Source organism: Puma concolor, chromosome B3, assembly GCF_028749965.1.
Source record: "Puma concolor isolate L17-30 chromosome B3, mPumCon1.1.hap2, whole genome shotgun sequence".
In the NCBI taxonomy this organism is placed as follows: Eukaryota; Metazoa; Chordata; class Mammalia; order Carnivora; family Felidae; genus Puma; species Puma concolor.
This window is the reverse complement of record NC_141672.1, coordinates 50,881,887-51,170,244: the sequence shown is the minus strand read 5'-3', so window position 1 is coordinate 51,170,244 and position 288,358 is coordinate 50,881,887. Positions and strand designations below refer to the sequence as shown.

The window sequence follows — 288,358 nt, the reverse complement described above, 5'->3', positions numbered from 1 at the left end:
GCCTCAAGCTTTCTACCCCAATCCTCATTTGCAGAGAAGAGAAGCCATCAGTATCTTTCTTTTCCATTTTCAAGTGTATTAAAGTAAATAGCAAAATGGGTCACAGCTGTTCACACCTCCCTGTATCCACACTATGCAATTTGAATTTCAAGCTCCTCCCATCAAGAGTAAATTGGGATACCCCTTAATCACTACTCCATAAATCTGGGCTAACCTCGGGACTTGTTTTGTCTAATAAAATGCAGCAGATGTGATGCTGTGCAATTTCTGATCTTAGGCCTCAGTAGAATTGAGCCCACTCTGGCCCCTCTCTTGGCTGGTCTATGGGAGGGTACGACATGGAACAGAGAGAGTCATCGCAGCCCAGGCCATCCTAGAGCAGACATCTCCCAGCCACACAGGGAGCAAGGACAGATATACACGTGAGTCCAGCAAAAACCAGAAGAACCACCCACCTGAGCCCAGCTCAGAGTGCTGGCCCCGCAGAATCAAGAGATAAATAAATGGTTGTTTTAAGCCACTAAGTTTGGGTGGAGGGGGTGTTAAATAACAAAAGCTAAATCATAAACTCATCTAAATATTTTCATATGCTTACTTATTACCTTCTTTTTTGTCTCAGTAGTGATGACTCAGCCTTTCCAGAGCTTTCTTTGCCTAAGCACATTCAATTCTTTTTTCTGGGATGACTTGTCCCACCCCACTCTGTTCACCTGGGAAACTCATATTCAGACAGCTCAATATTACCTCCATAATCTCCCCTCCCATCCTCTACCACTCGCGCTTCCTTTTGAGCCCATAGCATACGTACAAACTCCATCATAGCACTTATTTTTGCATCCATTTACCCCAGAAACTACATAAAGGAGATGCTCAATAAATATTGAGTAAACAAACATTGAATGCTTTGATGTCTCTCATTTCTGCCCCTCTATTCTGTACCTACTGTCTCTGCATTCAGGACAGTCCTCATCATGACTAACCTGGAAAATTTAAACAGAAGCTTTTTTTGTTCCCTAGCCTCTAGTCTTGTCCAGTACTCCCATAGCACATTGGAAATACTTTGACACAGGATCACAATTATTTACACAGCGTTCTTCCATCGGACTTTTAGCTATGTCATGGCAAAAACCATATACCCTTCATTTTTTTATATCTAACACCCATCCTATTAATAAGAGGTGGTTAATTAATGAAATTTTTTGACCATAAAAAAATTACACTGTTTCTGAAAAAACTTTAGTTCACCAATCTGACTAATGAGGTGTTGATTACAGCCAATACAATCAAGAGTGCTATACGGTCCCACTCACAGCCCTAAGGGAAGTCTCCTCTATCAACCCATCTACTGTGAAACTTTTGATATTCAAGAATGAGGAGACATCAATATGAAAGAAATTACTACATTAATTTTCCCCAGGAGTTGTCAATTAGTGGGTTAACATTAATCAGCTCAGTAACTCTGCCCTTGATGCTCAATGTCATATCAGCAACTAGTAGAAAAACACAGAGTAGGTTTGTCACACCCATGGATGACTTAATGTTAGGATGAAGGCCTACTACTTCAAGTCCAATCATTCCTTCAGCAACTATTTTTTGCATACCTAACCTACTGTGTGCCAGGGCACTGTTCTAGGGATCAGAATCGGCAAGGAACAAAAAATACAAAATCTTTTCTTTCTTAGAGCTTTCATTCTAAAGGCAGAAAGTAGACATTGGGCAGATAAGTTAATACATATAATAAGTAAGCAAACTAACACCTTGCCCTGCCACCATTGAGACCAACATACAGCATACTACAGTCGGGAGTGGGGGAAGCACTTCACATCCCGAGATAAAGTTCAAAAATAAGAATACCCTGTCTAACCCTTTCCTCAAAATAAATGAGGGGCGCCTGGGTGGCTCGGCCGGTCAGGCATCCGACTTTCACTCAAGTCATGATCTCACAATTCATGAGTTCCAGCCCCGCACGGGCTCTGCACTCACAGCACAGATCCTCTGACTCCCTCTCTCTCTGCCCCTCCCCCACTGGTGTGTGCTCGCTCTCTCTCTCTCGCTCTCTCTCTCTCTCTCTCAAAAATAAATACACATTTAAAAGTAATAACAATAATATTAAACAAATGAGACCCTTAATCAAAAATTGCTAATTTAAGGGTGAACATGTTTACCCCCAGCTTTCGCAATACCACCACCTACAGATGTTTGAAGATCCTACAGATGTAGTAATTATGTGAGAAAAATGCCATTGTTTCCCATCATGCATGGCTAACTAATGTTAACCTTGAAGGATTTTTTTCCTTAAATATTTGCTGGGTCTTTTACTTAGAGAGCCAAATCTGAAGGCTGGTCTTCCTTCCAAACATTATAAGTAAAGATCCTTCTGTTTTCTTAATGCTTTCGTCTCTGAGTTTTTCTCTCATCCACTGAGGCTGAATAACCTCTGCCGCCCAAGAAATACACAAGTCAGAACTCTTTCCCCCAGGTCTGTTGTTCGCAGCTCCTGGAGTAAAAAGCTGTAAGATGTAGCCGTTACTATTCATGATTCAGCGTCTATTCCTAACCATTTGTCTTTCATTATCTGGATTAAGTCTGGTTCTTGGCCAGGTCTGATTCTGTTTCACACATGACTTCTGTATTATTCCCTCTGTAAGTGGCAGTGATGCCAGGAGACAGGCTTCTAGTCTGTGCTCTGACCATCTGGCTTCCATTGGGTGGCAGACAACAGGGAACCTGGTGTTTTCCTTGTGTATTTCCTTTTTAGTTTTCAGTTGTTTGAGAAATTCTGATGTGTCCTGACATACGAACACCTGTCTCTTTGCCACCAAGTCACAAAACTATGGTTTAGTTAGTTACTGGATGGTCTCAACCACTGTGTTGAGAATTCATTCATGTAACATCCTGAATCACTGATTATACATTTTTATTTGCAACTGTCGGTAAAACCCTCGTGCTGTTTGGCCTGTTAACTAGGAGCTCAAATTACTCAAAATAAAAAAAAGAGAAAAGTCCGTGCCCCCCTGAAACAGAGCCATGCCTGGATCAAGGAACACCACAATGAGGGCATCTTTGACTGAAGGTGAAAGGTGTCCCTCCCCTTCTTGACATGAAGCCCCTGTGACTGACTGGTGAGTTCTTGCTGACACTCAACAAAATGGGCTTCATATTTCCAATTGACTCAAGATGGAGGCTGCTGTTCTGTGTCTGTCTGTACTCCTTCCCCTCCCCTCAGAAGGAAGGTGGTTAACCTTTAACAATAGAGCAGGAGAGGCTACAGGCATACATTGTAGGGTAGAACAGAGAAGCTTGGCTCTGCCTAGACATTAGTACAGGAAGAGATGACAGTGGCTTAGACTAGAGTGATAATGGCAAATGCATAGCAGCAACTGCATTCATCTATTTTATTTTTTTTAATGTTTATTTACTTTTGAGAGAGAGAGAGAGAGAGAGAGAGAGAGAGAGAGGGAGGAAGCATGAGCAGGGGAGAGGCAGAGAGAGAGGGAGATACAGAATCTGGAGCAGGTTCCAGGCTCTGAGCTGTCGGCACAGAGCCTAACATGAGGCTCGAAATCACTGCAAGATCATGACCTGAGCCGAAGTCGGATGCTTAATGGACTGAGCCACCCAGGCGCCCCTGCATTCAATCTATTTTAAAGGCTGAGGTAATGAACTTTGCCTATGGAACAGGTAGGAGGTTTGAGAAGTGAGGAGGCAAGAATGACTCCAAGATTTCTCATAAATGACCGAATAGGAATTCAAAATTACTTTGTTCAGAAAAAAATGAAATGTAATTAAGGATATATAAACACAGCTCTAAAAATTTAACTGCAAAAATGTAGGCTAAGGGAAAACTGGCTTTAGAGTGGTCTGTAAGAAAATGAGGTAGGGGTCTTAGTGGAACTTAGGTTCACCTTTCCATCAAAAGAGCCTACAATTTAAAATATAGCAACTGGCTGGGGCGCCTGGGTGGAGCAGTCGGTTAAGCGTCCGACTTCAGCCAGGTCACGATCTCGCGGTCTGGGAGTTCGAGCCCCGCATCAGGCTCTGGGCTGATGGCTCGGAGCCTGGAGCCTGTTTCCGATTCTGTGTCTCCCTCTCTCTCTGCCCCTCCCCTGTTCATGCTCTGTCTCTCTCTGTCCCAAAAATAAATAAACGTTGAAAAAAAAAATTTAAAATATAGCAACTGGGGGTACCTGGGTGGCTCAGTCAGTGAAGCGTCCAACTCTTGATTTAAGCTCAGGTCATGATCTCACAGTTTGTGAGTTCAAGCCCCACATCAGTCTCTGTGCTGACAGTGTGGAGCCTGCTTGGGATTCTCTCTCTCCCTCTCTCTCTTCCTCTCCCTGCTGGTGCACTCTCTCTCTCAAAAATAAATAAACATTTGAAAATAAATAAATAAAATATTGTAACTGAAGTGAAGTGCCTGAGTTGAGGAAGACGACGCTTTCAGTATATTCCACATTATTCAGGTCACATTTGAAATCCCCTCCAATGCTAACACTCATAAATCCTTAAATCTATCACCTAGGAAAAGCAGTATGTGCTTCTAGTGGTCTCAGTGTGTGATGTGTATAGAGGCCACTCCTCTCTTTGGAAGGAATCACAGAGAATGCCATTTTAAAATACCAAATTCTAGGGGCGCCTGGGTGGCTCAGTCAGTTGAGCGTCCGACTTCACCTCAGGTCATGATTTCATGGTTCGTGAGTTTGAGCCCTACATCAGGCTCTGTGCTGACTGGCAGACAGCTCAGAGTCTCAGTCTCTCTCTCTCTCTCTCTCTCTCTCTCTCTCTCTCTCTCTCTCTCCTTCCCTCCCTCAAAAATAAATAAACATTAAAAAAAATTTTTTCTAATACCAAACTCTAAACCACAATAGCATCCACTGTGTGCTACGCACCTCACTAGCACCTGACTGCTGGGCTCTCACTGTGATTCCTTCCTCACACAAGAGTGAGCCATCCATGCATCCACACTGAGTACCTGATTTGTCTTTGGATATTCTTTCTATGGATAGGCAGGGAGGTCATTAGAAGAGAGCATTACCAACAGGTGAGTTAGTTAGTTAGTTAGTTAGTTAGTTAGTTAGTTAGTTAGTTAGTTAGTTGCAGAAGCAATAGAAACACAAGAGCGGCCAACCAAGTCAAAAGACTGGAGTTCTTGGTGGGTCTCAGGCTTCAACTTTACACATAACCTCAAGCAAGTGTCCTTTCCCTACATTTCAGTGTCCTAAGCTGTAATGGAGCAAATAATGGCAGCCTCCTTGCCTACTGAAAAGAGAGGCTCTCAAGACAAATGGGGTGTCCTACAATCAACAGCCACCTATGGAGCACTCACGGAGTAAAGACAGTATAATTAAGCCCTTAGGAGAAAAATGTGCTCTGAGCTCTCCAGAGAGAAAGAGGAAAGAGGAAAAGTAAATGAGAAAGTGAAACAGGGCACTGGGCAGGAACAAAAGCCCCTCCCTGGGAGCTAGTTTAAGAAGTGTATCTCTCCAGAAACATCCGTCCAAAGTACCAGAGCTTTTGAACACACCAGCCAGTAATGGAGTGCGAGAGAGGTCACTGCCAAAGATGAATGCAGTATTCGGCGAGCTGCAGAAATGGATGGTTTGTGTAACAAGAACAGATGGGTCTGCCAGGGCCGTGTCTCCCCTGCCCTTGCCGCCCACATTTATAACGCCATGTGCAATGTCACGGGACAAAGATCAGAGAAGGAAATGACAACCTCGCGGGCAGCACATGAACACTCGGTGAAAAGACCCTGTAGGCAGCTGAGGTAATCAGTGTTAATTCTCAGTCATCGCAACACCCATTACAGACCATTCCAGGGAACACGTCACCAAGTGGAAAGCACTTTTCTTTTTTCACCTCTCTTTCTCCAGACTGTGGGTATTGAATTCCCACACAAGAAGAAAAAGCCTTAAAATGTAAGAACCCAGAAAACCAAAAGTACTATTCTTTTTCAGCAATTCCAAGCCAGATCTACTAAAAACTATTTGGTCCACCGGTTTGCTACTGAGAAGTTCGGCTGGCTGAAAACTATACTATTTTACAACTGCAACGAACACAAGAATCTGGCAGAACAGAAGTCCTTCCGTTTCCAAGCATTTCCATATTAAATCAACATCACTTCTCTTTAAGATGGATATTTTATTTCTAAACGGCTGGACATGACCTTTACAAGCGTGTGGTTTCCGTCTGCCGCTTGAAAAAAAATGTCATTCCTGCTTCTTCTTCTCTTTTCTATTAATCACTTTTTCTCTTTATGTACTACATAATCAATAGGGACGTGTCCATTGCCCTTCTAGCTGATTTCTATTATTCCTCATTACAGCCTTTGTTCCAATTCCCTGCTTCCCACTGGGTATTAAATATTTAGACACTGAGTCTAAACTGTCTTTACCCTTGCTGCTGTCAGGATGACTATCCTATAGTTGTGTAATCAATTAGCCTGGCATCTGATCTCTGTTTCAAACGTCTTCTTAGAGGAAATTTAATTATGATTAATATCTTTTCATGACTTTGAAATTATATAGGCATGATTCCTTACTCAGTCATGCTTGTTAAAAATCATAAATCAATTTATTTTATTCCCTCTAGATATGAGGAGACCTTTCCAATTCTGACTGAATTTTAACAATGTGTAAAGTCCAGTAGACATCAGATGAATATACTTTTTTTTTTCCTTTCGCTGGGAAACCTTTAGGTAAGATCTTTCTGGTTGCAAGATTTGGAGAGGTTTCAAAGCACGCCATACAAATGCGATTTAAAGAAAGCATTCTATAATTAAACAGAAAGATATCTTCAGACAAGAATAAAATTTAGATCACAAGCATACTTTGCTTCATGCAAGAGATGTTATTTATGGAAAAGTGGAGTAAATCGAGTTTTTTATAAATCAAGTATTTTAAATAAATTCAGGAAAGTGGTTATTAATAGAAATAATCCTGTGGCAAATCCTTCTGTGAAGTGCAGGATCTGTTTCTAAAGAAAATATATACCTCTCAACTTAACGGTTTTAAATTTGGATTTTGGTGCTGAATTTTCTAAAAGTGGGGCACACTTACACATGGATTTTGAAAGTACTTGGCATATCTATCCTGTCTTATCAAAAACTTTAGACGACCCAAAAGTAACTGTACAAACTCAATAGCAGACTTTAATCTTCACCATGTTACCTGCACACATATTCCCGTAGCAGATGCCCAGACCCTTTCTTGTCCTAGGAAGACTTCTCCAAAACTTGGCAATAAAACAAAAAGGTGACTGCATGTTCTTTCAATGTCCTATTGATGCATTGCCTAACAGGCTCACACACAGATTCTCTAGGAGAATAGATTTTCAACTCGCCATACTATTAACTAGGGCCCACGTTCTATGATGTTACACATTATATATTTTTGTAAAGGTATAGAAGAGATACCAATGATTTTGTCTATTCAAGAAGACAACACCAAAGGTTATGGTTTATTTATTATTAGCCAGTTTTGTCTCTAACATAGCAAACCGATTTCGGCAAATTCTTCAAAATTCCCTTTTGAACCACATTTACCTATCCCTGCTGAGAACCTCATTAATAGATTAAACAAATATTTGACACATACTCATTCTTATTTTGTATGAGAGTCATAGTTTAATTTCTTCAAAAAGTATACACTGACACCACCCCTTACTTTATGTCCAAGCCTCTTTTGTAGTTAGAGAGAGCCATATAACAGAGCTCCAGTCAAGTAGAAGCCTGACTGGAAATTCTGGAAAATTCCCAGAATTCTGGAAAATCTGCACTCCTGGTAAAAAGACAGCTCTAGCTGGCACTCTCCCTTTCCTTGACTTTGTGCCTGGATTGCCAGCATGACTTCTGGAGGTGGAGCAGCTAATCTTGCTCCCAAGAGGCAATAAGAATGAAAGAAAGGCTAAGAGACAAAGACATGCTGGCCTGACATCACTGAGCCCATGAATCAAGAGCAGCAGCCCTCAGCCTCTAAACCTCTTCTGTGAGAAAAATTAACTCCCGTTTGTTCAAACCACCGTAAGTCAGGTTTTATTCTTGCCATCGAACAGCACATTGTTAGCTGATACAATTCCTTGCCTCTTCGGTGTTCCTCATTTTGTGAGGTACCAGGTTTTCCATCAGAAGAGCAAGTTCCACTCAACCTAAAGGCTGCGCTGCAAAAGAGCACACTTTGCAGAGGGATCATGGAGCAATCTTAACAATACTTTATAACAGTTTCTAAAAACAAATTCATATTGTCTGCATGTGTGAGGAAAACAAGTAATAAGCTGCCTCAAGCATTCATTCCTCCATCTGCCCCCCACAACCCCAAACACCAGAGGTGATGAATCATAACTAAACAGATTTCTTCCTTCTTGTTTTCACTCATGTAGAATTTGAGAAGCTTAGCAGAAGACCATAAGGAAAGGGAAGGAAAAGTAAGTTACAAACAGAGAGAGAGGCAAACCATAAGAAACTCTTATATACAGGGAACAAACTGAGGGTTGATAGGGGTACGGGAGGTGGGAGGGGGGCTGGGAAAATGGGTGATGGGCATTGAGGAGGGCACTTGTTGGTACAAGCACTGCGTGTTGTATGTAAGTAATGAATCACAGGAATCTATTCCTTAAGTCAGGACTACACTATATGTTAGCTAACTTGACAATAAAACATTTAAATAAATACATACATAAATAAATAAATCAACCAACCAACCAACCTACCTCTTCTTTCCAAAGTCATTTCTTCCTAAGGGTTTAAAGACCTGAGAAGTCCCCTAGTATGGGGCCAGCAAATGGGAATGGTCTATAGTGGCCCTGTAATGCCTGGGGCTCACCCTTCCCATCCCCTCCCACTCACCAGGACTAGACTGGACTGAGACCTGGCCCTGCCTCTTCCCTAACTCACATTGCCAGAGAGTGGAGCCCCAGGGGAACGAGAAATGACCCTGAACATAACTAGACTCTGAGTACTAAATGTGTAACTAAACTCAACTCAAAACCTGTTGACTGAAACTTTGCTTTCTTCTCACACTTGGGTGATCTGAGGTTTTTCATCCACAGCTGCTAATTATGTGCTCAGGGCTTATTCCTGGTTTCTCATCAAAAGGAGAATGCCTATTCCTCTGTAGGCATCTCTTCTAAATAAGGAACATTTTCTTTATTTATCCAATAAGACGTTGTATTTGGCCTACAGGTATGAGATCTGAGCCAGTCTGCTCCCTGCCACATGTTGAAAGGAAGAAAAGCAAGCAAGCAAGAAGGGAGGGAGGGAAGGGAATGACCCTAAGTAGAAACAGGAAGGAAATAGCACACACACACACACACACACACACACACACACAAAATTCCCATATTCTCTTTTAGTACTCTCACTCTTTAAAAAGAAAAAAAGCCAACTCTTTTCCATATTAAAAAAACTCATTATTCAGGAAGTAAATGACTTGTAAAAACTTGCCTGTTTCTTAAGATTTCCCTAGAGGTTCTGCAGACCCTTCAATAATCCCCTCTGAAGTAGCTCTCGCAGAGCTATCTCAGGATAGGACATGAGCCTATTAAACGGGTTTCTAATATTCCTTCTGTCTTGTAATATGATGGTGGGTATATCTTTTTCCTTTTCTTTTCTTTTTCTTTCTTTCTTTCTGACTCAAAGTTCTGAATGGTCACTGCCATTCTCTTACCCTTCCAATCCCCCATTCCCTCCACCCTTCTCTCCTTGATCCTTTCTTCCAGATTCTTTCTGCCACATGTGCAGAAAATCTGGGTGAAAAAGAGGGGGTGGGTGAGAACAAGTAGAAAAAGAAGATGACATAGACTATGAAACAAGCAATAATATAATAATATGAAAATCGCCTGAAAAGAGACTTCAGACTCTTCTGGCAGAGTCAGATATCTGTAAAGTGAATGCAGGTTTACCTGAGGCTCTATCAACTTGGCACTTGAGCCTGGACAGCCCAAGCTGGTCACCACTGCAGACCCTGTGGGAGATGCTGCCACACAATGGTCCCATCCTTCTGAGAGAGCTATCTGTCCCCAGAATTGGGTCTCATAAGCCACCTAGCCACTTCCTAGCCATCTTCTGAATTTGAGCCCCTAAACTCACAGATGGACCTAACAGGCTCTTTCCTTAATTGATAGAGCACAGAAGCTGAAAAATGACCTTTGAGACCAAAGCAACCATTCCTTTGCTGCAAGAAGGTAAAGGGATGCACATTTCTGTTGAGGTTGCCTCTGTGACGGTCATTCCTCAGAATGGAAGGCAGCCGAGGCGTGTCTGGTGCCTTTGGGAGACTTTGGGTACCATGGCCAGATTCCCTGCTCCTCCTAACATAGATCTTCAAAAGCGCTCTAATATAAGGGAGCACAAGAACATCAGACACACTTTCTCAAAAGTGAAAATAGAGATTTAGATGTTTTTTTTAAGTTTCCTCATTGTTCTTTTCCATATTGATGAATTTTTTTATGGTGACTTAGCATTTTTGCCTAAATAAATAAAAACTTTCTTGTAAAGTGACTACAAAACACATTCCAGAGCTAAATGGAACTGCCTCCTGGGTTCCCTGCCATTTGGGATTGTTCATGCTGCTGATTCCTCCAATAAGTGGATAAGTGAAGTTAAGGCCACTTGCAATGGTGACCCCAACCCTAACCCTCTCAAGACTCCTTGTTGTTTTAGGAACCTATGGGCTTTTGGGAAAATGGATCCTGTTTAAGCAAAAAGCAAAACCCTCTTCCAAGGATAATTATTTTGTCCAACTTTCATTTTGTACAAGTCTTTCTCAGAATTGACATTTCCCTGAGAGTGGCAAAGTCTTCAGCTCAATGTCAAGTGCAGCGAAGCCTTCTATTTTCCTTAAAGCAAAAAGGTTTCAAATATATTTTACCATCCTGACAGCTGTGACAAATGGGACTTTAACTCAAATGGATTACAGATGGGCTTTCTGAACCACATAAAACTTCATGCAAATAAAGAACCACCAACATTTTTTTTAAATGTCGGGAATACTCATAGGGTTTTTTGACATTTGTTTAAGAAAATTATCAGCACCCCCCCTTTATTCATTGCCTTTTTCATTTATTAATGGCAGTAGAGTAATGCAAGATGCATGGCAAGGGGGGAGGGGAGGGGGGGTGCGAGGTAAAGCCAAAGTCAGGAAAACAAGAGGTCTCTTGGCCAGGTAACAGTGCCGAGTCGCAAGCACAGACCTGCTGCTGGTCCAAGGAATGGATAAACAGAGTTCAGCAAATTCTTTTGTGCAAAAATAATAAATATTTTAGGCTTTGTGGGCAATGAACGAGGTCTCTGCTGCAACCACTCAACTCTGCACTTGTCGTATGAAGGCAGCCATGACACTATACATGAATGGGTGTGGCTTCGTCAAATAAAACTCCTTTGCAAAAAACGAGAGAGGTGACCAGACTTGTCCCACAGGTCAGAGTTGCAGACCCCTGGATTACGATGTGACTGGTATTTTTAAAATAGTGTTTAGCAAGGAAAGGGTGCAGGGCAGGGAAGGAGGGGAGCTGTCACAAAACAGTATTCCCCCAGAAGCTCCTGCCAACAGCGGAGCTGGTGTGGGTTGGGAGGCCTCCTATGGGACCAGGTATTAACCCCCTTTTATTATTGGGTTATAGAAAAAGGGGGGCTTTCCAGATGAGAAGCTGGAGGAACTGTCAGGAGCTCCAAGGTAGCAGCTAACTCCAACCAGTATGACAAGTTCACCAATATTTTAACAATTGGTAGGGCCATGTGGGTAGAAAGCAGTTAATAACAGCCTGTACAGAGTCTGGATTCTTGCATTAAGATACCCCTCCAAGGAAAAGACTCAGAAAAAAAATTAAAGTCTTTCACATCTGGGAGATTATTTTTTCTAACCACCACCCACCAAAAAAAAAAAAAAAAAAAAGCTCCAAATGAAAATAACTGATTCTTTTATAAGCAAAAAAAGATTAAAAGACATTAGAAGGCAACATAATTAGTCAGTTTCAGGGTCATTTTAAAGTAGGAAAAGAGAGTAGGTGCAGTGAAATGCTTCCAATTGGCTCTAATTGCTTGTCTACACTGCTCAAGAATTGGGTTAGCACTGGGCACCTGGGTGGCTCAGTAGGTTGAGCCTCTGACTTTGGCTCAGGTCATAATCTCATGGTTCGTGGGCCTGAGCCCCACATCGAGCTTTGCACTGACAGCGCGATGCCAGCTTTCAGATTCTCTGCCTCGCTCTCTCTTTGCCCCTCCCCTGCTCTCTCTCTTTCCCTTTTTCAAAAATAAATATTAAAAAAATTTTTTTTAATTAAAAAAGAATTGGGTTAGCATTAAGGATAGGGAGACCACAGTGGCTTGTGACCCCCTGGCAGGTGGGAATGCTACAGAAATAATGCCCTGAGGAAAACTACAACAGAGGAAGAAATTGCCTTTGAAGCATTCCACCCCTGGAACCCAGGACTCAAGACCCTCCTCATCTACTCCCACTCTCCCAACACACACACATACACATATATGCCAACTAACCTACAACTTCTCCCTCTCCATATAAGCCCTCACCCAACTACCATTAGAAAGTTATTAGCCAAACTAATTCAGATTAAAGTATTAATGAATAACAAGAGCTGCAGGTCTTTTACCTCTCAGAGGTTTAAGAATTTTTTTTTTTAATTTTTTTTAACGTGTATTTATTATTGAGAGACAGAGAGAGACAGAGCATGAGCATGGGAGGGGCAGAGAGAGGGGGAGACACAGAATCTGAAGCAGGCTGCAGGCTCTGAGCTGTCAGCACAGAGCCTGATACGGGGCTCGAACCTACAAACCGTGAGATCACGACCTGAGCCAAAGTCGGACGCTCAACCAACTGAGCCACCCAGGTGCCCCAGAGGTTTAAGAATTTTTAAAAAGAGGATCTTGAATGAGTAATTCCTTCACCCAAATGAAAGATTCCATAATGGGGAGAAGGATAAGCAGTTATTTTCAGTCAGGGAGTCCTCTCCTTCTGAAAACATGCTACAGTGACAACTTGCCAGTTCTTTCCTTGAAAAAGCAGCCCCTAATTACAGCACAGGATAACAAAAGCTTTGAATTTTTTTAATTGAAGTTCTTGTCCAGATATCCAAATATCCAGAACATCAGGAAAACACATGTTCCCAACCGCTTCTCGCTGTTTCGTAAAGGACTAGATGTTAAGGGAACACACTAGAACCATGGAAAAGTGTTACAGAGGTGGCATCATGCAGCTTGGGAAGCTCAGAGGGAGAAAGAGAGATGTCTCTGCAGCTTTCTCCCCTAGGAGCCCCATAGGCCCCTCCCCTACCTCTGGTGCAGACAGAACGAAATCATCTGTGGAAGTTAAACTGCCCTTTCTGGAATTCAGCTTGGGCCCACAAACAGCCAGGCAGTTTCCTTTGCAATGATAGTGTCCATAATCTGAAAAAAATTTTAAAAGATCAATGCCAAAGCACATGACTTCTAAGTCACCAAAGCAAAATTGAGGGAGGACCTGTGACTTTCAGCTCCCAGGCCCACAGCCCCTTATGCTTGATCCTGGTCAGCCCAACCCTACCCTTTAAACATACAAGCTGCATTTCCTAACAGTGTTTAGCCTTTAGCTGACCACATTTAATCCAAAGAAGGAATTCTAAGCCCCTGGCTGCATGCACTTCAACAGCAGTGACCTTAGAGGCACCCAGGGCCCTATTTCCTGATAAATGCAATGAAAGCCTCAAAGTTTGGGCTAATAAAATCCTCACTAAAAACTCTCTCTCTGGCCTTACCTGAAGCATTGTGGAGTGGTTTTAAAGCCTTCTGCAAAGCCTTTCACAGAGCCATTTAGCTTAGCTAAAGGGATGGAGGTGGAAAGAGAACAGATTTCCATTCCAAACCATGGGAGAGCAGTATGGGAGAGAAGCCTCTATCAGCAATGAGAATTAGATTACTGGCTTCTCTGGTCAAGCACTAAAAATGGGGAGCAGACTGGGGTCAAGACTGTGCCCCTTGATTAAGTATGATAATCGCCACCATAAGCAAGAGGATCTTTCTCTAATTAAACTCTCTTTACCACCACGGGCCCCTACCCAGGGAGAAGCACCGCCCAGCCAAGAGCCCCAGGACCAAGTGAGTCACACAGCTGTGAGACATAGAATTGCAAAGGAAAGTAACAGCATGAATGGCAGCTTTGGCTCCTTGGAGAAAATCATGCTGTGAAATGCCTCCTGCTGGATAGGCCTGAGATGAGGTTGTAGTGGGTAGCCTGTGAGAGAAACACGTGCGCCCAAGGGCACTTCCAGAGATCCAGGGCCTGCCTCTCACAGCGTCAGCTTTGTGACAGTGTCCAAATCCTGAGGCGGTGTACGAAAGCATCTGAAAGTACTAACACACAGTGTTACTGCGGGAATTAATGGGAGGGACCAAAAGAATATGAGCTTTCCCGGGAATGTGGACCAGGAAGGAAATCCAGAGGCCTGTGGTGCAGGCTCAGCACTTGCCAAGCCACGCCTTGGCCCAGAACCTGGCCGAGACTCCCTGGGACTGAACCAGACAGGGCAGGGGGCAGACAAGATTTGTGTTTGAACAGGGAAGAAGACAGGCTCAGAAGGAAACTGCACAAAGACACTGAGGGCAAGGGGCGTGGAGAGGACAAAGTAAAGGCTGACAGGGAGATAGACTTCTTCCTAAGCAAGACTCCCAGCCCAGAAGATTCTTCCTTCTCTGTCAGAACACATTCTCTGGAATTGTATTTTTCCCAGGACCTTGTTCTCAGCCAGCAAGTTTTTCTGATCAGCTAACCTCAGTTAACAGGTGATAACGAGGAAAACTTCTTCATGTTAGACATTTGCATATTAACAAGTCTTCCAGAATCAATGCCTGCACCAAAAACTGTGGTTCAAATGTTCAGAAGAGTAAGAGGAGAGAGAATTGGCACAGTCACCTCCTGTAACCAAAGCCCATGGGTTAGTGTCATACCTTTAGGTCACCTGGACGTGACTGAGCCCCATCATCTCCTCTTAGTAGCTAAATACCAGCAAACTTCATGGAATCTTGCAAATAAAGCTTTACAAGCTAGGACTGAGTGAGAGGTGGTGCAGTTCAGAAGCAATGAAACTACCCCAATTGCTTAATGCAAGCCCTACCTTCCAAGTCGCACTTACTTGGAAAGCATGAAAATCCCCCACAGACTCAAATCCAGCACAGGACTATAGGCCAGAGAGACAGAGTAAGGTACTCATAACCACTTCAACCCTCCCCAGCTACAATAGAGCAGAAATTTGGCCAATGTATTCCAATGCTAATTTTAAACTCAGATTCTTTTTTTCTGAAATTATTCTTTATGATGCATATGGACCTATATTTTTTCCTTTTTTTTTTTTTTTTTTTTTGATTGTGGAAAGATCAGCATTCTCTGTCTCTTGGTGGTTAACTTGTTAAGGAAGAAACATTTCCCTATAACAATCAGAAACTAAAAACGTAGTGCTAAAACGAGAAAGTCAGAATACCCATCTTTGATTCAAAAAGATCTCAGCTGGAGCAGTGGTTGTATAAGGTACACTGAGGTATGTTTACCACTGAGGGAACGAAGCCAGAGTGAGGAAGTGGATGGATGGATGTATAGATGGAAAGATGGAAAATAAACAATGAGGGTAAAAATAGACCCAGCAGCCCCAGCAGACTACATAGGATGTAGAGACAGGGAAAGGAGACAGGACAGAATATATCTTCCTACCATAAAGATTAATTCTTTTTTAATATCAAAATTACCTATAACTAAAGGATCTAAGTCTTTCCCATACTAAATGAGATCCTATCAAAGCAACATTGTTAAAAGACCGAGACCTAGTTTGATAACTATGATTTCCCTCTTCCCCTCTCACACCTTTAGAATATGTAGCAATCTGAGGCACCTGAGTGGCTCAGTTGGTTAAGCATCCAACTCATGATTTCCGTTCAGGTCATGATCTCATGGTTTGTATGATCGAGCCCCGTGTCAGGCTCTGGACTAACAGTGCCAAGCCTGCTTGGGATTCTCTCTCTCCATCTCTTTGTGCCCCTCCTCCACTTATGCTCAAGCTCGCTCTCTCTCTCTCTCTCTCTCTCTCTCTCTTTCTCAAAAATAAATAAACGTTTTTAAGAAATAGAATATATAACAATTTTTCCATGGCCATTAATAAAAATCAACAAAACAGAAAGTCCATTCCTTTCTACAGAGTCTGAAGCACATCTGAGAGGCAGAAGAGAGTGAGAGAAAAGAGTATCACGGGTGAAGAATCAGTGGGAGAAAAAAGGAAGGTGAAGGTGAGACACCTGTCTCATCTATGCAGACTCAAGATTCTTTAGATACCTCACAACTCAGTGGGAAAACGGGAGCACAGATCCAGGTCTCCTGAACACATACTCTTCAAAATACAGCACTAAATTATTCTGGAAAGAGAAATTGTTGCTAAATTGCATGTAGGTGAAAATGAAGATTCCCAAACTACATTCCTATGTAGTCTCTCCGCCACCATTTCTTTACCTGTTCTATCCAAACAGCATCTGTCAAATGTGGAAGTACAAACTGAAAACAGGAAAAATCAATTTAAAGACGTGTCTTTCTATAAGCTTACAATGAGCTTACAATGTTCAAAATAGGATTGAGCACTGCCCACTTTCACCAAAGTACTTGATTTCTTGTTCTGGGCCCTTCCACAAAATATGGTGCCCCATTAAGTCCTACGTTCCTAGGGTTTTTAAGATTGCTCCCTGTAGTGTCTTTCTTAGAGTATCTGAATAAATCATTTCTTCTCCATCTCTCATGCTTAGCAAGTTGAATATCTTTCGACTAAACAAGAGAATCAACTTAGGAGTGGCTACACTTTACCAGCAAAACCCAAGTGTTTTTTAGTAGGGAAACTTGAGTTTGCCTTACAAGAGCGCCGCCTAGTGTCTATTTGCGGAATGGTACCAAATTTTTCTTTGATACCAAGAACCCACATAATTTTTGTTGCGGTACAGAAGAGAGGCAGTGCTAAAGCATAGAATAGGCATATTTTTTGCAAATCAAATTATGTTCTTATTGATTTACGAGTATTTCAATTATGTGTTCACATTGAAATGGTCCCTCTGAGGCATCATTAAGATCAGATCTTAAAATACAACAAAACTTTTTTTTTTTTTTAACGTTTATTTATTTTTGGGACAGAGAGAGACAGAGCATGAACGGGGGAGGGGCAGAGAGAGAGGGAGACACAGAATCGGAAACAGGCTCCAGGCTCTGAGCCATCAGCCCAGAGCCCGACGCGGGGCTCGAACTCACGGACTGCGAGATCGTGACCTGGCTGAAGTCGGATGCTTAACCGACTGCGCCACCCAGGCGCCCCACAACAAAACTTTCAAAAGTACACATTGAGTAGAGAATTAGTTTCCATCAAAATACGGACATTAATTTTCAGTCATTAACACACTGTGCTTTAACTATCAGAGACAGTGGTAGTTGCTAAATAACAGTCTCTATTCCCTAGTGAAATATTTGTGGATTGTTCTGGGGGAAAAAAAGTATTTCTTATACAGTACATATGATAATAATGAAAAATAATAATGACAGATATTTGTTGTACAGTTACTATGGGCTTGACATTGTGCTAAACACATCACCTACATTATTCCCACTTAACCCTCACTTAATATGTACAAAGTGCTTAAAGCATCACCTGGCATATAGTGAATGATATGTAAGTAATGTTAAATAAATGAACACCCCAATTATGCTGAAGAGATTATACTAGGATTCAGCCCAGGTATAGTGGACCCAGAGGCTGCGTACCACACTGGATTGCCTCTCTATAAACAATTCCTGTAGTAGTCTGCCAGGGCTATGCTAACAAAGTACCACAGATCAGGTAGATGAACCAGCAGAAATTTAACTTCTCACAGTTCTGGAGGCTACAAGTCTGAGATCCAGGTGTTGGCAGGATTGATTTCTTCTGAGGCCTATTCCCACTGCTGCCCCAGCCAGCCTCCAACCTTTACACCTCTTCAAGAAAGACTCAGGCATAGTTTCCAGGCCTCCCAAACTCCAGGGACACACAACCAGACTCTCCCAAGAACCTTCTCCCACACTCTGCTCCAGTCCCTCAGGCTCTGAGTCTGTGGCTCAGTTGCTTGGTAAGCACCCAGTCATGCATGAGATGCTGGTCTCCATCCTGGGCCTTTCTAAGGGGTCCTCTTGGAGAAACCCCTCCCTTGATTTGGAACATATAGGAGATGAAACTTCATGGCATTATCTATTTCTTATAAAATACCTCACAAATCTAACAAATCCTAGCTTTCTCTTATAAAAGTCATCAGGCAGGTCACTGGGTCAGCCAATTTGGCCATCTTTTTTATAGCCATCGTCCTGGACTTAAGTTTCATTCAAGTCATTCAACCAATTTTACCAAATCCAAACAGGAACACTGCACATATATGGTGGCAAACCAGCACAGCCATACCTAGACATTCCTCATTAAAAAGGTAGCTGTGTTTTTCTGCTCCATCTTCTCTCTCTGTGTCCCCCGTCTCAAAACTAAAACCAAAGGACAGTCATTCCCCCCTTTGTACTTGCTTCCTGCCCTTCACATTTTGGATGTGATTTATCTGTTAAGTAATCATGCCTCTTCATTCATATATTCTCTGGTCTACCTTAACCAGTGGGATTTTTTTAATTCTTTAAAGAAAGAATTTGATGACTGAGAACAGCTAAATGGAACTTACAGTTAAAGTTGGTAAATAATGTGGAGAATATAGCTTGTTAAAACTACTTTTTTAGGGGTGCCTGAGTGGCGCAGTCGGTTAAGCGTCCGACTTCAGCCAGGTCACGATCTCACAGCCCGTGAGTTCGAGCCCTGCGTCAGAGCCTGGAGCCTGTTTCCAATTCTGTGTCTCCCTCTCTCTCTGCCCCTCCCCCATTCATGCTCTGTCTCTCTCTGTCCCAAAAATAAATAAAAACGTTGGAAAAAAAAAATTTTAAAAAAAAAAAAAACTACTTTTTTATCCAAAATGACTATAAAGCAACGAGACTGAATTTTGAAATGTACATGGCTTATAATACCAATTTGAAGGCAGACTAATAATTCCTGTTATGTTTTAGACAACAACTGCAATGGAATACATGTGTACTACCAATTCCATGGGGATCTGTTAAGAAGACAACAATTGCTTGGGTACATAATTTCTAGAGAATGCATAACATCAGGGGTACAGGGCATAAAATGAAGAAACCAGGGCTCTCAGCTTGCATCCCCAGCCCACCCACAAAGTAACACCCTGCAAGCCCAGGAGGAGGCAAAACTTTTGGAACTATAAGACATATAGTAGAATCTTCAGAGTTACATGGAAATAACTGCATAGATTGTGAAATAGTTTAAGCACTATAAATTTTTATTCAACACAGAGAATTAAAGCAAGGTCTATGAGTACCATGAGCGCCACGCTGAGGACTAAACTCCCATTCACAACCACTCCAAAATCATTTCTCCATCTACTTCTGAGTGTTTTTTTTCAAAAATGCAAGTTTTGCCTTGCATATGTAAGTCATTTTTACGATATATGTAAAGTGGCTGGAATAAGGAAAGTGTTCAAAAAATGGTAGCTGTTGTTATTAAGCTTCCTATCACCCATGCAGGGCTGGGATGAATTACTATTTCTGTTCTTTTTTTTTTTTTTAACGTTTATTTATTTTTTTGGGACAGAGAGAGACAGAGCATGAACGGGGGAGGGGCAGAGAGAGAGGGAGACACAGAATCAGAAACAGGCTCCAGGCTCTGAGCCATCAGCCCAGAGCCCGACACGGGGCTCGAACTCACGGACCCCGAGATCGTGACCTGGCTGAAGTCGGACGTTCAACCGACTGCGCCACCCAGGCGCCCCAATTATTTCTGTTCTTAAGTAGAGAGAGACTATGTCTAAGATAACCAAATTACTAAATCCTAACAGTGGAGTTTCACAAATTTTACATATTTATATGTAATTTATTTTTACATTACAATTTGTATAGCATATTTACTTTAATTAATATATACTTACTTATATAACTTATTTATGATACATATTTATAATATAATACACATTTATAATATATTTAAATAAGTATAATATTTCATTATATGTGTGTTTTTATAATATAATTTTTATTTTTATTGATGTATAATTAATATACAGTGTTATAGTAGTTTTGGGTGTACATGATTCAACAATTCTGTTACTCAGTGCTCATATCACAAGAAGTGTATTCCTAATCCCCTTTATCTATTTCACCCATCCCCCACTCACCTTCCCTCTGGCAACCACCAGTTTGTTCTCTGTACTTATGTCTGCTTTTCTGTCTGTCCCTTATTTTATTTATTTGTTCATTTCTTCTGTTTCTTAAATTCCAAATAAGAGTGAAATCATAAGTTATTTGTCTTTCTCTGACTGACTTATTTCACTTAGCCTTATATCTTCTAGGCCCATCCATGTTGTTTAAACGGCAAGATCTCATTCTTTTTTATGGCTGAGTAATATTCCAGTGTGTGTGTGTGTGTGTGTGTGTGTGTGTGTGTGTGCGCACTACATCTTCTTTATTCATTAATCTATTCATGGACACTTGGGTTGCCTCCACATCTTAGCTATTACAAATGTATAATATATATTTTATATATCTTTATATTATATATAATTTGTAATTTCTATAATAAATATGTTTTATAGTATATATTTATATTTTATATATTTATATTTTAAATATGTGTGATATTTATGTAATTTTTCTAATATATCATAATACATATTTATGTTATATAATTATGTTTTTAAAAATATAAATATATACATATATAATTTGTATGTATAGATTATTTATAGATTTCTACAAATGTAATTCACTTGAAGCCAATCATTTATCCTTGAAATTCTCAAAATGCTAAAGGAGAAAAGAACTGGAAGTCCTGGTGCTCTTGGTAAAACATACAAAGGACTGAGGCAAACATGATAAAGGGTCCTCAGTTTCTGCCATGTCTTCTACCTTTGTCCCCTTTTCTATTTTTTTGGTAACTACTTCCCTACCCCCCTGACACCAACTGGCCAATCAGCTACAAGGCTTATGAAAACTGCCCAGGTGTCCCCAGAAAAGACTGTTGTTATGGCTATCTGGACCTCAGAAGAACAACATCCAACTGCAAGTTTCAATTAACATCCAAAACCACTGCCTAAACCAAAACCATGCAGATGAAATAGCTTTCCCTACCCAAAGCCCTGACCCTGCTTAATGGAGGAATCACCCAACCTGCAGGTGCACCCTGATGCACCCCAGCTGAGTAAAGGCTTTCAGCTCTATTTGAGTCACCAAAATGCTTTTCTTTTGACACCGTGAAATGCATTTATTCTATCACACAGCTTAGAAACGTTTGTATTCACAGGGAAAAAATGATTGTGTTATATTATAGCAGGTGTATGCGATTTAGCAACACTACGGCTGTCAGTGCCCGGGTCCACAGGAAAAATAACTCAACCAAAGCCAGATGAGCAGTTTCAGAGTCTCCCCACTAACATTCACCTGCTCCTTGGTCAGTCATTTGCTATGTGCTCAAGTGTGCCTGCAACAGTAGATGCCAATAATCTCTTCCTTTCACTTACGTATTTCACCCTTGTCTTTTTCCAGAGGTAAACCACCAGTGTTCCACGCAGCACAGCCTGAGAACAGCTGACTCTCAAATATGCCATTCCTAGCGTCTTCACTGGTTACATTTCCCAGATGAAAACATCATCCAAGATGCAGCGAAGCAATGACCATAATTAACCCAAAAAGGGGCACCGGGGTGGCTCAGTCGGTAAAGCATAATTAACCCAAAAAGAATACACCTGGGTAGATGTAGCCATTTCCCCAGAAGACAATTACATCTGTCCTCTGAATAATGAATCCAGAGGTATCCAGAGGTAGCCCAGAAATACAGCTTAGAGTAAGGGATTAAGTGACTTTCCTGAGATGGAGATGAGATGGAGAATCCCTTGGCTCAGAAAAATGTAAGTGGGGATTAAGAACAAGAACTAACACAAGGCAAGAAGGGGAATGTATTTTATTACTAACTACATTTTTTGTTAATATACTGATAACCTTCCATGCCAGCAGTTCCTGTTTTAAAAAGGTAAATGAAGGGAAAATTCTGCATACAAAGAGCCAAATTAATGAACTCACGTTTAAATGCTAATTGGGTACAGGAAAGTTACCTCCTAGGTCCTTAGCGGTTCCAAGTTTGGATCTAGCTACAGCTCTAACCCTTGTTCTGAATGTCAAAACTCTGCCTTGCTTGGTGTCGGCAGCCTAATTAGAGAAGCACCAGAAGAGTAAAACCAATAACGTTTGTTAAATTACACCATTTTCCCAAAACCTTATCAATAGCAAACAGCGTAGCCAAATCCTAGGGATGAGTTTAGGGGAAAACACATCCCCTGGGGCTTTCAACAAGCTATAACAAGCCTCAAGGAAGACTTCAAAGTCAAGCCAAACTTTCCTCATGCCCTACACAGACCAGCACCAAACTAACAGTTACTCTACTAAGCTCGAGCAAGAATCCTGAGCCCCATCTGAGGCTCCCTCCTACCTCCTGTGGCTTCTAGGTAGCTGGGTTCCAGGGGTACAAGGACCCTGAGAAAAGAATGCTTCTCTCCATTGTTGAGAGGTAAGAGGGACTTCAGTTAGGATGAGATTTCTGTGAGCCTCTTTGTAAAGAAATAGTCAGTGCTCTGCTACTCCTGAGTCCAGAGCAGATCTGTCTGTCACACGTAATACCTGTGGTGGGCTGAACTATGGTACCCAAAGAAACCAGCCTCTTATCCCTGGAACCTGTAAATGTCACCTTACCTGGCAAAGACTTTGCACATGCAATTCAGTCCAGGATCCTGAGATGGGAACATTATCCTGGATTATCCAAGTGGGCCCTAAACATAATCACAAGTACCCTTGTAAAAGAAAGGCAGAGGAAGATCTGACACAGACAGAAGAGGAGAAGATACCGTGACCACAGAAGTGGAAATCAGAGGGATGCAGCCACAAGCCAACCAATGCCAGCTGCCACCAGAAGCTGGAAGAGAGAGCCTGTGAGGGGGGTTGCAGCCCACCAACACCCAGATTTCAGCCAAGTGATGCTGATTTCAGACTTCAGGCCTCCAGAACTGACAAAGAACTAAGTTCTGATGTTTTAAGCCACCACATTTGTGGTAATTTGTTATAGGGGCAGCATATAACAAGTACCCAAATTATCCAACAGGAGCTTTCTCAAATTAAACTTTCTGAAATTAAATTAAATTACCTAAAGATTATTTCAGGTTTGAAAAGTACCCTTCTTGGGCGCCTGGGTGGCTGAGTCAGTTAAGCGTCCGACTCTAGATTTTGGCTCAGGTCGTGATCTTGCGGCTTTTGAGATCCAGCCCTGTGTCAGGCTCTGCACTGACAGAGCGGAGCCTGCTTGGGATTCTCTCTCGCCCTCTCTCTGCCCCTCCCTTGCTCATGCCTGTACTCTTTCCCTCTCTCTCTCCATCTCAAAATAAATAAACTTCAAAAATATTTTTAAAAAGAAAAGTACACTTAATGAGCAACTACTATGTATCTACAAAAGGGAAAGACTGAGACCACATCCCTGACAAACACCCTGTACCCCCACTCACTCCTGTGTGTCCCCCAGGGAGTTTACACATGCATCTAGTCAGACAAGACCGGCCCAGGGAATCTGCCTATAATAGGATGCAACTTGTTTTTAACATGAAACCTCACTTTGTCTTCCTTTTTGCTACATTCACACAAAGTCATTCTGCCCACTCTGGGGGATAAAGCAAGCTTTCCAAGAATGGACTGCAAGCCTCTCTTCCCTTATTCTATGGCCTACAGCATTTGTAAAAGCTAAGACTTTCTGCCAGGAAAAGTAGACATTCTCTTTTGTGGTCGTAGAGTCTCTGCCTAGCTAGAAGAAAACTCCCGAGCCTCCTGATAAGCCAGTAGCCCCACTCTGAAAGAAACTGGGGGGGAGGGCCCAAGGGGTGGGATGGCAAACATTTTGCTAGACTGGAAGAGAAGGCAGTGAATAAGGAAAAGGGTCATTCTCCTAGGAAGAGGAGAAGAAATCAGAAGGTGCAGATGGAGGGGCCCCTGGGTGGCTCAGTCAGTTAAGCATCTGACTCTGGATTTTAGCTCAGGTCATGATCTCCAAGTTCATGAGATGGAGCCCCATGTCAAACTCCACGCTGTCAGTGCATAGCCTGCTTCAGATTCTCCCTCTCCCTCTCTGTCTCTGCCCTTCCTCTGCTCTCCCTCACTCTCTTTCTCTTCTCTCTCTCTCTCTCTCTCTCTCTCAAAAAAAATAAATAAACTTAAGAAAAAAAAAAAAAAAAAACAGAAGTTGCAGATGGAGACCAACCATCCTGCTTAGGAGTAAGTCCCCAGAGATGGCAAGACAGCATTATGAGAATGAACAGTGAACATTTCAATGATGACCCTGATGGACTTAACCCCATGGTACCTACTCCAACCCCAGTGAGGGGAGATGGCCATGAAAAATGACTTGTTCAAACCTAGCACTTTTGATAGGAGGGAAGGAGTCAGGAAAGACCAAGAACATGGGGCACCACTAGGAGAGGCCCAAATGGACCTTGATTAGTACCAGGCAATGATCCTATTGGGTGTCAAAAAGGAACATGACAGCTAGGAGCTGTCAAAAAAAAAGAACCCTCAAAAAAAAAAGGTAAAGTTCTTACAATAAATGGCATCAAAGTCACCATTTTGCTTCCCTGCTCCAAAATTCTAGTAACGGAGGATATGTATGAGAAACGCCTTCCTGATTATTTCAGGTTCGATATGGGAAGCTTTTTGTTATGGGTTAAATTTATCATCCCAAAAGAGATGCATTGACGTCCTCACCCCCAAGTACCGACATGTGACCTTTTTTGGAAGTAGAGTCTTTTTTTTTTTTTTAATGTTTATTCATTTTTTGAGAGAGAGTGAGACAGAGCACGAGCACGGGAGGGGCAGAGAGTGAGGGAGACACAGAATGTAAAGCAGGATCCAGGCTCCTAGCTGTCAGCACAAAGCCCAATGTGGGGCTCAAACTCACAAACCATGAGATCTTGACCTGAGCTGAAGTCAGGCACTCAACCAACCGAGCCACCCAGGAGCCCCGGAAGTAGAGTCTTTACAGAGGTAATCAAGTCAAAATGAGATCACAGGTGGGCTCTAATCCAATATGCCCAGTGTCCTTACAAAAGTGGGAATTTGGACACAGAGACTGACAACGTGCACACACACACAGAGAATGCTGTGTGAAGACAGCAGAGTGGAGTGGTAGGTCTGCAAGCTTAGGAATGCCAAGGATTGTTTGGCAAACCAGCAGGAATCAGGAAGTGGTGAGGAAGATTCTCCCCTAGGGGTCTCAGTGGCATGGCCCCGCCTATTCCTTGATTTCGGACTTCTAGACTCCAGAACTGTGAGACAATAAATGTCTGGTGTTTTAAGCTGCCCCGTCTGTTGTCATAACAGCCCTAGGAAACTAATACACCTTTCTTTTCCAGATGTGTAATACATGCCAAACTTCTTCAAAATATTCATTTTAGCTGCCACGCCATCATCCAGTGATTCCCACCCCACCCTGATGTAGTGGGGTGGGAATGTAGTCACATCCCTCCCTCAATGACTCAGGAAGGTAGTGGTAACCTTCAACACATGCTATCGAGAACTTTCAAACTTTTTTTTTAATGAAAGCAAACTCAACCTGTCAATGAAGTGAAAAAGATGTTTCTCCCACATGCTTTTACTTTGATGAAATATTTATTTTAAACAACATTACCTTATTGCTGTTTGACAGGCCTCCCTTCAAACCTGGCTCCAGGAGGAAATAATCGATGCTGGATGCTCTGAAGACAACAAGCTGACAACAGTGCTTGATGTGACACTGTCTCCTGGGCGCCTCAGAAAAAGGTATCCCACATATTAGAAGTTTTAAATTCAGTTTCTCATAAAACACACAGCCAATGCCAAAGACAAAGAACAAAAAAAATTTACTAAGCAAACACATGTTTTTCCTGATCCTCAAGGTCTTTTTAAATTTTTGCAAAATGGTTCAAAAAATAATTACATTAGGGGCATCTGGGTGGCTCAGTTGGTTAAGCATCTAACTTTGGCTCAGGTCGTGATCTCCCAGTTGGTGAGTTCGAGCCTCACATCGGGCTCTGTGCTGTCAGTGTGGAGCCTGCTTCAGATCCTCTATCCCCCTCTCTCTGCCCCTCCCCTGCTTGAGCTGTCTCTATCTCTTTCTCAAAAATAGATAAACATTTAAAAAATAAATAACAGGGACACCTGGGTGGCTCAGTTGGTTAAGCATCTGACTTCAGCTCAGGTCATGATCTCACAGCTTGTGAGCTCGAGCCCTGTGTGGGGCTCTGTGTTGACAGCTCAGAGCCTGGAGGCTGCTTTGGATTCTGTGTCTCCCTCTCTCTCTCTGTCCCTCCCCCACTCATGCTGATCCTCTTTCTCTCTCTCTCTCTCTCTCTCAAAAATAAACATTTTTAAAGTAATAAACAAATAAATAATTACATTAAAGATCAATAAGTATAAAATCATCAGCAAGTAAGAATACTCTGCTAGAGCGGCACCTGGGTGGCTCAGTCAGGTGAGCATCAGATTCCTGACTCTAGCTCAGGTCATGATTCTAGGGTCATGGGATCGAGACCCACATCAGGCTCCACACTGACCTTGGAGAAAAGATGCTCAACATCACTAATAATCAAGGAAATGAAAATCAAAACCACAATGAGCTATTACCTTACACCTATCAGAATGGCTAGTATCAAAAAGACAAGAAATAACAAGTGGTGGCAAGGATGTGGAGAAAAGGGAACCCTCATGCACTGTTGCTGGGAAGGCAAACTAGTGCAGCCACTGTGAAAAACAGTATGGAGATTCCTCAAAAATATTAAAAATAGAAATACCATACAATCCAGTAATTCCACTACTGAGTATCTGCCCAAAGAAAACAAAAACACTAATTTAAAAGGATATATGCACCCCTATGTTTATTGCAGCATCATTTACAATAGCCAAGATATGGAAGCAACCTAAATATCTATCAATAGATGAATGGATAAAGATGTTAAATATATATATAAATTATTATATTATATAATCTGATATATATTACATTATACATCATATATTACATGTTTTATATATTTATATTTTTATATAATGTATTATAAGATCAACATGTTAACATATATATATAATACACTCACACAATGGAATATTACTTAGCCATAAAAAGGAACGAAACTTTGCCGTTAGCAAGAACATGATTGGACCTAGAGGGTATTACACTAAGTGAAATAAGTCAGACAGAGAAAGATAAATACCATATGATTTCACTCATGTGTGGAATCTAAAAAACAAAAGTAACAAACAAAAAGGAGAAACAAACCCATAAATACAGAGAACAAACTGGTGGTTGCCAGGGGGAGAGGATGGGCAAAATGGGTGAAAGGGTGTGGGAGGTCCAGGCTTCTAACTATAGAACAAATCACAGGGATGAAAGACACAGAACAGAGAATACAGTCCGTGGAACTGTGATAGCATCTGTGGTGACAGAGGGTAACTACACCTGTGGCACAGCACAACATACAGAGATGTCGAATCACTATATTGTACACGTGAAACTAATGTAACATTGTGTGTCAACCGTACTTCAGTAAAAAAATTTCCTCTCCCTGGGGTCCCCAGGTGGCTCAGTCAATGAAAGCGTCTGACTCTTGATTTCGGCTCAGGTCATGATCTCATGATTGACGAGCTTGAGCCCCACATTGGGATTCTCTCTCTGCCCCCCACTCCCCCAAAATAAATAAATAAACATTTTTTAAAATGTCCTCTCTGCGCATACAGTACACGGCTCCCTTGTAGCCATAAAAAAACAAACATCTAAGGCAATATTTTGTTAAAGTTTCCTCTTAAGAGAGCTAGTCAACCTATCCTCCAGACTTCACCTGGTCAGTCCCAGAAATGAAAGGCAAGGGTTAGCAGATCAGCACACCCAGGCAGAGTGAGCTCCAGCAAAGTCAGCTAGACCTGTGTCATCACCACCTTAACCTGACGTGGTCAGGCAGGACAGAGGAGAGTTAAGGGTGCAGGCGTTTTAGTTTACAACAATCATGGACTGTGGACAGAAGCAGAGAAAAGCCAAGCTGAAGCAAAGGAGAGTGATAGCATAGCCTGCCTTCCATTCACACGCATGCACGATCACTCCTGCCACCTCCCCCATCACCAAAGAACCAAAGGATATACAATAATTGGTTTGCCCTTCGACCAGTATCACAGTAGACCCCCCTGCCCCTGGAGAGAGGCACTCTTTCCCCATTTTGTTCATCGCTAGCCATCAACTAATAGGTGAGTGCTGGGGAGCAAGGGGCAGTCCGTCCCCTCTGTATCTATTCGCAGCTGCCTATCCCATTTGCCTTCTTGGCTGGGTGTAATCCAAGTCACCTAATCTATTTCTTCTTGCTCTTTGTTCCACATTCTTCTGATTTTCCCCTCATTTTCTCCCATATTGTTCTTGCACCTTGAAGAAGTATTGAGGAAGAGAAAGAGGACTTTGAGGAAAGGATGGTGGAGAGAAGAGTAGAGATTTACAGGGTTGGAGTTAGCCTATTCCTATTTTCTGGTTTATTTTCCCATTGCCACAGACCTTGCCCTGGGGGTGAGTATCTCCTTACACCCGAGAATTTAAGGCTTATGGGATGTGGTAGTGGAGAACAAGCTGGCTAGTGTGGACATGTAGAATCAGCCATCCAAGCCACCTTCCTGGCAAATGTGTGCCTTTTTGCTCCAGACTGGCCCACCTTCAGTCTCTCCAATGTGTTTGCTGCTTCACTAGTGGGACCAAGACAGGATTCTTTTAAGGTTGACACTAGATGGGTACATGTGTTTGGGGAGAGAAGGTGTTGAAGTTAACCCGGGAAAACTGAGGCCCCCACCTAATTGAAAAACAATGAAATGGCGCTCATTAAGACAGCAATAACAAGGCACTGGCACCCCAGAAAGAGAGGATCAGACCCCCACTTTACGTGTGAGGACATCAAGGCTTCCCACCCAGGCCTCCAGACTTCCAGAGTGCTCATCTTCCCCTAAGCCACATAAGCGCACAATAGCTCCATCAATCAGGGAGTCCGTGATCCTTTACAGATATGAGTAAAGTTTCCAAATCTAGTCCCTTGGAACCATCAATACAGTGAACAAAACTGTGAGGCACTACATCACTTTGTTTATTGCTTTTTTTCACAGCCCGTACTGGCATCTGTTCAGCCCAGGATTATTTAAGGCCTAATGTTCATGGCGTTGGAGTGTACAGTAAAATAAATGGGGTTTCAGCTAATTAAATGCTGGCGCAAAGCTGAGGTGTTTGAAAAATCTCAAAATCTATCTATTACCAGCCTGTCCCAGAGCCAAGAGCTGGGGCTGTTATACAACACAATAAAAGAGATACTGTGTAAATTTTAAATATTTTATTGAACATAAATAATTAGAGTATCTAGCCATTTTCTAAGGCAGAAATATCTAGCAGCTAATGTGCAGAAAAGCATTGCAGATGTTCACAAACTACAGAAATGTCAATTTGCTTTTAAGTTCCTTTTAAGCAATTTTTTACTCTAAAGAAGTAAACATTTATAACTGTGAATAAATCATTTGTGGTTCGGGCAAATGTTTGGGAATATTCAATAAAGCATCCATATAAATATTCAGTTATGGAGATAATTTGATTTAAATAGATGGCACTTTCAATAAATAAACATTGTTCAACATGAATAAACATTTTAAACAACCAACAAGCATCCAAACCCAGCTGATGTTTCATGCAAATCTTTGGAAAACATTTTATTTAGCAGTTCTTATATACACCACACATTGTCGATGATTCTTTCATACTCTTTATTATCAGGAACATTTGCATGAAAGTAGCACCTTTTCCTGAAAGAATTCATCTTTTTACAGCACCACATCTTATTACAATCTTTTCTTCTTTGTAGAGACGCTGTATGTCACAGCTGGTGTGCTGTGTGGCTTTGCGGTGTCCAGGGCTGGGCACACAACCGCAGGAACCAGACTGCCTGGATCCAAACCCTCTCTGCCATTTACAACTTTGTGACCTTGGGCAGTTTAATCTTGTGTAGCCTCAATATCATCATTTTTTTAAATGGAACTCATAATACCCTCTTCATAGGACGGAGGATTAAGTAAGATTATGTAAGTAAAGTGCCTAGCAAATGCTCTATAAACTTATCTGCGATCACCTTGTATGATTTTGTATAAATGGAATATTCTATCTGAATCATTTGAAACAGACCTTATGCTTCTATTGTTGTAGCCTGTAACTACTTTCATACACTGTTGATGGGAATGCAGACTGGTGCAACATTCTTGGATAGCAATTCGCCACTAGCCATCAAAATGCACCTTTCCTTTGATCCAGCAACTCTGTTCCTGAATGTACTTATCACTAATTAGCCAGAAAATATATTACAAGATCTATGTCTCAGGATGTTCCCTGCTTCATTATTGTAAGAACAAAATAAGGGAACAATTGAAATGTCCATCAATAAATTAGTAAATTGCCATGAACCTCGACTTAAGAGATGTGTCAACAATGTAAATTTTACCTCTGTATGTTTGATATCCTCTCTCCCCTGTGAAGAAAGAACACTTGTCCCCTTCCATATGGAGAGAGCCTCCAGTAGTATTCACTATGAGCCCTCTTTGCCCCTTTATGCATTCAACCCACAGGAGGTAGAGTAACTCAGGCACTTGGTAAAATTGGAAGAAATAACTGGCCATGCCCTGCTCAGCACCTCCCTCTTACCACAGGGGACAGGAACTCTTTTCTACTCCTCCCCAGCACCTTACCGAGCAGTCCCTCACCTGGGAAAGCCCATTCCAGATCAGCCCTGACTGTGACTGGGTGGGTACAGCTGACCAGCCCTGACATCAGCATCAGGAAGACCATGCGGTTTGCACACTGTCTTATATCTTTCAACTTAGCCCTTAGCAAAAATAGAGGTAAATACTCTTTGGTCAAGGACTTTTGATGTCAGTCTTTTCTTTTATATTTCAACTTGATCAGAATTTGGGCAAGGAAAAGGATCTTTTTGAAGGTCCTCATGAAGGCCACCCCATGTGCCACAAATGTAAAATTCCATGAAGACAGGAATCACATCTGTTTTTGCTCACCACTGTATCCCTAAAACAGAGTCTGGGCCCAAAAAAGAATGAATGAGTGAGTGACTCATACAAATAGTGTGCTTTAAAAGTATATATGATACGTCTGTATGCAATGATATTAATGTGGCTTCCCTTAGGGACTAGAAGAGAAGACAGCCTTTTCAGTGTATACCTACTGGCACTGTTTGGATTCTTCTAACCATATCTATACATTAGTTATATAGTAGTTACATGTTTAAGTCACCCCAAAACAGTGACTATAAAAATAACAATCCTATATTTTGTTCATTGGTCTAGAGATTGAGTGTGCCCAGCTAGGCAGTTCTTGTCCAAGGTCCCTTATAAAATTGCAGTCAGATTGTGGGTGGGGCCTGGGTCATCTTGAAGGTTTGTTCACACACAAGTCTGGCTCCTGAGCTGAGAAATCTCCATCTCCTTGGATCTCTCTGTGTGTGTGTGTCTGTCTCTCTCTCTCTTTCTCTCTCTCTCTCTCTCTCCCAGATGCACACATATACCTCAAATACACCCCAATGCATATATACATATATGTATATACACCTACATATATTTATCATACAGTTGACTCTTGAATAACATGGGTTTGAACTGCATGGGTTCACTTATACATGGGTTGTGTTTTTGATAAATACAGTACTATAAGTGTATTTTTTCTCCCCTGGGATTGTAACATTTCTTTCCTCTAGCTTTACTGCAATAATACAGTATATAATATATATAATATACAAAATATGTTAATTGACTGTTTATGCTATTGGTAAGGCGTCTGGGAAACAGTAGGCTATTAGTAGTTAAGTTTTAGGGGTAGTTAAAAATCACATGCGGATTTTCAATGGCTCAGGGGCTGGCACCCTTAACCCCCACATTGTTCAAGGGTCAACTGTTTATATATACATACATACAGTCCATCCATGTGGTCTCTCCACATGGAGGCCTCAGAGCTGGACCTTTCACACAGCAGCCAAAGGCTCCCAGTGTCCCAAAAGAAATTGGCAGAATCATCATGGTCATAGGATGTCCCTTCTGCTGTGTTCCAGTCATGGAAGCAGTCACAATGTCTTGCCCAGATCCAAGGGCAGGGACATGGACTCTCTCTCTTAATGAAAGAAACGTCAAAAAATTAGCAAACATATTTCTAAACCACTACAAGCAGAAAAGAAAAAGTGTTAAAGAATAAAATCTCAGGGCTGTGTTGAGTGTCCATATGATATAAGTGGTCGTGAATTTAAAGAACAGTAGGTAGGGTTGTATATTTTTGTCCATTGACTGTTGGCGGCATGGGTACAGATCCAGAAGGGAGGGCAGCTGGGTTTGACATGGATTTGCCAACCACAATAATTTCTATGAAAATGTAAGTACTGTGAGGGCAGGGACCTGGCCTATCCGTTTTCTGGCTAGATCTCAGAGATTGGAACTGGCCCTGATACAAAGTGGTTCCTCAGTATATCTACATGTGGTCGGCCTGGCTCTTTGTCACAGCTTTTGTTCAAGCTATGCTTTCTAACGGGATGCCTCTCTGCCTCCCTGCCTCCCTGGTCACCAATTTCACCATATGACTGGGAAGGTCACTTAACTACTTAGAGCTTCCGTCTTCACACCTACAAAATGAGGATTCGATGATCTTTAAGGTCTCTTTCAGGTATAAAAATCGTATCTTGCCATCTTCTTCCACTCATATGATGACTTGAAACAACAATGCCAAAATACCTCAGCTAAGATGAAGGCACTAACACAGGTGCCCTCCAGTTTTTACCTTACAGGTAATCCGCTTAAGATGCAGCCTCTAGAAACACAGTGAATCTAAAAGCAAAGCTTCCTACACTCAATAAATCCTTGTTGGATTTCAGCATGAGACCACGGAGAGAGCAGTATTGATGATGGAGCTGTAAAGTACCTAAAAGAAGACAGATCTAGCCCATTCTCTGCCCTCTTGGGTGTTCACATCCTTTCTTAGCTATAGCCCAGCCCAGTCAGATAAATATGTCTCTTTTTATCTTTCCTCATATGTCAATCCTTTTCTTTCTTGAATCATTTTTGTTGCTTTTCTCTGAAATTTCCCCACTCTGTCTCTGCCTTTCCAATACTTAATGTCAGAACCATCCACAGAGTAGGAAGTACAGGGACCTCGGAAGCAATGGAAGGAGTAGACACTAGAGACAAATAACACTTAATAAGGCAGCAATATATACTGAGCACTCACTGAATGTTGCAAGACACCTTCAAGTCAGATTTGCAGAATGGACAGCTGCCTATGAGGTGGGTTTGAGAGCTTGCTCAGAAATGGCTAGCCTGGGTTCAAATCCCAGCTCCATCACCAACCAATGTGTGTGTGAGTGTGACCTTGGACAAGGTATTCCTTAACCACCCACTTCTCAGTTTCCTCCTCCAAAAAGTGAGGATGATAGGGTTGTTGTGAGGATTAAGTGAAACAGTATGCATGAAATGCGTTCAACAGTAAGTTGAAAAGCATTACTATCTTTCACATAGGAAGTACTCGATAAAAGCGAGCTATTATCTACTATCTTCATAGTGCCTTACATTCTACCACTACAGACTTATTCCTTGGGATTAAGTTAGGGAATCTAGCCTTGTTGCTAGTCCTATTCTATCCACATTTCCAATTTAAAAAGTTCAGTCATACTTCTGCTTTATTCTGTGAGGAGCAGGATTCCTACCTTGGGCCCCTGGAACTGCATCCCATACCCAATTAGAGCCTTGGTAATCTGCCCAATGTCCAATCTCTCTTCTACCAACTCCACACAATTAGTCTCCTTCTTGTGACTAAAATCCAGCTCCTGAAATCCAGACACATGAATGGAGTTCTGCCAGGTATGAAGTAGCTATTCAATTAATATTAGTTGACTGACTGACAAGCTCCCTTCTGCTGGTCTCCCTGATGCTGACCTGGAACAGTGCCCCCTCTGCCTGCACTCTCCACCCATACTCAGTGACTGCTTGCTCACTGCCCACCTCTGAGCCCTCCCATCATCCTCCATGTGAAGATAGGCCCAAAATATCAACCAAACCACTACCTTGTTCTATCTTTTTTCGCTAACTAAACCAAATAATCAAATCCCTGAGGGCTTCTCCCCAGAATACATCCTCCATGATTCTGTTGCTCAAAAACTCTACCACTCCGGAGACAGACAACAGGGATTCACTGTACATTTATCATCATGTGCTCAGGTTCTTCCAACCTCTACCATCTCTGCAGTGCTCCATGAGTGTCCTAGGGAGTTTCCCTCATACCTCCCCAGTGGTCCAAATCCCAAGCCCAGGCCCCCAGAATCCCTGCAAAGTGCAGGAGGAGAACTAGGACTATGACAGAAGAGAGTGGGCTGACCAGAACAAGGGTTCAGAATAAGAGGGCAATGTAAAATTATGCTGGAAGTGTAGGATGGGGCCTGATTAAGGAAGGCTTTGGAAGAAGTCTGAAAAGTCTAAACTGGAACTGGCAGGATGAGACTGGAACTTCAGGAGGAGACCCTGGTTGGGGTACACTTATGTTGAGATGAGAAGAGCTTGGAGGTGAGAAGATCACTTAGCTAGGAAAGCGCAGACACTTTGAAAGTCAGTGGAAAGATAAGACTTTGGCCCAAAAAAAAAAAAAATACACATCATACCAAACAATTTGCATTATGTTTCTGAGGGTTGACAGACCCATAGAAGTGTCTGGGGGCATCCCTGAACTCTAGGTTCAAAATCTCTGGAATAGAATCTTAAGCAATCAGCACCTCATGTAGGTGATACATCCAAATAAGAGATGTCAGTTTTTTTGTTGACTTGTTTTTTTCCATGGCTGGTAAAAAGGGATGTGAAGTCTGATTTGTTCATTCAACAAGCTTGAATGAAATGTCTAGGATGTGCTTGACCCCAGAAACATCAACAAGAAAAGTCAGAACCCTGCTCTCACAAAGCTCACACTGCACTGGGGAAACAGGCAAAGAACAAACACAATACACTGGTTGCTGGAGGGCACACTCTGGCCCTGGAATCAAGTGCTTGAGTTGAAATTTGAGGAAAGCTTTGAGTTTTACCTAGTGGGATAGAAGGCTGGTGTCACAGAGCCTTAAAGCTTCAAAAGGGAGAACTCCGTATTACACTTCCATGGACCCAACAGCCCACATCTCCTCTTTTGTTCTTGTCTGAGTGTTGCCTATGGGAGATGGGAGGAAAGGAGTCCGATTAAATATAAGAAAGATCACACTGACAGCTGAAGGGAGGGTGGGAAACAGGAAAAGATTAGAGACACTAGTAGAGAGAAACAGGAAGCTGCATTCATGAGCCTAAATTCCAATCTGTTTCTCCTACTGATAAGATAGAGGAAAATAACAAAATGTGGAAATCTGGACTAGCACACCCAGATAGGATCTAGGTTGGATTTACCTCTGAGGAAATAGGAAAATCACCCTGCAGGAAGCTCAAGGAGCCTGGGTCTTTGAATTGGGTTTTAGCAGCAAAAAAAAAAAAAAAAAAAAAAAAAGCTAGACTTTCTCCTCTGGTCTGCCATTGTGTTGGCCTCTGAATAAGTTAACCAAGGAATTTTTTCTTAAGTAGGAAGACTTTCAGGACTAAATTCTTGGGAGACTTGAGTGCTGTGCTTGGGCAGGTGTGTGATTGCCCAGCAGGGAATCCCAGAACTGGGAGCAGGCCTGGCAGTTGCTGGTGAAGCAGATCACAGAGCTCAGGAATTTCCTTCTTAAAAAGAAAGCAAAAGTGTCTAAACTTACAGAAGAGAAGCAATGGGTGTAGAGAGGAGGCAATAAGTACCAAAGTCTCTAGAAAATCAAATAAACAAGACTGATGAATTGGAAGTGTAGAAGCAAGATAAAAGGAAGAAGTTAGAATAATGCCCAGGTTTCTTCCCCCAGGGAACGTGGGCTCTGATAGGCTGCTCCACTGAAATAAGGAGTGGTGGGAATTCCACACAGGTGAGGTGGGGATGTGTGTTGCTGGAAGGACAGCATGAGTTCAGTTCTGCTTTGGAAGTAGCGTTTCTTGTGTAGCTTTGGAATACACAACAAAAATATGTTGAATATGCAAACCTAGAGCTCTGGAGAGTAGTCTAGTGTGGGCACGAAGAATGTGGAAATAACTGCACAGAAGTGGTGGCCTAAGTCATAAGCATAGATGAGAGGCTGCCCAAGAAGAAGGTATAGAATAAGAAACACAAGGAGGCTGAGAAGAGGACCCTGGGGAAAACCAATTTTTAAGTACAAAACAGAGGGTATTGAGAAGGGAAGGAACAAGACAGCTAGATTAACCAGGAGAATAGTGCCAAAGAAATTAAGGGAAGAATTTCAAGAATGGAGTGGTCCAAAAGGCCAAATGTCCCATAAAGTTCAAATAAAATGTCAACCGAAACGTGTCTATTGGATTTAACAACTGTGAAATCATTGGTAACCTTTTCAAGATGGGAACAGAAAGCAGATTACTGAGGGTTGAAGAGTAAATGAAGGAGAGGCGGTGTAGACAGCTCTTCATAAGCCTTGACTGTGATGGGAAGGAGAGAGCTGGGGATGGGGAGGGGACTGACTATCTTGAAGAGTTATCTGTTTTTTTGAGTGGGAAAATTTTAAAAGTGTTTTTGTTCTGTGGGGAAGGAGCCAATGGAAAGAAAGAGAAAGCCAACGACAACTAGACATATAGGTTGGTGCTGACATAGACAAATGTGTATAGGGGAGCAATTACTGCTTGTCTTCTTCCTTGGAAATATTAAATAAGATTTTCCACAGAAAGTGAGGAAGCTGGTGTGGAGATGAGAGCCTGGGAAGAATGGGAGAGGGTTGGAGGAAACGTTAAAGGATCACCACACAGAGTTGTTTACTCTGTTGACATGGGGCACCATAAACCTACATCTACACCAGTACATGGCGGAGAACGAGCACCTCTCATGTGAAGAAGATATGATTTAGGGGCTTCCAGGACAGGTGTAGAAGATGGACATGGGGACAAACAAATTAAAGATGCCAACAAGAGAGAGATTGAAGGATGAGTACACCATAAAATGTCATCTGGAACAATAAAGAAATGAAAAGAAGGGACCTGATAGACTCAAGAGAAGAATAAGGGAAAAGAGCCTGGGTGGCTTAGTTAGTTGAGCATCTGACTCTTATCTTCAGCCCAGGTCTTGATCTCGGGGTCATGAGTTCAAGCACTGGGCTCCACACTAGACTCCATGTTAGGAGTGAAGCCTACTTTAAAAAAGAGTGAGAGAGAAGAATAGGGGAGACTGGAGATTAGCACAAAGATGGAAAGTAGGTGGAGATTTCAAATCCATATTAAAGGAAATATTAAAGGGTGGATCTTATGTTTAATAATAATGGGATATTACCAAAGCTATCTCATTGTGATTATCCTACATTGGGACATGAGGAGCTAAGTGTGTTTATTAATTGCAAATATTACTTTTATTTTTTTTAATGTTTATTTTTGAGACAGAGAGAGACAGAGCATGAAGGGGGAGGGGCAGAGAGAGAGGGAGACACAGAACCAGAAGCAGGCTCCATGCTCTGAGCCATCAGCCCAGAGCCTGACACGGGGCTCCAACTCACGGTCCGTGAGATCGTGACCTGAGCTGAAGTCGGACGCTTAACTGACTGAGCCACCCAGGCGCCCCGCAAATATTACTTTTGAAAGAAAAAGCAGGCTTCTAGTCATCTAAAATGTCTAACTGTAGAAAATGTGCCAATTATGAGGATTGCTATATAAAAAGCTGGAGGCGGTGAAACCAATGGGAAATAAGGTCCTGCTCCTGATGTCACAATCAAGAGAAGACAGATCAATGAAAAGCAAACACCTGTTCCTGACAATAGTTGCAACTAAAATATTCTATACCAAGGCTGATCAAGGACCGTGGCTGCAGAAGTGTAAATCTAGCATTTTGGGATAGCAGGTTGAATTCATAATCTCCTAGTGATAGCCAAAGTCATGTTCCAAGAGAAGTGATCTTCACTGCCCAGCCATGAGTGTCATCTACTTTGTGACCCCACACTCTTCCCTTCTTCCCATCTCCTACCTTTGCCTCTCACTGGCTGAACCCAGTGGGAAGCCAGATAGAAAGGCCACTGATGCAGGACATACCAGTCAGCCCCCCAGGACAAAGACTAGGAAAAAGAAGGGTGAATAGTGGATGAGGAGGAAGAAACAACAAATATCCAGCAGAGTTAACAAGGATTGAGAAAAACTGTGGCAAAACCCTAAGATGTATCTTTAGCTCAGAGACACTGGTTTAAAGAAATACATGAGGGGGCGCCTGGGTGGCTCAGTCGGTTAAGCGGCCCACTTCGGCTCAGGTCATGATCTCGCGGTCCGTGAGTTCGAGCCCCGCATCAGGCTCTGTGTTGACAGCTCAGAGCCTAGAGCCTGTTTCAGAATCTGTGTCTCCCTCTCTCTGACCTTCGCCTGTTCATGCTCTGTCTCTCCCTGTCTCAAAAATAAAACGTTAAAAAAAAAAAAAAAAAGAAATACATGAGGCTTAGCATGCAGACTAGGACTAAATGAGAAGCCACAAAACAAATCCACAGGAAATTCAGCATGTAGACATGTAGCATGTAGGTTTTGTTTGATCCATAGAACATATGTGTATATATTTTTTCAAATAAAAGATTGCACATATTTTCAAGTGTTTTCAAATCAGGAGATATCACACGAAAAGATTTCTTACTTTTCTTTAATAATTGGATCATCTAGAAACACCAGATCCATTTCCTATAGGGCAACAACCATCTTGACCTAACTACAGCCCCTTTAGAGAGGCTATGCCTTCTCCAACTTTCCTCAGGCCCGACCACCTTCTCTCACATGCCTAACATTGAGGTCAAGGGTCAGTTTTCACCTTGAAGTTGTCAATCAGCATCAGGCTTGCAGGGGTACTTTCTCATAGTAGAAAAGCATTTTTCTATGTTTATGTCTCTACCAAAGTGGGAACACAGAAGATAGACCAAGAAGGCAGAATTTTTCCTGAAAAATGGAAGAGGACATTTTCCTTATGGAAGGAAGGGAAGAGTATTCCTAACATGTTTTAATATGCACACAAAGCATTTCTGTATCAAAAGACCATAAATCAAGAGACCATTTGTCTTTTACCTAACCCACTTTAATCAATTATGTTACCTGCATGGAACTCTGTAGGCATTGCAGTTCAAGATCCTGGACTAGAACACCGCAGGTGGAAAGTGGGAAAATCATCCAAATTTCAAGTCACCTAGCCACAATATTCTTTATGCTTTTTGCCATTCCCTACAACTGATTTTAAATCTCCAAATATATCTGAATGAAGCAGCTCCCAACCATCACCTTTGTCCTTTAAGTAACTTGGAGCGTGTAGATCTCAAAGGTTGTACAGCATTGCCAGATGTGGACATCCTCTAGTCAGGTTGAAAAATGGTACTAGAGAAAAGGATGCATGAGGCAGAGGTAATGGTTGAAGATGTGGGAGTAGATGAGTTCACTTAGTTAAGGGAGTGTGGAGAGAAAAATGCAAAGGGCAAGAACAGAGCTATAGGAGGCACAAGTAAAAATTAAGGAGAGGCAACTCAAGTGGAGGAAATTTAATACAGGAAGTTGGTTACCCAAGTGATGAAAGTGCTGAGATGCAAAATGGACAATGGGGCCACACAGGGATTAACAATACCAGGAAGTTTTTGATACTCCTAAGGCTAATGGAACACAAGAAGGAAATGGTGATACCAGAGCCCAGAAATCAGGACTGCTGGTCAGAACCAGAACTAGGGTGGGGACTGACCATGAGCTGGCACCACAGGAAAAGGGCACAGTCTACAGAAGCTGGAAATGACAGAGGAAACTGAACCACTACAGGAGAAACCATTTGGAGTCTTCTGCTAGTTCCTCCCATTGACCAAACCTACTCAAAAATGTGAGTTTGGTACAGACAGAACAGGGAAAGAGTAGAGAAAGAATCTGGGAGCAACCACAAATAACTGGTTGGAAATCAAATTTTAGAGGATTTAAAAGGAATTGAGGCATAAGAAACAGAAACAATAAAGGGGAGCCTGGGTGGCTCAGTCTGTTAAGCACCCGCCTCTTGATCTCAGCTCAGGTCAGGATCTCATGGTTCGTGAGACGGAGACTGTCATCAAGCTCGGTGCTGAGCATGGAGCCTGCTTGGGATTCTCTCCTTCTCACTCTCTGCCCCTCCCCCGCTTGCACTTTCTCTCTCTGTCTCTCTCTCTCAAAGTAAATAAATAAACATTAACCAAGAAAAAACGGAAACAGTAAATGTGCTGTCATTCATGTTGTTTTGGTGTTTCAGTGCAAACTTTGTCCTGTTGGCATTCTTATAGTCCTGAGATTTTGAGGAAGCTAATTCCAAAAAGCTGACTGTTAAAAAGTTCCATTCCATGCTATTTTTCTTCAAATGAAATAGCTTTTTCCCAAGTTATTCCTTTCTCCTTTTCTGCTGAAATTTATAATCTCCTTGCTAACTTATAATTCCTTTTCTCCCAGAATACTGATGAAGATAATAAATAATTGCATGATTCTCCCCAATAATATCCTAAGTTCCTTCCATGTGTAATTTCTTTTTATACAATTTTTAATTCTTATGCAATCAGGAGTTCAGTAGCAGGACGCTACTCTTGTTGTTACTTTGCAATTACAAAGCAGTAAAACCATTCCGTTGACATATAGCCAGGCTGTGATTTAAAATAACATCTAAGTTAAAGTGAGGGCTACTCCCCTACTGACTAGATAAGGTTTTCCACTCCAATCAAAGCTTAAGGTAAAGATACTCTGTACTCTCCAGTTTATATTCTCCTAAATCAGGTGATTAAAACTACTGTTTAATCATACGGTCAGAAAAACAAACTCTGGTTGATTTAAGACAGAAAAGCTTTACAGGGAGAAAGAACAAGACCAGGACCTGGATGAAAGAAAGAGAGAAAGAAAGAATGACAAACTAGATCTGACCTACAATTTCCTCATCTGAAAAAATCAGAATACCTTATAGAGCACTTGGAAGATCACTTTTTTTCTTTTTTTTATATGAAATTTATTGGCAAATTGGTTTTCATACAACACCCAGTGCTCATCCCAAAAGGTGCCCTCCTCAATGCCCATCACCCATTTCCCCTCTCCCCCCATCAACCCTCAGTTTATTCTCAGTTTTTAAGGGTCTCTTATGGTTTGCCTCCTTCCCTCTCTGTAACTTTCTTTTTTTTTTGGCCCCCTTCATCTCCCCCCTGGTCTTCTGTTAAGTTTCTCAGGATCCACCTATGAGTGAAAACATATGGTATCTGTCTTTCTCTGTATGACTTATTTCACTTTGCATAACACTCTCCAGTTCCATCCAGGTTGCTACAAAAGGCCATATTTCATTCTTTCTCATTGCCAAGTAGTATTCCATTGTATATATAAACCACAATTTCTTTATGCATTCATCAGTTGATGGACATTTAGGCTCTTTCCATAATTGACTATTGTTGAAAGTGCTGCTATAAACATTGGGGTACAAGTGCTCCTATGCATCAGCACTCCTGTATCCCTTGGATAAATTCCTAGCAGTGCTATTGCTGGGTCATAGGGTAGATCTATTTTTAATTTTTTGAGGAACCTCCACACTGTTTTCCAGAGTGCACCAGTTTGCATTCCCACCAACAGTGCAAGAGGGTTCCTGTTTCTCCACATCCTTTCTTAGATAAAAACCCTCAAGAGCATTTGGAAGATCAAATGAGATCAGAGCATGGTATATAGTAATTGCTCAGTAAGTCTGAGCAGAAAATGGGCCAGAAAAAATGGTGATATGATAATGTTATAAAACCACTGGCTCACAGTCAGCACATAAGGAGATTGGAAGTTGTCACATCCTAACAACAAGTAAAAAGGTAAAAAGGTAAACAAACTGAAAAACCAACAACTCTTCTTATATTTGTGAGAAGCAAGGTCACAGGAAAAACACTGCCCCCAAAGCAGATTCAGAGAATTATCACTTATCACAGCAGAGACCCACAAGCAGAAACCTCTGTGGGAAGCAGTGCTGGGGTAAGAAACTGCAATTGATGAATTGCTATAGGCTTGGTGTGGATAAGTCTGAAAGAAAAAAACTCCAGGGTAACCCAGTCACTAACATGTGTTGGGGTTAGGATGGGGAGAGAAATTTTGTGAGTTTTACACCCAGGAGCTCTACCAGGTTTTCACAATAAACATAAGAGAAAAATGCCCTGGTGCTTTTGGCAGGGAGAGGAAGAAAAGAAACCATTTTGAAAAAATGCCAGAGCATTCTGTTCTTCCTGCCCTCACAAAAAATTACTTCACTAGAGCCTAGCCTATTGGGACATTTTCAGAGCCTAAGTGACCTAGAGGAAGAGAAATAACCAACTCCAGCCCCCTCTACCCATCTTGTCCCACCTACGGTCAGGAGGCTCTGAGAAGTACTGGTGAAGTTCACTGTCCCATGCACAGACTCACTGGAAGACTGATATCTCAGGGCACCTGTGTGGCTCCATCTGTTAAGCATCTGACTCTAAGTTTCAGCTCAGGTCATGATCTCATAGTTTCATGAGTTCAAGCCCTGTGTCAGGCTCTGCACTGGCAGTATGGAGCCTGCTTGGGATTCTCTGTCTTCTTTCTCTCTGCCCCTACCCAACTTGCACTGTCTCTGTCTTTCTCAAAATAAATACATAAACTTAAAAAAAAAAAAAAGACTGATACCTCATCATAAGACTATAGAACACTCCCCCTCCCTCACACCTTACCACCACATCACCTAAGGATTATTTACTGGAGTTCCTTTCACCCAGTACATCATACCCTCCTTGCAACAAAAAAATTACAAGGCATACTAAAAGGCAAAAACACAGTTTGAAGAGACAGAGCAAGCAACAGAATGAAACTCAAGATATGGCAAAAATGTTGCATTTATCAAACTATGGTTGATAGAGTAAAAGCTTTAATGGAAGAAAGTAGACAGTGTGAAAAAACAAATGGGCAATGTTAACAGAGGGATGGAAAAATCTAAGAAAGAGCCAAAAAAGAAATACTAGAGATCAAAAACACTAACAGAAATGAAAAATGCCTTTGATGGGGTCATTAGGAGATTGGACACAGCAGAGGAAATACTCTCTGCATTTGAGAGTGTGTCAATAGAAATTTCTAAAACTGAAAAGTAAAGAGAGAAAAAAAAAACTTGAAAAAAAAAAAAAAAAGAACAGAACAGAATATCCAAGAACTAAGGGACAACTACAAAATCCCTGGTTTCCAAGGATGTAGACAGGTTTTTTTATTTCAAATAAGGATTTCCATTTTCCTCCAGCCCTGGTGCTCCAGATTGAATGAAAATTGTCAGGCACTGTGTCAGGCTGCCATCTGCCATTAGCAGAGAATTAGAAAAGAGGTGAGTTTCTGAGATTCAGTCTCAGTGGTGCACTCTTGGACAAAAGGGAGTAGAAAGGGCATAGAAGGAAAGAGCTTGGACTCTAGGCTAAAATTATGCAGTCGGGGACCTTATTAAAACCCCAAAGCCAAGCATGGTGTCTGGCACATAGTTGTAACACCATCAACAATTATCTAGTGTGATGGCTTGAAAGATATGTCCACAAATTCTTTAGTATTTCCTCCTTTGAGAAGTAGAACTTAATTTCCCTCTGGATCAGTGTGGGATTGGACTTACTGAATCACATCTATTGAATAGAATAGAACCAAAATTATAGGATGTCACTTCCAAGAGTAGGTTATAAAAAGACTAGGGTTTCTCTCTGGGGAAAACACCACCTTCTCTCTCCTGGATCACTTACTATGGGGGAAGCCCTATGAAAAGGCTCACATGACAAAGAACTGAAGCCTCCTGCCAACAGCCCCATGAGAAACAGCTTGAAAATGGAGGAGCCCTTCAGATGGCTGCAGCTCTGGGCAACCACTTAACCACAAGCTCATGAGAGACTGAGCCAATGTCTGGATTCCTGATCCACAAAAGCTGTAAGATAATAGACATTTGTTGTTTCAAGCTGTCAAATCTGGGGTAATTTGTTACACAGCAGCAAATAACTAACAATGGGGAAACAATAAAATTCTAGACGTCAGTGGTTTGGTTGAAGAACAAGGGAGAAACACAAAGACCGTGAATGAGAAAGATGAACTGACAGGCAATGGAGTCACTATGTGTATAAGGAGAGTCAAGAGAAAGAAATTGGAGACCATATGGCCAATATGGAAAAAAGCAGAAATAAATATATTTTTTAATTATGTTTTTAAGAGAGAGAGGCCACAAGTGAGGGCAGAGAGAGAGAGAGAGAGAGAGAGGGAGGGAGGGAGAAAGAGAGAGAAGCAGGGCTCACCCGAAGCAGCACTCAAACTCATGAACTGTGAGATCGTGACCTGAGCCGAAGTCAGATGCGTAACGGACTGAGCCACCCAGGTGCCCCCAGAAATAAATAATTAACTACAAGGAGATCAATAGTGAAACTGGACCCTTAAACTGACTGAGGTGGCTCTGTTACTGCCGGGAGCCCTTCCAGGAGGAACTCAGTCACTTTGAACAAATGCAAAATGCTATTATTAAAGAGAGAGAAAAAACAGAAAAGTCTTTTCCCTGGGGAAAAAGAGCAAAGGCAAATCATCCGACTCCTTATTTTTAAATCAAGAATGAATGCTTTACTCTTCTGCTGCTACAACAAGGGGTATTAGATAATTCAAACTCTTTGTATTCAGAGTTGCTTCTTCTGGTCACCTGAATATAAATCAATAAGATGCTCCTGTGAATTCAGTCTTAACTGGAAGGATTTCAAGAAACTTTCCAAAGTCATTATACACTAATAGACTCCCCAGAAATTCCCCAGGGAGTTCATCTTTTCCAAGGCAGCTCTGCAGCCTGTTTCCCAAAGTTTTCATTACTTTGTCGTGACCCTGCATGCCCTCCCGGCATTTTGATGAGGCCAAAAGCCAGCAGTGCTAACTGTTGAGTCCTGATCTTGGCTTGTCTAACCAGTCAGAGGACATCTAATAAGACCTTTCCCTTTTGAAACATACTTCCGTACTTGTCACACCGTGTTGATAATGACATATTTCACAGCACCGATGGCAACTAGATTATACATGAAAAAGCAGTTGCAAACTGTAAAGTACTGCCCAAATAGAAAAGAGGAATTCCTTTCAGCAGCCATGCTTTTCAAGGAAGACCCCTGTCTTCAAGTACTGTTTTCAAGTTGACTACTGTCAACTCTTCAGTCATTTCAGATCTTTTATTAGTGGGAAATGCTTCTCTCCAACATTTGCTCTGTCTTCACTTACAGCAACAGTATCCCTGGGCTTTGAACGCTCCGCCCACCTCCCTCCTTTCCTCTCCTGTAGTTTGCATTATTATTTCTGCCTTCTCGGGGGCTGCTTTCAGATTTTCCTTTTACTCCCTCTCTGCCTCCCTTTACCTGATATCCCACTCCCACTCTGCCCCACGCCCACATATATGCTCAGCCCCGCCCTTGAGGAAACCACAGTGGAATCATTCTGTTTTCATTTTCCAGAAAAAAAAGCTACCTGTGATTGAGGGCTCACTCTTCACTGTACCACAGCCCAAAATGTTGGCTCTGAAGTATCAGGGCTAGTGCAGTCCAGGACTCCCTATGAATCAGGGATGCTTCAATCCTGAACAACACATCATTTTCCTACGCCATCAAATTCCCCAGTGTTCTCAATTTCAGGATGCCTTTTCTCCCGCCAACCTGGCCCACACCCTTTTTCCACAGGGACACAACTGGTGGTTAAGAATACAGGCTTCCAAAACAGTCGAGTCACCCTGAGCAAGTGGCTTAACCTCTCTGAACTTTATGTCTCACAAGGATAAGGTTAACTGCCTCCCAAGGTCACTGATAGTCATTAAATGAGACAATATACACGGAGGGCTTTAAAATGTACCAGACACAGAGAAAGGCTCCATAAATGTAAACTACTAAGCTATCACTACTCCTCACAAAGTTTTAATCCATCTGCCAAGCTACCGTGGCCTTCTGTCCCTATACCACCTTCCTCTTTTCACCCCTATTCCCTTCCTTCCTACTGATCCCTGTAAGTCCCAGCAGACCCTCCTGGCTACATTGGTCTACAATGCTGTCTTCCCCATGAGAGCTCTCCCAGCCCAGTCTCTGCCACTCACTGAGAGGCTGTCCTATGCTTCCTGTGTTATTATCTCTCTGTGTGTGGTATCATTTAGCCCAAGCAGGCTTTATTTGCTGACATTGTGATTTGCTATAATAAGTATTTTACCAACAGACCTACATCCAGGCCCAGTAGTGGGGATGCTGAATTTTAAAATAATGCAAACAGATGCCAATAAAAAATATTGAATAGGAAAATGCTGGCCACATTTAGGGTCCAGCTAGGGTGAGCCTGATTTTCCTTGCAACTTCTCTTATACATTCTAGAGGTGTCCCTATTACTGAAGAGGATAAAGTTCCAACACAGTTTTATCAGTATAATTATCAGAAATGGAAATAACATAAGAGATACAGCCTTGTGTTCTGGACAGGTGGCAAGAGGAGAGGATTTTACAGTGAAACAGTCATTAGATAACAGTCATTTGCTTCTAATTATGAACTCTTCTGGAACAACTGGCTGGAAATTGCAAAATGTGCACCGGGGAGTCCTGATCTTTAAAAGCAGAGAGAAAGGTTGGGGTAAGGTTTAGCAAAAGTGTAAAAGAGAGCTGGTTATAGACAGCAAGGAGGCATAGCCAAGAGAGAGTGATAGGCTCTGCCACTTAATCAGTGCCAGGGTAGGGCTCCCCAGGATCCCGGAACGAATCTCTATCAGCTCTCACAAACTGGAGCACCCCCAGAGGGGACACACATCCCTTGGCCTCTCTTCCTGGCTCTGTCTGAAGAGACTAAAAAGGGGTATTCTCAAGGCCAATATTAAAAGGAGGTGTAGGGTGACTTCAGGTCTCCTATATGAAGAATTCTCTTCCCACTAGCCTGATGATTCCTAACAAGTCTTTTTTCTGTAATTAGAAATTGAGGCTTAAGATATGAACACAGTTCCATACATTGAGTAAACGATCCAGAAATGCAAACAGGCCTAAGCCATCCTTTCTGGGTTTTATTGGGTAGGAAGGAATAAGAAAGATGACTGAGTATTAAAAATCAAAATGTGATTGTTTCCGATTCTGTGTCTCCCTCTCTCTCTGCCCCTCCCCCGTTCATGCTCTGTCTCTCTCTGTCCCAAAAATAAATAAACGTTGAAAAAAAAATTTAAAAAAAAAAAAAAAAAGGGGCGCCTGGGTGGCGCAGTCGGTTAAGCGTCCGACTTCAGCCAGGTCACGATCTCGCGGTCCGTGAGTTCGAGCCCCGCGTCGGGCTCTGGGCTGATGGCTCAGAGCCTGGAGCCTGTTTCCGATTCTGTGTCTCCCTCTCTCTCTGCCCCTCCCCCGTTCATGCTCTGTCTCTCTCTGTCCCAAAAATAAATAAACGTTGAAAAAAAAAATTAAAAAAAAAAAATCAAAATGTGAGACCTGAAACTATAAAAATCCTAGAAGAGAACACAAGCAGTAACCTCTGTGACATAGGCCATGGCAACTGTTTTCTAGATAGGTTTCTGAGGCATGGGAGACCAAAGCAAAAATCAACTATTGGGATTCCATCAAAATAAAAACCTTCCGCACAGCAAAGGAAATAATCAACAAAACTAAAAGGCAACCTACGGAACGGGAGATTATATTTGCAAATGACATATCTGATAAAGGGTTAGTAACCAAAACATATAAAGAACGTATAAAGTTCAACACCCAAAAAACAAATAATCTACTTTTAAAATGAGCAGAAGACATGAACAGACATTTCTTCATGAAGACACACAGATGGCCAACAGACACATGAAAAGATGCTCAACATCACCGATCATCAGGGAAATGAAAATCACAACTATAATAAGGTATCACTGCACGCCTGTCAGAATGGCTGAATCAACAACAGAAGAAACAACAGGTGTTGGTGAGGAGGTGGGGAAAGAACTCTCTTACCCTGTTGGTAGGAATGCAAACTTGTGCAGCCACTCTGGAAACAGTATGGAAGTTCCTCAAAAAGTTAAAAATAGAGCTACTCTATGATACAGCAATCACACTACTGAGTATTTACCCAAAGAATACAAAACCACTAATTCAAAGGGATACATGCATCTTTATGTTTATAGCAGTATTATTTACAATAGCCAAGATATGGAAGTAGCCCAAAGGGCCATCGGATGATAAATGGATAAAGAAGAGGTGGTATGTATATACAATGGAACATTATTCAGCCACCAAAAAAAAAAAAAAGAAAAAGCAATGAAATCTTGCCATTTGTAACAACATGGATGGAGCTAGAAAGTATAATGCTAAGTGAAATAAGTCAGTCAGAGAAAGGCAAATACTATATGATTTCACTCATGTGGACTTTAAGAAACAAAACAAATGATCAACGGAAAGAAACAAGAGAAAGACAAACCAAGAAACAGACTCTTAACTATAAACAACAAATGGTTACCAGACAGGAGGTACATCAGGGTATGGGTAAAATAGGTGATGGGGATTAAGGAATGCACTTGCGAGGAGCATCTGGCATTATATGGAATTATTGGATCACTATATTGTACACCTGGAATGTATATGTATAACATATACATATATGTTAACATATGTATATGTTAACATATGTTATGTGAACTAACTAGAATTATTATGTTAACTAACATATGTATATGTTAATGTATGTATGTTAACGAACTAGAATTAAAATAATAACTTAAAAAAAAAGATAAGTGAGCAATAAGACCCCAGAAGTGAGTCAACTAACTTTGAACTTCAAACAAAGCCAAAGAGAATTTGTGATCCAGGATAGCTTCCTCCAGCTATGTTAGACTGTCTACAGGTAGTTAGGATACTTTGTGACTCTACTAAAGTTGTGGACCCCTGTGGACCAGTCCTGGAACTACGCCACAGGCAAAGAAGTACAACGTATAGTAGTAAATCTGTTTTTAAAGGGATTTCTTCTGCATTCCTCAATTAATATTAAAGAAGGCTGTTATGAACTGAAGTGTATCCCCTGACCCCAAAAGAAATATGTTGAAGCCCTAATGCTCAGTGTGACTGAATTTGGAGACAGGGCCTTTAAAGACACAATTAAGGTTGAATAAGGTCTTAAAGGTGGGACTCCAATCCAAAAGGACTCATATCCTCATAGGAAGAGGGAGAGCAGGTATGCACGCACAGAGAAGAGGCCATGTGAGGACACAGTAAAAAGGCAGGTGTCTGCAAGCCTGGAAGAGAGACTGCACCCAAGCAGACTGATATAGGAGTATAATTTAGAGACAGAAAGTGAGAAAGAGAGAGAGACAGAGAAAGAGAACATCTCCCAGTAGAGAGGGGGATAGAGAACTCAGGCTAATTCTTTAGATGGGCTCCAGGCTAAACAGAAGTCCATGAATACCCTCACATTGATAACTTTTATCCCATCCCAACATAGAAATTATAGTAGAAAGAAGATTTCTTCCTAGGGTTTGGTACATACAAGGTCAACAAACACTTATTATGCACCTACTGCACCACACACTAGGAAAGGGGGTACAAAAATGAAGAAGATGTTTGCCTTCAAGGATCTCAAAGCAACCTCACCAACCCCCAGGACTGAGGGCACTGGAACTAGCCGCTCTTTCCTAGTCAACTTCTGCCCCCTGCCCCCACCAGGAGGATATTCACTAGACACCTGAATTCTGGGTGTGCCCTAGTCCTATCGGCCCCCAGCTCTCTGGATGCATTGGGCCTGAGTAGCTCTTCTGTCTCTCCCACCCTGAAGATGTTTTACCCTCCGGGAGTGTTTAGATTTGCCTACATTTCAAAGGGATCCCAAGACTCCTCCTTTGTAGTTGCTTTAATTTTTAGAAAACAAAATGGTGACTGAGAAGAGCCCTGAACACGGAATCAGGTCTGGGTCAGTTCCAGGCTCCCCACTTCAAACTGCTGACCCTGTCTGGCCCAGTCACCACTGTAAGTAAAGAAATGGAGACAGTAATGTCTACTTCACAGAATGTCATAAGGATTTAAGGAAGTGTGTGCATTTAAGGGCAAAGCTATATAAAGAAAAGGCGGTAGTAATAATAACCACCATGTATGAACTGTTTGCTGCGCACCAGAGACTGTGCTCAATCCTCACAACGACCATCATTGCAAGTCTGGGATGTGGGTACTGTTATAATCTCCATTCTTACCAACAAGAAAAATGAGACTTCAAGAAGCTGTGCAAGTTGGCCAAGATCATAGGAGTGAGGATTTGAAGGTTGGTAACTGCACAGAGTTCTGGGAATCTCTTACTCTACTATCTTCTCCCATGGTAGCATAACCTTTTGACCAACTGTCTTATGTACGTTCAAGTCATTTGAACTTGTTACTTAGCATCATAACTTAAAGAAGTATAATGCACACTTTACAGAAGAGAGTCAGAAGGAGGAGAAAGAAATACAGAGGATAAAAGCTTAACTAACAGGCTAATCATTAAAAGGGCTTGCAAGACTCTCTTCATCCAGGTTTCTGCCAGCTCCTTGCCTCCAATATACCCCCTACCACTCTTTAAAGAACCCCAGTGCATGATGTTGGTTTCAATGATCAAACCTCTGGCGTAGGGGAGATTTTCCTGATTTTTTTAAAATCTTTTTTAAGTTTCTGTATTTATTTTTTGAAAGAGAGAACAGGGGATGGAGGAGGGGCAGAGAGAGAGAGGCAGAGAGAGAATCCCAAGCAGGCTCTGCACTGTCAGCACAGAGCCTGATGTGGGGCTTAAACCCACGAACCGTGAGGTCATGACCCAAGCCAAATCAAGAGTCAGATGTTCAACCAACTGAGCCACCCAGGTGCCCCTCCTGACTTTTTTTAACCTTAAAAACTGTTCCTCTTGGAGCGCCTGGGTGACTCAGTCAGTTAAGCGACCAACTTTGTCTCAGGTCATGATCTCATGGTTCGTGAGTTCAAGCCCTGCATCAGGCTCTGTGCTGAAAGCCCAAAGCCTGGAGCCTGCTTCAGAATCTGCGATTCCCTCTCTCTCTCTCTGCCCCTTCCCTCCTCATGCACTCTCTTTCTCTCTCAAAAAGAAATAAACATTAAAAAAAATTTTTTTTAACTGTTCCTCTTGGAAACAGTGAGTAGAGTGGCAGATACCAGGGTGTGGGGCAGGGGAGGTGGGAAATGGAGAGATACTGGTCAAAGGATACATAATATATAATCTTTGTTATAAGATTAACAAATTTTGGGGATCTAATGTAGGGCATGGTGATTATAGTTAATAATACTGTATCATATATTGAATGTTGCTAAGAGAATAGATCTTAAATTGTCTCACCACAAAAAAGAAATGGTAATTATGTGACGGAATGGAGGTGTTAGCTAATGCTATGCTGATAATCCTTTTGCAATATATGAATGTATCACATCAACCCATTGCAAACCTTAAACACACATGTGTCATATGTTAATTATATCTCAATAAAGCTGGAAAAGAACTTGTTCTTCTGAAACCATTACATTAGATTACCTGTTTTCTACCACCATTCACATAGGTAAGCAGGAATTCATTTTTTTTTAATTGAAGACAAGATTTAGCTTCTCTCTGCAACTCCATATAAAGCCTTTTAACTGTGTGTTCACTCTGCCATCTAGCTTCTTAAGCCTATATAACTGTTCATGAGACTCTTCTGGGGTATATTAGGGCTATGCACTGCTTTGGCTTAAAATGCATTGTTTTCAGTCACTTAACAAATGTTCAATGATGCTACACGCACATGCACATGCACATACATGTTTGCTCACACACACCCCCTACAGGAATACCATGAGGCATGATGTCTCCTCCTCAAGAGGAAGAAGTCCTTGTATGACAGGTCAACCTACAATTTTGTGAGAGACCCCTGAGCCAGTTGAGATTTCTGCTTGTTTAAAAAAAAAAAAAAATCAATGGAGTAGCGTTCATTTTTTTCAAGAATCTGGAATGCAGATTTTAGACTTAAAGTGAGTAAGGTTAACATGAAAGACCAAAAACACTGAGCATCCATCTGTTGTTTGATTAAATGTTATAAATTTAGTTGAAGAGAAAGCTTTTTCTAATAGTCTGTGCATGTTTTGTAACAGCAGTTTCTTTAACCCTGCTGCCCCTCACTCACCAAGAATAGTATTTATTGTAGAAATATTATTGTTCCTAGAAAATGCTGGCCTACACCTCAGGAAATGAGGAGAAATCTGGGACTGAACCCAGGTTTGAGATCATATTAAAACAGTGTGCTTTAGTAAAGTCACCAACCTCAGGAAATAAATGTCCTCATTTCCTTCAGGCTAGAGGACCCTGTGGCCAGCAGACTGTGAACACATGAATGAAGACAAGACTATTCTCGCCCAGAATGGGACCTGAATATATTCCTATGAATTTGCTCCTTTGTTATGCATGGATTTGTGCTTGGTTACAATGAAGGTCCTAACGATCTGTGTTTTGCCAGAGTGGCCCTACCACACACACACACACACACACACACACACACACACACACACACCTGTGCATTTAACAAATTTCTCTCTACTAAGGCATTTAGTTCTAAAATGCTTTCAGTTGAGAATGAATACAGGAAAAATAAAAAGTGCGCTTCTCATTCCATAGTTGACTTTTGATGATCAACTATAATTAGAAGAGATAGGTAAGTATAAAGTGATCAGATACGCAATGTGGCCTATCAAGAAAAATTGTGGAAAAACCCTGAAATAGAACAAAAGGATTTCTGGGTGCTTCCAGTGGAAAATATGTGCTGTTTACAGCACTCCTGTTCTGGGTTATCTGACTCTATTGGGTTTATTGTCTTTGATCTATTTATAAATCTGTGAATAACTAATAGCAATATAAGGAATTCTTGTCTACAGACATGCAAATGGATTTTGCCTACAGGAGGTGCACTTGATTTCCTTCCACCCTCAGAAAAAACAGATATGCATCCATTTGTAAGTTTATTTCATGGCTTATTTTTGCCTCTGTTCTTTGAACTCCCCCTTTGAACTGGTTTCAACATCTTACTTTTCTCTCATTAATTAGTTATATCCATACAACTACTTATCAATTATCTTTTTTTAACCCTCTAAGAGAACTTATTTTCTTTCCAGGCAGTTTGGGAGAAGAGTGGAAGTCAGGTAGCAGGGAGAAAAAGAGATATATGTCCCTTTGAATTTCTCTAAAGTCCTCAGTCTATAAGACAAAGAGCAACACAGCTATCCAGCCAGAGTTTCAACCTCAGGCAGGAGCCCCAAAGCCTGAGTGTCATTGAAGGGGTCACCTGTAGGCCCAGAGAGCCCTGTGATCTTCCAGTTCCCTGATTAAGCCAGCTTGAATGAATCATACTTTTTCCCCCAGTATGGTCAGGAACCATAGATACCATTGTTACGGAACCTGGTCTGGATCACCTGGTGGAAGAACCAAGCAGTGCTTGGAGATCTTAGTGAATTGAAGGTTTACTTTACACCGGCAGGCTCAGAGGAGATATTTCTCCAGAGATCTGAGCCCCGAGCACAAGCATGGGGGACAACTTATCATCTGTTACTTCTGCATTCTGCAATAGTAGTAATTTGGCACCCGTGGCAAGCGGGGCAGGAAGAAGAACTCAGAAGGGGAGTCTTTGGTCTTCGGTCAGGGACTGGAATTTCCCTATCAGTCTTGTCGGCATCTTATAACAGATTTTTCCCTATCATTCCCCCCTTTGATGCCCCTTTAAACAGATCTAAGCTGTATTAGAGGGCATCATCTTCATTTATTATGGGTTGGTTCTTTCCCTTCGTTCCCTGACTTTGGTTGTGACTATTCCTGACTGGTTTACAAGGTAACAGCATTCTTTTCCGAGGAAGATGCAGGTGCGCCCTTTCTCGGCAGTGAGGAGGTTTAGTGCCGGTCTGTTCTGGAGAGCAGCTCCTGCCCGGGAACTTATTTGGCTCTGCAGGGACACTAGGGAGTCGGCCACTCGTTAGTCCCACAGAAGAACCTATGCCTCCTATGCCAGTCCCTGTCCCCGTGGCTATTCCTGCCCCTGGGAGGAATGGGCAGCAACACCGCTCATTTAGCCTGGGCCTTAGGGCTGAAGGTTTACAAATGGGGCCCAGATTAGAGGCAACCAATAACAACAAAACAACCTCCCATATATTAGTTTAAAAGGGGAGAAACCTTGAGTTCCTGGTGTGCAACAGATATGCAGGAGGGCCAGGGGCAACAGGTCCAGCTACAGGTGGTCTGTTTCCTGACAGAACTTGGCTAAGGTTCTCTTGGAGGTGCAATTCATCCACTCTTTCCCCGAGCTTTGAGGCCGGTAAGCAGGCCACTACAAACGCAGTCCCGTTATCTCTGTGGATTGTGGCCGGTAAGCCGAACCGGGGGACAATTTCTTTGAACTCGTGGTGGGGTACGTGGCACAGATAAAGGAGGGAGCTAGGTCTATCTCCTAATTGGCTGCTATCTTGGCCACTTTGTCTGTGAGAGGATTCCCTCGTGCTATAGGGTCATCTCCCTTCTGGTGTCCTTTGCAGTGTAGAACTGCAACCTCTTTTGGAAGCCAGACGTTCTCGAGGAGCTTCAGTATTTCCTCCTTGTTTTGGATGGTCTTCCCCGCCTCAGTGAAGAGACCCCTCTCCTTGTAGATTGAGATCGTTTGCCCTCACTGGTGGTGAGGGCCTGCACTAGAACATGTAATTTAGCCCAGTGTGCTGACCATCTATCCCACAGGTAGGACATTGGCCTCTAGGACTTCATCTGTGGTTGTAACTGCATACCCTGCCTTTTGAACACCCTCTGTGATGAAACTGCTACTATCACTGAACAAGGTGAGGTCTGGGTTCTGTAGGGCCTGATCACGCAGATCTGGGCAGCTTGCAAGTACTTTATCGGTCACCTCAGAACACTCATGATCTTGTTTTCCTTCCTCAGAAGGTAGGAAAGTTGTGGGGTTCAGCATGACCCATGGATTCTCGCAGAGGAGCCCCTGGTATTGAGCTAAGCGAGAGTTGGAGAGGAAGTGTTGTTCCTGAGTGTTCATGAGAGATACAATGGCATAGGGGACTTTAACATGCAGTTTTTGTCCCAGGGTGAGCTTATCTGCCTCTTTAATGAGTAGAATTGTTGTCTCTGATGACCTAAGACATGGCGGCCATCCTGTCACAACTGGGTCCAGCTTCTTCCACAGGTATGCTACTGGCCATTGCCAAGGGCCAACGGTCTGTGTGAGAACCCTGAGGGTGACCTTTTCCTTCTCATGCACAAAAAGATTAAAAGGCTTTTCTATATTTGGCAGGTCAAGAGCTGGTGCCTGCCCCAAAGTAGCCTTTATCTCTAGAAAGGTGGCTTTGGCCTCCTCTGTCTGACAGAGGGTTCTCGATCCAGCCCTACCAAGAGATTATAGAGGGGCCTTGCTGTTGCCAAGAATCCAGGAATCCAGATTCGGCAGAATACTGCAGCCCAAGGAATTTTCATAACCCCCTATTAGTTTGGGGCTGGGATAGGGAGGTGATGACCTTTCTTCTCTCCGGCCCTATAGTGCTCTTTTTCCTTGGGTGAGAAGGAAGCCTGAGTATAGGACTTACTCTTGGCAGATCTGTGTCTTTCTACCCTGAGTCCAACAGGAGTTGGAGGAGGGCCCTTGCACCCTCTGTACTATTCTCTCGGGTATTGCTGGCAAGGAGGAGGTCATCCACATACTGGAGGAGGGTGTAGCATGTAGCCTCCCTGGGAAAGCTGGCGAGGTCTCAGCCAGTGCCTCCCCAAAGAGGGCAGGGGAGTTTTTAAACCCCTGTGGGAGGTGCGTGCAAGTCAGTTGCTTCCAACGCCCTGTGTCCAGTTTGGTCCATTCGAAGGCAAACAAAGGTTGGCTCTGGGGAGCCAAGTGGAGGCAGAAGTCTAAGCAGGTAAACCAGCTGGCAGAGCCTGGGATCTGGCTGAGGAGGGCGTACTGGTCCAGGACCGCCGGAGGCAGTCCTGCAAGGAGGCAGTCACTTTGCAAGGAGGAGACTGCCTACAAGGAGGCAGTCACTTTGTTGATAGCTCGTAGGTCTTGAACTGGTTGGTACCCTCCTCCCAGCTTCTTGACTGGCAAGAGCAGGGTGTTCCAGGGTGACTGGTATTCAACCAGAATGCCTGCTTCTTTGAGTCTGGTCAGGTGTTCTTAGATGCCTGCCCTTGCCTCTTGTGAGTGGGTATTGCCACTGTCTCTGCAGTTGAGCCCCTAGGATTAACTCTACAATGACAGAGACCCAGTTGTGAGCAAGTCCAGAGTGGGGTTGTCCTCATCCCATACAGTGGGGAAGGCAGTCCTGAAATCAGGCAGTCCGCTCAGTTGGGCCTGGGCACAGAATAGCCTCCATTCTTTATCCAATCAGAGGCTGGTGCATCACGTTGGATCAAAGGTTATTTGGGCCCCCAGCTTTGAGAGTATATCCCAGTCAAGGAGAGGGATAGGGCACTTAGGTAGGTAGAGGAATTCATGCCATACCGTGTAGCCCCCGAGTTCACATTGACAGGCCTGGCAGAAGGGCTGTTGCATTGCCCGTTTCCCTGTGGCCCTGAGGATGGTTGCAGTCTTTTCGCTAAAGGGGGCCATGGGAAAGGTGACGACAGAATGTTCAGCCCCAGTGCCAACCATAAAAGTCATGGTTTGGCCCCCTACTTTTATTTTGACCATGGGTTCATGGGGGCCAAAAAGAAGTGAGCCCAGTCCCCCTCAATCTGAATCTATTCCTGCTAGGCCTATGAGGTCTTTTCTGCAGGGTTCTTCTGCATATCGGCTGTGTTTCTGGAACTTTCCCCGGGACATTTATTCTTCCAATGTCCTGCTTCCTTGCAGTAGGTGCATTGATCCCTTGCTAAGGTGGTTCTGGGTCTCCCCCTTTTTGGGAGCTGGAACTTACCCATCCTTTTGTCGTGTCTCTCTTGTGCCTCAGGATCAAACAGGGTGTAAATGCGGTAAGCCTTGCATAGCCTCTCATAATAATCCCGGGGGGATTCCCCTGGCTGCCGGGCAAATTCATGGGCTTCTTAGCCCCTGCTCGGATCCCCCAGAGGAGAGCCTCTTGGTACTGGCGGATGTGGACCAGCATCTGGAGAGCGCCTGTGCCTGGCCAAGGGCACAATCTGGCCACTGGTCTGGTAGAGAGAGGATCTGCCAAGTCCGGAGGTAGTGGGGAAACCGAAGGTGGCAGAGTATCAGAAACCTGGGGGTTCACATGGCCGGGTCAGACTGGTTCTTCCTCCAGATCACCGGGAGAATTTGTGGAGGTCAGAACTTCTGTTGCCCTTCCTTGGGACGCTGTGTTGAGGCGACTAAGACCCTAGCCTGTCCCTGTTTGTTGCAGGTAAATCGTACCCAAGGGGGAAAGGTTTGGGCAATCTGTAACCAGGAGTCGATATATGAGAACTGATCAGGGTGACCTGGGTCCCCCGTAACAACATGCCAGATGCGGCAGACCATTGGGACATCTAAGGTTCCCTCCAAGGGCCATCCTACACCAAAAGTGGGCCATTCTAGCTCACATAGTGTCCTTAACTTGCGGGGGGGGGGGTCATCTTAATTCCATAGTCTCCCCAAAACCCCTTTTTTGCTCTGTCCTGATCCCATAATGTTCCCGTGAGATGGAGTCACAAAGAGAGGTAGGGGTGCCACCTCTAATGAGGAGAGCAGACAGATGCCCATCTGGCCATGTCCCAAAGGAACTTAGGTGACACTTAGCTGTAGCAGTCTCAGCTTTGTAACTTATGATCAGAAACTATCCCAATGCCGCCGTAGACTATATGCAGTTCAGCATGGAATCGCAGAGGGGCCCACTCAGACTCCATGAGCTTTGGGGGACCTTAAGAGTGCCCGCCCATGGAGCCACAGAATCGAACTCAGCAGGCAAGCTAGACTGAGTCACACATTCACACTCACATACACACCAGAGGTTATTACATTCCCTCCCACAGAATTCCTACCTGTGAGACTTCTGAGGTCTCCGGGGAATGATCAGGTCCCCCTTCCATCCCTATGGGTGGGCCGGACTGAATTGGGGCCCCGTACTTTACTGGTATCCGAGGTCGAGTCCAGGTCCTCACCTTCCAAGTCTCCTCGAGTCCGGCGGGAAAGGCGGAGCAGGGCCAGCCTGAGGCGACCGGGCAGGAGACTGCCGACATTCAGGTAGGTCACACCTTTTCCTTCAGGATTCCTCCTTCATCACCGCCTCACCATTTTCCCAAACGGGTGGCAACAACGGGCCAGCATGGTTGGGTTCTGGGTCAGGGAATCAAATGTTACGGAACCTGGTCTGGATCAGCCGGCGGAAAACCAAGCGGCGCTTGGAGATCTTGGAAGGCAGGAGGTTTATTTCACACTGGCAGGGTCAGAAGAGATCACCCTCCAGAGGTCTGAGCCCCAAGAGCATAAGCAGAGGGAACGATTTATAGTGTTACTTCCGCATTCCGCATTAATAGTAATTTGGCCTGCACGGCAAGCAGGGCAGGAAGAAGAACCCGGAAGGAGAGTCTTCGGTCTTCGGTCCGGGACTGGAATTTCCCTGTCAGTCCTGTTGGCCATCTTATGACAGGTTTTTCCCTTTCACCACATTATAGACAAATTGCTTAGCACAGTGATAACTTCTCTTTTCCTTAAATAAAGATATTCCAAAAACATACTCTTCCATACCATGCATGTAGAAACTCATACAATCAAACCATACCCAGAGTTTCCCTAAAACTAAGACATCACTGGGAGTGGGAGTGGGGAACACCACAATTTATTTAACATCCCCATGTGCTTAGTCAGCAGGGCAGCGTAATTAAGACCTTACACTTTGAAGTCAGACAGCCTGAATTCAAATCCCAGCTCTACTTTTGAGCAATTGACCTGTCTTCTCTGAGCCTCAAATTTGCTTGTGTGTAAAATGAGAATTTAAGTTCTTCCCTCTCAGAGCATTTGTGAAGACTTAAAAGTCTCTGGCAGAGACAGATGGCTACAAAATCCTCAACAAATGATGATGATGATATTATTATTCTAAACTTTTCTTTTATATGAAACATATAACTAGACTATGTCACAATAATAAATAGGGTAGGAATTGAACCTAAAGACTTTGTGATCAAAAACAAAAGGAAAACGCTTTTGTTACATTTGAGACCCACCTCTCCCCCATTCCTAAGTTCTCCTCCAAAGTCTAAGCATCACTTCTTATTGTTGATATTCTCAAGAGCACTCAACCTTATTGTCTCCACAGAAAGAACAAATTAAGAATACCAGTGTTCCAGCTCCATTTCCCACCGATACTGAACTCATGAGGACTACTGGATCCCAAAGCAACTCTGGAGGAACTACAAAAGGAAAACATCAAAACACAGATAATATTTTGAGAAACCCTTGGGGAGGGTTTGAACGGAGGATGGGGGGATGGGCAGGAACAGCTTATCCTGAGGCAGGAATTAGTCCCATTCAGCTGAAGGAAGAATAAAGAGAGGAGATGTTGGAGTTTTGTAGGAGAGGGCAAAACAACTCTTTCTTACTCTCCAAGGTTCAGTGGCTGGAGACCGCAAATCAAACTGATAAAGGATGTATAAACAAGAGGAAAAAACAGTGTTCATGACATACATACACACAGGAGCTCACAAAGAAAAGTGTGGCTCAAGAAATAAACCATCTTCATCCAAACAAAGGAAAGGTGTCTTTTGACTTGAGGAGAAGTTGGGATGAAGAAATGTTGTAGGAAAGTGACAAGGAAATATATTTAACATTAAACAAGGTTTTTTAGTAAGGTTTGTTATGCAGATTTAAGTCAGTGCCTTCTCCATTTGTAGGAGTTATTAAGAGTCTTCCTCTTATACAAGAGAAATGGAAACTTTTTTACAAATAGAAATTTCCTTTATAAATGTAAACTTCCCTTATGAAAAGGAAACTCATGCTCTCCTTTCACAGCTTCTCAAGTATCTGTTGTTTCTCAAGATAATCAGCTCTAGGGGCGCCTGGGTGGCTCAGTCGGTTGAGCGGCCGACTTCGGCTCAGGTCATGATCTCACGGTCAGTGAGTTCAAGCCCCGCGTCGGGCTCTGTGCTGACAGCTCGGAGCCTGGAGCCTGTTTCAGATTCTGTGTCTCCCTCTCTCTGACCCTCCCCCGTTCATGCTCTTTCTCTCTCTGTCTCAAAAATAAATAAACGTTAAAAAAAATTTTTTTTTTTAAAGATAATCAGCTCTAAGCAATCCTTTGCCAAAGACATATATTCTGGGGTAGCATATTCTAGTCCCCTTTGAGTGCTATTCTTATTTATCTCTCCCCATAGCCTTGGGATATTCCATACCTGCCTCCATGAAATTAAGATTATTTTATGTTAGGGCACAAAACAAGTCTTAATAAATTTAAGAACATTGAAACCATATCAAGTATCTTTTTAACTATGGTGATATGAAATTAGAAATCAATAGGAGGAAAGTTATAAATTTCACAAATATGTGGAAATTAACACACTCTTGAAAAACCAATGCAGGGGTGCCTGGGTGGCTTGGTCAGTTAAGCGTCCGACTTCGGCTCAGGTCATGATCTCATGGTCCGTGAGTTCGAGCCCCGCGTCGGGCTCTGTGCTGACAGCTCGGAGCCTGGAGCCTGCTTCAGATTCTGTGTCTCCCTCTGTCTCTGCCCCTCCCCTGTTCATGCTCTGTCTCTCTCTGTCTCAAAAATAAATAAACGTTAAAAAAAAATTAAAAAAAAAAAAAGAAAAACCAATGCAGCAGATAAGAAATGAAAGAATATCCTGAAATAAACAAAAATGGAAACATAATATACCTAAACCTATGGGATGCTGTAAAAATAGTTCTAAGAGGGAAGTTATTAGTGATAAACACTTACATCAAGAAACAAGAAGGATCTTAAATAAACAGATAAACCTACCTTTATCTGGAATTAGAAAAAAAAAAAAAGAAGAATAAACTAAGCCCAAAGTTAGGAGAAACAAAATAATAAAGATCATACCAGAAAAACAATAGATCAAGAAAACTAAGAGCTGATGTTTTGGAAAGATTTTCTAAAAATTGACCAATCCTTAGCTGAACTAAGAAAAAAAGAGAGAAGACTCAAATACATAAAATCAGAAATGAAAGAGGAGAAATTACAACTAGTACCACAGAATGTATTCTTTTTTAACTTTATTTTTTATTTTTTAAAATTTACATCCAAATTAGTTAGCATACAGTGCAACAATGATTTCAGGAGTAGATTCCTTAGTGCCCCTTACCCATTTAGCCCATCCCCCCCTCCCAAAACCCCTCCAGCAACCCTCAGTTTGTTCTCCATATTCATGAGTCTCTTCTGTTTTGTCCCCTCCCTGTTTTTATATTATTTTTGTTTCCCTTCCCTATGTTCATCTGTTTTGTTTCTTCAAGTCCTCAGATGAGTGAAGTCATATGACTTTTGTCTTTCTCTGACTGACTAATTTCACTTAGCATAATACCCTCCAGTTCCATCCAATGGTGCCACAGAATTTAAATACAAAGGATCATGAAAGACTTCTGTGAACAATTATATACCAACAAACTGGATAACCATGAAAAAATGGACAAATTCCTAGAAACATATACTTACCAAGACTGAGTCGTAAAGAAATAGAAAATCTGAACAAACCAATAAAAAAGATTTAAGCAGTAATCAAAAACCCCCAATGAAGAAAAGTCCAGGACCAGATGTCTTCCCAGGTAAATTCTACATTTAAAGAAAATTAATGCCAATCCTTTTCAAACTCCTTCAAAAAATTGAGGAGGGAACACTCCCAAACACACTTTGTAAAGCCAGCAATACCCTCACACCAAACTCAAATAAGGACGCTACAAGAAAAGAAAATTATAGGCAATATCCATGGTAAACAGAAATGCAAAAATCTTCAACAACATACTAGCAAACCAAATGCAACAGTGCATTAAGAAGATCATACATCATTATCAATGGAGTTTATTCCTGGGTTTCAAGAATGGTTCAACATATGCAAATCAATCAATATGCTACACCACATTGACAGAATGAAGGATAAAAAAATCATAAGATCATCTCAATAGATGCAGAAAAAGCACTTGATAAAATTAAACATTCTTTCATGATTAGAACTCCCAACAAATTAGATATAGAAGGAACATACCTCAACATAATAAAGGCCATGTATGACAAACCCACAGGTCTCATATGCAATGGTAAAAAGCTGAAAACTTTTCTCTAAGACCAAGAGCAAGACAAATGTATACACTCTCTCACTTATGTTCAACATATTGCTGGAAGTCCTAGCCAGAGCAATTAGGCAAGAAAAAGAAATAAAAGGAAGGAATCAGAAAGGAAGAAGTTGTCTGTTTGTAAATAATAGGATATTATATATGGAAAGCCCTAAAGACCACACATGCAAACACACACAAACCTGTTAGAACTAGAACTAATAAATGAATTCAGTAAAGTTGCAGGATACAAAATCAACATAAAAAGTCACTTGTGTTTCTATACACTAACAACAAATTGAAAAAAATATTAAGTAAACAATCCCATTTGCAATAGCATCGATAAGATAAAACACTTATGTATAGATTTAACCAAGGAGGAAATAGATTATACATTGAAAACTATAAAATATTAGTGGAAGAAATTAGACACAAATAAATGGAATGATATCCCATATTCATGGACTAGAAGAATTAATATTGTTAAAATGCCTATACTACCCAAAGTGTTCTATAGATCACCACAATCCCTATCAAAATTCCAATGACGTTTTTCATAGAAATAGAAGAAACAATCCTAAAATTTGTATGAAACCACAAAAGACCCCAAATAGTGAAAGCAATCCTGCAAAAGAATAAAGCTGGAAACATTACATTTCCTGATTTCAAGCTAAAAAGTGAGAGTAATCAAAACAGTATGGTACTGACATAAAAAGAGACACATAGACCAATGGACCAGAATCAAGAGCACAAAAATAAGCTCCTGCATGTACAGTAAACTGTATATGTTTACTGTATATTTAACAAGGGAGCCAAGAATATTGAATGGGGAAAGGGTAGTTTCTAAAATAAATGGTGCTGGGAAAACTGGATAACTACCTGCAGAGAAATAAAATTGGACCTCTGTCTTACACCACTCACAAAAATTAACTCAAGTGGATTAAAGACAAATATAAGATTTGAAACCATCAAATTCCTGGAAGAAAACACAGAGGAAGAGTTCCTTGATATTGGTATTGGTCTTGGTAATGATTTTTCAGATATGACACCAAAAAAAAACACAATCAAAGGGTCACCTATGTGGTTCTGGTTAAGCATCTGACTCTTGATTTCAGCTCAGGTCATGATCTCATGGTTCATGAGATCCAGCCCCACGTAAAGCTCTGCGCTGACAGCACAGAGCCTGCTTGAAATTCTCTCTCTCCATCTCTGTCTCTGCCCCCTCCTCTGCTCATATGTGCATATTCTCTCTCTCTCTCTCTCTCTCAAAATAAATAAACTTTAAGAAAAAACACACAATAAATAAAAGCAAAAATCCGCTAGTAGGAGTATATCAAAAAGCTTCACCACAGCAAAAAAAATATCAACAAAATAAAAAGGCAACCTAAAGAATGGGAGAAAATATTTGCAATTCATATATTTGACAAGGAGCAATATCTAAAATATATAAAGAACTCCTACAACTCAGTAACAAAACAAAACAAAACCCAATTAAAAATGAGAGGACGAACTAAATAGACATTTTTCAAAAAAAGACATAAAATGGCCAGCAAATACATGAAAAGGTGCTCAACATTACTAATCATAAGTGAAAATCAAAACCACAATGAGATATCACCTCACCCCTGTTAAAATGGCTATCATCAAAGACAAGAGGTGACAAGTGTTGGCAAAGATGTGGAAAAAAGGAACCGTTGTGCACTGTTGGTGAGAATGCAAACTAGTGCAGCCGCTATGGCAAGCAGTATGAAGGCTACTCAAAAAATTAAAAATAGAAGTACCCTATGATGCAGACATCCCACTTCTAGATATATATCCAATGGAAGTGAAAAGATATCAGAATAGATCTGCATCCCAATGTTTTGCATCATTATTCACAATAGCCAGAATATAGAAACAACCTAAGTGAAAATTGAAAAGCCAACCTGATAGAGAATAGAACGGTGGTTACCAGGAGCTAGGGATAGGAGGATTGAGGAGAAGTTGGCCAAAGGGTACAAACTTGCAGTCAGAAGATGAATAAGTTCTGAGGACCTCATGCGCGGCATTGTGATTACAACAGTACTATATTATATATTTCAAAGTTGTTAAGAAACTAGATCATAAATGTTCTCCCCACAGAGTGAAATGATAATTATGGGAAATGCTGGAGCTGTTAGCTAATGCTATGGTAATCATATTGTAATATATAAATGTATCAATTAACATGTGGTACACCTTAAGCTTACACAGTATTATATGTCAGTTGTATATCAATTAAAAAAATTTTTTTTAACACACAGATCAATTAAACAAAATAGAAAGCCCAGAAATAAGCCCACACTTACATGGTCAATTAATCTATGACAAGGAAGGCAAGAATACTCAATGGAGAAAATATAGTCTTTTCAGTAAATGGTGCTGGGAAAACTGGACAGCTACATGTACAGGAATGAAACTGAACCACTTTCTTACACTATACGCAAAAATAAACTTCAAATAGATTAAACACCTAAAGCAATACCTGAAGCCATAAAAATTCTAGAAGAAAACACAGGCAGTAATTTCTCTGACATTGGCCATAGCAGCATTCTTCTAGATATATCTCCTGAGGCAAAGAAACAAAAGCAAAAATAAACTATTGTGACTACATCAAAATAAAAGGCTTTCATACAGCAAAGGAAACCATAAAAAAAAAAAAAAAAACAGAGAGGCAACCTAGTGAATGGGAGAAGAAATCTGCAATAATATATCTGCTAAGGGGTTAATATCCAAAATATAGAAAGAATTTAAACAACTCAACACACACACACACACACACACACACACACACACACACACACACACACCAATCTGCTTTACAAATGGACAGAGGGGGAGCCTGGGTGGCTCAGTCGGTTAAGCGTCCGACTTCAACTCAGGTCACGATCTCGCGGTCCGTGAGTTCGAGCCCCGCGTCTGGCTCTGGGCTGATGGCTCTGGGCTGATGGCTCGGAGCCTGGAGTCTGCTTCCTGCTTCCGATTCTGTGTCTCCCTCTCTCTCTACCCCTCCCCTGTTCATGCTCTGTCTCTCTCTGTCTCAAAAATAAATAAACGTTAAAAAAAATTTAAAAAAAAATAAACAAAAATGGACAGAGGACCTGAATAGACATTTACCCAAAGAATACATACTGATGGCCAACAAACACATGAAAATATATTCAACATTATTCACCATCAGGGAAATGAAAATCAAAACCACAGTGAGATATTAACTTACACCTATCAGAATGGCTAGTATCAGAAAGACAAGAAATAGCAAGTGTTGGCGTGGAGAAAAAGGAACTCTCATGCTCTGTTGGTGGGAATGTAAATTGGTGCAGCCACTGTGGAAAACAGTATGGAGGTTCCTCAAAGTATTAAAAATAGAACTATGTATGATACAATAATTCAACTTCTAGGTATTTACCCAAAGAAAGGAAAACACTAAGTTGAAAAGATATATTCACCTCCTATGTTTATTGCAGCTTTATTTACAATAGCCGAGATATGGAAGCAATCTAAGTGTCTATTGATAGACAAATGGATAAGGAAGATGCATGCATGCGCGCGCGCGCACACACACACACACACACACACACACACACACACACACACAATGGAATATTACTCATCCATAAAAAAGGATGAGATCTTGCCATTTGCGACAACATGGATGGACCTAGAGGGTATTATACTAAGTGAAATAAGTCAGACTGAGATAAATACCATATGATATCACTTGTATATGGAATCTAACAAAAGAAATGAATGAACAAGCAAAAAGCAGAATAAGGCCTGTAAATACAGAGAATAAACTTACGGTTGTCAGATAAATGTGAAGGGAGGGGTGGGGAGGGATGGAGAAAAATAGGTAAAGGGAAGTAGAAGATACGGGCTTCCAGTTATAAAATAAGTAAGTCACAATAATAAAGTCACAGCATAGAGAATATGGCCAATGATATTGTAAGAGTGCTGTATGGTAGCCGATGGTAGCTACCCTGTGGTAAACATAGCACAATGTTTAGAGAAGTTGAATCACTATATTGTACACCTGAAAATAATGTAACATTGTGTGTCAACTATACTCAAAATTTTTTTTTATCTTAAAGAGAGACATACCATTTTGAAAAAGTTTAGAATGAATTAAAAGGATGTCAATAAAAGGTAATATGTGACAAACACATACACAAAAGATATTCTTGTTGACAGTTTCTCAATGCTGACCCCTTGATAATTTGGTTTTACTCACTTTTTTCCTTCCTCAGTGTGATGTCCTGAGATTCAAAGTTCAGCCATCTCAGTGTTTTTGTCTAAGCAATGCCACAAACCTTTACCTACAGACCCAGCACCTTTGTTTAGAGCCTGAATGTTGCAAGGACACTGGAGCAAGGAAAGCAGCAATGAAAATAAGACACTGGTCTCCAGAAAAAGTGAGACCCCTTGGGATGCTCAAGGCATTCATTCCATAATGCTTTGAGATTCCACTTCCTAGAACAGCAGTACCCAGAAGGGCCAATACACTCTTCAGGCCCTTGGGGCCATCATCATTCCAAGTCTGGGTTACTATTTGATGGTTAGATGGACCAACAAAAATCAGTGTGTGCTCCTAGTGTGTCCAGCCTCCTCTTGGATCCTCAGATGCCTGAAGGATGATTCTAGCATCAGGTCCCCACCCTTTAAGGCCTTGCACCACCCAAAACCATCCATAGTCAACTATCTGTGCACTTTTACCCATTAACTTATTGGAGACTTTCAGCCCTTCAGTGGGTACATAAAATCAATACACTTATTTTATAGATGAAGTTATTCCCTTCTAGAATGACCCACATTTCAATAACATTTGATTAGGAAGACAAATATCCAATTATTGTGTTTAAATCTAAGAGTGGGGATTTTTCACTAGAAGAGTAAGGATTTAGAACACAGTGTAAATCAATTATTTTCCGTGTACATATAAATTAAAGAAAGAGAAGTTTAACCTTGAATACCAAAAAAGGAGAAATTTTGAGGGGTATTTTTTTTTTTTTTAGTTTTCTTTTTATTTTTTTCTTTTTATTTTTATTTTTTTCTATTTTTTATTTTAATTTTTTAAAATTTACATCCAAATTAGTTAGCATCTAGTGCAACAATGATTTCAGGAGTAGATTCCTTAATGCCCCTTACCCATTTAGCCCATCCCCCCTCCCCAAACCCCTCCAGCAACCCTCAGTTTGTTCTTCCTATTCATGAATCTCTTCTGTTTTGTCCCCCTCCCTGTTTTTTATATTATTTTTGTTTCCCTTCCCTTATGTTCATCTGTTTTGTCTCTTAAAGTCCTCAGATGAGTGAAGTCATACGATTTTTGCCTTTCTCTGGGGCATAATACACTCCAGTTCCATCCACGTAGTTGCAAATGGCAAGATTTCATTCTTTTTGATTGCCGAGTAGTACTCCATTGTGTATATATACCCCATCTTCTTTACCCATTCATCCATTGATGGACATTTGGGCTCTTTCCATACTTTGGCTATTGTTGATAGTGCTGCTATAAACATGGGGGTGCAGGTGTCCCTTCGAAACAGCACACCTGTATCCCTTGGATAAATGCCTAGTTGTGCAATTGCTGGGTCATAGGGTAGTTCTATTTTTAGTTTTTTGAGGAACCTCCATACAGTTTTCCAGAGTGGCTGCACCAGCTTGCATTCCCATTGAGGAATATCCTTGCCTGGCGGTTGCCACTGCTAGATTAGATGCTGAGCTATCCTACTTTTTAGGCTCTCAAGAAACAAGCTTCACAAATTATACCTCCCAACTCCTCCATCTCCATCTCTCTCTCCCTCATTTCCAGGGAGGGTTTAGCTTCAGTCTTGCCCAAAAGGAGAGGAATTACATTACCCACTAACTTTTCTCTTGGCCCAGGTATCCACACGGTACAATCAGGCTTCAATGAAGCCTCAAAACCCACGGATCTGTGCAATTATAGCAAGACAGAGGCTATGAACTTAAAAGCCCATTTCTCTCAAGAAATTTTACATTGTCTCGTTTTCCCACTTTAGCATTGCATTGAGAGAGGTAGGAAGTAAACATTACCCTGCAGGTGACCTGAGGACTCCCAAGGTGTGGCTAGTATCTGAAATGAGGGCAGTCTCATTCAGGACCATGCTCTTTAACTTGGGGAATCTGTGCCAGAATTGAATTTCAGTATACCAGTTGGTGTCAGCATACTTTCAAATTGTTATTACTTTTATAAGCTTCCTTTTATTGCTTAATTGGTATACTTTTCTATTTGTGAAAATTACTTGAGTATCTTGTGGTGCAATGGAACACATCATAATTTTTTTCCAATAAAATTAATGGAATTGTAAAAAATCTAACAGCTTTTAACTTAGTGGGAGGGTTTTTAGGAACAAATTAAAGTCATTAACAAGGGATAAGATTATTTAGAAAACCCATAATGAAGGACCCAAATGAGAAGCACTCATTGTCATGATTTGCTCCCTTGGTAATAAAGAAGCTAGAATACTCTGAAATCAGATAACAAACACTCCCGACTATGTAGAAAACTTTCAAGGAAATTGTGTTTAAGGAGATTATCTACAAAAACAGTTCTGTGTATGAATTCATTTTCACAAACCCTTTCCTGTGGTGATTGGCTGAATACGTCATCAGTGCTAGATGTCCACACTTAATCTTCATGAATAGTCATAGAAGTTAATTAGCATCCAAGGAAGAACAGATGCACAATTGTCATCATAAAATGGAATTGTGGGTATGTAAAAAGAGAACACAAGGTAAACCAGACCCAGTCTATGAAATTCAGCTAATGAGATTGCCAAGAAACAGGTTCCATTTCTTATTTTGTGCTTTGATTGATTTGTCTATACCACCATGAATGTTTATCACTTTGTCAACTAGTCCTTTGGTGTGTAATTTCTTTATTATTTAGGAAATAAAACAAAACCTCCTTCAGCATTAATGTAATGAAATCTTATTATTTATAGGTAACTGTTAGGAGTTTTAGTAACCTACATATCTTTGGTTCCCTGGGTGAAGGCTTATTGATTTTTGTAGCGCCTGCTGTTAATGTTTGATGTTTGGTGATGGAGGCTCAGCTAATCTACACAGGGGAGCTGTTTACACGATCAGCGTAATTATTATCGGGTTGTATAATGTGCATGAGGCTACTGGTACTTACATTCTTACAACTGTATTAAACAAAATGGTTCTTTCCTTTCATTGCTACAACATCTGAAACCATAAACACACCTACAGGGATCCTTTTCTGAAACCCAGATGATACAGAGTAAGAGGTTACAAAGTTAGCTCCTGAATTTGGACCTGTCCTAAACTGTGTTCAGAGAAACCAATGAGGCCCTGTATTACTGGGCCCAGAACCATGGTAATATACAAGCAGAAAGTAGGCATGATTTTTCTAAGATTGTCTGAATTAACAAAGATTTTACAATAAAACAGCTGAGTGGCAACCTGCTGCCTGTCCAAGAGAGCTGATCAAGGATATCAAAAGCACTGGTCAGGAGGAGTCACCCAGAGAGAGATGGGACAGTGAGGGTCCGAGGAAAGGAGTCCAGGGAAGTCACCAATGACATACATCCAAAAGTGAAGGCAATGTTGGTCATTTTGGCCCAGAGCACAGCTTCCTTAAATGTGTCCTTTGAACTCTAGGGCTGGAGTCCACTTGATGTCCACACAAGCCACTTCCAAGGCCAGCGATGTTTTAGTCCTTGCTCCAAGGTCAGTGGTTCTCAAACATACAGGCAGGCAGGGATCTCTTTCTAAGTAGATAGAAAGGTATCCAGAGCAAAGGGCTAGTATCCAAAATCTATAAAGAGCTCACCAAACTCCACACCGAAAAACAAATAACCCAGTGAAGAAATGGGCAGAAAACATGAATAGACACTTCTCTAAAGAAGACATCTGGATGGCCAACAGGCACATGAAAAGATGCTCAACGTCGCTCCTTATCAGGGAAATACAAATTAAAACCACACTCAGATATCACCTCACGCCAGTCAGAGTGGCCAAAATGAACAAATCAGGAGACTATAGACGCCGGAGAGGATGTGGAGAAATGGGAACCCTCTTGCACTGTTGGTGGGAATGCAAATTGGTGCAGCCACTATGGAAAACAGTGTGGAGGTTCCTCAGAAAATTAAAAATAGACCTACCCTATGACCCAGCAATAGCACTGCTAGGAATTTATCCAAGGGATACAGGAGTACTGATGCATAGGGGCACTTGTACCCCAATGTTTATATCAGCACTCTCAACAATAGCCAAATTATGGAAAGAGCCTAAATATCCATCAACTGATGAATGGATAAAGAAATTGTGGTTTATATACACAATGGAGTACTACATGGCAATGAGAAAGAATGAAATATGGCCCTTTGTAGCAACGTGGATGGAACTGGAGAGTGTGATGCTAAGTGAAATAAGCCATACAGAGAAAGACACATACCATATGTTTTCACTCTTATGTGGATCCTGAGAAACTTAACAGAAACCCATGGGGGAGGGGAAGGAAAAAAAAAAAAAAAGAGGTTAGAGTAGGAGAGAGCCAAAGCATAAGAGACTCTTAAAAACTGAGAACAAACTGAGGGTTGATGGGGGGTGGGAGGGAGGGGAGGGTGGGTGATGGGTATTGAGGAGGGCACCTTTTGGGATGAGGACTGGGTGTTGTATGGAAACCAATTTGACAATAAATTTCATATATTGGGGAAAAAAAAAAAAAGGTGTTCAGAGGCTAAGGGGACTAATGAGAACAATGGGGGCTGTGAGGGTGGGGGGGCAGTGATGAACAGAAAAGGAGGGCACTGTGGTCCTACAGGCCTTCAATACGTCTGTCAGGGAATCCAGCATTTGTTTATAGGAATCAGAAGGTCCAGTCTGGAAGCAGCTCAAGGGAATGGTCACCATTGACATACATAATGGGCTAAATTTAACAAAGGATTTTCAGTAAACACAAAAGTCAGTCCTGGTTTCTTTAAATTGTTTTCTAATTAACCAAATGACTCTAAATTGAGATACCAAATGATAGTTAGCCCATCTAGATTAAGCTTGTCACTTCCAATCTGAATTCTTTTAAAGCTTTGAAAGACAAAGGACACCTAGCACTAGCACAGGTAATAATCTAGTCCAATCTTTGGCTCCTACGTAGCTTTGATTCCCGTATACACATATATTCAGTGATATCAACAAATTGAGCCTTTAATTTTCTAAATTAACCCTTGAGAAACACCTAGTAGCTCAGCCTTCTCTTCCTTTTTCCTGTTTTCAACTTCTGTGGATATTAAAGAAATTTAAACACCTTGTTAAGCCCTTCTTAATTATACCACTAGAGGGGCGACGGGGTGGCTCAGTTGGTTGACCGTCCGACTTCAGCTCAGGTCACGATCTCGTGGTCTATGAGTTTGAGCCCTGCTTTGGGCTCTGGGCTGATGGCTCAGAGCCTGGAGCCTGTTTCCGATTCTGTGTCTCCCTCTCTCTCTGCCCCTCCCCCATTCATGCTCTGTCTCTCTCTGTCTCAAAAATAAATAAATGTTAAAAAAAAAAATTTAATTATACCACTAGAAGAGCTTTGTTTTGCCCACCTAAAAGTCCAAATCTCTAAGGCGCTAAGGCTTAAGGATAGTTTTCAAAACGAACTATGTCCTAGGCAGAAGTTATGCAAAGCAGACCATTTTAAAACTGTCAGGGGCATTAGCCATGCAGGTAGTTGTCCAAGCATATGGTCTCTGGTCTCTCTGTAATGGTAAAAAAAAAAAGCGCCCATAAAAAGTAAAGACACACTGATACCCAACCAAATTACAATCGTTACCAAACCTGCTCATTCACTGATTCATTCAACAAATTTTTACTGCATGCCTGCCCTGTGAAATGTGCCATGTCAGGCACTGTCAGGATCTAGAGGGAGTGGAATTAATTCAGAGAAAACCAGAGATGGCTTAAATTATGCCCTATGAGGGACAGTTGAAATAATCACAAATTAACCTAAAATAAAAAGATTCTGGGAGAACATAAGAGCTCCCATGCTGAACTTTTTTTTTTCTTGCAGAAAAGAGATTAGACTTGTTTTGCACAGCACCACATAGAATTAATATCAATGGGTGGAAATCAATGGAACCAATCATAGCAAAGCTAAGAAAGAACTTGCCACCACAGCAATCTAAAAATAGAATGAACTGTTTGGGAAGGGGCAGGAGCCTCACTGGCAATATTGGTACCTGGGGCACTATATACTGCAGTAGTCACTGGATTCTCCCCCCTTAAATAAATCTTAAATCTGAATGCTTCAAATCAAATCACCCAAAGGCAATCACTGCTAATATGCTGGTATGTTTCCTTCCTTTTTTTCTGGGCATTTTTTAACATATTGAAATCGTACCACATATATAATTTCCCACTTTGTATTGAAAATTATTTCTCTGGGCTATTTTGGTAAACTAAAATTTACCAAAGCTTTTCATAATTGTTGGACATTTAGAATTTAATGATTAGAGCAGTTCTGGAGATACTCTACTTGGTTTGAACCTCACTTACTGACTATACTATCTTGGTAAATTTACTTATTCTTTTTGCCTCAGTTGCCTTATTTGCAAAATAGGGATTATACCTCACATTGTATTAAAGCAGCTAATTCCAGTAAAGCACTAAGAACAGAGCCTGGCACAAAACATGAACTTGAAAATTTTACCAATTATAGGTAAAAATCTGTAGAGAAAAACTGTGAAAGATTTTGACATGGACCAAAAGTTTGTTGGGTGTCTTTCAAGGAAATTAAAGCTTTTGTCTAGCACAGTCTTGGAGTGAGGGATTCTGAGCCTTTGTGTTCAAGCTATTCCACAACTTTGAAAGTTGTATATAAATTATACTTGCCCATAGACAAGTTCTAATATTGTTTGATGGATAGTTGACTTCCTCTCATTAAAAAAGCCAGTTTTACATTTTTTTGTAAGTTTATTTCAACACCCACTAGTGATGTTTTGAATTCTTTGAATGTGCTGAAACAGTTTACTGGTTTCAGTAATGAGCTAAGTAAAATCCTTGACAGGTTCTTTGACAGGTCCCATTTAGATCTAAATTAGTAAGTCAAGGGACTCAAACCTAAAAATACATTCTGTACGCTCCATTGGTTGTTTGGACCTCTCTCATAGGATCTGTATTTTGCCATTGACATTATTGAGCTTTTACTAGGTTATTTCTTCAGTTAAAGACCTACTATTAATATATAAGGCACCGGTTACATGCTGTGGTAAATATGGAAATAGTCCCTGCCTTTCTGTAATGGTCTCTGGGGAAGAGTATGTAGTGGGCATTGAGAGAATTAGCTTTGACATCAAACAGCCTCAAGTTGTAGTCCAGTTCTCATCCCTTTCTTACTTCGGGAGACTTAGGGAAAATTACTTTCCTAAGCCGGTTTCCTCAGCTGTGTAATGGGCACGTGCATGAAAAAGTAGACACTTGAGAAAAATAGCACACATAAGGCACTTCACACGTCTGGCACATACATTTAAATCTTAAAACAGGAAGTTATCCAACCTCTAGCAGAGGAACCGGACTACCTGTTCACACCAAGCCTTCCCACTCACTCCCACCACATACACATGGCCAGGAACGTCTAGGGTATGTTCCCTTAGCCAATGCTACGTACATGAGAATTTACACAGCGCCATCCTACTAGACTGGAGTTTTAGTTCACTCAGGAGTCTCATAATCAAACTCTTCTCACCACCTCATTTGCCTAAATCACTAGATGTAGGAGCCTATCTCATCTTCACCTCAAATTTTTACATTTGCTCAGCTAACACAGGTCCTCACCCACCGTCGTTAACACCAGCTCCATTCCATTACCAGAAACTTTCCTACATCTTCAAGCTCTTCTCCCAATATTCTACCTCCTTGATGTTTAACATCTGGCTCTTCCCTAGACATTTGATCGGCAATAACCGCAGTTTAGCTCATACTTCTAGGCCTCAAAGGTTAGGGGTAGAGATGGATTTCCTATAAAGCTCATGAAAGTTAAGCTTCAGTTGTCCCCAACTTCCATGACCCCCTACAACAGCATGGTTGTCATACTTTGAAAATCAATTAAGATGCTTTTTCCACTCATTTCTAGTCACATTTCCCCTCCTGTGAGATGATGTTAACTGGTTAATCAGAAGCACTTAGCTGATCACTCCCTCCTTGTCTTCCTTCTAGTATGCCACTATGTAGGTTCTCCTTCAGTCTGCTTTACTCATCTTCCCACCTGTCCCTAGAGTAACCCATAACAGTCCTCTTCACATATTTATTCCCTAGACTTTAGGAATTGATCTTTCACTAACAAAGATCCCAAAATAGTAGCTATTATTCACACCCTGGGGACAACAGAAGCTGTATTACCAGTCCCAAGTAGTCATGGATTCCAGAGGAATGTGTACAAATAAATGCCTACCTCCTTGGGAGCTCCATATGGATATCTAAGAAGCACTCAACTTACCATGCCCCAAACTTAACTTTCCCAAACTTGTTTTTTCAGTCCTCGCCTAGTAGCAACTATAACCTTCCAGTTGCTCAGGCCGAAGCTCTTGGAGTCATTCTTTATTTTGTATCCCCCACATCCATTCCTTCAACAAATCCTGTCATCTTCCTCTTCAGAGGCCATTTGTTTGTAGACTACCTCAACCACACTCCCTTTTATCCTAGCCCTAGCTAAGATCCTTGCCTAAACTATTCCAACAGACAGGCTTCCCTCCTTCCACCCTTGCCCCACTAAAGTATTTTGCTCACAAGACCCATTCGGTGAACTTTTAAACACTGGTCCCTTCCACATACAAATATTTGAGAAATTTACAAACTTTTATCCATGAAATTTCTCCAAAAGCTAAGACTGCCACCTCTCCACCTCCAGGAAATTCCTAGAACAGGGTTTTCCTCAAAAACATATTTCAACACTTTTACTTCTACTGCCCTAGCTCACTATAGCAAATCAATTACTTCTGAGACAGTTGCCCAGGTTACATGTTGAATGCTCCTACATATAGAAGTCGCTTTATGTAACAAAAAGTTTTCTGAAGTGTAAAAACAACACTGGAATTTTTTCCCAGATTTCAGCATGGGTACTTTTACATAACTGAGGGAAATTAAGCCACATATTTTGAAGATGAACACATTGAGATACATTTTAAAATAGGGCATTTTAAATAGCACACTTTAAAAAGACTTCTATAATCAATTGACCATTCCGTTCACATTAAAACACTCATAATTGAAGTATTTTTATTTTATGTACAATGAGTTGGCATTAAGATAGGTTATCTTGGATATCTTCAGTTAAGGTAGGGATCTTGGATGACCCATTCAAGGAAGTTCACTTAATCCAACTGAAAAAAAAAAAAAAGGAAATTAATTCAAAATGTTTAAGTATCCTATTTTATTCTCGCAAACACCAGCTCATTTTAGAAAAATGAGGTTTAAGCTGGATATGACCCACCCAAACTAGTTACCAAGATCGCAGTATTTACTGAATGCCCACAAGCCGTTCCACAAACCACAACAATTATATATTTTAGACTGTAAACTTCAGTATTGGTATTCTCACTTCTTCCCTCAGTTTCCCACTAGGAAAATACTAATACATAAAATGATCTTTACCAAAACCTCTCGATGGTTATTAAGTAGAGAACTAATTACACAGCTAACGTTTTGGTACTGTGTGCCAGAAACTACTGTAGGAGGCATTCATACACTCATTTAATCTTAACCTGAGAAACTGAGGACACAGAGTTAGCTTCAAGGTCTGAGTCCATTCTCACCAGGGACACACTCACCACCTCCCACTAAGTAAGACATACAAACTTCCAAACTGTAACAGCAAGCATATACTTGCTCTTTGGTCAAAATTAAAAGTCTAAGCTTAAGATACTTTGTGTCTGCCAGAGATCACACATTAATGCCAATGACTGTTAACGTATCCCAGAGACAATGAAGTAGTTTTCCCCATGGGAGGGGAGGGGGACACTAGCACGAACAATCAAGACAGCTCCATATAAACATATACAAATTTTGCAACAACCTTGCCGTTTATTTTTCTCAGGCAGACACTGAACTTCATGACCCTGGACCAATGTCATAGGACTATTAAAAAGCAGCCTTCTGTCTGAATCCTAACAAAATTTATCTGGCCCCAATCCTCAAGCTCATTCCACTACATGATACTATTCAGCATTTCAGGGCAGGAGGCAACACATGTATTTTGCTGGGAAAAAAATGTCTGGGTAAGACTAAAGAGATCTAAAACTAAAGAGAACTAAAACCACTTTCAGTGGTTTCTGAAAAAGCAAGTAATTTCATCCACTATAATGCATGGCACTGGTCAATCGGAGTCAGACCGTTTATAAAGTCTACATGGTCCTATCCCATTGACCTAACTACTACAACTATTTTAGCAGGGTCATCCGTCACCAAAAAAAGCCCGGCTCACAGCCAAGACAAAGAGGAAAACGGTGTTGATCGCAAGCTCACTGTAAGGAAATATGTGAACGTTCTCCGCTCACAAAACACCAGTATGGCATCCGCGGCCGCGTACCTTAATGAAGCCTATATCCTTCGCGTATTGACGGAAACACTGGCGGCACATGTTGAGGCCGTATTTCCGGATCAGACCGTGCCGGTTTGAGCAGACGCGGCTGTAAGAAAAGAGATGGCGCTACTGGAGGCCACAGAAATAAAAGGATTCCGCACTCTGGGGCCACCACCCGCACCGCCCGTCTTCCCCGACCCGTCAGAGGCCCGTAATGGCGGCAGGCACAGCTCTAGAGTCGCTCTGCCCTCACGCGCCGCCTGCAGGCTCCTCTACATTAGAGTTCTGGCCGCGTCACATGCCAGCGCAACCCTTCCTAACATCACATTCTGTTTCTCACCAAGAACGAGAACCCTGGCCAAATTTCCTCGGATGGCTCCAGTAGAGCTGCTGGTGACCCATCTTACTCTCCCGGACGCAACGAGGCAAAAGGAAAGAGCTCGCAAACGCATGCGCTCTTCAAATGTTTGAGACAGTTTACCCAGAATGCAGTGCTGACAAATGACGCGAATGCTATGCGGCCACGCTGTTAACAGAAAGGTCTTGGAAACAATCCAAGCCGGCACAGCTGATGACGTCACCGCACCTCAACCTCTAGTATCATTTTGCGCTGCCTCTGAGCGCCGGGCGCGGTGGCGCGCGCCTGTAGTCCCAGCTACTCGGGAGGCTGAGGCAGGAGGATCGCTTGAGCCCAGGAGTTCTGGGCTGTAGTGCGCTATGCCGATCGGGTGTCCGCACTAAGTTCGGCATCAATATGGTGACCTCCCGGGAGCGGGGGACCACCAGGTTGCCTAAGGAGGGGTGAACCGGCCCAGGTCGGAAACGGAGCAGGTCAAAACTCCCGTGCTGATCAGTAGTGGGATCGCGCCTGTGAATAGCCACTGCACTCCAGCCTGGGCAACATAGCGAGACCCCGTCTCTTTTGAGGCCCCTGAGGAATGAATTTTAAACTCTAAAAATGTGGACAGTTTCATAATCTAAACATCTTTTCATCGCCCGAGCCACTTACATCTCAAAAATTAAAATTTTACCCTTGGAAACACGATTTTTGCCTCAACTCAGCACTGACACCTGCTGGCACAAATTAATAAAATAACTTAAAGTCAGCTGTAATAATTAAGAGTCAACAGTAGGAGTTTCTGTTTTGTTGAACAGAATACGTTTTCAAAGCGATTTCTTATTTTTTAATTGACACACCCTAGTTTTTTAATGGACACATCTACACCAGCTCAGAAAAATGATGAAAGCCTTGGTGTGTTTGATATTTAAATGTAGTTAAATTTAAAGTGAGAAGTAAATGCACAATGTATGTTACTTTGACCAGATGATTTGGTTACAACTACAAAAAAAAAAAAAAAATGCCCTCTGAAAATCTGCTGGAAGATGTCTAAATTCCACAGGGACATTTATAATGTCTCTAGCTAAAACTTAACTGTATATGGCTCTGAAAGCTTTGATTTATAAAATGTACCACAGGGTGAAATAATCTAACAACATTTTACACATGAACTTTTATACTGAAAGTGAAAAATACAATGCTTCTCCAAGGCATGGTATGTCAAGATTCTGGTAGGGCACCCCACCCAATCATTAAATTAGGTACTTTGGTACATGATGAAGGAAGAGACAAATCCAAAATTTAAAAACCAGATGTGACTTGATTCCTGCCCTTAAAACTTGCAGATGTAGGGAGGAAAACAGGATTATCTCAAAGAGCCCTTCCTTACATTTTCAGATTGTGTGACTCAGTGACCTGTGTACAACTAAGTAAGCAGAACTTTCTGTATCCAATGGTGGGTATGCTTGTGGTGTACAAGAGGAGCAAAGAAGAGAGAAATTAATTCTAGCTTGAAGTATATTTAAGAGGCCTTTGATGTAAGCCTTGAAGAGTGGGATTTATACAGGCAGCACTAGATGGAAGGGAATGCCTAGTGAGAAGAGTTTGAGCCAAAGAATGGAGTTGGGGAAGGTAAACAACCTTGTGTAACTGGAGTTGAGGATGCACAAAAAACCTAGTGATAGGTAACATAGAAAAGGTATTTTGTCATAAAGCCTGATTGAAAAGGGCCCAATGTCAAACTTCTATGATTTTCCTAGAGTTTATATCAATCACTGATGTGTAGTTTCCAAAATCACAGGCTTCTCGAAAATTAATCGAACATTGCCCCAACTATAGCTTTCCCAGACATTTCCTAGCTGGTCTACATAATTTTTAAATGATTAAAATGCCTCAGAGATCAATTCCATAAATATTCAACACTTTGGTATAGAATCCTTTGGGCCTAAAGAAGTGTGAACTCATTTAAAAGCAAAAAGGAAAGGATAAATAAGCAAGAAACAATTAGTTACACTTGAACAGTCTGCTATACTATCTTGATATTCAAGTAGTTCTTAATGTTGAAGCCGGTGCTCACTGGCCACTCCAAAAATCATAGAGCCCTCAAGAATTATGCTAAATCTACCCTGCCTGCGCTCTACAAATGGCATGACAAAGCCTGTATGACAGCACAACAATTTATAACATGGCTTACTGAATATTTTAAGCCCACAATTGAGACCTCTGCTCAGAAAAAAGGATTCCTTTCAGAACATGACTGCTCATTGACAATGCCCCTGTTCATCCAAGAGCTCTGATGGAGATGTACAATGAGATTAATAGTTGTTTTCATGGCTGATAACACAGCATTCATCCTGCAGCCGTGGATCAAGGAATCATTCCAAATTTCAAGTCTTTTTATTTAAGAAATCCATTTTGTAAGGTATGGCTACCATACATAATGATTCCTCCATTGGATCTGGAGAAAGTGAATTGAAACCTCTTGGAAAGGTTCGCCATTCTAGACGCCATTAAGAACATTTGTGATTCATGGGAAAAGGTCAAAATATCAACATGAACAGGAGTTTGGAAGAAGTTGATTCCAACCTTCATGGATGATTTTGAGGGTCCAAGACTTGAGTGGAGGATGTTACTGCAGATGTGCTTGAAATAACAAGAGAGCTAGAATTAGAAGTGGAGCCTGAATATGGGACTGAATTGCTGCAATCTCATGAGAAAACTTGAACAGATAAGGAATTGCTTCTTATAGATGAGCAAAGAAAGTGGTTCCTTAGGATGGAATCTACTCCTATTAGAAATGCTGTGAAGAAACAAAACAAGAGAATATATGGCAAAGGGAGGGGGTAGAGAAGAGAGGGAAATAAACCACAAGAGACTCTTAATGATAGAAAACAAACTATAGATTGATGGAGGGAGGTGGGTGGGAGATGGGCTAGATATGTGTTGGATATTAAGGAGGGCACTTTTGATGAGCACTGGGTGTTGTATGTAAATGATGAGTCACTTAAACCAATATTGCACTATATGTTAAGCAAAATTTAAATTTAAAAAAATTTTTAAAAGATACTGTGAAGATTGTGTAAATGACAACAAAGGATTTAGAATGTTATATAACCTAAGTTAATAAAGCAGCAGGAGGGTTTGAGAGGATTGACTCCAGTTTTGGAAGAAGTTCTACCGTGGGTAAGACTCTATCAAACGGTATCACATGCCACAGAGAAATTTTTCATGAAAAAAAGAATCAAATGATGTGGTAGATTTCACTGTGGTCTTATTTTTAAAAATTGCCACAGTCACCCCAACCTTTAGCAGCCACCAACCACCCTGATCAGTCAGCAACCACCAACACTGAGGTAAAAACTTCCAAAAGCAAGCGTCCCTGAGTGGCTCAGTCTGTTAAGTGCCTGACCTTGGCTTGGGTTATGATCTCACAGTTTGTAGGTTTGAGCCCTGCATCAGGCTCTGTGCTGATAACTTGGAGCCTGCTTTGGAGTCTGTGTCTCCTTCTCTCTCTGCCTCTCCCCCAATTGTGCTCTGTCTGTCAAAAATAAATAAATGTAAAAAAAGAAATTTTTTTAAAAAGGAACTTCCAAAAGCAAAAAGATTACAACTCACTGAAAGCTCAGGTGATGGGTAGCAGTTTTTCTTTGCTATAAAGTATTTTTTTAATTATGTACATTTTTTGGACATAATGCCATTGCACACTTAATAGACTACAGGATAGTGTAAACATGACTTTTATATGCACTGGGAAACCAAAAAATTCCTTTGACTCTCTTTATTGTGGTATTCGCTTTATGTCAGTGGTCTGGAACTTAACCCTCAATATTAACAAGGAATACCTCTATCTGTTTCCCCACAATCTTCCTACAATGTATATTAGCAAACTTCTTTATGTTTGTCCTTCTGCTAGCCTAAAAATGGTAAGTATTGCTTCAGTCTGAATTTTGATGAGGCAGAGCATGTTTTCCTATGTTTATAAGCCAGTTATGTGTATTTGGGAATTTCTCCTTTGAGCCCACAGGCCACTTTCTTAAAGTATTGCTGATCTGTAGTTTATATATATTAGTAAAGCTTATGCAGAAGAAAATGAGCACTTTGACCTTCGTATTAGTTGCAAAGTTATTTTATATTGACCATAACCCCAGATTCTTAGTAATTACTTTGTTTCTGGTATATCCTTCCATGCAGAACATTTACATTTTATGTATTAAAATTTGTCAACTTGGGGTTATGTGGGTGGCTCAGTCAGTTGAGTGTCTGACTTCAGCTGAGGTCATGATTTCGTGGTTTGTGAAAGCCCGCATCGGGCCCTGTGCTGACAGCTCAGAGCCTGAAGCCGGTTTCAGATTCTGTGTCTCCCTCTCTCTCTGCCCCTCCCCCTTTCACGCTCTGTCTCTGAAAAATAAATAAACGTTAAAAAAACTGTTTTAATTTGTCAACTTGTTACATTACTTTTTTTAGGTAGTGTCAAAATTCTAAAAAACTTCTGTGTTTTCATGTAGTACTTTTACATTTTCAGTGTTTAAGTCTTGGATCCACCTAAAATTTATTTCACTGTTCTCTAGGAGTGAAAGAGAAAGCAAGCTTCCTTCCCTTCCAAATGGCTAGTTCCTTTCTCTAACACAAACAATGGTAATTGAATGCACATTAGTCTGTGAGCTTGCTCTATTTTAGCACAATGCCAGCTCTGATAAATATTTGTTACATGAATAAGTGAATAGCATATATTCATTTACATATTCATTCTTTCTACAAATATGCACTGAGTACTTACTATATGTGAACACTATGCTAGGTCTTGCATGTAACAGTAATGACTCAGAACCCAAGGAGCTTGTAGTCTAGAGGTGAGGATGGGCATTAAATAAGTAATCATATAGCAATATTTTGGACAAGATAATCTAAGATTCTTCTTGAACTGAACACCCAAAAGTGCTAGATGAAATATCATGTATTCCAAAATGCTGAGTTGAGCTTCCAGGAATCCCAAAGAGCTGGTGCTAAGCAGGAACTGAAAACCACAGAAACTGCCCTGGGGAGATTTGTCCAGCTAAGTAATAGGGACTAGATTCCAAAGGGAACAAGAAACAAGCCTTTGCACAACTGTATTTAATTAAATTGCAAAGAGTGGAAATCCATTAAGGTTTGCGGGGAGAATTAAGTACAGGATAGGCGACAAGTCCTAGCACTAACACTCTCTAGAGGTAGTGAGCAAATCCCTTTACTCTTTTCAGCCTCTATTCCTTTTGTGTAAAATAAGAGAATTGAATTAGAATATGTGTAAAGTATGTCTCAGCTGTAAAAGTTTAGGATTCTGTGATAGGAGACCCCCTAAAATAATTTAATTTGGCAGTAGTGTAGATGGTGGATTATTGCATTAGCCTTTCAACTGATCCCTGCCTCTAGGCTTGCTCTACCTCCTAAGTAATCTCTTTAGTGACCACAGTAACCTTTTCTAAACGGTGTGAATTTTATCCCCTGTTGAAAATGTTCAAGTTTCCCAGAACCTTCAGGCTAAAGTTCAAAGGTCTTGGTTTAGCAAACAAATTGTTTTCATCATCTGGCTACTTTATACTCCTCTAATGTCTTACATGTATCCAATTGTGGTACAATTGTTGGTTTGCTTGTCTCTCCTAAACACTGTAAAATCATCTCTGCCTTCTAAACATCTAACATAGGTACTGGCATACAGCAAGAACACCATAAATATGAAATAAAGGAATACAGTTTGAAGCCAGAAGACCTGGTAAGTTTAGGAATATCTCTGGAGGGAAGTAATGCAGCTTTCAACTGACATGGTACCACTAACAAGGGAAAAATGGGTAGTAATTAGGAAATCATAGTGGAAACACAACTTATAAGATGTAATTACAGAGCATCAACAGGGACAAGGTAGCACTATACAGGTCTAATGCTTAAGTGTATATTTGTTAACTATTTAGCTTTATTTAATTTAGTTGAAGTTTATGGTTAAAAAACCAACTCGAAGATGTGGTCCCAATGTGCCAGGACAGCCAAGTCTACACTGTCCACAGATGGTGACCTCATTGTTTAATAGTATGATACGACTATGATTTACCAGTTTGAACCTAACTGAGCCATAAACCTAAGGGAGTAAAGTTTACTACGGGTACAAATGAAGGGGAAAGTCCGAGATTCAATTAATTAACTGTTGAATGCTTGTTATGCACTGGAAACTCAGTGAAATAAAAGAAATGAAACGTAAGTTTAAGTGCAATTGAATTTTCAGACTCCAAAAAAGGAGAGCAAGATGTTAGAGACAGCCAGTGGAAACTGAACAGGGTTTTGAAAGATTAATAGGGTTAATTAGTATGAACAAAACAAAAAGGAGAGAATGAGTGTAGTATGTAGGCCAGGCAGAAAAGGAATCAATTTCACAGAAGAAAATTGATCTAGATGTTATTTCTCTGATTCCTTTTGTCAAAAACTGTAGCCCACTTTAAAATGCCTTGTATTTCCATGTTCAGTCAGTCTGCAATTCAAACTAGCTTGAGCTAATTAAAGGTAGAGGAGGTCAACAGGCAGATTCTATTTGTATGGTGGTAAAGACAGAAGTGTGGATGGGTAATCAAAGAATCTTTCCTATTTTTTTTAAGACTTTAAGTAATCTCTACACCCAACATAGAGTTCAAACTTACAACGCTGAGATCAAGAGTCACTTGCTCCACGAACCGAGCCGGCCAGGCACCCCTAAAGAATATTTTGCTTGGTAAACAGTCCAAGAAGACCAAAATAAACACCAGATCCGAGTATTTCAGCTATTAAAAATGAGGGAACTAAGGTGAAGATGTTGGGGGGAGGTGGAGGTGGGAGTTAAGATCCCAAAAACTGATATATGTTTATTTTACTTTCAAGCCACTATTATTTTATGTAATCTTATTTAATAAGATAATCTTATTTAAATATTTAGGGAAGCACATGCCACATTTGAGAATCTGGCAAATAGGAAGATACGTTTTTGGCAATACAAACCATTGTCCTACTTTGAAATCACCTTGGAACTGTTAAGTAACTTTCATATATTTAGATTATTTAACATTTACTGAATTCACTGAATCCGTGTTTCAACAACCCAGGTAACACCAAATAGAGGGTTGAGGCTTTGTTGTTGTAGTCTTGTTTTTTGTACATTTCTATTCTAATCAAAATTACATTGGTTTATACATGTAAGATTTCCCCACCTCCCAACTGTTCTTGGAAGTTCAGAGTATATTTATCGTACGTGTAATGCTTTAGGCTGGCGTTTTATTATTTTCTTCTATATTATTATCCGCTCAAAGAACAAAAGTGGGTAATTCTTGAAGTCTGTCTTTGAAAACTCTAAGGTGTGTTTGGCTTATTGTATGTTTTCACTGGCCACATGATTAACTGTTGCTAAATGAGGAGCCGTGTTTTCATGCTCTCCATGCAAGAATACTAAATAGAAAAAAAAGAAACGTAATGTTTTATTCATTACTAATTTTTAGGAACCAGTTACGTTTTTCAGAATGAGAATCAACAGATAGCACTTCAGGTTCAGCACCTTGTAAACAGGGACTCACAGCTAATTAGGGATAAATCATTATATTGTCATAATTGAATTGAAAATCCGTATTTCTGTAAGCCATTTCACATTTGCAAAAGTACCGCTCAAACAAAATCAATGTTTGATAAAAGACTGGGATTAGGATGAGGCGAGAGAGGCGTCGAGGGCACAAAATTTAAGGAGAAAGGACTGTGCTCTCAGGGAAGCACACGCCATTTTTGAGAGCGCCTCCTTAAATAAGATGTGCGCCCCGGGCGCCTCCCTCCACCAAGAAATGTAGAGCCGGAGGTGTTTATAGGGTCTGGATAGTCTCTCCCAATGTCAGATGTTAAACCAGTCACTCTATCCAACCTAATAGCGGTTACAAAGCGGGAACCTGTTCAACAGAAATTGCCAAGTCAAATATTGTCCTATCAAATTCCGTTCTGACGTGGCATGTGTTGCCTCCGGGGGGAGCCACCCAAACCAAAACAAACACCAGCCCCTCAGCACCGGGACATGCTGGCCCCGGCTGGCATTGGGCAACTCCCCAGTTCCGAAGCTATATAGGTAAGCGGACTTTCCCTTTTAACACAGGGATACCGGTTTAGCGACCCAACAGGTGCAGGAAACGCGTTAAGTTGAACCGCGGAAAACAGAGCTCCGCCCCCAACAATAACCACCTGTGCCTCCAGCCGCAAGCGTTCCCGGGAAAGGACGTTGCGGCCTCGCCAGTCGCCGGCTCGGGAGATGCGAGCCAAGTCCTCAAGGGGCCGGTATCCGCGCTCCACCGACCCGCAACCACAGTGAGGACTCGGCCCTGCAAGTGAAAGGGGAGGCCGTCCTCCCCGCAGACCCATAGAGCCACTGTACTGAGAAAACCCGAGCTGTTGGCACTCCGAGCAGGCAGGCATATCCGGGGACAGCCCGCATGCTCGAGGACCCCGGCGGCGGCGCTGCGCGGCGGGAAGGGGGCAGTTTCAAAGCCGAGTTGTGGAGCTCTTGCCGCGGCTGGCTCAAAATGAAGCTGCACTGCGAGGTCGAAGTAGTCAGTCGGCACTTGCCGGCTTTGGGAATGAGGAACCGGGGCAAGGGCATCCGGGCGGTGTTGAGCCTCTGTCAGCAGACGCCCGGGAGTCGGCCGCGGCCTCGGGCTGGCGGCGAGCGAGGCGGCCCGCTCCCTACCTGCCTGGTCATCTGCACCCTGAGGGACAAGCGCGGGACCCGCTATGAGGTGCGTGGACCGAACAGGCCCTGCCTCGGGAGTCAGCCCCGAGCTCTTCCCCTTCGAGCCTCGCGCGTTCCAGAGGCTGGAGCCTGTCTGTGGGGTACCAGCGCCCCATCACCACCCCCAGTCCTGGGCGTCTCCCTGTGGACCCGAAAGAGGAAAGCTTTTGAGAGCGCACCTTCTCCTTATTTTTCTTTCCCGTTCCTTTGGCTTCAAATTGACAGCGTTTCTGTTTAGCAGTACGTGGCATCCCTGCTGTCGTAAAGCCTCTGGAAATTCGGCCTGCATGAAACTAATCTTTAATTAAATTTTTTTTTCAACGTTTATTTATTTTTGGGACAGAGAGAGACAGAGCATGAACGGGCGAGGGGCAGAGAGAGAGGGAGACACAGAATCGGAAACAGGCTCCAGGCTCTGAGCCATCAGCCCAGAGCCCGACGCGGGGCTCGAACTCACGGACCGCGAGATCGTGACCTGGCTGAAGTCGGACGCTTAACCGACTGCGCCACCCAGGCGCCCCGAAACTAATCTTTAAATGGAATAGCAGTCCACTTTAGGGGAACAGTAAAATAATTGCACTTTTGTTCAATAAATTATTTTCTCCCATGGTATATTCGCTACCTTTTTTTGTTTGTTTGTTTTTTTAAGGCTTTAAGTGATGAAGGATAGTATCCAGGATCGCTAGACCAGATTAGTACAGTAGTAAAGCAGTAGTGCTTTGGGTTGCATCTTGATATTTATACTAATGTTATTGCTCACTGCATCTTTCTTTTCCTTTCCTTTTCCTTCCTTCCTTCAAATGTTTTATTTCCTAAGACTTGACTTTCTAGGACCAGGGCTTTTTCTCATCTGTCTAGTAGTAGTAAACTCTAGAAGCTGTTGAAAGTTGAAATAGAATTTCCAAAGCACAGGTTTTATAAAATCCTTTTTCCCTCGTTTCACCAGGTACTATGTTATTTTGTCAGAATGACTGAAATACCCTTGTGTCTACTGTAAATAAAGTCGAGGGGGCAAGTCATCTCCCACCCTTGCATCTGACTCTTCACTGGACTTTATACAGTTTCTAGAATTATTTCCCTTAGTGTCGTATTCCACAGTGTATACTCAGAGGTTGAGGAGAGGGGGCATTACCATCTCATTCAGAGACACTTAACATTTGATATAAGCAGTTGTAAGTGTAATTTCCCCCTCTTCGTGGAATCAACTCCTATAAAATTTTCAACTTGAAAGGACTTTAGCAATTACCCAATATTCTATAGGTTAGAAAACTGTAAGGTGACAAGCAAGCTCATAGCAAGAATTGGGTCTCCCTTTTTTTTTCTTCCATTGTCTTCCCCAAACCCTTTTTCATGATCAGTTCAGGTTCTATTTTAAGTCTGTAATGATGGCCCTTAAAACTTCTGCATTAATAATTGCAGGTGGTAACCTTAATCAGAATTTTATTGTGAACAGTGAGTTGAAGACTTGATTTGGTCACTGTCCTTCCAACACTAGAAAGGAAACAGAAACCAGTGCTTATATTACAAGGTGGACTATGTAAGTGCTATAATAAAGGTAGAAGTAGAGCAGAATCAAAAAACGAAATGAATTCTGATTATAGGGGCTTGAGAAAGTTTTGTAGAAGAGGTGGTGCCACAGGGTTTGGGACATAGTAGGTGCCCAATAAACATTTCTTGGATGAATTAAAGTGGTGTTGGTCCTGGGCCTTGAAGACTAGGTATTAGTGCTAAGTGTGGGAAGTACGTTGGGGATCTTTCTTATACCAGCTTTTCTGCCCCATGATTCAGCTGCTGCCTATCTCACTGTGATTTGCAAATCTGTATCTTTAGCTAGTCCTCTCCCTTAACTTGCAACTTGAATCTTACTTGGAAATCTTCACTTGGATGTGTTGTAGCATTTCAAACTCAAAATATCTAAAAGTTAATTTTCTTTGCCACCCCGAAACCTACTTTTCTGATCATGTTCTGCAACTCATTAAATATTCTGCTCTATCCAGAAACCTTAAGGTTTTTGCATCCCCATGTAATATATTTTTGAATCCTTAAAATTCTACCTCCTAGGACCCTTTCAGATTTTCATACCTCCTTCCATCCCAGCTGCAGTCTAAACCACCAGAATCCCTTGTCTGGCTAGTCTCTTAAAAGATGCATCCTCACATGTAATATATTATTGAATCCTTACAATTCTACTTCCTAGGATTCTTTCAGATTTTCATACCTCCTTCCATCCCAGCTGCAGTCGAAACCACCAGAATCCCTTGTCTGGCTAGGTCTCTTAAAAGATATCCCTATGTCTCTACCAACCTCATCCCATTCTCCCCTCTCCCAAAGTTCATTCTTACACTGTGGTTAAAGGGAACTTCCCAAATCCCAGATCTAGGATGCCTGGGTGGCCCAGTAGGTTAAGCATCCAACTCTTGATTTTGGCTCAGGGGATGATCTCATGGTTTGTGAGACCAAGCCCCACCAAGCTGATAGCACAGAGCCAGCTTGGGATTTCCCCCCACCCCTCTCTCTCAAAGTAAATAAAGATTTTTTTTTTTTTTTTTTAATGTAGGTGTAACTATGTTCCCAGCTTCCGGTCACTCAGTAGATATCATTTTCAGAATAAAATCCAAAATTCTTGACATGGTCTGCAAAATTTTTCACCATGCAATCCCTGTTTGCCTTTCCTGACTCACCTGCCTCTTTTTCCTGGATCCTTCAGCCATACTTCTTTCACCTCCTTGGAGCTGCCAAGCCCTCTTGCCTTGAAGGCTTTGCACACATTTTTCTTTATTGGTATGCTATTCTCTCTCTCTTCTCCCACTATCTTCATTTGCCCACATCTCCTAATCCTTCAGTTCTCATCTTTAAGGTCACTTTCATATTCCTTTGCTACATAAGATCTTAGAGCAGTCTATACTTCCCTTATCTTAATATTTGTTATGCTTGTAACTACCTACTTAATAATTGTCTCTCATTAGACTGACAACTTTATAAACATAATTACTATGTTGGTCTTATTCAAAACTATTGTTTCAAGCCCCCTGTCATAGTACATGGTACAGAGTGGCTTCTCAATAATACATTGTTGTTGAAGTCTAAAACAGAAACATCAGTCATTAAAAATTTTTGAGCACCTATTATGTGTCAGTCACTGTTGTAGCTCCGTGATTACAATAGTGAACAAAGGAGACATGATTCCTGCTTTCCTGGCGTTTATAGTCTTGTGGGAGGTGTGTCCACCTAAGACTAATGGACTGAAGTTAAGAAGGCAAGTAACTACTATTGACAACTTCTACAGCCACATAGTTAGAATGGGAGAAGAGGAGTATTCTCCCAAATGGGAGTCACAGGAAAGAGTTACTGGACTGATCTAACAGCAATATCTACCAGAAGCTAGATAAGAAATGTAGCTACCCAAATGCTAAAAAAGCCCACAGAAATAAAAACTAAAACTTAAAACAACAAAACATGCAGACTTAAGGAGTAAAAGCCTGGGAAAGTGACTGGCATAGTCTAATTGTAATAAGTATTACTGAATAACAATACCAGATTTTGTCCTTTTTTCTCATTGGTTTTAAGCAGCTAAAGGAGAACATTGAGCAATTCTTCACCAAATTTATGGATGAGGGGAAAGCTACTGTTCGGTTAAAGGAGCCTCCTGTGGATATCTGTTTAAGTAAGGTATGGTATTACAAACACGATTAAAGGGGCAACTGGGCAGCTCAGTTAAGCATCTGACTCTTGATTTCGGTTCAGTCTTGATCTCACAGTTTGTGAGTTTGAGCCCCTGATTGGGCTCTGTGCTGAAAGTGAAGAGGCTACTTGGGATTCTGTCTCCCTCTCTCTCTGTCCCTCCCCTAATTGCTCTCTATCTCTCTCTAAATAAATAAATGTAAATATGTATAAATAATAAATGAAAATAAACTTAAAAGATTGTTTAAAAAACATAGCAATTAGGTTGGTTGGCTGTATTTTCTTTAAAGAAGAGACTATTTGAGGATCCTCAATATCCCACACAACTGAATAGGGATGTACACTTGGCAGGTGTGTTTGAAGAAGCCATGGCAGGTCTGTGGTGGAATTCAAAAACTCACCAGACACATACACAGTTTCTCTGGTATGCTGGCATGGCTCTAACAGTGTAGAGTCAGCCTGCTAAGGCGACAGGATTAGGAGGAAGGAAAATGGCTTACTTCCGTGCTCCAGATGGACACTTAGGGTGTTCCTAGAATAGAATTCTATAAAGCCAGTGGCACACGGCTACATTTGCCAGCAAAGTCACCCATTACAGATCAAATTTGGTGTAAAAAAAAAAAAATGCAATTAGAACCATTTGAGGGGTATTTTTTTTTTTTAATGTTTATTTATTTTGAGAGAGACAAACAATCTGAAGCAGGCTCTTTGCTGTCAGTGCAGAGCATGAGGTGGGGCTCGAACTCAAAACCATGAGACTGCGTGCGACCTGAGCCAATCAGACGCACAACTGACTAAGCCATTCAGGCCCCTCCATTCCGGGGGTATTTTATTTATTATAATTTTTAAAAATACTTAAACCATTAAAATAAAACTTTACTGTGCCCTATCCCCTTTTCCTCTCCCCACCCCCTCACAGAGAGTAGAAGCAATGTCTTATTCAGCCTTTCATTATCCTTAATCCAAAGCAAAGTGGTTTGTAAACAATAGAGTTTAATGACTATTTAAGGTATTTGTATTGAATGGAAACATTTTGTTCTACTTCCTCCTGTTCTTATAGTTTTTCATTTTCTCTTGATATTCAGCTTCTCCTACTAACTTTTCCTTCTACCTAAAAAAAGCTGAGGTCTAACCAATCAAAATAGAATAGACAAATTTCCCAAAGACAAGGTTAAATCCATTGCCTCCACATACTGCCTTTTGACCTTTGTTTTCAGTGGTTTATCAAAACTGTCTCAGAGATCACTGGTCTCCTTCCTTTTTTTCAATCACATTGCCATTATTTTGAGGTCTGTAGATTTCGACACTGATGACCACTCCCTTTATAAAACTTTCCTTTCTTGGCATCTGGCAGGACACTATCCTGGTTTACTCTTGGTTTTCTTAGCCACTCCTTTGTTTCCTATCTCTGGTATCTTTTTTTTCTATCCCCAATTAAAGGCTTTATTCTAATCTTCTGCCTATTCTTTACCATACCTGTTTTCCATTCTCGTAACTCAGTCTTTATTTATATAAACTCCCAAATCTTTAAGCTGGTACCCTGTACCAGACCTACTTGACCCAGGTCTCCAGACTTCACTCACACTACTTCACTGTGTATATTGCTGCTGAAATAATATTTAGCTTTTCTCATGTAATTCTCCTGTTCCAAGTTCTTAAAAGATTTCCACAGCCTGATCATTCCATCCTCCTCATCATGGTATCAGGTTCATCTATACCATCTCCACACTGCATTTCTAGTCTTTTACACCTCTACAAAGCTCCCACATTCCAACTAAATAGGATCATGTATATTCCTCAAACTTGCTGCAAGTTACCAGTCCTTCACATGTAAACTTTAGGAAACTTCTGAAATGTCCTGCAAGCATTAGATATTTCTGTTGAGAACTTAGTTCCCATACCACTTTAATAGTGATTTTTCTGTCCAGCTGGAAGCAATCTGTCTTGCTCTTGATGTTTTCCAGCACTTCTTACAGTGCCATTTGGCCCTGCTCTTGAGAGGACCATTGCTTTTCATAATTCCAAGTCTTTGTGAATGGCAGCCTTGGGTATTTTGCAGTGCACAGCACCATCTCAATCTATGTCAGAGGCACTGGAGATTTGCCTCAGTTCATGATAAACCCAAGTCTTAAGTGGAATCTTTTCATGTATTCCTGTCTTATTTTATACTCTTTTGATTCCCTTTTGAATGGTTTAAATTTAGAGTATGTCTCTCAACATATTTTTTCAAAAACTTTCAAATTGTTTTGTGTCTATATTGAAATTTATCAAACTAGTAAAAAATTTATTTTTACGGCCATTTTCAAGAAATGAGTCCATCATTTGCATGTATAACTTTATAGAATTTGTTATAGGGTAAATTAGCATGCATGTATTATCTAAAATGGAATTTATAATTGTACAACTTATTTTTATTTATTCAGGCCAATTCCAGCAGCTTAAAGAGTTTCCTGTCAGCTGTGAGACTCGCTCACAGAGGTTGTAATATTGAGGTACCACTTTCAACCTTCACACCAGTGAAGACTTCAGAATTCGAAAAATTTAAAACTAAAATGGTTATCACATCCAAAAAGGACTATCCTCTAAGCAAGAACTTCCCATATTCTCTGGAACATCTTCAGACTTCTTACTGTGGGCTTGTCCGAGTTGATATGCGTATGCTTTGCTTAAAAAACCTTAGGAAATTAGACTTGAGTCACAACCATATAAAAAAGCTTCCAGCTACAATTGGAGACCTCATCCATCTTCAAGAACTTAACTTGAGTGACAATCACTTGGAATCATTTAGTGTAGCTTTGTGTCAGTCTACACTCCAGAAGTCACTTCGGAGTTTGGATCTCAGCAAGAACAAAATTAAGGCACTCCCTGTGCAGTTTTGTCAGCTCCGAGAACTTACAGATTTAAAACTTGATGATAATGAATTGATTCGATTTCCTTTCAAGATGGGACAATTGACAAACCTGCGTTTTTTGTCAGCTGCTCGAAATAAGCTTCCATTTTTGCCTAGTGAATTTCAAACTTTATCCCTTGAGTACTTGGATCTTTTTGGAAATACTTTTGAACAACCAAAAGCCCTTCCAGTTATAATGCTGCAAACGCCATTAACTTTATTGGAATCCTCTGCACGAGCCATGTTATATAATAGGTAAGACTTTTTAATAGTCATAAAATGCAGTACCTCTGATAAGAGTCTGGTATTCTCATCATCCTCATTGTAATAGTCATAGGCTTTAACATACTTTATACAGTGCTGTGCACAGTCTGACATCTTGCTCCAGTGGCCTTCTTGCTGCTTCTTACCTCTACTTGGAATGCCTTTCTTCCAGAAAGTTCCATAGCTCACTTTCTCACTTCATTTAGTTCTTTAACCAAGTGACACCTAGAAAGGCCTTTCCTGACCGCCCTATCTAAAGTTTTATCTCCACCCCCTTTCATTGCTTGACTTTTTGGTTATAGGATTTATTATCTGGCATTAATTTTTTTTTAATGTTTATTTTTGAGACAGACAGAGTGTGAGTGGAGGAGGGGCAGAGAGAGGGAGACACAGGATCTGAAACAGGCTGGAGGCTCTGAGTTGTCAGCACAGACAGAGCCTGACATGGGGCTCGAACCCATGAACCGTGAGATCATGACCTGAGCCAAAGTCGAGCACTTAACCGACTGAGCCACCCAGGCGCCCCTTTACTTCTTTCTATCTATCCCGTCACTTGTATTTATCAAGTGTTTTCAGCCCACTTGTTATAAAAAGGATACAGATCCAAAGCTATGAGAATAATGCCTATTATCTAGCCTTTGGTAACTTGTCTTCACTACTGGTTACAAACATAAACTTATGGTCTATTAGAAAAATATGTGGGAATTTAAATTATGTTAGATAGAAAATACAGTTCTTAACAGTATTACACTATTACCTCTTTCCTTAGGGTATAACTAGTAGCTTGAAACAGGTTAATATACACATGTGGTAGACACTTCTTAGTTTTTTAAAAAATTGTTATTTATAGAAGGAACAAACTGGTACATGTGAAAAAAAATGATTTGCCAACAAGACCAGTCCCAAATCCCTATGAAATGCAAACTTTTTTATTTGATATGTATCTTTTCAGACTTTTCCTGATAGGGTTTTGAACTCCAGTTTAAATTATAGAGTAGGTTTTATTTATTTGTTGAAAAAATATGAACACCTATTATGTGCCAGCCTAGGCTAGGGACTAGAGAACAAAGAAAAGACTGGAAGACAGACAAAGTGACTTGGGGCATGGTTGAGTCAGGAGTTGGGCAGTGGGCAGGCAAAACAGTGTCTTGGAGATGAGGGTAAAAGAGTTTGACTTTTTCGGGTTTTTGAGTTTGACTTGATTTTAATAGCAAGTAAGTGATTTAAGCAAGGTGAGGTCAGCACTTGCTCAACCAGTAAAGTAAAAATACCTGAAACAATATATGTTTTAAATCTGTTTCACAGTTTAAAATTCCCTTTTAAACAGTTGATGCCTAGGAGAGTATTTGGATTTATTTAAATAAATGTTTCTTCACAGATAGAACTCAGTAATTCTCCCATTGCCATTATGAGAATTGTATACTAGAGCTGTAGCTTTAAATGATCATGTTATACTGATAATACAATGTAGATTTCTTCTATTCCATGGGTTATGGTATTGGGTGACAGTGCTAAAAGATACTTTATGGAGTAGTATAGATACTCTTAGGTTTACAATATGCCATATGGTGTTTTCCCCATTCTTAACAGTTTGGAAGAAAGAACAATATACTGAGTCACTTAATAGAGTAATCTTATTTTTCCATGGTTATAATTCAGTATCCGGTAATTCATCACCCAATACATGAAGTTCTGAATCTAGTAACATGCTAAATATTTTTTCAACTTTTTTTTTTTTTCTAATAGGATTCCATATGGCTCTCATATCATTCCTTTTCATCTTTGCCAAGATTTGGATACTGCTAAAACCTGTGTCTGTGGAAGATTCTGTCTAAGCTGTTTTATTCAGGGAACTACTACCATGAATCTACACTCTGTTGCTCACACTGTGGTCTTAGTGGATAATATGGGTGGTACTGAAGCACCTATTATCTCTTACTTCTGTTCTCTAGCCTGTTACGTAAATTCCTGTGATATGTTAAAGTAACTGGTGATAACACAAAAACAAATTCCATTTAGTTACAGATCACCTTGGGATTCATTTGTGGTTTAATAGTATCAAATTAGAGAAAGGGAAGCTTTTTGTATACTTACTTGAGGGCAGGAATGTGTTACTCTAACATTTTCAATCATTTGACTGTAAAACCTTAATTTCATTAAAACCTATAATCTTACTGTGAAAGTAGACTTTTTTCAGTTTATTTCACTTGTGTTGATATCAGCCTAGTGTTTCCAGAATGGGTTGTAGGGCTATCTTTTAATGTTAAACAGATATTGATCCCTATCACTCTGGTCATAGAATTTTCTTACCAGTTTCCTTCTTGAATTTCAATTAAAGAAATTGACTTTCTGTATACAGAAAATATATGTTGGAGGACTAATAGAGTCTAAGTTTTAGTGAAAACTTGTTTGCTGTGAAACTTTGTTTTTCAGGTGTATTATTCTACATCTGGAATTCTATATTCACCAAGCATAAAGTTGGAGTTGCTTTGGGATAAGCAGGCTTCAGCTTTTATAAGTTTTATAATGTTAATCACATAATCTTTGTTGTGACTTTTGTAACTTTTACAGTTGGAACAGGATTTTAGGGTTGGGTAGGAAGAACATAAAATTGCTTTTTACTGATTACATCCTATATTTGAGGGTTGTTCGTTTTCTGATTATTATTTTACTTAATATTTTCAAGTTAAAAAAATATTTTTTTAATGTTTGTTTATTTTTGAGAGAGAGAGAGAGAGACAGAGCATAAGTGGGGGAGGAGCAGAGAGAGGGAGACACAGAATCCAAAGCAGGGTCCAGGATCTGAGCTGTCAGCACAGATGCAGGGCTCGAACCCATAAACCGTGAGATTAGGACCTGAGCCGAAGTCAGATGCTTAACCGACTGAGCCACCCAGGTGCCCCAATATTTTCAAGTTTTTACTTTAAAAAGTGGTGGCGATACACCAGCTGAACTATGATCAGAATTTTAACTAGGTTAGAGGAAATATAAAATGTAGCTGCTTGAAAGAGATGTGGAAAATGGAATTAGTAGAACTCCATTCTATACATTTGCACTGCCCTTTTTCAAATCAGCCTCATAACTGGTTTCTGGGAACAAAAGAGGTGAAAGAGTAAAAGTTACTGGAGAAGACCCTCCCTAGTGTTAGCATATCATTTTTGTTCTAGGCCTGGAGTTACAGGTTGAGTCTGTGTAAGACTGTTTCTTACGGCTTTAGGTAACTATTTCCTCTGTCTTCCTAAAATATTTATTTGGAGCATCTTACTCTTTTTTGAAAATACAAGCATTGAGTAAATACTGTTTTAAATGTTACAATATTTTTAAGGAATTTTTTAAAAATGTTTACCTTTGAGAGAGAGGGGGACACAATCCAAAGCAGCTCCAGGCTCCAAGCTGTCAGCAGAGAGCCTCATACCGGGACCAAACTCATGGACCGTGAGATATGACCTGAGCCAAAGTCAGATCCTTAACTGACTGAGCTACCCAGGCACCCCTAAATATTAGATTTTTATTAAAGCTTTATGTATATGATCTCCAAAATATGGTTTCTTCTCAGAGCAGATTCTTTGGTCCAGAGCCATAATTCTTTGGGTGACCTTAAATTTGTATTGCTTGTGGTCAATTAAATTCTTCCTGCAAAAATTTCTGTATTCTGGTTTTTGATTTTAAAAAATCATATATATAATGCAAACATGGCTTACATAAAAAGAGCTGCCATTTAGCAGAGTATTTGTCACAAGTGTTTTACATAATTTTATTTAATCCTCACAAATTACCCTAGGAGGTCAGTATCATAAACCCAGATCAGATTTTAAGTCCAGGCTTTATACTGCCTTCTAAAGTTAATTCACTTTTGCTCTTTAAAACCAAGAATTCTTTTTTTTTTTTTTTTTTTAATTTTTTTTTTCAACGTTTATTTATTTTTGGGACAGAGAGAGACAGAGCATGAACGGGGGAGGGGCAGAGAGAGAGGGAGACACAGAATCAGAAACAGGCTCCAGGCTCCGAGCCATCAGCCCAGAGCCCGACGCGGGGCTCGAACTCACGGACCGCGAGATCGTGACCTGGCTGAAGTCGGACGCTTAACCGACTGCGCCACCCAGGCGCCCCAAAACCAAGAATTCTTTAAGTATAAGATCTTAGTTTTTTCTGAACAAAACGGCGAGGAATTACCCAGGTTATGTAACTACTTTAAAACATAGTTCTTTAAAAAATGTATTGTGACATATTTAACTTGTATCTGACTTTTACATGTTCTTGAAGAAAAAGTTCCTTCAATAACAAATGCAGATGTGTCTGTGTTGGGACCAAGTGCTAGCCATCTGTTACTCCTACACCCTAGCCCTTTGTCTTTGCATCTTTACTCATCTAAAAGCCATCCCATGCAACTATCTTGGCCAACTTAAAATTCTTGTACAGAATGCAGAATTTGTCTTCTCATAACCCATACCCTTTGTCAGTTTATTTCTCCTTTTGATACTTTTTTTTTTTTTTTTTTTGCTTTTCATGGGTTATAAGGTTCACTTGTTTGTTTCAGCCTTCCATTCTATTTTCAGTAGTAATTGCTTGCTTCCTCATACCTCCCAATAACCAAGTTGTAACACTTGAGTACCTCCCAGAGTAGCTTCTAAAAGATTCAAAAAGCAGTCCATGCTATTATGGACTCATGGTTCTTCACTAGCTTCAGAACATTTTGCAGTTAGAAGTCAGTTTTTAACTCCTGCCTTACATTCAGGACCAGTCTAAAAACCATGCCATCCAAAAAAACCGTAATGGAAATGTTCTGTATCTTTGTTGTCCAATAGAGTAGTCACTCAGCACATGTGGCTATTGAGCACTAAATGTAGCTGCTAGTGTTAACTGAGGAACTGCTTTTTAATTTAAATATCTATATGACTAGTGGTCCTTACTGGACACTAATTTGCAAAAAGTCGGCTCTTTTTATCCCTCATCTTTGATACTCTGCCCCACTGAGTCTGCTATACACAGGCTTAATTTACCCTCCTCATTTACTTTTTTTGAAAATCTGATTTGACTTTTCCCAGGAGCTCTTCAATCATGATTATGAATTTGCCTAACATATTTGAAATTGACCAGAAAAGGTAAAGAAGGTCTGAGTTTTTTTCCCTGATAGAGTTCCATAACCTAGTTGTAAAGTTGGATGTGGTACTCCTGTCTTTTTATATGTGTGTGTGTGAGAGACACATAAACAATATTCCAATTCTTATGAAACTAAATTTAAATAAATTTGAGAAGAGGATAAATCTTAGTTCAACAAATTTGCTGTTATTTCCTTAATTTTGAATCACATTAAATATGTCATTCTATTTGTATTTCAAAAAACAGAATATTTGAGCAAAAATATTACTGCATTTATTTTCATACAGATAACGTTGCTACAAGCGTCAACGAAAAGAAGAATCCCAAAGCTTAGAACTGGATCACTTGGCCCTTTCTCTTCTTATCTCCTCCCAGTTCAAAATGCTTGCATCTTTTAATGGCCAGCATCCTCTTGGACCTGCAGTTAGGTTCGACACATTCAAGCCTCAGCACAATCTTCTTTGTGGTTTTAGCCTTCTTCCGGAAAATTGGCTTCGTCTGCCCACCATAGCCACTCTGCTTCCGATCGTAGCGCCTCTTTCCCTGGGCATACAGGGAATCCTTGCCCTTCTTATACTGGGTCACTTTGTGAGGCTGATGCTTTCCACACTTCTTACAGAAAGTCCTTCGGGTTTTCGGAACATTGACCATCTTTGCAGCAGGGCTGTCAGCACGATTCAAACTGGTAAAACATTTAAAATTACAGTGGCAGACGTTAAACATTTTGAATAAAACGTTTTAAAAATTCAGGAAAACATTACAGCATTACATGTATCACTAAGGTATAGACCCACCAAGTACTCATTTCATATAAGAATAAATTACACAGAAAAGTGCACACCTTTTGGAATGCTTAAATTATCAGAGCATGTATAGAATGAGCCTCAATAAAAATTAGCATGCAATGCAGCAGCACAGGGGGCTCAGGAGCCAGTTTCCCCGTACAAAGCGAGTTCCTTTGGAGTTTAATTTACTGTGGCTACCCCAAAAGAAAAGAAGTGGTGTCTATCTAATTTTCTTTCGCAGAGAGGGCCAAAGCTAGAGCCTCCGGCTCTTCCTCGCACCCTCTTCCCCCACGTTCTAGCGCTCGGGCATTCCCGGTTCAGCGCGCGATACAGTGGCTACGGCTACGGCCCGCCTACGCTCCTTCTCCGGGAACCAAATCAGTCTGGTTTCACTTTTCCTCTCAGAAGCACAGCCACCCGTCAGAGCAGCCCTGAAGGCTGACGTGTCCTTAATATGTGCCTCCCGGCCCACTAGCCGCCATTCCTGAGACCCTTTCCAAAGGGAGAAGCCAGTTCTTTAGCTCTAGCAAACCAGGCAGCGGGTCTCGCCCTCCAGTTTCCACAAGGGCCTCGTCCATCCCCGGGTTCCCAGCACTGGAGGCTCCTGCTGAGACGGTACACTACCGTCTTAGCTCACCGGCAAATTCGGCGTCCGCGATCCTCGCCTCGCCTCGCCTCGCTCGCGCCTAACAGGAAAGGGAGGAACGAGGCGGAAGCAGGAACTGTGCGTGAGCGACAGTACTAAAGGCCAATAGGCAGCAGGCAGCGGCGGCCTGGCGTCCCCGACGCGTCCGGGAAGCTCCAACCAGGGGCCCAAGGGGCGGGCCGGAGGGGTGTGGGCCGGAGGGCCGCGGCGCTCCGCGGGCCAGTCGCGGGTTGTCAGAACGGTCGCCGCCGGAGTGGGGCGAGGCTGCGTCGCTCGGTCTTGGCGGTGTAGGGCCCGTGTAAGGATGAGAGCGCAGAGGACGCAGGGCCGCTGGAGGCGCAGGTAACCAAACGGGAGTGCGGTGGGGCCGCTGCGGGGCTTCTTCCGGGACCCTTGCTGAATGGAGAGGACCGAGGCGATGCCGAGCCGCGGCTCCTAGCCGCGGGGCCGCTGCCCGAGCTGCAGCTGCCAGGCGAGGATGTGTGGAGCCCGGGCGGCGCGGGGGAGCTGAGACCCTTCGGGCCCCAGGACCCCCGGGGCCCGGGATGAGTTAGCTAGGGCAGCCGCGGGGTCCAGTTCCGACTGCCTCAGGCCAAGGCGACGGCCGCCACCCGCCCGCCCCTTCTGTGCAGAAGCCGCTAGCTCCTTTTCGCGCCCGCCCGCCAGCGCTCCCGGCCCTGGAGACCATGAGGTTCCGCATCTACAAGCGGAAGGTGCTGATCCTGACGCTCGTGGTGGCCGCCTGCGGCTTCGTCCTCTGGAGCAGCAATGGGCGACAAAGGAAAAACGAGGCCCTCGCCCCGCCGCTGCTGGACGCCGAGCCCGCGCGAGGTGCGGGCGGCCGGGGCGGGGACCATTCGGCTGTGTCCGTGGGCATCCGCCGGGTCTCCAACGAGTCGGCGGCTCCGCTGGTCCCCGCGGCCCCGCAGCCCGAGGCGGACAACCTGACGCTGCGGTACAGGTCCCTGGTGTACCAGCTGAACTTCGACCAGACGCTGAGGAATGTAGATAAGGCCGGCTCCTGGACCCCTCGAGAGCTGGTGCTGGTGGTCCAGGTGCATAACCGGCCCGATTACCTCAGACTGCTGCTGGACTCCCTCCGGAAAGCCCAGGGCATCGACAGCGTCCTCGTCATCTTTAGCCATGACTTCTGGTCGACAGAAATCAATCAACTGATTGCTGGGGTGGATTTCTGTCCGGTTCTGCAGGTGTTCTTTCCTTTCAGCATTCAGTTGTACCCCAACGAGTTTCCAGGCAGCGACCCCAGAGATTGCCCCCGAGACCTGGAGAAGAATGCAGCTTTGAAGATGGGATGCATTAATGCTGAGTATCCCGACTCCTTTGGCCATTATAGAGAGGCCAAGTTCTCCCAAACCAAACACCATTGGTGGTGGAAGCTGCATTTTGTATGGGAAAGGGTCAAAGTTCTTCGAGACTATGCTGGCCTCATACTTTTCCTAGAGGAGGATCACTACTTAGCCCCAGACTTTTACCATGTCTTCAAAAAGATGTGGAAGTTAAAGCAGCAAGAGTGTCCTGAGTGTGATGTTCTCTCCCTGGGGACCTATACGGCCAGTCGCAGTTTCCATGGCATTGCTGACAAGGTAGACGTGAAAACTTGGAAATCCACAGAGCACAATATGGGTCTAGCCTTGACCCGGGATGCGTATCAGAAGTTGATTGAGTGCACAGACACTTTCTGTACTTACGATGATTATAACTGGGACTGGACTCTTCAATATTTAACTGTATCCTGTCTTCCAAAATTCTGGAAAGTGCTGGTTCCTCAAGTTCCTAGGATATTTCATGCTGGAGACTGTGGTATGCACCACAAGAAAACCTGTAGACCATCCACCCAGAGTGCCCAAATTGAGTCACTCTTAAACAATAACAAACAGTACTTGTTTCCAGACACTCTAACTATCAGTGAGAAGTTTGTGGCAGCCATTTCCCCACCTAGGAAAAATGGAGGGTGGGGAGATATTAGGGACCATGAACTCTGTAAAAGTTATAGAAGACTGCAGTGAAAAATCACAATTACAAAAGCAAAAGTGACAGTCTTCTATTTTTGATATTTGTCCAAACAGGATAAACAATTGAATAAAAAGGGTTTAGGAACTGGTTTCTGCTTTAATACAAAAAAACAAAAACAAAAAAACAATTCTTGTAAAAGATGTCCAAATATAGTAATCTTTTCCTTCTCTGTCTGACAAAAATTTAAACAGAAGTTTTCATTTCAGGAGTTGGGTTTTAAAGTTCAATCTGTATCAGCTAAAGGTAATCATTGTTAACCGGTAAAAGAAAAGAGAAATTTTATTTAAATTGCATCTCTTAATCTTTTTATCTGGAACTTTGTACACTTTTCCACTTTCAAAACTTATTTTAAGTACAGCAAACTTTATTTAAAATTGTCATAACAGTAAAAAGTATTACAATAGAATCATTAGAGTATTAATGGAGCAAGCCCAATTTCACTCGACACGGTTACTAGGAAGGGTTTGCTTTGCTGATTTTATAATTCAAAAGTTATGTTTGTTAAACACCCTATCAGAACAGACATTTTCAGTATTACAGATTCCTGTATTATTGTGTTAAGATTTGCCTGTGCTTTGGAACCTTCATAGAACACACTTTCTTTTGGAATGTATTTGATAAGAAAGTTGAAACACTGTTTTCACCTCAATGTAGAAATACAGTGGGTTTTTTTTTTCTTTTAGTGCTGCCAAAATAAAATAACTCATTTTTGCATAAAAAAGTTCCTAATCATTTTGTAGAAGAAATTTTGTTTACTCTTTACACCAAAATTCAGTAAAGGCATTCTAGAAGTTTTATAGTTTGCATTATATCTTCGTATGAACCCTTTGTACATCATACAACTGAATTTGAATTAAAGAAAACCCCACTCTTGACAATGCATTCCCTTTGGAAGAAACTGGCTTTCAAATTAGCCAAGCATAGCCAATGAACAATAAAAAGCTGCCTTGTAAGTGAAATACAGCCTAAATTGTTTTCGAGAACCAGCAATGATAAAGTTCAGTCATGCTACAGTGAAACATGTTCTAGTGCCGGCTTTAACTGAAATCATACTTTTTAAAAAGGCACACACAATAATAGGAAACAGGCTTAAAATTTATTCTATATTTAATGTCAAAGTTTCTCTTAACAGTATATAATTGCATTCAACCAGAAATTACTCAAAGATTAATTTCTGTGTAGATATGACATCATTTCAACCCCAGGGAAATTATGTATTAAATGGACAGTTTTGAAATGATTTCATCAAATTAAGTCATTATGGTGGAAAAATGTGTACGGTCATTTTAGGTGGACCAAATAGTTCTCTTACTTTATGTGCTACCTTTATATTACCCTCATAGTCCAATCTGGTTCCAGATTTTAGAGGGGTTATAAATAAAAATCAGGATGAATTGCCAGGTTTTGTACTACCTTTTGGTGCTCTGATCTGACTTTCCCTAGTTCAAAGGACTAAAGAGATTAGGTAATTTCCAGGACTAAGGTAGGGCCAGACCTTTGAATTAGTATCTTTTTTTGAAACATAGATAAATCAGCTCATGGCCTTGGTGTCAGCAATTAGATCAACAAATCCTTTCTACATTCATGCTGTATTAAAAATTTTTGTGAGAAAAAATTTATTCGGATTTTCTCCTGGCCTCCAATAAAAATATTATTCCACAAAACTAATAATTTAAGATACATTATCTGCTACCCTTTTTGAGATATTGCAAGAAAAACTAACTAGAAACCACTGGCTGTTTTGTTTCCACGTAATACAGCAAAGACAGTTTTCTTATGGGAACAAATTCCCAGATTTTTTATTATTCTAATATTAGTAAATGTAGGCTGGCTGGTTGGCTGCATCAGTTGGAGTATGTGACTCTCAATATCGGGGTTATCAATTCAAGCCCCACGTTTGGGTGTAGGGATTACCTAAAAGCTTTTAAAAATATTCATAAATGTATTCTGTAAGACCAAGAAATGTCTTAATACTGCAATAGTAACTTCCAAAAACACCTTTTAAGAAGTTCAGTTTTCAAAAGTATCACTATATCACCTGTATTTTGTGTGTGACAGACATGAGAAGAGTAAAATACAGAGTTGAAGCAAAAATACTAAATTTCATTCAGTGTATTTGTATTGTAATTGTTTGGATCGTTAATATTGGTTGGTAAACTTCTAAGAATCTCTGTTTCAAACATAAATATGTTCTATTTAGTGAAACTTCTAAATGCATAGTTTTGAGATTCTATCCCACCACACACACATACTGATTAATTTCCAGTTAATTGCATTCTTGAGAATTTTTTAACAGACACAACTTAGTGAATATTTACTTTAAAACTTTATTAAAATTATGGTAAAGAAAAGAAGCCAAAAACAAACAGAAGCAAATATATACAGGTTGTATTAAAACTATATGTTTAATAACCCTCCATTAGAAAAAGTACACATCTATCAGAGGAATCACAAAAATCACCATAATTAAGGAAACTCTGTATAAATTATACATGCAAAAAATATGGCCAGTTTCCCCATTAGAATCAAAATTGAAAATTTTAATTTTATACTTTCTTAAGTACTTTGTTTTACAATAATAGTTAACAGAAAAATAATCTAAGTCCAAAAAACTTTACTCTTAACTTTTAAATTCTAAAATTATATAGAATTAATCCAAGTCATACAGCAAAGAATTATGAAAACTGAATGCACATTGAGTCACATGATCTTTAATAAACTGCACACTACCATCCTGCATATTGGTCTCTTTTATGTTGTCAAGACCAGGTAAATTGTGAACTGTTGTTTTGTTTAGTAATGATTGATGGTCTCCATGTAATTCTTTCTCTTCTGTTATCACTGGTTCTTTTAAATTATCTTTTTCCTCATTTGAGTAAACGGGACTTTCTTCTTTTATAAATTCAGGTTCCATTTTTGACTCAGGTTGCTGAGACTTTCCAAATAGCATGTGAGAAACATCAAGAGACTCTTGTTGCAAGCGTACAACTGAACCACAACCGTCTGTTTCTAGTACTTTAACTGCCACAGATGAATCAGAATCAGTTGTTGAGGCGGTAGGATGTTCTATATTTTCTTTTTCAGTTACAGGACTTCCTTCATTGACTTTTTCTTCCTTTTCATGAAGCTGCTCAGAGTTACTACATTCTTGCAACTAGGTCAAGAGAAACAATAAATTAAGAATTCTTTGAAACAAATAGAAAATTAAATTGTAGTACTCTCTGGGTATAGATTTTTTTTTTTAATTGTGAGGGAACAACCCTTGCAGAACTGCGGATTTCCAGGCTTCCCCCTCAAAGTCATCTTCCGAATGCTGCCAGTTATTTTTTAATAATGCAGACAATGCAAACCTGGCATTAATTCTTGATTAATTCCTTCCAGTGACTCCTCATCTCCTTCAAGATAAAATAATCCTGGCCTACCAACCCTTTAGTAGTCTTTCTAATAAGGTCATTCTTGAATTTCTTGAGTTTTCTTGAATTTCTGTGATTCTTTAGATCCACTCCCTCCCCACATTCATATATAAATTAACTGTGCTAGTTACTAAATTATCTCTGTGTCCAATATTGAAGACTAAAAATAACCAAACTAGGGGTACGTGGGTGGCTCAGTGGGTTAAACGTGGGCTCAGGTCATGATTCCACAGCCTAGAGTCATGGGATAAAGCCACACATCAGGCTCCACCCTGAGCAGACGGCCTGCTTAAGATTGTCTCTCCCAGGACAGCTGGGTGGCTCAGTCGGTTGAGCATCCAACTCTTGATTTGGGCTTAGGTCATGATCTCACAGTTCGTGAGATCAAGCCTCGCATTGGGCTCTACACTGACAGTGTGGTGCCTGCTTGGGATTCCGGCTCTTCCTCTCTCTCTCTGCCCCTCCCCCAACTGTGCAGGCATGTGCATGCAATCTCTCTCAAAATAAAGAAACTTAAAAAAAAAAAAAAAAGATGCTTTCTCCCTTGCCCCTCTCCCCCATGTTCGCTCTCTCCCTTTCTAAAATATAATTAACTAATTAATTTTACAAAATAACCAAACTTATGGTTCAACTAGAAATAACGAACAAACAGAATGACACAGCTCCTTCCCACGGTTTGAGAGTCAAAAAGACTTGTTTGTCCCTGGACTGGTACTCAAACTTCCTAAATGTTAGTCTCACTCTATTCCTCAATGGAGAGTTACTTTGGGATGAAATGAGATCTGTGTGAAAATAAATCACAAAGTGCATGGCACACAGTAAAATACATACAAAGAGGTCTTTACTCCTAAGTCTTCCCAGATACTATGTACATTTGATTTAAAGTTATGACATCAAGAAATCAAAAATTAAGGTACTGGTCAGGCTTTAACCTGGTCCTAAATCAGTACTCTACAAAGGCCACCAAATCCTTACCTTTGCGTGAATCTGAATCTTACTATCAGTAACCTGAAGAACTTCAATTAATGGTGGGGTTAAGGACATTGTCTGTTTAAATGGAGAGCTCAGGACCTCTTCAAGTACCTCATTGACATTTTCTTCATTGACAAACAGCTTTTCCTAAAATAAGAGAAAAAAAATTCTGCCTCATAAGTTATTGTTGACACATTTGATCTAAGAACAGCTCGTAAAAGTTCTTAACACAGTTCAGGATTATACTTTTAAATGTTTAATGTTACTCCTATGCTGTTTTGGCAGAAGAAAACAGTATTGAGTAGTTAAGAGTAGCAAGAGTATATACATATAACGGCAAAGGCGCTAAAAGAAAAGTCTTTAAAAAATCCTAGTTCCTTTTCTAAGTCTCTGTTAACAATCTGAGATAATCTTACTTATAAATGATATTTTTATTTCTTTTTTCTCAATATTGTATAAGAATAACATCACCACTAGGTCTATAAATGCAGTCACAGCTATAAAATGTAATTTAATTTTAGAATACTTCCTAATGAGTCAGCTAAGAAAAATACATGACAGGATTTATTCAAATTTTGTGTGACCAGTTTGTGTTTTAGTTCTTGGCCAGGTAACAGCCAAATATAATATTTTACTTGAGAAGTAGATTCTAATTTTACACATTGAGATAATCCAGTGTGACACTAGCATATAGCTATTTATAAGAACGAAACAGATTTCAAGAGACATAGGAAAGATTTCCAAACTACTGTTAGGAAATGCATAAATCACTTTTAGCAGACTCTCAAACACAAAGCAGTTTGTGCATATTCATGTGAAATGAATATAGGTATATAGTTAGGGTGTTGAAGGGATAAACATATTTAAAATTCATAAAATCAGTTTATTGTTGCCTGAAATAAAATACTTACATAAAAACAAATTTCCAAATAAATACAGTTCATTATTTGGTCCAAATAGGAGGGCAAAATCAGAAAGAGACAAGTTTCAAGTTCCCTTATTTTACACAGTATCTACATTTGTGAACGCCTACCAAAGTGAACCTTGGGTACAGAAAAATCTTACCCAAAAATTTGGAGTAATTTCATTCCTATTATTTTAAGTTCCAGAATAACTGATGATAGAAACATTCCCCAATTAAAAGCATTTCTAAGGTTCCTGTCTCTGGAAAAACACATTAATTGCACAAAAATACACCAAATACTTTAGTCTTTACTAAACCCAAGGAAAAGTAATATTTATAATGGAAATGGTTATGATTAAAATATAGAGGATTTGCATAAGCTTGCCTTATTCTAATGGCTGATTTTACTCTAATAAAAGATATTCAATTTAGTGGTCCTATATCTCTAGGAAAATTTCCAGTGGATATTTAAGGCTTTTATAAATAATATTGTACTTATGTGTAAAGTAACAATTCTGACCGTCACCATCACAATCCAGTCTCTTTATAATTATTTCCATATAATGCATATAATGTAATCATTATATATTCTATGTCTACCCACCTATTACTCTTGTGATTTTAAAATAATTTCACTTTAATACTTAGAGCCTAGTCCAGTGAAGTGTAAAGAAGAATAATTGAGTATTATGGTTCCATCAGCCTTAGCAAATGTGATGACTAATGAAGTAATTATAAATCTATTTCAGGCATCAAAGATGTAACACACAGTTGCCCTAATCCCATTTTGGTCTAATTTCCTTGCTAAAATAATGTTAGCTTTCTAGAAAATTAGTTTATAATATATTCTTTAGTATTCTCTCAACTGCTTATCCATAAAGCCTTCTTCCCAGTTTTAAGTTATTTTTACATTTATTAAAACAATTACAGGGGCACCTGGCTGGCTCATTCAGAAGGGCATACGACTCATGATCTCAGATTGTGAGTTCAAGGCCCACGCTAGGTGTAGAGATTACTTAAATAAACTTTAAAAATAAGTAAAGAAATAAAACAATTACAGGAAACAACTGCCCTTTCCTAAATGTCCCCCTTCTGATGATATAAACAGATAGTCAATTTCATATTATATTTTCACAAAGTATTTTACCTAGTCCTGGCTTATTTACTATTTTGGGATGGTTTCAAATTAACCACTTCTCCCAGAAGATGCCCCTCATAAAATATAACTTATTAGCAAATATCTAGGAAAATAACAGGAAGAAGTGAAAATTTCTGGCAAGTTAAAGCCCAAGACCAGCAAGTTAATTTTCAATATATACTCTGCAACAAGTTTTATTTCTGGGAATTAGTACTTTGGTACTATTAATTTTTAAAAAAAAAACTAAAATTTGAAGTTCTAAGGAACTTTTTAAACTCGTAAGTTAACAACTGGTGGTTTGCATTGAGGTATTCATCTGTTACATGTAATTTTTTTTTAGCTTTTAACAAATTCAAGGGTTAGAATCTGAAATTCAAGAACCTCAATAACCTTGAAAGTGTAGTAGCAACTACAATAGAACATACTATTCATGAAAACTGTATCCTGAGTTAACTAGATAATGCTCAGCCCCAAGTTCTAGAGTACCCGCCCATAAGAGGTGTAGTTGATCTTGATGTTCAGTTTAACAATATTTATTCAGTTAATTCTTCAACAAGGGTGGCGGGGTGGGGGTGTTGGGGCGCCCCCCATCCCACGGTTGAAAACTCCACCTACAACTTTTGACTGCCCTAATGCTTAACTACTAATAGCCTACTGCAGATTGGAAACCTTACTGATAACATGAACAGTCCATTAACACATATTTTGCATTTATACTATGTCCTTATAATGTAAACTAGAGAAAACAAAATGTTATTAATAAAATCATAAAAGAAAATACATTTAGGGGCACCTGGCTGGCTCAGTCAATGGAGCCTGATGTTGATCTCTGGTGGTGATTTCGAGCCCCAGGTGGGGTATAGAGATCACTTGAAAATAAAACCTTAACAAAATACACTTAAAGCTTTTCAAAAAAGATCTGCTTGTAAGTGGATCCAGGCAGTTCCAACTTCTGTTGTTCAAGGGCCAGTTTTAATAGTAAAGTTTAAAAGTGGGATGGAATATTTCAAATATTAAGAATCTAGAAAGAACTGTTACCTCCAAAGAATCTTTGTTTAAACCATAATACCACTCTCTCCAATGTCCATGGCATTCTGGAGATTTGGCCAGTTCTATCACTGCATTGTTTGAAGAAATACTAACCACAGGTTCTTTGGTATTCAATTTATTCTCTGGAGCGAATTGCAAAAAGAAAGAATAATAAACTAAGTCTTGGGTGGAGAAGCACAATTTGTACCGGAAGGGGCTCACATCCCCTTGAAGGCTTTGCGGTTGGATCCGAGGCACTTGAATTAGCAGAGTCAGGGATTCTTCATCCTGATTACACTGCAAAGGAGGACACAATGGTTCCCTGCTGCCCGTCCCGGGACGACCCATGGCTCGATCAGATGGAACACCTTCCCCGATCACGCGCGTCTCAACACTGAGATCTCCCCGCGCACTCCCTCTTCCTGCAGAAGACCCCCTGTCAAGGTCCCCAGATGAAGTACAAGGGGAGCCTCCTCCACCGTCCCCAGGTGAGCTCCCTGCTACGGAAGCCGGCTCCTCCTCGATGCCCGTTGTCCACACAGCTTGCCCGTCCAAGTCCCGCTCCTCGGGCTGGGAGACAAGCTCCTCCACAGCGGCGGCCGGACTAGTGCTCTGTAAATCCGCAGCGCCAGGGAGCCTGGGTTCCGGGCCGCCAATCCCGGCACAACCCCCTGCCGGGCCCACCTCCCCCTCGCGAGCGGAAGGGCACGCCGCGCCGTCAGTTCCGGGTGTGTAGACGGACTCTTCCGGCTCCGCCGTGGGTTTCTGGCGCGCTGGGGGTAGTGCCACGGGAAGCGTGACCACCAGCTGTCGCCGGGCCTTGTTGAACTGCGCCTTGCCGCGGCTGTCGTCCACCGGGTACGGGAGCGAGAGCCGCAGCCGGTAGTCGGGCTTCCTTGAATCAAGGCACAGCCGCTTTCCCGTCACCTCCAGCGCCGCCTGCTCGGCCGAGCGCAACAGCGGCAGCTCGATGGTGACCACCAGCTCCCGGGGCACCGGACTGGGGGCCGAATCCCGGGAACAGCGGTAATCCTGGAGGTCCACGTGGTGGCGCTGCACCACGCTGTAGCGAGGTTCTGTGGGGGCGGGCTGCAGGACCGCCTCCGGAGGGGAGGGCGCCTGGGTCTGGGGGACCACAGAGTTCCCGGCCACCGCCGGGCACCGGTAGGGGTAGGGGAAATCGGGGAGAGGGCTCTCCGGCTCCCCTTCGGGCCGGGCCGGGACACCCCCGGGCAGGGGTGTGCGCAGGACGGCGGCCTCCGGAGTCCCCTTGTACCTGATCTTCAGAGTCTTGGCATTCCTGCGGTCTAACTTCACGCCGAACTGCTTCTCGATGGCCTCCAGGGCCGTGGTGTCCAGCATCTGGCGGAAGCTCTCGTGGCGCCGTGCTAGCGTGAGCGCGTTTGGGTGGAAGACTACGTCGTAGACAGTGTAGCGGGTGCCTCGGCCCCCCGCGTACTCGCGGCCGGGAGCCAGGCTGTAGGGCAGGGACCACTGGCTGCCGGTCGCCGCGCCCCCAGGGACGGGTTGGCTGCTGGGCGCGCCCACCAGTGCGTTGCTGCACACGTTCACGAAGCAGCGCTGCGCCCCGTCGAGGCTAGTGCGCAGCACGTGGCCAGGTTGCGGGTGTACGAACCGCACATCCACTCCACGTTCACGCTCTAGCGCGGTGATTTCCTCCTCGTAGCGCCGCCGGTTCTCGGGGTCTGTGAGCTCTTCTGCGTACTCGGAGAACATTCGCCGGAACTCCGGGTCCTGGAAGGCGGAGGTGAGCCGCTGGACCTCTTCTCCGCTCAGGTCCAAGTCCTCCAGCGACGAAGAGGTTCCCGCCTTGGCCATCCTGCCCCGTGGCTCCTGGCCTTCGAGCCAGGGGAGATTTACCCGAGACCAGGTGGTCGGGACGCGCGGTGCAGTCGCTGGTCTGCGGAGAGTGGGGTGGTGGCGGAGTTCGGTAACCGCCAGAGAACGGAGCCTACGGCAGCGGCAGCGCGTGGTCGTTGCCATAGTGACACTACCAGCACCCGGGAGGAGGGGCAGAAATTGGAGTGGGATGGTGGAAATGCCGCAAATAGCCTCTAAGTTTCTTCAAATCAGTCAATTACTCTACATACTGCATTTTTAGATTCCTGTGCCATGGTGCAATTGCTTATGCAGAATAACTGTCATAATAATTGTTGTAATTTCCAGTATTTATGTAAGTTATTGTTCACAACACTTCAAGGTAGACCTGATCACCATTTCACAAAGACTATGGGACCTGAGAAGTTACCTGACCAAGGTCACTTAGCTAGTATACTGGCAAGCTGTAATTCAGTTTAAGCTTATCTACATTTTTTAAAGTTTATTTATTTATTTTGAGAGATAGAGCAAGTGGGGGAAGTGCAGAAAGGGAGGGAGAGAATCCCAAGCAGGCTCTGTGCTGTCAGCGTGGACCCCACTGGGGGGCTGGAACCCACCAACCCTGAGATCATGATCTGAGCCGAACCAAGAGTCCCACTATAACAGACTGAGCCACCCAGGTACCCTTAAGCTTATCTACATTTTTTTTTTTTTTTTTACTTTACACCAACATTTCAGATTTCTGGATATGTCACCAGTTTGCCCTATAAACAACTCACATTTGGGGCAAGAGATATGTGCAGGCTATTCGCATATGACCAATGAGCAATAAACATGCAGGACAGTTTAAGTTGATTGATTGATTGATTGATTGATTGATTGTAATCTCTACACACCCAGGGTGGGGCTGGAACTCACAACCCCAAGATCAAGAGTCACCTGCTCCTCCAGCTGAGCCAGCCAGGTGCCCCAGGACCTTAATAACAAAAATGCAACTGTAAGATCCCATATATCACTGATCAAAATGGCAAAGGCAGTTTTTGCAATTACTGTGTTTCCTTGGGGTGGTATAGAATTTAATAAAACCTTTCTAGAGAGTAGTTTGGTAGCTATATCAAAAGCCTTGAGAAGATACATACTCTTTTCATCTAGCAATTTCAAATCTAAGAGTGTGGTCAAGGCAACATTACCCATAATTGTCGAGGTTTGGGAAGAATCTAAGAATTCCAACAATGAGACTGGGTGAGCAGATTTAGCTACTGCCATACAATGGGATTCTGTGCAGTCATTCACAGTGATGTTTTAGAAGAATATTTACTAAGGTAGTTATTAATTGGTAGTTATTAAATCCAGTGATTGTTAGTTTCTGTTCTCATTTTGTTGAAACTGTCCTCAGCATTTAACACAGTTAATGTTGGCATTACCTCAGTGGCAACACACTTTCCAAGTCTCTCTCCTACCTCGTGAGACACTTGACTCTGTATCATGTTTTGTAAATGTTTGCCTCTGTTCCGCTTTGCAAGTAGAAATGCCTCTGGGCTGGAACCGTCTCTTCTCCATTTACATTCTCTCCTTCACAAATACATTTACACTCACAAATACCAGGCTTATATATCAGGTTCTAAACACCGGACTCCTATATCCGGTTATCTATATGAGGCCTCAATGTGAATGATTTAATGTTTAAGTCCCTCAGGTTTGAAATGACCAAAAATCTAACTCCTTTCCCAGCCACTGCCCCCATCTTACAATCTCTTGGCAGCATTCAAAAACAGTGGACTGCCCCCTCCTTGAAACCTACTTTACTCTTGAAGAACTTCATGCTCTCCCATTTTCCTCCTCTGCTTGTTCTCTCCTGCCCGGTCTCTAACTGTAGGAGTCACCCAAAGTTTGTTCATCAGCCCTGTTATCTAATTGAATTTTTAGGGGACGCCTGGATGGCTCAGTCAGTTAAGTGTCCGACCCTTGGTCTCGGCTCAGGTCATCGTCTCCCAGTTCATGAGATCGATCTCCATGTCAGGCTCTGCACTGACAGCATGGAGCCTGCTTGGGATTCTCTCTGCCTCTCCCTGGCTCATGATCTCCCCGCCCCCCCTCAAAAATAAATAAACATTAAAAAAAAATTGTATTCCTTTCCAGATGATTTTTTTTTTTTTTTTTTTTTTGAGAGAAAGAGGGCCAGAGAGCAGCAGAAAGAGAGAGAATCCCAATCAGGCTCTGCACTGTCAGCGTGGATCCCGAGGCAGGGCTCATACTCCTGAACTGTGAGGTCATGACCTGAACTGAAACCAGGAGTTGGTCACTTAACTGGCAGCCATCCAAGTGTCCCTCTTCACAGATGATCTTAATCAAGGCCACAGCTTTAAATGCCATGTAAGTTCAGATTCATTGTTTGAACAGATATTTAGTGCACAGTTGCTGCACCTACTGCTTAGATGGCTTAGGCACTGGAACAAAACAAAATCATTGTGCTCCAAGGATGTGAAGCAACTGACACTCTAGTATGCTGGAAGTATCTTTTGGATTAATCACTTTGGAAAATTTCTGTTGACTGTAATGTATATCTCATGACTAGGAAGTTCTACTTCCATGTATATATCCAACAGAAACATATCTCTATCAAAAGACATACACTAGAATGTGCATATTTATAATAGCAATATTCATAATAGACAAACAGTAGAAACTACCCAAATTCTCATCAGTACTAGAATGGACAAATAAAATGTGTATATCCACACAATGGACATGAATGAATAATGTGGATAAATGTTATTAACAAGGTTGTGTGAAAGAACCAGATGCAAAATAATACATATCATATGATCCCGTTGTACAATAGGCAGAGCTTGGCAAGATAAATCTTCCTGTTAGAAATCAAGCTAGTGATTGTCCTTTTGGGAGGAGTAGGGTGTTGGCCTGATATCCACTAAAGCAAGTGAGACAGCTCTGACAACATGCCAACTCCTGACTGGCACATGATTGAAACAATAGTATCATGCAACAATACTTAACACCTTAGAATTCTCTATTCTGCTGTGACCTATTTATTTTAACCCACTGATGAGCTCAACCTTCAATTTAAAACACAGCTCTAGATAGATGATCCTGTATAACTTCTGAAGTGTGGAGTAAAAATTACTGTTTAGTAAGGGAGTAGAAGGGAAACAATACACGATGGAGTGAACTTGTCTCTGACCTTTACCAGCTGTGTGACCTTGGCAACTTATTTAATCTCCCTGTTCCTGTCTGTTCACTTACAAATTAAAGGTAATGGTGACCTTACGGAGCCTAAATAGCACAGTAAGCACTTAGCTTAGTGTCTAGCATGGTAAACATTTAACAATGTATTAAAGAATTAGAGTGGCAGTTTCCTACCCCTTTCCAAGCCCGCCCACCTTTTTTATTCAGGCTTGTCTAAAAATAAAGCCCCAAGTATAAGAACAATAAAGCTTTACTGGTTGAATATGGTAGGAGGGGGCCTACGCTCCATGGAAAACACACGAATGTGCACAGGGTCAGAACTGAAACATTCCATTTTAATTTTACCCTGCCTGTGGCCCCCTCACTCTACGAAAGCACAGCAGATTCCACAATAGATTTTAGTGATTGAATGATGGGGACCCAACTCATCTTACTTAATAGGTGTATTTTATAGAACACAAGATTACAATTTCTGTGCTTGTAAGGCAGAGAAAGCAATTCACGGGCATAAGCCAGTCTGTAATCATGTCGTCTTTGGTGCAAACTTTGGTGATTTCAATTAGTCACCAGTGCTTGAACACTCGGGATGCTTTTCCTGACAGTACGGATTTCTCCAAAATGGCAGACTGGTCTAGGCTTCCCGTGTGGCCATGACTGGCTGATGGCAGAACAACAGCAGGTGCCATCCTTAGGTGGGCCTGCGCGCTCCAGTCTGCACTTCCTGTGGTTTCCCCACTCACGACCAAGTGTTCGCTTTTCTCAAAGAAGAGAAATCTTACCCACTCCCGTCTCGTGAACTACCTGGCCCCTGCTCGAAGGCACACCTTCCTATGACAGGGCCTTACACCCAGATTTCTGCAGTGAGGTGGGCCATGCTCCAGCTGAGTAAGCACCAAGTCGGGGAGCACAACACCCCTCTGATTTGCCCCAAAGCAGCCCAGGATGCCCTTTGAGTGCTCCTCCTCTACTGCTCCATCTTTCAGACTTCTGCTTTATGTTTCTGGACAACACTGATTCCCACCTGGTTCTAGTTACTATCTTATTCTTGTTGCCTGGTTTTGGCAACTTCTCTGCTCATAGTTAACTACCCTGCTTCATTTCACTTCACTTTGCTAACTCCTAAATGCACCTTGTCTTTCTAGCCGTTAAATGTAAAAATCTCAAAAAGTCCTTTTTATAGAAACAATTCTCTGTTAAATGAAGGAGTTAATGAATGAGGGAACACGTTGTATCAATTTCCATTTATAACTTTCGACCCATCATCTTTCATAGGTAGCTCTTGTTCTCATAACTGGACCAACAACCTTACAGTGTATATTTCGCTACCACTTTTAAGGCCCAAATTGTACATTTTCCAAGCAATATATATATAGCATTTGACCTTATGCCTTGATTTCTTCTTTAACTTTTTCTAGGTTATTCTTTTTTTTTTTTTTTTTTTTAATGTTTATTTTTTGAGAAATAGAGTGTGGGCAGGGGAGGGGCAGAGAGGGAGACAGGGGATCTGCAGAGAGCTGTGTTGACAGCAAGGAGCCCGATGCTGGGCTGGAACTCAAGGGCCATGAGATCATGACCTGAGCCGAAGTTGGACAGTTAACTGACTGAGCCACCTAGGCACCCCTCTCTAGGTTATTCTTGAAATTAAAGCTAAAATCTTGCTCTTCTAACATCAGGCCTCTACTAATGCTCTCCCCAAATTTTCCATCTTCAAACCACTTCTTAAGTTGCCACTTCACTCTTAACTACTAATTCACTTATCACTATGTTCAGATTAAATTTCCTTGAGGAATTTTCCTTTCAGTATGTCATTTTTATTTTTTATCAGTCTCTATTCTCCCAAAAGCTAATTTTCTTTCAAAGAAATGTCTTCCATTCCAGGCTCTTTGTAATATCAAGATACTCTTACATTTGAGAAATTCTTTGTGCCTCTAACAACTTCCTGTCATTCAGATTCATTTCTAGGCTATTATTGCAATGCCATAAACTAAAAGGTAAGTGAGGGGATGGTATTAAAATAAACACTGTGTCTTCTAAATGTAAAATCTAGGGGGACTATGTGTTTTTAAATTTCCAGTGCCAGAAGATAATTATGAAATTATCATAGTAATATCCTGACACAAAGGTTTTCACTATTAGAATAAATTCTGTGACTTGAAATTTAAACAGTTTGAAAATTGCTGAATATACCATTAGGACTCTTATGGTGATAAAAACCTAAGTTAGACTAAAACAAGGGTTCAGAAAATTTTAAATATTTGTACTTTTCTTAAAATGAATATTGGTATATGGCTAGACAATAAATAATTAAACCTTAAAAAAAAATTTTTTTTCATGTTTATTTTTGAGAGAGGGAGACACAGAATCTGAAGCAGGCTCCAAGCTTTCAGCACAGAGCCCAAAGCGGGGCCTGAACTCAGGAACTGCGAGATCATGACCTGAGCCGAAGTCAGACGCTCAACCACCTGGGCCACCCCGGTGCCCCAAAACTTCAGTTTTTAACCATAAATGTATAATCAGATTATATCTTCATACATACTTTCACATGTTTCTTAAGACTATGCAGAAAATATTTTTGCTATAAAACCTTGGAAAGTGTACCATGTTTATTATAACTTAGTAACAAAATTCCATAAAATACAAATTTAAGAACATTCTAAGTTTATCATAATTTTATTGTAACTTATCAAAATTACATAGATACAAAATTAAGGAGAAACTGATGAATTTTCTGTCTTTAGATGGTCTTAGAATCTCAGAAACCTTGAAGTTTGCTGAAAATAGAAATTCATAAAATTAAGTAGTTTGGAAACCTAATTTATTATACATTTCTTAATATTTAATTGTAGTTCATTTTAAAAATAGGTCATTACATGAACATTGTTCCAAATTTAGAAGGGGACACAGTGAAAAATCAGTCAGTCTCACACTCCGTCTCTGCTCCCAGAAGCAATTATTTGTCCTTATAAAGATAATGTAATTATATGTAAGCATGTATTGTGAGGGTATATGCTTTAAAAACACTTAAGTGGTAGAATACAATAAGCACTATTCTACACCTTTTTTCAATTAGTAACAAGTATATTTATAATTTTTAACCTAATCCCTTCCTTTAAGGCTTTGGAATTTAAATTCAAAAAGTTCTGAAGAAGCACGCACATTTAAATGGATACACGTTTACACTGTTTTGCTATTACAAAACCTACAGTAAAGTGCCAGTACCTACTTTTATTTTATTTTTTTAATATTTATTTATTTATTTTTTTTTTTAAACATTTATTTATTTTTGAGACAGAGACAGAGCATGAGCAGGGGAGGGTCAGGGAGAGAGGGAGACACAGAATCCGAAACAGGCTCCAGGCTCTGAGCTGTCAGCCCAGAGCCCGATGCGGGGCTCGAACTCATGGACCTCAAGATCATGACCTGAGCCGAAGTCGGACGCCCAACCGACTGAGCCACCCAGGCGCCCCTTAATGTTTATTTTTGAGAGAGAGAGACAGCATGAGCAGGGGAGGGGAGGAGAGAGAGGGAGACACAGTATCTGAAGCAGCCTCCAGGCTCAGAGCCTGATATGAGGCTCGAACTCACGAACAGTGAGATCATGACCTGAGCTAAAGTCGGACGCTTAACTGACTGAGCCACCCAGGCACCACACCAGTACCTACTTTTAAACATAAACCTAAGTATACCTGGAGGATAAATTCCTAAAAATGGAATCGCTGGTATATATAGTCTAGGTGTTAAGAAATCCTGTCAAATTCCCTTCCATAAAAGTTTTTACCACTTTTTATTGTGGCCAACTATGTGTGAAAACGGGTATTTATTTCTCCACTACATCACCAATACTGTGTTTTAATTTTTTTTTTTTTTCCAACGTTTATTTATTTTTGGGACAGAGAGAGACAGAGCATGAACGGGGGAGGGGCAGAGAGAGAGGGAGACACAGAATCGGAAACAGGCTCCAGGCTCCGAGCCATCAGCCCAGAGCCCGACGCGGGGCTCGAACTCCCGGACCGCGAGATCATGACCTGGCTGAAGTCGGACGCTTAACCGACTGCGCCACCCAGGCGCCCCACCAATACTGTGTTTTAAAATAAACAACTGTATTTGAGAGTACATATGGAAACAGGGTTAACCTTATCTACTTTGACTACAGTTTCTGTGATTAAGTCTACAGTATGATTTCACAAATAATCTACTAAACGATTTCTTCTAAGGAGAAACTAAATAGCAGGAAGACCAAATTATTCTCTGTATCTTCAAATTGTCTTCTGTTCTCTTGAAAATAAATGTACATCAACCCGTTTGAGCCAGCACTGAAAAGATTCCTTCAATTATTACTACTAAATTGTAGTTTGGAAATCATGTCAAAACTTTTCAGCAGCTGAGTCCATAGAAGATAAAGGAGCCAACTATTTCAACTCAACCAACAGTGAGCGTTAACTGCAAGTCAAAGGCTATGCTAGAAGCTTTTAAGGAAGACGGGTACACACGTGACTTCTAACACAATAATGTCAGGAACTGTCAAAGAGTTCTGCAAAAAGTGCTTAGAACGCAAACAATTCTGCATGTCAATCGGGCAACGTTACCAGAAACAGCTGAAGTCTTTGCCATCATAATTAATACATCAGTTCATTTCCTGTTGTGATTTACTTACTTGTATCCTGACTCATTTTTTAAGAAAAGAGTATAAAATGGCCTGCAGAGGGGCGCCTGGGTGGCGCAGTCGTTTAAGCGTCCGGCTTCAGCCAGGTCACGATCTCGCGGTCCGTGAGTTCGAGGCCCGCGTCAGGCTCTGGGCTGATGGCTCAGAGCCTGGAGCCTGTTTCCGATTCTATGTCTCCCTCTCTCTGCCCCTCCCCTGTTCATGCTCTGTCTCTCTCTGTCCCAAAAATAAATAAACTTTGAAAAAAAAAATAAAATGGCTTGCAGAGATGTCATAAAAAGATAAAAGTAAATGAGGAAATTCAAGGGCAAAATACAGGGGAGAGAAGATGAAGCCAGAGCTGCACCCAAAATTTATGCTAGTAATTCCTCTGCTGCTATCAAAGTGGGCTACACATCTGGCTTGTACTTCCTAGCAGCTAAAGCAAAGAGAGCTTCTCAGAAGATTCACAGTCTCCCCTAAGATGAACAGTTGCTTGGGACAGACACAGAATTCTCTTGCCCTGAGACCTACTGAAAGTTCCCGGTACTGGTTTTCACAGCAGAGTAAGTTTCATATCAAATCGCAGTTCAGTAAAAGTCATCCTGAAAGTGGACAAAATATGCTCCTGGCAGACACCCCTCAGAGGTGACTTAATCCTGGGATCACAAAATCAGATGCCTTCAGGGGCACCCAGGTGTGACAACAGGGAGTCATGAGACTGGAGACAGGTGCTTCCTCTTACCTAAGGGCATTCCAAATCAGGTGGGGGGGGGGCGCAGTTTAGGATTCAGTGCGGGCTAGGTAGAGTCAAACATTTGTTGGGCTTATAGAATAGACTAAAATATCTGCGACCTTAATGAGTATCTGTCTGGCTGTATTCATCCCGCAAATTAAGCAGTGTCTGGAATGCCGTAAGAGTCAAATATGTGTCAAGTGAGTGAATCCGAGAATAAAATTTACAGTATCTCAAAGAGAATGGACTTAAATCCTCCATGAGTTATTGAGCAGCAAGAACAATGCACTTCTTTTTTCAAGAAATATGTAAGAAACTTAATCACGGTTTCAGGGTTAGGAAGCATATGTATTTTTCCTTTCCAATTTTATACTTTTAAACATCGAAATTTTTATAATGTACTCATGTTTGTTTTTATTTGAGTAAATATGTTAATTGCCCCCCAAAAATGAAAGACAACTGGGCTGTGTGTTCAAGATTATATTCTCTGACAAGAACCCAGAAGGCAGTTACTTGCTCACTTGTCCTTATCTGAATGTGGGAGCATTTTCAAAATATGATTAACTGAGAAATCGCATGTTAGGATGCCCGAATCCAAGAGAAATAGGGTCAATAATGCATATTCTTGGGCCCTAAACTAGAGACATTTGATAGGTCTGGAGCAGAATCCTGGAACTTAACAGGACTAAATTCCAGCTTAATCCTGGATTAAGTTCCCGCCTCCAGCAGGGAACACAAAAGCAGTTCCCCACTGCCACAAATTATGCAGCCGGGCTTCCCACATTCAGGGACATCGCAGGGGTTGGCACACCCGGAGTGCAATGGATAAGCCTTGCCCTGGGAAAACCACTTTCATGACCATGGTATCTCCTGGGCCAGGGTAAGAAACTTTTTTGTTTTGTTTTTAAGTGTTAATTTATTTTGGGAGACAGAGAATCCCAATCAGGCTCTGCGATGTCAGCACAGAGCCCAATGCAGGGCTCAAACCCCCGAACCCTCAGATCATGACCTGAGCTGAAATCAAGAATTGGTCACTTAAACCAACTGGGCCACCTATGCTCCGCACCCCAGAAACATAACATTTTTAACAAGGATTCCAGAAGATTTGGATGAGAGTGGTCTATAGATCACCCTTTGAAAACCACTGCCCTCCCAGGTCATTATTCTTTTTTCCCAAGACAGCCTCCCAACCCCAACCCCTCACCATCACCACACACACATCCAGTCCCTGCCCCCCCCCCCCCCCCCCCCCGCCAACACTTGTTTGCTGCCAATTTAAGGCAGATTACCTAGGTTTTGAGAATCAACCATGTGGAGGGTGGGACTGACCTCTCTGAATAATGATGTCATCAGAAGTCAGCCTATAAAAGAACTAACCCAGCTCCAGAGCTGTTCTGAGATATTCCTCAGAAAACAGTTCTTAATCTGTTTTATCACAAATGTGCCATCAAGTACATACAATTCTATGTCCCACAGCATGACCAGAAATTCAGCCTAGAACATTCCAAAAGACAATTACAGATATTTTTAAAAACCTCAGCACACCTACAGGACTTGTGATTTTCAGCAATACACTACTAAAAGACACCTCCTTCTTGCTGTTTCTGGGGGTACACTTACCTGTCTTCTACTATCTTACTGGATGGATAAAAAACTTTGAATGAAAATCCACTTCTTGGAAAAGATCCCTTTGGGAGAAAAAAATGCCTGTAAGTGAACACTCAACTGTCCTAAAAAGAATTCCTACTTTTAAAATCAAACTCCTTGCTCATGACTTAAAAAGAAAGTTGTAAGATGTGACTATAAAGTAATAAGGCAGATGTTTCCCCCCCCCCCATCTTTGCTGAGAGAAGATATTACTATAAAATGGCTCCACCTGAAGCAAAAGTCTTTCAAGTTGGCTAGACTGTCGTCTACTAACATGTATCTGGAAATGCTTAGGGTGGCTCTACCTAGCCTAAGAAATGCTGTACTGTGCAATGCTACATACACCTATAAGACACGTAAACACCATGTTGAAGAAAGTTTTCCTGCCCCTCTCTCCCTCCAGTGAAAAATCTAGGTTGATGCCCCTCTCAGGTGCCCCCAAAGCAACTGAGCAGTAATCCCACAATGCGTCCACTACTCAACTCTAGGGCAGAGATGGTCTTTTTGTTTCAGTCTCCGTGTGCCTGCCACCAACTCAGTGTCTGGCCCGTTGCAGGCATCCGTTAGTGGAAGTGTCAAGAAGGGATGGAGCAATGTCAAAGGCAAGTCTGGGGCTTGCCCAAAAGGTATAAATAAGGTAAAAAAGGACAGAATGATGGTGTAGAGAGGGCTGTTTACTGGCCTACTGGATGAGAAAGTGGAAAAATTCAGAAATAAGGTGTTATCAAATAAAGCATTAACTATGAGAACACCCAAAGAGTAAAATTTAAATAAGAAATAGCCTCATTGTGAAAGAATATTGGAAAAGTGAATAAAGGTTCTAAAAAAATCAGGCCACAAATTTCAAACAATGAAACCAAATTGTTGACTGTGCCCCTCCTCAGAGCAGTTCTCAACCACAGAAAATTGTGTCCCCCAAGGGGACATTTGGCAAATATCCTGAGGCATTTCCCACTGTTAATAACTGGGGGCTGCTACTGGCATCTAGTGGGGAGAGGTCAAGGATGCTGCTAAGTACCCTTCTGACGCACAGGACAGTGCTCCCCAAGAAAAAATTCTTTGGTTCAAAATGTCAACAGTTGCATGGTTAAGAAACCCTGTCTTAGAGGAAGCTGGACAAAATAAATGAGTGTTTGAGGAAAGCAGTAAGCAATAGTAAGTCATGATGTTTCTAGAAATGGCCTAGACAAAACAAAAAAGTATTAAAATAGGTCTAACATTCATAAGAATCAATGAAGAATACAAAATAAAAATCACTACTGAAGATAGTTTGTATCACATCAACGATGTTTATGCAGTAATTCCCCAAATATGAAAAGGCAATTCTACTTCTGTAGAAATTGTGTCCAAGTAAGAATTCCCACATTCATCCAGCTTAGGTTTCTGGGACTTGCACAAATTTCCAAAAGTCAAAATCATCCACAAAGGACATTAAAATATTTAAAGAGAATGAGATACAGGCTCTGAAAGCAATTCCCAGAAAGGAATCCTAAGGTAAGTTACCTTGAAGGGGAAAAATACTCATTTGGATTTATAAGCTTTGGTGTATTCTTTTTTTTAAGTTACATTACTTTACAGTCACATGCTATCCTGAAAGTTGAAGAACTTTCTGTGTGTACCACATTAATTCAATGTTTCCTTAATAGCATATTTTTACTCCTAACAGTGATTTTACTAAATTTTTTAATTTAAAGAAATAACACTCCAATCTTGATGAACTATGCCCATATAAGGTTGATGACATTCTTACCGGGTTCATACAGAGGCATTCTGTATTGGTCACAGTGAAAGGATCGTATTTGTCTGCAATGACCAGGAGATCAGGCACAGGGTACACTCTCAGAGCATAGTCATATGCCCAGTACACTGGGCAGACATAGAGGGGGAGAGGGGTCAGGTGTCCTTGGGATAAGATCGTCTTTACAAACTACAAAAGAATGATATAAAACAAACTTCAGCTCATTTGTAAAAGTTAAAATTGCTAACAAATAACTTTACATTAAATACCAATTACCAGAAGGACTTAGAAAATTTGAGAAACAATTAGGAGAAGTTTAAATCACAGAACTTTGAGAAACACTGATATGAAATGAAATAAGCTATCCTGTATTTTAGGAAAAAATCTGTAAGTTTTCATTTAACACCACTTATCATAAAAGCTACTCCCCCAAAGTAGTCACACTGGAACAGTTGTACTTTTAACTGTATAATAAACTCAGTTATTAATTATGTTCATCTAAAAATAATTCCACAGCTTGAGTAATGCCAAGAATAGATACGTAGCCTACATAAACTTTAAATATTATAAAATAAATACTAAAAATGCTCTGTAAGATGTACCTCCACATTTCCCAAAATGGTATATGGGGATCCATGTACCACTTCAGGGAACCCTGAAGCTACAAGATAAACATTACATACCCTCCCGATATGGACAGATCATATAAAATAATGAACATGATGAGGTAAACATTAAAAAAAATATTTTTTTTAATGTTTATTTTATTTTATTTTATTTTTTTATTTTTTATTTTTTTAAATTTTTTTTTTTTCAACGTTTATTTATTTTTGGGACAGAGAGAGACAGAGCGTGAACGGGGGAGGGGCAGAGAGAGAGGGAGACACAGAATCGGAAACAGGCTCCAGGCTCTGAGCCATCAGCCCAGAGCCCGACACGGGGCTCGAACTCACGGACCGCGAGATCGTGACCTGGCTGAAGTCGGACGCCCAACCGACTGCGCCACCCAGGCGCCCCTAATGTTTATTTTATTTTTAAGAGACAGAGAAGGAGTGGGGCAGGGTCAGAGAGAGGAGACACAGGCTCCAGGCTCCAAGCTGTCAGCACAGAGCCCGACGTGGGGCTTGAACTCATGAACTGTGAGATCACGGGCTGAGCCGAAGTCGGACGCTTAACCAACTGAGACAACCAGGTGCCCCGAGGTAAATACTTTTTAAAACAAATACATATATATTTTGAAGTACAACGTAAGATTTATGAGTTTTAAGGCAAAACAGGAAGACTCAAAGAAATTTCTGGTTCTTTCTAGGCTTCCCTCTGCCCATTAGGGGATACTTCAGTGACAAAGTTGAGAAACACTGACTTAGTAACAAAAATTAACTTACTGGCAAAAGTAGTTTGAACCACAAACATAAAAGGTCAAATTATTAAGTGACTTAACAGTATTTTATATAATGCAACACTTATGATAGCTTAATAAAGAAGACTCTTAACTTACATGATTAGGAATATCCAAATTGCTACTAGGGAAGCGGACACAGTTTCTGCACATTTTATTCACTAAGTCCTCACGGAAGACAATAATTTCTTGTGTACAGTACTGAATTCTGAAATGAAAGCAGTAGTTGAATTTGACTTCCTCAGCAAAAAAAAAAAAAAAAAAAAAAAGATAGTTTAAAAGGCAAAATGTTTTATGATACAAAGCTATTCCCACTGCCCATCGTTTACCACAGCAAAAATTCAGCTGGACTCTATCCTTCCATTCATTCAATAGTAATTTACTGAGCTCTCCGTATGTGTCCAGCACTATCGTAGGGATGAGTGAACAAAACAAAAAGATCCCAGCCCTGATGCAGTTTATATTCTAATGGAGGGAGGGCAGTCAGAAAAAATATCAATAAACATGATAATTATATGGGATGTTGGGAGATGACTAAGTGTATGGGAAAAAGAAAAACAGGCTATCAGGGATCATTTGTGAGGTAAGAAGGGCTAGATGGCTGGAGGATTAAACAGGATGATGAAAATAGGTAGGGCTGATAACGGAGTCTGATTTGAGCACAGACGTGAAGGAGGTGAGAGTGTCAAGCAGATATGCAGAGGAAGAACACTGCAGGCAAAGGAGGAACACAGGACAGGCAGAGGGAGCGGCTACAGCAGAGGCCCCGAGACAGAGCATGGCTGGCATGTCTGAGGAACAGCAAGGAGGCTGTGGTGACTGGAATAAATGAGGAAGAGAGGAGCAGGAATAGGAGGCCAGATCATGCTGGGCCCTGACTACCACGGCAAGGATATGGGCTGTTACTGAATGGCACGAGGAGCGCCCAAATTTCAGGATCAGTAAGGCGGAGGTGACATGCTTATGTGTCAGAGGATCACTCTAACACAGCGTTAAGAACAGACTACCGAGGGGCAGGGGTAGACGCTCGAGACCAACGAGGAGGCTATTACAGTAATCCAGGCTAGAGCAGATGGTAGAAGGTCACAGAGGCGGTGACAGGTGGCCAGATTCTGCATATATTTTGGTCTTCCTTCACATTTTTGAAGGACTGCCTGAAACACTACATGTGAGAGAAACCCAAAAAGTTTTGGCCCGAGTGACTGGAAGGACTAAGGTGCCATGAACTCTAATGACGAAGGGTACAGAACAGGTTGGGAGCTGACGGGTGGGAAGTAGATGAGAAGCTCAGTGTGAGATTGTCTGCTAGACATACACGGGGGATGATGAGCAGGCATCTGGATGCATAAGTCTGGAGTTTGGGAGAAAGGTTAAATGTGGGAGTTGTCAATACACAGATGGCACTGAGAGCTTTGGGAGTAGCTAAGGTCACCAAAGGAGTGAATGCAGGCAGAAAAGAGAGAACCAAGGACTGTAACCTCTGACTATAGTAAGTGGCATGTGCAGTAACACATAATCTGTTTCCCTCTTCCATTGTAGCTTTTCTTAAAGGATGTGTAATGAGAATATCGATTTTTAAATCTCCATCTGTTTTTCAGCTTCTAAATTCATTATCAGTGAATTCAATAGTGATAAAATATTTTTAATTTTATTTTTTTTAAGTTTATTTATTTATTTTGAGAGAGAAAGCATGAGTCAGGGAGGGGCAGAGAGAGAAAAGCAGAGAGAATCCCGAGCAGGCTTGTCCCTGACAGCAGAGAGCCCGATGTGGGGCTCGAACCCACAAACCGTGAGATCATGACCTAAGCCAAAGTCAGAAGCTCAACTGACTGAGCCACCCACGTGCCCAGTGATAAAATATTTCTAAAGTTTTGAGAAACCTAAAATAAAGAGAAATTTTCGCTTTATATTTACCTCATAGTAGTCAAAGTTCGGAGACAAAGTTTAAGAAGCAAGTTAGTTTTGAAATGAAACGAAAAAAAGCATAACACAAAATGGTAATATTTACCTGCAAGGATTGGTAGTAAAAATTGAAAATGGTACTCTTTGTCTGAATTCATCAGTGATGCTTTCAGCAAGTGGTGGCCTATAGAAACAATTTATGTGGTGTAGGATATATTTTTAAATTTGACAAAATATTTTTAACTGTTAGAAAAATCTAAACACAACTTACCTTGGTAAGATGGAACCAAATCCAGGATCCTCTGGACCAGGAACAAACACAAAACGACTACTGTAGCAAAATTCAATATAATTCATTAAAAAAAAAAATTATTGCAACACTATCCAGTAGTCTAAAGACGAGTTACTGCCTTGAATTAAATAATAATTTTTAATATTTTTAAAATTTCAATGCATTTTCATAAATGAACTAAGTCTCCAGACTACCACTGTCCAGCAGACCTTTCTGCAGTGATGGAAATGTTTCTATATGCACTGTCCAGTTATTGACTGCTTGAACTGTGGCTATTGTGAGTGAATTTTTAATTATATTTAACTTTAAATAATTTAATTTTTTTTGAGAGACAGAGTGAGAGAGTGCTAGAGAGAAAGTGGGGGAGGGGTAGAGGGAAAGAGAAACTTAAGTAGGCTCCACCCCAGCGCAGAGCCACAGGGCTCAATCTCGCAGTGGTGAGATCGTGACCTGAGCCGAAATCAAGAGTCTGGACACTTAACTGACTGAGCCACCCAGGAACCTCTAAATAATTTAAATTTAAAGAGACACATGTGGCTAGTGACCATCATATTGAAGAGTACAGCTCTAGATAAAGTACTGTCACCAAGAAATTAAAAATATAGTTGAAAGTATCACTCTTTCCTTTTCAATATTTTCACTATAAATCTCTAGTACAGTATAACATACATTATCATGATGTGAGGATAATTTTTTCTTAGCATACTAATTTTCTCAAACTTTTGTTCCATTCATTTCTTAATAATCATGGATATAAAATTTAGAATTCACTTTTTATTTGTCTTTTAAAAAACTTTTAAAAATATAGCAATAGAAATCATTACCTTTGGTGGATATTTGGATATTCACATATTATGTCTGCCAAAGTTTTTAAGGAATCTAAAATTTTAAAGGGACATTAAGTTTAATTTGCATTTAATGCACATAAAAGTCAAATTATATTTGCTTAGCTACAACTCTACATCTTTTAAATGAAATTAAAATATTATAGATCATTTCTTATCAATTCCATTTATCTAAATGTAGAAACATTTATTCAATAGACCTTCAATACCTTTCAAAGCTTGAACTTGATTTTTTCCATATGGTGCAGATGAAAAATTACCACACAGAATAAAGCAGGTTGGAGGTGCTGGTGAATAACCTAAAAATAAGAGAATAAAATGAATATCACTTTTCTAGTCTAGAAATCAGATTAAAAACCCTTTAACCATGAGGTTTTTCTTTTGTTTGTTTTGTTTCCTAAGTAAACTTTGGGCCCAACATGGGACTTGAACTCAAAACCCTGAGATCAAGAGTCACATGCTCCACTGACTGAGCCAGCCAGGAGCCCCTAACCATGAGTTTTTAATAACAAAAACTTACTAGTTTAATAATACCTTATTTTAATAACCAGTATTTTTAAACAATAGTAACAATACTGCCCATTTATTGAACACTTACTATATGCCAGACCCTGTAATAGCTTGATTCTCACAACATCCCTATAAACTGAGAGAGAGATTAAGTAACCTGCCCAAGGTATCAGGCTGCAATTTAAACCCAGTTCTGAGTGGCTCAATCAGTTGAACATATGATTCTTGGTTTCAGCTCAGATTATGATCTCCAGGTTCATGAGATAGAGCCCTGACTTGGGCTCTGCACTGACAGCGTGGAGCCTGCTTGGGATTCTCTACCCCCCATCCTCAAAATAAATAAATAAATAAACATTAAAAAATAAATAAATAAACCCAGTTCTGTCAGACTCCAAACCCAAGCTCTTATCCATTCTTATGCTATACTTAGGACTAATTCTTAGCTCTCGTGAACACACATATGCATGCACAATTATTTTTCAAATGTAAAAATTTAAGTTTTTTAAGATGGCTCATTTAAAATATCTCACTGCTGAATCAACATTTACAGGAAAATAGACTACTCAAAAAGATACATTTGTAACAATTTAGTTTTAAGACATGAACCCTCGTTCGAGTTTAAAAGGGTAGAAAAGAACGGCACCCACCAGAAAACATGGTGTGAAGTTTTCCCAACACTTCTCCTTGGTCTAACCAAACGTCAGATATAAACACAAACATGGCATCTTTATTCTCTTCTTCTAGTTGTTTTAGTTTTGCAGAAGTCTTCACAGATGTATTAGAAGGCCCTCCAAAAAAATTAATATTTCCATAGTATGCCCTAGGTAATTATGACATAATTATTAGCTTCTATCCTATATTCTGTTGGAGATGTTTTTCTTTCTTTCTTTTTCTTAAAGATTTTAAGTAATCTCTACACCCAGCATGGAGCTCAAACCCACAACCTTGAGATCAAGAGTCAGGTGCTCTACTGACTGAGCCAGCCCCATGTTGGAGATGTTTTGTTTTTTTTTTTTAATTTTTTTTTTTCAACGTTTATTTATTTTTTTGGGGGGACAGAGAGAGACAGAGCATGAGCAGGGGAGGGGCAGAGAGAGAGGGAGACACGGAATCGGAAACAGGCTCCAGGCTCCGAGCCATCAGCCCAGAGCCCGACGCGGGGCTCGAACTCACGGACCGCGAGATCGTGACCTGGCTGAAGTCGGACGCTTAACCGACTGCGCCACCCAGGCGCCCCTTGGAGATGTTTTTCTAATAATTTTACAAATTTAGTTTCTTTCTACCTAATGAGGTTATTTTCCCATCAGTGTAAATAGTGCCATGAAAATGTACTACTTGTAGCACTTAAAAAGCAAATAAGTTTATTTAAATGCCCTAAAATAAGAAAAACAGAAGCAGTGAATAAATACTTAATAGGCTGTTTCTGTGTCTTTTAAAACCGACTAAAGCAAACATTAAACTTCCTACGTAATTGAAAGTAGGAGGAATGCACATTTGATTTAAACAATATCTAATAAAAGTGCTCAAAATAAGTACTAACCATTTAACCGAACAATTCCATGTTTAGAAATTTGTTCTAAGGGATTAAGGAGGTCTACAGAGACTAACATACATGGCAGAATTATAAAAATTTGGATGTTACAAAGCAATGTATGTGTCCATTATTAATGTCAAAAAAAAAAAAGGATATAAACATGCATAGTCACACATAAAAAGAAACTCTCTCCTTGGATGGATGGATGGATGGATGGATGGATGGATGGATGATGTGGTTCCTAAGTAAATTATGTACATATATAAACATATCTCAGATTACAATCTTAAATCCTTAATAAACCTCATTTGAGGAGATTTTATTTTCTTTATTTTACAAAAGAGAAAAAAACAAGGTTCAGGAGGGTTAAGTGATTTGCCTGCGGCCCGTCCCAGTTAACAGATCAAGTGCTCAGTTTCAGACCCTGTCTGAGAGCCAGGGCCAGAGCTTCGTGCACTACTCTGCACTGCCCCCTATCGTCTCCACTTCCTGGCAGGCTCTGTATGAGGCTGAAACCGAAGGGTTACTGCTGACGGCCAGCTTTGATTATACCTCTCATTCCAAAGTAGTAGTTTTGACGCCTGTATGGAAATAAAACGTCAAAAGCGACAGAAATTTTGCTCTAAGTATATCCCAAAGAAAACCTACCATGTTGTAAAAAGCCACAAACTGGCACTAAATGCATTCACTTAAAAGTGAGTTGGTTTGATGAGGGCTTGTGTCCTCGTTTGCATGAACGGCACTTTCCCCTAGGTTACCTCAACAGGAAGAGAAGTTGCCCTGACAGTAACTTCCAGCCAGCAAACGTGGCCTGTATACCTTGATTTTGTACAGGTATACTAGGACTAGAATCTTAATTCTTACACTTCTTGAAATCACTTTAACCACAGACAGAATCTCAAGATTAGGAGGCAACTTTAATTCCCCCAAAGGTGGCATACTCAAATGTTCACAGGCTTCAGGAAGGGAACACTGAATAAGGAAGCAGCAACCAGCTGAGGCCTCCTAGGTATGAGCTAGGGTGCACTGACATGTCCTGCCCAAAGTGCCATCACTGCAGTAGAGTGATAGCTGGGGGAGAATTCAGGGACCATGTTGCCAGATCTGGTTGTTCAAGACGACTCAGAAATCTAGACTTTTATGAGAAATCTCTTAATTTTTAAACAACGGAAACAAAAGATACCTCAAAGGGGAATACCTCAAAGGGGAAAAAAAGAAAGAAAGCTCTTCAGACTACATTCAACCCACAGGCCACCAGCTACAACTTTTACACCATCATTTAGCCTCTGCTCAAAAACCTGAGTGACAGGGGTGCCTGAGTGGCTCAAGTCAGTTAAGCATCCGACTTCAGCTCAGGCCATGATCTCACAGCTCGTGAGTTTGAGCCCCGTATCAGGTTCTGTACTGACAGCTAAGAGCCTGGAGCCCACTTTGGATTCTGTGTCTCCCTCTCTCTCTGCCACTCCCCTGCTCACACTCTGTCCCGCTTTCCTTCAAAAATAAATAAACATTAAAAAAAAATTAAAAAAAACAAAAAACAAAACCCCGAGTGACAGGGAACTCTCTCTTCTCAGAGAAGGTCCTTTTGGAATGGCTCTAACATTATGATGCTTTTGCTTACATTAAAGAGCTTTTTCATCTGCCTCTTGTAACCTTTTTTTTTTATGTTTATTTATTTTTGAGAGAGACAGAGAGACAGAGTATGAGCGGGGGAGGGGCAGAGAGAGAGGGAGACACAGAATCTGAAGCAGGCTCCAGGCTCTGAGCTGTCAGCAGAACCCAACATGGGGCTCGAACCCAAAACTGCGAGACCATAATCTGAGCTGAAATCAGCCACTTAGTTGACTGAACCACCCAGGTGCCCCTGCCTCTTGTAACTTTTAATCATTAGTAGAAAAATAAGGCTTTATATTAACATGAAAATTATATTCTTCTAAGTGTTTTCCTATCTTTTACCTCAGATGAACTTCTAATCAACCCCATAGATAAGCGAGACAGGAAGACTGGAACATGTGCTCATAAAAGCCAAGGTAGGGAGATACGAATACAACTAACCAGGAATCAACGTGCTAGTTTTCAGATGCACATATAACCCAGTCTTCCAACTCTTTCTATTACTCTTTGCATTCTGACACAAAGCCTGAGTAACCGACAAATGATACACACTCTTAAAACCACTACTGCCAGTATTATGAAATTCCTGTAGGGCTTCAGCCAAACATTTTATACCTAGTAGTACTAGAGGGTTCAGTGGGTGGAAATCCGAAGGCATTGACATGAAACACCTGATCTTCAAACCAGCCTGAAAAAAGATAAGTAACAAGTCACTTTCATTTGTCCAATTCTTCTTGTCTGAAAGGAAGAAAGTTATGGAAGACAAAGCAGTAATGCTAAGTTGCTGTCTCATCTTCTGTCAACTAACTACAGAGGTTGCCAGTCCCACCTAGCTACAGATCCAAAGGTAGTCTCAGTTCTACATTTTTAAAAAGTCATGAAATAGAAACAGACTCAAAAGTAAAACTTTTCACTTTTTAATTTCACAATACATGTTAGAGTACGGAGACATGAGGTACAAAGATTAGGAAATGTCTCACTTTATGACCCTAAGTAAAATCTGGTTTGTTTGGGTTTTTTTTCAATTTTATTAAGACATCATTCACATATCCTTACACTTCACCCTTTAAGGTATACAATTCAGTGGTTTTTAGTATATTCGCAAGTTGTATAACCATCACCACTAATTTCAGAATATTTTTATCACCCCAAAAAGAAACCCCAGGCCCATCACCAGTCTGAGTTTTTTAATGTTGTCAAAAGTATGCTCTTATAAACAATGTTCTCCCAAATGATATCATGTTAATACATTTTAACCAATGTAGAGATGGTTTTACCATAGAACGTTGAGGAGGACAGCAAAAGGTATACTGACTTACCTTCTGCTAAGACAAAGCATGACTCTGTGTATAAACCACTATGGAACTGGTATACAGCAGTTGAGGAAAATAATTCTACTTCTATGCTTGAGGTGGTGATAAAGTCAACATAAATTCTGGGCTCAAAGGACTTCTGACTAATAAATTCAAAGACTTCACATTTGAAACTGTGAGTAGATCATAGCTTAAAACATTTTAGGTTTAAATTTCCCCATTCTTTTTTTTTTTTAATTTTTTTTTTCAACGTTTATTTATTTTTGGGACAGAGAGAGACAGAACATGAACGGGGGAGGGGCATAGAGAGAGGGAGACACAGAATCGGAAACAGGCTCCAGGCTCTGAGCCATCAGCCCAGAGCCTGACGTGGGGCTCGAACTCACGGACCGCGAGATCGTGACCTGGCTAAAGTCGGATGCTTAACCGACTGCGCCACCCAGGCGCCCCTAAATTTCCCCATTCTAAGATGTAGCTTGGTAATAATGTCAGTATAGATCATTCTTAGCATGGTATAAACTTCCTCACTGACTTGTTTGGATTCTCCAAATAAGGGAGAATTACAGTTTCTTTTGTTTCTGGCTAGAATTATGTCTCGATTCCTGCATCATCATCATACGTAAGTTACAATAGGAAACCAAATAGGTTAACTTAAGAATGATGTGTAATCAATATCCCCAACTCATATAACATAATTTAAAAAAATATATAAAGGATATAGCTTTACTAATATCCAGTTGTACGGTTCCCGTAGGATCTTCCAGAAAAAATTTTCCCTAAAAAAGTTAAAAGAAATATGTCCACATTTATGTAAAAATGGATACTCTGACAAAATAATTAAAATACTGACAACTTTGACAACAGAATACAGTAGAGTACAGTAGATTTCTCAGAACTAGCAATTCCTGGCCCACGTGTTTCCATTTGCTAGTCTGGTAGCCTCAGATTAATCACTTGATGGAGACTGAGACTCCTAAGAGGGACATGGAGAATGACCTCTGCAGATCAAGAGACGGCAAGAGGGATGCTTGGTGGTGGCCGTATGGGCCTCACCAGGTGCCTCCACCTAAGAGAGCCAACAGTGTCCTTCTCTGAGGGAGCAGGATGTGGTCTGCAGCCTTGCTTGTTAGAAACTCAGTACTCTCAGAGGTCACTGAGGACTAATTTCAGGCTATGCAAACTGGCGGCCTGTCAAAGACACTCCCTGATGTCTACTCAGGAAACCAAATGCAGATGCAAAGGCTACTTGGTAACTGAGACAGGAGCCTTCAATGAAGAATACATCCCTGTACCCTCTGCAGAAATGCTATACAGAACTGACATTTCATCAGTCCAAAGGCTGAAAACAGTTTGATGCTTATTAAGTTTAACTTACCTCTTTTAACTGGGTTATCATTCCAAGAACAATCACATCTCCAATTTTGGTTGTACTGCCCAATAGGGTTTCTACCGTTTTAAGCTTAAAATGAGACAAAATAAATTCTTAAAGGTTGAAAATTTGTCCTTTGAAGAAACTACTCTTTTTATAAATAAGTGAATTTTTAGTGTGCATTTCAGTATTTTCACCTACTTTAGAGTAGAAAATCAGATAAAACTCAGATATAATTTATCCTATAAAAAGCTAAAATACCAACTCAGGCTCTTAGCAATGAAGTCTCATCTCATATTACAGGAGGTCCCGCCTTATCCAGTTTTGCTTTTCATAATTTCAGTTACCCTCTGTCAACCATGGTCTGGAAGCAGATGGTCTTCCTTCTGATGAATCACCAGAAGGTCAATAGTAGTCTAAAGCTATGTCATGTTTACATCATTCACCTCCCATCTCATCATGTAGCCATTTTATCATCTCACATCATCATAAGAAAGGTGAGTATAGTACAGTAAGATATTTTGACAGAGAGACCACATTCACATAACTTTTATTATAGTACATTGTTATAATTGTTTTATTTTATTATTATTGTTGTTAATCTCTCACTGTGCCTAATTTATAAATTAAGCTTTATCACAGGTATGTACGTAGAGGAAAAAACATAGTATATACAGGTTTTGGTACTATCTGTGCTTTGAAGCATCCACTGGGGGTCTTGGAACATATCACCCTTGGATAAAGAGGGACTACTGTATTCTGAATAATGATAAGTACATTTACCTTTAAAATATAGAAAAGAATATAAATTTTATTTATTTGGTCAATACATCTTGCAAATTAGTAGGCTATTTAAAAAGTTATACTAGCATTTCAAAAGGTTGTCATTATTATTTATTTACATCCTCAATCTGACCATTATATTTTTATCTTTAAGTTAAAGTTAGTAACAATTGGGGCACCATTTTAAAAAATCCTTTCTGATGCTTTTCTATACACAATCTTACATATATGTTAATACATATACCATTTCTAAACACATACAGTTTTTGTTTTATTTGCAAAGATTAAACCATATTATTACTAATATTATACAACTTAACTTTTTAAATTTAATATCTCTTAGAAATCGTTTTATTTAACTATGCATAGATATACTTCATTCTTTTTAATGGATATAGATATGTACAGTACATATACAAAAACTTATGTTACCAAGTTCCTATTAAAGGACACATAAGGTGCTCAGTTTTCTGTTGGTAAAAACAGTGCTTAATGTTTCTTGCACCTCTCTTGGCCTAGTGCATGGGTATAACTGTTGCACATACTTCTACAAATTCCAGAAACAGAATTGCTGAATGAAAGGGTGTATAATGTTTCATTCTTATAGGAATTACCAAGTGAAGCTTCTTTTTGTCTGTAAAATTTTTTTTATTACAAATACTGCCTGTTTACTACTCAAAAATTTTAAAAATATAGAGAAGGAAAAATAAAGTCAGATATAATCACATTAACCCATAACATTTTTTTTAATGTCTATTTATTTTTGAGAGAGAGAGAGACAGAGTGTGAGTGAGGGAGGGGCAGAGAGAAAGGGGGACACAGAATCTGAAGCAGGCTCCAGGCTGTAAGCTATCAGGACAGAGCCCGATGCAGGGCTCAAACTCACGAACTGTGAGATCATGACCTGAGCCAAAGTCAGACACTTAACCAACTGAGCCACCCAGGTCTCCCAAATAATTTAGCTAAGTCTTAAAGTTAGTTTGGGAAAAAGGAGAGGAGAAATAATGCTTCTGGGCTGTGGGCAACTAAGTTGCCACAGGAAACCTAATATATATAAGAAAACATATAGATGGTCTTTGGTAGGGAAATATAAGTAATGTCAATTTCCAAAAGTGAATATAATTTTTTCTCTCATAAAAGTTAAAAGCAGAAACTGTCAAACACTATAAATGTTTTCTCCTATGTTGCTACCATCAAACCTTAATTTGTGCATTGTGTAGTATTATATTTTAGTATCAGACTACTCATCATGACTTCTGATCTGTCATGGCAGAGAATGTAATGAACCTTAAAAGAGGCTGGGCCTCTTCAGAATCTATACGGAACCTCAGAGAACTGGCAGGGCCTAGAAGTAGCAAAGGACTGTCTCCCGGCAGGACTCTGTGTGCTAAGAGAGGAATAAAGCCACAGCCGGGCTGACAGTGACTAGGTGTGTGGCTAGAACAAGTAAACAAAGGGCATAGGAGTACAAAAGTGGAAGGAGCCCATGTGACAGAAAACAGTCTCCCTCCCACCTCTTCCTCAGGCCCCAGCAACCCTGTGGCCTGTCTGTGCTGTCTCATTTATCCTATAAATGTTATTTCCTTAGTGCCTTAAGTAAACTTTTTACTCCAACGGACAAAGCACATTTTAGATGAGTAAGTGTGTGGGCTAGACAAGGACCAGGATTTTGGAGTTTGAGTGAGAGCAGGAAGGGTAATGTTGAGAGTTGGTCAGAAAGCCAGTGTCGTATCCAGCAAATGGACCAGAAGGACCAGGGATCTGTGTTGGTGGCCAGTGATGGTCTGGGGGCTACCGTAGTCTCAGGGCCTTCCTTCCCTGCTGCTTTTTTTTTTTTTAAGTAAGCTTCATACCCAGTGCAGAGCCCAATGCAGGGCCTGAACTCATGACCCTGAGATCAAGACCTGAGCTGAGATCAAGAGTCGAACACTTAACTGACCAAGCCAGCCAGGTGTCTCAGGGCCTGTCCCAAAGAAGGAAGTGGTAGCTTCTATTAGAGATTTGCAGGGCCCAGGACACAGACAATGGTCTTTCTCAACAGTGAGAATGCACAGGTCAATTAGCTAGCTAAACAGTTACCAGCGGTCCATTCTCATTTAAATTTCAATAAGTAAGAATTAAGCAATAAATATTTAACTTGTACACTTACGCCTCCTAAATAACTAACCTGGAATTTGCTTCCGGTTTCATCAGGATGAGAACCTATCACTGGAGGAGTAAATAATTCATGTCTGTGTGTCCTCTATAAAAAAGACAGATTCACATGAATTACTGAATCAGACATTTTAAACTAAAATTCATTAAAACAGTACTCTGACAAAATCTTGTCCTTAAATGAATGTTAATATTGCCTATTCTCAATAAATTTGAAAGCCCACATGTTTTAATATACAAATACCCAGAAGTGTAATTTGGAAAATAAAAAAATTATTTCAAAGAACTTTTTTTAAAGAAAAAGCTCGGGGCGCCTGGGTGGCGCAGTCGGTTAAGCGTCCGACTTCAGCCAGGTCCGTGAGTTCGAGCCCCGCGTCAGGCTCTGGGCTGATGGCTCAGAGCCTGGAGCCTGTTTCCCATTCTGTGTCTCCCTCTCTCTCTGCCCCTCCCCCGTTCATGCTCTGTCTCTCTCTATCCCAAAAATAAATAAACGTTGAAAAAAAAATTTTTTTTTTAAATAAAAAAATAAAGAAAGAAAGAAAAAGCTCTATCGTATAGCTGCCAGCAGCACACTCTGGACTGAGTGTCATGAAGTATGTATGAAGACAACAAACCAAGGGTCACCCTCAAAGCACAGGGGTTTGTGAGACAGGAAAGTAGAGGGCCACCCTACTACGAAGGACCCCAGGCAAAAGGGGGCATTTAACGAGATCCTAAGTGATAAATAAGACTTTGCTAGTGAGAAACCATATGAGGCTGAGACAAGACATTTCAGGCAGAGGACGGGATGTGTCACAAGAAAGACTTACAAGAGTAAAGGAGTGTTTGGGAAGTGACGCAAAGTGTAGTATAGTTGGAATCTGAGGTACACAAAGCAGAATGTCAGACAGGGCAAGAGATTAGCTGGAGCCTCTATTTGGGGAACCATATCCCCTGCCCCACTGTGGTCCATGTGGTTTAGGCAAGGCTGGTGTCTCTTCCCCCTTCTATAAATAGGCCTAGTGAATAAGTACCCCACCTCTTGGCCAGTGAATGGTCCAGGCTCAAGCTAAGAGCCACTAAGAGACCTTTGCTAGAACTACCAGAAGAGAGGAACTTTCTCCAAGTGCAGCTGAGGCTACTAGGGGCCTCTGTCATCTCGTAGGGAGAACCTGTTTGAAAGTAAAATCAATTTTTATAAAATTGCCAAGATGGAGACAGGTAGATGCCTCAAGACGTGGGATATCCTGGATCCAGCCATGCTTGAAACTGGTGGACCTCCAGACCTCTCCACAAGTCAATAAATGCCTCTTTCTGTTTTAGTCAGTTTGAATTTCTGTAACCTCCAATAAAAGAGCCCTGACGATACCGACTTTACATGCTAAGTCAGGAAATTTATCTGGTAGACAATAGAAAACAAAGATATTGAAATAGGATAAAAATAACATCAGATTTGCTTATAGGAAGATAACTGTGATAAAATGTGAATGGACGAAAATGCAACGCTTTCATTTCACAGATAAGAAAAAATGAGGCTCAGAAGGGTTACGTGACACACCCAAAATAATATGATAGGCTTTAAAATCTAATTTTTAAAAAGAAAGAAAAAAGAAATGTGGTATTTACTTGGGCATCTTCTCTGTGAACAGCATTGTGCCAAGCAAGTGTGGCAGGGGAAATACACAAGGAGCATCTCATAACGGGGATAAGCACCCCGAAGGCAAGGCAGGGCCAACTCCAGTAAATGATGCACAAGACAGACTGACATAGTCAGTGCTTTAAGGCAGAAGGAGATTGCATCCAACTCATCAAGAAGAGTTTCAGAAAAGAGGAGGAATTTGAGAAGGTTAGGAGGGTTTCAATAGCAGAGAAAAGTGGGAAGGGAAGAGCAGCCCAGAGAGTGAAGAATAAAAGCAAAGTTACAGAAGAAGGAGAAGAAATGAACAATAGTTATGTTTCATTTTTGGCTCTAGTATGGTACAATTAGAGGAAAAGTAGAGATTTTGGCCAAAAAGGTGCGATGGAAGATCTCAAACACTAAGTATATATAGTTTGTATTCAATTCAATAGGCAGTAAACCTCCTTGAAAGACTGTGCAAAATCATACCAATATCAGAGCTACACATCAAGGAAGACTGATCTGGCAACATTATGCAGGTGATGGAAGGAGAGGACAGGCATCCTCAGGGTTCACTCTCTTCATCCTTTTTCAGAGCACACTCGCACTGACCATCCTGTCCTTAAAACCTTCTCCCGTATACCACCACCCTGGCCTGGCCCCCACATTCTCCTTTCTTCCCTTCTCTCCCCACCGCCCCATAGGGTCTCACCCATCCCTGCAGTTCCATCCACTCCTCTGGGCAGATGCCCCCTAAATCTGTCTTCCCACACCTCTTTCTTTAGCTCTATATGTACTTTTCACCTGATTTCCCACTGACAACCTTAATTCAAAAATGTTTAAGACAGTACCTGTGTCATCTGAATCATCTTCCCCAAACATTCCCTTTTTCTTATTTGTTACCATGTTATTCTACTGTCCTACTCTCTGACTCAAAACCTTAATCATCTCTGAGTCTTTACTCTCTGCCTTCCCCTTCACATCCACTCTGTCACCATGAATGATGGCTTCCACTGGTCCAGTGCGGTCCCCTGTCTACAACCGTTGCCACTTCCTTCCCCCCAGCTATCATTTATGGCAGGACTAATAACAGACTCCTCTAAGGCTTCTCTTCCATTCTTTGTTGTTGTTTCATTTTTAATGTTTATTTCTTTTTGAGAGAGAGACAGAGCATGAGCAAGGGAGGGGCAGAGAGAGAGAAGGAAACACAGGATGTGAAGCAGGCTCCAGGTTCTGAGCTGTCAGCACAGAGCCTGACACACGGCTCAAACTCACGAACTGGGAGATCATGACCCGAGCTGAAGTCGGATGCTTAACCGACTGAGCCACCCAGGCGCCCCTTCTCTCATATTTTTAACCCATCCCCAAATCTGCTGGTAGAGAAGGGCTCAAAAAACCCAGCTGTGATGGAGTCTCTCTGGTATTCCAAGGCTCCTTGTACCAAGAAAACAGAGTCCCAAACGCCAAGAGTGGCATCCACAGCACTCTGACCACCTGGCTCCCGCTTGCCTTTCCAAACCAATCCCATGCTACTCTTCTTCACGAGCCTTCCTCTACACACAAAAATGGACCCACTGCTTATCATTTCCTGCAGGGTTCACTCTTTCCCTTTGCTGTGTCTTTGTTCACACTGTTACCACTACCTTTTCCCCATTTCACAAGATCAAAGCAACCAAGGCCCTGATTTTCCCAATGAATACATTCTGTTTATGTCTCTTTCACAGCACATAAAACTCTACTTTATATCTTGTTTGTGCAAATGTCTTTAACTTCATAGACTGTAAACTGCACAAAGCTAGCATAGTGTATTAGGTAAAGGCCGGACTCCAGAGTCAGACGAACTGGGTTCAAATCCTGTCTGTACTTACTATATGTGATCTTTGGTAAATTTCCTAAATTTATCTAGGTATCAGTTTCCTCATCTGTAAAATGAGGATAATAGCTTTTATACCTACACTGATGTTGTGATGATTAAATGAGGTAAGTAAGGTGTGTAACATACTGGACACAGTGCTCAGCATGTTAAAAACCGGTAAGAAATGTTAGCTATTTTTATCATCACAGTTGTTAATTGTTAATTGTATCCTCCATCTGGTCTCAAACACAGGCCAATAATAGTCTATTGAACAAGCTTTGGACCACAAAATTCCATCCTTTAAATTAACTCTGAGTGTTACCTAATCTTAAACAGTCTCATTTTCTACCCTCAGCTTACCTGGTGCAAAATAGTATATCGTTCACGAAACAGCTCTGCTTTATCTCTTGCTGTTCCAAATAAATTTGGTGCAGGGTGGTTGGTCATTAATAGACTAGAAAAAAAAAGGAATGCTTATTTATAACTATCACAGTACACAAAGGTAGGCCAAAAATGAATCATGGGCTGTATGCCTTCTGAAAGAAATGTCCATCTGAAAAATTAGCTTAAAATCAATATACTTACGGAAGAAATTTTTTTCTTTCTGAACTGTATACAAAGCGTGGAATATCAAATGCTCCTATGATATTGAAAATATGTTCCCTGAAAAACATCCCACAAAAACACAGATCTGATTTACTAACACATACGAATTCTAGGTGAGCACAAAAACTTGTATTACAATCTTATGGCATATAAATTAAATATACTTTCCACAGGTCATATACACAATTTCTTTTTTTTTTTTAAGTTTATTTATTAAGTTTGAGAGAGAAAGCGAGTGAGAGAGGAGCAGAGAGAGAGAGGGAGAGAGAGAATCCCAAGCAGGCTCCACAGTGTCAGTGCAGAGCCCGACATGGGGCTCGATCCCACGAACTATGAGATCATGACCTGAGCTGGCACCAAGAGCTGGATGCTCAACCAACTGAGACACCCAGGCACCCCCACAATTTCTTATAGTGTCATAATATGGGGGTAAAATTTCCCTTTCAGAGACAAGAAAGCCTTGCCAATACTCTCAAAAAAAAAATCAAGCTAACTTTTTTTTTAATTTTGAGAGAGAGCACAAGAGCACACACAAGTGGGGGAGGGATACAGAGGCAGAGTGGGGGAGAGGGGGACAGTGAGTGAGAGAGAGAGAGAGAAAAAAAGAGAATATGAATCTTAAGCAGGCTCCAAGCTTAGTGCAGAGCCCCACTCGGGCTCAATTCCACAACCCCAGGACCATGACCTGAGCCAAAATCTAGAGTCAGAATGCTGAACCAACTGACCTATCCAGGCGCCCCTAATCAAGTTAACTTCTTTTTCTTTCTTTCTTTTTTTTTTTTAGTTTTCTTTGATTTCCAAATCTCTTTCTTTTGCTTTCGTTCTTTTTCAAAACATTTTTATTTATTTTTTAATTTACATGCAAGTTAGTTAGCATATGGTAAAATAATGATTTCAGGAGTAGAATCCAGTGATTCATCCCCTATGTATAACACCCAGTGCTCATCCCAACAAGTGTCTTCCTTAGTGCCCCTTACCCATTTAGCCCACCCCCCACCTACAGCCCCTCCAGCAACCCTCAGTTTGTTCTCTATATTTAAGCGTCTCTTATGTTTTGTCCCCCTCCCTGTTTTTACATTATTTTTGCTTCCCTTCCCTCATGTTCATCTATTTTATGTCTTAAATCTCACATATAAATGAAGTCATATATTTGTCTTTCTTTGACTAATTTCACTTAGCATAATACCCTCCAGTTCCATCCACGTTGTTGTAAATGGCTAATCAAGTTAACTTGTAATTAAGAATGTCATCTGTTGAAAAAGAACATGTACGTATAAAATAGTTATGTCTTAAAAGAAGTCTCTCCCCATGGGTACTACTTTTATGAGCTATAATATTAAAGAATATCATTTCCAACAATTTTCTAATCCAAAATTATGCAATGTTATGCAAAAGTGTCCCAGGAGCCAGGTATAACGTAGAAAAAGACCCCCCCCCCCAAATACTGGCATATTGTTGACACAGTGTTAGAGAAGGAAATTCAACAAAATAACTTCCTTTCAGTGTTAATAACATAACCACAGTTGAAAGAGGTTTCAAAAAAACTGACAGCACTATTGTAGAAACAGTCCAACCTAAAAAAACCTTCCCTAAAATTTTATGTTAATCTACCAGATTGAATATGGTCAAAAACGTTCTTGCTGCATTGGTGGCAGTACCTAGCGTAGAGCAGCCTAGAACGGGTGGCCGTGAAGAAAACCTAGATTCCAGGTACAGTGCTGCTATTTTCTAGCAGATCGATCTTGACAGGTTACTGGACTTGTCACGCCACCTCTTCATCTATAAAGACGAAAGCCTCTCTTCTGTGATAATTAGTAACTTTCTGACAACTGAAATTGCAAAGACTGTTTACCTTTTAGTCCCACTGGACCTCCACATTGGCTAACTGTGGCATATAAAGGGCTAGACAGAAACAACCGTTAACTCAGTGCTTATTTTATGATTATAATCCTTACACTTGCATACAGTCATTTTGGATTTCTGTTGATGGCTGTACCCTGGTATCTTAAATAATGAGTTTGCAAAGTTAAAATTAAAATTCTTCAGTTTCTTTGTTCTTAGCAGCTCTACTACGGTAACGACTCCTTTCAATGATCTCCATTGCCCCAAAGAGGAAAAAACTGTTAAAGTTATTACTCTGTCCATTTCCCCAGTTGTTTTCCTCCCAGTTAAACCCTGTGAATCTAGAAAGAAGTCATATTCAAAAGAGGAAAGGGAGGGCACGGGCTCGTTCGTGGTTCAGTCAGTTAAGCGACTGACTTTGGCTCTGGTTGTGATCTTGAAGTTCGTGAGTTCGAGCCCCTCATTGGACTCTCTACTGTCAGCACAGAGCCCACTTCAGGAACTCTGTCCCCATCTCTCTTCCCCTCCCCCACTCTCACTCTCCTTCTCTCTCAATAAACATCAAAAGAGGAAAGGAAAGATGGACGCTTGGAAATAAAACCCAGAAAAATTACTGCCATATGAATTTATCAGCTCTAATAGCATGACTTAGTGGCAAGAATAAAAAAACTAAGGTTCCACCCTCTTTGCTATTCACCATGTGACCCAACATAAGTCGCTGAACTCTTCTGGATGCAGCACTTTCCTAAGAGCAAAAGCAAAGTATATGTCTAAATATTCAATTCAATCCAGGAGTAGCATGTAGAATATAAAGTCAGATCAGATGGGTAGTGGCAAAAGTTGGTAATGGCATAAACAAGACTCTAATCTCAAATCTTAGGGAAAAAATAGTAAAGATGAGTCATTTAATGAGGTTTATAATGCAAACTATCAGTTAAAAAGAAATACCAAGAAATAACCACTGTACAAATGCTGACCACTAATTATTTCCTCAAGAAAATAATTTAAAACAAGATTCATAGCATCTCCAGCAGGGGGGAAGAGTTCATTTTATCCACATACATAGTTTCATCTACAGACTGACTGCATTCCTGGACTGCTGCTTCCACTACAGATCGTTCAATCATGTTTGATGACACTGAAAAGAGAATTTAAAGTCAAATTTTAGAAACAGACAAAAAAATTACTTATTTCCACAGTTAGCTTTTTTCTTAAAAATAATCTGCAAACACCAACCCTGAGATTCTCATTACCTAGTTCTTATGACAAAAAAAAGGGTTAGGTCAGAACAATAACAAAAGCCGTATCTCAAAAACCTTAATCTTCTACACCCAAAGACACTTGTGGTATCATAATACAAGTCAAATGCCTTACTTTTCTAAATACTGTTTAATAACTAATTCAGTTATGCAAACACTTCTGTAAACTCCTAGGATTAAGAAGGTTACATTAGTATAACTTTCTATCACAATTGCTATGTTTCCATAGGCATGATAGTAACAATTATAACAGCAACTACTTATTTTTAAAATTTTTTTTTTTTTTCAACGTTTATTTATTTTCGGGACAGAGAGAGACAGAGCATGAACGGGGGAGGGGCAGAGAGAGAGGGAGACACAGAATCGGAAACAGGCTCCAGGCTCTGAGCCATCAGCCCAGAGCCCGACGCGGGGCTCGAACTCACGGACCGCGAGATCGTGACCTGGCTGAAGTCGGACGCTTAACCGACTGCGCCACCCAGGCGCCCCAACAGCAACTACTTATTAAGCCCTTAGTAAAACGTGACACTATGCTCAGGACTTTACAAGCATTATTTCATTAGATTAGATGTCCTTATGGATAGATTGTTGTTTATATGCTCGTATCTTAAAAGGGGGAATGGGTGCCTGGGTGGCTCAGTTGGTTAAGCGTCCGACTTCAGCTTCAACTCTTTGTTTCCCCCAAACTTTTAGGAGTACTGAATCTAAGTAAGACAAAGTAGAAAGCACACAGAGAGACAAAAGTGACCATAAAGACTAGATCAAAATCAGGAGTCAAGTGCTGGAAAGCTGGCAGTGACACAGCTCCGTGAGTGGGAAGAATTTTAACAGCCTGGGGGGGAAATGTCCTGAGTTCCAACAGAACTAGAGGTTACCCCTTGGGAAAAAGTGCTACCTACCATGCATGTGTCTCATAACGCAGGAAAATTTTAATAGGGAATCTTCAGCTTCCACTTAAATCCATAAATCTAACTGAGGACATAGAACTCTAGAAATGATTTAAGAGGGGCGCCTGGGTGGCGCAGTCGGTTAAGCGTCCGACTTCAGCCAGGTCACAATCTCGCGGTCCGTGAGTTCGAGCCCCGCGTCAGGCTCTGGGCTGATGGCTCGGAGCCTGGAGCCTGTTTCCGATTCTGTGTCTCCCTCTCTCTCTGCCCCTCCCCCATTCATGCTCTGTCTCTCTCTGTCCCAAAATTAAATAAAAAAACGTTGAAAAAAAATTAAAAAAAAAAAAAAAAGAAATGATTTAAGAGCTATCGGAAAATGCTACTTACAGGGTTGCTTTTCAACTGCATCAATGATCTTTTCCAGCACATCTTCAAGTTCTATTTCACTGACAGGTGTAAGAGCTTCTGTGAGGTACTTAACAGCTTCACTGAGAAGGAAAGAAAAGATGAGGCATGTCATTGGTAATTGAGGCTACAAGTTTGATGCCAAAAACTGGCACTTATCAATCTAGCACTGAAATTAAGATCTACTCACTCCTCTCTGCAAGCGGTGCTCATCTCTCCTGCCCTTTCTGAACAAATTCTTCCTTCTATCCCCTGCCAACAAAACCATTCTTAAAGCCCCAAATCACATCCTTCTTTTAAGAATGCTTCCTAGGCTTGGGGTGCCTGAGTGGCTCAGTTGGTTAAGGGTCCAGCTCTTGATTCTGGCTCAGGTCATGATCTCACAGTTTGTGAAACTGACCCCCAGATCAGGCTCTGTGCTGACAGCACGGAGCCTGCTTGGGATTCTCTCTCTCCCTGTCTTTCTGTTCCTCCCCTACTCTCTTTCTCTCTCTCTCAAAAATAAATAAACTTAAAAAAAAAAAAAAAAAAAAAAGGCGGCTTCCTAGGCCAGCTCTCTCTGCTGCAATCTCCCCTTCCTTCTGAATTGTTAAAATTCCTATACATCTCAGGTCTGATACATCCCATTAGCTTTGTACTATTTATCACCTTACATTTTTTTTATCTCCTTAGATTTTTTTTTTAAATTTTTTTTTTCAACGTTTATTTATTTTTGGGACAGAGAGAGACAGAGCATGAACGGGGGAGGGGCAGAGAGAGAGGGAGACACAGAATCGGAAACAGGCTCCAGGCTCTGAGCCATCAGCCCAGAGCCCGACGCGGGGCTCGAACTCCCGGACCGCGAGATCGTGACCTGGCTGAGGTCGGACGCTTAACCGACTGCGCCACCCAGGCGCCCCTATCTCCTTAGATTTAAGGAAGACTTCATTTGCTTCAACGTCCTGAACACAGCAGACACTTAAGCATATATTTATTAACTTGATAATGCATTTGCTTAAATTCTAGTAATTTCATCATTGTTTTCCATTTTAAAATTTAAAAATTAGACTAGAAAAAATTATGATATATGACTAGTCATAGAAGCAATGTTCATATTGAAATCACATGAATCCCCCCATGACTCCAAAAGAACTCAATAAAGCTGAACTTTAAAAAGAAAAATTCTGCATGAATCCCTGATTTAAATGCCAAGAGGGCTCAGAATGAACACTGTCTAAACAATTAGCTAATTGCATGCCATTCTGTGTTTGTAGCACACAACTTCACACTTCACATCAATGTTATTGTTATAGTCACCCCAGTAATTGTTTTTATCTTGGGTTGCTTATTGATTGTTTCATGTGTGGGTATTACCTCTCCAATTTATCATAGATAAATTGGTCCTTGAAAACTGGAACCATGCCATCCTTTGGCAGAATGCCAAACAAATTTGAAGGTGATCCATTAGATATTTAATGACTAAGTCCCTAAAGTCACACACATTTTGGGTGAATTGGGACAGCTCTTAGGATAGCTCAAAGCCTATAGACCTATAGAGGACCTGGCCCCTGCCAAATCTTGTTAGGCTCCCTCAGTGCTGTCCTGCCTCAGAGACTTTAAATGGTCATTTCTCCCCACTCTTTTCTTCATCTAGTGAAGTCATCTTGAACAGTCAGCTCAAACCACTTCTTAATGAGGGACTTCTTTAACTCTAGAGTAGTTACCTTGTTGTACATTATCAGAGCGCTACTTTCCTGGGATCTTTTTAAAGTTGAAATTAAATAACTGAATTATTTAATATCCATGGTAGAAAGACTTCTAAGACAACCCCTAATAATCCAGGCCTCCTGGTATTCACATCCATGTGCAACCCTTCCCCTTGAGTATGGGCTGGACCTCGTAACTTGCTTCTAACAACAGAATATGGTAAAAGTAATGGAACATTTTACTGTATTGCAGTTTTAAAAGAAAAAATTTTAAAGCAACAAGACGTCACAAAACTCTCTCTTGCTGGCTTTGATGAAAGCTGCTATACTGGAGAGGACCACATGGCAAAGAACTGAGGGTAGCCTTCGGCCAACAGGCAGCAAGGACTGAGGCCCCAAGTCTAATAGTTCTGGAGGAACTGAATCTTGCCAACCACCGAATGAGCTTGGAAGCAAATCTCACCCAAATGACCTTTGAGATGAGAGACTGAGAGGCTCTGAAGCTGAGGACCCAGCTACGCCTACCTGAATTCCTGACCCACAGAAAACGTGAGTTAGTAAGTGTGTGCTGTTTTATTTTTTTTTTAATTTTTTTTTTAATGTTTGTTTATTTTTGAGACAGAGAGAGACAGAGCATGAACGGGGGAGGGGCAGAGAGAGAGGGAGACACAGAATCGGAAGCAGGCTCCAGGCTCTGAGCCATCAGCCCAGAGCCTGACGCAGGGCTTGAACTCACGGACTGCGAGATCGTGACCTGAGCTGAAGTCAGACGCTTAACCGACTGAGCCACCCAGGCGCCCCAGTGTGTGCTGTTTTAAACCTCTAAGTTTTGGGGTAATTTGTTACACGGCAATAAATAACTAATACACTATCTATCCCCCAATTTCCGCAGTGTCTTACTCTCTCTTGTACTCCTTGCTCCAGCACAGTGATCTTATGATAGACATGATAGACTAAAGCCTGTAAAGCTATACAGCTCTGGCCCAGATCCTGTATAGATACATTTCAGTGTATTTCCGACTAAATTCATTAATGAATGGCAGCTTAATATTCTAAGGGAATAAATTCTAAGGGGTCAAATTCTAAGGGAAAAGAGAACAGTTTATTGATCAATTGCTCATATTTTCAAAATGTCAGAGACGAACTGAACAAAATTCATTATTTTCTCTCCACCCTTGCCCTTGTTCACCACTAATCCAAAAGCAAAGTTAAAGTCTCATAAAAGTCGAGGTGTCTGGGTGGCTCGGTCAGTAGCACATGTGACTCTTATCCTTGGGTCTTGAGTTGAAGTTCCTCCATGTTGGATACAGAGCCCACTTAAAAAAAATTAATTAATTTAAGAAAAAGTCTCATAAGGGGCGCCTGGGTGGTTCAGTAGGTTAAGCGTTGGACTTCCGTCTCAGGTCATGATCTCACCACGGTTTGTGAGTTCAAGCCCCACACTGGGCTCTCTGATACCGCGTGGAGCCTTCTTCGGATCCTCTGTCCCCTTCTCTCTCTGCCCCTCCCCTGCTCTTCCTCTGTCTCTCTTAAAAATGAATAAACATTAAAAAAATTTTTTTTAAGTTTCATAAAACTCATTATTCCAAAACCAAAAACTTTCCACATACAGCAAGAGCGATCAAAGCCTGGTACAAAAAAAGTACATTCTATCCAGCAGGTATTTAAATATGTCTGTAAAAAACATTGTATTCTAAAAGACAACAACAACAACAAACAGATTTAGTGAGGAAAATCTTAACAAGAGTGCATTCTGTAGGGACTAGAAAACATGATTATGGCCAGGAAACCTGACTATCCGAGAAGTTCCAAAGGAAATGTTCAAGGGGGTTGGAGGAGGAAGACCTAGGAAAAGATCTAGTAACATGCTTCAAATTTAGCCACTTCTTAACTCTCTAGGAATTGTCACTCAGGAGTAATGCCTAATCCAAAATTTAGAAAGGGGAGGGCTCACAATTTTCTCAAAACTGTAGGTTGATAACTACAGACACGCATGTGGGCTTTCCCAGATTGCTCAATGATGACTCGGTAACTACGTGTAGTCGCTCTATCATTCCCATTCAGCGGAGGCAGAGACTAGGCGGGACGCGTGGGGGGGGGGGGGGGGGGGTGGTGGAGAGGGGAGGGAGACGGATACCGAGAGGCGCTCAAGTCACAATGCCAAAAAACCGCTGCTGCGACACAGCCGCTTCTCCGGCTCATTGTGGCACTTTGCAGGAGGAGACCATGTCCCACCCGGGAGTAACGTTTCGATTCCACGCGAACGTCGGGAAATCGAAGTCCTCGAAGCCTGTAAGACCCTGCCAGATCGATTTCACTCTAGACTTTTTCAAGGGTCTCTGTAATTTAAGGCCAAGCCTACGATCGGCGCGCGGCGCGTCCCTCTGCCCGGCGCGGTCGCCTGACCCGGGCCCTCCTGGTCCTTCCCGTAAACTGCCCCCAGGGAGACTCACCCCCGGAGCAGCAAGCCACGCAGCTTGAAGGCGGTTACTGCCCGGTTCCTCAGCCGCTCAGGCGCCATGTTCGCGTTTTGGCGCCACGGCCGCTGGCCCGCCCCTGCCACGCCCCTTCCCGGGATCGCCCCGCCCCCGCGCGGCCGCTGCCCAGGCTTGGGTGCCGCAAGCCCAGCCTGGGCCCCAGCCCCCGAGCCGAGAGCTGGGCGCCCCCGGGTGCCTGGCGCGTCGCAGCCCGTGACCCTGTAGGCTAAAAGAAGAGACGACCCCGCACGCTTTTGTTGCCCAGAGACTGAAAGGAGAAGGCGTCCTTTCCTGGTGTCTGGTTGGTAGCGTGCTTCCCTCCCCCACGCGCGGTATTGACCTACCGTCACATCGCTGCCCTCATCGCTGTCATCTTCCGGGACTCCCACCCGGCTCATCCCAGACCCGGGAGCCCTGTGTACTCCTGCTCTCTACTTCACACGGGTTCTGGAAACATTATAGGGTTTTCCCCATCATTCACTCGAAGCTGCTACAAAAATCACCACCATTGCCACCCACCCCGCTTTGTATTAGAGAACTTCCTTTGTTCCATGCAATGTCATAAGCATGAAGTATATTAACTGTCGTATTGCTCCTAAACCGAATGAGCTGTGTGCTATTTTTTCAACACCCTCATTTTACAGATGAGAAAACTGAGACGCAAAAATGGGAGATGCTTCCCTCAAGATGAAACCTTCACTAAGTGATGATGCCAGGATATGAACTTAGTCTGATTCCAGCAAGCGAATTTGCCACACTTTAAAAACACTTGTTTCGGGGCGCCTGGGTGGCTCAGTCGTTAAGCGGCCGACTTCAGCTCAGGTCACGATCTCACGGTCCGTGAGTTTGAGCCCCGCGTCGGGCCCTGGGCTGATGGCTCGGAGCCTGGAGCCTGCTTCCGATTCTGTGTCTCCCTCTCTCTGCCCCTCCCCTGTTCATGCTCTGTCTCTCTCTGTCTCAAAAATAAATAAACGTTAAAAAAAAAATTAAAAAAAAAAACACTTGTTTCAGTGAGTTGAACAAAACCATAGAGTGCTTATAAGTGAACACGCAGCCTTATAAAACACGAGAACAATTTCTGAGTACTGATATACAGTGACTTCCAACGTACATGATTTACTTCTTTAAAGGTATGGTAAAGGAGGGGCGCCCGGGTGGCTCAGTCGGTTAAGTGGCCCACTTTGGTTCAGGTCATGATCTCACAGTTTGTGAGCTTGAGCCTCACGTGGAGCTCTGTGCTGACAGCTCAGAGCCTGGAGCCTGTTTCAGATTCTGTGTTTCTCTCTCTCTGATTCTCCCCTGTTCACACTCTGTGTGTGTGTCTCTCTCAAAAATAAACATTAAAAAAAATTTAAGTATGGTAAAAGGAGAGAAAATAAGAATATATACATGTATATGTATTTACTTGGGTTTGTATTTTAAAACTCTTGAATGTTACACTAGACACTGAAAAAAATGGTTAACTGTAAAGGACAGGAGGGTATAAGGATAGAATGAGACTTTCTTTTTGGTAAGACTTTCAACTGTAGACCCATTTATATGTCTTACATATTTAAAAAAATATAAAGGAAACACGTAAACTTAAAATTGAAAGCACACCCAAATCAATACACTTAACTGTGCATTAAATTGGAAGTATAACATCTTGGAGAACACTGGTTATTAAGCACAGTTTCCTGTATATTTTCAATAAAATATATTCTGAAGGCAAAAAAAATTGCAAAGAAAAATTGAGCTCTTATGTAAGAAGGGAGAGGAAATAAAAATAGATAAACATACAGCCTGATTCTCATTATTTGAGGTAGTTATGTTGCATAAAGTCACCACCAACACTGAATTAGCAAATAGTTAATCATTGCTACCAGAGGGAATATAAAGCCTCTGGTCATATTTTCATCAATGGTTAGATACATAACCTTGTTTGATGGATGCTTCCATTTCAAGACACTTTTAATACATATTATTGATGTATTGACATTGAACTCAAGACCAACAGCACTATTATTCATGCCTGAAGGAAACTTATCTAACACATGTATTAGCCGCTCAGGCGCCATGTTGTGCCTTGAAACACCAGAAAGCACTTTAGCACTATGCTTGGAGTCCATTTTAAACAGCAAAATCACCAACAAAAATCACAAAAATGCAGAAAATGTAGCGCTAAATATACCTCGAAAAAGACACCTGTTTATATGTGAGAGATGAAAAAAGAAACCAAAGTGTCGTCTTGTTCAGTCTCAGCCACAAACGTGTGTGATGGGCAATGAAAATTTTGCACTGCTCTGTGCATGTCTTCGAATGACTGTGAAAGCCCCCAGTATGATTTAGGAGTTACAAATAAATTTTATCAATTAGGTAAATTCACAAATATGAAATGTGCAAATAATGATGACTGTATCTGCTTAACCACTAGATAGATAAACAGAAAACAAATGGTTATCTATGGGTAGTAAAGTGGAGGGAATAGGGATATAAAATGTTAAAAACATCAGATAAGAGTTTTAGGGAACAGATATTTGTGCGGTCCCAAAGTGTTACCCTACAGGTTACTAGCTAATAATACAAAGGATAGAACTTACCTTTTACAATGGATCATTCAGAGGTTACCACTTTAACCAAGTATCACACTTAGCATCATTAATAGTGGGCTACTTTGAAGTTTTGTTATTGTTATAATGCAATATGACATATACAGTGTCACCTATGAAGCATGCTTGCCAAAAAGGTTAAGCTAAATTTAATCAAACCTAGATCTAATTTCTGGCTTAAGGAAATACAGAGAGGGAACTAAGCCAAATTACACCATGAGGACAATCAGACAAATCCAGAATGTGGGACAATCTAAAAGCCAACTGGCCTATTCTGTTAGTGTCAATGGAGGAAAACAGATGAAAGCAACCATTCGGATTGTGGATAGCCCCCCAGTGATTTTTGCTTCTGGGTGTTCATAACTTATATACTTGCCTCCCACACTGAAGAGGACTGACCCATAACACTAAAAGGATATTGTAGAAAGGACAGGTTATAGCTTCCAAAACCAGGTCATAAAAGATACTGCTATTTCCATCTTGCTTTCTCTTGGGTCACTAGCTCTTGGGGAAGCCAACTGCCCTCAAGAACCTTTATGAAAAGTCCACGTGTTAAGATATCAAGGTCTCCTGCCACAGCCAGCACCAACTTGCTAACCATATCTCCTTCACCTGGCTACCTCATAAAGTCCTGATACTTCAGTGAACAACTCTATGCTGATGACTCCAAAATCCGTATTTCTTATTCCTCTCTGCTTTAAAACCAACTCAATATGCCCGCACGTGAACTCACCATTATCCCTTTCAAATCTGTTCCTCTTCTCTTGTTCACCACCCGAATTCATTACCTTTTCATCCACTGACCAAGCTAGAAAACTAGGCAGCATCCTTTCCTCCCTCCTCTGCTTCATCACCCATAAACCAATCAGCCACCAAGTCCCTTGAGTTCTACTTTTTTTTTTTTAAGTAATCTCTATACCCAACATGGGGCTTGAACTCACAGATCTCACTCTGATATCAAGAGTTGTATACTCCACCAACTGAGACAGCCAGGCACCCCAGGTTATACTTTTTAAGTATTTCTCAAACCTGTCCACCTGTATCTCCATGAGGCCTCATTCAGGACACCAGCCTCTCTAGCCAGCAGCGCCTGACCTGCCAACTGGTCTCTTTGTCTCCAATCTTGCCATCAGAATAAACTTTCTAAAAATAATTATTTCACTTCCCAAGTTAAAACACATCAAACTCTTGATGTTAGGATAAAATGAACAGGACATCTTTCTTTCTCCTCTCATGTTCCATCTTCCAGGAACACTTCTCTCCCTCTTCTCCTCCGTTTGCCTGAACAACTTCTGCTCATCCTTCAGCTTCTAGCTTAGACTGTATGTTCTCTCAGGAATCTTCCCTGACTCTCCCAAACCTGAGTTAGTGGCTTTCCTATGCACCTCCAAGGTGCCCTTGACTTTGGCTATCATCACACTTTTTTTTTTTTTTTTTTTTTTTTATTTTTGGGACAGAGAGAGACAGAGCATGAACGGGGGAGGGGCAGAGAGAGAGGGAGACACAGAATCGGAAACAGGCTCCAGGCTCTGAGCCATCAGCCCAGAGCCCGACGCGGGGCTCGAACTCGCGGACCGCGAGATCGTGACCTGGCTGAAGTCGGACGCTTAACCGACTGCGCCACCCAGGCGCCCCATCATCACACTTTCTACATAGTATGATAGTTGTCTGTTTGCTGCTCTATAGCCCCCACTGGACTTTAAGGTCCAGAAAGACAAGTGGGACATTTCAAAAATACAATATCAATATTACTAGCAATAAGAAAATGATAGAGTGAGGACTTTTAGAAACTTTTTTTTTTACATACATTGCACATATGGGAAGAATGCTATTCAATGAGTTTTGATGAATGCGTAAACCCATGTAACCATGATCCCAACCAAGATATAGAACATCTCCATCACCCCAGAATGTTTCCTTATACTCCTTTTTACAAATCCCCTCTCCTTACCCGCAAACACCCACTTTCCTGCTTTCTATTGACATAGATTAGTTTCGTATATCTTAAACTTCATGGAGATGAAATCACATAACATATTTTTTTGTGTCTTGCTTCTTTCTTTCCCTCCAGATTTATGAGGAATTACTGACAAATAAAAACTGTACATATTTAAGGTGTACAACGTGATGTTTTGATATATGCATACGTTGTGAAATGATCACCACAATCAAGTTAATTAACATATCCATCACCTCACATAGTTACCATTTTATGTGTGTGGTGAGAATGGTTAAGACCTACTCTCTTAGCAGATTTCAAGTATGTATTACATTATTATTATCTTTAGTCACAATGCTGTATATTAGGTCTCCAGAGTCTATTCGTCTAACTGAAAGTTTGTACCCTTGACCAACATCCCCTCTTTTCCCACACCCCTTAGCTACTGGTAACCACATTCTACTCTCTGTCTCTATAAATTAGATATTTTCAAGTTCCACATATAAGTGAGATTATGCAATACTTGTCTTTCTGTATCTGGCTTATTTAAATTAGCATAACGTTCTCCAGGTTCACCCTTATTGTTACAGTGCAGGATTTCCTTCTTTTTTTTTTTTAAAGCTGAAATATATTCCATTGCATATATATTTATATATCACAGTTTTTTTATCCATTCATCCATTGACAGACACTTAACACTGTTCACATATCTCAGCTATTGTCTAATACTGCTGCAATGGGTGCAAGAGAGCAGATATAGCTCTTCAAGATAGTGATTTCATTTCCTGTGGGTAGAAGTGAGACTGTTGGATCATAAGGTAGTTCTATTTTTAATTTTCTGAAGCACATACATATACTGTTTTCCATTATAGCTATACCAATTTGCATTCCCAAAAGCAGTGCACAAGGGTTTCCATTTCTCCACATCCTCGTCAGCACTTATCTTTTGATGTTTTGAAAACAGCCAACGTATTAGATATGAGGTGATGTCTCATTGACATTTTGATCTGCATTTCCCTGATTCGTGATATTGAGCACCGTTTCATATACCTGATGGCTATTTGTATGTCTTCTTTGGAAAAACGTTTATTAAGGTCCTTTGCCCATTTGATAATAGGTTTTTTTGTTTCTTGCTCATTTTTGCTATTGAGTTGTATGAATTCCTCACAGATTTTGCATATTAACCTTTATATTGGGTATATAATTTGCAAATATTTTCTCCTATTCTGTAGGTTGCCTTTTCATCTTGCTGATTGTTTCCTTTAGTGTGTACAATCTTTTTAGTTTGATGCAGTCCTCCTTGTTTATTTTTGCTTTTTCTGCCTGTGCTTCTGGTGTCATCTCCAAAAAATCACTGCCAAGACCAATGTCAGAGAGCTTTTCCTCTATTTTTTTCCCTAGGTATTTATGGTTCGGGGTTGTGTGTTTAAGTTTAATCCATTTTGAGTTGATTTTTGTATATGGTGTAAGTTATGGGTCTACTTTGATTCTTCTGTATGTGCTGTTCCATTTTCCCAACACTGTTTATTGAAGAGATATACTTTCCCCATTGTATATCCTTGGCTCCTTTGTCATAAATTAATTAGCCATATATGCATGGGTTTATTTCCAACCTCTATTTTGTTCCATTGATCTACATATCTATTTTTATGCTAATACCATATTGTTTTCATTACTATAGCTTTGTAATATAGTTTGAAATCAGGAAGATATACTTTTTTATAGTTATCAGATCGGCAAAAAATTAATAAGGTAGATGATATCAAGGATTAAAAGCAATTGGACTTGTTATCTGCTGCTGATGGGCATATAGACTGTTACAATTACTTTAGAAAGCAAATTAGTATTAACCAATAAAGTTGAAAAAATAGCTACTTTGTTACAAAGAAGGAGTTGAATAGTTCTGACAGATACTTTGTGGTGCACAAACCCTAGAATATTTACTAATAGCCTTGTTGTTATAGTAAAAATGAGGACGAACTTAGGTGACCTTCAACAGTACAAAGGACAAATATATTCTGAAATGTTCATACCATAAAATGTGATAACAATGGAAAAACAGAATTACACCCCTACACGCATGAAGTAGCCTCAGGCGTATGTTGGGTGAATAAAACCAAACCATAGAACAATATATACAGCATGATTCCATTTATACAAAGTTCAAAAAATAATCTATGTGGTAAACTATAAAGAAAAGCTAGGGAATAAGTAATGTGAAATTCAGCCTAGTGATTATGCTGGGGTGGTGGGGGCGAGGGGCTGAGAGGAAGAGACAGCAAAGGGGTTATCATCTTCTTCTTCTTCTTCTTCTTCTTCTTTTTGAAAGAAAGTGGTGAATACAGAGATGCTCATTTTTGTCATTATTTTTTTTTTTTGCTTTAAAATATTGTTTGCCGTTCTTCATTATTAAATACAAGCCATTAAAAATTGCAACAGCTCTGAAGGGAAGTTGGGTCTTGTTCATGCCTTTTTGTTGTCCAATATTGATGGGGTTAGTTAGACAAGGAAAGATGCTCTTAGACCCAAGTTTGGGAGTTTGGGAGAGGAGTTTGGAAGCCTGAGTTCATCTAAATAATAGAGAAGAATTTAGCATTCCTTGGGGACAATCTTGGAGGCAAAGAATGTAGAGAGGAGTCAGCAAAAGGTTCTGAGGCTGGGGACTAAGAGAAGGCCAGGGCAAAGGTGATCAAGTCTCTCTTCTTTTTTTTTATTTTTTAAAGGTGGGAGAGGGACAGAGAGAGAGGGAGAGAGACACAGGACTTGACCCACAAACTGTGAAATCATCACCTGAACCAAAATCAAGGGTCAGTCACTTAATTGACTGAGCCACCCAGGCACCCCAATTCTCTCTTTTTCTTTTTCTTTGAAATATTTATTTAAATTATTTTATTTCATAGATAATCACAATACCCCCCCAAAAAAGCAGCATTACTTTGAAGAGTTACCAAAATTTAGGAAGAAACAAAGTTCTTATTTATTTATTTATTTATTTATTTATTTATTTATTTATTTTTATTTTTAAATATATATCCAAGTTAGTTAGCATAGTGCAAAAATGATTTCAGGAGCAGATTCCAGTGATTTGTCCCCTATGTATAACATCCAGTGCTCATCCCAACAAGTGTCTTCATTAATGTTCCTTACCCATTTAGCTCATCCCCCACCCACAACCCCTCCAGCAACCCTCAGTTTGTTCTCTATATTTAAGAGTCTTTTATGTTTTGTCCCTTTCCCTGTTTTTATATTATTTTTGCTTCCTTTCCCTTATGTTCATCTATTTTATGTCTTAAATTCCATATATGAATGAAGTCATATGATATTTCTCTTTCTCTGACTAATTTCACTTAGGATAATACCCTCTAGTTCCATCCACATAGTTGCAAGTGGCAAGATTTCATTCTTTTTGATTGCCAAATAATACTCCATTGTGTGTGTGTATACATACATATATATATATATACACATACATATATACACATATATAGTATTTATATTGTATATATATGTACAAATTGTATATATACATATATACACAAATACATACATACACACATACATATACATATATATGTATACGTATACATACATACATATAGACATACACACACACACACACAAATATATATATATACCACATATTCTTTATCCATTCATCCATCGATGGACAGTTGGGCTCTTTCCATACTTTGGCTATTGTCAATAGCACTGCTATAAACATTGGGGTGCATGTACCCCTTTGAAACAGCACTCCTGTATCCTTTGGATAAATACCTAGTAGTGCAGTTGCTGGGTTGTGAGGTAGTTCTATTTTTAACTTTTTGAGGACCCTCCATACTGTTTTCCAGGGTGGCTGCACCAGTTTGCATTCCCACCAGCAGTGTAAAAGAGATCCTCTTTCTCCGTATCCTTGCCAACATCTGTTGTTGCCTGAGTTGTTCATTTTAGCTATTCTGACAGGTGTGAGGTGATATCTCCCTGTGGTTTTGATTTGCACTTCCCTGATGATGAGTGATATTGAGCATCTTTTCATGTGTCTATTGGCCATCTGGATGTCTTCTTTGGAGAAGTGTCTATTCATGTCTTTGACCATTTCTTCACTGGATTATTTGTTTTTGGGGTGTCGAGTTTGAGAAGCTCTTTACAGATTTTGGATACTAACCCTTTAGCTGATATGTCATTTGTAAATATCTTCTCCCATTCCGTCGGTTGCCTTTTAGTTTTGCTGATTGTTTCCTTCTCTGTGCAGAAGGTTTTTATCTTGATGAGGTCCTAATAGTTCATGTTTGCTTTTGTTTCCCTTGTCTCTGGAGACAGGTCAAGTAAGAAGTTGCTGCGGCGGGGGTCAAAGAGGTTTTTGCCTGCTTTCTCCTCTAGAATTTTGATGGCATCCTGTCATACATTTAGGTCTTTCATCCATTTTGATGTAATCCATTTTATTTTTGTGTATGGTGTAAGAAAGTGGTCCAAATTTGGTTTTCTGCATGTCGCTGTCCAGTTTTGCCAACACCATTTGCTGAAGAGACTGTCTTTATTCCATTGGATACTCTTCCCTCTAAGACCCTCTTCTTGACCAAACTCTAGGCAAGTTCTCCTGAGCACTATTCTCAGCTAAGCTTCAACCTTGGCCGATGGAAACTGCTTACTCTGTGCAGAAATGATTTCATTCCCCACCCCCACATACATACACTTAGAGACTTGAACACTAGCATGGTTTCCAAGAGCTCAAGGCCATACCACCTAGAATGACCCCAGGACCCCTTAGAGTGCCTTCTGGGGGTGGGGGGGCGGGGATAGCTCAAGGCTGTCAGGAGAATTTTGTTTGTTCCAGCCCCAAAGCTGGTGATAGGCAGACAGATCCCCTCATAAAAGCCCCCTCTTGGAGCAGTTACTTTGGAAAGTTTGTGATTATAAATACTTTCTCTGCCTTTAAGATGCAAACCTACCACCCAAAAAATGTTTCTCTGAAGACCAGAGAGCTGTCTTTTTGAAATGCAAACATTCAGGGAGATAACTGTCCCTCTCAATCCCAGTTCCTGAGTGGGGAAAATAAAGGCTTATCTTTGGTGGGTGTCTTGCTTTAACTTGCACCAAGATAGAAGTTTGTTTCTTCTCTGGGTAGGCTCCAATTAACAAGCCCAGATGGCTTAGTCACATGGCTTAGCACTTAGCACTCCGTGCCTTCCCTTAGCAAACCCCAGTCTTTCAAAAGTCTCCTGCCTTCTGTTTCCACAAGTTGATTTCAGGTCACACTGGACCCTCTTCCTTATTGCAGTAGTTTACTACTAGGGGAAAAATAATCTATCTTCACCTCTTAACTAGTGTCTGACTTCATCTTTGACAAAGGCTGCAATGATGGCGTGGCTAGTGGAGTTTTAGAAACAAGGGTATACAATGTTCCATTTGAAATGATTTCTTTCTATGCTATAAACCCCATCATCTTTTTACTTTTACCTTTTATGTCAGTAAAATTTAGTAGAAATGCAAATGGCTTTGTATTGCTCTTGAAATGACTTTTAAGAGTGGGCTTTTATCTTATTTAAGTTTTTTTGAAGGAGATGGGTTTATGCATGTTTTTACTTTTTAAGAGTAGGCTTTTCAAGAAATTAAGGCATGCTTCTGATTTTCATGTCTGGAGTGATGCGTCAGAGAAGAGATGTAGCATGCTCCAGCGATAGAAGATCCATGTATCTGTGAGTGGAATTATTCCAGTAGCAGTAGGAGTTTAAAGCCAGAAGTGACTATGAGATTATAATCCTTGTAAGAATTCACGGAAATCCTCGAGAGGGCTTTGGAATTCCGCTGCCGGTGGAAAGAGGGTTGCTGGGACAAAGACCACCGGTAGGCATGTGGGTAATATGGTAATAACAACAAGCTACTACTGCTAACACCATTTACTGAGGGCCTACTTTACACCAGACCTGTGCGATGTGCCGTCCATCTTTCTGTCTTCAGTCCTGACTTCCCCGTTTGCCCCACAAGCCAAAGTAAATGTTCTAATAATTAAGTTACATTGTTTACTCCCTGCTTAAGACCCTTTGGGCCTTAAAGTTGAGACTCCTTAGCATCAGCAAGGCTGTGTGATCGCCTGTCCCACCTTTATCCTTGGCTAGTCTCTACTCTCTAGAAGTATTCTAGTCATCCTCAACTATTTACACAACTTGTAAGAAAATGCAAGTGTCTCTCTTTGTGCACTCCCTTCATCAATAGATCGCAAATTTCCTTCCCACTTTTCTGCTGTATTTTGTCCACATTTCTGCTATACCACTTCTCCTCCCACACGGCATTCATTTCTTTATGTATCTTTCCCTCTGATTGGATTTTGAAGCCCCTGTGGTAGAACTATGTCTTATTCATCTTAAAATTCACTTTGTCTTTTTGCTCATTTAATCCACAAATATTTATTTAGTACCTACTTGGTATCAGGGTCTGGGGAGTCAGTAATAATAAGATTCCTTCAGAGTTTCCCATCTAATAGAACCTGAGAACGAACTATCTACATTAAGCAGGTACTTAATAAATGTGTACTGAATAAATGAATAAGTGAACGGAACTTGCTCTGAGTAATGGGCATTCACAAGTTCTTCAAGCGCATTTATAGACACTGGTAGAATTATCATCTTCCCTCCTGACTGCAGTTTTACTTCAGTAGCATCATTTACTAACAAGGGTTAGCCAGCTTTGTCTGTAGGAGGTCAGACAGTAAATATTTTCAGCAGTATGGACTATATGCTCTTTGTTGCAACTGCTCAACTCAGGCTACTCAACCCCGCAATTATGGTGTAAAAACAGCCATAGTCAACGCTTAAATGAATTAGGGTGCCTGTGTGCCAATAAAACTTTATGTACAAATGATGAAATTTGAATTCTTATCATCTTCACAAGTCACAAAAGGGCATTCTTCTTTTGATTTTTCTCAACCATTTTGTTTGTTTATTTATTTATTTAGAGTGCATGAGAGCGGGGAAGGGACAGAGAGAGAAAGGAAGAGAGAATCCCAAGCAGGCTCCATGCTGTCAATGATGAGCCCAAGGCCAGGCTCAAACTCACCAATTGGGAAGTCATGACGCAAGCCCAAATCAAGTGTCCCAGGCTTAACTGACTGAGCCACCCAGGCACCCCTTTTTTCCAACCATTTAAAAATGTAAGACCATGGGAATGCAAGCTGGTGCAGCCACTCTGGAAAACAGTATGGAGGGTCCTCAAAAAAACTAAAAGTAGAACTACACTAGGACCCAGGAATTGCACTACTTGGTATTCATTCAAGGGCTACAGGTGTGCTGTTTTGAAGGGACACATGCACCCCCATGTTTATAGCAGCACTATCAACAATAGCCAAAGTATGGAAAGAGCCCAAATGTCCATCGATGGATGAATGGATAAAGGAGATGTGGTATACACACACACACACACACACACACACACACACACACACACACAATGGAGTATTACTCGGCAATCAAAAAGAATGAAATCTTGCCATTGCAACTACGTGGATGGAACTGGGGGGTATTTGTTTTTTTAAAAATTTTCTTTTTCAACGTTTATTTATTTTTGGGACAGAGAGAGACAGAGCATGAACGGGGGAGGGGCAGAGAGAGAGGGAGACACAGAATCGGAAACAGGCTCCAGGCTCTAAGCCATCAGCCCAGAGCCCGACGCGGGGCTGGAACTCACGGACCGCGAGATCGTGACCTGGCTGAAGTCGGACGCTTAACCGACTGCGCCACCCAGGCGCTGGAGGGTATTTGTAAAATTAGTCAGAGAAAGACAAAAATCATATGACTTCACTCATCTGAGGACTTTAAGAGACAAAACAGATGAACATAAGGGAAGGGAAACAAAAATAATATAAAAACAGGGAGGGGGACAAAACAGAAGAGACTCTTAAATATGGAGAACAAACAGAAGGTTGGTTGCTGGAGGGGTTGTAGGAGGGGGGATGGGCTAAAAGGGTAAGCGGCATTAAGGAATCTACTCCTGAAATCATTGTTGCACTATATGCTAATTTGGATGTAAATTAAAAAATAAAATAAAATAAAATAAATAAAATAACATGAAAAAAATAATAAAAATGTAAAACCATTCTTGGCTGTGAGCTATACAAAAACAGGCGCAGACTTACTTTGGACCCCAGGCGGCAGTTTGCTAGAATGTTTCAGAAAATCCCTAATTAAAAAATATATATTACACACACCCCCATTCTTATGGATAACCATCTTTGCTGGAGGTTGAGTGGAAAAGGAAACCCACACGAAGCATTAATTAATATATTGATTTATGTCACAGCAGCATCAATAGGCCAGAAGCCTATTTATCCAGGGAATAAGAGACAGAGTTAGGTTGTACTGCCAAAATCACGCGATCCGAGTGGGAAGAAATCAGCAGGTGGCAGGGTTCCGAAGCCACGGCACCTCCCTCACAGCTCAGCCTAGAGCATCCCTAACGGGCGACGCCACCCCGGGCCAGGCTTCCCGGGCGGGCTGCGGGACGGCGCAGACGCACTCGTTCCGCCTTCCCACCAATCTCGGCCCTCGACGCGTTCCGTTCGTGCGTGGAAGAGCCCGGCGGCAGGAGAGGCCGCTCCGTGGGCAGGGGCCGAGGCGCGCCCAGCGGCTGGACCGGGCGACGGCGGGGATGGCGGACTCGCAGCCGTTCTGCGTGGCGGAGGAGCGCAGCGGCCACTGCGCCGTGGTGGACGGAAACTTCCTCTACGTGTGGGGGGGCTACGTGGTAAGGGGAAGAGGCGGGACGGGGCGGACTCGCGCTGGGAGCCCGCCCGGCCTCTGGGCCCGAGCGGACGCCGAGCGCCCGCCCACACCGGCCCCGAGACGGGGGTCGGTCCGCGGCCCGGGCCCGGCGCGTCCGGCGACCCCCTCGCCCGCCCGCCCGCCCCTCCGCCGTCGGCCGCTCTCCCAGCCGCGCCCGGGCTTGACGCCGCCCCGCCGTTGCTTCCACTTTGAAAGGCTTCAAACCCGCGTTCTGGGGCTCTTCCCACTGTCCGCTCCCCTCCCTCCCTCCCGACCCCCCGCAGCTGTCCAGTAACCCCCGGGCTGACCGGCACTAAGTCTCTGCGCGATTAATTATCTTTAAATGCTTGCGCAGACTTAAAGGCACCACGAGGACGCCGCTCTGTATTGTTTTGTAAATATTTCCTTATTGCAAGGTTGCGATTCGGAGTATTGAAATCTCTGAAGCATTTGACTATTTCTAAGCGATTTTTAGTGGCATTCCTTTATCCGTGGGTAATTACGAAGTTTTTTTCGAGTCTCAGAATAGACTCGTATTAGCAACAATTTAGTGAAAATTGCTTAAATACGCTTATTACGATGGAGGTTTGAATGTGTGTATTTGTTTTGTTTCTATAATCATAAGATTATAGAAGCAAAGATTCTAAAGCCAGAAAAGAGTTCAGGAGTATATGCCAACCCCATCAGTTTACAGTTTTTGGTTTTTTGTCTTTTTAAAGCGAGCCATCTGGAAGTTCTTTTGCAAGTAGAACCCACATTTTCTGACTGTCTCGATACTATTACATGACAGATGTAACATTACTGACTCACTCACTGAAATAAAGTACATACTATCTATGTTAAATGATTCTCAGATCCAAGTTGGTTTTTGTTGTTTTGTTTGTGTGTTTATTTTTAATTTGGTGCAGTATCAGGACGGGAAAATTAGAACTGACCTTTGAGTGCCTACTATACCTGGCATGTGCTAGGAACTTTCATATTCCTAATCTTATATAATCTTTATCGTGCCTTGTAAGGTAAGTAATAACCCCGTTAAAAGTAAGGATGATGAGTCAATGGGAATGAATGATGGCCATTTGACCTCAAGGGTAGGAGATTCCAACCTAGGTATATTGGATTTCCAAAGGCTATTTTTTCTGTGATAAACTAAGGTAAACTAGATGACTATGTTTTCTTCATGTCTAATCTTTACACCATTTGTTCTTTATGAAAAAGGAGCCTAGATCTATTGATGGTTTTATGTAGAAGAAATATTTTGATTGTTTTTTTTAGCTCTGCCACTTGAAGATGTAGAGGTATCAAACTTCATCTGCTATATTGATTCTTAATATTGTAAAAGTTAAGTGAAAAAATCTAATTTAACATAGTAACTGCAATATCTCGTATCTGGTGACAGTATACATTTCTTTTGGGCCTATAAATGAAATGTATGAATATTTTTATCTCATTTTAATCTTGAAAATTATGTAATTAATTAGATTCCAGGTGTTCAGGTGGCAATCAGTGAATAGAATCACTTTGTTTTCTACTACTTACCGATTCAATGATACGATGCTGTTAAGAACCACTCTGAAAAGTGCCATGCAGATTTAGAAAGAGTTTGCTACAGGCATACCTTGGATATTGCAGGTTTGGTTCCAGACCACCACAATAAAGCAAGTCAAATGAATTTTTTGGTTTCCCAGTGTATATAAAAGTTATGTGTATGCTATATTGTGGTCTCTTATGTGTGCAATGGCATTATGTCTAAAAAATGTACATACCCTAATTTAAAAATACTTGCTTGCGAAAAAGTGCTAATTATCATCTGAGCTTTCAGCAGGTCCTAATCTTTTTGCTGGTAGAGGGTCTTGCCTTGATGTTGATGGTTGCTGACTGATCAGGGTGGTGGTTGCTGAAGGTTGAGTGGCTGTGGCAATTTCTTAAAAAGAAGCTGATGAAGTTTGCAACATCAATTGACTCTTGCTTTCATTAATGATTTTTTTTATAGTATGTGATGCTGTTGGATAGCATTTTGCCCACAGTAGAACTTCTTTCACAACTGGGGTCAATACTCAGACCCTCCTGCTGCCTTACCAAGAATAGAAAATGTCATATTCTAAATCCTTTGTTGTCATTTCCACAATCTTCACAGAGGCCTCACCAGCAGTAGATTCCACCTCAAGAAACCACTTTCTTTGCTCATGCATAAGAAACAACTCCTCCATCTGCTCAAGTTTGATCATGAGACTGCAGCAATTCAGTCCCATCTTCAGTCTCAACTTCTAATTCTAGTTCTCTTGCTATTTCCACCACATCTGCAGTTACTGCCTCCAGTGAAGTCTTGATTGAATCTTCAATTTGTAAAACAAACAAACAAACAAAAAACAACACAGTATCAAGGGGGACTTGGGTGGCTCTGTCGATTGGGCGTCCGACTTTGGCTTAGGTCATGATGTGGCGGTTTGTGAGTTCGAGCCCCACGTCGAATTCTGTGCTGATCGCTCAGAGCCTGGAAACTGCTTTGGATTCTGTGTCTCCTCCTCTCTCTGTCCCTCCCATGTTCATGCTCTGTCTCTGTCTCTCAATAATAAAATAAACGTAAAACAACAACAACACAGTATCTGTGAAGCGCAGTAAAGCAAAGTGCAATAAAACAAGGTATGCCTGTACTTTTTAAATTCCAGGAATTATCAGCAGCTAACGAATGTCTAAGGCATGAGTGGAAGGAAAGAGAGTGGGAGGCAAAAAAGAAGACCTAGCATATCTCAAGGAAAAGTAGAATCCTTCCAACAAGTGTTTTATTGAGACCCTTCTGAAAAGAAGATAGCTGAGAGCCCTTGGAATCTGGAGGTAATCCAGTAGTCAGTAGTTAAGAATAATCCAATAATTTCAGATTGTATGTTCTAATCACAGTTTTCTTCCTTATTTTTTTTCTTTTCTTTAAGTTTATTTTGAGAGAAAGAGAGCACAAGTGGGAAAGGGGCAGAGAGAGAGGGAGAGAGAAAATCCCAAGAGGCTCCACACTGACAGCACAGAGTCCCATGTGGGGCTCAAACTTAGGAACCACGAGATCATGACCTGAGCCGAAGTCAGATGCTTAGCTGACTGAGCCACACAGGTGCCCCAGTTTTCTTCCTTATCACCAAAAAACAATATGTTAAAATTCATGAACATACATCCTAAAACGTGAATAGTCCACAGATAACCATCTAGATTAACTCATTATTATCCAACATATTCTATAGGACATTACATCTGAAAACAATTCTACCTCTCTCTAGAGGTGAGAGTGGCAGTGCTGAAAAAAGTAAGTGGCAAATTTTAATTGGTGCCAGAATATTCTTTTTTTTAATGTTTATTTTAGAGAGAGAGAGAGCGAGCATGAGTGGGGGAGGGGCAGAAAGAGAGGGGACAGAGGATCCAAAGTGGGTTCTATGTTGACAGCAGAGCCTGTTGTGGAACTCAAACCCACAAACCAAACTGTGAGATCATGACCTGAGCTGAAGACAGACGCTCAACCAACTGAGCCACCCAGGTGCCCCAATACCAGAATATTCTTTTGCCTCTTCTTCCATATTCTTTCTGTATTACTGAACTTCATGCAATCTTTAGTGCTGCTACTGGGAACATTGAAAAGTTATGAGCAGTTTCCCCAAATTTTGGAGGAAAAGCGCGGTGTTTTAGCATGTTTGTAGCTGGTATGCTTTCTTCTTAGGGCTTAATCATATGAACAGTTTTATTTTTATAACACAGTTATGTTAATACAGTGGATGTTGATACATTTTTTTCCCTAAACTTTTCCTTATAGAAAATATCTGCACAAGTATGCTTAACTACATATTTCTGTTTTGGACATAGACTTAAAGGGAAGAAGACTCAATTTAGAATATGTTTTCAAAGAAGCAAGGTGGGAGGTTTACAGTGCCAGATATTAAAACATACCACAATATTACAATACTTAAGTCAGTGCTCCTGATGCAACATAGATAGCATGATGGAATGGAAATGAAGTTACATAAACAGCCAAGCAAACCAAACATTCAAAAGGTAGCATTTTAATTCTGGAAAAGCAATTACTCATTCAATAAATGGTCCAGGGATAGCTAGAGGAAAATGATAGTAGAGCCTTAGGATTGAAGAGTTAAATGTAGAAAAATTAAGCTATATCATGCCAGAAGAAAAACAGTGACTCTTTTAAAATTTTGAGTTGGGAAAATAAAAATGAATTGGGTAAAACTATGAAGGAAAAGATAGGTAGATAAAACCTTTTTAAAAATTTAAAACTGTGTTTTTTAAATACCATAAAGTGAGAAGGCAGATGAAAGACTGGGGGAAACATTTGCAACATCTAGGCAAAAATAAAGATTAATATCTGTAAAAGTAAAAGTATTTCCATAGAAAAATGAGCAATGAGTATGTACAAGAAATTTACAAAAGAAGAAATACAATATGAGTCATAAGAAAAACCCAACTGAAAAAAACAATGAGATTTTTCTTCTCCTATTTGCAAATATTAAAAAGAATTTTTGAAAAGAGCATGGGGAAATGAATTAGTCTGGTAATGGGAATGCAAATCTGTGTAACCTTTTTAAGGAGAACTGTAGTGATGTGAATCAAAAGCCTTAAGTGCATAGTCTCTTTAACCTAATAGTTTTGTTTTACATATTCATAAATTGTCACATAGGCCATCCATGTCACATGAAGACATTTGTTCTTTTTAGATGCCCCAAATTTGAACCTCCTTCTTTTATTGTAATATCACCCACCAAATGAGTCTGTTTGGGGTATTTATTGTAGTTGTCTACCTTCTACCTAGCCCATAGAATGTAAATTCTATAAAGATTGAGATTTTGTTCCCTGTTGTATCCCCAGTATCTAGAAGGAGCATAACTTATGGTAAGTGACCAATAAAAAGAACCTGAGTGCCGTGTACTGTACTCACTTTTGCAGCCTCCCTTGCAGCTAGATTGTGGGCAGGTGGCTTGGACCCAGTTAGATGAATCTGTGCTAGATTTGGACTCACAGTAATACTAAGTAATACGTAGTAAGATGCAAAAATGAGGACCTGAAGAGGATTCTTACCCAGCAATAGAATCTGTAGGAAGAGCAAGGTCCCTGGCATAAAAGGTGGTGCTACAAGTTGTGGTGTCATTCTCCAGTGACAGCGGCAATTAGCTCACCAGACCTGTCCTATGACATGCTTTCAGAGCTTGTCCTAACTCGTGTGGATCAGAGGCTGGTTCTCCAGCTTCTTTGATGACTTTGTGAGTAACTAGTCATTTCTGAAAATTTTATTTTCTTAATTTTAAAGTTTGAAATGTATATACAGAAAGAATGTGTAAAATAAGTATCATTTCAAGGTAAACATCTTTAATTGCCAGCTTGAGAAATCAACTGGAACCAGTACCTTAGCAGCTTTCTGTTTGTCTTTCACTGATTACAGTGCTCCTTCCACCCCACAGGGTACCAGGATCTTGATTTCTTGTTAATCACTCTTTTCACTATGATCTTACCACACATGCATCTGTCTCTAAACAATATATTATTTGGTTTTGGAGTCATAGCGTATGTTTTCTTTTGTGACTTAATTCTTTTAGTAATGCATGTTTTTTAGATTCACACATTGCTTTTATTCAGCTAGTGTGCCCTTGCATGGCTGTACCTGTTTTTAGCTGATGTCCATTCTGATTTGTCAGTTTCTGTGCTATCTGGTTATTAAATATTTTGAAAATCATCCCTGGATTCATTCATTTGATATATGTCCTCTCTAATATTCTGTTGTGTGAATTTACTGCAATTTATTTATTCTGATGTTGAATGTTTGAATGGTTTTCTTTTCTTTTCTTTTCTTTTCTTTTCTTTTCTTTTCTTTTCTTTTCTTTTCTTTTTCTGGTATTGTTAAGCAATGCTACATGGAATATTCTTATAACACATCTCCTATTATACCTGCACAAGGGCATGCACTCTCTCTAGGGCATATACCAAGAGGTGGACTGCTCGGTCACTTGGTATACACATCTCCAAATTTACTTGGAAATGTCACTGCTCCCAAAATATTTGTATCAATTTACACTCCCACCAGCTTCCTCCTTGCTGCACATCCTTAATAACATTCAGTACTATCTGGCCTTATTTTCCCAATCCTGTGAATGTGACGTGATATTTCATTGTGGTTTTGTTTGCTTTTCCGTGATTACTAATGACGTTAAATGCCTTTTCATTTCAACAATTATGAACTATTTGTGTTTCTTCTTCGGTAAAAATGCTGGTTCATGTCTTTTGCTCATTTGTCTGTTGGATTATTTGTTTTTTTCTAACTGATTTATAGGAATTCTTTAAGTATATGGCTGTATGAATTGAATATGTCTTCTCAGTTTATAGCTTGTCTTTGTGCTTTCTTGATGATTGTCTTTTGTTCAACAGCATTTCTTCATTTTAATGTAATTTCAGTCTTTTCCTTAAAGCTTTATGCTTTCTGCATCTTTAATCTTTCTCAATATGGAGATCATAAAATGTCCTATGTTATCTTGCAAACAACGTTCAGTTTTGCCTTCCATGTTTAAATCTTTTGTTATCTGAATTTTTTGTTTGTTTAAATGGTTTAGAATAGGGATCCAATTTCATTATTTTTTCAATATGGATAACCAATTGTCTTGTGTCATGTATTAAATGGTCCCTTTCCCTGTGAACACGCAAACTCAGTCTGTCACACATGAAGGTTTCATGTGTGTATGATATGTTTCCAGGTCCTTTATTAGGTTCAGTTGGTCTGTTTATTTTGACAACCACACCGTGTAAATTGCAACTGCTTTAGTAGAAGTTTGTAAATGTTAACATATAAATTTAAATCCCCACTCTATCTTGTTCTTCAAGAATATTTTGTGTTTTTTTTAGAGCCTTTTGTGCTTTTGTATAAATTTTCTTTACTATTTTTATTTTGTAGTAAAATATGTAAAACTTATAATTTGCCATTTTTGCCATAGTTTAGTGCACGATTCAGTGGCATTAATTACATCACAATGTTCTACAATGTTACCACTCTCTGGTTCCCAAACTCTGTTTCTCCAAATGGAAACTCTATACCCATTATGCAATAACTCTCTCTTAGTTCTTTCCTCAGTCACTGGTAACTTCTAATCTTTTTATGCATTTGTCTTTTTACAGATATTCTAAGTAATTGGAATCATACAATGTTTGTCTTTTTGAGTCTGGTTTATTTCACTTACCACAATGTTTTCAAGGTTCATCTATGTCATAGTGTCAACCAGAACCTCATTCCTTTTTATGGCTGAACAAGATGACATTGTGTGTAAATACCATATTTTGCTTATCCATCGTCTGTGATGGGGTACTGGGGTTGTTACCATCTTTTGTGTATTGTGAATAATACTGCTGTGAAATTGGCACAAATATCTGAGCCCCTATTTCCAATTCTTTTGGGTATGTAGGAGTTGCAATGCTGGGTCATATGGTTATTCTACATTTAGCTTTTAGACGAACTGTGTAATGGTTTTTCCACGGTGCTTCCTCATTTGTATAAACTTTAGAGTCAGATTGTCAAATAAAGTTTCTGTTGGGATTTTTTGTCACTGTATTCAAATCTTCAGATCTTTCGAGGGTGATAGACATGTTATGAAATTGAGTATTCTTCTCCAGTTATACAGTATATCTATTTAGGAGGGTTTTTAAAAATGTCTTTTGATAAAATTTTTATAGTGTCTTCATAGGAATCTTGTACATCTTTTGTTGTATTCTTAGTTTCTTTATATTTTTTAATTTCTATTGCTAATTTTTTACAAACTAAATTTCCTGATTGTTGCTGGTGTTCTGAAATACAATTTTTGAATACTTTTGTTTCTTTTCCTCCTACTTTTTATTTTTCTTTTCTTTACTGCATTGGTGGACCCAAAGTACAATGTTAAATAGAAGCCTTTTTTTTGGTCTTGTTCCTAATCTTAGAAGGACAGTTTTCGACTATTAACCATTAAGTTTGATGTTTGCTTTGGTTTTCGTTTATTTGTTTGTAGATAACTTTTTTCAACTTGAGGAAGTTTTCTTCTATCTGATTTTCAGTGAATGGCTGTTGAACTTTGGAGAGTGATTTTTCTGCATCAGATTGAGACAATCATATTTTTTCTCCTTTAATCTCTTAATGGGATAATTTATACTATTATATAAATATTAACCAATGATGCATTTTCTAGGTTAAATGCAAGTTAGTATAATAGGTTATCTGTTTTATACATTACTGGATCCTGTTTGCTAATTCTTGGGAGGGGCATTTTTACATCTGTGTTTATAAATGGATTGGGTATTGTTCTTTCTTTTATATTCTGAAGTGGTTTTTGTAAGATTGAATTAATTGTTCTTTGAATGTTTGGAAGACCACATCTGTAAAGCCATCTGGACCTTTGTAGAGGAGGTTTTAAATCTCTGATTCAATCTTTTTAAAGCTATGGATTGTTAAGATTTTCCATTTTTTCTGATGTCAAGTTTGGTAAGGTTCCCTCACCCCACCTCCAACCTCTATCCATTTCCTTTAGGTTTAAAAATTTAATGGCATAAACTAAAGTTGTTCATAATACCCTCTATTTAATCTCTGTAGTAGCTATAGGTATGTCCCTTTTTTCATCCCTAAATTTATTTAGTAGGTCCTTCCTTTCTTTCCTTTTTTGAATAATTTTGCCAGAGGTTTACCAGCCTTCTGAAACAACAGCTTTTGGTTTACTTAATCTTCTCTGTTGTATTTTTTTATTTCATTAATGTTTGCTTTTTATTGCCTCCTGCTTTTTTTAAATGTTTATTTATTCTGAGAGAGAGAGGCAGAGAGAGAGAGAGAGAGAGAGAGAGAGAGAGAATCCAAGCAGGCTCCACCCTGTCAGCGCAGAGCTGATGCGAGGCTCTATCCCACAAACACGTGAGATCATGACCTGAGCTGAAATCAAGAGTTGGTTGCTCAGCTGATGGAACCACCCAGGCGCCCCTTTCCTCCTACTTTCTATGGGTTTATTATGCTATAATTTCTTGAACTTCTGAAGTTGGATGCTTAATTCATTTTCTTTTGAGACTTTTAAATTCTTTAAGTGTGTTAGACTATATATTTTCTTGTAAGTACCTCTTTAGCTCTCCTCCTCCTTTTGATAAGCAGTATGTTGTTATTTTACAGTCTTAATATTTTATACTTTTCACTATCATTTCTTATTTGGCCCATAAGTTGTTTGGGAAAATATTTTAAATTTCTGTGCTATTTTTGTAATTAGGTTTCTGTTACTAATTTCTAACTTAATTGTGTCATACAGTGTAATCTATGTCTATCTGTTGCCAGTCCTTTCAAATATGTTGAGACTTGCTTTAAGGACTAGCATATGACAAGTTTTCATAAATATACCATTAGGTCTTAAAAATATATATATATTCTAATTATCAGGTAAAGTGTTTTATTTATGTCTATTTTATCAGTCTGCTGATTGTGTTGTTCAAAGCTCCTTTATCTTTTTTATTATTTTATTTCCTGTTCCATCAGTTACTATAACAGGTCTTTAAAACTCATACTCTGACTATAGATTTGTTAATTTCTCCCTGTGATCCTGTCAGTTTTTACTTTAATGTATTTTAGGCTGCCTCTTTATATGTATATGAACTTAGAATTATTATATCTTTCTGGATAATTGAACATTTTATTATTTTGTAGTGATCCTCTTTATCTGTAGTAATATTACTTTCCTTAAAATGTATTTTCTCAGTACATCTATACCAATTTTCTTTTGGTTAGTATTTGCATGGCATACCTTTTTCTACCTTCTCATGGAAACTTTGTATATATCTTTATATTTTAGATGTGTGTCTTACAACCTGAAAATAGCTGGATCTTGTTTTTGTCTAGTCTAACATTTTGTATATTTTATCTGAAGAGTTTAGCCTATTTTCACTTAATGTGATTCTGATATACTATTTTCATCAAATGTGTTTATGTGTTTTATTTTCCCCACCTCTCTCTTTTCCTCCTGCTTCTTAACTTTTTCATTTTGAGGATTGTTTAAGGAGTTTTTCGTTCTCTTTCCCTTTTTTTTTTTTTTTTTTTTTTTTTTTTTTTTTTTTTTTTTTTTTGGTCTTTGCTTGTGTAGAAATTATATGATTTATTTCTAACCATGTGGGAACTACTCTCTTTCAACATGAATACTCCACAAAGTTCAGAGTTAATAGTTTTCCTTCTTCCCAGAGAGTTCAGTTACTTGAGAAGGTTTGTTTTTTTTTTTTTAAATTTTTTTTTTTTCAACGTTTATTTATTTTTGGGACAGAGAGAGACAGAGCATGAACGGGGGAGGGGCAGAGAGAGAGGGAGACACAGAATCGGAAACAGGCTCCAGGCTCTGAGCCATCAGCCCAGAGCCCGACGCGGGGCTCGAACTCACGGACCGCGAGATCGTGACCTGGCTGAAGTCGGACGCTTAACCGACTGCGCCACCCAGGCGCCCCTAGAAGGTTTTAAGTCCAGTCACCCTTTTCCCTAGGTAGTCCTTTCCTGTTTCCCTCTCCTTAAGCATAAAAAAAAGTTTAGCCCATTTTTGTGGGTTTAAATTTACCCATACATTTACTAGTATCTCATCATACTATTTCTTATGACATTTCAGATCTTTAATTGCATATCATTTTTCTTTTGCTTGAAATAGCTGTTAGAATTTCTTTTCTTAGGGTGCTTAGGTGGCACAGTCAGTTGAGTATCTGACTCTTGGTTTCAGCTCAGGTCATGATCTCATGGTTTGTGAGTTCGAGCCCCTTACTGGGCTCTGCACTGATGGTGTGGAGCCTGCTTGGGATTCTCTCTCCTCCTCTCTGAGCCTTCTTGTGCTCTCCCTCTCTCTCTTGCAAAATAAAAAAACTTAAGGAAAATTTTTTAAATTTCTTTTATTTTTTTTAAGTAGGCTCCACACCTACTGTGGGGCTTGAACTCACTGCTCTGGGATTAAGACTCTGGTGCTCTAGGGGCGCCTGGGTGGCTCAGTCGGTTAAGCGGCCGACTTGGGCTCAGGTCATGCTTTCGCCCATGAGTTCAAGCCCTGCGTCGGGCTCTGTGCCGACAGCTCAGAGCCTGGAGCCTGTTTCAGATTCTGTGTCTCCCTCTCTCTTACCCTCCCCTGTTCATGCTCTGTCTCTCTCTGTCTCAAAAATAAATAAATGTTAAAAAAAAAATTTTTTTTTAAAAAGAGTCTGGTGCTCTGGGCACCTGAGTGGCTCTGTCAGTTAAGCGTCAGACTTGGCTTAGGTCGTGATCTCATGGTTTATTAGTTCAAGCCCTGTATCTGGCTCTACAGAGCCTGCTTGGGATTCTTTCTCTCTTCCAATCTCTCTGCCCCTCCCCTATTCTCTCTCTCTCTCTCTCTCAAAATAAATAAACTAAAAAAAAAAAAAAAAAAGTTGGATGCTCTACTGACTGAGCCAACCAGGCGCCCCTAGAATTTCTTTAAATGAGGGTCAGTTATTGGCCAGCTGTCTCAACTTATGTTTGTCTGAAAATTTCTTTATTTTACCTTGGTTCTTAAAACATATTTTCACTGGGTGTAGAATTCTAGGTTGACAGTTACTTTCATTAAAAATATTGGCTATACTTAGTCTTGGTTGTTAATGGGAATTCAGTCATTAATTGCCATTTTGTTTGAAGGTGGTTTGTTTTTTATCTGGCTCTTGTTAAGAAAATATGTTTTTCTTTGATATTCTGCAGTTTTACTGTGATGTATCATGGTATGGATTTCTATTTATCCTGCTTGCAACTTGTTAGGACTTCCTAGATCTCAAGGATTGATGATGTTCAACGATTTTGTAAAATTCCCAGCCTTTGTCTCTTCAAATATTGCCTCTTATTCTCTCTATTACATGCTAATGAAATTCTGGTTAGACTTAGTTCTTCTCTCTCTTTTTCCATGTCTGTTTTTAAAAAAATATATTCCATCTCTCTGGGTCATATTTCTGGATAAATCAGTTAACAAATTCTCTTTTTTAGGGTCATCTTCACAGAGCAATTTTAGTGAAAAGATGGGCTCAGAAGCCAGATTAATCTGGATTGATGAGAGAATGTGAGGTGAAACAGGAGGGACATTCACTGTAGTTAACATGGAAGTTTTATTGTGGAGGGAGCCAAGAAATAGGAGATGGGGTTAAGGGAGAGTTTGTTTGTTTTTAAAGATGAGGGATATCAAGGCATGTTTGGACATCAATAGGAATGATCTGGTAGAGAAGGAAAACTTAATGATGTAGAAAAGAGGGGATAATTTAGGAATGCAATCTCTGAGAAAATGAGAGGGAACGAAGTCCAAGTTTTTCACTTCTGTGATTCATTTGTGTTTTTGCACCACCCCATTTAAAGATTAGTGAAAGGGATATATTTTTAGGTTTACTTATTTTTTGAGAGAGAAAGAGTGTGAGCAAGGGAGGGGGAGAGAGAGGGGGAGAGAGAGATATTCCCAAACAGGTTCTGTACTGGCAGTGCAGGGCTTGACTCATGAACTGTGAGAACATGCCCTAAACCGGAATCAAGAATCGGACATTTAACTAATTGAGCCACCCAGGTGCCCTCAAAGAGATTTTTTTTTTCAATCAGGCTAAGGTGAGTCTGTAGTCAGTTTAACAAGTATTATTCACTTATCCATTCACTCCTCAATCAACAAACATTACATTTGCCTTTTATGTGCGAGGTACTGTGCTCCACTCTCAGAACAGAATTATAACAAGATAAACATGGCCCATGCACTCACGCTCATGAAGCTTATAGGTTAGTGGTAGTGGTTGGTGGGTGTGATACAAAGGACTTGGAAGTGAAGTACAGTACTGCAGGAGAGCAATTAATTGGGACCTTAATCCCGTAACCTTATTCTGGGAGATTAGAGAAGCAACATTTAAACTGATTTCCAAAGAATGAGCAGCTATCCAGGCAAATTCCAGAAGAGCATTCCAAGAAGAAAGATGAGCACAGATGAAGGCCCTGTTGAAGCAAGGAATTTGCAGAGATTTAGGAACTGAAAGAAGACTAGAGCATAGTGAGTAAAAGGCAAGATAACCTTTGGAGGGACAGCATGTGCCATATAATGCAGAATCATAGAAATTTTAGACAATCCTGCGAGCAATGGGAAAGCATTGAGGGACTTAAGGAGAATAGTGACAATCTATTTTCATACTGTTTCTGTTGTAAAGGTGTATACATGAGGCTACTGGACCCTGATGCCATTAAATCTTAGGATCATACAGTTACCACACTCCTTACAATTATTTGTTTACTTATCTATCTAATAGGGCTTCCACAGCCAGACATGAGTGAAAGTTTCCTTGGAATTAATACAATGGTTTTCTTCTTTGTGCATGTGAGAGTGTGTGTGTGTGTGTGTGTGTGTGTGTGTGTGTGTGTGTGTGTGTGTGAGGTAGGGGGAGGAAGGGGAGAGAGAGAAAGGTGGTGGCAGGGGTCAGATACTTGGTAGTCAAGATACTTTTTTTTTTTTTTTTAATTTAACAAGCCAATGAGAAAACTAACCAACTCTTTTTTAGCATGTTAATAATTTACTCATCATACAGTCTTAGAAATTCTTAAACTGCTATCTTTTAAACTAGTTATTTTTGAATTATTTTACAGACTAATAAGTTATGGTGGATTTATGTAAGAATTTGTTTTAATCCCTAAATTTTTACACTTAAAATAAGTAAGATTTCTCTATTCTTATTTCACTTTTCATCACAAATGTCAGAATGTACTATTCTGTTGATGTTATCTGCTTCTTTAGAGGTTATTTGGATTCTGAGTTGTCATCTTGACTAAATTTATCTTGCTCCTTAGATTCTATATTTAATGAACACCTAACACTATGCCTTGCACATAGTAGGCACTCAAAAAATACGCTCAGTAAATCAAAATATCTGATAGAGTCATCTTAATTATAGGTTATAAAAGTTTACTTCCTTATTTCCTTCCTTTCATCCAAAATATATTGCCCTCTTTTGATATTCCTCTTCTTCCTGACTTGGTAGTCTTCAGTATTCTGCTCTGAATGTTATTATTTTGCCATTTTCCCTTACTCCAAATCCCTTTTTAAGGTTTAATTGCCCTGAGTCTTTTTCTTGAGACTCATATACTTGCTATTTTGTATTCTAAACCTTTCTTGTTTGCCCACTTTCTCTTAGAAAATGTCTTTTTTTCTCCTTTTTTTTGACCTATCTTAGTTTAAATTAAAGAAACCCTCTCGGAGCCTGTTTATGATTTTGTGTCTTGCAGCATTTTAATCACAGATTTCCCATCGTGAGGAACCATTTAATTGTTACTGTGTAATTGATAAACATAATTTTATGTATTCTGTTTTTAGTCAATTGAAGACAATGAAGTATATTTGCCTAATGATGAAATTTGGACCTATGATATTGATAGTGGGTTGTGGTAAGTAATTTCAAATTGCAGAATGTCCAATCTTAAAATCTGATTTAAATATTTTCATAGACTACAGGGAATTTAAGACCAAACTTAGAACATACTGCAACATTTAGCATGACCCTTTCCTTTTCTTTGAATGCTTTATTCTCTCTGGCTCTTTCTTTCCCCTACTCCCTTCCTCTCTCTGCTCGTTCTTCATTGTTTACCATTCCTCTCAAGGTTCAGGCAACCCCAGAAGACTTTGCTTTGTTGTACCAGTTAATTCCCAATTCTAGTGCCACCTGAAGATTTTGCGATTTTTTTCCCCAGTAGGTTGAAAAATCTTTACCATGGATTAGAGTTTTTACCGTATTGGCTACCATTGCATTTCAATTACAGTTGTCAATGGCAATTTTCACTGAAAGAGTACTCATGGAGTTCAAAGGGAATTTTAATTTGCCTTTCTAGAAAGTCATGGAATTCCATGTTATTCTTGCTGCAGGACCATGCACCTCATGGAAGGAGAACTCCCTACCTCCATGTCAGGAAGTTGTGGTGTTTGCATTAATGGAAAGCTGTACGTTTTTGGAGGATATGATGACAAAGGATACAGCAATCGAGTAATATTTTCTTTCAATTCAGGAGTGCAGCAAAATGTAATATTCAGTGTATCACTTAATCTCGCGTACAAATATTTAAAGGAGAAGATATATGTAGAAAATATTAAGCTTACAAGGTTTTAAAAATAGAGTGAAAATGCAGCCATTGTGTTCGTCTCTTCCATGTCTTTCTGCTTCAGAGTTCACTCCCTGCTTAGTTCGTGTCTATAGGGCAGAGCATGATGAGAAAAGATCCATTTCAGTATGTTTTATATGTCATTTTTGCTTCTAAAACACAGCTTTCTTTTTTATTAACTTTACAATGAAAAATTTTACCTTGCAAAAAGAAAAAAAAAGTTATATTATTAAGTTTTGGATCACATATCCCTCAGACACAGACTTGATTTTTAAATGCCCTGTCTGCTAATGGTGTTCTTCTCTTTTAAAAGCTTTATTTTGTTAATTTGCGAACAAGAGATGGAACCTACGTTTGGGAAAAAATCACCAATTTTGAAGGACAACCACCCACACCACGTGATAAACTTTCTTGCTGGGTATATAAAGACAGGTAATACGGCAGAATCATCTCATTAAGTACACTTTAGCAAGGGTGGTGGCTGAAATAGAGAAAACTTGAAAGTCTGAATTTTTTCTAGATGTAATTACAAACTCGTTTTGACTCTGTTGGTAATGGCAGTTCTGCATCCTGGGTAAGAGCCATGTCATAAAAATAAGCATTGTGGATGCAACTATTTTTTGTAATAAATTTATTATTTAATTAAAATTTCTAAATAGTTAACACATTCACATGGTTCAAAACTCAAGACCATATTAAAAAGTCTACAGTGAAAGGTCTGGCTCCCACCCCTGTCCCTATCCACTCTGTTCCCCCCCACCATGCACAAATAGCTGCTTCAATTAATATCTTTTGTATTCTTACATCAGTGGTTCTCAAACTTGTCTGCAATTGTAATCACCTGGGGATTTTTTTTTTTTAATTTCAAAGCCCAGGTGATATTTTACACTAATTAAATGATCATCTCTAGGGTTATGATGTCTTGAAACTCCTCAGGTGATTCCAAGATGCAGACAGGTTTGGAAGCCACTGCCATCAGTGTTACTTTATGCAAATAGAAGCAAATACGTAGGAGTGTGTGCACGTATTCCTTTTTTCTCTCTCTTCCTTACACAAATAGCAGTGTATTCTGTACACTCTTGTGCACCCTGCTGCTTCCATTAGTTAGCAGTGTACCATGGAGATCTTTCATCTTTCTGAATCCCTAGTTGGAAAGCTGATTTTCTTCCTCCCTCCCTTTTTTCTTCCTTCCTTCCTTTTTTTCTTTCGTAGCTGCATAGCGTTCCCCTTTGAGGACATACCATGGTTTATATAACCTTTCCCCTGAAAATGAAATACCACTTAGATTATTTCTGTTCCTTTACTGTTACAAATTATGCTTTGATGAATTTAAATGAAATATATCCATTGGATAAAATTAGATTGCCTTTATAATTCTGACAAATGTTTAGTTTGCCAAAGCTGTTTTAACAAAGTACCATAAACTAAGGGGCTTAAACAACAGAAATGTGCTTTCTCATGTTTCTAGAAACTGGAAGTACGAGATCAAAGGGTCAGCACGATTGGTTCCTTCTCTAGGTTTTGAGAAAAAATTTATTCCATGCCTCTCCCCTAACTTATGGTGATTTGCTGGCAAACTTAAAAAAAAATTTTTTTTAATGTTTTATTTATTTTTGAGTGACAGAGATGGAGTGTGAGCAGGGGAGGGGCAGAGAAAGAGGGAGACACAGAATCCATGAAGCAGATTCCAGGCTCTGAGCTGTCAGCCCAGAGACGATGCAAGCCTTGAAACTGTGAACCACAAGATCATGACCTGAGCTGAAGTTGGAGGCTTAACCAACTGAGCCACCCAGGCGCCCCATTTCTGCTGGCAATCTTTGATGTTCTTGGGCATGTAGAGACATCACTCTGATCTCTGCTTTCATGTTCACATAGGATTCTCTCTATCTATTCTGATCTGTCTCCAGATTTTCCCTTTCTATAGACACCAGTCATGCTGGGTTAGGGCCTTCCCTAATGACCTCATTTTGACTTGATTGCCTCTGTAAAGAACCTATCTCCAAATAAGGTCATATTCTGAGATACAGGGGCAGGGGGCAGGCATTAGGACTTGAACATGAATTTTGGAAGAACACAATGAAACACATAGCAATAGATTTTGCCAATTTTTCCTCCATATAAGTGGGGCCATTTTGCATTCTCAACAATGGAATGCTTATTTCTCCGTAGTCTTGCCAAGAGTTTGTTAGCAAACTCAGATTGTTTGTTTGTTTGTTTGCCGTACTGATAGATGAGAAATGTCTCAGTCTTATTTTCATTTTCACTGAAACAATTTTTGTGAGTTTGAATGTATTTTCATATATTTAAGGGAAATTTTGATTTCTTTTTCTCTGAACTATTTGTGTCCTTTGCTAATTATTTTCTATTTGAGTTTTGCTTTTATAAACTCAGTTTCTAGGAGTTATTTATGTATTAAGGAAATTAGTGTTTGACTATGATATGATATGGTATGAATATATTTTTTCCAATTTGTCATTTGTCTTTTGAGTTTGCTTATTACTATGTGTTCTACATGCATTAAGCAGATTTTTAAAACTTATTTAGATAAATTTATCAATAATTTCTTTTTTTACCAATAATTTCTTTTATGGCTTGTTGATCTTGAATCTTGATTGCAAAGTTATACATTAATTCACCAATGTATTTTTCTCTAGTACTTTTGTCATTTTATTTTTTACATTTGAATTGTTGATTCATTTGGGGATTATTCTGAGAATGGTATGAGATATGGATCCAGGTTTATCTTTTTCTGAATGGCTACCTGTCTGTAACTCAGTTATTTCAGATGCTACCTTTATCATGTATTTACCTAATTTTCATTGGTATTTGGATCTGAGTTTTCTATTCTGTTCCATTGATCTGTTAATATATAAATACTTCACTAGTTTAGATATTGAAGCTCTACAGAGCATTCTTATAGGACTATTATAAATCATAAGTGTATACCTTAAGTAGTTATCACAAAATGACATACTTATGTAACCACCACTCAAGTAAAGAAAGAACATCATCAACACTGTAGAATCCTTCATTATGTCCACTCCTAATGAGTATGCTCAGCCCCCTTCCTAAAGGAAACCATTATCCTGACTTCTGGTATCCTATATTAGTTATTATTTTTTATATTTTATGTATTTTTGTTTTTTTATGTTGTATATGGCATCCTATAGAATTTATACTTTAACCAAAATTATAGTTTTGAGATTCATTCATGATGTTGTATGTAGCTATGGTTTGTTTTCTTTCCTGTATGTTATTATATTAAATGAAATACTGCAATGTATTTATTCATTCTGTTGTTGATAGACATTTGGGTCATTTCTATTTTTTGACTCTTCGGAATAATATAGCCATGAGCATTCTTCTATGTATTTTGGTACATAAGCGTTAACATTTCTGTTGGGCATGTATCTCTTTATTCTCTCAATGGTATAATCTGATTTCAATATAGTCTAATTTATCATTTTTTTCCCTCATGGTTAGTGCTTTTGTGTCCTAGACTTAATTGATCCTAACCTTACAAAGTATGTTTTGGTCCTTTGAAGTTTTTCTTGTTCACATATACAAGGAACTGGTAACAGTGGTTGCCCCAGGCAGGGAAATTGAGTGACTGAGAGTAGGAGAGGGACTTACTTTTTACTACACCTTTTTAAAAAGTCATGATAAAATACATGTAACATAAAATTTGCCATTTTAACCATACGTAAGCGTCCAGTGCAGTGGACAATTACATTCACAGGATTGTACAACCATCACCAGTACATAAAACCTTGGATTGCCAGTAATGTGTTCTGCAACACAAACACACGTTTCTAATAATTAAAAAAAAAAATTTTTTTAATGTTCATTGATTTTTGAGAGAGAGAGAGAAAGAGAGAGAGAGAGAGCACGTTGGGGAGGGGCAGAGAGAGAGGGAGACACAGAATCTGAAGCAGGCTCCAGGCTCTGAGCTGCCAGCACAGAGCCCAATGCAGGGCTCGAATTCACGAACTGCGAAATCATGACCTGAGCCAAAGTCGGACGCTTGACTGACTGAGCCACCCAGGTGCCCCTCTAATAAATTTTAACTTGATAAACAAGCAGTGTCTTGCAATACGAGTAGTACATGATGGCGATTGTCCCATGATCACAACTAAGCCAATGGTTCTTGAAATTTGCTTTGATATACAAGTGCTTTGGATTACAAGCATGTTTCTGGAATGAATTATGCTGTCAAACCAAGGTTTTCTGTATTTAGTTAAAAAATTTATCATCACTCCAAACAGAGACTCTGTAGACATTAAGCAATACCTCCCCGTTCCCTTTTCGCCCCAACTTCTGGTAACCTCTAATCTACTTTCTACCTGCATGAATTTGCCTGTTACAGATATTTCATGGAAGTAGAATCATTCAATATTTGTTTTTTAGTGTCTGGCTTATTTCACTTAAAATGTTTTCAAAGTTCACTATGTTGTGTGTATCGGGGCTTCTTCCTTTTTAAGGCTGAATAACATTCCATTGTATGCCCTGTTACATATTTGTTTATCTGTTCATCTGTTGATGAACATTTGTTTCCACCTTTTGGTTATTGTGAATAATGCTGCTGTGAACATTGGCTTACAAGTATTGTTTGAGTCCCTGTTTTCAATTCTAACAGAATTTTCAGGTCATATGGTAATTCTATGTTTAATTTTTTGAGGAAGCACCAAACTGTTTTTTACAGTGACTATGCCATTTTATATTCCCACTGGCATTGTACATGGGTTCTAACTTCTCCATATCCTTGCCAACACTTGCCATTTCTTCCTTTATTTCTTTTTTCTTTTTCTTCTTCTTTTTAAAAAATAATAGGCAGGGGTACCTGGGTGTCTCAGTTGGTTAAGCATCTGTCTTCAGCTCAGGTCATGATATCACGGTTTGTGGGTTTCAGCCCCGCATCGGGCTCTTTGCTGACAGCTCAGACCTGGAGCCTGCTTTAGATTCTGTGTCTCCTTCTCTCGCTGCCCCTTCCCTGCTCATGTTCTGTCTGTCTGTCTCTCTCTCAAAAAATAAAATAAAAATTAAAAATAATAGGCATCATAGTGGGTGTGAAGTAGTGTTCATTGTGGTTTTAATTTGTATTTCCCCAGAGACTAATGATGTTGACCATTTTTCATATGCCCGTTGGCCATTTGTAGATCTTCTTTGGAGAAATGTCCACTCAAGCCCTTTGCTCATTTTTAAAAATTGGGTTGTCTTTTTGTTGTTGAGTTATAGGAGTTCTTTACTTATTCTGGATATTAATCTCTTATTGGATATATGTAGTTTTCTTTTGTTGTAATGTTTTTGGCTGGCTTGCCTCATAGAATGAGTTAGGAAATGTTCTTTCCTCTTCATTTCTTTTTAAAAAGACTTTGAGAAGGTTGGTGTTAATTATTCTATAAATGTTTGATATCATTTATCACTGAAGCCATCTGGTCCTGGGCTTTTCTTTGTTGGTGGGTTTTTTGATTACTGATTCAATCTCCTTATTATAGTTTTATTCAGTTTTTCTATTTCTTACAAGCCATTTCTGATAGTGTCTTTCCAGAAATTTTTCTATTTCATCTAAATTATCCAGTATGTTGGCATAGTTTTTTGTAGTATTCTCTTAAAATCCTTTTAATTTCTGTAATGTTGATAATAATATCCCCTCTGTCATTTCCAATTTTAGTGCTTGGAGTTTTCTCTTTTTTTCTTTGTCAACCTAGCTAAAGATTTGTCAATTGTGTTGATCTTTTCAGAGAACCAACTTTTAGTTTGTTGTTTTTTTTTCTATTTACTATTTTGCTTATACCCTTCAATTAAACTAAACCCTTCCTTCTGTTATCTTTGGGTTTAGTTTGCTCTTCTCTTTTTTGTTCCTTAATGTGTACAGTTCTGTTATTGATTTGAGATCTTTTAAATAAATTGTAGGCATTTACAGCTATAAAATTCCCTCTGAGTGCCATCTTCATTGTACATCATAAGTTTTGTTTTATTGCATTGTCTTTTTTGTTTGTTTTATTGTGTTTTCATTCATCTCAAGGTAATTTTTAATTTCCTTTGTGACTTTTTTCTCTACCCATTAGGTTGACAGGTTATTTGTTTGTTTGTTTGTTTTTTCCTTTCAGCACTTTAAAGATTTTATGACATTGCTTTTGGCCTCCATTTTTCTGGTGAGAAATTCACTCTCATTCGTGTTTTTGTTCCCCAGTATATGTCTTTTTACTCCAGCTTTTCTTTATTTCTTTATTTTTGCTCTTCATTGATTTGATTAAAATGTTCCTACCTGGGGGAGCATGGATAGCTCAGCTGGCTAAGCTTCCAACTCTTGATTTCAGCTCAGGTCATGATCTCCTAGCCCCATGTTGTTGTTGGCACTGAGTGTGGGGCCTGCTTGGAATTCTTTCTCTCTTCCTCTCTCTGCCCCTCCCCCACTCATACTTGTGCACATGCTCTCTCTCTCTCAATAAATAAATAAACTTTTTTTTTTTTTTTTTTTTTTTTTTTTTTTTTTTTTTTTTTACAAATGTTCCTGCTTGTAGTTTCCTTTGTATTTATCCAGATTGGAGTGTGCTGAGCTTGGGTTGGTGGGTTTATATCTTTCATCAGTTTTAGAAACCTCTTAGTAATTTTCAAATATTTCTTCTACATATTTATTTGTCTCTCCATCTTCAAGGGCTCCTGTTTAGTGCACATTAGGCCATTTGATATTGTTCCACAGAGCTTGGGCTCTCTGGGTTCCCCCCCCCCCCCCCCCGGCTCTCTTTTCTTCTCTTTGTTTTAATTTGAATACTTTTTATTAACCTCTTGACCTATCTTGAAGTTCACTGGCATTTTCCATTGCTATGTCCAGTCTCCTGTGAAGCCTGTTTATTCAAGTCTTTATTTCTTACATTTTCCCCCATTTTCAGCATTTCCACTTAGTGGTTATTTTTCATCATTCTGTGTCTCTGCTGGAATTGTTCTGTTCTTCCTGCATTTTGTCCACATTTTACAAACTAGGTCTGTTATCATCTTTAACATAGTTTATCATAGTTATTGTAAATGCCATGCTGACCACCTTGTGGTCAGCTTATATTGACTCTTTGCTCTCTTGATCATAGGTTATTTATTTATTTATTTAACCTTTTCATGTATCTTGTATTTTTTTTTTACACACATGCTAGACATTCTGTGTGAAAGAATGGTAAGGATTGGAAAAAATGATATTTATCTTCAGAAAAGGACATGTCCTTTATGTTTTTCTCAAGCTGCTAGAGTGGGAGTTCAGTCAGTCTCATTTGTAGTTGATTTGTGTTTGAGGCTGTTATAATTTTAGTTTGATTCCATTGTACAACTGGCTTCAGATGTTTTGAGGCAAGATCAGGACTTTCCTTTGCTAGGACCCCATGTTTGAGCATTGCAGATTTTCCAAAGATGTTCTGCTGTGCTTCACAGAGTTCCAAGCCTCAGAACCGTGGAAGATCTCTTCCTGTTTTATAGCCTCATTGGTAGGTCTTTGGATTACTAGGGAGTTCTCTTTGCTCTCCAGTCCCCGCTTTCGCTTTCCATACCTTAGGAGATCATTTTCAGCCTTGTATGTCCTCCTCTGGGCTTTTGAGAGCAGGCATCCTGTGTGCTGTAATGGCTTGGTATGCTTCTGAGGTATTTCCGTCAGCTCTTCTGTCCTGATCTCAAATGTTAGAAGACTCAGTTTAGTAGATTATTGCCTATTGGTGACCAACCATGAGCTCTCTGAAGACTATGGGAAAGACTTGTCGAGTGGATTCAGTCTCCCACTGTGCTGATTTTCTTAAGATTCTAATTTGCCATGCCAGCCTACATGCAGCTATTAAAATTTTGGGTGTCTTTTATAAAGCCTATCTGTCCCGGATTCTTCCTCCTCTTGCTATTGCACCAGGAATGAAAGCAGCTGTGCACGTGTTTCTTCTCTCCTATTGAGAACTCATCACTTTCTGGCATTAGTTCATTTAGGATTCTTCCCTTCTCTCCTTGATTTTTTTTAAACTGTGGTTTTGTAGTTTATTTGGCTTTTTAGATTACTAGGGGGAGAGAGAGATGAGCTCCTTTGCAAACAGACTGGGAATAGAACATCTGAAATGTGTTCTCTTGTACTTGTTTTTCAGATTAATATATTTTGGTGGCTATGGGTGTAGGAGACACAGTGAACTCCAGGACTGTTTTGATGTTCATGATGCATCTTGGGTAAGACAGTAACCACTGTTTACATTTTCCTCAAATTTAGTATCCCCTTAAAGTCTCTAGACACAATGAGCCCAATCTTTCTCAGTTTAAATTGCCATAATTGACACTGTGGAAAAAAAATGTGTTTTCTTTCTTTTGGATTTAGATTCAGTTGAAGGAAGTTCTCTCACCTAGTGGTATTAGCCTTCATGGCTACTGGCAGAGTAATTTCTTTCATTCATCACTCACACCTGCTTCTGTTAGACAAGTGGTAACTTTAGCACAACTTGGAAAAACTTTGTTCATAGATAACCAGAATGGCTGTTGCTGATACACACCTCCTTTTAGGTATGTCCACCAGAACTATTCATAGCTCAGACTGGCCTCTGTAATGCAGTAAGTTGATAGTGACATTACCTTTCCTACATCTTACTGGTTAGAGAATAATCTATTACTAATGAAATAAGACATGACATAAAAATGAAACCTTTTAAGAGATAACTTAATTTTTTTTTAATGTTTATTTATTTTTGAGAGAGAGACAGAGACAGAGAGAGACAGAGGGGTAGGGGCAGAGAGAGAGAGGGAAATAGAATCTGAAGCAGGTCCAGGCTCCGATCTGTCAGCACAGAGCCCAATGCGGGGCTTGCACTCTTGAACTGAGAGATCATGACCTGAGCTGAAATGGGACTCTCAACCAACTAAGCCACTCAGGCGCCCCTAAAAGATAACTGTAAAAACCATTGATCCCAGGGGTGCCTGGCTGGCTCAGTCGGTGAAGCATGTGACTCTTAATCTTGGGTTTGAAAGTTCAAGCCCCATGTTGGGTATACAGATTACTTAAAAATAAAATCTTAAACTAAACCAAACCAAACAAACACAACATTGATCCCAGCACCAAGATACATAGTAACTCTTTGGTTTTACCTTCTACTAGCATATAGTATTTTTGTACATTATAATATAAATATATATGTACACTTCATGTATATGTTTTTGTATATGGGTATTTAAAAAGTTCTCTGTGTATTTCCATGGTTTTTGAGTTTTAAAATAAAATATGTGTAAAGCTTTGCTACTTATAGTATTACTGATAATTTTCAGAACTATACATCCCCATTACTTCTATCTAATTTTTTTGCTCATTTTTTTTTCTCCTCTAGTACAGGTTAGGCTAAGGATCATGTCCTGAAGTTTCTGGTGTACCAGTAGATTTTTTTCTCTTAGATTTTAAATTAAGTAAATCATTTAGTTTGTTTAATTTGTTTCACAAGTCCTGCCAAAAATGAATGATGTATTTCTGGCACAGAACATAAAACCAACACAGTGGTAAGCTAGAGTAGTAACAGAGGATTTCAACAATCCAGAGATGCTAAATATAGTATAACTGCTAAATGGGTACCTCGCTGACAGTTTTGTTTCCTAGAAGACAAAGAAGAGAGTGAGCACAAGTTTGACCTATGCGAACAAACTGCTTGGTTAAATAGAAGTGGTTGGAACTCTTTGGAAACAAGAACCATGGTCCCCTAAAGTTCCTAATTGCAAAGATTAGGAATTCTGAGCATGTACTCTAGGAAAACAGATTGCAAAATATAAATGTCATTCTGTTCTTTGCAAGTTTAAAAGGACAATCCTTGAGAGGATTGGCAGGTTATCAATGAGTAAAGTTATGATTCACTGGAAGCAATGCTATGAGAGGACAAGTTGCCAGGTGGTGGCTGTTACTGGCCTGGAGGCGACACTTTGTGAGCCACTGCTGTACGCGTTAGCTTTATGACTATGCTAATGCTTAACTCTATTTTTGTAATGGTGCCTATTATTTCACTGGTAAATATGCAATTAAATTTATAACATTAATCTAAAAATTATAAAAGCTTTTAAATATTTAAAAAAACTTCTGTTTTAGGAAGAACAGATATTCTGGGGGTGGCATAATGATGTTCATATATTTGATACAAAGACACGGAGTTGGTTCCAACCAGAAATTAAAGTAAGTATTGTAAAAAGTTACCTTTCTTTATATTGATATATCCATTGATAGTTTAAAAGGATACAGTTTTGCTAAGTTATTTGGATTTTAGCAATTGAGTTTATATTTATATATTAAGGGGGTCCCTAAGTACTGTCACTAGTAGTTTTTTTTTAATCACCTATTTTTCTCCAGGTTAGCTAAGGTTTTCTAGAAAAATCTTCTAAAGAGGGTTCCATCATCATTCTTTAGCCACAAGTGTGATGTCCTTATTTAATAATGGCACTTTTAAAATGTCCTTTCATAATGAAGTCCACAATTTTAAAAAGCCCATATTTCATAAACTCTTGAAATCTACATGCGGTTATAGCATGACAAAAAATACATTATTAACACTCTTTCAAGTGCTGGTGAACAAACACAAATTCAAGTTGGTTTAAGATATAACGAATTTTCACATGGGGAGAAGTCTGTTTTGGAGTGGCTCACACAGTGGAAGAGCTGCAAGGGCTTGAGCCTCAGGAACTTGCCCAAGTTACTCAACAGCAACAATGTTTTCCATCTCTGTTAGTTTCTCTCTGCTTCTCTTTTATATGCTAGCTCCATTCTGTCTACTGCAGACCAGCCAGCTCTTTTAGGAGGGAATATGGTCCTGGCTATCCAAACAGTCTTTTCTACTGGTGCTGTATTCTTTCAATGTCTACAAATAAGTCTTAGAAAAGGACTCTGGTTGTATTTGGGCATGTTCCCACTCTCTACATTGGTCCCTGTTGCCAAGGGGATAATTGGTTTAAGCCCAAGTCTCAGGCCTACCCTAAGGGAGCAGGATTTTGTGGCTGATGAACTCACCAGAACTGTGCAGAATGGAATGCTGAACAGGCAAAACCAAAATTGTCCACTAATATGCATATATGACATACATACATTTGAATTTTAAGATTTATGTCTTTTGTTAATGAAATAAAAGCATTTTATCTCTGTTCACATAATTATATTGGAACAAGCAAGTGCAGAGAAAATTGTTGAGAATGGATCTACTGAAACTCATCCTAGATCTTTTTCAGGCATCTGTACCCTCTATTTAGAGAAAAATCAGGGATCTATAGCTATTGAAGGCGAATTTCTAGAACATGCTCCTGTAGGGGCACCTGGCTGGCCCAGTTGATGGAGCATGCAACTCTTGGTCTCAGGATCATGAGATCAAGTTCCATGCTGGGCTGGAGCCTACTTAAAAAAACAAAAAAAAGGATGTGCTCCTGGGGATGAGGGAGCTGAGGTACTTATATTTGAACTTCAAGTCTTTCTCGGGCTCCTTCTTTCCCTTCTTACCTCAGTTCATAGCCCTCCCTTCCTGCTGTAGTAGTCTTACATGCACATGTCCCTAATTTAGTTCATATTTACCAATATTTTCACTGTAATTTCTCTGATGATTTCTTCAAATAAGTTTTTATATTATTTATATTTTATCTGAAATTTTTTCTGACATGGTTGTAGCTGGAATCCACTCTCTTCATTTTTTAGGGACACTCTTAAATTACTTTATTATTTCCAAATATCAACATCAAAAGACAAGGCAGCATGGTAGAGTGTACCAATTATTGGTGTAAAAGTTGAAAAAAATTGGAATTGCATTCTAATTCTGTCATAAAAGAGCTATGTCCTTCAGATAAGCCATGTAGTGTGTGATCTGTAAAATAGAAGGGTTGAAGGTGTTTTTCCTACATGGGATTTTTATCCCTTAAGAACAGTATGTTAGTAATTGGGATCTTTGAGTTATTTTCAGTATTTCAAGCAACTTAATAAGCATTGTGCATTATTTATGCAGTTACAGATTAATGCAGATGCCATTTCTTTGTTTTTGTTTAGAATTATGTGAACTCGTTCAGAAGCTTTAGGTGGTTATGAGATGTATTTGATAAAAATTCAATATTTGTTGCATAATAGATATGTTTATAGTAGAATAATTTTTCCAAAATTTCAGATCAGGGGTGGGGTAATAATAAAAACTATGTTTTGCTGGAATGACTGGGGACCACATTTCAGAAGGTTCTCTCTCATTTATTTAAGTGTTAAATTGGTAATATCTGAATAATTTCTTACTGTATTGGTTTCGGGACAGTGATTCAAGTAAGCCTGAAAAGTTGAGGAAATTCTGATATTGAATGTAGAGTTTAAACTTCCTGTGCCCACATTCAGTAGCCAATGTGCTGAAAATGTTGAAAAGGTTCTTTTAGAACTTGGAATGAAATGCATAAAGAAAGACTCCTACCATGAACACGTGGAAATTATGCAGAAAAATTTCCCTTAGAATCTCATTAATTCATCTACCCATTATACTCTGTCTTTACCCACGAATACAAAACTTCTCCAGAGAAAATATCTGCTGTATTTGTTCAAAGTAAAGTGTAGAAAAGTGTTATTAGTTAATGGGAAGAGTTTTAGCAAGCTACAAAGGACTGTTTGGCTTAAAGTAAGAGTGAAAGTTTTACTGTGGAATTTGAGATATCAAGAGTTTTAGGGGGGCAGATTTAATTTTTCAGAGTCTCTGAGATTATCACACTGTGCACTGCTTGCTCACAATATTACCTCAGGGGTGCGGGGGGCGGGAAAAGGGAAGTGAGGAAAGAATAGTTTAAATTTGATTTTTAAATATTTATATTTCAAGGTGAAATTTACATGAAATTTTATTTTGCCAAATAGTGTCAGGCATTTAAGAAAAACACTTTATTCATTTTTTTTAATTTTATTTTTTATTTTTTAAATTTTACATCCAAATTAGTTAGCATGTAGTGCAACAGTGATTTCAGGAGTAGATTCCTTAGTGCCCCTTACCCATTTAGCCCATCCCCCCTCCCACAACCCCTCCAGCAACCCTCAGTTTGTTCTCCATATTTATGAGTCTCTTCTGTTTTGTCCCCCTCCATGTTTTTATATTATTTTTGTTTCCCTTCCCTTATGTTCATCTGTTTTGTATCTTAAAGTCCTCAGATGAGTGAAGTCATATGATTTTTGTCTTTCTCTGACTGACTAATTTCACTTAGCATAATACCCTCTAGCTCCATCCACGTAGTTGCAAATGGCAAGATTTCATTCTTTTTGATTTCCAAGTAATATATATATTATATATATATATATATACACACACACACACACACACACACACACACATATACATACATACCACATCTTTATCCATTCATCCATCGATGGACATTTGGGCTCTTTCCATACTTTGGACTTTTGTGAATTATTGAATTATAGTGCTGCTATAAACAGGGGGGTGCATGTGTCCCTTCAAAACAGCATATCTGTATCCCTTGGATAAATGCCTAGTGGTGCAATCGCTGGGTCGTAGGGTAGTTCTATTTTTAGTTTTTTGAGAAACCTCCGTACTGTTTTCCAGAGTGGCTGCACCAGCTTGCACTGCCACCAACAATGCAAAAGAGATCCTTTCTCCGCATCCTCGCCAACATCTGTTGTTGCCTGAGTTGTTCATTTTAGCCATTCTGACAGGTATGAGGTGGTATCTCATTGTGGTTTTGATTTGTATTTCCCTGATGATGAGTGATGTTGAGCATTTTTTCATGTGTCGGTTGGCCATCTGGATGTCTTCTTTGGAGAAGTGTCTATTCATGTCTTTTGCCCATTTCTTCACTGGATTATTTGTCTTTTGGGTGTTGAGTTTGGTAAGTTCTTTATAGATTTTGATACTAACCCTTTAGCTGATATGTCATTTGCAAATATCTTCTCCCATTCTGTTGGTTGCCTTTTAGTTTTGCTGATTGTTTCCTTCTCTGTGCAGAAGCTTTTTTATTTTGATGAGGTCCCAGTAGTTCATTTTTGCTTTTGTTTCTTTTGCCTCTGGAGACATGTTGAGTAAGAAGTTGCTGAAGCCAAGGTCAAAGAGGTTTTTGCCTGCTTTCCCCTTGAGGATTTTGATGGCTTCCTGTCTTGTATTTAGGTCTTTCATCCATTTTGAGTTTATTTTTGTGTATGGTGTAAGAAAGTGGTCCAGGTTCATTCTTCTGCATGTCGCTGTCCAGTTTTCCCAGCACCACTTGCTGAAGAGACTGTCTTTGTTCCACTGGATATTCTTTCCTGCTTTGTCAATGATTAGTTGGCCATACATTTGTAGGTCCATTTCTGGGTTCTCTATTCTGTTCCATCATTTTATTCATTTTTTAATGTTTGAGAGAGAGAGAGAGAGAGAGAGCGGGGGAGGGACAGAGAGAGAGGGGAGACACAGAATCTGAAGCAGGCTCCAGGCTCTGATCTGGCAGCACAGAGCTCAATATGGGGCTCTAACTCATAAACCATGAGATCCTAACCTGAACCGGAGTCAAATCTCAACCGAGGGAGCCACCCAGGTACCCCTAAGAAAAACACTTTAAAAAGTAAAGGGAAACAAAAATAATATAAAAACAGGGAGGGGGACAAAACAGAAGAGACTCATAAATATGGAGAACAAACTGAGGGTTGCTGGAGGGGTTGTGGGAGGTGGGATGGGCTAAATGGGTAAGGGGCATTAAGGAATCTACTCCTGAAATCATTGTTTCACTATATGCTAACTAATTTGGATGTATATTTTAAAAAATAAAAAATAAAAGTAAAAGAAAAAGTAAAGATCAGGGTGAGTAAATTTCATTCTTGAAGAGCAGTATTTATCTATAATCATTACTATTTACAATTAACTTTTTTTTAAATATTTATTTATTTTGAGAGAGAGAGAGAGAGCAATTAGTAGGGAAGGGTCAGAGAGAGAGGGAGAGAGAGAGAGAATACCAAGCAGACTTCATGCTGTCAACACAGAGCCATACGTGGGGTTCGTTATCACCAACTGTGAGATCATGACTTGAGCTGAAACCAAAAGTCAGGTGCTGAACCAACTAAGTCACCCAGGCGTCCCTACAATGAACTTTTGCATCAGGGTGTTTATCGAATTATAGGGGTAATGGTGACTAGGTAGTCAGGTATTTCTCATACTGAGCATGAGTGTGAACTCCTTAGAGATGTTTCAAGTTTTGCACTCTGTTTCCTCCTCTCTGCCTGCAGGGTGGAGTCCCACCGCAGCCGCGAGCCGCGCACACGTGTGCAGTTCTTGGAAATAAGGGCTATATCTTTGGCGGACGTGTTTTGGTTAGTGTTTTTCATGAAAATGATATTTTTATGTGTGCTTCTGCTCACAAAGATTATTTTCTGATTTGGGGGAACAACTGAACATTCAAAGTATCTAGGTAAATAAAATACCATTCAATAATAAATTTTATTTATCTTCCATCCCCTAAACAGACTATACATGAGTAATCACACATGATTTATAAATCATATTTTAATGAGGAGAATCCTTCACTTCTGTGCATAACCAGAAAAGCTTAATGTCTTAACATTTAAATCCTATTAGTTTAAGGCCTTTTCTTCCTTTCTCCCTTGACACATTAATTGGGTAGCTCTATAGTAATTTGATTAATGCTTAGCATTGTTTCTTCATATGTAAACTTCTGATGCTAATAAGTAAAAATAAGTAAAAATAAGTAAGATGGAGATAGTCTATCTTTAACCTGAAGTAATTTTAAAACCAAAATTTTAGTCCATGAAAAATGTGAAACAGGGACTAATTTAACACACTTTTATTTTAGCAAACTAGGATGAATGATTTGCACTGTCTGAACTTAGATACCTGGACTTGGTCTGGAAGGTACGTTTGAAATTTAAGTATGTTTTAATCGAAAGGTATTTGTGTGTGTGTGTGTGTGTGTGTGTGTGTGTGTGTGTGTGTGTGTTTGGGATCATAATCCAAATTTGAGTTTCTAAAACTGAATTCGTATCTTTTTCCTTCAGATTATATGTCTAAGCAAGGAATATACAGATTTAAATGCAGAGTTTGTTCTTAACCAAATTATATAAAACATGAGAATACCAGAGGTTGAAACTTGATTATGTAAAAGTACTGGTTTTATTCTAAGTATTCTTGAGAACTGGCCAGTAGAGGAAACGAAGGAACAGTTTGTTGGTGTCATCACAAGTAAACAGATAATGAAGTATGTAAAAGATTTTTTTTTTGTGGTTCAAAATATATATTTAACAATAGAATAAATATATTTAGGTATCACTTCAGCTGTTCATGCAATGATATGGAATCAGAGCCATATATTATTCCAAAATAGAAATACCATTAAAAATGAAACTCCAAAAGTGCCAGGAAAAAAATATAGCAGATTGTCTTTAAAATCTTGGCATGGAGCAATCCCTATCAAAAGAACACCAACATTTTTCACGGAGCTAGAGCAAACAATCCTAAAATTTGTATGGAAGCACAAAGACCCCAAATAGCCAAAGCAATCCTGAAAAAGAAAACCAAAGCTGGAGGCATCACAATTCTGGATTCAAGCTGTTTTATAAAGCTGTAATCATCAAGACAGTATGGTACAGACACAAAAACAGACACCCAGATCAATGGAACAGAATAGAAAACCCAGAAGTGGACCCACAAACATATGGCCAACTATTCTTTAAAGCAGTAAGGAATATCCAATGGAAAAAAGACAGTGTCTTCAGCAAATGGTGGTGGGACAGCGACCTGCAGAAGAATGAACCTGGACCACTTTCTTACACCATACACAAAAATAAACTCAAAATGGACGGAAGACCTAAACATAAGACAGGAAGCCATCAAAATCCTCGAGGGGAAAGCAGGCAAAAACCTCTTTGACCTTGGCCTCAGCAACTTCTTACTTGACCTGTCTCCAGAGACAAGGGAAACAAAAGCAAACATGAACTATTAGGACCTCATCAAGATAAAAACCTTCTGCACAGAGAAGGAAATAATCAGCAAAACTAAAAGGCAACCAACAGAATGGGAGAAGATATTTGCAAATGACATATCAGCTAAAGGGTTAGTATCCAAAATCTATAAAGAACTTACCAAACTCAACACCCCAAAAACAAATAATCCAGTGAAGAAATGGGCAAAAGACATGAGTAGACACTTTTCTAAAGAAGATACCCAGATGGCTAACAGACATATGAAAAAATGCTCAACATCACTCATCATCAGGGAAATACAAATCAAAACCACAATGAGATACCACCTCATACCTGTCAGAATGGCTAAAATGAACAATTCAGGCAACAACAGATGTTGGCGAGGATGCGGAGAAAGAAGAACCCTTTTGCACTGCTGGTGGGAATGCAAACAGGTGCAGCCACCCTGGAAAATAGTATGGAGGTTTCTCAAAAAACTAAAAATAGAACTACCCTATGACCCAGAAATTGCACTACTAGGTATTTGTCCAAAGGATACAGAAGTGCTGTTTCAAAGGGGTACATGCACCCCAATGTTTATAGCAGTGCTATCGATAATAGCCAAAGTATGGAAAGAACCCAAATGTCCATCGACAGATGAATGGATAAAGAAGATATGGTACATATATACAATGGAGTATTACATGGCGATCAAAAAGAATGAAATCTTGCCATTTGCAACAACGTGTATGGAACTAGAGTGTATTATGCTAAGGGAAATAAGTCAGAGAAAGACAAATATCATATGGCTTCACTCATATGTGGAATTTAAGATACAAAACAGATGAACATAAGGAAAGGGAAGCAAAAATAATATAAAAACTGGGAAGGAGACACACCATAAGATACTCCTAAATACAGAGAAGAAACCGAGGGTTGCTGAAGGAGGGGTGTTGGGTGGGGTGATGGCCTACATGGGCAATGGGTATTAAGCAGGGCACTTGTTGCTATGAGCCCTGGGTGTTATATGTAAGTGATAAATCACTAAATTCTGTTCTTGAAATCATTATTACCCTATATGTTAACTAGTTCGGATGTAAATTAAGAAAATAATAATAATAATTTAAAAATCTTGGCATGGAGAAAGTTTTCCTAAAAATGGTTATAAACCCAAAATTATTAAATAAAAAGACTGACTTATAAGATCACTTAAGAATTCAATTTTTCTGGGGGCCCCTGGGTGGCTCAGTTGGTTAAGGATCTGACTATAGGTTTCAGCTTAGGTCATAATCTCACAGGTTTGTGAGTTTGAGCTCCGCATAGGGCTCTGCACTAGCAGCTCAGAGCCTGCTTGGGATTTTCACTCTCCCTCTTTCTGCTCTCTCTCTCTCTATCAAAATAAATAAATGAATATTTTTAAAAATATTCTGTATGTAGTTTTCTGTATAGAAAACTATACCCAAGCTAAAAGAGAAATTGGAAAATACAAACAAAAAACAAACTGGAAGTCATATTGCAGTATTTTTAACAGGGCCTAAATCCACAAGAACTCAGAAAATCAGTAACAAAAGGACAAATAATCCAGCAGAAAAATGGACAAAGAACATAAATGAACAACTCACAGAAGAAATACAAATGGGCAAAAATTATTTTAAAGAGACGTTCAACTTCAGAGACAAAGAAATGGAGCTAAAAATAATTACAAATGCCCAATGTGTGCTGAAGTTGTAACAACATAATTAGTGAGAGCATAAATTGGTACAGTTTTTCTGGAAGGTAGTTTGGCAATATATTTAAAATGTAAAATGGAATTTCTGCTTTGATTCAGAGTTTCCCCAAAGACAGTAAGTGTGTGTGTGTTACAACATTATTATAAAAGCAAAAACTAGAGGTCAACCTTCATGTTCACATTTGGGGATTATTTAAATCATGGTACATTTGTCCAGTGGGCCATCATGCTTCCTTTACCAAAGAAAGTTACACTTCATAGAAATATTCTACAACATAGAACAAGCAATCCTAAAATTCATATGGAACCACAAAAGGCCCCGAATAGCCAAAGTAATTTTGAAGAAGAAGACCAAAGCAGGAGGCATCACAATCCCAGACTTTAGCCTCTACTACAAAGCTGTCATCATCAAGACAGCATGGTATTGGCAGAAAAACAGACACATAGACCAATGGAATAGAATAGAAACCCCAGAACTAGACCCACAAACGTATGGCCAACTCATCTTTGACAAAGCAGGAAAGAACATCCAATGGAAAAAAGACAGTCTCTTTAACAAATGGTGCTGGGAGAACTGGACAGCAACATGCAGAAGGTTGAAACTAGACCACTTTCTCACACCATTCACAAAAATAAACTCAAAATGGATCAAGGACCTGAATGTGAGACAGGAAACCATCAAAACCTTAGAGGAGAAAGCAGGAAAAGACCTCTCTGACCTCAGCCGTAGCAATCTCTTACTCGACACATCCCCAAAGGCAAGGGAATTAAAAGCAAAAGTGAATTACTGGGACCTTATGAAGATAAAAAGCTTCTGCACAGCAAAGGAAACAACCAACAAAACTAAAAGGCAACCAACGGAATGGGAAAAGATATTTGCAAATGACATATCGGACAAAGGGCTAGTATCCAAAATCTATAAAGAGCTCACCAAACTCCACACCCGAAAAGCAAATAACCCAGTGAAGAAATGGGCAGAAAACATGAATAGACACTTCTCTAAAGAAGACATCCGGATCGCCAACAGGCACATGAAAAGATGTTCAGCGTCGCTCCTCATCAGGGAAATACAAATCAAAACCACACTCAGATATCACCTCAAGCCAGTCAGAGTGGCCAAAATGAACAAATCAGGAGACTATAGATGCTGGAGAGGATGTGGAGAAACGGGAACCCTCTTGCACTGTTGGTGGGAATGCAAATTGGTGCAGCCGCTCTGGAAAGCAGTGTGGAGGTTCCTCAGAAAATTAAAAATAGACCTACCCTATGACCCAGCAATAGCACTGCTAGGAATTTATCCAAGGGACACAGGAGTACTGATGCATAGGGGCACTTGTACCCCAATGTTCATAGCAGCACTCTCAACAATAGCCAAATTATGGAAAGAGCCTAAATGTCCATCAACTGATGAATGGATAAAGAAATTGTGGTTTATATACACAATGGAGTACTACGTGGCAATGAGAAAAAATGAAATATGGCCTTTTGTAGCAACGTGGATGGAACTGGAGAGTGTGATGCTAAGTGAAATAAGCCATACAGAGAAAGACAGATACCATATGGTTTCACTCTTATGTGGATCCTGAGAAACTTAAGAGAAACCCATGGGGGAAGGGAACAAAAAAAAAAAAAAAAAAAAGAGGTTAGAGTGGGAGAGAGCCAAAGCATAAGAGACTGTTGAGAACTGAGAACAAACTAAGGGTTGATGGGGGGTGGGAGGGAGGAGAGGGTGGGTGATGGGTACTGAGGAGGGCACCTTTTGGGATGAGCACTGGGTGTTGTATGGAAACCAATTTGACAATAAATTTCATATATAAATAAAAAAAATAAAAATAAAAAATAAAAAATAAATAAATAAATAAATAAATTAACATGTTCCTAAAAAAAAAAAAAAAAAAAAAAAGAAATATTCTACAACATATTAGTTGAATGAAAAAAAAGTTGCAGAATAGAATGTATGATCCTATTTATGTATTTTTAATAAACATGTTTATATGTGTATTAAAGCCAAGAAAGATTATACCAAATTATTATTATTTCTTATTGCTAGAGGACAGGATTATAAGAGAACTCTCCTTTTTAAAAATACTTTTGGAGCACCTGGGTGCCTCGGTTGAGTGTTCGACTTCGGCTCAGGTCATGATCTCACAGTTCATGGGCTCGAGCCCCGCATTGGGCTCTGTGCTGACACCTCAGAGCCTGAAGCCTGCTTTGGATTCTGTGTCTCCCTGTCTCTCTACCTCTCTCCCACTCACCTCTGTCTCTCCCTCAAAAGTAAACATAGAAAAAAAATAATAATAAAAATAAAAATATTTTTGTTGGGGTGCCTGGGTGGTCAGTCAGTTAGCGTCTGACTTCAGCTCAGGTCATGATCTCACAGTTCATGAGTTTGAGCCCCACGTCAGGCTCTGTGCTGATAGCTTAGAGCCTGGATCCTATTTCAGATTCTGTGTCTTCCTCTCTCTCTGCCCCTCCCCTGCCCACCTCTGTCTTTCTCTTTCTCAAAAATAAACATTAAAAAAATTTTTTTAAATATATACATATTTTTTTAAAAAATTTAATATTTATTATTGAGAGACAGAGAGAGACAGAGCACGAGCATGGGAGGGGCAGAGAAAGAGGGAGACACAGACTCCGAAGCAAGCTCCAGGCTCTGAGCTGTCAGCACAGAGCCCAATGGGGGGCTCGAACCCACAAACCACGAGATCATGACCTGAGCTGAAGTCAGTCACTTAACCAACTGAGCAACCCAGGTACCCCTAAAAAAAAATGTGGTTGTTGAATGTTTTGTAACCAAAACGATTCTTATAATCAATACAAAAAATAAAAATATTTCCATTTTAGAAAAAAATATCTTCCACAAATGGCCCATATTATTCTGGAACATTCCAGAATGCTGAAGAATGATGCCTTCTCACCTCCTGAATTATGAGTTAAACTTTTGTACTTATGTTTGTAATTTTCTAAGAATAGGACAGTATTTTTAAAAAATCTTCAGAGGTTTGTCCTGGATCTGGAATGGCTCGCATGCTTTTATTTTGAAGCTAGAATAACTAGCATTTTAAGGCAAAGAAACTTTGGGAAATCGTACAGCAAGTAAACCAGAGTAAAAGGAACAACAACAAAATCCCATAATATCCTCAAGGAAATCAGCTGAAAATATAAAACTAAACATGGGCCAACAGTAAAAAGTTACAGACATGAAAATGGTTATGTTGAAAAACTGGGGAAGTTATATTGATTAAACAAGAATGATGTTGAGTATGCATTGTGAATTAACTAGGACTTTTTAATTTTCAGTCTGTGTTCTGTAACCAGGTGGAATAGACACTAAGTGGAAAGATTATTTAAATCCATCTAAGAATTTAAGAATACTTTTAAAATCTAAATGCAGGTGGAGTTCATTAAATCAGCTGTTGTAAAAGTAGTGAAGGCAGTTTTTTCCCCTTTAATCTGAGATGATCAAAAACCTTTTTATTTTGACTTTTTATTTGACTAACCTAGATTTTTCTACTTTTTTTCCCTTGCCACAGGATTCCTGTTAATGGAGAAACCCCCAAACATCGGTCATGGCATACTTTAACACCAATAGCTGATGATAAACTTTTTCTATTTGGTGGACTAAGTGCAGACAATATTCCATTAAGTAAGTCAACTAAAGTGTAGCCTACAATTATTATCTCATTCTTTTTTTTTTTTTTTTAAATTTTTTTTTCAACGTTTATTTATTTTTGGGACAGAGAGAGACAGAGCATGAACGGGGGAGGGGCAGAGAGAGAGGGAGACACAGAATCGGAAACAGGCTCCAGGCTCTGAGCCATCAGCCCAGAGCCTGACGGCCTGACGCGGGGCTCGAACTCCCGGACCGCGAGATCGTGACCTGGCTGAAGTCGGACGCCAACCGACTGCGCCACCCAGGCGCCCCTCATTCTTTTTTCTTAATTGTATTTGATATTTAAGGTGTCTCTTTTTCAGATTTTCTGGTTTACCTTTATCCCCAACTGTATGATTGCATTAAGAATTAGAAAACCCTTTGCTTTAGTATCTTTGGCTCTCCATGTTCTCCTGTTTCCTAGATACATAGAAAAGAAAGGGTAGTTGAACCTAGATGAATTAAAACCCCTTTCAACTATAATATTCTGTGATTCTGTGCCTTCCTGATTTTTGATCCCAGTACAGTGTAGGCTGGAATGGGGATTAGAACAGTCTTCCCCAGAAGGCTCTGGAAATATAAGGTGGGAAGGCAGTTGCTTCTCTTTCTGTTCCAGAACTGTAAAGAAAGTGCTTAGCCAGAATTTTTAAACTCCTGTCACTGCTGATCCCAATAGCTATGGTTTTGTAATGCAGGTTTTTTTTTTTTTTTTCCAGCAGTGAAACTGTGGCATCAGGAAAGACAAATGACTAAGTATCCACTTCCTAGTTTGACATAGTTGATGTTTCATGTTTTCTTAACCCAGAAGTTTTCCATGGCTAGGAGTGTTTTCATAAGAAACCTTATATACCATTAAACTCATTTATATAATTCCATATGGGATCTGGAAACACGTATTTATTTTTCAACAAAAATGCATCAAGCATCAGCTTTGTATCCAGCAGTCTGCTGGACAACAGACAAACTCCAGAGGCTGGTTAGAGAAACAGGGGTTTCTAGCAGGGGATGTTAGTTATTGCAGATTATTATGCTTCTCCAATCTGAAGGTTCGTAATTAAAAGAGATTTGGAATCTAATAACTAACATCTATTTTTTCATTAGGGGTTGTTTAATAGAACATCTTTTTGAGCTCTACTGTTTCTAATTCCTATTTGCTGACTTTGGTCATTGACCTGTGGGAAATTCTATGTCCTAACTCTTAGTGCAGTCAGTTTCCTCCTGTATAGATTTAGTGTAACATACTGGTATTACATGATACTTAGAAGTTATTTTAATCTTGTTGACTATGATAATGGCATTGTGATTATGTATGTGATAATGCCGTTGTCATTCTGGAAAAATATGTCTCCTTTTAAAAGCCATGTTTAGTGAAGTATATATGGGGAAAATGACAGGAGATCTAGGATTTGGTTTAGAATAACTGAGCCACAAGAGTAACAAAAAAGAGAGAAATGGAGAACATGTAGCAAAATCTTGATAGTTGTTGAACCTGAGATATGTGAGGGGTCATTATCATGTTCACTCTACCTCTCTATATCTTTGAAAATTTTTGTGAGAAAATATGCATACACACAAAAGATAGTTGCATAAATATAGCATGATAAATTTGGGGGGAAATGTACAAAGACCTAATCTTAATTTCTTAACTGTCATAATATTGCAGGTGATGGTTGGATTTATAATGTCATAACAAATTGTTGGAAACAACTTACACACTTACCTAAAACAAGACCCAGGTAAATATAGAACTTAAAGAATAGTAAAATAGTTAAGAATTAATCAAGTATTAAATATAGCACTGATTTTATAGTGTTTGCCTTTAAAATTGTAAATCAAGAAAGATATCTTTCAAATAAGCTTGATGTTACCCAAATAATTTAATAATCATTTCAAATTATATCTGATTGTTAAAAATGGTCTATTCTGTTTTCATCCATATTTGCATATTTGAAAATGTTACTCTTTTAGGTAACTGTATAATCTTGCCTCATAAATACGAAAAGCCTAAGAAATTGGAAGTATCATATAATGTTAATATTTTTAATAAGTAGACAAGAATGGATTTGGCTTTAGTAGTTATTTGGTTTTGGAAGAGGTTTATTGCAATTTAATGAGAAAATAAGTTTCATGTTAATAAAATAGATGGCAGATATTTATTTTTATTAACTGATATATTCACTTATATGAATTTTTAAAAAAGAAACATGTTAGTTATTTGTGACATATTATAGAGAAAAAAATGTAGAAACAGCATATTATTATTAGACTACAGTTGATCCTTGAACAACACGAGTTTGAACTGCATGGGTCCACTTATTATATGGATTTTTAAAATAAATACAATACTATAAATATATTTTCCATACAATTTTCTTTTTTTCCCATATGATTTTCTCTCTTTTTTTTTTTTCTAAGAGAGAGAGAGAGGGAGAGGGAGAGGGAGAGGTGCGTGGGGAGGGATAGAAGTTGAGAGAGAGAATCTCAATCAGGCTCCATGCTCAGCAGGGAGCCTGACGCTGGGCTCAGTCACACAACTGTGAGATCATGACCTGAGCTGAAATCAAGAGTCAGATGCTAAGCTGACTGAGCCACCCAGGTGCCCCATCCCATATGATTTTCTTAATTACATTTTCTTTTTTGTAATTTGAGTGTAGTGGACACATGATGTTACATTAGTTTCAGTGTACAACATAGTGATTTGGGAAGTGTATACATTGTGTTACGCTCACCACAAGAATAGCTACCGTCTGTCACCATACAATGCTACTACAGTGCCATTGACTATATTCCCTATGCTGTACCTCTTATTCCCATGAGTTATTCATCTATTACTGGAAGCCTATATCTCCCACTTCCCTTCACCCATTTTTGAAAAATATTTATTTATTTATTTCGAGAGAGAGAGAGAGAGAGTGGGGAAGGGGCAGAGAGAGAGGAAGAGAGAATCCTAAGCAGGCTCCATGCTGTCAGCACAGAGCCTGATGCAGGGCTTGATCCCACAAACCCATGAGATCCCGACCTGAGCTGAAATCAAAAGTCAGAGGCTGAACCAACTGAGCCAGCTAGGCACCCCATCCCTTCACCCATTTTGCCCATCCCTCCATTCCCTTTTCCTCTGTCAGTCATCAGTTGGTTCTCTGTATTCATAGGTCTGATTTTGGTTTTTATTAGTTTGTTTATTCATTTGTTTTGTTTTGTTAAGTAACATTTTCTTTAGCTTACTTATTGTGAAAATACAGTGTATAAACCATATAACATACAAAATATGTATTAATTGACTATGTTATTTGTAAGGCTTCTGGTCAACAGTAGGCTATTAGTGGTTAAGTTTTCAGGATCCAAAAGTTACATGCAGATTTTCAGCTCTGTGGGGTATCAGTGCCCCAAACCTCGTGTTGTTCAAGGGTAAACTGTACAGAGAAAACAACATTAGTATTGTAATTCTTTTTTTTCCCTAATTTGAGTGAGTAGTATAATAAAGATATATTCATAGGAAATTGATAGAACATTTATAATCATTATAGTTAGTAATAGATTTTACTGTTTTCATGCCATGTATTTAAGGATTTTTTTGCTACAGATTATGTATACTAGTGTGAAGTCAACTTAATGACATGCATTTCAGAAGTTTAATAAGTGACAATGAAGTAACTTACTTGAGAAAAAAGCCTGAAAAAAATTGTATATATTTCAATGTGTACATCTATATTAATATGCCCCAAAAATTTAGAGTTTATCATAATTACATAAGTGATTCTTATATTTTCATGTGTAGAAATTCATTGTAATGTATTATTTTAGCAATTTGGATCTTTTGAAATGTATTTTTTAACTTAAAGAGTTTTATATTAAGATATGGGAGCCCAGAGTTCTAGTCCTTGCTCAGCTACTACCTAGCTTTTTGGCTTTGGGAAAGTTACTTAAAGAAACTGAGCATTAATTTCTTCATCCCATGAAATGAGGAAGCTGGACTAGAGACGTTCTTAGTTCTCTTACAGTTGTTTGATTGCATTAATATTGGGCCAAAGTGGTATTAAGAATATGTTTAATTTTTAAATTGCTCCTATTTTATAATTCTATCCTTAATAAGTAATTAGAGCAACACAACTATTATCAATAATATATGAGTTAGAACTGAGCTATGTAAAGACATTTCTTTGAATTCAGCTGATGTGTCATGTAAATAATATGCTTTACTAGAATGTTTAGGTGATAAGTTTAGAACAGCTGTGAGAGGACATAAACTATCAGTCTGTAGACAAAACATCAGGTCGCAAGCTAGATGTCACCAAAATCAAGGCAGGAAAGGCTTTCCAGTGTTCTTCGATGATGAAGTCCAGGCCAGAGTTTCCCTAAGGCAGATAAGACAGAGGCAGATCTATCTTCAGGTATGAGGTGAGGAGGATACAGTTTAGTGTAAGGAGAACATATATATGTGGATGTATACTAATTTTTATGAGTGAGAGTTTACTTAACATCTGAATACGTTTTGTGCAAACTGTTCCAAGTTATACTTTAAAATGTGAATGGCCCAATTCTCCTCTTGTAATTCTATGCAGGATTTCTCAACCTCGGCACCATTGACATTTTGGACCAAGTTATTCTTTGTCATTAGTCCTTTGCAGTGTAAGATGTCTAGCAGCATTTTTGGCCTTTACCCACTAGATGCCAATAGTATTCCCCCACCCACCCACCCACCTGGAGTTGTGACAGTCAAAAACATTGCAGATATTATCAAATGTCCTGTGGGGGCAAAAATCACCCTTGGTTGAGAACCACTGTTCCACAGTGTACCACCCTCTCCTCCAGGTCTCACTGTGGTTAGAGCAACGCTTGAGTGAAAGGCCAAGTACAAAGCCGTATCTAATTGCCTGTGTCAGTGGCTGTCAACAAGGACCCCTTTTTAAATGTGTCTGTGAAAGAAGTCCAATAAAGTATTGGCTTATAGAGCCTTCGGTACTTACTGTTGGGTCCCATGACTGTTGCCGAGGTTATACATGGCCTTCTCTCCTGGAAATTAAGCATTCCTTATATTCCATTTCCTTTATCCAGTCCCCATCCCCGACCCCACAATATAATCTGGGTGTTGATGAAGATTTATGTCAATTTATGTTCTAACATATAAGTTGGAGAATTGGGCAGAGTGTTTCCTAAATAAAATCTCTTATGGCTCAGTTCTATCCTGGGTCCCGAGTGCAACTGTCCTTGAATGTGTGAGTGATTGTGTGAGGAAAGTATTTGATTTAACAAATTGTGCATAACCCTACTGTTTGCACTTGCTAAAGTTAAGTGAAAAGTATTAATGTACTAAAAATAAGTTATGTGGTAATAAAGGGTAATATGTAATTGTTTGGGATGTCTTTTGCTGCAGCAATTTGGTCTATTAAGAAAAGTCATCAAAATTCTCTAAGAGTCAAAGCGATGACTTTGTAAATTTCTTGATTTAGCTTCTAAAATTGAGAAATTTATGTGTACTTTTTTTCCTGAGAGTTAGAGCTCCCAGAAATCTTGAATTTTACAAAACTTAAGATTATTCTTTGTAAATACTGTGAAATTGGAGATGACTATGAGCTATCAGACCATTTCAAAAAGAACATTAGATGCTCTACTCTTATGAAATAACTTGTTTATTTAATAATTGAATATGTAATGCTGGTTTTTGTATTTGCTTTTGTTAATCAAGAGTTTTGGAGCACCTTCTGTGTGCAGAACACAGTGTTTAGGTATTTTTAAAGAGAAGCATAAAATTAGATTACCCAGGTTCCAGCGGTGTGCTGGTAAAGGGTTAACAGCTGCTCTCCAGGAAAAGTAAAACCAAAGAGCCCAGCTTTGTAGCATTTTCTGGTTTCCATCATGGCCAGTTTCAAGCTACCAGCATGATGGCACTGAACATCGATTGGAAGAGGGATAGGCACAGTTGGTTTCAACTAGCTGCTAAGCCACTTCCAGCACACCACTGCCAAGATTTGACCTAAGGACCTCATGTGTGGACCTTTAGAAGACCCACACATCAAAGAATTAAAGGAGTGTATAGGGCAGTTTATCTTCAAATATAAGTCAGAAGATTATAAAATGTGTACATATATGTTGAAAGGTGCTGACCAGAGAAGGTAACAGCCAGTTAGTTTGGGTATTTGGAACACTTCCTGGGGATATTGAGCCTGTGTTTAAGGCACTGCAAGAATGATTTATCATCCTAAGCATAAGAAATGGGGTGAGCAAAAGCCTAGAGATAGATAAACTTTTCTCTTAGGGGATGAAAATAAATGAACTTGGATGAATTAGAGGGTTCACTGCAGGGGGGGAGGGACCAATAATTAAAACTTGTGGAAAAAAAGAGCTATTGGTTATGAATATTAGGCTAAGAAAAATGGCACAGATGCTTCCTGATCAGGACATGTCCATGGTTAAAAACATTTGAAAAATGTTATTAATCAGCTAAATGTAGCTGAGAGAGATTAGAGACAGAAAAATGAAGAACATGTTATGGTATTTTGTACTCAGAGTGATAAGTAGTATGACAGTCTAAATGTGAAGGGAATGCCAAGTTGGGTTTGTCAGATGATGGGAACAGAGAACAGGAAAGAAAAGTAAAAAATGATGAAAACAGTAACATGGCAGAGAGTCCTAAGAAAATTAGGGAAAGTGTCCATTTAGCAACAGGATGATCAGTTCCTTTCTAACTAATTTATTTCAGTGAGAATATCTATGAGATAAAGAGGCTAGAAAAAGGTTGGGGGGGTATAACAGAAAAGAATTATTGGGTGGGGGGTCATTTTAATTGACATGATTTAATGAGGATCTAATCTTTTAGTGATTCTCGAGGAATCTTCAAAATCTAACCTCTTTTAGGATATGCCAAAGTTCAAGTTCAGTCCTGCCCATTTTGAAATAGATTAAATGTGAAAGTGTGCAATTTAAAATTGATTTATATGTAATATATGGTTTCGTTCTTCATAGTATTTTACTCTCCTTATAATTTTCAACTATAGGTTATGGCATACAGCCTGTTTGGGGAAAGAAAATGAAATAATGGTATTTGGTGGGAGCAAAGATGATTTACTTTCCTTGGATACAGTAAGAAAATTTCCTATCTAAATATTTCCTCTGAGTAGTTTTGTTATTTAAACTAAAAGGCTATTTAACAAGATTGTTGATGTTCCCACATTGCAAAATATGGAAGAACATGAAATGTTACTCTGTGGTATGACTAATCTTCAGAATGAGTGGCTTTTGTGCAGCATTTAAGGATGTTTTGAGTCTACAAATCAAAATAGGTCTATTAACCTCATTAGCCAAGTTATTTTTTATTTTTTTATTTTTTAAAAATTTTTAATGTTTATTTATTTTTGAGAGAGAGAGGAAGACAGAGTACAAGCAGGGGAGAGGCAGAGAGAAAGACAGAATCTGAAGCAGGCTCAGCACAGAGCCCGACACGTATTTTTTTAATTAAAAAAATTTTTTTAATGTTAATTTATTTTTGAAGGCGGGAGAGACAGTGTGTGAATGGGGGAGGGTCAGAGAAAGAGAGAGAGAGAGAGAGAGAGAGAGAGAGAGAGAGGGAGACACAGAATCTGAAGCAGGGTCCAGGCTCTGAGCTGTCAGCACAGAGCCTGATGCAGGGCTTGAACCCATGAACTGTGAGATAGTGACCTGAGCCGAAGTTGGACGCTTAACAGACTGAGCCACCCATGCACCCCTTTGTTTTTTTAAAAAAATTTTTAATGTTAATTTATTTCTGAAGGAGAGAGAGAATCTCATTGGTCAAATTATTAAGAAAATCTTTTAAAGGATGACTCTTCCCTTTCTCTTTGAGGCTTACCATAGTACGGATGTTTATAATTTTATCGAATTAAAAGATTTGTAAGGTATAGTTGATATTTTATAAGAATGTATATAACGTATACGTAAACTAAGTAGAGTAATAAGTACCCATGAAATTTACTACCTCCCTCGGTAACTAGAACATCAATGCTAGTTTCTCCTGTCAAGAGGAAACTAGTTTGGGGGCGCCTGGGTGGCGCAGTCGGTTAAGCGTCCGACTTCATCCAGGTCACGATCTCGCGGTCCGTGGGTTCGAGCCCCGCGTCGGGCTCTGGGCTGATGGCTCAGAGCCTGGAGCCTGTTTCCGATTCTGTGTCTCCCTCTCTCTCTGTCCCTCCCCCGTTCATGCTCTGTCTCTCTCTGTCCCAAAAATAAATAAAAACGTTGAAAAAAAAATTAAAAAAAAAAAAAAAGAGGAAACTAGTTTGAAATTTTTAAGTGTATTTTCTCTCTACTTTATGTGTCTTTTGCCACTGCTTCACTCATTTTAATTTTAAGATTAAAGCATTGTCATTTTAAAATCTGATAAAACTAAGGCCAAAGAAATAAATGAATAGCATTTGGAGAGTGTTGTTCTTTCACTCCTAGCACCTCGGGAAGTTCAGAGCGAGGTGGCCATGCTCATACTGTGCTGTGTTGGGACAGGAGTTGGGCATTGGTTGCTCTGGTTTATATAGGACATTTGGGAATCGAGGGACTTGGAGCCATCAGGGAGAGTGTGCTCCGGCCAGAATCAGCCAAGTTGGTGCCAGCTCTCTGGTGGATATCTCTTCAGACTAGTTCTCTCTGGAGCTGCACCTGCCCAGTGGCAAACTCTGAAATGAGCTGGTTTCTCTCCAGGGGGGTTGGCTGAGTTTGCAGTTTTGGGGCCTCCAATTTGAACGTTATGTATATTGGAAGTTTTAGAACTTTTTGGCTAAGAATTCAGTGCTTCAACAAAAGATCAAAACCACGACTTGGCATTTAATTAAAAAATAAACTTTGTGGTTTGTCTTCTTTTTCTTGGCACTAGAAATCGGTAGGATACAGAGTTTATCATTAAAACAGGAATTCTGATTAAAATCATCATAAATTATGGAATTCTAAAGACTTATTTGAAAGGATTAGGGACATTTTCTGCCGACTCTTCCACATTACTTTCAGATGAAAGAATCATTATTCAAAAAATCTTCTGGATCTGAGATTTCCAGATGGGACCCTTGGCGAAAGAGAGACAAGAGAAAGAGATCTTAAAATAAGAGTCATTTGGAAGAGAAAAGTTCTGCTTAAAAAACAAAACTTGAAAACCACTACTTTTCTCATTTTGAACTCACTGTTCTAAGAGAAAAACATGTTTCTGAGTTTTAAATTTGCAGTTGTATAGGTTGTGGTTAGGTAGAAATTTGGTCGCTGAAAAAAGGTAGCAATGTACCCAAAGTTTGTGTGGATAGCAGGTGTTTATATGTATATGTATGGGGTGTGTGTGTGTGTGTGTGTGTGTGTGTGTGTGTGTGTGAGTAAATAGCTAGAGGGAGATTTTTTTGCTGCTTTACGTAATCTCTGTTACATTTACAAAAAGAAAATATTTATTAATGCAATTTTATTATTTTGAACACCTTTATAATTCTTTTTTTATGTTGATTAGGGCCACTGTAATGATTTACTGATTTTTCAAACACAGCCCTATTCACTACTCAGGTAAGTATTTTAATTATATATACATATTTATAACGCTATTAATATAGGATAATTTCTTTCGTCTTCCTTTTTGGGAAGCATTATAATTTTTCAGGTAGATTAGGATTTGAACTTAATAAAATATTTACATCTTCCGAAAAGTATAGTCAAATTTGTAATAGTGAACCATACACCAATGTGATTTTTAAAAATTAAAATATGCAATATAATCATTTTTATTTTGTGCATAAAATTGCATTTAGTTCATATAGAAGTATTAAACACACTGTATTTCCTTGATTTAAGTCTGAAGTTTTTCATATTTTAACTCTTAGGAAATCAGTGTGTCTAATAATAGACACACATACATATATATGCATTTACTTAAGTAGAATTTCTTTTTTAACACCAAATCTGTTATTAAGTTGATGGTGTGACGTGGTGTCTTAATTCACACACGCTTGCTTGCTTATTTATTTATTTATTTATTTAAATTTATTTTGAGAGAGAAAGAGAGTATGTGAGCTGTGGGAGGGGCAGAGAGAGAGGGAGAGAGAGAGAGAGAATCCACACTCAGAGCAGAGCCTGACTCGAGGTTTGAACCCGTGAATTGTGGTATCATGACCTGAGCCAAAATCAAGGGTTGATCCTTAACTGACTGACCCACCCAGGCACCCCTCGAATATTCTTGCTTTAAATTTTTTTTTTAATGTTTGTATTTATTTTTGAGACAGAGAGAGACAGAACATGAGCAGGGTTGGGGCAGACACAGAATCCAAAGCAGGCTCCAGGCTCTGAGCTGTCAGCACAGAGCCTGACGCGGGGCTTGAACTCACAGACTGTGAGATCATGACCTGAGCTGAAGTCGGATGCTCAACCGACTGAGCCACCCAGGCGCCCCTATTCTTGCTTTAAAAGGAGTATATAAGAGGGATAGTTGGAAGATTGGGGAAGAAGCCCCTGTCTCTGTCTGAGAGTCAGGAGGAAGGTTCTGAGCGAAGTAGAAGTGGCCCAGTGAACAAGTGTGGTGTTTTATGCAGGAGGAATAACACGGGTGAAGGCACATGAGAGAGACATATGTGTTGTATGTCAAGGAGTAGGCTGTAACTTCTAGACGTTCTACAACTTGGACCACTTCAAAACCATTGGACCAGCTCAAACTGGACCATCCTAATATCTTTCATAACTGCTCCTTCTCTTATTTCAGTGGTTCCTTCTGTTACTGCACATTAGAATCTCATAGGGAACCTCAAAAAGTATTGGTGTCTGTGTTCCATGCCCACATGTTATGATTTAATTGATCTGGGGTGTGGCCTGAACTTAGGAATTGTTGAAAGACCCCAGGATAATTCTAATGTGCAGGCAGAGTTTGGAAGTTGCTGATGTAATGATTATACTGCCTTGTATTGTTACTTACCTTTTACTGTGAACAGAACTACTTTCCCAAAGTAGATTGCAAGTTCCTTATATACAAGGATCAAAAAATACAGTATTGGAGTGCCTACCATGGGCAGGCACTGTGCTATAAAATGAAAAGTCATGATCTTTCCCTTGAATTGCTAATAATACAAAAGGTAGGGTTTCAACAACTATAAAAGAAAAATAATGTTGCTTTAAGAGTAACATATACGAAGTTAATGAGACTCGTGGAAGAGAAGGCCCTCTGTCCACGTGGTTAAGGTGGTGAAGGTTAGGGGAGTCTTTGTGTAAGAGGGAGGGTTCGAGACAATTTGCTATGAACAAGCAGTGCATGGGGGTTGGTACAAGATATGCGAGTGCAGTATGTTCTGGAAACTGAATTCCTGAATATTCCTGAGACAAACATATGAGGTAGGGAGTTGGACAAGAAATCAGCAACCATATATCATCCAGAGCCTTGTGTTTCATGAAGATAAGTTTACATTATCTAGTAGATCAAGAAGCATTGACTAATTTGGAGCAGAGGAATGAGATGTTAATATTACAAATTAGATGTTATACATACAAAAATAGATGTTAATTGACTATGTCATCTGTAAGGTTTCCTATCAACAGTAGGCTATTAGCAATTAAATTTGGGGAGAGTCAAAAGTTATATGTGGACTTTCTACTGCATGGGACCTTGCTACCCCAACCCTCTCACTGTTGAAACTATATTTATTTATACGCTGAGGAGAAGAACCAGCTGTTGGAAACACAAGAAAATGGGGCGCCTGGGTGGCTCAGTAGGTTTAACCTCTGACTCTTGACTTTGGCTCAAGTCATGATCTCAGAGTTGGTGAGTTCAAGCCCCGTACTGAGATCTGCGCTCACAGCACTGAGCCTGCTTGGGATTCCTACTCCCCCCTCTCTGCTCCTCCCTAGCTTGCTGTCTATCTCTCTCAAAATAAATAAAAATAAACTTAGAAAAAAAAAAACACAAGAAAATGAAGGAAAAATTGGTGCAGCGGGGTCTCGAGGAGGTGGGTTTTAGTGAAAAGGTAATTGAATTAGTCGTTGAGTAGAGCAAAAATACTTTTTAAATAATGAAGAAAGTAGGGATGTAGAGGCAGATGAATTTGTTGGCTGGGGGGCAAAGCACTGAGAAAGCGTAGTTGGTAGCAAGGTAAGAAAGAGGAGAGGTGAGGACATGGACTTAGGAGTGGAGAAGATTTGAAATCACTGCTGCAGTGGCTTTGAGAAGATACCGACTGGGGCTGTATAACACAGCACTGCAGAACACTCAGGGGGCTCAGCTGAGACCTCGGAGAATTGAAGGGATGGGCTCTGTCTGCAGAAGCTGGTTTTCTCCAGCCGCACTGAGCAGGTGGCTGCTGCAGAAAGGAGCTGGCTGACTGAATTCTCCCATGGTTGGAGTTTAGCCAGGGTGATGTAACAGAGGGACAGCAGAGACGGGGATGAAAGTTTCTGGCAAGAGAATGAAGTGCAGATGGGCCGGGCTGGGAAGGAAAGGAAGCTGAGAACAGAGGGGACTTACTGTCTAGAGAACTGGGAAGAGCGAAGGGAGTGCGCATGGGAAAAGGATGTAAGGCTTCTGGTCCCTCCTAGAGGAGAATCTGGAAGTGGAAGGTTTTAGAGGCAGAACTGTCCTGAGTGAGGTTATAAAGACTGAAAAGAGTTTTCCACACAAAGTTCTCAACAACAGGGGCGGGGGGTTGGGGGTGGGGTGGGGGGGGAGGGTGCACCACCTGCAGGTGAAATGACAGCAGCCTGGAGCGACAACAAATACTCGAGTAGCTCCTGGACTGTGTTAACGGAGACACAGGAGAAGCGGCACTCTTTTCTCAAGAAGACTGCAGGCTACGCACTTTTCTTAGATTTCAGTTAAAGCAAGGGCAGGAAGTCAGAGGAAGCGGAGGTGTTTGCGGACACAGCTGGTGTTCTAAAAAGCACAGAGTTTGGAAGGAAAGATAAACAATGATGGGGAAGGTGGACCAGCATAGAAATGAGAGAAAGGCACAGCACAGACTGGATGGGCTTGTGTTTGGGGCTGGGACTGAGTGTGACTATCAGTCAGGCTTCTTGGTGTCACCCTTTGCCCCTAGCACAGTGCTTCTGCGAATGCGCACACACCCTTTCACACCCTTTTCATGCTGGGCTCATTTTGATGCATCAGAACTTGAATTAAAAACAAAAACCAAAAAACCCGTTGACTATAGCAGGAACTTAGTGGTATTCTTGCGTTGAGGTGTATTCACCACAACCAGTGGCCCACAGTGTAGCCAGAGCAATCTTTTTGTTTTAAATTATTTAATAATAAAGGATTCCTTTTATTTTAAATTATTTTAAATTCTACTTAAATTTTAAATTTAAGTCAGAAGGCGTTTGGCACCTACTGTGTTGAGGCAGTGGAAACAAATAGGAATTTGCCGCAGAGGCTCCTCATCTCAAGATACTTGTCTGATCTAATGTATTTGTGGGATCATGCTCATCGTACATTTGGATACCTATATAGGTTTAAGATGAAATACCACTGGTGCTTATTCTGATAAAAAAATAAGATGTATTTACCAAGAAAACTCACACAGTATGAAAGGTGTATGGTAAAAAAAAAAAAATCACCTTTGAGCCATCGTCCACAATGATCTTTGTTAAGAGTTTGCTGTTTATCCTTCCACACTTTAAAATGAAAACTGTTGTGGTTTTAACCATGCGAAGAGGCCACTGGAACCTTGAGAGCAGTATACATATGCATGTGTATGCTCACGTGTGCATGTGTGTCTAAAGGGTCAAAGTATGCATCCTGTTTATAATCTGCTTTTGAGACTCGTACTGTGGGTATCTGTCATGTAAACATATAATCATTCAGTGATTTATAGACCTATATTTATGTTCGTAATGGCTGTCCAGTGTTCTGTTTCATAGAAGTACAATTTCTTTACTAGTGTATTGGTATTTATTTAGGATATCTCAATTGGGGGCTATTATTAGAAATTTTGTGTTGTCATATTCCTGTATATGCTTTTGGAAAACGTGCATGTCTCCTCAGGAGAAACTCCTAGAAGGGCTGTTGGTGGATCAAGGCACGTGCACATTTTACACTGTGATGATCACGCAGTGGCTCCCACTGCCTTAGGCAAACCGCACATTCCTTACTGTGGTGTTCAGGGCTCCACCTGTCTCTCTACCTCATTTCCCGCCATGTCCCGCTCTCGCCATTCTCTAGCTATATTTGAACCACTCAGTTCCAGTTTCTGGAATAAATCTTATATCTCATTTCTAGGGCTTTGCAGGTGTGTGTCCTCTATCATGAATAATTTGTTGAGACTCTCAAGGTCTCGGCTTGGACATCCCATCTGGAAGGTTTCCCTGGCTTGCTGTGGTTGTCTTCGCTATTCTCCCTGTCTCGTTCCCCTAGAACCCTGTACCTGTCAAGGCCATTTCATGTTATCCCAGTCTCAACATTGTTTATCCTCACTAAATCGTAATCTGCCTGAAAGCCGAAATAGGGTTTTTCTCAGTATTGGATTTCCTGCTCCTAAATAAGCTCCTAAATAGTGCACATGAATAAATATTTGTTGAATCAGTGAATGAATAGCAATGACAGAGTCCATCTCCTCATCTGACTTGTCTCTTCTCCCTGGTGGAAGGGACACAGGAGCTATTGTGTTAACATAGCCGCAGAGTTAAACTTATATCAAGTGTAAGATTTGTGTCATTCACCTGCACATCTCCCATGTCTGTGTACAGCGTTTTCACTCTCCTTGCTTAGAGTTTTCACAGAGAGAAAAGTCTTCCTGAAAGTATGGAAGATATAAATATCTAAATCCTTGTAAAAATGACAACTGAGGTTAAGTACAGCAGAATCAAGTGAATTTATTTTTAAAATTTTTAACAAAGATTTGCTTCCCTGTTTGATTTAAAGCTTATCAGTTGAAATAGATGCTTTTTTGATAGCTCATCAAGTTTCTTTCGGTTTTAAAATGCAACACCTTCTTCAAAGTAACTTAAGATAAAAAGGGAGTTGGAATCCTTCCAAATAGGAAGGATTCTACAAGGTAGTGGAATCAGAGGGGAAAAATGACCACCCAGACTCCCAGGACGGGAGAACCTCAGGTGGGCTCTCATTGGCTCTTTCTGCATTGCTGTTCCATTCCTCTCTTCAGACCTGCTCTCTCAGGGTCGGTGTCAGTCACTAAGTCACATGTGCCAGTGAAGTGAGTTACAGTGGTGGGGGGGGGGGGGGGACCAGGTCACTTGGCGTAAAAATGGATGTTAGATGCTTCATCTTGGGGCAATGGAAGAAAAAGACAGTTCTCAGAGAAGAGTAAGTGGTTATTGGACTAGGAGGATAAATGAAAAATGATCTGCTACAGACTAACATGCTTTGAAATTAAATCTGAATCTTTTCTGTTTAAATAACATTATGCATGGTGCATAGTAAGTTGAAATTTCTGTTTCCATGGGCTTTTGGTCAGATTGGCCTTGAGGCTATAAAAATATACAATTATTGTGGTGCTCTGGGAAGAACATGTATCCTATCATGTTCCAAACAATACAGAGGAAATATGTTATCATGTAACAATTTTATAATAATTTTTTTAAGAATACTTACCTATAAATATTTTATAAGTTCAGATTCAAAAACTAATAATTCTTTAATATTTTATTTACAGGTCATGCCTAGACTGCATTGGTAAAAATGCTATAGTTTTAGAAAGTCAGATATCTTTATTACCTCCTAAACTTCTGCAACAAGTGCTCAAAAAAATAACATTCTGGACTGCAGCTAATCACCGAGAAGAACAAAGAATCCAAAAAGAAGAAACTGAAAATAAGTATCAGTGGATCAGTAGCAATTAAGTTGTCATATACTCTCTATATTTAATATGTGTACACATTTTAATCAGACTGTATATTTACACCCCCCCCCCCCCAAAATTGGAGGATTTAGAAGATAAAATTTGAAACAAAAATGCTATGTCCTGGTGATTATAGGCCATGGAATATATGGGAATAAGATGTTAATGGAAGATTATATTTTATATTTGTAAACTAATTTCCTAATTAGCTGCAGGAAGAAATATACTTTCTGAAAGTACGTACAATTGTAAGAGATTTTAACTCACTGTGTACTCTTTACTGAAAAGTTTATATGAATTTGAGGAGAATGAGAAATTAGCCCAAAGACTTAAGAAATCCCCCAACATAATAATAGATAAAAATACTATACATCAACTTTCAGAAAGAATGGATTTTCTCAAGCCACTTAAACATTATCTAAAGTTTCTCATTAAGTAACCCAGTAATTTAAAAACTTCTCCTTCAATAACTGATGCAGCTGGGCAAAATGATAAAATAGGCAAGCGCTGATATGGATTAAATAGTGGACTCCTACCCTTTAGCCCTTACCTAGTAAAGTCTTATTGAGCTTCATTGTAACTTGTCCCCACCTTTATTTGAATAGCAGAATAAATGCCTTCAGTTGTCTTTCATTACCCCTAAGTTACTAGCTAATCCAACTTTATAAAGACCATGTTTTAAAGTGTCTAAAGTGGAGATTAACTTATCATACAGACTTTGAAATATGGGGAAACAGTAGATATATTAGCTTTTGAGACCCATCAAAATATATTTTTGCCCTGGAAGAATGCTTCTAAAGTAGTTTCTGCAAGTAATGAAATGGGATGGTAACTTAGTAATTTGCCTTTATAGAAACCCTGCTATTTGGCCCATAGGGAAATATGTTGTCTTCCTATTTATTTTCAGTATTACCTGCCTATACAGAAATAGCATCCTATATTTATATTCCTTTAGCCAGTACTTTTGCCATAATTAAGAAGTTACTCATATTATCACAGTTATACGCTTTCATTGAATTACTAATAACAATGAATTATTAAGAAGCTCAGTATATAAAATTATTCTCCTTAACACCACCATTCAAGTTATCTCTAAAATTTAAAACACTAGAGAGAATATATTTCTATATTGATATATATATGTAATTTATAATGATAATTATAGTAGTTTGTAGTATCATTAAATTTTAGATATATTTTATATATATGTACCATATTTTGGATGTGTAAAGGCTTCTATTTATGTATTGAAATACTTTGTGCTTACATTTTATTTATTATACAAACTCTATAGATATACTATTTTCCTAGTTTTGTTAGTGTAAACCAGTCATTAGAGTTGATTGTGCAAACAAGATTTCAGTATAAGTTTTCTTTTTCTTTTCTTTTTCTTTTTTTTTACTATTTTTAGGCTGAAAACATATTTAGAAAAAGGATCTCACAGGCAATATACATCCTAGAAGTAATTATTACCATGAACTTCTGTTATCAGCATTTTTTAAGGGGAAAAAATATGAACACCTATTGGATAGGGATACATGACATTGAGTTGAATGGACATCTTTTAAAGTGTAGATTATGGGAATTTAAATTCTAGATTAGGCAGACACCTCTCTAGCCTCTTAGAAAAACACTTCTGGTTTTAAATGGTTTACTTGGAATGTTAAAAGTTGGATTCGCCCCCTCGAAACACACTGGCGTTTAGGCTTCAAGAGAAATCTGTTGCCTGTGGCACACAAAACCGGTGCTGCTCTTTTTTGACTTAATATACTGTGCTGCTTCAATAGTAGGAGTGGCAGGAAATTCTGATCCTTACCTGCAGGTTCCACAAGTTGACTTCAGCCAGGTTTTGCTTCTCTTCTGTTAGGAGCTGTAGAAATTCTGGGAGCCTGCAAAGCTCGTTTCAAAACCTCAAAGCCAAGCATTATTAATCCTTCACTTCTCACTAGCTGATGGTTTCCTATCAACTCTTGTGCTGCTGACCTCCATGGTGTAGAGGAGCCAAAGACACTGACAGCCTCAGAACTTTCTCTCGGAACTCCCCTTGTGGGCTCTCTGTTCGGAAAACAATTCTGCAGGGGTTGATAGTTTTTTTCAGGTGGTTCACAAAATAGGTTTCCAATCTCGTCCTCAAGGAAAAAGGATTTCTGGCCATCTTTATTTTGTCTTTCAGGATATTTTTCCAGTTGTCAGGAAGGATTCTTTTGAGTATTAATCATCTTTAGTGTGATACAGTAAATAGCCCATCTAAGTTAGTGTACATTTTTTTTTCCAAACAGTGTCTTTGCACACATACCCTTAAAAAACGATTAGCCTTTGGATAAAAGCTTAAAAGTATTCTTTAGAACTTTTTACTTTCAGTCCAGGATGAAGTGGTGCTTTCACTAATACCTTACTTATATCGTACGTGTATGTGAGAGAGAAATAATATAAAGTCACGAATTTTCGGGGTAGTATGTACTGTCTGACGAAAAAATTTTGACTTCAGAAAATTTCAAAAGAAAAGAAGCAATTTTAAGAAACATAATGCTCCCTGTCCACCTTGTGTATGTGTGTGTGTATGTGTGTGCGCGCACATGCATATGCGCACAGCTGTTTTTTCATTGTATTAATGTGATTCTACTGGAATTTCTGGTTTGATGAGGTTACCATCCAGTCCAGCATGTGGGTACAGCAAGATCATTCTTTATCACCCTGTTACAGACTGAATGTGTTTCCCCCAAATTCATATATTGAAACCCTGCTCCTCAATCAATGTAGTAGTATTTGGAGGTGGAGTCTTTGGAGGTAATTAGGTTTAGATGAGGTCATGAGGGTGATGACCCCATGATGGGACTGTTGTCCTTATAAGGGGCAGAAACCAGAGCTCACTCTTCTCCTGCCATGTCAGGATGCAAGCCCATGAAAAGGGCTCCCACCTAGGGTCGAATCCGCCAGCACCTTGATCTTGGACTTCCCAGCCTCTAGAACTGTGAGAAATAAATGTCTGTTGTTCACACCATCTGGTTTGTGGTATTTTGTTGTATCAGCCAAGCTAAGATGCACCTGCGGTCCAAAACTTACATTAGGGTTCATTCACTCTTGGTGGTATACATCCTACAGGTTTAGACAGAAGTAAAACAACATGTATCTACCATTATAGTAGCATATAAAATAGTTTCACTGCCCTAAAAATTCTCTGTGCTCTGCCCATTCATTTCTCCCTCCCCACTAACCCCTGCAACCACTGATCTTTTTGCTTTCTCCATAGTTTTGCCTTTTCCATATGTTATATAGTTAGAATCCCATAGTATGTAGCCTTTTCAGGTTGGTGTATTTCCGTAGTAACAAGCATTTAAATGTCCTCTGTATGCTTTCATGCTTGAAAAGATCGCTCATGTCTTTGCACCACTGAATAATAATATTCCATTGTTTGGATTGAACCAGAGAAATTTTTTAGGATCTTCTGCATAGACAATCATGTCATCTATGAACAAAGTTTTGTTTCTTCCTTCTTAACATTTTATTTCCTTTCCTTACTGCATTGGTGATGACCTCCAGTACGATGTTGAAAAGTAGTTGTGAGAGGGGACATCCCTGCCTCATTCTTGATCTTAGTGGGAAAGCTTTGAGTTTCTCATAGCACTAAGTATGATGTGAACTGTAGGTTTTTGTAGATGTTCTTTATTAAGTTGAAGTTTCTTAGTTTGCTGAGTTTTTATCCTGAATAGGTGTTAAATTTTTCTGCTTCTACTGATATGTTCATTTGATTTTTCTTTAGCCTGTTGATGGTGGATTCCATTAGTTGATTTTTGAGTGTTGAACCAGCCTTGAATACTGGGGCTAAGTCTCACTTGGTCATGGTGTATCTCTCTTGGTCATGGTGTATAATACTTTATTTTTTTGGATTTGATTTACTAATATTTTGGTGAGGATTTTTGCATCTGTGTTCATGAACAATATTGGTCTGTCATTTTCTTTTCTTGTGATGTCTTTGTCTGGTTTTGGTATTAGGATAATGCTGGCCTCAGAATGAGTGAGGAAGTATTCTTTGCTCTATCTTATGAAAGAGATTATGGAATATTGATATTTCTTTAAATGTTTGTTAGAATTTACCAGTGAACCCATCTGAGCCTGTTGTTTTCTGTTTGGGTAGGTTATTATTGATTCAACTTCTTTAAAATTTTTTAGAACATTTTTATTCATTTTTTGAGAGACAAACAGCATGAGCAGGGAGGGCCAGAGAGAGAGAAGGAGACACAGAATCTGAAGCAGGCTCCAGGCTCTGAGCTGTCAGCACAGATACCTCCCGAACCCATGCAAGATCATGACCTGAGCCAAAGTCGGCCGCTTAACAGACTGAGCCACCCAGGCACTGCTGGTTTTATTTCTTTAATAGATATAGGCTTATTCAGAATGTCTGCTTTTTTCTTACGTGAGTTTTGGCAGATTGTGTCTTTCAAGGAATTGGTCCATTTCATCCGGGTTATCAAATATATGAGCAGAGTTGTTCATAAGATCTCTATTATTCCTTTAATGTTCATGGGATCTGTAGTGTTGTCCCCTGTTTCACTTCTGATATTTGTAACTTACGTCTTCTCTGTTTTTTCCTTACAGAGCCTGGCTTAGAGGCTTACTGATGTTATTGATCTTTTCAAAGAACCAGCTTTTAGTTTTCTCTATTTCTTGTTTTCAATTTCATTGATACAGCTTAAAAATTTTTTTTTCTTCCATTTGGGTTTAACTTGCTCTTCTTTTTCTGGTTTCCTAACATGAAAACTAGGAGGGTTGATGTTACATCTTTATTCTTGTCAAATATGTATACGCATTCAATGCTATCAGTGTCCCCCTAAGCACTGCTTTCAGAAATTCTGATAAATTGTAAACATAGTGGCAGTGACTAGGGAAGGACTTTTAGGCTATGAAAATCTGAGTGAGGAAAGCCTGTGTTAATTGTTCAAAGTATCCCTTCCAAGCAGTGGTAGCAGCGTGAAGATGGGGAAGAGACAGGATAATAAAGCACACTCCTCTCACCAAACACATCCAAGTAAAGTGGCACCATTACATTAAGGATTTAAGATGCATTCAGGTACAACCCTATTTTACAGGTGACTAAGTTTAGATTGCAGTAATTCTTTTCTTGACCTAATTGAAATGTATCAAAATGTAACAAAGCAGTATCTGTGTGTGTGAACAGAATTTGCCATCCTCCCTTAAGGACTCGGCGATGATGGTTTCTGAAATACTTTTTGAGCACAATTTTCCAGACGGGGCTTGGAAAGTAAGATCTCTGCCGAAGCAGAAGAGCTTAGCGAGCAGAGGTGCCTGGAACCGCTGTGCGGGCACCGCCGGGGTGGCACGAAGTCGGGAGCCCCGCGCGCATCCGCGCGGGAGGGCCAGGTGCCACGCCTCCCGGACACAGGAAAGCGGGGCATTGACTCTCTTTTGAAGCTGAGACCGCTAACTCACTGAGCAATGTCACAATGTCACTACCCCTTTTCAGACTGTGAACCCTTGGAAAACATTCCTCAATCACACAAGGAAGATTTCTCAGTAAAAAAAAAAATTTTTTTTTTTTTTTGCGAGAAGGTGGCTACTATTCTTCCCATCTTTGTAGTGCCCGCAGCGAAAGGAGGCTCAGAGTGTTTGGAGCTCAGTCAACACACCATCTCGGGGCCCAGGCCGGCCGCGGCTGCAGCAGCGGCGGCGGCGGCGGCGGCGGCGGCGGCGGGAGGACCCGGCGCTGGGGGCGCTGAGCGCCCGCCGCGCTTCCGGAGCCCCGTAGGAGGCGTCAGCGGAACGGGCGGTTCTGGCCGCGGCGTAAACAAGGGCCGGCTGCGGCGGACGGCGAGTGGCGAGCTGGAGGCGGGGCGGGCTGGCTGGATTCTAGTCCCGGCCCCAAGCGGACCCCCTTTCCGCCCTGCGCCCGGCGGGGCCCCGCCGCCGCCGCCGCCGCCGCCGCGCCCCCGGCCCGCGTCGCCGCAGCGCAGCCCAGGCAGCGGAGGGGCTGTCCTCGCCGAGGAGGGCTGAGAGGGCGCGGGCGGCCAGCGGGCGGCCTTAACCCCGTCCCTATCTGCTCGCCTGTCGCCGCCGTGCATTTCTGCCTTTTCTTTTGTCTCTTTCCCCCGCGCGGGTGTGGGGATTGTTGGTGAACAAACGTGCAGCCTCAAGATGGCTGATGGCAACGAGGATCTGCGAGCGGACGACTTGCCAGGGCCAGCCTACGAGAGCTATGAGTCCATGGAGCTCGCCTGCCCCGCCGAGCGCAGCGGCCACGTAGCCGTCGGCGACGGGCGCCACATGTTCGTCTGGGGCGGCTACAAGGTCAGTGGGCGGCCGGCCGCGGCGGGCGTCGCTCGGCTGGACCCCAAGTCCGGGTCGGCGGGGGTGGGGGTGGGGGCAGAGCGGCCGCCCGGACCCCCCTCCCCGCGTCGCGACTGTGCCCGTCGGTGCATTTTCTTGCGAGCGGGCTTCTCCTCACCGGTCCCCTAATCCGCACCGACGCTCCTGGGCTGCTGTCACTCCAGCCCTCTGCTTACGGGGCCCGCGGCGGCCCTGGGCGCTGTGGACGTTGGAGCGTTGTTTGGGGGAGGGCACGTTGGGCGGCGCACGACTACGATACGTGTTATGTTTTAAAAGGTGGGGCGCGGGTGGGAGGTAAGAGAGGTGACGTTGTGTGAGGTCACTCTTACCGTTTGTCGGCCCGCTTAGAGCACTTCATTCTCTGCAGCTGGGGTCCTTTGGCCCAAGGATACCGTTGCTCGCTTGGGCAGTAATCGGGGTGTAGGAAAACTCTCTAGAATTCCCGAAGGCCGCAGGGATGGCCTTATTCAACCTTCCCGCCAGTTCGGGAGGCCTAGCTACACCTGTGCAGATGGCCATCACCCTGCTGTTTGAACATTCCAGGGCTGTTATGCTTTCAGCTGAGAAAGAGTTGACAATTTTCAGAGGAAACCCCTATTAAGAAAACTAATGGAGAAGGCGCCAGCAGCAACCAAAAAATCAGTAGCAACAATTGTAACTACCAAGTTCAGCTCTCTGACCCCTGCTCATAAACAATGTTTAGAGCCAGTTGCATTTCTTGTTACCACTGGCTTCTTGTTACCAGGTGTCTCCTGTTTAAACTTTGTTCTCTAGTTCTCCTGCCCTTTTGCTATTAGAGCTTCTCAGTAACGATCCATATCCTAGCACTGGCTCATTTCATTCGCTGGGGTTGCTCTGAGACATTCCTACCAAAAGTTAACTCTTTTTAGTCCCGTTTGGTCTTAACATTGATCTCCCTGCCCCCATTTGCTTGAGATCTGGTCCACTACACCTGTGTGCTTGATGACTGACTTTATGACTCTGGTCATAGGTTTTAGCTTCTTGCACGTTGACCTGGTCATAACTGAACACTTTTGAGATGACTGTCAAAAAAGACAGATGGAGTAAACCACTGTAGCTGTCCTGACTAATTTAGTTTAACCACAAAAGCATTTTTTTAAAATCTTATTTTGCCAGTCCTAATTAATCTGTAATGCTTTCCTCGGCCCCCAGTGAATAGCTGGTTAGAGGACGGTACTTGGTAGGAGGAAGAGGCAGTTATGTAGTGACCCTTATTAAAATGTCAATCCATTGGAGAAAAGTTAACCTGTTAGTCAATCACACTGTGGTCTAAACTACATATTCATAATTCTGTTTGTAAAAATCAGCAGCATTGAAGGAACGGGACTTTTCTTTGGGGAGTGGGGAGAGCAAGGGTTGTCAGGAAGGACGATTTTTTTTTTTTTAATGTTTGTTTTTGAGAGAGATCAAGGTAAGGGCAGAGAAGGGGGGCGGGGGCAGAGGACCCGAAGTGGTCTGTGAAGGGTCTGTGCTGACAGCAGAGAGCCGGATGTGGTACTTGAACCCATGAACTGTGAGATCATGACCTGAGCCGAAGTTGGATGCTTAACAGACTGAGCCACCCAGGCACCTCAGGAACGAAGGTTTCTGATGGTGAGTGTTTGAGGGCCCAGAAGTGTAGGATTTAGGCAGGATGACCAGTGATGACCAGTGAAGTGGAGTGGTTCCAAAACCGGCTGTCCTCAGTATTTTGGCTAGAACTCTGAAAAGCCCTTGGATATTGTTTTTGAGGGCAATAAACCTTAGCTTCCCACACAGTAGTCCCTTTCCCTCTTCAGACCAGGCTGAGCTATTCCGGGTGAGCCTGCTGTCATGCTTCCAGCCTTCTTTTTGTTAAGTGGTGGAATAGAAAGAGAAATGTCTACAAGGCCACGTGCACTAATTCTGTATGGTACTCAAGCTTATTAGACTCTGACACCCATTCTCCATGAACTGTTATTGTTCACCGTATGTTGACATTGTTCAAAAAGTGGGGAGGTTCAAAGGCTAGGAAGGTCAGGCAGTGATTAAAGTTGCCAATTCAGGGAAAGGGGGGTAGAATGCTGATTCCACAGTTACTTGCCAAGTAATCTTGGGCAAATTACTTACCTCTAAAAAACCTGTTTTCTTGTAATCTCAACTACTTTTTAGGGTTGTTATGAAGATTAAAGAAAGTAATCCATTGGGGCACCTGGGTGGTTCAGTCTGTTAAGCGTCCGACTTCAGCTCAGGTCATGATCTCACGGTTCTTGAGTTCGAGCCCCGCATCAGCCTCTGTGCTGACAGTTTGGAGCCTGGAGCCTGCTTCGGATTGTGTCTCCCTCTGCCTCTGCCCCACTTGTGCTCTGGCTCTCTCACTTAAAAATGAACATTAAAAAAATTTTTTTTTTTTTTTTTAAAGAAAGTAATCCGTTGATAATGTTCAGATAGTTCTGGCATATGGTAAACTCATTCTGTTAAGAATTACTATCTGAAGGGAAATGGAGCAGAACAACGAACAGAAAATTTTGCATATTGACTGAATAATTGCACACTGGCAATTGTGCCATCTGTTTCTTGGTAGAGAATGGATGGATGAGAGTAAAAAATGGCTAGAAAACGACACGTGTTAGTGTGAGTCAGGCACTCACACGGTAGAACAGTCTTCAGTGTGCAAACGGTGGCATAGCTTACCTCTCCTGAAGTCATGCAGCTGAAACCTGGTGAATGGTCTGTTCAGCATAAAGTGACATTAGAGATTTCCTAGAGATTTCGTAACTTCCTGCATCATTGCACCTGCTGCATCAAAAACATGAGTTAAGGGTTATCTATATTAAGCACTACTTTGAGTATGTGGCCTGGAGCAAGGAAGACTGTCCATTTGATAGTATTGTATTGTTAAGACCCATTTAACATCTCATAACTCTTATTACTATCTCAAGGTAGATATGAAAAAATATACAGTAGTGCTTCTTTAGAATACCAATTATTTTTTATATTTGCTATTTTTTTTTATTCTTCTTAGAGTAATCAAGTCAGAGGATTGTATGACTTTTATCTGCCTAGAGAAGAACTATGGATCTACAACATGGAGACTGGAAGATGGTAACTGTGGATATTATGAGGGGGACTAAAAAATTCAAGTAAGGTTGCAAATAAAAACTCTGTGAAGCCCATTCTAATAAAACTATTTTATTTGAAGACGCAGAGTTATCTCTGTGTTCTAAAACCAACCTTGTACTAGTTTGGTTCAGCTGCTAAGCTTAGATACATTAGCAACTCTTCAGTAATTAGTTGGTGATTTTATTTTTTAAGTTTATTTATTTTGAGAGAGAGAATCTCAAGCAGGCTCTGTTCTGACACAGGCCTGGAACCTACGAACCATGGGATCATGACCTGAGCCAAAATCAAGAGTCAATATACTTAACCGACTGAGTCACCCAGGCGCCCCTACTTGGTGCTTTTATGACCTTCGAAGAAACTTGTATTCAGAGCTCTATGTAGTATCATTGTAATACTAAAATAAAGAGGTAGATAGAGGCTTCCAATCCTGGAATGAAAATATTATAAAAGTTCCATATGATGTTTTTTCAAGATGTTAGATCTTCTGTTACGTGGAAAATGAGAAAATAATTTCTAGATTGTATCTGCTAGAAATAAAGGTGGTGTTTTATTTTAATGAGCTCTGCCATTAAAGTTTCTATACAAATCTCTTTAAAATAGTGTGTTTTGTTTAAAGAAAGAAGTTAAATTTGCCTTCCATACAACTGGCGATATTCTGAAAAGGATCTTTTGCCAGTCTTGTGACAGTGGTCCTCAAAGAGGCTCTTGGCAGAATCTTAAGAGTTCAACTAAAAATGGGGCGCCTGGATGGCCCTGTCGGTGAAGCATCCCACTTCGGCTCAGGTCACCATCTCACGTTTGTGAGCTTGAGTCCCACTTTGGGCTCTGTGCTGACAGCTCGGAGCCTGAAGCCTGCTTCAGATTCTGTGTCTCCCAGTCTCTCTGCCCCTCCTCCACTTGCCCTCTGTCTCTCAAAAATAAATAAATGTTGAAAAAATTTTCTTAAAAAGTTCAACTAAAACTAAGTCAGGATTATTTCTGTACATAGCAAATCAGTGTTGATCTGAGCTGTTGGCTCATCTGTGTTTTGTTGTGTTTTTTTTTTTTCAAGAGAGAAATTGATAATGGTATTCCTTTAATAGGGGAATTCTACGAATTTTTAAAAAATTGAGCCCCATAAGGAATTTGTAAAACTAAGCCTGCCAAAGTTAAAGCTTAGCATAAAGTGATAGAGTGAGCAGAAGACTTTAACAGTCCTATTAATACTGTGAGTCTTAGGCCTTTTTGATTCAGATTCATTTTTAGATTCAGAAGGATTTAAAGCATGCAAAGCACTCCCAGGAGTGCCTGGCCTAGAGAAAGTATTACCCACGTGCCTGTAGTAGTACATTAGGTTTGAATCAGATTCATTTGAATGGCTAAAAGGTGACTAAATAAAACACACTTGTGGAATTAACCGGTCAGGAGTGGGATGTTTTCCTTTTAGGTACCTGGGTGACTCAAAACCAAAAACAAAATAGCCACTTATGGTTATATCAATAAAGAGCAGGTTAGTTTGAGAAACATAAAATGGTGTGCTCCTGGGCTTCCAGAGCTTCTCACCGTCCCTGTGTGTGGGGTCAGCTGGCGCAGCCTGTGGAATGGGTGAACAAAGAGGAAGGAACTCATTTCTTTGAATTAATTTTAGATGTAGACGAGACCCCCAGACGCTATCTAGCCGGCCAGCCCATTTTATTTTTTCCCTTTATTGTGGGGATAGAAGAAAAACAGGTAACTTTTGCATTTCTTCTCTTTTGGGAAACATTTACATTCAGTCTTTTTGCCCTCAGGAAGAAAATTAACACAGAAGGGGATGTTCCTCCTTCGATGTCAGGAAGCTGTGCGGTGTGTGTGGACAGGGTGCTCTACTTGTTTGGAGGACACCATTCAAGAGGCAATACGAATAAGGTGAGTGTTTCTAAGGATTGTGGTTTAAGAGCTCAACTAAACATGGGGTGCCTGGGTGGCCCTGTTGGTTTTTACTCTTTTTCAGACAACCTCCAATTTCTAAGGTTAGCCCATACTTATTCCTGTCCCAGTTAAAACATGCATGTCCTTGATAACGGTATGAATGTGCATTTTAGTATTTTGTCTACAAGTCCGTATTTCTCTATGCCTTTTGTAAAGTCAACTTTGATAACTTGTTTGCAGTAATTTCCTGAGTGGGTTTTCTTTGTTCTCTTTGCAGCTGTGGTTCTCTTAGAACCCTGGGGTGTTAGATAAATATTAGCAAACCAAATGAAAACAAGATGCAATGATGAGGAGCAGGGTAAAATGAACAGACCACCACTCGGCTATGAGGATAAATTAATACAGAATTTTATATACTAAAATTCCTGTAATATGGTACCATAAGGTACTGTTGTTCAGACTTTGTGTTTTTTCCAAATAGGAAAAAGATTAACAGTTGTTTTCTCAGGCCAGCAAAACACAAATATCAATCAGAAAGATGCATATGATTTAGGGAGTCTCTTAATAAATTTATTTAGCAACGTAGCACCTTATATACTGAGACTTGGTTAGACATTGGAGACACAGAGACGAATGATACAGTTCCCATCTCTAGGTGCTCACATCCTAGAGGGGATACACATAATAAGTAGATGGTTCCAGTAGCATATGATAAGAAGATACATAGAGCCTGGCTCATAAAATAGCTCAGTAAATATTGTTAAATCTGAAAAAGAATCCTTGACATTGTGTTTGGCAGGATGGAGGAAGAGAATAAGTAAAGTCTTTAACCAAGAGGGTTGAATAGAATCATAACTGGGAGAGGTAGCCAAGATGCAAGTATCAGGAGGCGGAAATATAAGCAAATGTTTTGTTCACGGAAATGCTAAGTGGTTTGGTGTGACTGGAGCATATGGCTGACAAAGTTTCAGACTATTCCTAGGAGCTCTAGGGATTTCTTTGAGATGCCTTGGGACCCCTGTGGGAGGAGTATCATGGTGTTAGGCAGGCTTCAGATCACCCCCCTACCCCTCCATCTTAACAGGTGTAGCTCTACTTCAGTTAGGCTTTTGCTTAAGATTTTGTGTGAAGTAAGGGTTCTGTGCCTAAAAGATTTTGTGAGGCACTGCTACAGGCTATAGTGGAGGTGTGTGTGTTTTAGGGCAAGGAAGAGAAAAAGAACCTTAACACCACATGAAGCAGCTTGGGGAAAAAAAGAAGCCGTGGCTTTAGGGGTAGACAGAAATGGCTAGAGTTGGGTATTTTTAAGTCTGATCAAAAGGAAGCTTAGGAGTCTTGGGAGAAATAAAAAGATATACATATAATGGCCAGGTCTCTTCAAGTATCTGGATGTGAAACCTTGGAAAGACCAGTACTTAATCTTTTAAGATTTATCCTTTGCTCCTAGAGTTAAGTAGGCGCTTAAGACATGTTTGTTAAATTGAATTTGAAGGTGAAATTGCTAAGTTGAATTCTTTTGGTGATACCGTCTTCAAACCCATAAATTAGATTAGCATAACTCAAAGTGCCTATGTAAGGCACAATATACTTCTGTTCCTTCATCAAAAAAATGAGGCTGTTAAACTGAGAACGAACTGAGGGCTGATGGGGGGTGGGAGGAAGGGGAGGGTGGGTGATGGGTATTGAGGAGGGCACCTGTTGGGATGAGCACTGGGTGTTGTATGGAAACCAATTTGACAATAAATTTCATATATTTTAAAAAAAAGTGGCTATTAGGGAAAAAAAATGAGCTCAACAGGGTGCTTAGCGACTTAGGTAATTTATATTCTGGCATAAGTTCCTTATGTATATTTGGAACAGTAACAGTCTGTAGTCACAATTGTAGAAGCACTGAATTAGATGACATTCCTATAGTCATAAATCACAACAAAACTAAATGCCAAGGTTGAGTTTCTTTTGCATAACCAAATCTAACTGAAATCATTGCTTCTGACAGTTCTACATGCTGGATTCAAGGTCTACAGACAGAGTACTACAGTGGGAAAGAATTGATTGCCAAGGAATTCCTCCATCATCAAAGGATAAACTTGGTGTCTGGGTATATAAAAACAAGTGAGTTAGCAGCCCCGTAGGTTTGGGTTTTTATGTGCAAAGGGGTTTGCCATTCAAGTATCCATAGCCCATAAACACTGTAACCCTAGAACATAACTTCTAGGGCCCATATGAGGATTATGTGAATTAATACATCAAAGCACTCAACACCTAAGACATAATTAGGCACAGTAGGCATTATTCTATGAATAAGAATTTTCATATAGTCAAGCATGCCTTCTCAGTTCCTAGCATGACAAAAGAAAAACTTCTTGTAACTTCCTAACCTGTGGATGTTAGAATTTTTAGTGTCTTGGTTTTTTATCAAACAGGTTAATATTTTTTGGAGGTTACGGATATTTACCTGAAGATAAAGTATTGGGAACTTTTGAATTTGATGAAACATCTTTTTGGGTAAGTGAAGTTTCATATTTGTATATGGTGTACTTAGTATGTTGAAATAATACATCTTATGTGTGCTAGTCTTGTTCATTTTGCCTTGTTCATAAACCAGACAAGGATATGTAATTTTACAAATATTATTTGAAAAATAACTCAGATTCTTACTCATTTTCTGTAGAATTCAAGTCACCCAAGAGGATGGAATGATCATGTACATATTTTAGACACTGAAACATTTATCTGGAGTCAGCCTATAACTACTGTGAGTTACTGAAGAATAATGAATTATTAAAGTAAGGCTACCTAGAAGAGAAAGGGAATTGGGAGGTGGTGTAAAATTGACAGTTCATTCTTGTTTTTCTGGAGAAAATCCATTGCTTTCATTATTCTCCAAGAAGTCCATACCTCAGAAAAGTTTAATGAATGTGTGGACTAACCTGGCATCTACTATCTAATAGATGTTAAGGGGTATTGCTTATAACTAAATAAATGACCTGGCAGTAGACTGTTAAGTTAATTAGATTTCTTTTTCCTCTGACGCAGGTGTCTTACAATGTGCTACCTTTTTATTTTAAAAAAAAAAACAAGCATTCCATTAACTAGTGCATTCAGTAATATATCTCCAAAATCTAAAATTACAGCTCCCAGGGTTAGTACTGCTGTTGACTAGACATCTGCACTTGAGCTTAAAAGCTCAAGCGTCTTGCATACCCTCATCCCACCTCCAGAGAAGACTGTTTATTTTAAAAAATTGCTTTTGTGACTTTTATAGGGTAAAGCACCTTCACCTCGCGCTGCCCATGCCTGTGCAACTGTTGGAAACAAAGGCTTTGTGTTTGGAGGCAGATATCGAGTAAGTTTGTGAACAGTTTCAATGATTTGCTTATTAGTCATTCAAAATGATAATTACTTAATTATCCTTTTTCAGGATGCTAGAATGAATGATCTTCACTGTCTTAATCTGGATACGTGGGAGTGGAATGAATTGTATGTATCACTTTAGATAATTTCTAAAATTTTTTAATATTTTTATTCTGTTAGCATAAAAATTTAAGCAGGTAAATAACTGAATTTAAATAAACATGATGTCTAGATCCTTAAATAAGGAATTTTATTTTTTGATTTCCTGTTCCACAACATGTGCTCAATGTTTGTTGAAAAGGTCTAAAGTTCACTCTGCCTTCTAAAAACATAGTTAATACCAAGCATGCAGCTATTAATACCAAGAAGCTTTTGGGGCACCTGGGTGACTCAGTCGGTTAAGCATGTGACTTCGGGTCAGGTCATGATCTCATGGTTCATGGGTTCAAGTCCCGTGTCAGGCTTTGTGTTGACGGCTCGGAGTCTGGAGCCTGCTTCCTGGATTCTGTGTTTCCCTCGCTCTCTGCCCCTCCCCGACTTGTACTCTGTCTCTCTCTCTCTCTCAAAAATAAATAAAACATTTAAAAAAAAAATTTAAAAATAAAAAAAAAAAATACCAAGAAGCTTTTTAAATCTAAAGTCTCTTCTGTCAAATATTCTGTATAAATTTTCACAGAAAATTTAAATATTTTTCCATATTAAACAGTAGCTACTTTTAAACACAGATATTGTAACTTAGCTATTATTTTCAGAATTCCACAAGGCATATGCCCAGTTGGCCGATCTTGGCATTCACTAACACCAGTTTCTTCAGATCATCTCTTTCTCTTTGGAGGATTTACCACTGATAAACAGCCACTAAGTAAGTCCTTTAAAAATATAAGAAATCATTATCATTCATATGTAATATATAAATAGAAGAAAATAATTCAGTCTATTTTAGATGTATCAGAAGGCTATAGGGTTGGTTGGACGTTTGCTATTATTTTTGATCCTATAATAAATCTATAATTGTTTTTGTACTATAACATCCATCTATTCTGTCCAGTGCAGCCCTTAAAAGCTCCACCTAAGGGTTGTGACATGCAAAGGGCTTACTTGATTAACTGCAGGGAAAAACCAGGATATTTACTTTCTCTTTCTACTTACAGTTTATTACCTTTCTTGCTAAAGCTGTGCCCTTTAAACATGAATGTCTCATTGACAAAATAACGTATTTCATGGCTCTTCTTTCTTTGCTTCAATCAGGTGATGCTTGGACTTACTGCATCAGTAAAAACGAATGGATACAGTTTAATCATCCCTATACTGAAAAGCCAAGGTATGAAGTATTTAAAAAGTAATTCTTGTACATCTTTATGGACTTCAATTATTCAGTACAAGACTGGGGACACCTGGCTGCCAGTCAGTAGAGCATGTGACTCTTAATCTCAAACAACCCTGAGTCCCACGTTGGGTATAGAGATTACTTAAAACCTTAAAAAAGATGTACAAGACTGGTAATGATTGAGGAAATTGTGGCTGCATTACATCCACTATTCTTATGATAAACACCCTAGCATTCACTAAGATTTAACATCCTACCTTTTTTTTTTTTAATGTTTGAGAGAGAGAGAGAGAGTGCACACGTGTGAGCATGAGTGGGGTAGGGACAGAGAATTCCAAGCAGGCTCTGTGCTGGCAGTGTGCAGATGCAGGACCCAGTCTCAGGAACCGTGAGATTGTGACCTGAGCCCGTATCAACAGTCAGATGCTTAACAGACTGAGCCACCCATGCGCCCCTAACATCAAACCTTTTGAAAGAAAAGAAAACCAATGCTATCCTTGTATTAAATGCTTTCTTTTCTGTCATGGTGCATGAAAAACAGGGCTGGATATTGACTTCTGCTGTTTTTATCATAAAATTGATGTAGTTAAAATTTATAATCAAGGTCTTTACTCCAGTGAATTGAACTGCTTCTAGGTTTGTCACTTAAAAAAAAAAACTGGAGAGAATTTCAAAACCTTGAAGAATGTATATGGGGGGGAAATCCAGAACTTTCTATTAGATTGGTAGGAGCACTGTATAACAAATACTAAATCAAATCACCCAAAAAGAAGAGTTATTTTTGTTAATCTCAAGAAGAATTCTTACAAAAACTGCCAAAGCAAATGATATAGTCACAACTGGTATTCAAAGCATATTTAGGTAGGTCAGCCTGCATTTCCCCACAAGTCTCTAATTTCAGTACACTTATGCCATAAAGGCTTCATCTGGCAGAAAAATTCTCCCATAGAATTACCAGGCCTGAGACTTTGAGTAGGTCAGGCAGATTCACAGCATCCTTCAGATTTTTTCTTTAATGTCAACTGACCCTGCCTATGAAAAGAAGAAGATTGAGAGGGCATGTAGCACACATCTCCCGTAAGATTTTTATTGCTAACAAAGACCTAGAGAACAGATCATTCAGTTCAAACCCGTCATTGCATAAGTTAGGACTGGACCAGATAGATAAAATGGTAACATCCAGATAAAACAGACATTAATAGATTTTTCTAGCTTTTGCTACTTAAGATAATTGCTGCTCATCATTAGGTTTTGGTCTGTACTGAAGATCTCTAGTCTTTATTTCATCATTGTGTTCGTAGTGTAAATTGTCAACTTGGTGTCTGGGTAACTTAAAACTCTTGTTTTAAATTAGATTATGGCACACAGCTTGTGCCAGTGATGAAGGAGAAGTCATTGTTTTTGGTGGATGTGCCAATAACCTCCTTGTCCATCACAGAGCTGTAAGTTGTACTAAGTATACTACCCTGTATTAAAGGACACTTCATCATATTTCTGAAACTTGTGGAGTACTTACTTTTTAATATGTTCTTCATTTTCTATTTTTCAGGCACACAGTAATGAAATACTTATATTTTCAGTTCAACCAAAATCTCTTGTAAGGTAAGTAACTTTTTACTTGGTACTCAGATTATTTTAAATTAGTGCTCTTGAAAAACCAGGCTTACAGATAATTTAAAGGCAATGACAAGTTTCCATTGATAAAACTAGTTCTTTAAACAAAGTGGGCTTTTGTTTTTTTGGTAATTCTTCAAACAGTAAATTTATTTTTCTCTTGTCCACTTTCAGGCTAAGCTTAGAAGCAGTCATTTGCTTTAAAGAAATGTTAGCCAACTCGTGGAACTGCCTTCCAAAACACTTACTTCACAGTGTTAATCAGAGGTTTGGTAGTAACAACACTTCTGGATCTTAAGGCTTCATAGATAATGCCTCTGATCACCTTGCATGGACAGCAATTCTGTAAACATCAGAGAGTGGCATCGTTTGTATAATTATATGCATTGTTGTAGTTTGCAGCTTTTTGGTTTTAATGTGCATGTGAATGGCCTAGAGAACCTATTTTTGTGTCTAAAGTTTACAATAAATGTATTTAACACCAGTAACTGTCTTCTATTAAAACAAAAGAAAATGATACTTGGCTTTTTACCCCGAGGAATGGTTATTATATTTCCTTTTTGGTAACTTCAGGATATATAGCTATAGAAACATACTAATTATTCTTATCACTATCAAAATGGTGATGTTATTTTTTTAAATTTATATATATATATATTTTTTTTTAAATAGCAAGAGTAGTCTGTTGTATTTACAACACTGGCTATATGTATAATTACAAAGTTTTTTTTTTTTTTACATTAATTTCAAATGGAAAAACATTATCAACAGGACTAAGCTGGTAAAAGAAATTTTGGAAGGACCAACAGCTGTTTAGTGCTTTGACCTTAATGCTTTGGTATAGGGGCTGGGGCAAATGGTCATATTGACTGTAGGTAGCCATTGTCTCATCATTTAAAAAGTGACAGCTTTTTAGCTCATAAAAGAATGGAAATGACGTAGGACTTTATTCTCCATTTGTTAGGAGACAGAAGAAGAAAGCTGTGTCAGGAGTCTTTAGTGGTAAGCCTAAAAGTGCACTTATGATATCCTAGGTTAAGATACTCTGTAACATGCTGATAATTACTAGAGGTAGAAAATAAAATGGTACAGAACTGAATGAGATTACAAGGAAGAAGTGAGGATGAAAAGTGAAGCTGTATAAATGAATGGAAATGATCAATACCATTTTTTCTAGGTGTTATTTCTTAGGCTGAATTATGTCTATTTTAAATCTGGTCTAATATATTTTTTGACAAGTACAGGTAACGGCAGAAGGCTTCCAAGACTTAATCCTAAATGTTTAACTGCCCCCAAGCCCCACCACCGCACCAGAACACGAAAAACCACCTGTGATTGGCCTGTAACAGAGCTCTGACACTATACACGGTAGACGACCAAGTCAGCGTCCGAGCAACTGAGCCACTTCACTCCAGTTTCTGTACAACATGAAATGAAAACTTAGTATTAACCTCCCAAATTTTAAGAAAACGTAGGAGAATAACTACAGATGTATACAATTAGCATGTAACTGTCCACAAATATTTTAGGAAATCCTATCCGCGTTTCCTCTCTATAAAACTGGAAAAAAAACAGTAAGTCCTTTTGGCGAATATAGCAAGGCAATGTTTAGTTCATTTTTAAATGCGGAAGTCTTGTTACATGGTGTGTTTTCATCTCTGAACTTCCAAAAGGCTATAAAATTGGCTCTTCTCAAATATTTTAGGGTTTCATTTCAGCTATTTTCTTTTTACATTCAGAAGATTGGGTGCAGACACTTTGACTTTGCCAGGAATATTTCTTGATAAATCCGTGTCCTAAAAAAAGAGAATTGCTGAATATCTTCACATGCTATATGGTAGTCATGTTTCTTTTATGATAATTATGTGCCCTCTGCTGTCAAAAGAAAGGCATTTCCAAAATTTCCAACTGAAATGATCTTATTTTACTCCTTCTAGTAAGACAGCATTTTCTACCAAAACAAGAGCTGCAGCTTGGCATGTATTAAATAAAGAACCAAAAGTAGAAAAGTATAACTGCTAACATTTTTAATTGCACCACCCATCTCCAGACTTCTGGAGGAATACTTTACCTTTACACTGCGAAATAAGTCTTTTTCTCTTGCTGTGGCTTCTTTGGAATGCATGAAACTATTCAAGGCTGTTTTTGCAGCTGTAAATAGAAAATAGAAGACTCTACTTCTGTGCAGAGAAGAAGCGATCAAAATCATTCATAAAAAGATTTTAAATACCTTTTCCCTTTTTCTGAACTCCAGGAGTAAGTTTCACTTTGTATCTTTTAAGAAGGAATTACATGTATTACTAAATAGAAATTTCAAAACAATTCATAACCATTATGTCAGCTATTTTGAGTAAACTAAAGACGACTTACTTATAGTTTGTCATGGTGGAGTAAGGGGCACAAATTGGGATGGCAAATAGTAATACATCTTCAGGATGTGGCTGCCCTGTCAAAGAGTCAAAGAGATTTTCCTAAAAGGGAAAAGAAAAACCATTATAAAATGCATACCAGTCCTAGAAAAAGGAAAACTCTAATATTTCAACTCATATTTTTATCATTTTTATCTTTTTCTGATCTTTTTCCCCCACCCTTCCCTCGATAGACCTTCAGTCTTAAGACCAAATGGTATTTATACTTCTATTCTTTACTAAAAATTTTTTCCATAGCATAATTCTCACATGATTTTCAAAATGGCACTTGTAAATACATACAAGGGAAAAAGAAAAAACTTGTTGGATAACAGTACATTGCAGAAAACTGCTATGGATTAAAAATAATGTATAATAATGACCACAAATAGATTTAAATCCATTGCATGGAAATGAGACTGATATTTTGGCTAGACCAGTAGTTCCTGACCACGGGGATTTTTCTGTCCCCATTCCCCACTCCCCTCCGCCCCTGGACACTTTTGCCTGTTCTTAAGGAAGAATCTTCTAGCCTTCTTAGAGTTGCTCTTTGGTGGGCTGCCTATAAGATGAGCCGTATTTATTTAGCAACATGAATAACCTTAGACAAGATGCTTGGTGTTCAAGTAGTGTTTACTATGTTCCATGGACTTCTCTAAATGCTTCATGTGTATTTTCAAAACAACTCTCTCCTCTTAAGGACAATTATCCCCACTCTTCAGATGAGGAAACAGAAGCACAAAAAACAATGGCTCAAGGTTGCAATTACATGTAGCAAAGTTAGGATTTAAACCCAGAATGTTGGACTCCAGAGCCTGTGATCTTGTCTTAGCTTTTAAAGTTTTAAGTAGTGCTTGCTTCGGCAGCACATACACTAAAGTTTTAATTAGAAACTGTGTGTCAAATGTTTTGGAAACTAAACTGTAGTCATTGTGTGTCACTGTAGAGACCCCAACACAAAAATCATACCTCATTACCCTGTTGATCCAGATCTTGCTCTTCCTGCTCCAAACATAAAATTTTAAAAGTCAGCTATAACTTAAATTGAAATTCCACATGATTAAAAACTATGAGGAGAAAAAAATATTAATATAGCAAGATTGTCACATTGAACCAACAGGTTATGGACCCCAAGAATGTATTCTTCAGTGTCACAAAACTCTAGTGAATTAATTTGTGCATCTAATATTTTATTTTTTTTAACATTTATTTTTATTTTTGAGACTGAGACAGAGACAGAGCATGAACGGGGGAGGGTCAGAGAGAGGGAGACACAGAATCTGAAACAGGCTCCAGGCTGTGAACTGTCAGCACAGAGCCCAATGTGGGGCTCCAACTCACGAACCGTGAGATCATGACATGAAGTCGGACGCTTAACTGACTAAGCCACCCAGGCGCCCCTGTGCATCTAATATTTTAGAGAACAGTGCAATTCAAAGAGAAAAAGGATTGTTCTCTGAAGTGTTTTTTTTTTAAGGACTTTCATTTGGAGTACATGCTAAAACAGTAAAATGTAAAATGCCTATTTAAAATTACAACTAAATCTGATGTTTGCCAAAAGAAAATGGAGAATCCTAGGGAACAGAACTTTTATTTTTTAGTCTTTCAACAGTTCTAAGAATTTTTCACTATTAAGGTAAGCTTAGGGGCGCCTGTGTGTCTCAAGTTGGTTAAGCGTCTGACTCTTGATTTTGGCTCAGGTCATGATCTCACCAACTGTGAGCTTGAGCCCCACATCGGGCTCTGTGCTGTATGGAGCCTGCTTGAGACTCTCACACACACACAATAGGTAAATATAAAAGAAAAAGGTAAGTTTAATTTTGTTTTGCTTTGCTTAGATTATCTCCAAATAGATTTTTTATGTATGATTCATTACACCCCAATATTTATGAGTTTACAGTTTACAGAATTACAAATAAGAGAACAGTGTAAAAAAATCTGAGGATCAAACTGAGTTATAACATCACTAAACAGTAACATTGTCCAGAGGAAAAAAACAGTAACACATTTAGAATCCCTGTAAGCATTATCTGCACTGAACAGAGCAAACCATTCTAACCAAAGCTTTAACTGCAATAAATAAAATACAGGCTAAGTGAAATTTTTTCCAATTTTATAAAATAATCATTTGCTCAAGATTTCAAGATCTCAGGCAACCATCTTAACTGGAAAAAAGTTAACTTCTAACTGGTTTTTCAACCAGAGCACTTGGCAATTTCAACATTATGTAAGATAATACAGCATATATTCTCATAGAAAAATCTAGAGTAGCACAAATTTATTCCTACTCCTCTTCAAGATAATCCCAATTATTTGTCTTATTTTAACGAAGTTCCCACTAGAATCAAAGCCTCTCCATACAATTCTTTTCTAAAGGCTTGTGATAAATTACTTACCTATGAACATGACCATTTTTATGCTTACATCCTGGAAATGTAGTCTTTTAGGTTGTATTTCTAAAATGACTTTTCCATTAAGGATAAAGTTACCACTTGTCCTGGTTTTAGCACTTGTAAGCCTCATATTTTGGGAACCTGAGGTGATTAGTGGCCCTAATTAATGAAGCAAAAGCCCACATATGTGTGGTAGCCTTACCTTGTCATCATGTGGATCATCTACAGCCAAGTCTTGTAACTCTGGAGTTACAACCTCAAGGGAGGGAGTTTCTTTCTTTATGCTGTCTGAAGCCCTTTGTCCACCTCTAGGTCTCTGGGTCTGTTTCTTCACAGGTTCATCCTTTGTTTTTCCTTTCTTCCCCTTCTTCCCCTTTTCTTCTTTGTTTGAACCTGCAGACTTTAATTCATAGAGGTAAAATAATGTAAGTATGTTCAATATTGTCAATATTTTAAAAGTTTTTTATTTATTTGTTTAATTTACACCCAGGTTAGCATACAGTGCAACAATGATTTCAGGAGTAGATTCCTTAATGCCCCTTACCCATTTAGCCCACCCCCCCCCCCCCAACCACTCCAGTAACCCTCTGTTCTCCAGATTTGAGTCTATTATGTTTTGTCCCCCTCCCTGTTTTTATATTATTTTTGCTTCCCTCCTGTTAATATGTTTTGTATCTTAAAGTCCTCATACGACTGAAGTCATCATATGATAGGTCTTTCTGTAATTTCACTTAGCCTAATACCCTTTAGTTCCATCCATAGTTGCAAATAGCAAGATTTCATTCTTTTGATTGCCAGGTAAGACTCCATTGTATATATATATACACCACATCTTTATCCATTCATCCATTGATGGACATTTGGGCTCTTTCCATACTTTGGCTATTGTTGATAGTGCTGCTGTAAACATTGGGGTGCATGCGTCCCTTCGAAAAACCATACCTGTATCCCATGGATAAATGCCTAGTAGTGCAATTGCTGGGTCCTAGGGTAGTTCTATTTTTAATTTTTTGAGGAACCTCCATACTGTTTTCCAGAGTGGCTGCACCAGCTTGCATTCCCACCAGCAGTGCGAAATAAATCCTCTTTCTCCTCATTCTTGCCAACATCTGTTGTTCCCTGAGTTGTTCATTTTAGCCATTCTGACAGGTGTAAGGTGGTATCTCATTGTGGTTTTGATTTGTATTTCCCTTAAGATGAGTGATGTTGAGCATGTTTTCATGTGTCAGTTGGCCATCTGGATGTCTTCTTTGGAGAAGTGTCTATTCATGTCTTTTGCCCATTTCTTCACTGGATTATTTGTTTTTTGGGTGTTGAGTTTGAAAAGTTCTTTACAGATTTTGGATCCTAACCCTTTATCTGATATGTCATTTGCAAATATCTTCTCCCATTCCGTCGGTTGCCTTTAGTTTTGCTGATTGTTTCCTTCTCTGTGCAAAAGCTTTTTATTTTGATGAGGTCCCAGTATTTCATTTTTGCTTTTGTTTCTCTTGCCTCTGGAGACATGTTGAGTAAGAAGTTGCTGCAGCCAAGATCAAAGAGGTTTTTGCCTGCTTTCTCCTCGAGGATTGATGGCTTCCTGCTTTACACTTAGGTATTCCATCCATTTTGAGTTTATTTTTGTGTCTGGTGTAAGAAAGTGGTCCAGGTTCATTCTTCTGCATGTCGCTGTCCAGTTTTCCCAGCACCACTTGCTGAAGAGACTGTCTTTATTCCACTGGATATTCTTTCCTGCTTTGTCAAAGATTAGTTGGCCATACGTTTGTGGATCCATTTCTGGGTTCTCCATTCTGTTCCACTGATCCGAGTGTCTGTTTTTGTGCCAATGCTGTCTATATTTTAACAAAAATGTATTGAATCCTACCATATGATAGGCCGTGGTCTGGATGCTCCTTAAAAAACAAAGGAAGAAAAGACTTTTAGATGTTACTTACCCCCAACAATTTCATGATGAGTTCACGTTCTTCTTCATCTTGGTCTTTGTATTTTTCCTTCATTTTTTTCATTTTACTCTACAAAATCAAAAGATTTTACTTGGAAAACTTCAGTTAAAAAATGTCAACAAATGTTTGTAAAGAAAAGGTGCTCCTGGGGCGCCTGGGTGGCTCAGTCGGTTGAGTGTCTGACTTCGGCTCAGGTCATGATCTTGGAGTCTGTGAGTTCGAGCCCCACATCGGGCTCTGTGCTGACAGCTCGGAGCCTGGAGCCTGCTTCGGATTCTGTGTCTCCCTCTCTCTCTGGCCCTTCCCTTCTTGAGCTGTCTCTCTCTCTCTCTCTCAAAAATAAACAAACATTAAAAAAAAAAAATTAAAAAAAAAAAAAAAAGGTGCTCCTATTCTCTGTCAGAAATGGTTACCAAGCAAGGTACCATTATAATAAACAACATGGAGGCTAAGAAGATGGATAAACCATAGTCCTCAGCCTCAAGGAGTTTACCATCTGGTAGAAAAAAAATACATATAAGAGCAAGGATAAATTAATGCAACATATTCTAAATGCAAACATTATTCCTAAGATACTTCAGAGAAAGAAATTTCTTTCAGCTTAAGCAAGAACTGTGGGGAAGAAATAAAGTAAAACTTGAAAGTCTTAAGTAAATTTTATAGTATCAGGGATTATATAAAAAGCGGGATTATAAGGTAAAAACAGGACAGTATACTAACAGCAAATTATTACATTTGGTTGGAGTCAGGATATACATATAGAGGAAGAACAGGAAACAAGGCAGCAAAGCTAGTCTGGATAAAGGCAAGGCACTTAAGGCTTTGAATTTTCTCAACCAACTGGCTTTAATCTTTACCTTTTACCTGGGCTACACTTCCAAATCACCTAGTAATTTTTTTTTCGTCTAGTAATTTTTAAAAACAGACATCTAGGCCTCACCTCCAAAGATTTTATTTTTGCTTTATTAATCTTAGCTGGGGCCCAATACAAATTTTACAAGATCTTATAAATCTTGTAAAATCTTTACAAATTTTAAAGATTTCTTTAAACAGGACACAAAAAAAACTATAAAAGATTGATGATTCAGATTTCATTAAAATTAACAGATGCTGCTCATCAAAAACACATGAAAAAAAAGCAAGACTGAGGGTGCCTGGTGGCTCAGTGAGCTGAGCATCTGACACTCAATTTTGGCTTGGGTCATGATCCCAGGGTCATGGAATCAAGCCCTGTGTTGGGGCCCTTGATGAGCATGGAGCCTGCTTGGGATTCTGTTTCTCTCTCTGCCCCTCTCTCTCCAGCTCAAGAGCTCCCTCTCTGCCTAAAATAAAAAAATAAAAAAAGGAAGCCTGAAAAGTATTTCTAACCTATACATCCAAGAAAAGACCTATATTCAGAATTTCAAAGAACTCATATACATTAATGACAAAGCTGGACAACCTAATTTTTACAACTGGGCACTTCAAAAAGAGGACAGATGTCTAATAAACATGAAAAAGTGTTCAATATCATTAGTATTCAGGGTCATACAAATTAAAGCCAGAATAAGACTGTGGTATATACATGCTTGAATGACCAAAAGACCCCTGACGACACCAAATGTTACAATGCAGAACAATTATAATTCGGATATTCTGCTTGAGAGGAAATTGGTGAAGTACTCCAGAAAACTGGTAGTTATCTACTAAAGCCAAACACAACATGAATGCTATAAATCAGCATTCAACTCTTAGCTATACACAACAGCGATTAAGATTTTTTTTTTTTTTTTGGTGGGAATACTAATTAGGCGCAAGTGTGGGCTTTCTGGAAGAGTGAGTACTGGAAACATTTAAGTATCACATGATGGTGGCTTCACAGATACATGTGTGTTTAAAAATTCACTGATCTAAACAGTCTAGATTTGTGCATTTTACTATATGTACATTATGCCTCAAAAACAAAAACAAAAACAACCCTGAAAGGGGCACCTGGATGGCTCAGTCTATTGATCGACTTCAGCTCAGGTCATGATCTCACGGTTCGTGGCTCTGTGCTGACAGCTTGGAGCCTGGAGCCTGCTTCAGATTCTGTGTCTCCCTCTCTCTCTGCCCCTTCCCCACTTGCACTCTCTCTCAAAAAAAGTAAAAGCATTAAAAAAAAATTTCTTTTTAACCTGACAGTAAAATGAACAATATTATCATGAAACTGAACCAAGAAATGGAAAACCCAATGAAAAGAACAGTTTGGAAAACAGAAGTTAGGAAACTCAACTTTGAAGAAACAAAACTGAATGGACCTATCATCACTGGAGAAAATTTAATTAGCATATACAGTACAACTTTGGTTTCAGAGCATAATCTGTTCCATATACATGCTTATAGTCCTAAGCACTTGTATATTTTTTGTTTTAATGTTTTATTTATTTTTGAGAGAGAGAGTGCAAGCAGGGAGGGGCAGAGAGAGAGACACAGAATCCAAAGCAGGCTCCAGGGTCTGAGCTGTCATCACGGAGCCCGACACAGGGCTTGAACTCAGACCATGGGATCGTGACCTGAGCTGAAGAAGGCCGCTTGGCCAACTGAGCCACCCAGGTGCACCCCCCCTCCTTTTTTTTAATGTCTAAGCACTTGTATATCAAAGTGAATTTCAAGAACCATTGGCTCCATTGTGATCCAGCATCACATACTACTCGTATTCCAAGATACTGCTCGTTTATCATTAGCTAAAATTTATTAGAAATGTGTGCTGCTCTTGTGAAACACTCACAGAACAAGTTACTGGTGCAGCCTCTCTGGAAAACAGTATGGAGGTTCCTCAAAAAACTAAAAATAGAACTACCCTACGACCCAGCAATTGCACTAGTAGGCATTTATCCAAGGGATACAGGTATGCTGTTTCAAAGGGACACATGCACCCCCATGTTTATAGCAGCACTATCAACAATAGCCAAAGTATGGAAAGAGCCCAAATGTCCATCGATGGATGAATGGATAAAGGTACCTTCACACCTTTTACCACTCCCTCCACACCTTAATGACACCTTAATATACACATACACACACACACAATGGAGTATTACTCAGCAATCAAAAAGAATGAAGTCTTGCCATTTGCAACTACGTGGATGGAACTGGAGGGTATTATGCTAAGTGAAATTAGTCAGAGAAAGACAAAAATCATATGACTTCACTCATCTGAGGACTTTAAGAGACAAAACAGATGAACATATGGGAAGGGAAACAAATATAAAAACAAGGAGGGGGGACAAAACAGAAGAGACTCATAAATATAGAGAACAAACTGAGGGTTACTGGACGGGTTGTGGGGGGGGGGGTGGGCTAAATGGATAAGGGGCACTAAGGAATCTACTCCTGAAATCACTGTCGCACTATATGCTAACTAATTTGGATGTAAATTAAAAAAGTAAAGAGCCAAAAGTAAAGTACAGAAACCAAGAGAGGGGGATGAACAATATGATCTTCGTGTACGTGACTTCTTCCTAAAATTGGTATTTTGTATAACGAAGGCAGAAATTTGGTCTTTCTTGTTCACCACTGAATGTGCAGTACCTAGCAGGGTAGCTGGTACAAAGTAAAAATAAAACCTTGCATTGCAAGTAACCTGTTCTGCATGTGTTCCACAAGACAAGCAAACATTTCTAATAAATTTTAACTTGATAAATGAGCGATGTCTTGCAACACGAGTATTACGTGACACCGAATGTCACATGATCACAAATTTCCTGATTACAAAGTGCTTTGGATAACAAGCATGTTTCCAGAACCGATAATGCTCACAAACCAAAGTTTTACTATACTTAAAAACCGACCCACAAACTGCCAAAATACCAGGTCCAATTATAAGCAAACGCTATCTATCACATTTCAAGGAACGATCTCCATTTTATACAAAGTTCTAGAGAGCAGAAAAAGGAAAACCTTCCAAACTTCTTTTATGAAACTGGTATAACCTAGATAGCAAAACCCCAAGGGCAGTATGAAAAACCAGAGGCGAATTTAATCGATTTTCTTAAGTAATTTACCACATTAACTAAGGGAAGAAAAAGCATAAGGAAGTAAAAGAAAAATGCAGAAAAGGCATTCAATAAATTTAATATTAAAAATAACCCTTCATAAAGGCTATCTACCAACCAACAACTCCCAGGAAACATCCCACAATGATAAAAATCTTAGCAACAGTCCCTTTAATGTATAATTAACAAAGATACACACTATTATTACTTCTATGCAACACTGTACTAATGTTTGAGCCAATGCAAAAAACAGAATAGATATTAGGATTAGAAGAAAAGCCATTATTTGGAGACACTAATGCTGCCTACAAATGGAATACTAAAATGTACAGTAAGATTACCTAATACTAAATCAATGTAAGAAAATCATCTCCCCACAAACCAGTAATGATAGGAAGTGAAAGTTTTAAAAATATACCATTAACAAAAAGTAAGAAAAATTATAAGCAGGAACAGATAAGATGTATAAAACTCTATGGGAAAATATATCTTTACTGAAGACTATAAAATATTCTTACAAGACTATAGTCACATTCAAGGACAGGTAAACTCAATGTGGTAAAGATGAAAGGTTTCCACAAAATTATCTAAAACTTCAATGTCTTTTAATAAAGATCCTCAGGATTTGCCTTGGAACTTTATCTGCAGAATATTTCATTGTATGAAAGCACCATGTTTTTTATGTTGTTGGGCATTTAAGATTTTTTTCAATTTTCGGTTTGTTTTTTGCAATTACAAATATCAACCTGATGAATATTCTTATGCTAGTGCATGCACATGATTTTTTTAGGATAAATTCCTAAAGGTAGAATTGCTGAGTCAAAGGGTCAATACATTGTTAGGACTCTTGATGGGAATTCCCATGGTGTGCACTGAAACATTTACTGAATGACTGAATACACATTTTCTATTAATTTGATGGGTGGAATTTCCTTTTATCACTTTTTTTTTTTCACATTTGCCATTGGTCTTTCCATTTTATAAATGGTTCTTTTTGTCACCTGGAATTATTTTTTTTTTAACATGACTAACCACTAATTTTGAGTATTTGATACTTTCCCCAATAATCTGTAATAGTATTTTATCACATACTAAATGTTTAAATATTACAGTTAATGTCTTATGTCTAGATTTTATTCAGTTTCACTTTTTGTATTTGGCTTTTTCTATGTTAATACCATACTGTTTTAATAGTCCTAACATGAAATGTTTTACTACCTAGTAAGGAAATCCCTCCTCAATCTTCTTTTTCAAGATTTCCTTAGCAACTCTCTAATATTTACTCTTTGAAATGAACTTTAGAATTATTTTATCAAGTAAGTTAAAATCTCAATTGTGATTAAAGTCATGTCGAATGTACAAGTTTATTTACTTTGAGAGAGCATGCACGGTAGGCAAAGAGAAAGAGAGGGAGAGAGTATCCCAAGCAGGCTCCACACTGTCATAGCGCAGAACCCAATGTGAGCTCGAACTCACAAACCATGAGATCATGACCTGAGCCAAATTGAGAGTCGGTGGCTTAACCGACTGAGCCACCCAGGTGCCCCTGAATGTACCTATTAATATGAGGAGAATTATATTCTTCTCTTCCATATGCTCAGCATGTCCCTTTATTTTTTTGAGGTCCACTGGAAAAAAAATCCAGGAAATTGTGACCACTATGGATGGAGGGAAAATCATAAAACATGACCTTTATTAAGATTTCAAAGGAATTTAATTTTTATAGTGATAAATGGATACATATTAGCTCACAATTTCCTTTTTTTACACTGCTACGGCATTTTTTAAAGTATATTCTGTATCTACTACCTCTTCCTTCATTATCCACCTTTAATAAGAAATATAGGACCTCTAACCAAAATCTCATTAATATTTGAAAAAAACAAATATCACTAAATATCACTAACAACCAGCACCAGCTGTTACTAGCAGAGTGTCACTAGCAAATCACAATCTTCTAATTCTTCTTCTACATAAAATGAGAGCTTGTATCTAGATGATCTTCAAGGAACATAGAACAGTGATCTCCATGTTCCCCAAACCTTGTCTCTTTTTAACTAATTTTCAAAGAAACTCACATAGGATTATTTTTTTGCCTACATCTTTTGTTTCGCTTAAACTTTAAAAAAATTAAGAGCCTCATAACTTCATTTGTGAGCCAAGGAGTACTAAGTTTAACAGTTCACTCCCAAGTTTTATTACCTTTTGTCCTCGCTTCATTGGCTGCACAGCTGGGACACTTTTGCTTGTGTTCTGATGAGTTTCAATGTGTAGAGCATTTTCTTTTTCTTTGTCCTTTACCTCTATCACTTCTAAATCCCCTGAGTCACTTGGAAGCTTTTTCTTCTTCATTTCCCTAAACATAAATGAAATGGGAACATCTAATTCTTTGAATTTCAAATCTTTAGTGCCTTAAAATAGTACAGGGGAAGGAGAACATGTACAATATGTAAAAGATCATGGCTCCTGCTTAACTTCATAACCACCAGGCTACACTATAAAACAAGCACAAATCATCACACTGGAAAAAGTTGAAAATTTTTTGTTCATGGATTTATCATTCTGTCAGCCAGGCTTAATACACTGTTACACCCTTTACTTATCCTTACTCAGTAGCCACATTCAGTCCCTCCACACCTTAATGACCAGGCACTGGGATCTGCAGTCTTAAGTTAGCATGGCCTTGACCGATCTTAAATATTCAATAAAATATCCGTTGCCAGGTTAGTTGAATAAATAATGGATAAAAATATGCAGATTAAGGAGGAAGGGGAAATTCTATTACTATGCTATTTTTCATGTGCAATCTTTTTATCCCCACTGCCACTGTCTAGTCCAGGTCCTCATCACTTCCTACCTAGACCTTCCTCCAGTGTTTCCCCGTAATCTGCTCTATGTGAACTTCTAGTCTTCCTACCTATATCACATTCCCATTTAAAGTCTCCCAAAAGTGCTCATCACTTTCAGGAGAAAGTCCAAAAATCCTTAATTTATCATTCTAATAACTTCTCCACTTTTGGTCCAAATTCACTTTGCCAATCTTACCATCTACCAGTTCACAAACATGAACTTTTTGCTCCTTTCACCTCAGTCTATCATTTCCCCAAAGCACTATGTGTAATATTTCCAATTCTGTGCCCTGTTCTATTCATGCTTATTTTCTTCTGAATCTCTGACCATCTTACCTTCATTTACCTAAATAAGTTCTAACACATCTTTAACGTATACTTATGATGGTATTTCCCAAAACACCTGAACTCATAGCAGTTTCTTACCCCTGAACTACTGTATCCCTACCATATGGCTCTTTCCTGATCCAGGACTCAAAAACTTCTCGAAGGCACACATTTTATATTTTACCTCTTTGTATACTCACTATCTAGCATAGTGCCATGTCCTCAGAGAGATCACTGAAACTGTTTCATGACTACCTTCGTAAAACAAAAAGGCCTATCGTCCACTCCACCCTAGGGTCTCTAGAGTGCTTTACTAGCTGTATAGCCTTTTTCTTTTCTTTTTTTTTTTTTTTTTTAAGCCCTATAGTGGGTTTTTTTCTTTTACCCTATAGTTGTTTCTTTCCTTCTGCTTCCCCCTTTCTATTTGCCTTCTGAGGCCTGCTATGTTAAAAAAAAAAAGAAAGAAAGAAAAAAAGTCTTTTTATTAAATAAAACTTTCCTAGTTATTTTCAAGTATTCCTGTCAATATTATCCTAGAACCAGTCAATTTAATGCACTGCATTCGCTATTGCATATATTTACGTAACAAAGGGTCTCACTCACGTTACTTTACCTATATAACTGATTGTAGTGACAGATCAGGGCTCTAAAACAGAAAAACCTATGAGAGCTGAATATTAAGAACTAAACAAGGTTTATGCTAAATCTTGGTAATTTTAATAAGGGAAGTCTTTGGAATAGCCAAGTGATCTGTCACAACTGAACTGTCGGTAAGAAAAAAAATTATATGCTTTTCAGTTAGATAACACAAATATGTTTACCTTCTTTCCTTGGCTGACAAATGTCTCCGGCTCTGTAATTTACTGTCACTCTATTAAAATTAAAACAAAAAAAAAACACAAGCAAATACAAACAATAACATCACTACTATTAATTTTTCAGAAAGTAAAATTAAAAAGTACAAAATTACTCATTGAGAACATGATGTTCTTCACAGAACTTTGAAAACAGCTTACCATACTAGAAGATTCTTCTTTTGAAGCCAATTTCTGGAGGGACCTATGAAAACAGAACGAGGCATCTACTAGGTTGTAAAAGGCATTCATTTAAAGTCTGCAAACATTCCCATATCATACGCTTAATTACTGGCAATCCTACAAACTTTCAAACATTGACAAAATTTTAAAAAACATAATCAAATTGCTCATCTCACACTTCTAAATATATTCTTAAATAGCAGACATGTATTGAACACTTACTATGTCCCAGGCACTGCCAGATGCTTTATATACAAATAATCTTCACCAAAACCCAATGAAAGGAGTAACATTCCATTTTCACAGAGAATGAAACTTAAGCTGAGACACAGAGTAAGTTACCCTATGACACCCCCTAAGACCCAGTTCTGGTCAGACTCCTATGGTGTTCCTAATTACTCCAGTGATAGAGCTTTCAGAACTATGTTATTGTTTACCTGGTGATCAATAAGACATTAAAGATTAAAACACCTATATATATTTTTTTAATGGAACTGCCTCTCTTACATTATTAGCATTTATATTCATTTACTTGTTTCTATTTTGACCTACTTTGGCCATTTTCATATTTACTGTATTTTTCTACACTGGGTCCTCGAAATTTCTTGACAGAGATCCACCCCCCAATCAAACAGTAAAAAGATAGTAAGACTGTCGGACAATGGAGGGTAAAAGTACTGAAGTCAATCATGTTATTATCTTTGTAAGGATTAACTCTTCCATCATTCCCAGCTATAATAGGTTTTAATTACCTTTGAGATTGAAGGTGGGACAAATCAATGGTAGTGTCAGGATAATTTAATGTGTCTTTGCCTTCATCCATCATTTCAGCAACAGGTTCCTGATCTTTTACCACTTCTTCAGATTCTCCTTCATCTTCCGAGCTCTCTTCCTGAATTATTTCATCATTTAGCTCATCTCCACCACTGTGAATAGTGATATCCTCCTGGTCAACCTGACTCATAAGCTCCACTTCCAGAGGAGTTTCGTGTGATTCCTCTTTATCTTCGTCACTGCTACTGTCACCTCCGTCTGTAGAATCATCATTAAGAAAAGTCAGAGTGCTATCACCATAACAAACCTAGAGGATTACCTTGAAAACTTCAAAAACAATAATATTCTGTTGACTCTCTGTGTCTCCAAGACATCACCAAAAAAAAAAAAAAAAAAAAAAGCCTGATCACATCCCCAAAGGGTACTCAGACAAAAAAGGATTCTCTTGTATCATGAACTGGTTGGAATAAATGCTCTCCGAGATACTTTACCATAATAAATATCTTGGACAATGCAACCATTTCTATAACGAAAACTTTAACTTGTCTTGGTTAGGTATTTCCAAAGAGGAGGACAGGAAAAGTAATTCCATAAATTCTACTGCTGTTATTGTAATTTGCACATGAGAAGTGAAATGAGACAATACATGCAATACAATTGGCACACAGAAGGTATTCATACCTTTGCAAAAGAAACACTGTCTAGTAATAATATTACCTAATTGGCTCCCTAATAAAAGGAGATGCCATCACCATCTGACAAAGACGGTTGTGAGAATTCAGTTAAAAATAATGTAAATAGGGGCGCCTGGGTGGCTCAATCGGTTAAGTGGCCGACTTCGGCTCAGGTCATGATCTTGCAGTCCATGAGTTCGAGCCCCGTGTTGGGCTCTGTGCTGATAGCTCGAAGCCTGGAGCCTGCTTCTGTTTCTGCGTCTCCCTCTCTCTCTGCCCCTCCCCCATTCGCACTCTGTCTCTGCCTTTCAAAAATGAATAAATGTTAAACAACAACAAAAAAAATAAAATCTTGTGATACAACAGTAGTCATAAAATGAAGCCACAATATTACTCCTAAAGAAGAATGACTCTGGGAAAAAGAATAACTGTAAAAGTAAAACAGTGGGCATACTTTCCCTATTCCTTCAGGTACGTGAGTAAATTTATTCCAGCAACCACAGTTGCTCTCTACTTGAAGCAAATGTATTATTACATCAAGCCAAAGTCCCACATGAGAAATTCTACTTATTATAAATTCATCTCTGTATAAGTTCTAATTATTAAATCCAAAAGTAAATGCTCATTCACAAATACCTGAGTCTATCTTTGCTGAACACATTTACATATGACCCATTAAATACCGAAGTTTTACTACATTTGTTTATATAGTAGTTATGGTCCAATTAAATACTTCATAATTCATTAGAACAAGTATGTTTAACATTTCCAAAAACAAAATTCAGTAAAATTGACAGCAACTGTATTTTTGAAATTTCAATTATCCCAAAGTAGATACGATCTTCTAAGAATTCAGAAGCAAAACTAGACAAAAGGTAACACTATAAGCTACTTTATTAAAATCTGTAAACTACCTAGTTGTTCCATTTCTTCTGATATGAGTTCACGTGTGCAACTTGCCAATGTTTCCATGTCTTCATCCTGCACTCTGACTTTTCTTTCACCCCGATGTCTCCAAATACAAGACTCATCTACCTATGGAAATAGTTATTTTTCACTGATGAAACTTTAGGTAAGACTAAAGAAAATTTAAAAAAACATTAACAAAGAAGCTGAAGGATACCTTAAAGAGGAAACTAAACCCCATCATTAGATACGAGGGAGGAAGGAAATTCTTCTTTCCTATAAAAGATAATAAACATAAATGTTAAAAATTGTTTTTTTCCATTTTATGCTTACAAATTATCTGACACCAATGGTCACATTTATTTGGTCTTTTCTCTGTCATGAAGGAACACAGAATTTGGCATTATGTATAGGAACAGGAATTAAGAAAGAAAAAATATGAATGCTTGCTCTCATCTTTGGGTTAGTCAATCCGTGAATAATCTTTTAGAAAAAAAGGTCATGTTATATGAAAGCACATCCTCGTCAAGAAAAATATCTATGGAGATGACATAACAAATGCTAAATCTGCCACAGCAGCACAAAATTTTCCTTATTTAATAATAGATTTCATATATGAAATCATAATAATTTCTGTTCTGAAAATATTAGTAAGTAATGGTCCTCAAACCGGTCTCCATAATCATTACCTCGTATCATGAAGCTTCCTGTTGTCAAATATTCTCCAGTTGGTGCTGTTTTAGACACCTGAGGAACACAATACCACATCATACTGTTGTCTCAAGACACGTGTTTTTAAATTTTTCACTCAAGAAAGTAAAGTCATATTTAAGTAAATAGCACCATCTCCTGAAAAGTTTATGATTTAGTAAAAATTCTCAATACTGAAATATCTCTTCAAAGACAGAAATACCATTGGCAGTAACAAAGAAAAGAAATAATGAAGGATATACTACATCAATAATTTTCAAATGCCATGGATTAGAGGCAGAACTTGTTCACACATTTCCTCTGATTTGAGATATAATAGGAAAAATAAGAAAAGTTTAATAAAACTATATTTACTAAAATAAAACTATACTGGGGGCCCGCCTGGGTGGCTCAGTCGATTAAGCACTTGACTTCGGCTCAGGTCATGATCTCATGGTTTGTGAGTTTGAATCCTGCATCAGGTTCTGTGCTGACAGCTCAGAGTCTGGAACCTGCCTCAGATTCTGTCTCTTTCTCTGCCCCTCCCCCACATGTGTGTGCATGCACTCTCTCTTTCTCTCTCAAAAATAAACAAAAAAATTAAAAAACAAACTAGATTTACTAAATAAAGTCCTTTCCTAAGATACTGTTTTGGGGGTAGTAAAATAACCTTTCATTTTAGGAAATAAAATGATGTATTTAAAAATTGTATGTTATCTGCGAAACCCCCAAATCTGAGAGTACCTTTGTCATAGTTTTTGGAGGGATTAAAAGCACACTAATTTCACCATTAAAAAACCTGTTCAATGAAAGAATTAAAACCACTTTTATAACAGGTAGAAAATATAATACCAGAAATGATATTAATTTCCTGAAAACACAGTATCATAGTATAAGCAGAAAATAATGACTATAAATAGATACAAGATGAACCTAAGGGAGGATAATAGTAATGAACTCTTTATCTTGCTGTATAGCTGTAAGACCCTGTAATATATCACTATCAATTGCAATTATTGAAAATGTGAAACAGAAAATGAAGTCAAATATGGAGTGAAGTATCAAGTAACAGCAGTAACGACAAAGAAGGACAATTACTAAAGCCAAATGAATAAAAAACACTGGATATAACTATTTTTCAGGAAGGGCCAAAGAGAGATCAGAAAATTCCAACAAAGATGAAGAGGAACACTCTTCATCTTATATAACTGCATAAATCATTCTCTTCCTTTAGGTGTCTGCTCAAATCTTACTTTCCTAGAAAGGCCTTCCCTGACACTACTTTCAAAATGGTAGCCCCAATCACTCTTTAGTGCCTACTCTGCTTTAAAGAAAAAACGTTATAGCACTTGTTACCAGACATTATGTATGTGTTTTTCTCCACCACCAAAATGTCACCTCAATCAAAGTAGGTACTTTGCCTTGTTGACTTCTATACCCTCAAAATTTGGTACACAATAGCTCTTAATAATTAAGAAAAAGGACCACAGCCCTTATTACCTGATGATGGTACACCCACCAAGCACTAGTGATAACTCGTGCATCCCAGGCAGCACTGTAGCAAAGTGCCATTGTGCCGGCTTCAGTCAAGGTCCGAGGTGGAATGGGTTCTCCTGTGATATAAACACCACAATGCTTCAGTACCCAAGTACAGAGTTTCTATACAGCAAGACCTGAAAATCACATGCAACATGATGGATTTGATCCTCTTACATCTTAAATACTGATACCACATTTTAATTTCAATATTACATGAAGTTATGATTTTTATTAACAATATATTTACAACATCACTCACATTCAGGGAAATGCAAATCAAAAACCACAATGGACTATCACCTCACACCTGTCAGAATGGCTAAAATCAAAAACACAAGAAGTGACAAGTGTTGGCAAGGATGTGGAAAAAAAGGAACCCTTGTATACTGTCGGTGGGAATGTAAACTGGTGCAGCCACTGTGGAAAAAAAGTATGGAGGTTGCTCAAAAAATTAAAAACACAACTACCATATGATCCAATAATTGTACTACTGCGTATTTACCCAAAGAATACGAAAACACTAATTCAAAAGGATATATGCACCCCTATGTTTATCTCAATATTATTTACAACAGCCAAATTATGGAAGCAACCCCAGCATCCATCAATCAATGAACAGATAAAGATGTTGTGTACACACACACACACACACACAATGAAATATTATTCAGTCATAAACAAGAATAAAATCTTGCCATTTGCAACACAGATGGATCGATCTATAGAGTACAGTGCTAAGCAAAATAAGTCAGAGAAAGACAAATACAATATAATTTTACTCATATGTGGAATTTAAGAAACAAATGAACAAAAGAAAAAAAAAAGAGTCCATCAAAAAACAGACTCTTAACTAAAGAGAACAAACAGATGGTTACCAGAGGGGAGCTGGGTGGGGGGATGGGTGAAATAGGTGAAGGGGATTAAGAATACACATTTATCTTAATGAGCACTGAGTAATACACAGAATTGGTGAATCACTATTGTATACCTGAAACTTACAGAACACTGTATGTTAACTATACTGGCATATTTTATGCCAGATAAAAAAATAACAATTACAAATATATATTTACAAAGCAGGTTTTTAAACAGTCTAAGTAAATAAAACAAATCAGAGAAGAAATGCCTTCTCATTTATGTCAATAACTCTAACTTCATTCCAGAAGGAATCACCTAGAAAAGCCTAGTCAAAGTTTGAATTCTTCCAGAATTACTATAAATCACCTAAATTGTCAAAATGAAGAGCATATTAATAATATATCCCTACAATTAGATTTCAGATACTTTTTAATTGGGATGTAATTCATGTACCATAAAATTCACCCTTTTAAAGTATATAATCCAATGGTCTTTAGTATATTCATAAAGCTACATAACCATTACCACTAATTCCAGAACATTTTCATTATCCCTCAAAGAAATCCTATATCCATAAATAGTCATTCTCCATTTTCCCAGCCCCTGACAATCATTAACACACTTTGTGTTTATGGATTTGCCAATTTTGGAATTTCATATCAATGGAATCATATATATCTGGCTTCTTTCACCTAGCATAATGTTTTCAAGGCTCATCCCTGTTACAGCAACTATCAGTACTTCATCTCTTTTTAAGACTGAATAATATTCCATTGAATGGATATACAACTTGTTTATTATCAACTGATGAACATATGGGTTGTTTCTATTTCTTGGCTATTATAAATAATGCTGTTAGGAATATCTGCAAACAAGTTTAGTGTGGTCAGTTTGTCTATATAACTAGGAGTCGAACTGCTGGGTGACAAATTTTATGGTTAATTAAAAACAATTTTTTTTTTAACGTTTATTCATTTTTGAGAGACACAGCATGAGTGGGGGAGGAGCAGAGAGAGAGGGAGACACAGAATCCAAAGCAGGCTCCAGGCTCCGAGCTGTCAGCACAGAGCCCGATGCAGTGCTTGAGCTCACTGACCGTGAGATCATGACCTGAGCTGAAGTCGGAAGCTTAACAAACTGAGTCACCCAGGTGTCCCCTATGGTCAATTTTCTGAGGAACTGCCAACTCTATTCCATAGTGGCTACATCATTTTCCATTCCCATCAGCAGCATATAAGGGTTCCAATCTCTACATCCTTCCCACACGTTTTGTCTATTTTTTTTTTATTACGACTATTCTCCTGGGTGTGAAGTGGTACCTCTTTGTGGTCTTGATTTGCATTTCCCTAATGATGAATGATACTGAGGATCTTATGTGCTCACTGGCCATTCGTGTATATTTGGGAAAATATCTATTTGAATCGTTTGTCATTTAAAAACTTTTTTCCCTTTCTGTTGTTCAGTCTTAAGAGTTCTTTGGATACTGGTTCCTTAGCAGACAGATAAATGACTTGCCAGTATTTTCTCTTACTCTGTGGGTTGTCTTTTCATCTTCTTTTTTTTTTTTTTAATGTTTATTTATTTTCTTTTTTTAAAATTTTTTTTTTTAACGTTTATTTATTTTTTTGGGGACAGAGAGAGACAGAGCATGAACGGGGGAGGGGCAGAGAGAGAGGGAGACACAGAATCAGAAACAGGCTCCAGGCTCTGAGCCATCAGCCCAGAGCCTGACGCGGGGCTCGAACTCACGGACCGCGAGATCATGACCTGGCTGAAGTCGGACGCTGAACCGACTGCGCCACCCAGGCGCCCCTGTTCTTCATTTTAAACATGATTTGGCTGACCTGGGTCCTTTGCATTTTCATGTGAATTTTAGGATCAACTCATCAATCTTTGTTAAAAAAAAAAAAAAAGGAAGCTGGAATTTTGACAGATTACATCAAATCTGGAGACTAATATGGGAAGTACTGCCATCAGAAAAATATTAAGACTTCCAATCCATAAACACTGAAAGTCTTTCCACTTAAGTCTTCTTTAATTTCTTTCAATGATGTTTTTTATATTTGGGGTGTATATCTTGCAACTTCTTTTTGGTGAATTTATTCATATTTTTTTAATGCTATTACAAATGGATGTTTTATTAGTTTACTTTAGTACCGTTCATTGTGAGTGCATAGAAATACAACTGACTTTTATATATCATACAAATGTATCCTGAACATTTAGTAAAATTATTAACTAATAATTTTGGGGGAATTCCTTGAGGTTTTAAACATATAAGATCATGTCATCTGCAAATGGAAATAGTTTTACTTGGTCTTTACTAATGTGGATATTTTTTATTTCTTTTTATTGCCTGTCTACTTAGAACATCCATACAAGGTTGAATAGAAATAACAAGGATAGGAGCACCTGGTGGCTCAGGAGGTTAAGTGTTTGACTTCAGCTCAGGTCAAGATCTCATGGTTCTTGAGTTCGAGCCCCGCATCGGGCTCTGTGCTGACAGCTCAGAGCCTGGAGCCTGCTTCAGATTCTGTGTCTCGCTCTCTCTGCCCCTCCCCCACTTTTGCTGTCTCTCTCTCTCTCTCAAAAATAAATAATAAGCATCAAAAGATTATTTTTAAAAATAAAAAAAAAAGGGACAACAACAGACATGTTTGTCTTGTTCTGGATGTTAAGGGGAAATTTTTCAGTCTTTCACCATCAAGTATGATGTTTTATTAATTTTATGAAGTTTTATTAATTGTGTTTTATGAAGTTTTATTAATTGTGTTGACCTTTTTTAAAAAAAGTTTGGTTTCACTGATCTTCTCTATTGTTCTTCTATTCTGTTGCATTTGTTTCCACTCTAATCTTTTTAATTCCTTCTGTTCCTTACTATGGGTTCTATGCTTTTCTTTTTCTAGATCTTAATGTTACAGTTTTGTTAATGATTTGAAATGTTTCCTCTTTTTATAAACATTACAGCTATAAACTTCTAAGCACTGCTTTAATTGCATCTCCTATCATTTTGATATACTGTGTTTCATTTCACTCATCTCAAAAGTATTTTCTAACACTCCCCTATGATTTTCTCTTTGACACTCGTTATTTATGACTGTGCTGTTTAATTTCCACACATTTGTGAATTTTCCAAATTTTCCTCTAGTAGTGATTTCTAATTTCACTCCATTATGGTAAGAAAACTTACTTTGTATGATTTTAGTAGTTTTAAATTTATTAAGACTTGTCTTCTAGACTATCATATGGTTTAGCCTGGAGAACATACTAGGTGCACTTGAGAATTAGCCTACTGTTGTTAGGTGAGGATATCAGAGATTTATATTAGGTCTAGTTAAATTATTTGTTCATATCTTCTATTTCCTAGTCAATCTTGTATCTAATTATTATATCCATGACTTAAAGTTAGGTATTAAAGTCCTGAAATATTATTGCTGAACTATTTCTCTCTTTGATTCTGTCAGACTTTACTTCAAGGGTATTCTAGGGCTCCGTTGTTGGGTGCGCGTATATTTATAATAGTTATAAATATGTTGATGAATTGACCCTTTTATCATAATAAAGTGTCCTTTAATTCTATTAACAAATTTTGTCATATAATAAGTTTTGAATTAAAGTCTGGAATAATAAAGAGAATAAATAAAGTTTTGAATAATAAAGAGAAATATATTACCTGTTGGATTCTTAATTACACAGCTAGTAGCTCCATGAAGATCAGCATGTACATAAATATCCCCTTAAAGACAAATGAGAAATAATACTTTAAGTCCTGTTCCTTTTTTTTTCTTTTTAATGGTTTTAATGGGTTCAAAATCCAAAGGGGATAAGAAGGCATATAAAGTCCATTTCCCACCCCTAGGAGATCTCTCATAGTCCTCCTTATAGGAAACAGCAATGGTAATATGGCAGATTACTAAAATGGTCAGTTCCTCTCTCCCTTGTTAGCCACACCTCTTTGCTCTGTGACCCTGAAGCTTCTCCCATCAAGTGGAGTCACTTCCCAATCTCTTGAATCTGGACCTGCCCTGTGATCTGCCTTAGCCAGAATATAGCAGCTGTGACCAAGTGCCAGTTCTCAACCTAGGTCTTAACAGGCCTTATGTGCTTCCTCCCTTTCTCTCAGAAACTTGCTGAGTTACCATGTAAGCAAGTCTAGGCCAGCTTGCTGGAGGGTGAGAGATGAGTCATCTAGCAAATGTAAAGGTCCTAAGGACCATGGATATTTGACATGTATGATGAGCAGTCAAGAGGTCAGACTAAGGGAAGAATGGTAAGAAATGAAGAAGGAAAGAAGCCAGGAGGCTTGTAAGCCACAGTGAGAACTGTGAGTTGTATTCTATGTGTGTGCTACCAATGAATAAACAAATGAACAAACAAATGCAGGAGTGAGATCTTTCCTCTTTTGTTAAGGAAAAAGGAAAGTTCCTAACAAATAAAATGAGCAGCCATTGCTTGCCCCAACAGTTCGTCTGGGATTTGAAACTCAAAGAAGAGAAAAACTCATACTGCCCCAACACAAGCTGAGCTCACAGAGAACAAAGCTACAGAAGAGAGAGACCATGCCCTAAGCACCATGGAATACCATGATCCCTGCTGCTTTCTTTTCTGGTCTGGGATCTGCAGTGGATATCAGATTAGTTCTGATTATTGGTTTCTGATACCAACACTGAATGTTCAGCCACAGCGAGGTGGCTGTTATCAGCAAAGAAAAATAAATGAGAAGACTTACATACACCACAGGGCTTAAGTTCTTTTTCTAAATATGGAAAAAAAAGTTACAAACTTCCGCACTAAAAAAACAAGCCTTTAAAAATTTGATCCACACTAACTTTGGAGGACTGAAAGCTATTTTGTTATAATGTAGAAGAGAATCAAAAGTCCAACACTGCAAGATTAGCTCACCATTACTACTTTAGGAATATTCACTTAAAGTGAAGATTAAGTGTCAAAATGCATATTCAACAAACCATAAACCATCAAGATAAACTCCTTCTACCAATTAAACCTGTCATAGAAGATGAAAATCTACATCTAATATTGAAATAATTGATCCAAGTATATGACAAAATTCTTTAAAATTTTTATCTTACCTAAAAAAAATTTTTTTTAAATCTTACCTACCTGTTGTCAAGTATCTTTTCACAATCATTTCATTCTGTTGCTGATCTCTTCCACCTATAATTAAATAGTTCTCTGAGCTAACGAACCACAGAAATTTCTCAAACCTACCAAATTGAAAGAAAAAAAGTTAACATTCTTTTGCTTTATAGTCACCTGAATTCACATCCTTTTTGCAAACAAAATTCCAAGACGCTATCCTACATTGTAGGTTAAGACAACTTGATGGTTTAATTTATTAAAGCATCAAACTGAATTTTATTGAAATCTTATCATACAAATTGGCCAAGGATATTCTTATGAGTCTTAGAAGTAATTAAATTCTATGTTTGAAAATATGTTCTCTCCTTATCTCCCTCTCATATAGTCCCTTCTTAAACTCAAGGATAACATAACAATGAATTACACAAAGCAACAACATACAATGTCACATGGTCCCTAGGTTTAGTTTTCTTTCAGTGGGGCACTGGCTAACTTTTGAGGCCACAAGTAAGAAAGAAGTTTTCTCACTCTGTCCTGAATCAACTGAATACTTACATATATGGTATTCTTTATACTTTTATACTTCTAAAGGTAATTTTTGCTCTATAAAACTAACTTTTCTCAAAAGAAAAAGTAATTTGGTTTTCATGATTAATATATACCATCATGATAAAAAGTAAAGAGTATATATTTGTATAACATTTAGAAAACGACAAAATAGAGATGAACAGAAATGTTTTCTATATTACATATGACTATTTCTTTGACTTAATCTACAATTTAAAAACTTCTGATTAAAAATGATAGATTAAGGGTGCCTGGGTGGCGCAGTCGGTTAAGCATCCGACTTCAGCCAGGTCACGATCTCACGGTCCGTGGGTTCGAGCCCCGCATCGGGCTCTGGGCTGATGGCTCAGAGCCTGGAGCCTGTTTCCGATTCTGTGTCTCCCTCTCTCTCTGCCCCTCCCCCGTTCATGCTCTGTCTCTCTCTGTCCCAAAAATAAATAAAAACGTTGGAGAAAAAAAAAAAAAAAAAGATTAAGCACTGGCATTAAACTCCCTTTTAACACCCAAAATATATAATAGCACAAGTATTGTGTTCCTGTTTTCTCATCTGATTTTTTATTAATACATATACATGGTTCAGAAATGTTTTAAATCAGACAAAAAAGGTATAGTTTAAGATCCTGCATCCCCTTTCAGTTCTCATTACCAATATCAAACAGAAGTCCACTGTTACTAGCTTTCTGTATATCCCTCTCCAGAGTTTCTTTATACATATAAAAGCTTTAAAAAATGCTTATTCTAAACCTTTTCTTTTAAACACAACACACACTATTCTGCAAACTGCTTTCTTTTTTTCACTTAAAAATGTTTTCTTGGAGCACCTAGCTGGCTCAGTTGATGAAGCATGCGACTCTTAATCTCGGGGTTGTGGGTTCGAGTTCCACACCGGGTATAGACATTACTTAAAATCTTTTTTTTTTTATTTTCTTAAAATTTTTTTTTTTAACATTTATTTATTTTCAAGAGACAGAGCATGAGCCGGGGAGGGGCAGAGAGAGAGAGAGGAGACACAGAATCCGAAGCAGGCTGCAGGCTCTAAGTAAGCTGTCAGCACAGAGCCTGATGCAGGGCTTGAACCCACAAACTGTAAGATCATGACCTGAGCCGAAGTCGGATGCTCAACCGACTCAGCCACCCAGGCGCCCCAACGTTACTTAAAATCTTAAAAAAGTCATCTTCATTGTTGAATGGATGTACTATACTTATTTAACAATTCTTCTATTGATGGTAGAGAGGTTTCTAAAACAACATAAATGCATAAGTACAAAGACAATGAGAAACATAAGGATGTATTTCTAATTATTTTAGTAAAGGAACATAACAGGAAAAAAAAAAATCAGGAGGAGGCAAAAAGACAAAGAATAAAGAACAAAATAGAAAGCAAACAGTAGGGGCGCCTGGGTGGCTTAGTCGATTAAGGGTCAGACTCTTGGTTTCAGCTCAGGTCATGATCTCATGGTTCAGGAGTTTGAGCCCTGCATTGGTTACATGCTTACTGCAAGGAGCCTGCTTGGGATTCTCTCTCCCTCTCTCTCTCTGCCCCTCCCCCCACCTCTCTCTCTCTCTCTCTCTCTCTCTCTCAAAATAAATAATCTCAAAAAAAAAAAAAAAAAAGAAAAAGACAGCAAATAATAAAATGGATAGATTTAAACCCAAATATATCATAAATTGCATTAAATGTAGTCAATTCTCCAGATTAAATGTAAAGACTGTCAGACTGGAAAATGATATATACACTCCTTTAAAATATTAAAATATAAGGATATAAAAGGATTGAAATAGAATGATGGAAAAAGATTTATCATGCAAGCACTAACCAAAAGAAAGTGGATGTAGTTTTAATATCTCACAGAGAAGGGAAAAAGAAGTTAGAAGTTAAAGGAACATCTGATTACAGTTAATAAAAGGCTCAATTCTGCAGGAAGACATACAGCTTTGTATTTATACTGCCTCATATATATAAAGCAAAAAATGGCCGAAATAAAAGGAGAATGACACAAGTGCACAAGTATGTGATCTTTTATTTATTAAAAAATAATTTTTTAAATGTTTATTTTTTTTTGAGAGAGGGAGAGAGACAGCATGAGTAGGGGAGGGGCAGAGAGAGAGGGAGACACAGAATCCGAGGCAAGCTCCAGGCTCTGAGCTGTCAGCACAGAGCCCTACACGGGGCTGGAACTCATGAACCATGACATCATGACCTGAGCTGAAGTCAGACATTTAACTGACTGAGCCACCCAGGTGCCCTTATTTATTTAAAAAAAATTTTTTTTTAATTTTTTTTTTTGAGAGAGAGAGAGAGACCAAGTATGAGCGGGGGAGGGGCAGAAAGAGTGGGAGACACAGAATCTGAAGCAGGCTCCAGGCTCTGAGCTATTAGCACAGTTCAAATAGGTCGTAAACTCATGAACCGTGAGATCATGACCTGAGCCAAAGCTGGACACTTAACCAATTGAGCCACGAGGCGCCCCACAATTATGTGATTTTTAACAAAACTCTCAGTAATTAAGAAAACAATCACTTAAAAAAGAATTAGTGGGGGCGGCTGGATGGCTCAGTTAGTTAAATGTCTAACTCTTGATTTTTGGCTCTGTGCTGACATCATGCAGCCTGCTTGGGATTCTCTTTCCCTCTCTCAGCTCTCACACTCTCTCTCTCAAAATAAATAAACACTTTTTAAAAAAATTAGTAAAGATGCTAAAGATTTGAAAAACATGATTGATGGATGTGATCTAATTAATATTTAGAGGGATGCACTCAACAACTATACAACAAACACTCTTTTAAACTATATATGAAACATTTGTAAATAAAGTGGACCATAAATATGCTGGACCATGAAGCAAGTTTCGACAACATATGTCAAAGGGTTGAGATAATTCAGAATGCTATCTCTGAACATTATGCAAATTAAGCTAGAAAGCAATGACAAAAATATAACCAAAAATCTTCATAGGTTTGGAAATTAATAAACATTACTTTTAAATAAGGCATGGGTGAAGAAATCACAATGTAAATTAGAACACATTTTGACATGAAAGATAATGAAAATAGTATATAACAAAACTTTTTAGATACAGTTAAAGCCAGATTTAAAGGGAAATTTACTGCCTTAAATACTTATCAGAAAAGAAGAGAAGCTGGGAGAAAAAAAGCAATATACCAAATTTCCATCTCAAGAAATCATAAAGGGATATACAAATGAATCTCAAAGAAAAACAGAAAGAGAAAAATAATAAAACAGAGAGCACAGATATAATAGAGGAGATCAACAGTTAAAACTGGTTCTTTTTTTTAAGTTTATTTATTTCTGAGAGAGAACGCACTCGTGCGCAAGAAGAGCATAAGCAGGGGAGGGGCAGAGAGACAGGGAGAGACAGAATCCCAAGCAGGCTCCATGCTACCAGTGCAGAGCCTGACACAGAGCTGGGTCTCACAACCATGAGATCATGACCCGAGCCCAAATCAAGAGTTGGATGCTTATTAACTGACTAAGCCACCCAGGTGTCCCAAGAACTTCTGAGACATGAAAATTACAAGTCAATCCTATTCGTCAATAGAGATGTGAGAAAAAGAAAGGAAAGAGAGAGAAGAGCAACAGAATTTTTAAAAATGGAAAAACCAAGGGACAAGTGATCAGGCTCAAGAAGCTCAATCCCAGGCTGACAATGGAAAAAGCCAAGAAACAAATCAGTCTACACTGTGTAACCCATAAAAAACTTAAAAACAGCACAAGGTACTGCTAGAAATAGGTTAAGCTGGGGTTAAAAAAAGGAAAAAAGTTCCAGCTGTGAACATGGTAGTAGCTGCTCCTTCCACATCCTAACAGAAAGCCAGAAGTTAATGTTCTATAAAGTGTACGAAAAGGATCTTCAAATTAGGGGAAATGTGGCACAGTTGTAAGTAGGAGAAACATATGTAAAACAGCAATTTAGTAAATGTATGAATTACTGGGTACTAAGCCTCTGCAACCTATTATTCCCATTGGGCTTCCAAAATGCTGACAACCAGCTCTTCACTTTCCAAGCAGGGGAAAAACAAAAAACAAAAAACACCTTTCCTGAAAAATGAGACCAGCTGAGAAGGAAAAAAGCTAAACACAGTGAGAATTCCACACAAAATAGCCCCCATACATCATTTTATAAGCCTAACCTCCCACAGAGAACTTCCAATCGGCATTTTCATGCTCTACTATAAAATGTGAACAGACAATACGAACAGACAATTAAGGATCACAAGACAGTAATAAACGTCCTTAACAAAAGCTGAAGACAAACCCAACAAATAAAAGAATATTAAAAAAAACAAACAAAAAACCAAGGGGTGCCTGGTGGCTCAGTTGGTTTAGCGTCCGACTTCAGGTGAGGTCATGATCTCGCGGTTCATGGGTTCGAGCCCTGCATCAGGCTCTGTGCTGACAGCTCAGAGCCTGCAGCCTGCTTCAGATTCTGTGCCTCCCTCTCTCTCTCTGCCCCTCCCCTGCTTGCACTCTTTCACTCTCTCTCTCAAAAATAAATAAACATAAAAAACAAACCAAAAACCAGCAAGAAAAGAATACTTTTAAATAAAAATACATCAAAACTACTCTGATTATAAAGAACTTGAGCAAAAGTTTTTAAAAAGTAACAAAAAAACAAAAACACTTAAAAATTCAGTGGAAGGACTGAAAGATAAAGGAAATCTCTCAGAATATAGAACAAAAGGATTAAAAGTTGAAAAACAGAAAATGCAAAAAAATTGGAGGACCATATCCAAGGAGTCCCATATTAAAAATTTTTTTTTATGTTTATTTATTTTTGAGAGAGAGACAGTGAGAGCCAAGTGGAGTTGGGGTAGAGAGAGAGGGAGACAGAATCTGAAGCAGGCTCCAGGCTCTGAGCTATCAGCACAGAGCCCGGCGAAGGGCTCGAACTCACAAACCGCGAGATCACACTGTGAGCCAAATTTGGATGCTTAATTCGACTGAGCCACCCAGGCGCCCCCAAGGAGTTCCATATTTAATAAATAAGACTTCCAGAAGAAAACAAACCAAAAAAAAAAATCCGTAAGAAATATTTCAAGAAAATTTATCAGAACTGAAAAATTCCAAATTAAGAGACTCAGAGTATTCAGCCTAATAGATTAAAACATCCTCGCCAACCTACATCATTGTGAAAATTTGGAAAACTGAGAGGAAAAAAATTAAGATCTACAAGTTTACAGAAAGGCAAAAACAAATTTTCAATAAAATATAAACTATCAAAATGACATCAGACTTCTGAAGATCAAATTTGAAAGCTAATGCAATGAACAATGACTTTAAACCTTTCAAATCAGAATTCTATCAGCCGCACAATTAAATAAAACAATTTTTTTTTACATATCAAAAACTTCAAAAGCTTTACATCCTATACACGCCTTCTTATGTAGCTTCTAGAGTACACATTCCATCAACTAAGAAAAGAAGTAGGAGATTCAGGACAGAGAATCCAACACAGAGAAAGGTAAAGAGAACTTCCAGAATAAAATAAAATGAAATCTTAAGATCTTTAGGGTAACCAATTTAGAACAAAGTAGGTCAAAATCTCAGGAGAGACTTCTGCAAGATACGGATAGAATTCCAATGTGTCTGAACACACCTGGAAGAGGAAGGTAAATGAAACAAGACAATTACCACCTTCACGAAGACAAAAAGCTGAGCAGGGAAGGAAAAGAAACAGTGTTTTATGACTCAGCTGTGACTACAATAAAATATTACTGTATATTAATGCTGGATATCTACCTTGACAAAATTATGTCCCTTTACTGGGAGGCTGGCTGGTGTATATCTGTGTAATGGAGCACCAAATGGAAAGAATAAAATCTTCATCTTCCATAGTGGGAAGTCATTGACAGAGTATAAAACAGAAATACCAAGAAGCAGCAATATAAGCACATTACTAAGAGGAAAGGAGGTAAATACCAAAACAATTAGCTAAAAGAGCTAAAAATAGTTTCCTTAAGAGAAGAGGCAACAGGACTAGGGGTAAAATACTGCAAGTCTACTGGTTTTTGCAACAAGCTTTGTAGAACTGTTTGATTTTTCTAAACAATGTACATGTATAATTTTAATTAAAAAACAAAAAAACTATATTTTTAAAAGGTAGAACACTCACCAGTATACTTTTCTTGCTTTCTGAATAGAGGTAACTGTTTGGACTTCTTTTAACGTTTGCTTTGTTTTTTTTTCTGCTGATTTAAATGCCTATTTATAAGAAAAAAGTTTTTAAATAATTTGTTGACAATGTATTTAAATAACACTAAGTAAATAAGACAAGAAATTATTTTTAAGCGTCACAAAATGGCAACTATTTACATACATACACCATATACACACAAAATAAAGATTTGTGCCTTAAATATTAAAATAATTTAAGTCAAAGGTTAACGTATACAAATATTTGCTCAAGACCTACAAATTTTAAAAAGTTTCATTTGTTAACAGATACTGAGTATCTATCATACGATAGATTCTGGGCTAGATGCTGGGACATAATAGTGAATAAGAGGAAGTTCTCACTCTCACCCTACTAGAGGGTCGAGGAGAAGACATGAATATCAAACACATAATCATTCAAATAAACATGTTAAGTGCTTCTAAGGATGCTATGAGAATATAACAAGAGAACCTAACTTATAAATGCTTATGGTCAAAGAAGGTATTTCTAAGGAAATGGCATTTAGGCTGAAGTCGGAAGGGTAAATGGAATTATCAGGGCAAAGAATAGGAAGAGCACTATAAGCAAAAAGAAAAGGCCAACTTCACCAAGAAAGTAGTGATTACACAGTAAAATGTCAAGAAATGAGGTTGGAGAGAGAGATAGAAGACAAGTCATGAGGGCTACTCATTTAACAGATACATATATTTTTAATGTTTATTTATTTTTGAGAGAGAGCGTGCGTGAGCAAGTGAAGGAGGGGTTGGGGGGGGAGGTGGTGGTGGACAGAGGATCTAAAGCAGGCTCTGTGCTGACAGCAGAGAGCCCCATGCCAGGCTCAAACTCACCAACTATGAGATCATGAACTGACACGAAGTTGGACCAAAGTCGGATGATTAATCAACTGAGACTCTCAGGCACCCCTCATTTAACAGATATTAATGTTACTATGTTCAAGGTAATATTCTAGGGGCTGGGACAAAGCAATGAACAAAACAAAGATCTTACTTTCATACAATCTACATTCTAGAGGAAAGACAGATCAACATATGTTGGGAGGGGTGTTTTTTAAGAAGAAAAATAAAGCAGAATAAGAGGGAGTGGTTGAGGGTACTACTATTCTTTTTTAATGTTTATTTGAGAGAGAGAGAGAGAGAGAGAGAGAGAGAGAGAGGATACCAGCAGGGGAGGGGCAGAGAGAGGGAGAGAGAGAATCCCAAGCAGGTTCCATGCTGCCAGTGCAGAGCCTGATGCAGGGCTCAAACTCATGAACCATGAAATCATGACCTAAGTGGAATCAAGAGTTGGCCCCTTAACCAACTAAGCTTACTAAGTAGTACTACTTTTAGTAAATATGGTCAAAAAGGCCTGTCTGGGGCATCTGGGTGGCTCAGTTGGCTAAGTGTCTGACTTTGGCGCAAGTCACGATCCTGCGGCTCGTGAGTCCAAGCCCCACATTGGGCTCTCTGCTATCAGCTCTGAACCGGCTTTGGTTCCTGTCTCCTACTCTCTCTGCCCCTCCTCAGCTCGTACTTTCTCTGTCTCAAAAATAAATAATAACATCAAAAAAAGGGGCACCTGGGTGGCTCAGTCGGTTAAGTGTCTGACTTCAGCTCAGGTCATGCTCTCACCATTTGTGCATTCGAGCCTGCATCAGGCTCTGTGCTGATAGCTCAGAGCCTGGAGCCTGCTTTAGATTCTGTGTCTCCCTCTCCCTCTGCCCCTCTCCCACTCAAGCTCGCTCTCTCTCTCTCTCTCTCTCAAAAATAAATAAACATTAAAAAAAATTTTTTTAAACATCAAAAAAAAATTTTTTTAAAGAAAGGCCTCTCTGATAAAGTCTCATTTTAGTAGACATGCCAATGAATGGAAGGATCAAACCATGGAAACTTTAAGGGAAAAACATTCTCTGTAGAAAGAGCAACAAACACAAATGCCCCGAGAAGGCAGCATGCATCACTGTTACAGGAACACCTAAGATCCCAGTGTCGCTGAAAAGAGCGTAGCAAGAGGAATGCAGGTGATTAAATTGGAGGGGAGTGGATCAGGTAGGACCTTACAGGGCAGGAGAAGGGCTTTGATGTGTCTTGATAAGATGGGAAGCAAATGGATTTTGAACAAAGAGAAATAACTTCATTTTTTATTTAAAAGGATCACTATGGCTACTGTTTGAAGAACAGACTGTAGGGGGGGAAGGGTAGAAGGCAGAGACCCAAGAAGAGGCTACTGTTACAGTCTATGTGAACAGAAATGATGGGGGCCGGGATTATTGAGAAGTGGTCAGATTCTGGTTATACTCTACAAAAGACCTACAAGGATTTGCTGATGGACTGGATATAATTTATGAGAGAAAAGCCTAGGATGACTCCAATACTTTTAACTCAAGCAAAGGGAAAAAGGAAGGTGCTATTTATAGCATGGGGAAGACTGGGGAAGGAGCAGGTTTGGGGAAGAAAATAAACACTGGAAATACATATAATTACAGCAAAATTAAGTTTGAAAGTTATTTCTGAATTAGAAAACCTCATTTAAACGAAATAATTAAAGCCACTCATTTAAAGCAGAGAAAAAACAATTCACATTCACTCTAAGAAATAGTAAGTACCTTCTCAGCAGCTTCAACGGTCTTTTGTGTTTTCTTAGCAGCATACCTCTTGTGATCATAGTATCTAGAAAAATGCATTTCTCTTAATTTTAAGTAAAATTAAGCTATTAAAATTTTAAGTAAAATTAAGCTATTCTTTAGCTTTCTATTTATGTTACTTCTAATTTTACACATTCAAATCATATGGAACAAATTTTGTGCATTATGCAACTTTGTTTTGTATGTTTTGAAAACAAAGTTGTATAATGCACAAAGTAAGATGTTAAAAAGTGTTTTCACCCCAAAGCACATACATATGTAATATATATACATATATTATCCTTATTATCCTGATTTATTGCAGATATTTTACTTACAATTCATACTTAACACTTACTTTTTGGCATTGGCATATGCTGACAAGCTGAGATCAACATCAACAAGTAATGGCCTATTTTTTTGAGGCTTCTGCAGCTGTTTATTCTTTTGCTTTTTCTTTTTTCCTTTTGGTGCTTCGGTTTCATTTTTTTCAACAGTGATGTCAGCATCAACATCGTCATCTTCCTCCTCTGATAACAAGTATGGATTTCTATTAAAAATATTCAATAGTATTTCACTAATGTCAATGACATCACTTTTTTATTTTCAATTTTTTTCCTCAATGAAATTATAAAGTTATTTGCAGTATTTAAATAGTTGCATTATTTTAATGTAAATAATGTTTTTTCTGTATCTTCAAGGATAAACTTCCAAATACAAGAGAAAAAATTTTAAATGAATACAGTGAACAATTAAACAGCAAAATAAAAACAAGCATTAACTGCTTAACTAAGAATCAAACTCACCTTAGTAGCATTGTAACATGGTTTGTTTGTAGTTTTAATTCTTTAATTGCACTTGCAACAGGGTCTCCTTGAGCTTGGGCTTCTTTCACAATTAACCCAATTTCTGTCCAATCTATCTGGTTGGCTAAAGCACTTCGAACAACCTGAATAGCTCTGTCAACTATCTGTAGGTTCATTTCTATGAGCTCTCCTTTAAGTTTGTCTATTTCCTTAAGAAACAAAAACAGTTACTGTAATACCATGTTAAAGTTATGTTTTTAGTTTTTATTTTAATTCCACTTAGTTAACATACAATGTTTTATTTAAAGTTACCATTTTTGAAATCTGGGAAAAAGCTAAACAGAATACCTGAGCCTGTTGAAGAGCTTCTAATCTGTTTTCATGATCCTTCCGGACGTTATCTAATTTCTTCAATGCTTGTTTTTCCTTTTGTGGGCAAAACATATTTTTTAAAAATTAGTTTTCTTCTGCCTTCTGCACCTTTCCTCTCTGACATCCTGAAACTCTCCCTCCTCCACTTCAACCCCACAATGCTGTCTGACGTTCCTGCAGTCCAACACCCAGGTCTACCCTACCCCAAAGTGTTTCAAGCTCCCAAATTACCTCTCCCCACTACCTACTTCCCATTCCCTATATAGGAGTGTATTCTGACTACAAGACATTTTCTTTTTATCACATAACTGTAAAGTTTTAGGGAAATGCATTCTTAAAGAACACAAATTACCAAAAGAGCTTCTTTTTAAGTTATTGCTGCTTTTAATTTTCTCAGTATTATTTCTAGAGAATACTCTTTTTCTTAAATTAATGCCACAAAGTCTCACAGTAGTCAATTTACCTTCTATATAGCATTTTAGCATTTATCATTTGCATTTCAAGGTTATTGATTTGAGGCAAATTTTCTAACACTAGTAACAGAATCATCAGTTAATGAAGGTTTGAATCATGGGATGTAGTATTTAAAAGATTTGAATCATAAGAATGGTGACTATTAAAAGAACACACAGTGATTACTAAAATAATTCATGAATATTCTGATGCACATAAAAACATGCAATCCAATGTTACTGCTAAATATGTTTACTAGCTAAAGTGCTGCCACCGTGTGGCAGGCACACTATTTAATTCACTCAATCCACCAGCTTTGAAATTGTGCTGTTAATTTTTTAAACAGAGGGGAGGGCACAGAGATTCATATAATTCCAAACTTTTGCACACGTACTTCAAGAATTTATTAATATTTTTGAAAAATTAAATCCTCTTCAAATCAAGAGTGACTGTGGCTAATTTCTAAAACAACTCTGTGGCAATGCTCCAAAATCATGGTCAAATGTACCGAGAAACAGAGCATATTAAAACTTCCTGTGAAGTTTGAAAGCCCACTTAGAATAAAACCCAGTTTAATGAAAAATACACTTATTTGTATAGAAAGAACGTTTCCCTTTCTTTTGGCCTACTTAAAAATCTCCTTGGAACAATGTTCCCTTAACAGCAAAGGTTGAAAAGCTTTGGGTTGCTGTAATAACCCATATTATACTAGGGAATAAATAACAGGACTCACCTTCCCATTGTATTTTCCATTTTAGAGAATATCTTACGTACAGATGGAACAAACGAGGGAATGCTTTTCAACAATGAGATCTCCCCTGGACCATTATCAGTGAGCCAAGGGATCAGGGCATTCCCATACTACCGCTGAAACGTCACCAATTCCTATATGAAAGCATCGTCTACACAGCAAATCACACCAAGCCTAGTTAGTTTAATGTTTTTAACAATACCATACCTGTTGTAAAGCTTTTAAGTCTATTTTCTGACCTTCTATCTTGGAATAAAATTCATCCACGGCCTTATTTAAAAAACAGAAAAAGACAGTAACTGGTTAAAAAAAACAAAAAACAGGGTTTCTACTTCAACTTAGATACACAGAATTTTAGAGTCCATTTTGTTTCATAACACTACCCAAAGAACTTGAACAGATTCCCAGGAAATGTATTATATAGTTCAAAGGGCCAAAAATCAAATTAAGTTCAAACCTTTGGTCCTTCATCTTGAAATAAAGTGACAATAAAAATTTCCAACAGTTTTTATTTGTGACTGCAATGATCTTTAATGCTCAGATACAGTGATTGTAAACCAAAAATATTTTTAATTTATCAATCAAATCAAGTTGGTATTAATTTAATAACTCATATCATACTAACTGGTCAAAAAAACAGAATTGGAGAACCCACCTTGTCAAATGATTCAAATTCTATATATGGACATTGTGAATGTTGAGAAAACAAGAAAGGATGAAATTCCTCATACCTGCAAAACATATTTATTATATCATTCAAGAACATTAATAAATATCCAAAGTAAACTGACTCATGCCTATATGCTTACGTGAGTATGTCTTCAGTTGGTTTATCTACTTCCAAGCTTGGTTTTATTTCTCTTTTCTGAATGATGTACCCCTACAAAAATCCAATATTAAAATTCATTTCTCTTCATAGTTAGATGTATCTTCCATGACTGATCCCGATTTTATTAAACTTACAAAATTATTCTAGTTTTAAATAATCTGCTGCATTTGTCTATTGATTGTATCAATTCTCAAAATGATGTTTCTAGGCTCAATAAGTATTATTAAATAATACTTTTTTTCATATGGACAAGAAAAATAAGGAATAAAGAAAATTAAAACTAGTGATTTGATAAAATGATGGGATTATCCGTGTACATTTTGCTTTTTTCTTCCTAATTTTAGATATTCTGCAACTTTAAAAAGTCAATAGCACTTTACTTTCAGGAGAAAAAGTCTTAGGTTTACTTTGTTGGTAAGAAATTTTAATTCATTTTAAAAACTGGGCAGGTGTATCTGCACTGAATTTAGCTGGAATTAATCAGAACTTCCTCTGAACTTCTAGTATAAAGTTATACTTTGAATAGGGAACAAAAACAAGATATGAGATGATTCAGAGGATGTTTACCTATTAGAGTGATGTAAATTGCTAATTTTTTAATTAAGTGCTAGCAATTAAAAAGTATTTCTCTAAATAAAATCAACCTAAGAGGAATTATTTTCAAATTCCTCAACTTTCCTGGTATGCCAATTGTGACCTGACCTAGTACTTTCTATAAAAAGAAGAGAAGAAGGGCGCCTGGGAGGCTCAGTCAGCTAAGCATGTCACTCTTGATTTCAGCTCAGGTCATGACCTCAGGGTTCATGAGATCAAGCCCCATGTCAGGCTCTGTGCTGACAGGGCAGAAGTCTGCTTGGGATTCTCTTTCCTCCTCTCTCTCTCTCTCTGACCCTCCCCTTGTTTGCATGCTCTTGCATGTGCATTCTCTCCCTCTCTCAAAATAAATTAAAAAAAAAAAAAAGGAAAAGAAAAATTATAACCCAACAGCAATTAGAAAAAAAAAAACCAAAAAACCCTAGAATAAGCATATTACAGATGTTGAATTTCCAAATTAACAAAAAGCTTACATGTAGTGATACCTAATTAACTGTGAATTCTGAAAATCTAAGGAAATAAAACCACAATATACAATAGTACAATATACAATAATAATATGTAGTACTACCTTTCCACTGAAGTTGGATGTTGTTTTCATATAGTCTTCTGCTTTCTGCAGACAAACAAGTACTTTTTCAAGGTCTAACAGAACAAAATGGAAAAAAGGAATGCCAATCAAGTGTCAATTAACTATTACAAAACCATACTGAAAACAGAAAAGTGCTTAGGAAATAATAAAAGTGTTCAAGAAAATTAAATATAGTTACTTCGTGTTTATAATCAGTATATGTAAATAAGAATATGTTTTGGCCAGGTTGTGATCCCAATAGTTTTTTACTGAATCCATCTTTACCTTCATGATGTTAAAGATACTTTGTTTATATACTAAATTCCCATATATACGTGGGCCTGTTTCTGAATTTTTCATTTTGTACTTTTTCAAAAACTATTAGGTTCTTAATATACCTTTATCTGTAAAAGGGTTATTCTCCATCACTACTATTATTTTCCAGAGTTTTCCTGAACATTTTCACATGCTTTTATTCCACAGTATTTATTTAAAAAACCAGAACACTGCAATTGCAAAAACAATACCACCTGTTGGCATTTTGATCAGGATTGCACTGAATTAGTATGTCAAACACAAAATCACTCACTAAAACATTAATTTGTATTTTTAAACATAAAAACATTTACAGCATAAAAATTAATATCCCCAAATCTTAACTGATATATAATCCCAAAATATAAACACGAAGAATATATTTTTGTAATTTTACATGAGAATCTGCAAATAAATTTGTCAAAAGCCAAGTCTTCCTTTTCCCTTATATTTCCTCTAATTTTTTACTGTCCTAATCTGGCAATTTAGTTAGATTCCCTTAAGTAGTTACAAAAGCCTAATTCATCACATAGACACACTACAGTTCTTATAGAATTAAAATGCATGAATAAAGCTATTACTAAAAGCACTCCAACTTCCTAGTCAGAAGGTGAATAACTCAAGTACATCAAGTGTTATACCAGATCCTACCTCAAGTATGGTAACCACTTCAATTATTCAGGGAAGGAGAATATTGTAAAGTTGAAAAGTACTAAGGTAGGTCAAGAGACTGAACTGTGAGTTACCAGGGATAAAGTGCCACATTAGAGCAGGAAGCCAGAAATACCATATGGATAGAACATTCATAGACCTGGGGCGCCTGGGTGGCTCAGTTGGTTAAGCGTCTGACTCAAGTCATGATCTCACAGTTCATGGATCAAGCCCCATGTCCCTCTCTGCCCCTCCCCTGCTCGCATTATTTCTCTCTCAAAATAAACAAACAAACAAACAAACAAACATAAAAAAAGTTAATAGATCAAATATTTTATAGTTTTTACAGATTTACTACCTGCTCGCTTTTATTACTTTCCCAGAAAGAATTTTCATAGTTTTTTAAAAAGGAAATACATGAAAATGGGCAAAAATTGTAGCATGCAGGCATACCTTTACTTTCAAATTTTTCATCCACTTTGACATTGCCAGAGAATCCATTTTCTATAAGACAGTGTTCAATGAGAGCTGGTCCATAGGCTATAAAAGCAGAAGATATTATTTTTAGTATTCCCCTATATAATATTCAAAATATAATATGAAATTTACATCCCAATATAAATATCTACTCAGAAGTCAATGAAAATAACAATTTACTTATTTTGCTTTTTATGATTTTTTTTACTTTACTTATTTTGAAATGTAATTAGAAATGATAATTCAAGTACTTACAAAAATTTGAGACTACAACTGCAGAAGTCAGTGCATAAATTTTATAAGAATTTAATGGAATTGAGCCACATATAAAGGATTTCAAATCAGGAATGAAAGACTGCTTTAGTATCCAAAAACTGGTTAATACAATACCCCATATTAATAAATTAATTTTAAAAATCCAAACTTAACAATTTTATGTATGCTATACTAACAGTTGGAAAGCTGTAAAGGTAACTTATTAATGCATTCTAATTTCAGAAGAGAGGACAAGTGACTCCCTAATGCCCAGTAACTGAGGATACCTGCCTGCCCAAGTCCTCTCCAGACTCATCAGTATAGGGATGAGTAATGATTTTTCAAGTATAAGTTTATTGGATTATCTTTATCCTGATTGAAAGTACCTGACAGATTCTGGGGTACCCTGAGACACACCAATTAAAAACAAAAACAAAAACAAAAACTCAAGTGATTATTAAATCAAAGATTCACAATGAAAAGAAAAAAAACACAATTTCTCAGAATAGTACACTAGCACTAAAATGCTAGATAACATACTATCAGTTTATTTAGCTGTATTGCTTTTAAATAAAAGCTAACACATAAAGGTCAAACTTCATGTGGTATAACAAATTCCTCTTTCCTTAAAAATAAATTCTTATTTATTCAAAAGATAATTTTAAGTTCCCTTCTACATTATCAAGTTGTTGTAATACTCTCGAGTTATAAAAGATTTAAATATATTCCTGAAAAGTACATTTTCTTGCAAACATTTCATTGCTCTATTTAGGCTTACTCACGAAGTAATGGATTAAGAACTCTCTTCAGTAGTTCACCTTTAGGTGCACTGGCTATTATTTCAGTCAGTCTGTGAAAACAAAATTGACACGCCTCTCATTATCTTTTATTTAATAAAACTTACAGCAATATTCATATTTACAATACTTTCATTTCCATCAAATTGCCTAATCATCACAATACTCTAACATACAAGAAGAATTAGTTCACTTTGTAGGTAAGAAAATGGGTCATAAAAGTAATTTACCCAAGGGTAGTAGGTTCCTGAGCAGCAGAGTAGGACCTGAAACCAAGTCTTCTAAGAAAAATCAATACTTTTCAACTTAGTCATATTGTTTATTGAAAATGTGCCCATATGTGTTAAGAAAGAGATGTTCCTATATAACAGGTAAATGTTTGTAGAGCTTGGTGATAGATCTTAATACCTGGAATGGCTTTACCTAATTATGCATTTAGTAAGAGCTCTTAAGGATACTGTTTGGCCACTCTGATCCCTAGATCAGCAGCACAAACATCACCTGAGAACTTGTAAGAACTGAAAATTCCTGGGCTCTACACCAGACCCACTGAATCAGAAACTGGAAGCAGGGGCAGGATATGTTTTATCAAGCCCTCCAGGTGAATGTGACGCATGCTAAACTTTGAGAACCTCTGCTACAGCTATTAGCGAAACCTTCCAGCCAGAAGAGTACCTAAAATCAGCACCTTATCCTACGGTACTCCCTTTTTCTTAGCTAAACCATTTCCATTTGTACTCTGTGCAAGATAGCCATCTGTCTTCCCACAGAATAGCTAGTAAGTTCCCTCACTTTACCAAGAAATCATCAACACCTGAAGTAACACCAGACTTAGATTAAAAAGACACACAGCTGCTACTTGCAAATGAGGTTTAATTGCTTACATGCACATTTAAATAGTTCAAGCAGTCCAAATTTAGTTATTTTATGCAAATGAACAAAATATTTTGTGACAGTTCTTTAATATTCTGACATATGATCTATTTTACCTTTTAATACAACATGAAATGAGTTTAGAAACAAAACATGTTACCTTTCCAAAGTAAGCAAAGGTTCAGCAGCTCTAGCATGATCAACTGGGTAGCGTTCACGAACAGCAAATTTAACATCATCTGACTCATCAGTTCGAAATCTTAGTATATTCAAAATTAGGTACTCATAATCTGTAAGAACAATGTTTCCCTGTAATAAAATAAAATATAATTTATTGCTTTTCCCAATCATTCTTGAAACTTCTTAAAAAGTGAGAAAGAAAATGGGGTCTCTTAAAAACCTGAATCAAAGCTACAATGAAGTTACAAACAAAAAGCACTTGAGTCACATCTAAACAGTGCTCCTTGCACTTGTCCACCATAGACTGAAATAAGATAAACAAATAAAGGACCCCAAGTTTGAAACATAATGAAGGAATATAAAGCAACTTTAAACTCACTGATCATTCTACTGAAGTCACTAATGGAAGTACAACAGTTATCACCTACTTTTCACAACTTTGCTTTACACCGCCTTGCTTTTACAAAAGACCTACATTAATACCGGTCTTCACTGACCGAAAGAAATCTGAAATTAATTTTCACTTTTATGAAAATAAGGCAAAAAACAAAAAAAGCACTTAGTTTGTTTGGCAGTGACCTGTTATAGAGTCAGCAGGCAACTCAAGCAGTGAGTCAAACCCCATTCCCTGGGAACTTAACTCAGCATTTCAGCATCAAGCCATCATAGGTTTGAACTGTGAGCATCTGTGCTTTACCTCTACTTATTTTGTGCATCTATTAGTAAGATATGTCCTTAAAGTATCAGAAAAGCCTAAGAGAAGGTGTTTTCTGGGGATGTTCAAAAGTTTTTCTATATAAATTGGTGACAACTGCTTCTTTGCTTTATGCCATTTCAGCTTACAAAAGTTTCCATATGAACGCTCTACTTTCGGAGAGCAGGAGAAACCTGTAGTCAGTTAACACCTTGATGATCACCAGCTAAACTTACTGTTGTCCTTGCAGGAGGTAGGTCTACAAATACCGTGGCTTATTAAAAACAATTCAGAACAGACAGATATTTCAGAAACCAAATAAAGAGATATTTACACTTTCATCTGCAATTTGTCTTTGGATAGCAATAGTTATGTGGCAAAATCAATACAGATAGTTACACTTTATACCCACGTGGTTCCACACTTGTAATGTAGCCTAATGTAAGAACTCCATAAAACCAAAAGCTATATGCTTAAAGATATTCACTGCAGTTTATTTCCAATAGAAAAAAATGGAAACAGCCTAAATGTAAAAATTGAGGAAATTGCTGAATTATGATAAATCAACCTAACAAACTATTTAAAAGCTGTTAACTTATGAAGACTGTTTTGAAAAAGTAGGAAAATGTTTATAATCTTAAGTAAAAAATAGCAAGACACAGAAAAAAATCTGTATCCTAGGAAGTGGAAAGCAAATATATGGAAAAATGAAAGTATCTATTAAAAAGTTAAGATTAGGGGTGTCTGGGTGACTCAGTCAGTTAAGCGTCTGACTCTTGGTTCCAGCTCAGGTCATGATCTCACTGGTCTGCAAGTTCGAGCTCCACCTTGGACTCTGTGCTAAGCATGGAGCCTACCTGGGATTCTCTCTTTCTCTCTCTCTCTCTCTCTCTCCTCCCCCATCCCATCCCTCTCCCTGACTTGCAGTCTCTCTCTCAGAAAAGAAAAAGTTAACTGAAAAAGCAAAGTTTGGGTGAGGGCTTGGAAAGAAGTCCACATAGTGTCTGACTGAAGAAGATGTAATTTAACGTGACTTGCAAAACAGACCCAGCCATAGAGCCTGGCACAGAGAAGGTGCTCAAAAAATGTTTGTTGAATCAAAGTGTGCAGTTATCAAGAATATCTGGCAGATTCCAGCAAGGCAGTTACTTTCCTGAAAGCGTTTTTTGCCTTAAACCAGGGTTTCCCAAAACTATTCTGTAAGATGGTTCCCCCCCACCTCCATAAAAAAAGAACTCTGAGCAAATAAAGTTGGCAATTCTGTGTAACATATCCTTCTCTAGGGGATATACACATCACATTATTGCATTAAAGGCACTGATAAGTCCTAGAGTTAAAAAAAAATTTTTTCCCCCTTTATTCTCAAAGGCCCTCAAATTTTAATGGCTATGGGACCTATTTTTCTAGGTACACCTATTATCTAGGGAAAGTAGTATCTAAGAAACATACTTTGGGAAATACTGTGCTTGACTCTGATGTACTCAATAAACTACTTTCTGACCTTAACTTACTTTCTCCAGCATCTTTCTTATTGGAATTTTATTGCAAATTAATAAACTGACTTTGTTAAATGAATTTGAGCAGCAATCACCTCTTTAACCAAGGTCTGATCAACTCTAGATAAACCATACATCAAAATTCCAGACATGAAGCCTAGGAGATCAAACCCTGGTATAAAGAGAGGGAAGAGCAATCTTCAAGATCTACTGTAAGAGTCAACCAACCTACCTCTCTTAAGTATCACAATAACTGCTGAAAATTCCCAAGCACATACTTTCATGTATAAAATCCTTAATCTGTATTTCCAACTCATCAATAACTGGACCTCTGAAACCTAGGCAGTATGCGTACTAACAGCTCAAACCCCTCAAAATAGAAAGGCCCTAAATGCAATGGGGTATCCTGGATTGGATTCCAGAACACAAAAAGGGTATGTACTACAAAAACTGGTGAAATCTAAGAAAAAGTCTGCAGTTTAATTAACAGTAATGTGTCAGTGTTAACTTCTTAGTTTTAACACATGTACTGTGATTATGTAAGAGGTTAACGTTAAGAAAAATGAAGGATATACAAGAACTTTTCATATTATCTTTACAACTTTTCTATAAATCCTAAATTATTACAAAATGAAAAGGTTGTTTAGATTTTTTTTAATTAAAAACAATTTTTTTAAGTTTATTTCTTCTGAGAGAGGGAGGGAGCATGAGCAGGGGAGGGGCGCAGAGAGAGAGAGAGAGAGAGAGAGAGAATCCCAAGCAGCCTCCACACTGCCAGTGCAGAGCCAGACGCAGGGCGTGAACTCATGAAACCGTAAGATCATGACCTGTGAGCCGAAACCAAGAGTCCTATGCTTAACCAACTGAGCCACCCAGGTGCCCCTAGATTTTTTTTAATAATAGCAAAGATTACACAAAATCATTGTATGCAAAGAATTTTTACATATCGTTAAGGTCTAAGTTTAAATTGAAAAAGGAAAAAAAAAAAAAAAATGGAAAGGTCCGTGCCTGGTACATAAGTTTAAATTTAGAATGTAAGCATATTGACCGAAACCTAAGCATGCCTTCAGTTACATTCTAGAGATTTTTTTCCCCCCACAGATGAAAAAAAAAAAAAGGTGTTTGGGTTTTTTGTTTGTTTGTTTGTTTTGACAGTGGTGGGAAGAGGGGAAGGAGATCATAAATAAGACACCATACATAATAGTGGTTACCTTGGAATGAGGAAATGGTTTGGGCTAGGAAGGGTAAGACTTTCCATTTTAATTTTATGTACTTCTCTATATACTGAGAATGTATTCATGAACTACTTGTATAAACATATCTAATTTAAATGGTAGTCTAGATAATTCCAACCAATGTCCTACTGAGAAACAGAAAAACTGGACAAAATACACAAAGCTTGTATTTTAAGAAATCAAAAATGCAAGCAAGACAGTAAACCTTCACAGGACCAAAACCTAGAAGAAAACTCAGAAAGATGAGTCACACATGGGGGGCTACTTTTCCCCTAGGATCGTTTGTCTAACAGTTAAGAAACAACTGATAGGCTAAGAAGCTGAGCATAAATTTTGATAGACTCACGGAACAACTAAGGAGAATAAAAACTGGAGTTCAGAGCCCAAGTGAAAGATGACTGGGGCAGTGGTGGGGGCAGATATCCTGAGAAATCCAGTTCTGAATAGTGACTCATAAAGGCTGCTTCTCAAGGCAAGGTGTGAACCAGAAATATACCAGATTTTCCAGGCCCAACTTCTAATCAATTCAATTCTTGATTGGAGTAAGGTAATCTGGAATTAGCTGTACCCTTAGCCACTTGTCAAAAGCAATTATCTTCTCTAGAGAAAGACAAGTCATTCTGGATCTCAGACTACAACTACTGTTTTTTCTACTCAGTTCCTGGCACAAAATGAAATAACCAGGCATGTGAGGAGACAAGACAATGTAATTAAAATCAAAAGAAACAACAGACAATAAAAATAGCAATTCCAAGTGATTCTTGTCTGGTAGCAATAAAATTAGTGAATTGGAAGACAGATCAAAGAAAATCGGGCTGAATTTCCCAAAACTGATGAAAAACATCAACTCGGATTCTAGAAACTCTATGAACCCCCAAAAGATAATTACAAATAAGAACTCAACTAGGCACAGCACAGCAAAAATACTGAAAACCAAAGACAAAGAGAAAAAAATTTAAAGCATCCAGATAAAAAGGCCAGATTACCTTCAAAGGAGCTAACAGATTTCAGTAGAAATAACAGTTGCCAGAAGACAATAAACTTATTGTAACTGTCAAAATTTATTTAACTAATGAATAATAAAACCACTAGATGGTAAAACTGGTTGTAAGAGAAATGAAATAAATGAACTATTTACAATGAGAATAATTGTGTAAGATTGTCAATTCAAGGCAGTAAGACTGTAACCACTGAGGATATCTTTTCTCTAGACAGATACAATTTGAATCTCTACTGGATCAAATAACTTTCATTGCTATCAGGCAAGAATCATTTGCATTGCTATCAGTTTTCTACAAGTTAAAGTCTACACTTAAAGAACTGTAAAAAAACAAAACAAAACAAAAAACCCTAATCAATAGTAAATAGCAAATTCAAGATACACAACTCTAGAGGAAAAACTAACCCCCATAAGTGCCTACTAGACAACACCCAGCAGGATACTTAAATGACAGTTTGGTCCTTTTTGCCTCTTTTCAAATTTTAGATACTTTTTTACAGTCCTTTCTCATCATAACATCTAAAATTATTTTGATGACAAATATACATAAACACAAGCTACTCTCATTGCACCTTGGCCTGATTTACATAGGTCCAGCAAGAAATGTTAAGTAACATAAATATTATCTCCTCAGATATAGTCAGCAAATCTACAGTCACAAGGTATGAAGCAATGACTAAAGCCATAATAATCACTGCTGCCTGGAGAATTCATAAGAAATCTGGGATTTTATTTTCAAAAGTTTTCTATTATCCCAGAGACTTAAAAATTAGTATTTGAAACCAAACAAAAATCACTACTGATTGTGTCAGTGGTAGACCTATAAATTCAGGTAAATTCCTCTTTAAAGTTATTCAGATCTACAGTTATTCAAATCTATTCAAATTCTTTACCACCAATAGGCTAGGATCATATATGCCACAGAATAGGTAAAAGATCAGTTTCTCAGGATGTTTTGTGGACGCTGCTTCTACATATAAAATATAACCTTTGTCATACCTAGTTAAGTGAGACTTATTCACAAATATGAAACCCTAAGTTTGACCTAGTTTGCACAATTTGCCTTACTATATCTTGGTAAAAAGAATTACAAATTCTTATTGAACCTATGTAAACATACACATTGCCATTAGCAGTAAAAAAAAAAAAAAAAAAAAAAAAAAATCTCAGTAAAAAATCTCATTTGTTCCTAAATTCTAAAGGATCAATGAGAGCAAACCACCATTGAATTATATATCACTCCAATTTGCAGAAGTACAGACTACTAAGGATGAAGAGAAAGGTAAAGGGCTCTATCATACATCACCATAAAATACTCATCATAACACCAAAAATATTCTAGAAAATAACTAACCACAATTAGATTGTCTCCAGTTTATTCAGTCCTGTGTAATTTATTCTGATCACCCTAGAACACAGGTTAGCACTCTATTTTCATGGAAGCACTTGCTTCTAGATTAAAATGAGTCTTATATATCCTACCTTGGCCCTCTGATATATTTTGGTATTTGTCTACACACTATTGGCTCATACAACATGAGTCTATAAGAGCAGAGGCCAGCAAACTTTTTTACAAAGCAAACTCTGTAAAAGGCAAGACAGTAAACATTTTAGCATTTGTGGCCACATATGGTCTCAGTTGCATATTCTTTTTTGTTTTTTAAGAGCCCTTTTTAAAACATTACCATTCTTAAGCTCACAAGCTTTATAAAAAGGGGCCACAGGCTGTAGTTTACCAACTCACATATGGCCACATATGGTCTCAGTTGCATATTCTTTTTTGTTTTTTAAGAGCCCTTTTTAAAACATTACCATTCTTAAGCTCACAAGCTTTATAAAAAGGGGCCACAGGCTGTAGTTTACCAACTCCCATTTAAGAGTATCTGGTATGTCCTTCTACCAAGGTTCTGAACCTGACTTCTTTGTTGAAGACCCAATTTATAATGACAAAATTATAGGGACAGAACAGATTGGTAGTTGTCAGGAGGGAGGGATGGTGGGAGGAAGAGGAGTGGGTGGGTATGACCATAAAGGGGTATCACCAGGAAGATCTCTGTGGTAATGGAAAAATTCTGTATCTTGATTGCAGTAGTGATTACATGAATCTACAAAGGTGGTAAAATGAACAGAACTAGATGCATACATTGTACCAGCATCAATTTCCTGACTTTGATATTGTACTATAATAACATAAAAGGTAACAACTAAGGGAAACGGACATCTCTATCTCTGCAACTTCCTGTGAATCCACAGTCATTTGAAAACAATAAAGTTTTGAGAAAAATTTTTTAAAGAGGGTATCACACAAATTTCAATTGACCACTCACTACCTGAGACCACACACAAAAATCAATTTCAGATGGGCTACAGCTGCTGTTCCCTGCCCATATTTTACAGTATAATAGTATTACACAGATAATTAACAATACAACAATGAATTATCCTTCATCTCACCACCCAAATTTAACTTACCCTATCATAGAGCTCAATGATTAAGTGATAAGCAGCTTCATCACTTCCAAATTGAAAATCTACAATTCTATCCACACCAAGTTGTTTTGCACTGACTAATCGCCGACTCTTCAAATGTTTTCGGCACTAGTGGGAAACAGAAGAAAAGGGCATTCGTATAGTAGAAGTGAATTCCTAACCATTTGGTATTGGCTTGTAAATAAGCTTCCTCTTTTCATTTCCATCAAGAATAACACTTAAAAAATAGTAAACAAAAGCCTGCAGGTGATAATCAAAGGAAAAACACTGTCTGTCAGGACTCTGACTGCTAACTCTGAAACAGTATTTTGTACTTTGCCCTATAGAGAAATGTACTCTGTTGTTTATATCACTGCTAAATCTCTTTTTCTTACCCTGATGACCTCACTCAAAGCCATAACCTTTTTTCATAAGGCCTCTTTCCAGTCTCATCTTTTAAGGATCCCAAATTTCCTTTGTGTTCAATATTAATTAGTGGTTTCCACCAAACTTCCATTTCAAATACAAATTCTGAACCATGAGCTTATTGGTATTCTGTAAGTTAGTCTTCAACGTACATCCAATTACCTTCTATTCCCACAAATGTATTAATATAGCCCAGACAGAATCTTTCTGGTACTGTCTCCAAAGCTTTTGACCAACTTAGCTCAAATCCAAATATAATAACTCTTATTCCTTATCAAATCCCATTCTTCCTATCCCTAGTCATGATGTTCTTTTCTTATTAGCAATTAAAATACAATTAACGTTTTAAACCCAAATATAAATTACTTGGTCAACACCTATTGCTTTAGATTATATGTACCATCCTTTAGTACAAATATTTAAGTATAACATGAACCAGAAACAAGACTACTCTGTAGTGCCTAAAAATTCTTACCACTGTTTCTAATTCTTTAATTTGGAAGGTTGCTTACTCAAGACCAGTAAGAAAGAATGCTTTCAAGACTCAAATTCAAGATAAATTTTACAGAGAAGCTAATATAAATTCACCTTTAAAAATATATACAATCATTTTTAGAACCAATGCCAACTCTTTCATAACCAAGAAGACTTCTTCTCCAGACCTAATAGTTCAAATTGACGAAAATTCTCATTTTATGTACTTATACATTCAGGCAGATATAATAATCCTTTTCAAACTTCTAACAATCTCTCCCTCCTATATTCAATAGTTCTAAGAGTGGTCTATAATGGTTTTGATTTAAACAGTGACCTACATTTGGGCTATTTTTAAACTCCCAGGGGAAAATCACAATCCTCCCAGAGGCCCCCAGTAGTATTTTTATTCAAGAAAAACAAAGTTAAAATGGAGATAAAAGGCATCCTTGAAAGGAACAGAAATCCACACCATGGAATGGAGAAAAGGGAAGATTACTTATCATGAGTATAGATGGGCATACAGTACATACATAATGTTTGTTTTATTTATTTCCCTATTAGCAGCTTGGTGAAAACAACAGTGCCACAAAGCTATCACTGGCATCCCCAAATGTGAGAATGAAGAACAATCACTGTGATTTGCCACAACTGAGCATGACTGTGCTATACAAAGGTAGCAGCTCTTTATTTTAAATTATTTATCATGTGCTTAACACTGTGTCTGCTCCACTGGAGGGTATCTCTCTATATACATTTAGATTAACATGTACACCTAACTCATAAAATTCTAACTTTTTTTTTTTTTTTTTTTTTTGAGTGTTTGGCCTCCTATTGGTATAGCCTGATTTGGGGATTTTTACACAATCCCAGTAGCATGTATCTTATCATCTGTAAAGCTAAAATAACCGTTCTTCATATCCACTGACATATTAAACAGCTCAAAATATACGTTATTAATTTATTTTGAAAAATGCTATACAAATACCAAGTGTCACCATTATTATGGACAATTCCCAAAAGAACCATTTGGGGTTACTATAAATTAAACTTTTTAAGAGTTTGATAATTTTGTGACAGGCCTTGTGATTTGGGAAACACTTACCTAACTTGTAATCCAAAACAGATTCTAAGTTGCTGGGGATAAGATTCTTCTCTGTAAAGCCTCTAATGAAATAACACAATGCCAAAACAAATAAATTTCTGAAGGAAAGTGAGGAGGAGAGGAAGAAGGAAATTAATACATATGGAGCCCTAATATGTGTCAGGCATTGTGTTAGGTGCTTTACATGTTACTTCAAATAATCCTCACCAATAACCCCATGAGGGAGTTATTATCCGCATTCTACATTTAAAGAAACTAAGTTTCAAGAGGTTAAGTTACTTTTCTGGGTTATAAAATTATTTAGCGGCAAAATCATTAATTCAAAGTTAGGTATATTTGATTCTAATGTCTTTCTTCTGTACCACATAAACTTTCAATATCTTTGTTATGCCAATAAACGGACAGGTAACGTCCACAAATGCAGACTCTCTGTTTTAATAGAAAAAACAAAACAAGACAAAAGCAAAGAGAGAAGTGAAAAGTAAAAAGATATGATTGGTAACATACTAATGTCATTGAGTATTTCAATAAAATACAGATTGGCAGCTCAAAAGTGAGCTGCAGAAAACTAGGAAAAGGTTAAGGGGGGGGCATATCACAGAAAACCAAGAATACTAGAAGATAGGATATGAATTCAGAAATTTGGGAATCATAAAAGGTAAGAAACTAATGAAAATGATGCTTTAGAAAAATTAACTCTGGTCTAACAAAGAACTGTTTTGATAGCAAGAAGTATACTGTAATTCAAAGGACTTTATGGGAACGTTACACAAGTTTAAACTAGAATAATGACTGTGGGAACTGAAAGATCTAGAGCATACTGGGGTGTGAAGTGTAACAGGGAGAAGTCAATAAATGTCTACTTTATTCATCCCAGTATCTATCAACTATTTTATCTATATTTTATTCATAATAGTGAAGGAAAACCAAACATTTTAAAACTTAAATTGTTAGTGACCAATCTCAGGGCCTTAAAATTTAGCTTCAAGTATAACTTAAAGTTTACCTTCATGGCAAAACTAGATGGCATCATATTCTTAGGCCACTCAAATTCTGTTGTGTGAATTCGTATGCCAGATTCAAGTAAAAGTGTAGCTTTAAAATCTGGTCTGTGGAAGAAAAAAGTTAAATTTTTCTTTAAGGCATTTGTCAACGCTAACTCAATAAAACAGACTAAAAGTGCAGGTTAAAAAAAAATCAATAATCTCATATTTAATTACCAAAGATCAAACAAGCCTGTAAAATGCTCTTACTTTTGAAGACGAATAAGATAGGTCTTATTATCCACATCATAAACATTGTTTACTCTCATTCCTAGTAAGCTGCAAGAGAAAGGAAACACGTAACAACATTTGAAATACAAAACTTCACTCAAATTAAAGCCGCAGGAGGAAGCAGGGCCTTCAAAGAGGGGATCTTCAACTCAAAGGATATGGAGTCAACCAGGGAGCAGAGCGAAGGCCACCAGGCATTGAGCCCAAAAGAAGTGTAACTTCTTAAGAACAAAAGTTAAGACAAAAAGAGCAGTCCTAGGAACACCATGCAATGCCCTGCGTCCTTGAAATGACCCGATTATTTCTAAGGAAACATCTAACCCCCTTTATTACAAAAGAAAAAAAAGGTAACAAAACTCTGGAAAAAAAAAAAATGACAAAACTCAAACAGCTGCATAACAGAAACCAGATCAGAATGTTACTTTCAGCTAAAACGCCAATATTCCGTCTCCTAGGAATGAGGAGGAGTGTCAAAGAAACCAGGCCGCCGGTCTGGAAACCCCTGAGGCAAAAGACTGCTGGGCACCCCGGCGTCTACTTGGTGTCTCCTGTCTTAATAAACGTTCGCTGCCAGACCGGGGCAACTCAGGCCAACAAGGCGAGAGCTCGGCGAGGGCCCCGCCAAAGCCTGACACAAGATCCGGCGAGACAAGCAGCCCGGGAGTGCGGGGTGTGGGGCATGCGGCCGCTGGGGTCCCCAGATATCCCGAGGGCCGCGGGAAAGATGTCACGCGCTCGCCCACCCAGGCCTAGCCAGGTCCGCAGAGGAGCACTGGGGGATTAAGTGGAAACATCAGGCTGGTCTTTTTTTCCACCACGGGGCACCGGCCTCTGCCTTCTGCATTCCCCGCAAGAGCCTAGTCACCTATCGCTCAGTACCTGGCATTCAGCTCCGCGAGTACCGCGCGGAGGTCAATGGTGCTGAAGCGAGTCTTCATGGCGAGGTCCGAGGGTCGCTACCGCAGTTTTCTCCACTGACTACCTGACTCAACGCCGCTACTCTTATGCGCAGGCGCACTTGGCCGAAATCTACGGCCGCGCAGAAGACCCAATATTCCTTGAAGCGAACGTGTTTGCGTCGCTTTTCTGAAGAATTGGAATATCAAGTCGCCGTCAACTAGCTTTTCGTTATACCAAAACAATTAGACATAGATCCGAACTAGTGTCTTGAAACTGCATTCCTTCCTGGAAAGCTGACGGACTAGTCCGGTCACCTTTCCCTCTTGTGTTTCAGGACTCAAGCTGACCTCCCTAGCGACCTCTGCTGGTCATAACAATTTATGATGAGAGTACTGGGAGGATTTCCCCCAAATGGGCGGTAGGGTTCGGTGTGCAAGAGCAATGAGCCCTTTCCATTCGGTTAACTGGACGAGTAGAATTTTGAAATATAACGAAACGAACTACCCTACAATTACCTACAATTACCCTCAACAATAAAGGCGAAGAAACGTTCAAAAAAGAGTTCCTATTTTGATGGACGCTCTCTGAAGAGCGTTTTGCGATGTCTTGTGGGATTCTCGTCTAACCTCGGTCTTGGCATCCCCTTGCCTCAGCATAGTACCTGGTATACAATAGGAACTCCGTAAACGCTTGGCAACCTGAATATTCAGGTGTTTTGCTACATAATGTTTTGAAATGAGATACAAAATAATAGAAGATTGCCCCACCATGGGGGACTCGTGGGGTAGTAGGAAAACTGCCGGGCAAGAATGCAAGTATGCCACTTCTCGTTGTGTTACGATAGATACAAGGAAAGAACGCAAAAGAGACAGGGTCTCGCTATGTTGCCCAGGCTGGAGTGCAGTGGCTATTCACAGGCGCGATCCCACTACTGATCAGCACGGGAGTTTTGACCTGCTCCGTTTCCGACCTGGGCCGGTTCACCCCTCCTTAGGCAACCTGGTGGTCCCCCGCTACCGGGAGGTCACCATATTGATGCCGAACTTAGTGCGGGCACCCGATCGGCATAGCGCACTACAGCCCAGAACTCCTGGGCTCAAGCGATCCTCCTGCCTCAGCCTCCCGAGTAGCTGGGACTACAGGCGCGCGCCACCGCGTCCGGCAAGGATCCTGAGCCTAGGGAGGATTCTCCAGCCTGCCGGCTGCAAGTCGTCACAATTTCCAACAGCAGAAGGCGACTGTAAATTCGAAGGGCGCCGATGCCGTTTCAGAAGAAACCGGGAATTGTAGATGCTAAGGGGTGCTGCCATAAGACATACGGTACAGGGCATTACTGCATCGTAGGGCACAGTAAACCATGCTGAAGAACTCAAAATGTGAAATAAACCATTTGGAGAGTTTAGGAAAGAGTGG

At 39.3% G+C, this 288,358-nt stretch overlaps 9 protein-coding genes, 2 long non-coding RNA genes and 3 other non-coding genes across 25 annotated transcripts; 7 read left to right on the top strand and 7 right to left on the bottom strand.

Moving 5' to 3' along the window:
- Nucleotides 1–75,624: 75,624 nt before the first annotated feature.
- RPS29 (ribosomal protein S29) lies at nucleotides 75,625–77,459 on the bottom strand. Its single transcript, XM_025918599.2, has 3 exons — nucleotides 77,300–77,459; nucleotides 76,966–77,065; nucleotides 75,625–75,760 (listed from the first exon to the last, which is right to left on the bottom strand). Exons 1-3 carry the CDS (start codon nucleotides 77,359–77,361, stop codon nucleotides 75,752–75,754), a joined length of 171 nt encoding a protein of 56 aa, XP_025774384.1. The 5' UTR covers nucleotides 77,362–77,459; the 3' UTR covers nucleotides 75,625–75,751.
- A 122-nt stretch (nucleotides 77,460–77,581) lies between these two features.
- On the top strand, nucleotides 77,582–77,881 carry LOC147579979 (signal recognition particle RNA). The gene has a single exon (XR_015253052.1).
- A 7,528-nt stretch (nucleotides 77,882–85,409) lies between these two features.
- On the top strand, nucleotides 85,410–96,528 carry LRR1 (leucine rich repeat protein 1). Of its 3 annotated transcripts, none has more exons than XM_086709822.1 (4): nucleotides 85,410–86,058; nucleotides 89,619–89,720; nucleotides 92,156–92,877; nucleotides 94,633–96,528. In XM_086709822.1, the coding sequence occupies exons 1-4, from the start codon at nucleotides 85,756–85,758 to the stop codon at nucleotides 94,871–94,873; spliced, it is 1,368 nt and encodes a 455-aa protein (XP_086565948.1). In that variant the 5' UTR covers nucleotides 85,410–85,755; the 3' UTR covers nucleotides 94,874–96,528. The 3 variants fall into 3 exon arrangements, with proteins under 3 accessions (XP_086565948.1, XP_086565950.1, XP_025775604.2); XM_025919819.2 differs by having other exon boundaries at nucleotides 85,411–86,058; nucleotides 89,622–89,720; XM_086709824.1 differs by lacking the exon at nucleotides 89,619–89,720.
- Nucleotides 96,529–98,236: 1,708 nt separating this feature from the next.
- RPL36AL (ribosomal protein L36a like) lies at nucleotides 98,237–99,508 on the bottom strand. The gene is made up of 2 exons (XM_025918794.2): nucleotides 99,409–99,508; nucleotides 98,237–98,668 (listed from the first exon to the last, which is right to left on the bottom strand). The coding sequence occupies exon 2, from the start codon at nucleotides 98,635–98,637 to the stop codon at nucleotides 98,317–98,319; it is 321 nt and encodes a 106-aa protein (XP_025774579.1). The 5' UTR covers nucleotides 98,638–98,668; nucleotides 99,409–99,508; the 3' UTR covers nucleotides 98,237–98,316.
- A 62-nt stretch (nucleotides 99,509–99,570) lies between these two features.
- MGAT2 (alpha-1,6-mannosyl-glycoprotein 2-beta-N-acetylglucosaminyltransferase) lies at nucleotides 99,571–104,190 on the top strand. Its single transcript, XM_086709825.1, has 2 exons — nucleotides 99,571–99,759; nucleotides 100,050–104,190. The coding sequence occupies exon 2, from the start codon at nucleotides 100,104–100,106 to the stop codon at nucleotides 101,442–101,444; it is 1,341 nt and encodes a 446-aa protein (XP_086565951.1). The 5' UTR covers nucleotides 99,571–99,759; nucleotides 100,050–100,103; the 3' UTR covers nucleotides 101,445–104,190.
- DNAAF2 (dynein axonemal assembly factor 2) lies at nucleotides 103,759–110,802 on the bottom strand. Of its 2 annotated transcripts, none has more exons than XM_025919833.2 (3): nucleotides 108,917–110,802; nucleotides 105,840–105,983; nucleotides 103,759–104,605 (listed from the first exon to the last, which is right to left on the bottom strand). In XM_025919833.2, the coding sequence occupies exons 1-3, from the start codon at nucleotides 110,744–110,746 to the stop codon at nucleotides 104,102–104,104; spliced, it is 2,478 nt and encodes an 825-aa protein (XP_025775618.2). In that variant the 5' UTR covers nucleotides 110,747–110,802; the 3' UTR covers nucleotides 103,759–104,101. The 2 variants fall into 2 exon arrangements, with proteins under 2 accessions (XP_025775618.2, XP_086565952.1); XM_086709826.1 differs by having other exon boundaries at nucleotides 109,022–110,170.
- Nucleotides 110,594–114,029, top strand: LOC147579978 (uncharacterized). Its single transcript, XR_015252393.1, has 2 exons — nucleotides 110,594–110,675; nucleotides 112,917–114,029. It is a non-coding gene; the product is annotated as an uncharacterized LOC147579978 (long non-coding RNA).
- A 2,503-nt stretch (nucleotides 114,030–116,532) lies between these two features.
- On the bottom strand, nucleotides 116,533–149,106 carry POLE2 (DNA polymerase epsilon 2, accessory subunit). 5 transcript variants are annotated; one of them, XM_086709821.1, is made up of 20 exons: nucleotides 149,018–149,106; nucleotides 144,862–144,962; nucleotides 143,391–143,466; nucleotides 140,466–140,543; nucleotides 140,241–140,334; nucleotides 136,442–136,516; nucleotides 134,167–134,274; nucleotides 133,498–133,581; nucleotides 132,842–132,898; nucleotides 132,129–132,177; nucleotides 131,429–131,497; nucleotides 128,309–128,485; nucleotides 127,361–127,450; nucleotides 127,131–127,185; nucleotides 126,286–126,345; nucleotides 126,121–126,198; nucleotides 124,212–124,320; nucleotides 122,726–122,902; nucleotides 120,949–121,016; nucleotides 116,533–116,721 (listed from the first exon to the last, which is right to left on the bottom strand). In XM_086709821.1, the coding sequence occupies exons 1-20, from the start codon at nucleotides 149,083–149,085 to the stop codon at nucleotides 116,703–116,705; spliced, it is 1,692 nt and encodes a 563-aa protein (XP_086565947.1). In that variant the 5' UTR covers nucleotides 149,086–149,106; the 3' UTR covers nucleotides 116,533–116,702. The 5 variants fall into 5 exon arrangements, with proteins under 5 accessions (XP_086565947.1, XP_086565943.1, XP_086565944.1 ...); XM_086709817.1 differs by lacking the exon at nucleotides 134,167–134,274; XM_086709818.1 differs by lacking the exon at nucleotides 134,167–134,274 and having other exon boundaries at nucleotides 126,286–126,342.
- LOC112856668 (U1 spliceosomal RNA) lies at nucleotides 120,054–120,216 on the bottom strand. The gene has a single exon (XR_003223219.2). It is a non-coding gene; the product is annotated as a U1 spliceosomal RNA (small nuclear RNA).
- Nucleotides 149,107–162,104: 12,998 nt separating the features above from the next.
- Nucleotides 162,105–218,440, top strand: KLHDC1 (kelch domain containing 1). Of its 3 annotated transcripts, none has more exons than XM_086709814.1 (13): nucleotides 162,105–162,301; nucleotides 176,643–176,713; nucleotides 177,189–177,342; nucleotides 177,735–177,853; nucleotides 185,530–185,608; nucleotides 187,494–187,577; nucleotides 192,609–192,692; nucleotides 193,193–193,251; nucleotides 199,560–199,672; nucleotides 201,342–201,414; nucleotides 206,671–206,755; nucleotides 209,127–209,179; nucleotides 215,254–218,440. In XM_086709814.1, exons 1-13 carry the CDS (start codon nucleotides 162,206–162,208, stop codon nucleotides 215,438–215,440), a joined length of 1,257 nt encoding a protein of 418 aa, XP_086565940.1. In that variant the 5' UTR covers nucleotides 162,105–162,205; the 3' UTR covers nucleotides 215,441–218,440. The 3 variants fall into 3 exon arrangements, with proteins under 3 accessions (XP_086565940.1, XP_086565941.1, XP_086565942.1); XM_086709815.1 differs by having other exon boundaries at nucleotides 162,106–162,301; nucleotides 177,189–177,306; XM_086709816.1 differs by lacking the exon at nucleotides 162,105–162,301 and adding an exon at nucleotides 162,389–165,150.
- LOC147579977 (uncharacterized) lies at nucleotides 168,176–173,714 on the top strand. The gene is made up of 2 exons (XR_015252392.1): nucleotides 168,176–172,540; nucleotides 172,783–173,714. It is a non-coding gene; the product is annotated as an uncharacterized LOC147579977 (long non-coding RNA).
- A 3,005-nt stretch (nucleotides 218,441–221,445) lies between the features above and the next one.
- On the top strand, nucleotides 221,446–233,552 carry KLHDC2 (kelch domain containing 2). The gene is made up of 13 exons (XM_025918723.2): nucleotides 221,446–221,742; nucleotides 224,786–224,865; nucleotides 226,653–226,770; nucleotides 228,770–228,885; nucleotides 229,197–229,278; nucleotides 229,445–229,528; nucleotides 230,039–230,119; nucleotides 230,195–230,253; nucleotides 230,880–230,989; nucleotides 231,376–231,448; nucleotides 232,809–232,896; nucleotides 233,004–233,056; nucleotides 233,243–233,552. Exons 1-13 carry the CDS (start codon nucleotides 221,590–221,592, stop codon nucleotides 233,364–233,366), a joined length of 1,221 nt encoding a protein of 406 aa, XP_025774508.2. The 5' UTR covers nucleotides 221,446–221,589; the 3' UTR covers nucleotides 233,367–233,552.
- NEMF (nuclear export mediator factor) lies at nucleotides 232,517–287,141 on the bottom strand. 3 transcript variants are annotated; one of them, XM_086709812.1, is made up of 33 exons: nucleotides 286,925–287,138; nucleotides 286,025–286,093; nucleotides 285,778–285,880; nucleotides 282,770–282,895; nucleotides 275,853–276,001; nucleotides 274,805–274,872; nucleotides 273,744–273,830; nucleotides 272,325–272,398; nucleotides 271,140–271,210; nucleotides 270,986–271,061; nucleotides 270,538–270,600; nucleotides 269,103–269,180; nucleotides 268,755–268,963; nucleotides 268,307–268,498; nucleotides 267,931–267,994; nucleotides 265,284–265,372; nucleotides 258,604–258,707; nucleotides 257,156–257,218; nucleotides 252,586–252,698; nucleotides 251,085–251,142; nucleotides 250,613–250,671; nucleotides 250,404–250,524; nucleotides 248,794–249,073; nucleotides 248,021–248,063; nucleotides 247,826–247,875; nucleotides 246,031–246,184; nucleotides 239,804–239,881; nucleotides 238,072–238,269; nucleotides 236,446–236,481; nucleotides 235,439–235,539; nucleotides 235,299–235,342; nucleotides 235,140–235,219; nucleotides 232,517–234,864 (listed from the first exon to the last, which is right to left on the bottom strand). In XM_086709812.1, exons 1-33 carry the CDS (start codon nucleotides 286,981–286,983, stop codon nucleotides 234,787–234,789), a joined length of 3,237 nt encoding a protein of 1,078 aa, XP_086565938.1. In that variant the 5' UTR covers nucleotides 286,984–287,138; the 3' UTR covers nucleotides 232,517–234,786. The 3 variants fall into 3 exon arrangements, with proteins under 3 accessions (XP_086565938.1, XP_025774415.1, XP_086565939.1); XM_025918630.2 differs by having other exon boundaries at nucleotides 236,446–236,478; nucleotides 286,925–287,128; XM_086709813.1 differs by lacking the exon at nucleotides 282,770–282,895 and having other exon boundaries at nucleotides 286,925–287,141.
- A 667-nt stretch (nucleotides 287,142–287,808) lies between these two features.
- Nucleotides 287,809–288,108, bottom strand: LOC147579976 (signal recognition particle RNA). Its single transcript, XR_015253053.1, has one exon.
- Nucleotides 288,109–288,358: the final 250 nt, after the last annotated feature.

Excerpts from the sequence above, each read along its gene's own strand:
- KLHDC2 (XM_025918723.2), top strand. The coding sequence starts at position 221,590 with ATGGCTGATGGCAACGAGGATCTGCGAGCGGACGACTTGCCAGGGCCA. Across the intron at positions 230,254-230,879 it reads ACGTGGGAGTGGAATGAATT|AATTCCACAAGGCATATGCC; the intron begins GTATGTATCACT and ends TATTATTTTCAG. Across the intron at positions 230,990-231,375 it reads CACTGATAAACAGCCACTAA|GTGATGCTTGGACTTACTGC; the intron begins GTAAGTCCTTTA and ends TGCTTCAATCAG.
- POLE2 (XM_086709821.1), bottom strand. The coding sequence starts at position 149,085 with ATGGCGCCTGAGCGGCTGAGGAACCGGGCAGTAACCGCCTTCAAGCTG. Across the intron at positions 143,467-144,861 it reads TGCAGTTGAAAAGCAACCCT|TGTCATCAAACATGATTGAA; the intron begins GTAAGTAGCATT and ends TTCTCTTTTCAG. Across the intron at positions 124,321-126,120 it reads TTTACTACCAATCCTTGCAG|AATTCAGTACTGTACACAAG; the intron begins GTAAATATTACC and ends CTTTCATTTCAG.
- NEMF (XM_086709812.1), bottom strand. The coding sequence starts at position 286,983 with ATGAAGACTCGCTTCAGCACCATTGACCTCCGCGCGGTACTCGCGGAG. Across the intron at positions 271,211-272,324 it reads CATCCAACTTCAGTGGAAAG|GGGTACATCATTCAGAAAAG; the intron begins GTAGTACTACAT and ends GGATTTTTGTAG. Across the intron at positions 265,373-267,930 it reads CCGTTGAAGCTGCTGAGAAG|GCATTTAAATCAGCAGAAAA; the intron begins GTACTTACTATT and ends TCTTATAAATAG.
- LRR1 (XM_086709822.1), top strand. The coding sequence starts at position 85,756 with ATGCTCGAGGACCCCGGCGGCGGCGCTGCGCGGCGGGAAGGGGGCAGT. Across the intron at positions 86,059-89,618 it reads AGCGCGGGACCCGCTATGAG|CAGCTAAAGGAGAACATTGA; the intron begins GTGCGTGGACCG and ends ATTGGTTTTAAG. Across the intron at positions 92,878-94,632 it reads CGAGCCATGTTATATAATAG|GATTCCATATGGCTCTCATA; the intron begins GTAAGACTTTTT and ends TTTTTCTAATAG.
- RPL36AL (XM_025918794.2), bottom strand. The coding sequence starts at position 98,637 with ATGGTCAATGTTCCGAAAACCCGAAGGACTTTCTGTAAGAAGTGTGGA.
- DNAAF2 (XM_025919833.2), bottom strand. The coding sequence starts at position 110,746 with ATGGCCAAGGCGGGAACCTCTTCGTCGCTGGAGGACTTGGACCTGAGC. Across the intron at positions 105,984-108,916 it reads TAAACAAAGATTCTTTGGAG|GAAAAGCTGTTTGTCAATGA; the intron begins GTAACAGTTCTT and ends CTCTTATTTTAG. Across the intron at positions 104,606-105,839 it reads AGATTCAGATTCACGCAAAG|TTGCAAGAATGTAGTAACTC; the intron begins GTAAGGATTTGG and ends CTCTTGACCTAG.
- MGAT2 (XM_086709825.1), top strand. The coding sequence starts at position 100,104 with ATGAGGTTCCGCATCTACAAGCGGAAGGTGCTGATCCTGACGCTCGTG.
- RPS29 (XM_025918599.2), bottom strand. The coding sequence starts at position 77,361 with ATGGGTCACCAGCAGCTCTACTGGAGCCATCCGAGGAAATTTGGCCAG. Across the intron at positions 77,066-77,299 it reads GGCCAGGGTTCTCGTTCTTG|CCGCGTCTGCTCAAACCGGC; the intron begins GTGAGAAACAGA and ends CTTTTCTTACAG.
- KLHDC1 (XM_086709814.1), top strand. The coding sequence starts at position 162,206 with ATGGCGGACTCGCAGCCGTTCTGCGTGGCGGAGGAGCGCAGCGGCCAC. Across the intron at positions 193,252-199,559 it reads ACCTGGACTTGGTCTGGAAG|GATTCCTGTTAATGGAGAAA; the intron begins GTACGTTTGAAA and ends CCCTTGCCACAG. Across the intron at positions 199,673-201,341 it reads TGCAGACAATATTCCATTAA|GTGATGGTTGGATTTATAAT; the intron begins GTAAGTCAACTA and ends ATAATATTGCAG.